This window comes from Siphateles boraxobius, unplaced genomic scaffold (assembly GCF_051911475.1).
Source record: "Siphateles boraxobius isolate OS27281-9 unplaced genomic scaffold, OSU_SipBor_1 77, whole genome shotgun sequence".
Lineage (NCBI taxonomy): Eukaryota > Metazoa > Chordata > Actinopteri > Cypriniformes > Leuciscidae > Siphateles > Siphateles boraxobius.
Genome location: NW_027509205.1, coordinates 16936289 through 17224646, shown reverse-complemented (window position 1 = coordinate 17224646; position 288358 = coordinate 16936289). Strand labels below are relative to the sequence as shown.

The following is a 288358-nucleotide window of genomic DNA, read 5'->3' as shown; positions in this document are numbered from 1 at the left end:
TAGCGATTTTTATTTGTACTTATTCGATGCCCCATATACTAGCGTTATAAGCTAATCTGTGGTTAAACTAAAACTAACGTTAAAGCTGGGTACATTCGATTATCATGAAAACGCATCCCATAGAACGGTTGGCTTCGGTACCCATGTGTTATTTAGCCCTGGTTCATTTTTTGGCCGGAATTGTCCTTTAATTAAAAAAATAATAAAATCCACGCCATAAGACAAATCTATTTTAAGTTCAAAACATTTAAAATATACTTTCATAATGCTTTTTGTCTGTCCCTGTTTATTGTTTGGCCCTGTCAGAGCAGTTCCTTCACGCTGTGAGCAGACTTGTCATTGGCTTATGTGGATGATATTATTTGGAGAGCTCAGAGATTAGCCTGTGCGTGTGCGTGTGTGTGTGTGTGTGTGTGTGTGTGTGTGTGTGTGTGTGTGTGTGTGTGTGTGTGTGTGTGTGTGTGTGATGAAGTGGCCAGACCGAGGCGCACTCAAAGACCAGAGGCAGACTTGACTGGCAGGAGGATTTGGACTGAGGATGGAAATAAACCCTCAAGGCAAAACTCTTGAGCGAGCTGTCAACCCTGTAAATGAAGAGCTTTTGAGCATTTTAATTATTCTAGGTTCATGCAACTACTTCTGGTACCCTGGTACAGTTATGGCACTGCAGTAAATATATGTGTGAATTTAAATTTAAATATTCAAGCGCAAGAAGACGAGAAAGGGAGCTCATTTCATTATTCGTCATTCCGTGCTCAGAAAGCGTGTCAGACAGCGTGCGAATACTAAACTGAGCTCTCCTTCACATCTTCATAGACAAATTCACACAAAGTTATGGCAAAAATAGTAAACATAGTCTGTTATGTCTTAAAGGTACATTGTGTAGGAATTTCTCCCATCTAGTGGTGAAATTGTATTTTGCATTCAAACAAATTGTGCTCTCCAGCACCTCGCTTTTTCAAATGCGTGTTGCATCTACGGTAGCTGTTATGTACCAAAAAGCTATGACAGGATGTCTTCTAATAGCACTTCGTTGAGTTTTCCTTAGGGTGAACAGGTTTGTTATTTCAAAAAAACTGCAACTTGACACAACGAACAAACGAATGTTAAAGTATGAATTACTGACTGACTTGCCGGGGCCGTGACAAGCGACTCTCACTGGTCTGCTTTGCTCCTCCGTTTCTTCTGCTTTCAGTTACGTGACGCTGGCTATGAACGAAAACACGTTGTGGAAACACGTTGGCCTAGTACTTTTTGTCCCTCTCTGCTATTATAGTTTTTCAAGATGGCGGAGCGACATGGAAGCCTCCGTGGACCTACCCGTCACGTGTATATAAAGATAATAAATTCTTCGTTTACGAGGATAAGTCAGATACTTGGCAGAGGTATTTGTACACCATTGAGGACATATTTATGAATAAAAATATTGATTTTAGATAATAAAATACCTAAAAAACTACAAATTGTCCCTTTAAGTGAACGTAAACAGTTGAGAAAGTATGTTTGTATCAGTATATTAGATATGTGCGTCTGGTATTAAAGTGACAGCAGCCTAATAGTCCTGCTGGTGTTCTTGACCGAATAACTTTTGTAACTCCAGTTAGGAAAAATTAAGATGTATCATTTATACAGTGAAGACTATGCAACATTTGCTTTATTACATTTCTGTAGCCTTTTCTGAAAACTACAGTCAGACCTGAAAAACACTGTTTATTTCATTTGTATCTTTGTTCTATTAGATTTATTTGTACTGTTTCTTGTTATTTGATTGTTTGTTTACTTGATAATACTGACTGTTTACTTGTCTTTAATAATGTTCTAAATTTATATTAATTAGGCAAGTAGTTTTAGCTGTGGTATCAAAATTGAATTACTGCCTGTTTAAAAAAAAAAAAAAAAAACGTTTTATGGCTGGTAAAAAAATATTTATGGCCAGTAAATTTCCTTAAAGGTACACTGTGTAGGAATTTCTCCCATCTATATAATTGAATTACACAACCAAGCAATGAAAAACAGCTTGTAATATAGACCGTAACATTGACTTACCTGTCGAGAAGAAAGCAGGCAACTTCAGCGTCCCTTTCAAAGTCTTTCTCCTTCATTAGCTCTTTCCACCTGGAAAAAGCTATCTCGATATTTACCCTCGTTTTTTGAATTCGCCGGTCACGTTTCCTTTTAAATAATTTGTTTTGCTTTTTTGGCGACGAGGATTCCTTTCTCCTGTGGCTCGGCATAAGTGTGATCCTGCATTATGAAGTACAGTGCAGTGCAGCCTTTCAAATTTCCCGGGACAGTGACAAGCGCCTCTCATTGAAAGTCCGTTTCAGCTGGTTTCAGTCACGTGACGCTGGCTCTGAATGAAAAATAAATTTAATTTTTATTATTAAATTTTGTGTCAACATCTCAGTAAATGACAGCATCCTTTAAAAATATTCAAAAACCTAAAAAGTGTTCACTTAGAGACAGTATCCATACATACAGTAACTAAAGACTATTTAAATGCATATCTATATACAGTTGATCTTATCTGAGAAACACAAAATGAGAAAGGGTGAGAGTCTGTTGTAAACTAAAGTAATTGCCTGTCTTCAGCATCTTGGGGTTTTACAACATTGCTGATCAGCCAGACTTGAAGGCACAATCATTCCAGTGTCTGTCTTCTGTTAGTGAGTGAGTGGGTGCAATAAAGAACTGTGAACACTACATAGTGCTGTCTTGTTAGCAGAAATTGTCTGTTCTGGTTCCATCTCACTGAGTCACATTTATTTCTTGAATAATTCAGATTTATAAGAGACCTAGAACATGAGAGGGCAGAATCAGACGCAATGCACTGAACACATCATTGTACCAAATGATTCATGCTAATGCATGTCTCTCTCTCAATCAAAATGATAATTACAATGATTAAGTGAACGCAAATAGATTACCTAACAGCAGAAAATCTAAGGAGCTACGTATTCTTTGTCAACTAAAAGAGTTTAGGTAGGTATATATATATATATATATATATATATATATATATATATATATACACACAAACACCGGATATTCCTTTCTTTTGTTCACCCAAACAACAGTGTATATTACAGAAAAATACAGAGTTAGTTTAGCAGGGGTTTGTGTACGATTCGAGGTCATGGCAAAGCGCCTGTTGTTTTCTGGTTTGGAACATCATCTATGTTTCCTCATTTCGAGTCTGGTGTGCAGCAGCTGCCTGTCGTCTATCTCCAGAGAGCCGTGGATCAGAACCAATTCTAGCTAGCAGCAAATTCAAGAGCACTTGACCGTTATCTGAACCACACAGGTATTGCCTACAGTGCAGAGCGCTTAACTGAACACGCACCCCCCGTATTTCAGCACGCCAATTCTGCAGCCCTAACAATCCTGCCAACAGGCTCCATTATATGGGGGCAAATAAACATCCGGCCTACGAGTGTAATCTTATGTAAATCCCACAATGTGCTGAGCAGAAATTATAATTGCACCATAAAACCCATTGCCTGACACCTGGGTCTTTGGTTGGAGGTAATACAAAATTATATAAAAAAAATGATTTAGTTTTAAAGGCACACTACGTAATTTTACACCACTAGAAGTTATTTATTCAAAACAAATGCGTAGCTTGATGACGCCTAGATTTCGCGAAATCTTTTGAGTTGTTGTCTTCACCTCTACAGCCGGTGGAGAATACGACACGACTCGGGCAGAAATCCTATTCATGGATGACCACTTCCACTTCTTCATGGGGTAACACAGCGCTGTTTTATCATATTAGAGTGATACATTTGAGTGTTTTGAAAGATGTTATAATAGTACTCTGTGCATTCGCTCGGTGGCTAATATATGAGATACTTGTTGCACACTGCAGTGAGCTAGATCGATATTAGGCATGGTAAATAAACATGGTACTCACGGTAAATCAGGAAACCGAGTTTTAAACAAAAAAAAGACTAACTGTGTTGAGCTGTATAACAAAGATTAGTTTTCTGTCGATGAATGTATCTAAACAGTTGCTCATCTGTCTAATAAAACACATAATATATTAAAGCATCTTTGGTGTTTCCATGGTTTCATCAAAATAAAACTGGAAATCGACGGTAATGCGGGTATGATGTCATTGATAGGCGACGCGCGGACATGGTCCGTGTCCTTCTTAGAAACATTTGGGATAATGTAAGTACACAAATCAACAAAATATATAACATTGTTCTAGTGGTTTTTGAATATTTTATATCAAAAAATCTTACATAGTGTGCCTTTATGCATAAATGCAATGCACACAAGCAAAGAAACCTGTAGCGCACAAACCTTGAGTCACATCATTCACTTGAACCCATTCAGAAACCTCAAGTGTCAGTCCCAAATAACAGCGATCAACTTTGGTCCTTGGGTTAGCACACAATGATACAGGCAGCATTAGCATGCTGTGATCGTTCGATATATAGTTAATATTACATATATATATATATATATATATATATACACAGACTTTTTTCTCACAATTCATACTTTTTTCTCGATAGAAACTATGTATACGTTGATATTAACTTGCAATTTTCAAAGAACTTCAGTTACCCTCTTTAGTTGTTGTTTTTTTGCGGCGGAAGATAAACTCAAAATTCTTCGGAACTCTGAATTGTAACTTTTTTTTTATTGTACGGTGGCAGAAACAAACTTCCATAATATAAAAGAAATATATAAATATATTAGGTATTGATATTTCGGTATTGAAGCTATAAACAAGTCACTCTCTGCTGCCAAACACAATGCCCAGAGGGGTCACTACCAATATTACACTTCCCCAAAGCGCAATGTGTGCTTCCTCTGTGTCTGGGAATGGAGTGCAGAATTTTGCGCAGACAGAATGTTCCTGAATGTTGCATAACACGATGCGATCAAATTCGTAAACCTCATAACTCAAACCCTGCTTTCAGACTCCTGTTACTCAGTGCTCTGGCATGATTTTATGAGCAGATGGGCTAACATTGATTACTCAGAGAAAGAGAAAGACATATAACTACAGGCACAGGAAAAGCGTTATCGAAAAGGATAAATATAGAGCTAATAGCGGCCGGAAAAGGACACTTTTGGACAATGCCATTGCACTGCATACAAAATATCAAATCAAGTAGCATGAAAACTTAAATGCAATAACATGCATGCAAGAAAAAAAGCAACACGTTCTCAAAACATCGTCTGCAAACAACCTTGAACATCTGGCCATGAAAAACAGCAAGCACACCTTGCATACATAATGCAAAGCTATAAGAGCTGCATGCCTCTATCTATCCCATCATAAATGACAGAGCGCTCCGTGCTGAAAATGATCAAGACATCCATTTATACGGAGGAGCCAGGTGGGCGAGGGAGCACCATTTCAGTAACTTCTGTGCCTTAGCCACCTGCGCTTGAGGATAAGGGGACCTAGCGAAAGATTTTTTTCCTCACATCCTATTTTGGAAGGGCTTCAAAAAAATGGCCCTGTTTGCTGACATTCATATGAGAGGGATTTATAGGAGCCTTCTCCTTTGGCAGTCCATGCACGAAAGCTCAGCCCAGTCTGCTGGTCTCAATTACGGACAGTGCTCTGTTCTCCCCAAAGACTCAAAGTCAGACAGTTAGGAAAGAAATTCCAGTTACATGCCAATTAAAAATCGAACATTTTCTGTCTCAAGCCGATATCCACAGGGATTGACTTGTTTTTGGTATAACAATTTGTGTGCCAGAAAAATACAAAATTGTTTATAGAATCTAATCATAAAGATTTTATCCCCTGCTTCTTGTTAGCTAGTAACTAAATTTTTAACCCTAACATACATGAATGTTTCGGCAATCGACCCAGGTCTATATGGATGGATCTCTTACTGCTGCAATAGTATAAAACTCTCTCATTATTTTCATAACAGTAACAAAAGAATAAAATATAGCATATTTCATTATAGGGCTGTGCGATATGACGATATATCGATGTAAAAAGTCTATCGTTTCATATTATGCTCTATTGTTTATATCGTGGTGTCGCAAAAAACATTGTTTACGGCAAAACTTTTTCATAATTTGGATGACTGCAATCTTACACGCCGCCATGGGGAATGGGACGCACGCAGAAACGTGAATAACATGGAGAGTGAAGCTGTGACACAACCGGGTGGCTCCGAGCACGACCAGCCAGAACGAACCGAGGAGTTCGTTCCTAAACGAGGGGCAACCTCTGTAGCATCAACATGGTTTGGTTAAATTTCTGTACGTTTGGTTGACTATTTTATTTTGATAATGAGCATGCTGCGATGTCAAGTTAGCAATGCTAGAACGAGTACGCGTGAGGCGTCAGTGCGATCACAGACATTTTTGTCCTTCTGAGGAACCTGTTACTCCACAAATTATGGTACGGATACGGATAGAAGCAAGAAATTATTCAAAACTGTAAAGCTTTTGTAAAATAGCTACAGAAAACAAGTACGATGCTGTTTTCTGTCGCCTCTGTTTCCTTTTTGTGAACTGTGGACCCCATTCCATGAACCGAAGCTCAGGAAAATTTTTCCTTTCGTTTTGTTAACCTGTAATTATTTAAGGGAAATAGACTATATTTCGCGTATAGGCCTATATATTAGTTTTATATATTTAGTTCATTCTGTTTTCTAAGTTCACAGGAGCGCTTTAAGTGCGTGATTTGACGTTGTGTGAATCCATGATCTACACTATCCTGCAATTTTCGCTGGTTTCAAAAAACAAAAAGTTGCATTTTACCTGCTATTCATTTTCACTGAAATGCAAGCCTGATTGTTTGACAGTTGGTGACATATACAGTATATCCTTGGAAAAACAAACGCCAGCGCATTGTCATTGCGACTATGGTGCATTAACTTTACTACATTTATATAAAGCTTAACATAAAGGACTAGTTAGAAAGTTAGACATTTGTAATAGTATGAAATGCTAATAAAATGCAAAATTTGTGTGATTTAAATTTAAAATTGTAAAAATGTTAAAAGTCACAATTTTTTAAATCTCAATAAATGTAAGTCTTTAAATTCAAAACATATATACTTACCTCTAGTTGAAAGCCCTGGATTCAGAAGTCAGTGAAGCATTTATAGAAAACGATATGGAGAGTGAATCAGGACCGCAAGTTCTGGATTCTTGTCACCAGCATCCACAAGGTCCTTTCCACATCCAATGGGACACATTTGATTAGCCTACTGAAAAATTATTCCTGTAATCCAAACACAATTGTATTAAGTATAGGTAGGTAGCACTTTATTTTAGTGCTGTTACCCATATACATACTATGTACTTACAGTATTATAGTAATTGCAATAATTGGCTAATAAGGTAGCCTACTAATCCTAAACCTAACCCTAAACCTAACCTTAATCCATGTAGTTACTTTATATTAACCAGTACTTTCTTAAGTAAGTACACATACTGTAAAATAAAGTGCAGCCATTTTATATATATATATATATATATATATATATATATATATATATATATATACACTCACCTAAAGGATTATTAGGAACACCATACTAATACGGTGTTTGACCCCCTTTCGCCTTCAGAACTGCCTTAATTCTATGTGGCATTGATTCAACAAGGTGCTGAAAGCATTCTTTAGAAATGTTGGCCCATATTGATAGGATTGATTGGGTTGAGATCTGGTGACTGTGGGGGCCATTTTAGTACAGTGAACTCATTGTCATGTTCAAGAAAACAATTTGAAATGATCCGAGCTTTGTGACATGGTGCATTATCCTGCTGGAAGTAGCCATCAGAGGATGGGTACATGGTGGCCAAATGGATGGATACATGATGGACATGCTCAGAAACAATGCTCAGGTAGGCCGTGGCATTTAAACGATGCCCAATTGGCACTAAGGGGCCTAAAGTGTGCCAAGAAAACATCCCCCACACCATTACTACACCACCAGCCTGCACCGTGGTAACAAGGCATGATGGATCCATGTTCTCATTCTGTTTATGCTAAATTCTGACTCTACCATCTGAATGTCTCAACAGAAATCGAGACTCATCAGACCAGGCAACATTTTTCCAGTCTTCAACTGTCCAATTTTGGTGAGCTCTTGCAAATTGTAGCCTCTTTTTCCTATTTGTAGTGGAGATGAGTGGTACCCGGTGGGGTCTTCTGCTGTTGTAGCCCATCCGCCTCAAGGTTGTGCGTGTTGTGGCTTCATAAATGCTTTGCTGCATACCTCGGTTGTAACAAATGGTTATTTCAGTCAAAGTTGCTCTTCTATCAGCTTGAATCAGTCGGCCCATTCTCCTCTGACCTCTAGCATCAAGGCATTTTCGCCCACAGGGCTGCCGCATACTGGATGTTTTTCCCTTTTCACACCATTCTTTGTAAACCCTTGAAATGGTTGTGCGTGAAAATCCCAGTAACTGAGCAGATTGTGAAATACTCAGACCGGCCCGTCTGGCACCAACAACCATGCCACGCTCAAAATTGCTTAAATCACCTTTCTTTCCCATTCTGACATTCAGTTTGGAGTTCAGGAGATTGTCTTGACCAGGACCACACCCCTAAATGCATTGAAGCAACTGCCATGTGATTGGTTGATTAGATAATTGCATTAATAAGAAATTGAACAGGTGTTCCTAATTATCCTTTACACTGTAAAAAAATATTTTCATGATTTGTTATCACAATTTTTTTTCTTTTGTCAAATCAACTTAGACAATTAATGTAGTTCAGATAACATTATATTGTGAGTTTCTGTTGATTAAATCAATCTCCTTCATTGCATTAACTAAAATTTTTAATTTCAAAGAACGTCCTGGTTGCGTATGCAACCCACCGTTCCCTGAAGGAGGGAACGGAGGACGTAGTCGACGCCGACTGAAATGGGATCACGCTAGGGAGCCTATCATCTTCGATTACTATTGAACGAGCCAATGGAATTTGGCGTGCGTGATTTGCATCACACACTCCGCCCCCGCGGCGCGGGTATGAATACGGAAGTGGATGCACGCACTAGTTGCTTTTCGCTGAGGAGCCGAGAGTAACCCGGGGTCAGCGGTGGTCCAGCGGTAGTGGCAAGGGGACTACGTCCTCCGTTCCCTCCTTCAGGGAACGGTGGGTTGCATACGCAACCAGGACGTTCCCTTTCAGTCGATAACGTCGGACGTAGTCGACGCCGACTGAAATGGGATCAACCATTGAACACGCCACTAACCCTGCCACCTTCCAGTGCCTAAACCAAAGCCTCGTGATGCCCCCGCAAACTTAAGGCGGGGAAGGACAGGGCTAGGCCAGGGAAGTCACTGCTGTTCCTACAGGACCACTGGGAAAGCGTTCCCTGTACGTTGGAAGGAAGTACGTTGGTACGATATACCAATCATCCAACCGAGACGGCTCGGGACACGGTGGAGGGTTCCACACGAGCCCTACCGCCTCGGCGGCCTTTTTCAGCATAGCTGACATCTCTGGATCTGGCTCGGGCAACACTGGTCTCCCGGAGGGAGGCAGTGCAGCCGAGTCATCATCTCCAGAGTTCAGCTCCCCCTCCGATGCTGCGATTGACAACGTATCCCCTGGAGGGGCCCCAAATGACACGGCTGGCCCGTCCATTACAGAGGGACCAGCGGGATCAATGGGGAGCTCCACCGGTTGCGGTGTGAAAGAGGAGTAAGGGACCCACGGGGCGTGGCCGGGCGGATTACCCCTCACTGTGATCCTCAGATCACCCAGCTTGGACGGCACCCCAGTCCTCCTCTGGGAAGGTAACCCAGAGGAAGAACAGGGGCGGGGCCCAGAGGTGGGGACTGCACCAACGCTTTTAACGAAGGCGAGTCTAGATCTCAACACCGAGATGGACATGTTCCCGCAGTGAGAACATGACTCATCCACGAAAGCTGCCTCAGCATGCTGTAAGCCCAAACATGCGACACAACTTTCGTGACCGTCAGAAGGGGATAGTGCCTGACCGCACCCAGAAACGCACGGATGGAATGGCATCTTGAAAAAGACGCACTCACACCCGTGTTGCTCTTTTAGGAAATGGGACCGTCACCAGTGCCGGAGCACACAGGGAATGACCGCGGCAAACACTGAATAGTCTTTCAACTAACAGTGAAGCACTCACTTCTCGCCCTCTAACCAACCGTCAACACACAAACAAACAGTAGAAATTTGATGCTGTTAAAACAGCAGTTGAGAGCTGAGAAGCTCGCGATCACCGCTGCACCACGCTGTAGAACACCAACACTGGAGAGGTCTTCCCGCAAGAACATCGACACACTCGCTCGTTGAACACAACAGCACTCTTCAGAGACATCAAAGACGAACGGCTCCGAAGCGAAAGGCAACTAGTGCGTGCATCCACTTCCGTATTTATACCCGCGCCGCGGGGGCGGAGTGTGTGATGCAAATCACGCACGCCAAATTCCATTGGCTCGTTCAATAGTAATCGAAGATGATAGGCTCCCTAGCAGGATCCCATTTCAGTCGGCGTCGACTACGTCCGACGTTATCGACTGAAAGGGAACTCAATATTTTAAGGCAACCAGGTAACTTACTTTTTTAAGTTAAACCAATAATATATTTTTACAGTGTAGGTGAGTGTATATATATATATATATATATATATATATATATACATACATACATATATATATATATATATATATATATATATATATATATATATATATATATATATATATATACATATATATATATATATATATTGTAAAAAAATAAAATAGGTACACATTTACATTCATTGCCTGTATGTTGTGACAAAAGGTTCAAGAATTGAGTTGCAGTTAATTTTTAATTAAGTAAATGGACTAAATGGTAAAAATTAATCTTTGAGTATTCCTCCATCCGGCTCCAAGGATCTGACATGTCAGCCTGTGGGAGACATCTGACTAAAGTGACACTTAAAAGGTCAACAGATTCATTCAGAGGGTACATTCAACAGCCACAGGAGGAAAGTTTGGCAACAGAAAAGAGATGTGAACCTGGTTAATGAAGGATGAATGTAGCTTTGAGCTGTCCCAATGAGAATATTACATATTCCGATGTCTTCATAAATTCAGTCGCATTATGAAACGCCTTTCTGAGCAGAGCTGAAGGACAGCATATCATGAAATACTGAGGGTTTCTCCCGCCTCATTAACTCAATCAGTTCGTCTGGGAGAGCTCAAAGTGCTGTTGAATCTGTAAAGGATTATTATTGAGTTTTTATCAGTTTATTTATGTGCCAGGAAAACCTGAGTGTTTTAGCAGAGATTGGAGGTTGAATCAAGATTGAGAAGTTACGTTTGATTTCTTGTAAAATGGACTGTCACCTTTGAAAAAAGCTTTGATGCAACCTGGTGACAACTGCATGAACTTGAAAGTCTGGCAAAGTTACAGCCATACAGACAGTTAATAGGAAAAGATGGCAAGAGAACACACAGATGAGGCTAAACCCACAAAATGTAATTTATATCAATTTCTTAGCTTATGTTAAGCCAAAAGACCTCAAATGAACTTTTCTGCAAGACAGTACATGGTCATTAAGGCATATCAAACTCAAGTTTAATTTAAAAAAAGCAAATTTTTTGATACATTTAATAGCTAGAGTAATAAAATAAACACATCCCTTGTGAAATTAGTTATGCGTGTGCATTATGGATTGGTCAGGATGCTCTGCAAGTCATCCAACAACACATTAGTCGATAATTAGAGTATCTAGATTTACCTTTAACATTTTAAGCAGCGGTGCTTTAAATGAGGTCCTTTAGAGATGCAAATTCCTGGGGAGAGTTTTAGCACTCCATTTGCATGCTTAAAATGTAACTTACACTGTGTCTGCATGGAAAGCAAACAGCGCAGTGTGTCATGACTAATTTAAATAGCTGTGTTGCTATGCTTGTATAGATAGGGTGTGAGACTGTCAGCATGCTAAAACGCATTCAGAGAAGTTTTCACTAAATTTAACCTTTTAAATCAAGTGTGCCCAAATATCGCTGTCATAAAGTCGTTCAAAACAACCCACTGACACACTGTTTTGCACATGACTAGTTTGGATCTAAACATGCCTGTTTGTTAAATAGTTCCTGTATTAAAATCCTCTAGGCAAGTCATTTCTCCGCCTCTGAAGGGGAATGCAAACTTTTGGCTTCAGGTTTCATTGCTTTGCTGCCAGTGATATCAACCCAGAGGCAGTTGGAGCTTTTTGATAAAGGTTGTTTGCCTGCATTTCAAAGTCATACAGATCTTTCTCTCAGAATCACATAAAGGGTTTAAGAGCTGCATGTCTCATAGCGGCAATCAGAGAAATGTCTGAAAGCGATTGCCAGAGGTGGAAAATGTTCCGCAAAGATCTTATTGGAAAAGGACTGTGTGTTATTGCATCAGCTGAGGTACTGGAAATCACCCAGAGGAGGAGCATGTCATAAGGTCTAATCCAATATATTGTTTTTCACAGGAAAGTAATAAAACAAGCCCAGCAACAAGGAGAGGGAGGATTGCATGATTTCCATTACACGAGAGTAGATGATTTGTACTCGGCTTTCGCCAAGATAAGCACCAACTAAGACGTAGCTTTACAGTAACATATGCTTCTCCATCCATTTACGCTTCTTTCCAAATGGTGATGTGAATCTTCTTCTGTCTGGTGTTAATAGCTGCAGCGTATTTCAACCACAGTGCTGTCCCCTCATGACAACCGTCTGGATTGAGCTGAGTAGGGAACATCTCTAGGGTCTTCAAGTGGGCACCTTCCGTCCTCAGTGTTCGTCGACTAGCCCACGACACCTCAAGAGGGCTCGACAGTGACTCCGGCGTCCCAGAGTCACCCCCCTCCGTCCCCCACTCAACTCAGCCCAGCTTACTGACCTTCACATCCCTCCTGCTTAATAATAATATGATAACGTACACATAATTTACTAATTAGGGTATTTTCCCCCATGTTAACTTATAGTTGCATCTGTCTGATGCATGATCATGTTATATTGCCAGCCATGCAGTCATAAATCTGAATAAAAGCACATCTCTTTACAACAAACTGCATTAAAAACTGCATTAAACTAATGCACCTTAATACTTAGGATTAGGGATTTCCACAAAGTCCACACCCAAAGTTTGAGCAATAGCATTAGTGATGTTTGCCTTAGCAAGTATCACTAATTATAAATCAATGTGGCAGGGTCTGTGAGGTCATTATGATTCGGTGATGAATAATTGTTTTGCTCTTTGCTAGAGTGCTGACATTTAAAAGGTGACATCAGTGTCACTAATGTTTCAGGATAATTAAGGATATTAGCACAACAGGGGCTAGTTTAGAGCAGGCCCTCTGTTTCACACTATCAAGCTCATAATTAGCTCTCTAATGCTGAAATTTACGTCAGTAGATTCACAGGCCAGCTGGCGATCGCAGCCTGTGTCATATTTGAATTGGAGATGACCGCATGGTGGAAAGTCTTGTCCAGAGATAGAGCGTTGTCTCCTGGGAATACTTAAACAAAGCACCCTACGATTATACCTTATATGATCCTTATTATACCTTATTCCGGTCAAAAACAGCCATTTGACTGAAATCAAAGTCCCTATTTCAGTCATGCAAGAGCAGCTCCTATCTCTTTAAATGGGGAATCATCAAAATCTACACCAAGCTTATGATTAAATTTCATACTTAAAATCAACAATGAAATTTGACAACAACTGCCTCATAAATGTTGTTTCTAAATGCTCAAATCATGACAAAAAACTGCATTATTCAGGATGTGCATGTACAGTATTTAAGTGTGCATCTCAGAACACTGACTGTTTCTATAGCAACTGGAGCTTTTAAAGGCAGCTGCGGTTATTGGCAATCTTGTTTAGAAGGCGGGGCTTATTCCGCCATATTGCGCTTTGCGTCTTTGTTTATCTAAAGTCTTTTCCGAAATATAAAACATGTTAAACATGCTTCCGGATTTCCAGACTGATTAAAGGGAACATATTACGCCCCTTTTCACAAAAAATAAAAAGTTCTGGTGTTCTGGTGTCCCAGGAAGTTTCAGCTCAAAATACCCCACAGATCATTTATTATATTATAGCTTGTCAAAATTGCTTCTGTTTGGGTGTGAGCAAAAACACGCTGTTTTTGTATGTGTCCCTTTAAATGCAAATGAGCTGCTGCTCCCGGCCCCCTTTCCAGAAGAGGGCGTGGCCTTTACAGCTCGCGGTTTCGGATTCTCCGACAACAACAAAACTGGAGAACGTCACGCAGCCAAAATGTTAAAAATTTTCAGTTGCGTTTTTCAGCCTTACATGTTCAAATAAGATTTGGACACTGATGGAGAGACTCAAGAAGACATTTTAACTTTTAGAATGCAACTGGACATTCCTGAATGGTTAGTTGACAAATGTATAGTTTTTGTGGAGTTAAGTTGATTCAACTAATCAATTATAGCATGTACCGTCATGTTAATCTAAAAATATTTCAGAAACAACTTTCAAACAACAAATCCAGAGTTGAACTGTGAAGCAGTTTGTGAAGCAGTCTGGGGTAAAATGATTTGCGCAAATATACAACACTTCATAAAGCGCAGACATTGTATATCTCCAGCTGCTACAGCACGAAAACAGAAATAGCGATAGCGGACTGCAGCGGCTCACTCAGGTCTGATCTATGATCGTCACCAGTCATGGCTTCTTACTTAAAAGTAGGGGTAAATCTGGAACCACTCGTTTGGAGAGACTGTTTATGATTTATGGGGATTACAAAAAAGGAGTGGGTGGATTTTATAGACTGGTTGTTTACAAACACTGTGGACACACATCTGTGTTCAAACACCTTATAAAAGTGAATACATCAGCAGGAAAGTTATTTATTAATCAATACTTTGCATTAATGAATGGGTCAATTTTGATTTCACATTTTCTTTAATGGTACTAGTCTTAAACATATGATTCTCATGGGCAAATTAACCGGCCTTATTCTCTTTATTTTTCTGCGAGTTAAATATTGATGTTGATGCCAAAACAAGCGATGCATCAACATCAGTGGTCTTGCTTTGATCTTTGAAGAATCCTCTCCCCAGTAAAGTTTCTCATCATCTTGTTCTAGAACTGCAGAGAAATATGAGTTGAGAAAACGCACAAGTAAAGAGAATATTTTGGATGAAAACACTGAATTATTAAGTGACAGTACAGATGCTGATCGGTCTTAACAGGAGGACTGTCAGAGAATAATATCTTTCATCCACCATGAAATATATATGGTCATAAAGGTGTGCAAGCATTGTTTTTGAAAGGTCGTGCAAAATTCATAGTCAGTGAGCCCAGGTCCCTTGAGGGTGGCTTGTGTTTGGAGTATATTGCTCTGTATAACACTAATAACAGATAAGCTTTTTCAGCTCGGATTGTATGGATCAGCGTGGACAAGTTTTTGGCCTGATTTATGATAGCGTTGCATAACAATTATAATGTGCAGGCAATCTAATTTCATGCAGCCGTTTGTGTGTTAGAATTGCATCGTGATCCTTTTGAATCTATTATTATCTTTATTTAAACAAAGATCTGAAGTTAAAATGAAAGCATTTGCTACCCATTTTACTTCCATAGCATTGAGGCATTTTGAAATAGGAAGTCATCTTGGGAGTCATTTTGTCTTTTGGAAAGCACAAACAATAATACCAGGAATGGATGTTGAAGTAAATATGGTACATTTTGTTAAAGACTTTAAATTCCTTTCTCACTGCAATGTTTGAGTTACAGGAAAGCTCTTTATATAAACTACCGTTCAAAAGTTTGGGGTCAGTAAGATTTTAGTAAAGAAATTAGTACTTTTATTAATAAGGATGCATTAAATTGATCAAAAGCAACCGTAAATACATTTATAATGTTACAAAAGATATCCAAATGCTGTTCTTTTGTTCTTTCTATTCATGAAAGGTTTCCACAAAAAAATATTAAACCGCAAAACAGTTTTAAACATTGACAATAATAATAATAAATGTTCATTGAGCACCAATCAGCATATTAGAATGATCTCTCAAGATTTCTTGTAGAAATTGTGATAATACTTCACAATATTACTGCTTAAATGTGTTTTTGATTAAATAAATAAATCCTTGATGACCATAGGAGACTTCTATCAAAATTCAAAAACATCAAAAAATCTTATCGACCCCAAACCTTTGAACGGTAGTGTCAAGACAAGTCATACAATATCTTGTCGACAAACGACAAATTGTCATTAGAGTGAATTACTTGGAAGCTTTTCTTAGTAAATATTGATATGTGATTAATAAACTGCCACATGCAATTCAACATTTAATTTTCTTGATGTTATTAAAATAATGGGTAGCACTTTATTTTAGAGTAAATACGGTGCACTTATTACAATAACTGGGTAATAACTAGGCACTAAACCTGAAACTATACCTTCCTAACCTTAACCCATGTGGTTACCATTAACCAGTATTCTTAAGTACACTATAAGTATGTAAGTGCCTGTATTGTAAAATAAAATGCAACCTAAAAATGCATACAAAACAGTTTCTACTAAACCACCTTCAGTTCTGCACTCTCTTGCCAGATCTGTTCAAGAAATCAATCAGGTTTGTCTTATTCTGCCTTTTATTTGCTTTAGAGATTCAAATAAAACCATCTTTATTTAGAGGTTAAACACTATCAAAGCTTTGCTCAACTAAGTTTGAATAGAGCAAAACATCTTTGCTCTCTAACTGTGTGTGCAAATATTTCTCAAGGAATTAACTATTTATGATTGAGCCTTCAGGGAATTTGATCTGGCACAGTGTGTGTTTAGAAGTAATAATGCAGAATGCTGTTTCAGAGAAGAGAACGGTGCTGCTGAGGAATACAAATGCAAGTCTCTCTCTTTATCTCTCGTTTTTAAACACACACACACGTAAAACAAGTCTGTCATCCTTTTTATCGCTCACTCTCTCTCTCTGCATGCTTGAAAGATGGCTCATTGATCCTGTATGTCCCGGCCCAGCACACCTTGTTCCCCTCTGTGCCTCGAAAGGAGGCTATTAACACTTTCATTGAGGCTTACAGGAGAGAAGTAACACTCTTCACTCCCGTTATTCTGTCACTCGCACACTCAAACTCACACTCACATTTTCTAACAGTTAGAGAGTTAGAGGTGAGATTACACTTACAGAATCCCATCCCAGGGACAAAATGGTGTCCATCACAGCCACTAAATGTCCAGATTAGGATGTCAATCTGTCTGTCATTTACACATAAATACTAATGTTCAAAAGTTTGAGGTCTTTATATTGCATTATACATAAGCGCTTTAAGTAATGTGTCACCAGTATTTTTGTTTGTTTCTGTTACACAAAAGGGACATATTGTAGAAACTTCATACAGCTGTTTTTTTTTTTGTTTTGTTTTTGCAACCACAGTTAATGGTGACCACGTTTGTCAAGCTCCAAAATCATTAGATCAGTCTGAGAGTTGTGTACTTCATTTAGGCCTGGTTTCACGAACAGAGATTAAGCCAGGATTAGGCCTTAGTTTCAATTAAGACATTTAAGGAGCTTTAATAAACGTGCCTTAAAGAAAAACATTACTGGTGTGCATCTTGAGATAAATAAAATGGATCTGACATTTTAAGAGATGTCAGTGCAAGTTGTTTTCAGTTAAAACAGCTCAAACATGCATTTTAGCGTGGGACTAGGCTTAAAGGTGCACTGTGTAATATTTAGGAGGATCTGTAGACGCAATATAATATACATAACTGTGTTTTCAGTGGTGTATAAAGACCTTACATAATGAACCGTTATGTTTTTATTACCTTAGAATGAGCCATTTCTATCTGCATACACCACGGGTCCCCTTACATTGAAATGCACCGTTTTGCGCCGAAATGTTTCTACAGTGGCCCTAAACATACAAACGCGTTTCGTCACTATGTTGTTCTTCATGCAAAAAGAGCTAGCTAAAGTCAGCGAATAAAACACTGACACAATGATGACCAAGTAACAATTATATTTGCAATAACATATTGTTTTACTGAATAATAAAGTAAACTTCTTAATTTATCTTTGTAAAGAAACATCGTTGCTCAACTGGCTACTCTCTGCTGTCTCAGACGACAACATTTTTCTGTCGGCCACCGTAACTTTTGATGGTTGCAATTCGTAACCTCACCACTAGATGCTGCTAAAAATCACACACTGCAACTTTAAGCCTTGTCTGTGAAACCAGGGGTTTAAAGGGGTGGTTCAGGATTTTGGACATCGGACCTCATTTCCAAGTTAGCCTGGGTGTTAATTATCAGTCGAGACAGTTTTCAAAAATTTTCATCCAGTCCTTCCAGTTGCATAGTTCGCCTGTGCTAGGCTAGCGCGAGTCAACGGTATCTGCTAGCCTGCTATTAAAAACAGTTTTACCCACTCCACAGTACACCAAAAGCAAATCAATTATAACACCAGACTATTGATGTAAATGTCTGTTGAGAGAATAATGTTAGAAATTAACATTTCTCTCAAGGAAATGTTTTTCCGGCTCTCTCAAGGAAAAACAATTTTTTTTTTTAAATGATCTAAAGTTGTATCTGGTGCTGTAATCTAAATAATTAAACAACAAAACAAACTAGATTTGTACATTTAGGGCCAGATATACTAAAAAAAGGAGTGGAAACTTCTGCCCGTGATCTACTGACGACATGCAAATTAAAGAACACAGACACAGCCAGATCATTTCCATAACGACCAACGGTATCTACCAAGAGCCAGTAAATTGACTAGCACAAACCTTAGTAAATCACCTTGTATGATTAATTTAAATACTCCCATGAATTTTGCGTCTGAAAGGGAAACTCCTACAAATGCATATGCAATGAGTTCAGTAGCAAAAATAAGCCTGTCCACGCCTTTTCAGCACTAATTTTCACTGCGTGTCTTTACTAAATCCTGACAGTATTTTTTTTAACTCCAAAAGAGGGTTTGTGCTGGCCCAAGCTGTAAATCTGGCCCTTAATGTAGAAAAAAGGGTACAACAATGGGTTTTGTGCATGATTGCCGAGGTGTTGCTATGCAGTTTTGAAGGTGGTCTAGTTGGTTGCTAGGTGGTTTCTTACTGGCTAGAGTCAAGAATACACCCTCAAGTTTTAGAAATGGCTTGGGTTCCTCCTTCAATATAGCTTGATGGGTCTTTATCGAGAATTTCAGGTATAACCACTTAGAAAGCTAAGAGTACACGATTTGAGGAATAAATCATCCACACAACCCTTGTTGCCTAAACCTGAGCAATAGCAATATTTGCCCTAGCAAGCACCACTAACGAAACCGTTTTCAACTGCACTTCAGAAAGCAGATCTTGTTATGGTGAATTGGACGCAGATCTTATGTAGTTTTGCTTATTTATGTGCTTGTCCTTTTGTCCGATTTAATCAGCTATGCACTGAGAGGCTGTTGAAGCCTCTTCTGGCTGATTTCATGTCAAGCTGAAAGCTCTGCGCTGCCGGCCCAGGTGTTTTATGCTCACATTCTCAACAATTCAATCGGCTGATTAATTGCCTCACTTTGAGGGAAAAGCTAAATGTCCCTCAGCAACAGATGAAATCAGTTCCTTTCACAGCCCACTCACAATATGTCAATGGACATTTTTTCCTTTTCTATGAATTAAATATTTATTTAAGCAAGAAATGATCTTTTGAAATACAGCCAGAAAATCAGCAGTTTGCATTTTCAAATCCTTCAAATAAATTCAATCCGATCATCCCGAGATGAAATAAATGGAAAGCTGGGGCTCTAAGAATTCATAATTAATATAAGCAAACATTTTATTATGCAACATCTGGCAATATTTCATACCGACAGTGTTCCATTGTGCAGAAAAGATGAAAGTAGTAAAAAAATGTTTTACAGTTTTCCCCAGTTTCAAGAAGATTAAAACGATGCATTGAAATTACAAAACACATGCCAGCGTTGACAGATGGAAGCTGCGACCTTCATGTGTACAGCATAAAAATGAGTTTTTATGACTAACACATTACACCAACACAAATTCAGCATAAATTACAATTGCTCGTTTGTATAAACACAAGATGCATGGCTGCCATTTGTCCCAGAAAAATCACAGTGTAAAATTGATACAGTTTAAAAACATTTTAAAAGGCCCATCTTAAACCTCACAGGTGATGCCTCCACTTGTTATTCATTACTGATTAGCAGAACTGTGATGAATGGTAGCAGTAAACATTTCAAGTCAACGACTCGATTCCTAAGTTATGGTTTAATTCATTAGTGCTGCTCCCAATGCCAATAAACCAGCTTTAACCGCATCCCATTGAAGCTGAGCCTGTTGAGAGAGGTCACCGGGGGATATTTACGAACATCAAAAGACAGACTGGCCGTTCAAAAAGTCACATTTTAATGTTCCTTCTTATAGTCCGTCAGTCTAAAGCACTTGGCATGTACTCAAAAAAACAAACAAAGGTGGTGTGAGTACGAGATGAATGCTTTATTGTCTTAGTGTGCAGTTTAAGCTTTGCTCAATGTCGGGGGAAGATACAGGTTTTTCGTTGTAAGCTCTCAACCAACTCCAAATGATTGGTGTACCTGTGGTCCTCCTTGTATTGTGCTTGTACTGGTTCTCCCTCTCCATGCATCTCTTGGAACGCTTCTTCTGCAAGCAGCATCGTGGGTGCCAACGGTCCATACCCCAAGTTTCGGAGGGCTGTTACACGGTGCATCGATGGACGTACCAGACAAGACTGGGTTGGCAGGAAAGGCGACAGGACAGAGGCTCAGTGGTGAAGACGCTAAACTGTATCCATGTGACCTCACACCAGAGTGCTGATAGTCATCTGTGCTTCATCCCAGCTGGTAATCGAAACCTCGTCCAGTCTATTTACGATCTTCCCCAGATCTTTCTCCGGAAGGGGACTGGATGTGCCGGTGTTTGTCGTGGTGTTGTTGGATTGCGCATCCCCCTGTGGGCCCTCCTCCTCCTCCTCTTCCTCAGTAATCGAGGAGAGCCGTGTGGCACTCCCAGGCTTTTCTGTAGGTGGCTGGTAGTGGCATTGGCCATTTAGGAGTCTCCGAAGAGGCATAAGAGGCACAATGTCCTCGCCCAACAGCTGCTGCTGGCAATGGCGGAAGTCAGATTGGCGCTTCAGCCGCTTGAACTCAGTGAATGCGGACGTTGAGTTTTGATACAGGCTGAACGCTATCGCTCTGGCCTTTTCCGCCTTCGGCAACAAGACGGCATGGCAGCGTAGCACCACTGCTTTATTTTTCACCTGATGCCTGTAAATCCAAGCGAAAATCTTTGGCCGAAAGGGGTCAGCCGCGCAGTATGTGATGCGGTTGAGGGAATAGAGGTGAACAGGCTTCTTTTTACCACCTCTATCCGCCCCCAAGCGGATGCCATGTGGCCCGACGGTGAGCTTCATCTTGGCGCTCTGTTCGCCGTAGTTGCTGCGAGTCCAAATCTTAGCCACCGCCTCCTGCGTGCAATCGTCACCTTTAGCCATGATGGTGACCGCGCTGCCCAGGTAACGCACCTTGTAGGTGGGTTCTTCTTTATTGAGCTCCACTTTCTGGCGCTTACTGTGGAAGACGCTCCCCAGCCATTGGAACGGGCAGTCAGGAACGAGGTCCGGACAGGACTGGAGCAAAGTCGACAGCAGGGAATGGTAGGTGAGCCCGGCTCCAAGACTTTTTGGCTTGCTTTTGGACTCATTCTCCACAAGCACAAACTTATTCCTTTTCCAGGGCAGCATGATCCAGGCGGAGAGAGAGAAAAGGATTTAGCACTCTCCCCCAACCAGCAACGAAGAGCGTTCTGGTGTGTGTGTGTTTCTCAGAGAAGCACAGCAAAGGAAACTGCTCTGGCACTCGCTGACGAGAGACTGAAAGCAGAAAGGCTCAGCTGCTCTGTTCGCTCCTCCTTCCTCTTCCTCCTCCTCCTGCATCACTGAGTGCTGATCAGCGCTGGGCTTGAAGCCTCGACGGTCCTCGTTTAACTCCTTCAAAGCCCTCACCGTCTTCTCGCCTGACGGTTTCAGTGCAGACTCTGACCACTGACCCTGAGGCAGAAGAAGAGGGTTCATCCTTATGTCAGAGTGTCCTACAGGAATACTTTGACCTGCTGGGAGTCATTTCTACCATCGGTATATACCTCCCCAGAGCCCAGCCATAATTTAATTCATTCGTCTTCTTGGAAAACTACAGCTAATGACTTTACGTAACGACTGCAAAAGAAGAAGGTGCTAGAACAAGTTAACATGGTTATTAAATGTCCAGTGCAGCAATTGCGTAGGCTGCAGAACCTGAAACAATTGAGAGAAACATATGCTTCTTGACATTTGAACATGTTCACAATTTTACCTGAAAGGATGAATCACTTTCTTTTCAACTATAATTTCACTACAATTCCAGCAGGAGAATAAAAGCTATGCGTCACTATTCTACTCTAGACTTCAAATTTTTCATCACTATTCAAGTTGATTTTATATATACTTTTACATGTTTGCATTTATAAGACATTTTTTCCAAAGCAACTTATAAAAGGGAAACAAAAGCAATCCATCCAGGAGCCAACAATATTCATAATATACAATGCCATGTTTATTGGAAAAGTATAGGACAATTCCTCTTTTATTAAAGATTAAGGCTTTTGATAATAGCTTTTACTATTTTCTTAAATGACTAGTTCATTCAAAAATGAAAATAGTTATTTACTCATCCTAATGTTTTCCCAAACCTATATGACTTTCTTCCATGGAGAAAAAAAAATGTCATTGATCTTCTTTTTTTCATGCATTCACAATGAACTGGGACTGGAGTTTCAAAAGGATGTAAAAGCAATCTAAAAGTATTATAAAAGTAGTCGATATAACATTGTGCACCAGTTCTTAGATGCCATATGAAAATTTAAGATGTGCTATTGTTCTTGTTTGGCATGCTGATGAGAGTTGATGGGGAAAAAAAGTCCAATTCCTTTTTTTTTTGTCTTCTGAATTGATTACAAAACTCTGAATGATTCGATCACAAATCAAGACAGATCAGGTTCTTGAGTCCTTTCTTACTCAATGACCTGGTCACAGTGGTTAACTAGAGCTCAGTGGAGGGAAAGGTTATCAGTGAATAGCAAATTTTCCACAGTTTCTCACACAAAGCTAAAATAATTTGGCTTCAGAAGACTTGAAATATGGCACACAAATTGTATGGGCCACTTTATAGAGCTTTTGAATTCTTTCTAAAGTTTAAAAGCTTCAGTCCTTGTATAATTGCATGGAAAAGAGCAATATTTATTAATCTCTCCCTTTGTGCTCTACAGAAGAAGAAAGTAAAAAAAGATTTTGAATGAAATTACTAATTAAATATTGACACAACTGTATTTTTCGGGTGAACTAATCATATAACAAAACCGTAATGAAGAAATGAATGTGCTTTACAAAATTAAACTTGAATAATTTTCCTCTCCTACTGAAACCAGATTACAGTGTCACTTTTATGCAATTATTTGTTAGACGGTTTGCAGCTGGTGAGCCTTTTCAATGTTCCCTACAGTGTCTTAGTCTCAGGATCTGATTGGGCTGAAGTGTATTGGACGAGCCGTTCTGCCGGGGCAGGTCAGCAGTTATACATTACATCGAGAAGCATTTCCATCAATCCGATAGACTGCGCAGAGGACTGGAACTGCTCCTGTCACTCTGAGATTACTTCTCCGTTTGATGGATTGGTTCCATTTCTCATCAGTCATTACAGAACTGTTATAACACGCAAGGGAATTTTTGTGTTGATTTTTGTGTTAGTCATTCACAGAACAAACGGTGGAACATATAAAGAGCAAGCTGATCCTGTGGAATCTTAAATAATTTTTTGAGAAATGTCTCAGAGTTTTGTTTTGTTCATACATTACATATAAATAAATGTTGGCTCCAATGTTATTTGGTTCCAGTTCTTCAAAATCAAAATATCTTCTTTTGTGCTTTGAGTGCATACAGATTTGCAAAGACATGATGGTAAATGATGACAATTTTCATTTTTGAGAGAACTATCCTTTTAAGCAATGTTTCACACTTGAATTTTTTTTTTTGAGTGCTAGCATTGCTTTTAACCCAAAGTTAAGCCTTTGTAAAGTAAAGCCCTTACAGTGCAAATTCTGATTCTGATTCTGATTCTGATTAAATACTTAAATATATATTGCATTCCAAGTAATATCATTTTTTTGCGTTATGGAAGTTAGAATTTGGGGGACAATGTAAGAATTTTAAAAACTTAATGGTCCTGAAATTAAGCTTCATTTTCTTTAATCAAATTTGATTTATTTCTTAACTTTGATTTTGTAGTGAAATACAATCTGGCCATGTTCTTGCCCAGTTAAATGAGATTCATCAACTACAAGGTGCAGAAATGTAACACTGAGTAAAGCAACAGACAACCAATCAAACTGCCTCAGTGCTAGACTCATTAAATATCCATGTGCTTTGTACAGTTGCAGAAACTATTAGGTGTCGTTTTGAGAAACTATGTCTATCAATGACAAACACTCTTCTACATTTTACATATTTTTCTGTAGTATATTTCAGAAGGCTTAAGATTTACATACGGACATTCATACGGATGGACAAGTTGAAAACAGGTTGAGAGTTATACTAGATCAATCAATGTTATTAAACTCATAAATAATTGGATTCTCTGGGATTGCAAATGTGTTTGCTGTTTCGGAGAATGTTTTATCAGATATGATTTATAATAAAACAGTGTAAAAATTATATTTAAATAATGCAGAGGCAGTCTCTGCAAACATGTGTACAGAAGACTGGAAAAATTAATTGAGACACATTCTAGGATAACGTTAACCTTGAGTTATAATGGAACTTGGAAAACCATTAATTAAAGCCCATTAATGCCCGAGTCCTCACATGCCCTTGTCACAAATGGCAAAGTTTCCTCTCCCCACGTTTTTCTCCCAAAGCCTGACCCTGGAATCACACAGCTCCATATGACAACAGTAAAACCCAACGGCACAAGCAGCAACCAACTTATATCTATTTTTATCCTTTCAAGGGAGCTGTCCTGAACACTTGTTTCAGTCCATTACGAGAGACAGCTCTTTTTGTGAGGAGTATAAATGGCAAAAGCATTTGGTTTCCTAGAGTGGACAGTGATGTAGCCATGTAAGCAAGGGGTTGCGTGCGGCTGCCTTTATGATTTTTGACTGAAAGCGACAGTGGAATGAATCTTGCAGTGACGTTCGTACTGCCTCGACCTAATGGGGACGATATAAAGCAGGCCTGTAATTTAGAGAATATGCCCATGACAGAGGACAGGGCTGGAGCCTGCAACTTTACCAGGATTGATGTGCACAGTTCACACATCTGTGCAAGCACCCAGCTGATGAATGATATTGGGAAAAATCTGCAGAAGGATCGACTTCAGGCAATGTTTTGATTAAATTCAATATCAGTCACAATTTAGCCTATTCCCAAAATGTTTTCTCTTCGGACTTCCTGTTCAGGAAAGGCAGAGCATTCGTGCAAGCTGTCCCCGATCACACATTCTGTCCAGTAACAGAAAATGGGACACCAGCTCCCCTATCCAAGTGAATGCATTATTAAAGCCTTCTGTGTGGCAGAATAGCATCTCATCTGCATATGAAAGAGGGTGTGAGGGAATTAATTAACTCTGTGACTTTTACTAACGAGGAAAGAGGAGATCTTGATGAAATTAAGACTTTGGCCGTGATTTACAAGAGGGCTGTAATTTAACATACTTATGTAACTGTAAGACTTCTGGACAGACTTGCGTCTGTTCGGAAGCAGTTTTCAACTTTGAAAACAGTCAAGAATATGTGCAGTAGAGCAGCACGATTATTCGTTACAAGATCACGATCTCGATTCAAACACCCACACGATCTTATTCCTAAATGACAACAATTTGGCTATGTCTAAACTTTTTGATAAGTACGATCATAGCGAACATTCAAATCTGTGTTGACAGCAGTTGTCATGTATAGGTATGGAACAGCTTCACAAGCAGTCTTTTCAACCACACAGTTTCATTATTTCAGTGTTGCAATAATTCAAATGATCCCAGAATATATAGTTTGGATATAAACACTAATGTCTGTGGTAGCGATCAAGATAGAGTAGGATAAATCACCTTTTGAAAGTAACTTGATGCTTCATATAAAGATTGTATCAATTACATCGTTGCACCAGTAGGTGTCAATAAGTGACTGTTAAAAATGTCTTTTTCATTGAATCATTCAAGATATTCATTCAAAAAATCGTATTTATACAGTAATGAAACAAGTGAACTATTTATGAGTGAGTCAGTTAAATAGTCAACTATTTAAAGGATTAGTTCACCTCAAAATGAAAATTTCCTAATAATTTACTCACCCCAATGCCATCCAAGATATCCATGTCTTTCTTTCCTCAGTGGAAGAGAAAATAAGTTTTTGGAGGAAAACATTTCTGGTTTTTCTTCGAATAATGGACTTCAATGGCAACCAACGGTTTGTAATCCAAATCAATGCAGTTTCAAAGGTCTTTGAAGTGCTTGAAAATGCTGTGCACGATCGCAGCTGAGGAAGAGTGTCTTATCTAGCGAAACATAGTTCATTTTCAAAATAAATACAATTGTTCGGATTGAGCTGATCTGCAACGCGCCGGGAACTACGTCATCACGTTGAAAGGTCAAGCTCGAAAAAAAAAAACGTTTAGGTTTTAAAAGATTCAAACCTAACCCAGGATACGCACACGTAAGGACAATTTTAAACAATAATTTGACACAAAGACAGAAATATGTCATTCAACATACAATACAATTTGAAATATCCTCCTTCGCACGGTTGCTTTGTAAACAGTAGGGCGGTACTTCCGCCGGCGCCGGCGACATCGGCAGATCAGCTCAATCCGAACAATTGTAGTTAAAAAGTTTATATATATATATTTTTTTAGAAGACCCTCTTCCTCAACTGCGATCGTGCACAGTCTGCTGAAGCACTTCAAAGACCTTTGAAACTGCATTGATTTGGACTTCAAAACAGTGGTTGCCAATGAAGTCCATTATTCGAAGAAAAATCCAGAAATGTTTTAGGAAATTTTCATTTTGAGGTGAACTAATCCTTTAAGAGTGAGTTAAAAAAATATTTATTGCAAATAACATTTTGTCAGAACCTCTAGTAAATTGCATGTAATTTTGTTTAGTTGTCTATTCAGAATCGTGGGAGAATCATGATCTCTATTTGAAACAAAAAAGGTCCAGGATCATGCAGCTCTAATGTGCAGTGTCACCTTAAAAATCAGAAGAAATACTATGCATGACAAAAAAACAAAAAAAACCTTTTATGAGGACAATTTAGATTTGTTGCATTATAACATTATTAGCTACAGTTAATTTAATCAACAATTTAATTAACTTAAATATTTTTCTTTCCAATTACCATAATGCAAAAAAATCTTTCTAATTTACAGTAATGCAAAACATACTTTAAATACTTAGTAATTAAATATATATATTAAATGGTGAAGCCTAATGCCCAAGATTAATGACTTTTATGAGCAGTTTCTTAAACCTCTCAAGTTCTTCTTGAACTGTTCTTTATACAAATTATATTTTCTTAATTTTTCCCTTTAATTTTGGGATCAAATTACCCATACATTTTTCACCAGTACATAATAGAGCAATTATATTAATTTCATCAGAGCAATAAACCATTGCAGGTTTCCTTCGAAGTACAGTAGGGTTAAACACAACTTATCTTGTTTAATTTCGTTGGAGAATTGGGACTGTTTGTGCTGTGCTTTTCACAGAGAAATGAGAAGGAACATTTGTCTCCTGAGCTCATTAGACTTCTTCATCTGAGCCAACAGGGGAAAATCGCACACAGGCATTATTGCGCCATTGCCCTCGTGATTGGAGCCGAGAGAAATGCTGCTCAGTGCTGAATGCAACACTGTCTTATTCTGTGTGAGCCCTGAAACTGTAACTTCTTTTTGGCTCCTTTGCAGGACATCGTTTATCATGAGCCATTTCGTCACATGTCCTCTCCGCAAAAAAAATCAATCAATCCAGTCACCCTTTCTAGACCATTTTCTTTGCATGCTTCTTTGTTTTAATAGTGTTTTCTAAGGCAAGCAACACTTTCACTATAGCTCAAACATACGGTTAGGGGTTTGTTCAAATCTCTAATCTTAAAGGTATAGCGGAGGATTTTCTTTTTCCGGGTGGGTAGCCTATACTATTGGTCCACCTAAGTGTCAATCATTCTGGTGATATGTTTACGTAAGGCCGTCGTAAGTGCTCGTCCCTTCTGTGCATATGCACTTTCAGGTGTATTATGTGTGATGAGTTACGGTTTCAGCCATTCCTTTGAAAATGGCTGAGGGTCAAAAGAGAAAAAATGTATACGAAGTGTATGATAAGAAGAGAAAGGCCGCAGAATATAGAAACATGACCAGAGTGATTTTGGGTGAATATTTCACACGCTGGCATGCACTAAAAGCACAGGTTGGGCTTCCCACAGATGCCGCAGTCGCGAAGATTCTACTAGACAGGTAAAGTTTGTCATAATATTTGGAGAAATCCATTTAAAATCACAGCTAGTAAAAGTTAATGTAAGCTATGATTAGCGATGCTAGCCCTGGCACAAGTCATGCACCGCGTAGACACGTTAAACATCTCAATTTGTCTAAAGTAGCCTTGTGACCAAATGGTATTACGCTGAAATATTCCAAAACCTTGTGTGTTCATTTTCGATAATTACAATGTGTTCACCATAGTATTTATTACACAAATGCAACAAGCTACTTCTCCATTGCATATCATGTCTTGAGTCCTCGGTCACTCAACACGTTTAATAGGCGTTTCCTCTCGGGAGAAAATAGAGTGTTGCGCATGTGCATTTTTAAAAAAATTGGAGAGGGCGGGTCCTCTCTAAAATTCGGAAAGATCCTCCGCTATACCTTTAAGTATTAAACACGTAACTCATCCAACAATGATCAAGCACACTTGAATCATACCTCAAAAAACATTTCTAATCAATATGACTTAAAGGGGTCATCCGATGCAAAATTCACTTTTATATGGTTTGCATATAAATGTGTCTTTGCAGTGTGTGGACACAACCACCATACAATGAAAAAAATCCATTCACTCCTTTTTTTTTAATCCTCAAAAAGCCTAAGACTCTCAATAATCAAGCCATTTGGATTTTCTGAGCAATATGATGTCATATTTCTCTTGCTCCGCCCACAACCGCTAATGGACTTTCCTGAATTAGCATATTTACACCCTCAGACATTTGTATACTGTCCACCACTTTGTGTCTTGTGTGGACACCCCCCACAGATGGGGGCAGTTGCTCATTATCATTTAAAGAGACATGCACCGAAACGGGTGCAGCAAAAAAAACAGAGCTGTTTTTGAGGAGGTAAAAAGGGTTTTGTTTTACACAACCATTGAGGAATTTTAACCAAAGTGTGTTACAAACTTTACATGAAGACCCTAAAGAATCACACCAACTTGTGGAAAACGGGCATCCGATGACCCCTTTAAAATTTCGCCTGGCTTATCTTAAAACAGATGCAGTGAAATGAATATTCTGGCCAATATGATAATTACTTTCCATGCTATGACTGAAAACTAATAAATAAATAGTTAAACTAAACTGAATAATTTCGCATGCCACAAGTGAAAAGAAATTGCATTAGCAATAGAGCTGCACTAATTAAATTTAAAAATATGTTCTCTTTATAGTATGCACATGGGTAGTATTTGTCACGCCTGCCATGGAGTGCCTGTGAAAGCCACCAGAAGATACTCCTCCCAAGTCCTTTGCCATTCCATTATGAACTACATTTCCCATAAACCTTTGTCTGGACTTATTATCGTGTGATTACACCCACCTGTGTGTTATTAGCTTGTTATTGTCTGTGTATATAAGCCCTGTGTCTTCTTCTCAATCTTTGCGAAGTCTTGCTACTGTATTTCTGAGCGCTCTCTCTTGGGTCCCTTGTCATGATTTATGGTCTTGCTCTCCTGCTCATTTCCCTGTTGGCCTGTGTTGTGGACTTTGTCATTGTTTGCCTTGGTTATGACCCCCTGTCTGTTACATGGATTATGATTTTTGGATTACAACAATAAAACTGCATTTGGATCTTCACCCAAGTCACGGAGCAGTTTGTGACAGTATGAATGAAATTCGGACGTACTACATCCGCCATGTTGTAACTGTCACGTGACCTACCAGCGTCAGTTGCGTTGCTTCACTTTACATTCATAAATTTCCTCCCGTGAGAGAGTAAACTGTCCATCGAATGTGCACTACAGAATCTCTGTGGAAGTAGCAGGTCATCCGAGGACTTTTCCCCTAATGTTTTTCCAATACCATGAATTCAGACACTACTCTTTTGGTGTACTGTTTTTTGCATATTATATAGGGAAGTATTCGATTTTGGATGCAACCTAAATCAGCATAAACACACATCTCCTCATTTTGTTTCTACAGAACACTAAACTGTCAGGCCCTTTTTGTTAAATTGTTCCCCACAGACAGCAGCCATCTAATCAAATCAGCGTCGGCTGTTCTTAATAAGCCAATACAGAGTCATGTATCAAAGGCTTTAGGCAGAACGAAAGGGAAAAGGGGTCGATCTCATAGATGTGTGATTTATGGCCGAACACAAGGCCTGTGGACTGCTCGCTGTAAAGAATGAGCTGGCCTGATAAGAGTCCTCTAGAAACTGGAGCCAGCGCCAAGAGCTGAGCAATACCTGCAACTACACAAAGACGTACTCAACGAATATAAAGCAGCCCCAGAGGGTTGTATCATTTACTTTAAAAGAGATTATTCACTTGTTCTTTTCTCCAATGAATTGTCATTGCATTATGAAATGTCTAAGAGTTGTTATGTAAGAGCTATTATTCCTTATTGCTACATTGTGAATAAATAAAAATGTGATAAATTAGACTTTGTTGATCAGCACAAACTAAGTGGCCTTAGTTTTTGATTCATTATTTTATGTAGCTATGGTTTGCTGCTATTGGTCTAATGGAGAGCGTAGACCATATCTTAATGCAATGTTTGACTGAATTCAGCTGTTTGATGATGCAGCATAATTTCTGCCCCCTAACTTCCTCTTCATCAGCAGTACATTGGAAATTAAATGAAAAACAAACATTAAACAGCGTTGCGTATTATGACACAAAATGTCCAAGAAGTTGGCCTGATTTAGCCTTTTTTGCATATTCACTATGTAAGGCTACGAATGCAAATGAGGCTCTCTGCTGAAGTTTGTAGAGAGCGGAGCCAACAAGAATCATTATTCATTCTTTGAAGAGGCTCTCCGATCACATCATGGCTCACGATAAATGACCAAACTTTAAGTACCGATGATGGATGTTGGTCATCATTCAGTTTTTGGGTGACAATGCAGGACAAAGAATGCATACAATATAAAATACTAAAATTCTCTTATGCGTCTACTACTCATTTTCTACATAGTTTTGACAGTTAATCATGTTTGATTTCTAAGAAACTTGGTCATGATGCATTACGGTGCTGAAGTTTTTCATTATTTAGTGTGGGATTTTGCAACAGGCAGCAAAACGGTATTATGAAAAATAACCATTTATTAGTAGAGTACAGATTTTGTGCTGTAGTGAAAGACTTAACAATATTTTTATTTTATTTATTATCGATTGAAAGAGTATGGTATATAGTCCCACTTTATATTAAGTGGCTTTAATTACTATGTACTTACATTGAAACTAATAATTTGATACAATGGACTTATTGTGTACATACAGTACATGTTTTTACATTGTACTTATATTTTAAAAATTCCTGCATGTAATTACAGCTGTAATTACACTTTGGACCCTTCCCTTACCTCTTAACCCACCCTTAAAACTACTCATACCACTACACCTGTCCCTACCTTGCCCGTATTAAACCTCAATAGCAGCAAAAGTGTTTTACAATACAACATGAACACAATAAGTACATTGTACATACTTTTCACTGCAAGTACATAATACTTAAAGCCACTTAATATAAAGTGGGACCCAATTTTTTACATATATATATTATTTTTTTTAAGAACAGATTTATTTGAAATAGAAAGCTTTAGTAACATTATAAATGTCTTTACTGTAAATTCTGATCTTCCCTCCCACGTCCCATATTGTTTCCATCACAAATGTACTGTTTAGCATCATCATGTAAATACTGGAAACATTCTGTAATTTTAGTTTAAAGCATGAGTGTGTGAGATGTATGTACATCAGCATCCCTGTACACCTCCATCTATGCGCTCTACGGCACTAATGCAGACACATCTGGTATCCAGCACTTCCCGTTTGTTGCCCGCCTGCCCATCTGTCTACACTTTTTCTAATCCATGCTTGAGTGGGCACTGTGTTTCTTCACTGAGTCTCTTCAGGGGTAAGGAAACTACACAAACAGTTTGCTCGTTCTCTCAACAAGGTGTGTAATGTCGAAGCTGAGGCCTGAGGCGGGAGCTCTGGTGAGTCAGATGTTGATGTGGAAAGGACATTTCTCCCATGTTTCTGGCTTCTGCTTGATGTTCACATTAGTCAGCCACCACTGAACAACACATCACTTTCTTTCAGGTGAACAACCCATCTAGATTAAGTTATTGGTGTTTTTTAGGAACTTATTAAATGTCTCTGAATTGCCTGACAAACTCACTCTACTGTATTTTAGACCTCTCCTCTCAAATGCTATATTTATAATTCTTGCACAACAACACTGTGCGGGATGATATCCCTCAAAGATTCTTTGGTGTTTGTTCAAAACTCAAACCCATAAACCCATCAAACTACTGCAATAATTCATCCAAATCACTTAAAGTCACCATGTAGTCAATCATTTTTTCCTTGAAAAAAAACTTTAACTTAAAATACCTTGAATGTAACTACACCTTTGCCTCATTTAGTATATGCTGTTCTATGAATATGCAAATGAGCCCCGCCTGCACTCACTCACACCAGCTCAGAGATCCACTCGTTGACGATCACGCGTTGACCTGATTGGTTACAAGGTAGTTTGTGTCGTCAGAAACACCAGCGATTTCAAACCACGTTTTTGAGACTGTCTTTGGTTCACTCAGTTTTAAGGAGAAAATACTCAGCAATGCTGTCGACCTATGAATTTGCACATGGTTTGTCTTAAAGCATATCAAAAACACCACATAGACATATAAACTACATTTAAAAGCTGGGTTTTCACCACAGGGTATATACAGACTCCATTCACATTGTGTTGAAGATAACTGATTGTAAATAAGAGATTGACTTATACTGCTTTTTTTTTGACACAATAACTAAATGATCATTAGACTACAACAATAAAAACATAATCAGCATTATATTCTTTATAAACATTAATAATAATAGCTAAATGACAACATAACCTGCATTATATTATTTATTAATGTTGTTATCTTTATTATTAAAAGAAGTAATGATAATAAAAATCTTTTCTTGCAATCTAAATGTTTAAAAATGTACTTTCATCTTTGTGTTGGGCTCTGTCTCACTGTTAAGCTACACATTTGTCACTTCAAAATGAATGGCTATTATTTAAAAAGTTTTGTAAATATCCAAAAAACATGTTTAAAAAATTACTTTACCTGTGATTATTAGAATTGGATGATTTTTTCTAAAAAAAAACCTCCTAATAGTGCCAATAAAACTGATATTCAATACCCTTATGATTAAGATGAAAAGTGTAGATATCTGACAAACAAAGAAATACAAATATTAAAAAATCTCTAATGTAAATCTTATACTTGAAAATCTATGTAAAGATTAGATAGCTTGACCTCCTTCATATAATTCAATTAACCTAATCTATAAAAAATATTATAAATGTAAGGATATTTCTGTGTAAAATCAAATTGGATAAGTCACATTTAATATATGCACTTATATCACATTCTAGATAACACTTAACCGTGGTAAAATCATGGCAGCATGAGGTCTCAAAAGCCTTTGTTTTAGCATATAATAATTTATAATTTAATGCTTGGTAAAATGTTAGCCTGTTGTATGCTAAGTTTTTCTGTTATCAAATTCTGCAGGTGATCTTACACAAAAAGCATCCCATCAGCATGCTCATTTTTTTCATTGCAAGCAGTTGCAAGCATTCTATAGCAAAACTAAAATTATAATTTATTTTCCATTTCTATTGTGCACAGCTCATCAATCATCAAACCGCTTTTAACTGTCATCATTAAATCATCTGTCTTAAGTTTAATGATCTATATAGAGCCTGTTTTACACCCTGTGGGATATCATTATAATTTTCCTCGGTGAAAAGTTTATTAATATTCAAATAGGCTTTTCATCAACAAGAGCTGCTGGGTTTTTATCCCATGAATTAGTGAGAATAAGAGCGAACTGTGCATTTGTGGTGCTGAAGATGAGATTAGAGTTCTTTATGAATGGATCATCCATGAAACTCTGATGAATAGTTATTTACTATTTACTCTGTGGCTGTCAGTATTTGTAATGCAAATTTACATAGAGCTTCATGCTGTTGACTTTTGACAAAGGTCTTGCAGTTTATTAATGATCCAGTCATGCTGTTTCTTTCAGAAGAATGAATTATATGTTTGCAATAACTCAATGGTCCATTGTTGATAGGGAGAATATGAATATTAGTTATTTGTCTGGGTTTTCTCTGAGCATGACTCAACACTGACATCTACAGTAATACAGCTGGTTTGCAGGTTTGCAGTGTCATCAAAGGCAAGCGGAAGCAAGTTAAAGGGATAGTTCACCCCAAAAAAATTTGTCATCATTTACTCACCCTCAAGTTGTTCCAAACCTGTATGAATTTCTTTCTTCTGCTGAAAACAGAAGAAGATATTTTGAAGAATAGTATGGGGAATAATTCTATGGAAGACAATGGGGCCTGTCAACTGTTTGGCCACCAACATTCTTCAAAATATCTTCAAAATAAAGAAAGAAATTCATACAGGTTTGGAACAATAAAAGCATAAGGGTAATTAAATAATGACAGAATTTTCGTTTTTGGGTGAACTGTCGCTTTAATATTTCGACAAAATAAACGACTGACCAACAACTAACTGGAGGGGAAAAAAACAAACATAACAAATAATAAACTACTACCAAACTTTTGAAAAAAGTTTGGTAGTAAAAAAAAAAAAATGTTGTTGAAAAAAAAGTCTCTCAGATAAGGGCAGAACCATGACATGTCTTATTATTTCCCCCAAAATAAAACATAACAAGCTTTTAACTAGGCTAATTAAATTCCCCGATCATACTTACATTTATTGTATGAATTTACTTTGATCAAGTCTAGACTGAAATGGCTTCACATGTAAGCTTGCAAAACATTTTTAGCTAAATATGTCCATTTCATTTAATTTACCTTAATCTTTACTGTTTGTAGTAGCTGGCGGAAGATTAGTCTCTTGCATTCACATTGGTCGAACTTGTTTTCGTGCCTTTACCTGTAAATATAAAGGCAGGCCTTTAGGAGAAGTTTTAATGAGATATAGTTGATAGACGATATAACTACACCTAGACAAGTTATCACTAATCTCATTCTAATGATTAAATCTTAATGCTATATTTAGAAAAAAGTGTGTATTTTAACATCTAAGTGTTACAGATGAAAAAAATTATCTATTTTTTTTTAAGTCTCGTGATCACATGGCTAATCAAGCTAACTCGTGTCTTTTAAACAAGCAGTCATAGTCAAATAGTCAAATTCCAAAATTCTCCAGATCAGGACTGTTTAAAAAAATAAAAGATTTAAACCAGATTTGCCAAAACAAAATATCACTATCATTTTTGATGAAAATTTCCATTATAAAACCAGAAGATTACATTCTATATAAAACACCCATACATGACTGAATAACAAACTACAATATTCCTATTGGATTTGGTATTTTCTGCACGTCTTTGGAATTTATTTTTAAAAAAACTGGATTTGGTTTTATTTATTTATTTATTTATATAAAGTTTTCTTCTAAATATTATAGTGTAGATCTGTAGCTATTTAAAATAGCATTGATTGCATGGATTAATATTTTAAATATATTTTTATATCGTATTTTCAAATTCGACTTATCAGAAAAGGCTTTTATTTTGAAGGGGGCTGAGCTGACAGCGAGTTGTACAACAGCAGCACAGTTTTAGAGAAGGTAGTCAAGTAATAACACTTTTCTTTGTTGCATGTTTGTTCTGTTGAACACTAAACTTGAACGGTACCCTTTTCAGCCTCAAATAGCGCCATATTCTAAAATGATAAAAAAAAGGTTTTGCGTTTTCAGAGCGCATATTTAAGTTTGTTGTTATCGGAAGGCATTGCTAGCAGTTCAGGCTAATTAATAGCCGTTTTGTTTTTATATAAGTTACTTACAATATCTGTGTAAAAATACTTTAAAGTAAGACATAATATTGTTTGTTTAATTTTTCTATGATACAATAAATATTTTACACAGTAAATAAAAAGGTTTAAGCCTTTTGAAGAACACCTAAATGAAAAGGTAGGAATGGGTTGACTTGGAGAATGTTTGTCTTGTCCATTGCAGCTTTATCGTCGATGTTTAGTATGTAGACTAGAGTTGTATTGTGAGCTGTTGTTCATTGTATTTTTTCAGCTGGTCTGTAGATTGAAGGATGGATGCCAGTGGCAGACCCTCCACAGCACAGATTGTTTTGCTGGCCACTAGTTCGGCTCTAACTGCTGTCTTGTACACCATATACAAGAAGAAATCGAGCCATGTGGCTAGATTAAGGGTAAGAAAACAACCCTGGTGTATTTCTTTTAATAACACCACCACTTGAAGACGTAGCCTAGATCATAGTTAAACCTGACCTGTGTAACAGGAGGCCAAGATGATGTCATTAAATCCAGATCTGAAAACTATCCTCAATGAAGCACCAGGAAAATGTGTTCCTTATGCAGTTATTGAAGGTATGGCTTCTGAGATTAATCCAGTGTTGCTGGTGGTCAAACCGGCTGATGTTGATACAATATGATTGACCCGCTATAATAAAGACATGCTGTAAAATAATAAGAGGACACTACCAAAAGTAGGATTAATGGGTGTTAATGTTAGTGTTTTATTCATACGTGTATAGGTGTTGTGCGCTCAGTGAAGGAGACCTTGAACAGCCAGTTTGTGGACAACTGTAAAGGAGTCATCGAGAGGTTGACCCTAAAGGAGAAGAAGATGGTGTGGAATCGCACAACAAATCTGTGGTACTTGTTCTGAATATGTAAAACTGTCCATTAATACTATTATATAATCTATACAATGATATATTGTCAATTACACTATCAGTGTTTTGTTTTTATAATTTTAGTTAATATAAAATATGTATAATAATATTTTGTTTTTAATCATTATACTTTAAGTACACTTTAAATAATTAATTGTACCTACATATTTGTCAAATATTTAGGTAATAAATATTATTTTATTGTTTTAATATTTAAAATAATGTGTATATTAATATTTAGTTTTAATAATTACGCTATTTCAATTGTTCGTCTTTATATTTGCATACGTATTTATGTCAATATTTAGATTATAGTTTAAATATGTATTGTTTTAACATTGAAATAATTCTTATAAAATTTCGTTTTTAATAATTATAATATACCATAATTTAATTAAATCTCTATATTTACCTTCATATTTTTTTAATAATTAGATAATACTTTAAATATTTATTGTTTTAATACAACAATCATTTTTATAATCTATAATTGTAATAGTTTTTTATATTCTAAACATTAAAAATATTTAACTTATATATATATATATATATATATTTATATGTATTTTAATTTATACTTAAAATTATTCAAGCAAATTATTTTGATTTGATCCTTTAAAATGATATCTTTATTTAATTCACTGTGCCAATACATCTTTCTTTTAGGAATGATTGTGAAAAGCTCATCCACCAACGCACCAACACCGTGCCCTTTGACCTGGCCCCGCATGATGACACCATTCCCACAACAGTGCGAGTGGTCCGTCCACTCGATGCAGCTGAACTGGACCTGGAGACCACCTATGAGAACTTCCACCCCTCCCAGCAGTCTCTGACCAACGTCATCGGTCACTTCATCAGCGGCGAGCGGCCGCAGGGCATCCAGGAGACGGAAGAAATGCTGCGTCTGGGTGCCAGCATGACTGGCGTAGGGGAGCTGGTGCTCGACAACAACCTGGTTCGTCTTCAACCCCCTAAGCAGGGCCTGCGGTACTTCCTCAGCCGCCTGGACTACGACACGCTCCTGAGTAAGCAAGAGGGTTACCTGCGACTCTGGAGGGTCTTGACGGTGCTGTTTGGCTTGACTGCCTGTGCCACGCTATTCTACATGCTGTGGCGACAGTACGTGCTGCGCAAGGAGCGGAGGAAAGAGCGCAGCGTACTGGACGAGTACAGAAAGTGGCACAGCAGACGTTTAAAGGAGCTCGACCTGGCGGAGGGTGATGTGTCTCCTACTATATGCACAATATGCCTGAGTCACGAGCGCTCCTGCGTGTTTCTAGAGTGCGGTCACGTGTGCACCTGTGAGGAATGCTATAGGGCCCTCCCCGAACCTAAGAAGTGCCCCATATGCAGGGCTAAAATAGACAGGATTGTCCCTCTGTATAACAGCTAGAGGTCTTATTATGAATATGCATTATGCTCTTTAAAATGAGTGACTTTGAGGGCAGGTTTTTGGATGTGAGCAGAGCTTTCTTCTATAATTTTTTTATATATATATATATATATATATATATAAAAGCTCTTATTTTAGGACCATTAGGATTTTTTGCATTGTTTATATTTTTTGGTTCACGTTCATTTCTTTCTACTGCAATATAGTATTTTTTGATTACAGTAAAAACTACAATAATACAGATTTTATTTTGTATTAAAAAAGGTAAACGCAATACATTGGTTTAAAAAAAATATATATGTTTTTACTTAACACTTACACTTTGCAAGTATATAAGGTTTGTGCTTGAAAATGTTACAGAACCTAATGGTCTTAAAAAAAAAATTCATTTTCTTTATGTAAAATAAAGTTTTATTTTGGGGTTAAATATTGACATGCTCGCTTTAAGACATGTTAGTTGGATGCCAGTTATGTCGTGTCCTATCATTATTTTTACTTTTCATTTTAATTGTTTTTATTTTTTGTTGTTGTTTTTTTTTTGTAAGAATATGGCGGGAGATTTAAAGCTTTAACCTGATTTATTAAAAGGGAATTTGTTAAACCTAATCAGTTTGTTCTTTCTTTGTTCTTCAGTATGGTTTAATATTAGCTATGCATAATTTACAAATAATAAAATGATATAAAGAATAAATAAGGAATGTTTTTTCTGTAGTGGATCAGTCTGTGTGATCTGAATTTGCCAATTGTCAATGTTTACTTCCACGTACCAGTTGTGTATGTGTGAGAGTGACATTACTTTGCACAACAGGAGATAAATATATACTAGTTTAACTTTAGAAGGCCACAATGAAGTACTAAAAGTCTAACAATAGTCGGTAAAGCCAAACAGAATTAAACCACTGACTATTTAGAATTATATATTGTAACTATATGTGTTTCCTAATTGAACTGGAAAGGTCCAAATGAAGGTGGAAGCTTATTAAACATTTTTTTAATGTTCAAACAGATTTTTAACTACTAAGCTACATTGGCAAAAACAAATGGAAAGGGGAGGAGCCATAGCTTGCAGCTGATATTTATCTGACTGGCGTCTGCCTGGTCTCTGAACTAACTGTAATTTGCATCCTTTTGTATATCAGTTTTTCCAAATATTTCCAGCCTGAACACATTTAACCAGTTTAGTCTTCCAGCCTAAACACATTCTGCCATCATCATCCTTTTAAATTACACCACCTTTTGTTTACTGTTATTTATAGTTATTGATTATCGTGGATGGAGAGGAGCACGTCTGAGGTGAAGAAAACAGTCATTTAGTCCAGCACAGGGAGCAGATAACCCTCACCAGATGCCGTCTCTACAACTTCTGCACGTTCACATTCAATTTGTACTTGTACAGAAAGTCAAGGAAACCTTGATCGACCTTTTTGTCGACAACTGCAACAGGGTCCTGAAAGAGAAGAAGGTGCTGAATCACGCAACAGATGTCTGGTAAATATTCTACATTTGTATATGCCCATGCCCATTAATATTAAAATTATGGGTTGCACTTTATTTTACAGTTTGTGTACTTACAGTTTACTTGCAAAAGGAAGTACTGGATAATATAAGGTAACTACGTAGGTTAGGTTAAGGGGAAGGTTCAGGATTAGTTATTACCCGGTTATTGTAATTACTGTAATAAGTACATAGTATGGGGACTTTAAAATAAAGTTCTACCTAATTATAAATTAAAATTATTAATATTATGAGTAGCCTATATGGTACTTGGAAGGGTATGAATTCAGTTAAACGTGTGTGTGTGTGTGTGTGTGTGTGTGTGTGTGTGTGTGTGTGTGTGTGTGTGTGTACACAATTGGCAACAGGTTTTCACACTCAAACTGTTCATATCAAGCGTGATGCAAATAGTTGAGATTGTTTGCATATCACTCTGCTATGGAAGCTTGTTTCCACATCACAATAAAAATTTAAAAAAGTAATTACGACTTTTTATCTCACAATTCTGACTCTTTTTTTTTTCTCAAACAATAGTAAAGTCAGAATTGTGTGATATGAAGACGCAATTGCGTGTTATAAAGTCGTGAGATAAAAAATCTGAATTGTGAGATAAAAGAAAGTTGTGAGTTGTTTTCTGCAGAATAACAAAAAAGATAATTTCATAACTTTTTCACTCTGTGTGAATAGATCTATAAGGATCCATAGTTAAGATTATTGTTTGCAATACATATTTGTGTCACCCACCAATCACATTAAAGGAAGTCAAAGACTGCCTTTATGCAAAACACAAACCATGACTAAAATGTAACAGTTATGTATCACTCTCATGTAATTGAAAAATTCATGTAAGTATATGTAAATATGAATGATATAAGAAGATTTGAACATATAAAAATAATAACACTGGTTTGAAAATACTAGTAGTGACACTATTGTTCAAACGATTTTTTTGGAAAGAAATGATTAATTAATTATCTTTCAAATAAAATGCAGAAGAATTAATATACACTACCATTCAAAAGTTAGAGATCTTTTTTGAATGAAATTAATCCTATTATTCAGAAAGCATGCATTGATCAAAAGTGACAGTAAAGGCATTTGTACTAATGTTACAAAAGATTTCTGTTTCATATAAATGTTGTTCTTTTGAATTTTCTATTCATCAAATAATCTTGAAAAAAAGATATCATGGTTACCACAAAAATATTAATCATCACAACTGTTTTCAACAGCAGCAAATCATCATATTATACTGATTTCTCTAGGATCATGTGACACTGAAGACTGGAGTAATGATGCTGAAAATTCAGCTTTGATCACAGGAATGAAATACATTTTAAAATATATTCAAATAGAAAACAGTTATTTTACATGGTAATAATATTTCACAATATTACTGTTTTTACCATATATTTTTATTAGTATCAAATAAATGCAGCCTTTGTGTGAATAAGAGACTCCTTTCAAAAAATCATACCAATCCCAAACTTTTGAACAGAAGATTAAATATAGTTCGACGTTCCCCCTTTAGCTGTTCTAAATTCACTATAAACCTTGCTTTTATAAAACGGTTAGTCCATAAAAATATTTGTTTTCACAGGTGTATGTTTGTAGACTAATTTATAACGGCTTCAAACGAGGCTTGACCAATCAGAATCAAGGGACTGCTACTATCCGTTTTATGATCACATTTTTAAAATGTTCCAACTTTTTGCTCTGCTTGCCTTGTTTGATGCTGATATGACCTTTGACAGCTTGAATAATTAAAAATATTTTTTTATCAAAATCATGCATTTTGACAGCTCGACTGGTGTTGTGTGCAAGATGATGCAAGAGCGCCACCTGGTTTGTGTCCCACCTCTGGACCTCCAGCACGTCCTCCTCAATCTTCTGAAGAAGCAGGAGAGAGACCTGTGGCTCTGCAGGGTCTTGAAGGTGATGCTTGGCCTGTCCGCGTGCGCCATCTTCCTCTACATGCTGTGCGGGAAACCGAGGAGAAGAGTTAGGAAGTTCAGACATATACAGGAGCTCTTTAGAATAATACAATCTGTTAGAGAAGATATCAATGAAGATATCAATTAGATTTTAGATGCTCCTGGTTTAGAAGGGTTGAGGGGATATTCTTTGCTTTCATCTTAATTATTGTTATCTATATTGCGATTAAGAAAAGCTGTATTGGTTATGCATATTTTACAAAGAAATTATAAAAATGTAAACGATTAAAGAACATGTAGATTTCTTTATTTTGCATTAATTGTACATGTAAGCAGAGTACTGTGTCCGACCAGTAGATGGAGATAAATAACTGTCTAGCTTTATCATCACAGTTCAATCTTCTAGGAGGATCACTATGGGTCGTCTATCACTGAGATCAGCCAATTGAGTAAATACATAATTATGACCCTAATAGAGCCGCAGAACTATCAACATAATGCCTTTAAACCATTAAAACCACCAGAAATCTTCAAAAGCTTGAGTAGTAAATACAGATTAAATTGCATAAATCACTACTAAACCAATCATTTATGTTAAGATTGTAATCTAGTAAGTAGCCTATATTGTTATACGAGTATAAAAAGTATATGAGTCAAATGATATGCTTGTTTAGGTGATGCTCTTAAAGGGTTAGTTCACCCAAAAATGAGACTTCTGTCATGCATTACTCACCCTCATGTCGTTCCAGATCGCAAGACTTTCGTTCATCTTCGGAACACAAATGAAGATATTTTTGATGAAATCTTAGATCTTTCTGTCCCTCCATTGACAGCCTGTGCAACAACCACTTTGACGCTTTAAAAGTTCATATATTGATCGTAAAAATAATCCTTAGTTCAGTTGAGTTCGGTTCGGTTAGTTTGGTTGAGCATCTGTATAGATTTGAATAGCTCAGATTTCAATAGCTACATAACTCATGCAATACTAGTCTTATAATCCTAATATTTTCCTTTCCTTTTATTTTCCTTGCCCAGGGCCCACAGATGTAAATTAGCTGCATAGCTAACTCTGGTAGGCCTACATAATAAATAAATATACAAGTTTTGGAGTCGATTTTTTTTTCTAAACTAAACAAAAAATACCAAACACAACAGTCTCTCAGTTCATGAATTTGCCCTTTTCAAACCTACAACCTAAACCATGTCATGCCATTTTAATTATGATATTGTTTTTTTGTATTCATATAAGATGATTTGTTTTTAGGGGGACATCTTAACATGATTCTGTCAAGTGTCTAAGGATGAAAAATAGCCTTTTTGGCTAATTCGTGGCACATTTACAGCCATGTTCAATAAATAAATACATGAATGTAAATAAATAGCCTACATTTGCAAAATGATTTGGGCAGGGAAGCTTCAGACAACATGATACAGCATGAATCAACCGACCCCTATTATTTCACCAGTACTCATGTGTGCAAAGACAAGAATGAACAAGCTTCTGGGTTGGCAATGATGTTCAACCCTAGTGGGATTCAAACCCACATCCTTGTTTTGGACACTATCCACTACACCACAGTACCCAAAAAAAGAGGAGGGGAGGGCGAGTGGAGGAGCTTCTGCGCGTGCCGTGCAGTCTGAGTCTGAGTGACGTCTCTCTGCTCTCTGAGGATCCGTGTGTTGTTGCATCGCTCCTGTTTTGCACCTACATCAGTTTTTCCGAATGACTTCAGCTCATCGCCTGTAAGTAACGACAGGAAAAGTGAAAGTGACTCCCATAGTGTGAAGGTAAAATAAATCTACATCGTATCGTGACAGTTGAGATTCTTGCGCTGCGTTTGCCTGCCTTGCATAGCCCTCCGTCGGTTACCGAGTGTCTTATTATACTGATCGATTATTGTGAACGGAATCATGTCAGAAGTGCTGCCTTACGAAGAGAGCATCTCTCCTTACGGTGATGATGGAGATGAGGAGCAGATATCCCTCACCTGTCGCCTGCAGAACAACAACAGTAACTTCTTCAGTTCTGCGCAGAACAAACGAGCTCCGAAACTCGGACAGATCGGACGCAGTAAGAGAGGTGAGAAAACGATTAAAAAAAAATTACGTTGTCTTTGTGTCGTAGGTGAAATAAAAATAAGTGCTGATTAAAGTCTTAAAGTATATATTAATGTTCTGATATCCAACAAACTACATCAATAGCTAATTAATGCGTCGAAGTAATGCCTCGTTTCCATTACCTTTAAGATACCGATGACTTAAATATGCTAATTTGGGGCATCACGTGATGATGTCAGCGTGATGCGTTTGTATTTACTTGTCTGCCTGTTCATAATTAGACTTCATCTTACGTAATATTGATTTTGCTGTTTGTTGATTGCTAATTGACAATTAGAAACTTTTTCGTTCTTACATATAAAAGCATAGGCTATTACTGAGGAATAGTCCAGATCACAGCTATCAAGCTCCAAAAAGAGCACACACACACACACACACACACACACACACACAAAACATGTTCCGGACAACAGCTATCAAAAATATACCAAATAAGATATAAAATACATATTGTGTATTTTATTTGTCTTAAATGATTCCTCAGTGATGATTCCTGAATAATTACTCATGATAGTTTTGTGAAAGGGACTGAAATGTAAGTCATTATTCACTGATAATGTTCTTGAAGCTCTGAAATCTCAGACTTCAGAAAATGAGATTTAAAGAAATGGCAGGCCAACTTTTGGCTTGCTGTTTGTTTTTTTAGCTTGACAGCAGCATGAACATTTTTTCAGATATTTTATTTTATTTGTCTTTATTTTAATTCATTTCTATTTTAATCCACAGATTGAAAAAAAAATTGTGGATTTATCAAATTTTGAATCACCATTTAACTTTTTGCAGTTCAATTAATTAGTCCCGCAGTGTGACAATTTTTTTTTTTTTGAAGAAGAAGAACAAATATATTATTTTTAATGTGCATCTATCCAGTATTATCAGGTTATGCAAAACAGCATGCATAATTGCTATTGCATAATTTAAATAGTTTTAAAGGAATTTCAGCACGTCATGCTATTGTATTTATTTAAATTAGTCAGTTTCTCTCTTTTTTTCTACAGGCTGCAAAGCCTGACTGTCCTATTCTTGTCAATAAAACTAAAGTCTTGTCATTTCTCCAAGGGCAGCATGTATGACCCCGTGTGCCTCATGTGATTTCTCTTTCAGTTGTAATAGAAGATGACAGAATTGATGAAGTTCTGAACAACACAGCAGAGAAGTCATCAGCGGGAGTGTAACGCTCAAGGACGATGTTAAAGCGGCAGGAAATCGTGGGTTACGTGCATTCTGCATCAAAAGCACTTTGCAGTCCCTCTTAGTATGGGTTGAATTTCACTGTGCGGCAGCAGGCGAGGAGAGAGTCCCTGCTGCGGGCATCCGAACCGAGGAAGCGGGGCTCTGTCTGCTTTCTCTCTTTAAGGGCATGTTTCATATCCCTTCTTATAAAGTGACATCTTACACTGGACATGTTGTTTAAAATACATGTGGAGTTGGTCTGTAGTGGTCCAGATTCAGTTTATATTGTGAGAGGAATGCATTGATATAAATCACAAGCACAAATCTGGCAACTTTTGTTCATTATTTTTGCCGTGAGACTGAGCACACTTCGTTTCTTTTTGTGCACAATGAGAGTGTTTTTCACTTTAAATATCCTTATTATGATCACTTGGATACATATTGTGTTCTTTTGCAGAGATGATGGACCGAGCAAATGCTTTTTTTATAGGATGAGAAAGGAAAGACTACTTTTTTTAAAGCAATTTTTTTCATGTTGAATATTGTACTTTTTTTGTTGTTGTTGATGTGGCTGCAAACTGCCTGCTTAGCCTGAGTTCTAAAGCTTATTTTTATATCAAGGAGCTATTTCTGAAGAGGAAAAAAATGCTTATTTGGGTAATAGTCGTAGCACTTTCAAACGTGGTTGTCAGCTAAATGGATTTTGATCACTTTTGTGCCAAATTTTTGCAAAAATATGCCAGTCGACTTGTGTTTCCGTTCACCCGAGTAATGTGAAGTTTTCCAGGCCTGCCTCTCATATGTTTCAGGGCTTTTCTAACGGCTTTTTTGCATGAGAATGGCACAAATGCCTCCTTCTGTGGCAGTGAACTACTAATATATTTACTGTAATGTTACTTTGAATGACGAACCTCAGACTCTTGAATATTGTGTATGTTGCACTTCTCTATACTGTTAAACAGGGCTATATTTGCAACGAAATGTATGACCAATAAAATGTTCTCTTGGTTGTTTTATCAATTGTAAGGTGGCACTTTTCTAAAACAAATGCTTTCCCATTAAAACAGGCATGTTCGGATATAACAATCAGAGTTGTTCTTGATCACAAGAGCTGTCTGGTCAATAATGAGGAATGCATTTCAGTTGTTTAACCAAATCTCATACGTCGAACGAACATGCTTGAGCTTCCGTTTACCACAACTGATGTGTGAGTTGATGAATGTTAATATGTGAATAAAAGCCTAAATTAAATCTGTTCATCTCATAAAGCGATTGTGTCTCTTCAGAAGTTTTGGACTAAACTGCTCAATTCATATGGATTAGTTTTACAATCTGTTCATGAACTTTTGAACTGTCAGTGACTACGTTTAAATGCAGCCAATAACCCGTTCAAAACCGGGATATTAGCAATAACCCGGTCACGCACGGCCATGTAAAGACCGGCAAAAACCCGAATATGCTCATATCCCGGATTTTAAAAACCCGGATATGATACCTGGCGTACCCCTTTTCTAACCCGAATTTTTGGTCATGTAAACGCGTATCAGCATATCCCCATAATGATTTGTGTTCTGCGCATGTTCTATTCGCAAGGAATCTTGGTCTTTTGAGTAGAGGAACTTCTCGGCGCATACAAAAACCCGCGTGCAGTATACCCGAAGTAAACATGGCGAGACGCAGCACAGCATACATTTGGAGCGAGGTCAGTACCAGCACCAAAGCGCAAACAAAGGCGATCGCTATCTGCCCCGAACTATTCATTATCCGCGTGTTGCTGCTGTTGTTGTCTTTGGATACAGGAAGAAGAATCGGAAATGACGCATATTGCGTCTTAAGGTTGTCCGTACGTCCAGACGCTAACCGTGCGTCGCCGTTTACATTGGGATATTGCAATTCCATGTATACAGGAACAACTCTCACTGCTCACGCATGTAAACGGGTTATTCCTAATGTTTCAGAAACCCGAATAGTGACCTTAACCCGACCAAAACCCAAATATTGGCTGCATGTAAACGTAGTATTGTCAGTTGTGCAGGCCTACCTGTCAATAGAGGGACAGAAACCTCTCAGATTTAATTAAAAAGATCTTCATTTGTGTTCAGAAGATCAACAAAATTCTTACGGGTCTGGAACGACATGAGGGTGAGCAATTACTGACAAAATTTTAATTTTGGGCTGAACTATACCTTTAAAGGAGCTGTATGTAAGAAATTTATTTCAAGTAATCATAAAATGGCCCTGATATGTCACTAGACATTAAGAAATCATTTTCATTTCAAATACTTATATCACTGACAACAGTAGTCCGGCCAGGATATTGTCATTTAAAAAGTGAAGTTGCAGCCCTCAACTGATGTTGATGTTGTCATGTTGTATTTTGGTCTGATGCGCCACCCTCCACCTATCTACCAATCAGTAGTCAGTAGTGTTGCGGCATCCAGGTTGCTAGCTCTGCTAGTTACCACAGCTGCAGCTACAAACGTGTTGGAATCGGATAAAAAAAATGTCTAACGTTGCGAAACCAAAAAAACTCGTTATGAATCCGAAATACTTCGTGACAAAGTCCGAAATAAAACAAGGATCTGTATAGGAGATGCCTTTGAAAGATAAAGACGGCTGAAAACGGAGAAGAATTTGAAGACAGATGCAAACGTTGCTAATTTTCTCCTGGACAGGTAAGATTCATCTATGTTTGGCTAACTTGTACTTGATGTAAATTGACATTTCAAATATTCATGACAGTCGAACAAAGTTATGCATGTTCGTGCAAAGTAACGTTACGTTAGCTCATATGGAGAAGGTGGGTCATCGAATTGAAAAAGAAAGGAATTGTTTGGGTAATAAAAACGGAGAGTCGTTATTACTAACATTAGCAATGCATTTTCAGAGCCCGTTTCTCTGTCATTATGCTGAGACGCTGAGGAAAACAACATTAGCACGCCCATTATTGTTTATGATGCAAGAACTAAAGCCAAAAATAATAGAATGACACGTAATCTTTCACATCACATATTTTAGCGTTATGGACGTGTACTGCAGGGTAGGTTAAAAAATACAGCTGGTCGCTTTCACTTATAGGGTCAGCTAAATGAATAGCTGTATCTTTGATATCGGCTACACACAGTGACAGAGGCTTGTCCTTACGTTAATACTTACCGTTACAAGTTAGACTAACAACTACTGTTCTAACAATGTACTGTCACATACGAGCGTACATCTTTAAGATTATATTTGGCTAAACGCCATTAGTACATTTTTGCGATATATAATTACTTTGCAAAACGTCTCTCATTTGAAGCATAAACATAATTAACAGAAAAAGCTTCTTGTAGCAGCCTACGTTCCTGCTGGATCCTGCAGCCTATCTGGCAACCTCGATGTCAGGGAGGAGGGACAGGGGATACACCGCTCAACAGTAATTTGAAAGTGATTGCAGTACCAGTTGTGGCCACATTCTTACATACGGCTCCTTTAACAAAAAGTTTTTTGTTTTTTTTTACAATGAACGCTTTTGCAGCAAAAGTAGGCTATAAAACAAGGAACTGCACTTAGGTAGATGTTAAAACACACTTTTTCTAAATATATATCATCAAGATTTAAACATTAGGATGAGATTAGAGACAAGACTTGTCTGGGCAAAGTTACACTACCACGACCATATGGAGATTGCTAATGTGACGTCATCGTGACGTATTGCCAGTGGTGAACGCAAAGCATTTTGGGAATCCGCGGCACAGACAGAAGGCGCCAGACTTGATTGCATGGAGGAAAAAACGCAGTGTTCAAGATGCCGTCTACATGCTGTGTTATAAATTGCAATAGTCCTTCTTGCACAGTTTTGAAAACGAACGTTAAGTGTTGTTTTAATGACATGTTTGTGTATGCTCGTAGACAGCCACTCTGAAGCGGTCAGAGGCGATTCTAAAAGATTCAAAAAGTCGAGACAGGACCATCGTCAAAATTCAACCCACCACTCTAACTTAGTTCATCCAAAACAAACTAGAAAATAGACTCAAGTGCTAAATACCTGAATTATCCTTTAAGAACGGATCAATATTTGTTTTCCTTAATTTTAATGAACCCTAACTTTATTCTCATCTGAATGGTAAATAATTGAATTTCGTATAAAATTATACTACCATTAAAAACACATTTGATTTTTTTTAATCAATGTAGAATATGTAACTGCTCTGAAGAAAAGAAATGAAAACCAATGCGATATGATTAATGTCCAAAAGATGTAACCCACAGACTGTTTTGAAATGGGGTTGGATGTTGCTTTTAAAACTGTGTGTGGTTGGTTGGGTGACAGTTGTAGGTTACAAGAGTTTGACAAGAGTTTAGAGTGTGACAAAAGCACAATGTTGTGTTTTATTGCGAGTGAAAGTTACACAAATATAAACACTTTGCAGTTTGAATGATAACCTCTATGAACAAAATGACGGAGTATGTTTTTTTTATGTTTCCAACTTCCACTGTTCGATCGCGCCCGCGCCTCTCCCTCTCTCTCTCACACACACACACACACACAGATCGATCGCGTCTCTCTTGACATGAATTCTGACTGCATGCAGATAGATGAGAGAGAGCGAGGAGTGTGGTGCTTAAAACATTACTTTTGAACGAACGACAGTTTTCTGGTATGGTCCGACAATGTTTTCTTTAGCCCGCTGCATTTAGTAGGATTAGCTTATTCTGTTTTTCACGCTATTTCTATTTTTTTCATGCCTGAACACTAGCCTGCTATGCCAGCCCATGTAAACGGGCCAAACATACCCATAATTCTTTGCGTTCTGATGACGTCGCCGCCCAGTTGGTCACATGTCTTAGCGATCTCTATACAGACAGTAAACCTATGCATGGAGCAAGCGCGACCTACGGGAATTACATCAATATTGCAACCGGAAGTTCCTTTATGCTAAACTTTACGGCTATTTTTTGTGTGTTTTTTTGTTTTTTGGAACAGGATTAATATAGGCTACACCATTCAAAAGTTGAGGTCAGCAAGATTTTTTAAACAAAAAAAATGAATACTATTGTTCAGCAAGGAATCATTAAACTGATCAAAATTAACAACGATTTTTATATTGTCATGAAATATTTCTATTTTAAATAAATATTCATCAAAGAATCCTGAAAAAAAATATCACGGTTTCCACAAAAAAAATTTAAGCAGAAAAAACGTTTTCAATATTGCTAATAATCGAAAAATTTTCTTGAGCAGCAAATCAGAATATTAGAATGATTTCTGAAGGATCATGTCACACTGAAGACTGGAGTAATGTATTGCCATCACAAGAAATATTCTTTTAAATTGTATTCATATTTCAGTGAATTTTTTTTATCAAATAAATGCAGCATTGCTGAGCATAAGTGATTTCTTTCAAAAACGTTAAAAAATCTTGCTATAATGAAAATTTAAGCTTCAGATTTGTGTTTTTTAACCACCGGAATACCTTGCCCACATACAGATTTCCATTGTAGATGTGTTCAGATTGAACCTTCAAATGTATCCTCATCACAATGTCCAGATTCTGCTGAAAGCAACCATGCAGAATGGAAGTTTGGGAATTCCACTTCAGCTCATTAGGACCCCCTGGATGAGCAGGTAATCAGGTGAGAGAAACTATAACATTTCCACCCTATTTTGTCTAAGGAAATGAACCAGAGCTCCTCAAATGAGCGGTTTATATAGAAAACATGAGGCTGCAGGGGAAATCGTAAAGAAAGTACTCAGTGTCTTTGTGTTGCTTTGAAAGGCAGTATGGTACTTGCTCTCTCTCTCCCACATTGCTGAACTCTCTCTACAGTCAGAAGTGAGCTGAATGCATTTAGAAAGCACTAGAATGACTTTGCAAACTGAGTTCAGGTTTTATTTACTTTCATTTTTATTTTAAACTGCAGTGCATAATGAGCAAGAATGTGCTGTTCTTTCTCTGAACATCCCTAATAACACTTACACAACATGCTGATGTAGTTCTTTGTTGGGAAAGTTTTATTGTTGTCATTCACTTACCCGTGGCCACAGAAAGGAATCAGAGATTGTGGGTCACAATCAGTAGAAAGCACCGACACACCAACTCGCAACAAATCGTTCGAAGCTTGTGAACAGTTTTGGAGTGGCTGTGTGCAAGTTCTGCTAATTCACAAGCCGACAAACGTACCTTGCAAAGGTAATTTTAATAATTCAACCAAACATTGAGTGAAAGGCAGTGTTTTAATTAGTGACATTATGAATAGATTTGCTATCCGGCGACTTCTCATCACCATCCTGAACCTGCTTCCCTTTAGGTTTGTACACGCGGAAAAGGGGAAAAAAAATATATTACATTGTCCAGTTTTCTCCCTGAAAAATTCTTGATGCAGCAGGAATGACTTACAATGGCGACATTTTTCACAATCATAACAGAAAATCCAAACACTTAACTCACTATAGCATAAAGGCAGCATTATATCCAAATATGGCGTCTAAACAAAACGGTTACCCAGATAAGGGTAACTGATGTCAGTCTATCGAGTGCAACGGTCTGGTTCCGGATGTAAAAACTTCATTCATTTTCATAGAGATATTGATTTTGAATGATAACTTTTAAACCTTTAAAGACAAACATACTTTGAGCTACGGGGTTGTTAATGGTATTTTCTTCTGTTGAAGCCGTCAGCTTGCGTTATTTCAGCGTAATTGTATTTAACAATGTAATTTCTAGTGATTAACTACATTACCGATAATGCTGTACAGAAAATTACACCAATCAGTGATTTGAAAAAGCAACACGTGCCAAAATAGCTCTTTATGGGAGAAATGAACGGAAATATTGCTTCTGTATATATACTCTGTATATTTCTATGGCATCGCTGTCAAATAGAGATTAGCTGGTGAAGTAGATTTACTTATTGTAGAGTTAACGAAAGTTATTATGAGCTTTGTAATGTTTGAAGCAGATGTCATAACAAATGTTAGTAGACCGGGAAGATTTTAAAACAGCGGTTCATTCATAAATCCGTAAGATCTTGCCTTCATGCTGTGGAAATACAAACCCGGAAGACAGAACACAACAAGCAGCGCTGAAAAGAAGCAGAGCTACATAAGGTCTATACAATGGCTGAGGGGGTGATGGAAAATTAACATTTTCTCTCTTCTGACTACCTTAATCAATCTCCGAATATTTCCCCCCTCTTTTGGAAAAAAAGGCGTCAAAACACAATCACAGATTTTTTATTTATTTTTTGCTATTGCAAATGGAAATACAAAAATTATATTTGCTGTCATCTCCTGTTCGCCGCTTTAGAAGTTTACCCAACTATGACGACTTTTGCTTCTGAGAGCCTCGGAAATGTGAAAAGAGTCCATTATAACAATGCAGTGCATCCCCCTCAAGCATTACAGAAAATGAACATATTGGGGGACAATAAAACAAGAAAACAAAAGTGTTATTGTGTGTTGGCATCTCATTAGAGCATAAGCAGATGATGTTTAGCTGCTCAGTGGGTCTGAAGCGTGAGCGGTGTTGTGTGGCGGCCGGGCATCCACTTCTCCTTCATTATTTTGGCCATTCTGTAGACATAAAAGTGCTAAAGGTACAGTTGGCTGCCATGGCAACAGATGCGCTCAGTGTTATCTTGGGGCAGAGATGTGAGCAAAAGCCCCAATTGGTACCCTTTCTCTATGCAAATAATTCAGCTTTGCATCAAAGCCATGTGTTTTAATTATTCACCACTTAAGCTGACAGCCTCACAAGCCTCAGCTATGAATGATATTGCTTTCAAGAGCCACGGATGTTCGGATGAAATGTTTCGTTGTTGTATTTTGCTAACTGCGTGTTACTATTGGATAAAGGACAACAGGAATGCATCTTTAAAGGAATAGTTCACCAAAAATGTAAAATTATTACTCACCCTTATGTTGTTCCAAACCAGTTTTAATTTCATTTATATTCTGGTATATTAGTCTAGCAGGAGAAATAGTTTCCCATGTCCCCGCTTGGCAGTTTTTTGTATTCTATTTTTTGGTACCCTAATAGTGTCTAGATAAGAATTATTGATGTTGCAGAGGTCAACTAATGTCCCGTGGGGTTTGTTTGGCGGCCATCTTGAAGTGATGTCAACGCTAGTGGCGAAAAATACAGATTTTCATATCTCGTGAACCGCACAACATACAAAGACAAATTAACCCACTTTGTCATATAATTCTGACACCATGAATCAAATGGAAAGGTCATTGACATGGTACAACCACTCTTTATTGGTAAAACACAGGCAAATAACACATTTTAGGCTAGCGTATGTAACGATGTAACTTTTGCTATTTTGTTTCGCAATAGTTTCCTGCATTAGTCCTGTTTATCATAGACCCATGAATGAGGCGTAGAATCATGCGGATTATTGAGGAGAGGTGTGCTATATCTTTTATAAGCGATCGGGCATATGATGTTCGCCCGGCGAGCAAAAAATTGGATAAAAAATCCCATAGACTTAACATTGCAACAAACTTTGGCGAGTCATAGCTCTGAGTGAGGTATATGCAGAGATATAGGTCTTGCTAAACGGTTGCTAGGGTACTGTTTGGTTGCTAGGGAGTGGCTTGATAGCTTCATGGTGATCCTGAGAGGCCACTCCCTTGTCTCTATGACACTGTGATTCAGAGTTATCTTGAATACAAAATTCCTATGCAAGTTTCCAAATACTTATGTGCAATCCCTGTTTCATGGGCCGTCACCATATTATGTCTATTGGGCAAATTTGGGCAGCTGTTGCCCACCAGGGGTACAACGCCATTGTGAGGTATGTTCTTACAGAGAATGCCAGCCTCTTCAAATGTTGTAACCCATATGTTTCTACGAAAATCCTCACTCAGAGCTATGACTCACCAAAGTTTGTTGCAATGTGAAGTCTATGGGATTTTTTATTCAATTTTTTGCTCGCCGGGCAAACATTGTATGCCCGATCGCTTATAAAAGATATTGCACACCTCTCCTCAATAATCCGCACGATTCTACGCCACATTCATGGGTCTATGAGAAACAGGACTAATGCAGGAAACCAGCTGAGCCTCAAGGACGATCTCAGCATAACCTGAGATCGTCCTTGAGGCTCAGCTGGTCACAAGCCACTAACACCAATCGATGATGTGACTCTTGAGGCCAGGGGAGAGAGGTTTACCTGCAGAGTTCTTTACTACCCGGCCTTGGTTACACTCACCTCCCTAAACCTCACTGCCATCCGGTTCATTCGCCTCACCAAACCTCAATAGTGACTTTTCTTAAATAAAATGAATCATTTGATTAATCAAGAACCAGACTTGAAACCAGTGGCTGTGACAGACCATAGAAGTTTTGCGATTAGTTTTGAGCTCTAGATGGCCACAGCGTTCACTATGTTGAAAACCTTCTTTTACATTTGTGGGAGAAATTTAATATGTTCTATATGTATGACTTTCGTATACGTGCAAATGTGTGACTAATGTACGACCGAGACAGAGGGCCTCCACTACAAGGGTAGCATATGATAAGCAGATCTAACGAAGTTATTTATGGCTAAGAAGTATCTTCATTTGGCCAAGAGAGATAACCTTTGGCGGGGGGGGGGGTATGATGGGTACGATGCCCTCCTCTCATTGTCACTCTCTGCTGCCGTTCTGTACAGTATGACTGTATGGATGTTGGCCTTTTCGTGCAAGAAAATAAATAACCTTTAAGTACAATTGTTACATGATTGTCTCTTATTCAGTGATGTTAAATTGTTTGCCACCACACATTACAGTCGGCAGCTATTTTTGTAGTTAATATGACTTTTGTAGTCTATTTCAGAGCGTTTTAGAGCCAAGTCAAAAGAACATAGCATATATGGATGTCTTTTATGTTGCATATGTTGGCTACTTTTATTTTATTTTGGATCTTGGCAGCCCTACAGTCCTCATTCACTTTCATGAAATGAAAAATAGTGGCCATGATATTCTTTAAATTCACCTTCTACAAAAGAGAGAAAATCATATGGGTTTAGAACAACATGAGGGTGAGTAAATTGTTTCTTGACTTGAACAACTTAAAACGGTCTTACATTTTTGCTCCCTGGAGAAACTATAATACACTTGCTATTTACTTAATTACCATATATCTTTCTCTTTCAAATACTGATTAAAAGGTTACATTCTGCTTTGTTGCAAGGCATCATGCCACTAATTGCAGTAAAAGACTGATTTTCACTTCGGGACCATGTTTATCTGAAAGTTCCACAGTGGTTGCTATGGAAATGTGTGTTGAGAAGGGAAGTTGTCCTAGTTAGTGCACCGTTTGTGTTGGCAGTGATCCGTAGGAGGTATCAGAATGATGCTCCTGTCATATCATTAATTCTCCTTGATGCATTTCCAACAACAGCACAGGTCATCAGACAATAACTAGAGTGCTATTGTGATAAAAATCATCATTTTCCCATTTGCTTCTGAGAGGGTTGCACATTTAAACACTCTCCACCCACTCTACAGATTGTTCGCTCACCTCTCTGCCTCTTTTAAAAAGGTAAAAATGTCAATGATTCTAAAGTCATGTCAGATAGTTGCAAATGAGCCTGTTGGATCTAACCAGGCATTACGTGACAGCAGACTGTACGTGTGCCTGGTTACAGCATTTTGAACTGTTTGGCTGAAAAAAATTGGAAAAACCATCTCAGATTTGGCATTTTCACCAATATACATAAAAAACAGATAAAACTCTGGTTTTGAGATGAGTTGATTTCTTTGGTTGCTGTAGTGCACTAAAGCCAAATGGATCATGCTGTATTACACCCTATTAGATTTCATGTGTCATTGCCTTATGGCAATAAAACTGAATGGAGACTCAGAATGATTTCCAACTTTAAATTAGCATCACATTTAATTGGTTTCTTGAAACACATTCATTAGTATCTTAACTTCTAATCACCTCCAAGAATTTTACTGAGGTAATGATGTGTCAATGATATTTTTGTGCTTAGATGTGCTTTCACGACACAGTTTTCAACTAAAATGGAAAAGATATTCATGCATTTTGACCGTTCATTTACACGTCAACAGCGTTTTAGGGCACTGAAAATGCAACCTTTTGCAATGCAAGTTTTTGAAAATTATATCGTTATCGTCTGTGTAAACTAAAAAGGTAAATTTGTGGAAACAGTGACGTCATGTGCATGCGTATTACATGTACAGTCTATTATCGCATATAGTGTTTCTTTACGAAGTGACATCGCCAACTACTGGCCAGGCATGAATGATACAGCGTTTTTAGTCATTTTCGCGGATCCGTGTGAATGCAAGGAAAACACAAAGGATAAACTTTACTGTTTTTAGTACATCGTTGTTGTGTAAACACCCTTAGAAACTTAACAGCACATCATTCATTTCTGTAGCAAAACTTTGTGGGATGAGTTACACTCAAAATATAATATTCTATATGTGCATGCGATGCAAGAATACTAATTAAGTTTACAATATAAATTCAGGGTTTATACATTTTGTTTGGTTCTTTGAGCAAATAAAGTAATTTGAACCCATCTATTCTACTACAGCAGACATATTAACATAAAGACTGACTTAAATGATTAGTTTCTGCAGGTACAAGATATTAAAATGTGCTAAATCCCATTTAAAACTTTCATTGACCTTAATATAAAGTGCCATGGTCTCAGAATTTGAAAATGTTCATATAAAATGAAATGTACACTGGAAAAAGAATGGACATGCAATTTTTTACACTATCATGGTATATGAATATGGTACTACCATGTTGGGTGAATTCGGGTTTATTAGGATACTTCTTTGCCAATGAGATGACTGGGAAAAATGTCCCAATCAACCTAAAGTCACCCTATATAAAATGCCATGGTATTATGATCAGATACCATCATAGTGCTTTTTGTAAGGGTAAAAATCACACTATGAAGCCAAAACAAAAACTCTTTGAAAATCTAAGCTGAACACACATCATTATACAGTGGTCAGAGGTTGAGCGAGTTATCAGCATAAGAGAAGATTAATTTGATTCACACTCATGCTTTCTCTGTGTGCTTGATTGAAATGTGACATCATAAAGCCGTTTGCTTTGGACCTGTAAATAATTTGAAAGAATTCTTGAATGTCTAAACAAATAGGCTAAACTCAATGTCAAAATATAGCATTAAAATTAAAAATATTTTAGTATTTAATTGTTCCAATATATAATTTAAGAATAAATATACTCTAAAAATGCTGGGTTGTTTCAACCCATGTTTGGGTCAAATATGGACAAACCCAACCGTTGGTTTGAAAATGTAATTAAAAAATGTACACCAAAGGTTGGGTTTGTCCATATTTGACACAAACATGGTTTGAAAAAACCCAGCATTTTTATTAAATCTTAAATTATATATTTATTGTTTAGTTTATTCATTCTTAAGTTTTTAATTTACTGTATATAATTGAGTTGTTTTGCACAGTGACATTTTATTCAAATACAGAAACATTTTAAAGCGGGTAAAATTTCAACATTACATCATTTCAAAATATGACTTAATATGTATTTAGACACAAGTGAGATTTCTGAGACGCTGAGAATCTACGAATTACAGATAATATGTTAAAAATAAATGATTCCTGCCTGTAAGACCCTCTGCTCATCTCATTAGGATAAAAACAAAGCTTTAGGTTTGAAGGGAGCACAGAATGTGACTGTAATTGGCTCTGGGAGACATGTGTTTTAGCAACAGTGCAGGCAGAGAATGAAGGTGGAATTTAATTCATTATGTGCAGTGGCTTCATGGATCCCTGATTCAATTCAAGAGGTATTTTTTAAAGGCAGTAAAGAGGTGAGTCACCCCCTTCAGCACATGTTGTGACATAATTAGGTCTGTTTTACAACTCAATTACCAATCATTAGGAGAACCTGTGTCAAGCTTTCCTTTCAGATCAAGTCAGGGACTGTGTCCGAGAACGTATGCAGCTGATTTGTTGCCTGCGCACGAAGGTAGCTCACGAAGCTGATTTTGGACAGACTTATCTAAGGCAGTGTAACTGTTTCTACAGCAAAATAGAGAGAGCTTCTGTGATAACTAAGTGCATATTTAATCACTACAATTGTAATTTCTCACTAGTATTTTACAACACGCACTTATTCAACTGAATGTTCCAACTTTTTTGCAGTGTGTTGCAGCCATCAAAAACACAATTAAATTGGTCAGTGAAAACATTGGAAATATTTTCGTTATACTTTTATCAGTTAAATAAAGGTTTGATTGAATTAACAAATCACAGATTCTTGCTTGTATTGCATTTTACAAAATGTCCCAACTTTTCTGGAAATGGGGTTGCATAAAAAAAGCACAAGACAAAGATTCCTTAAATCTAAACTAAAATTAAAACAAAAGCTGAAAATATAAAAATAAACGTTAATTTAAAATATTGGTAACACTTTAGTTTAGGGTCCACTTCTCACCATTAATTTGCTTATTAGCATGCATTAGGATATTGGCTGTTTATTAGTACTTAAAAAGCATATACGTATTAATGCCTTATTCTGCATTATCATATTCTTACATGCCTTAATCAATACCTAAACTTAACTACTACCTTACTATTAATAAGCAGTTTATTGAGACAAAAGTCATAGTTAATAGTGAGAATTGGACCCTATTCTAAAGTGTGACCAAAATATTTATATAGTATAATATTATAACGAGCTTTGAAAACTTCAAACCAAGGAGATGCAAGGCTCAAAAATGTATTTTAAAGGAAACAAACAAACTGATGACCAGCTATGGGTGATTTTTATTAATTTTAACTAAATATTAACTAATTTAGCTAGCTACCCAGCAATCACAAGTCGCTCCACGAAAATGAGCACAAAAATTATATGTGGGAGTACCAACAGTTTTTCCAAATATTTATAATTACTACATAACATCTGTTGACTCAACCATAAAAGACTCATCATCCAAGCTCACCTTTGCTTGATGATCAATCGTGTGCATGTTCTACAGACCTGTGTTTGTGACTCTGCCCCTTAGGAAGCTCTGATAACACATGGTGACATACTCTTGGCATGATAGCTGTAAAACAGGCGCCCAAAACATGGATTGCCAGCACTGTTGCCATAGTAACCCCACAGCCTCTCACGCTTCAGCAACAGCCTGTGCAGGGAAGATGAGGCCGTGTTTATTTTTTTATTGGCTCAGTGAGTCTCCCACACAAAGCATGAAGCATGTGTCTCACAGACATGTATTCTGTGATTTTTTTCACCCTCCTTGTCTTTATTTTGAGTGACTTACCATGACAGATAGTGTAATGTAGTCATGCAACAGCCAGATTAGACTCTGTTTCCGTTCGCGTTCATGTATTATCTAAAGATCATATCTAAAGATCATTCTGCTGTTTTCTGTTACATAATTTTGCACCAACATTTAAGTTTATAGCTCAGAGTTTGTCATGAAAAAGGTCATGCAAGTCTTCACTGTGAAGCAGCTATTTTCAAATCTGAACACTAACGGTGTATATGGGAGATATAAGCTGTTACGAAACCTAGTGTGCTGCCTACGAAGGCAGTATTTTAAGAAAGCATAGGTGCAATCATGACTCGTAGCTTGTTGCAAAAAGTAGGCAACTTAAAGGCAGGGTAGGCGATTTGTTCCAGAAACGTTTTTTTGTTATGCTGGTTGAAAGTCTCTTCACTTCTTGATACTTGATAGCAATCACTAGGGTAATGGTCTAAATGTATTTATATGTATATATGTATCATATGTGAAAGGCATAGGACCATAAAATGTTCATCCAATCATTGCATTCGGGCCGTTCACACAGAATGTGTTTTTCCATTCCACTGTTTTTTAATGTAAACACGTGCTAGACGGACATGTGATTTTTCGCGCATTACACTGCGTTTTAAAAACACGGCACTCAAGTTAAAAGAAGTTCAACTTTTTAAAACCGCATCTCGACACCTTGCGTTCTTTTCCCCATTCCACTGCGCGTCCCTCAGACGTACGTCAGACACTGAGAGCCACAAACAAACAGCAGCCACCTTTTACAGTTCCAGCCGAGCCAGTGGACAGCAATTTTCATACTTTCGATTTACATTCAGAGCTCTTTTTGTGCTTACTTTTCCCAAGCCATTCTTATATGATTTTGCTTTGTGCTTCAGGTCATTGATCTACTAAAAAAAAAAATATTCACAAGTCGACAACTGATACTGGTTCTACACTTAGGAGTTATATGCAAACTTCTGAATACCCCTCTTAAAAATGGACCTTTAAAATAATGCTGCCACTACTTTGCTTGGTATTTTGGAGAGTATTACCTAACTGTTGACTATATGATACATAATACTTTTCATTTTCAGACCAAAGAGCTCAACTCATATGGCTTTTTGCAAACTCCAGCCGCCCACCCATAGGTCTGCATGCCGTAAACCTCTTTGCCACTGTGGAGCTGCACCAATTTGCAGAGCTAAGATGAGAATCACAAGGAACTGCTGTTTACCTCACTACTTGAGACTCTGACATCTCTAGCTTTTGTTCCTCTCATTCTAAAACCAATGCAGCTCTCAGCGGGACGCTTTAACCTTCCTGTCTGAAATGTTGCTCCCTTTCTATCCCATCTTCTGTAGTGTAGAAAGAAAATTGCTGCTCCAAATTGACTTGCAGTTGCTGCTCAGGTCACCGTGCCACTGCTTAAACCTCCGTAAGTTTGGGTTCCACCATTGTTCCACCTACTGTATTGTTCCTCCCTCTTGTAGACCCACTGGTTCCTACTGCTCTTGATTCTTATTTCTGTTCCTCCACCTACTGTGAACGCCTGAAGTGATACCAATTCTCTCTTATGTTTTGCCCTCTGTGACCTTGTTGGTTGCCATGGTACTCACCACGTTTCTTTTCCACATGTACTCAGCTATTGCAGATCGACATCAGGTAAGTCCAGTTCTCACTATCCCAATTACAGCCCACAGTGAGGTATTTACAGCCCACTGTGAAGATTATGTAGGATAATCTTAAAATCCTTTCTAAAACGTTGAATTAAAATGAAAAAAAGTCAAATTATCTTTCGTTTTTGTGCATTAATATTCATTTATTCCCACTGAGGTTATAGATGTATAGATTATAATGTTTTTTCGTTCGTGAAAAAATCTGTAATTTACTGTAATTTGTCACTTGTCAAGTACTGATGGTAGCAAAACCTATAGCATTTGGGTGCAGACTGTCAAGGAGGAGCATTTCATTGGTTAGACCCACTGAACGAACACTAGAGGTTCTATTCTGCACCTGCCCGCTCCCGCTTAAAAATCTTCACAAATTCAATGATCTCATTGGTGAATGAGCTCACTTATTAAGGGGAAGAATTGTTCGTTCAGTTTCTCAAATGAATCAATCTCATGCACACAAGGAGAGAAAGGGCACGGAAGAATTATGAATGCATAAACATCGCAGATGCCACACGCAAGTACATTAACATAACAACATTAATGGAAATAATACTTTATTTAGGTTAACTTTATTGTCTTTTTCTATAGCTTGATAAATGTCGTCATAGTCATGCCCAGCAGTTGACAGATATGCATTATTGTCAGTTGCCAGATAAACTATTTCAATGTTCAAACACTTTTTGAGTCTTAGTAGATTAGTAAATTTTAATGAAGCATAATGAGATATGTTTTTACGTAAAATATTCAGTTCTCATTACGAATCGTTTGCATGAATGACTCATAATACCTCCAAACTCACTCAATTGTCGCCACCTACTGTCAGAAGTAGCGCGAGCACTTGGAGTACGTCAGAAATAGAATGGGGCATCAGTTTACTGTATGGGATTTCTCGCGTTTTCTACACATCCAGTGTAGACAGTGTCACTGATTATAAGGGGTATTATAATTATTATAATATTTTTCGCTCAAGTCTGGTTTAGACACGCACAGTGTCACTGCAATTATTAAAAATGTACACACAAATGTTCTATGCAATATATATTTCATGATTATTTCTGTATCATGTTTCAGCGCACTCGATTTTACATCAAGCGGCATTTAGTGTGCTGTGAATCACTTTGGACAAAAAGTGAACTTGAGTGAACTCTATTAAATAAGTTAGGCATCATTTCGTGCATTGACAACAATACAACCGGGGTGCTAAATTAACAGTAATCTATCAAATAACATGAAGCATTCTTAAAAAGCATCGTACGGACACTTGATCCTCAGACACTGCAGGGATAAAGCCCAATGCATTCATTCATAAGTCCAAAATAATTAATTTAGAGCCTTCCTGTGGCCCATCTAATCAGTCAGACATTCAGTGTTAATACACTGACACGGCTCTGGCTCTCGGAGACACTTGATAAACATGCTTCACGGATACCGATAGCTGTTGTTTAAATATGAAGCGAATGGAATAAAGAATTATAATACGTTTTACCTCAAATCTACTATAGCCTTGAATATGCCCTAATTTTTTTTCAGTATTGTTCAAGAAATTTAGTTTCTTAGTTTTACAGTTTCTTAGCAGACCTGGAGCCAGTCACAGCCTCAGGCGGCGTGCCCACGTACCGCCCACAAACCATTCCTGAACCATCTGAACATGTTGCACACAAAACATGGAAAGAGCTTTCTCAAAACGTGAAGCTTCAAGCTTCTTCCGTGGAACACAAAAGGAAAAATTCCGTTCGAAATACTTTTCAGTGCAGTTACAATAGGGACTGAGGCCTTCAAACTTCAAAAAGCTTGATCAAAAGTTTTGATCAAAGTTGTCTCGACGTGCGTTATATTTCAGGTCTTCTAAAGTATATGATAGCTGAACAGAATTTGTTTTATTTGAGGCATTGTTCATCTTCCGATCATGCGGGCTGTTAACCATTGTGACTTGATCATAAACACAAGAACCAAATCAGTCCAAATTATTCAAAACAGTGCAAAGTATCAGATGTTCAGAAGATTCAATCCAACAAAATGGTTCAGACATCGCTGCCCTAGTGAAAAAAACCTATACCAAAATGCATCTAAAGGGGTCATATAATGGTACATGCACTTTTACAAGTTAATTGTACTGAAATGTGTGTTGGCAGTGCCTGTACACAACCATCATATAATGATAAAAATTCATATCATATAATGATAAAAATTTTGTTTTAATCTCCTTATATGTTTTCCCCTGCCTCAAATTGAGCCGTTCGATTTTGTGACGTCACTAGATCGGACGCCCCTCCCACGATTGATAATTGACAGCAGCGTTTCAACACAGACCCACCCTGAGCGAGCTGTCATCTTAGTCTGCCATTGTTGATCAGAATGGCATCTAAGCGATTGTGGTGTTCTGTTCTTGGGTGTTCTATTCGTGTTCCTGTTGCACCTCCAGAAGAAGTGAGTGTAACGTTTTATTAACCTTTAAATATTAATATTTGCAAATCGCTTGCAGGCTTCACGATGAATCCGGCTACACTCAGGGTATATTACGGCATGTTGTCTGTATCTCACTAACGTTACTCTACCCTGCCAGTACATACAAAAATAGATCAAAGTGACATTACGTTAACCAACCATTCAGAAACGTCCTGTTCGAGCCTTAATTGTCGAACTTCTTCGGGGCCGTCATCTTGTTCCGAGTCCGACTCCGGTTCAAATTGATACGGTTGCACAGATGTTTCCTCAGAGACTCCCGCTGCCATTCTTTCTCCAAAATATACCCTCAACTATTGTCAAGGCAAAACTCTACCTGTGTTGTCAAAACGCCCCACAGAACAGAGGGGCGGAGTCAGCAAACCTCATAATCATTTAAAGGCATATGCACCGAAACGGCGTGCTGAAAACAGAGCTGTTTTTAACCAGGTAAAATTTGTGTTTTCTTACAATATTAATGAGTATTTTTAATGAAAGTACATTACAAAGTTTTCTTTTAGACCCAAAAGATTCATATTAACTTGTACAAAAAATGGCATTATATGACCCCTTTAAAATACATTTATTTCATACTAAGTATACTACAAAACCATTAACATATTTACTGACATATCACTTGAGACTTACTGATATAAATAATTAAACTTTATTTTGAGAACCTCTTTATTGCACAATGCACATTTCTTAATATTAAGCCTAAAATGTGTTTAATATTAGTAAGGAATGTATGATCTCTGTATAATATCAGTCTTTAAATGTAAGATATTTAAAGTGTACATAAAGTATACTTGCAATAGTTCCACTTTAGCACAATCAAATATACTTAACTATATCTTTAGTTGGACCTCAGCACTATTTCCTAAACTAAAGTGCATTAAGTTCAAAATTAGTTGTTCCAATTTAGCAGACTTTAAGTATAGTAGTACAGTACCGTTTAGTATTTATTTACATTATGCATGGTATTTATATTAAGTACATGAATATTGAAATGTATTTGTAGTATACTTTAAATACATTTTATATTTATTTTTCACTAGGGTGCTTTTTCATCAAGGAGATCTGTGGTTAACAACTTGAATTTTGTTCAATTCTTCATAGAAAGCTACCATATTCTTTCAGACTTGAAGTATAGTGCTTAAACCACTTGAAAATCACATGAAGGTGAATAAATTTTCACTTCGCAGCAAACCCTAAAGTTAATAAAACCTTCACTTTTTGTTATAATTGTAATGGTTTTCTTAACCTAAGGGGTTTATTACAAAGTGCAGATTTATTTTACTTCATGTGATTTTCATGAAGACGACCTTCTTAATATAATAAAAGTGAATGAGTACTGGAACATAAAGCTCCAGAATGAAGAATCAGAATGAAGTTCTGAGGTTTCTTCTGAAACATTACTGTTAAATCTTTTTTATCCTTGTCAGCCAAATCGCGCGGCGCTTCATCTGTGGTTCAACACAATTTTCCCCCTGACCTGACATTACATCACTATTAGATGACTGCTTGACCAAAAATGTCCTTTGGATCAATGGGACAAATCAAATATCCAAGTTTCATTGGTGTCATAACCCATGTGAATGTTTCCTCAAAGACATGATACATAGAGGCTATTGAGAAAACTCGCTTAAAAGGAAAGAGCTCTTCAAAGTGTTCTGTCAAAAAAAGGCTTTAGCTCTTACACATAAAATGGTTGCCTAGAAACAAGATAGAAATTTCAGAAGCATATCCATTTACAGATAAAGCTGTTTGCTAGTATATTTTACTAAACGATACATGGAGCTCAAAAAAACTGACATCAGCTAGTGCATACAGCACAGCCTCTTACAGTAGCTCTCTCATTAGACTGAATAACTCTTCACTCAAAGTATTAATGAGATGTTTAGGCAGGTCAGATCTTCCATAAATCAGTGAAGCGTAAAAGTTTTTTTGACACAAACCACTAAAAAATTCAGCAATGGCAATCGTTGTTAACTGCAAGATCCCAACTGTGAAAGGAAAAGGGTTCCTTTAATTATGAATAAATAACATCACATTGCAATCACCCCTGTGTTCACCAATGTGTGTTTAAGTTTGAAACGCTGTCAGTCATTTATATTTCAATCAAGCAGGTCTATAATATCTGGTGAAAGCATTCCCATTCGTCGACTACTTCCAGCTGCTATAACAGCCCTCTAAAAAAAAACGGTGCTGAAAAAAAATAATACTGTATATGTTGCTTGCAAAGTATTACTTTTGAGTAGTCATCAGTTGACAATTTTGAGAATGAAATATTTTAAATGGCACTATAACCCAGCATTCAGAATGTTTTTGTTCATTTGTTTTTAAACAAAACAAAGCATTTAGAGGGATTTATGGGAAGAAAGAAAAATAATAAAATTGTTAACTAGAATTTTTGAAATACATTTACATTTGTTTGCAAATAATAATTATTAAAATATGCACACATTCATATGCCAAATATGCCAAAAAAAATGTTTCTTGTCTCGTCACATTCAACTTAGAATTTCATGAGCCAGGTAAATGATATATATATATATATATATATATATATATATATAATAAAATATATATATTATTTAAAATATATATATATATAAAATATATATAAAAAATATATTTTATTTTTATATATCTATAAAAATAAAATATAGATGAAAACTATATACATATATATATATATATATATATAGTTTTCATCTATATTTTATTTTATATCTTATAAAGTATAAATAGTATCTATCTTACATACATATAGGCTATTATATATTTTATTTTAATTTAGTTTTATTTCAATAATTGTAATTATTTTATTAGATTTATTAGTCAATACATTAATTCATCTTTCAAAACTTGTTTTTGTCTTACCTTAATTCACTATAGAAAGCCTATTTTAAGTGTATATATTTTAGACCTGTCGGGATGGTTTTCGTGGGGAATTGCGCACATGCATCACTCGCCGTCCGTGTCTCGTCATATCCATAAATATAAAGTTGCTCCGGCTCCTTTGACGTGTGTATAGTGTGTGAGTGACATATGTTAGTTGTCATAATGAGTAAGAAAGGTTGACATGGAGCAGCTAAATCGGCAACCTCCAGAGAATCACCCGTTTAAAAAACAAAATGAGAACGTGACAGAGCTTGTAATAAAACAAGAATCAACATTGGTTTGGCTTTTCTGAGATGGCGAGAACTGAGGGATTTGAAATGTTGTAAAAGCGACGCAGAGATGTCGTTTTTATTTCTCAAGTGACTAAGGTATTTTATTGAACAGATAAATTATGTAGCTCTCTAACAGAGTTCATTGTAGAGCATTATCTATTGTGAAGGGTCATATTTATCCGTAAGCACAACCGAAACAATGTTTTTCTGCAAAATGCATGCAGGTTTTTTTTACTTCAAGAGGACCAAAAGTTACGTAGCCTTTAACAATAACAACATGTATATAAACGAGTCCAAATTATTTTACATGTGAACTTACATTACGCCATCGATTTTAAAACTTTACTTCTATAGAACTGAACTTTTAAGCACTAGCCTACTTAATTCAGCACATCAGGCAAAGCTTCAGAGGTGGCGTTGGAGGTTATGGCACAGAAAAGTAAGTGAACTCTTTATGTTATTCACAAGTGTGAATGTGGGCTAATTGAGAGTCATTAAGGGCAAGCATGTTTTCTCTGTGGCTTTGCTTTTAATCAAACATCAGTGTTTTAATGAAGCGCTGGTACGCAGCTATTAATCAGCCCTGAACCCCAGTGGAAACAAACTTGTCGGACATCATTAAAGCTCTTTATGTCCCTCAGTTGAGGCGTCCGTCTCACCGCACTAAAAGAACCGCAGCTAATTAAATGCTAAGCTACTCTCTGATCCCCCAATGAGGACAAGAGTCCCAAAAGAAAGCTGTTTGAGATTACTCGTATTGTCATGATGAGGAACCCGCACAGAAAATTTCCCCTAATTGAGCTTCACCTAATGGGACGGATGACATTTTTCAGTGCTTTTCGGAAAAACCGAACATCATGCACAAACTCATTTACGGCGTTTCAATGACATCAATTGTTGGAAAGCACAAACAGGCTGCTATTTCAGGACGGAACTGTTGTCGAGATGCTAATAGTGGTTTAATGAACTCAATTTTGAATGAAATAATGTTCCAAGGCAATGTTTGGAAGATAAGACGACTGTTCTGGGAATCTCTAAAGAGACAAGATGCACAGCGACGCAGTGATGTAGGTCAGAACTCGTCAGCCATTGATTTTATCACCAGCCATGACAGCAATGCTCAAAATACTGTGCATAATCAGTTCTGGTTTTTCAAAGTGATCCATCACAGTTCACTGCTGACTGACCATTCAAGGGAACTTAGCTCTGTCAATGAGAAGAAAACATAGCAAGCTTAGCCAGATCATGCTGTACTAAAATAAAATAAAATGTAATTGGTTTAAATTTAACTAAAACATTTACAAAATGAAAATTGTCCACCAGCCTTATAAACTAAAAAAAGGATTTATTCCCTGTTACACAAAAGTATGGGCAATAGTAGTTGTGATGCACCACTAATAAGTTTGAGCAAATTACCTCAATTGAATTACCTCAATTGAAAAGCCTTAAATTGAGACTTGATCAAATTACCAAAACTTTAGTTTCTTTTCATGTATTTTAGCTCTTATGTCAAGTACATTATTCAAGGCCTGCTTAACAATGCTTACAGTTGCCATAGAAACAAGCTAAGTACCGCATAAAATATTTCTTGTTTTTGAGCAGCATTAAAAGTGCTGTCTCTAATGTCTTATGTGCTAACTACAGACCTGTCATCAGGATTCTGCTTCAGTTGTTTCTGCGCGTGCTTTGCCCCTTATGCTCGGGAGTCATTATCAAAACATCAAATAACACCTCGCCGCTGTGTGCAAAAGTGTGAAAGATGTCATGTAAAAGGTGTGTGCCCGTTCCACACAATTAATACTTTCTAAATAAGAGTCTTTACATAAGAGAAGAATATAAGCAATGAAGCACAATGGCGAATCCGTTCCTCGTGTGAAAGTGTTGGGTAATACATCAGGGACTATCAGTACAACACATCAAAAGGTCCCGTCGGTGACATCCTCCTACTGATCAGTGGTTTATAGATGATATCTGCACAGTCCATGAATGTTTGATGACTGCGGAATTCTGAACAGTAAACCTAACTTCTTGTATGCAAGTGAGATAACATACATCACCAGTGAACCAGTGGTGATATCAGATGGTAATATCATTGGTTAGAAGAAATAAAATGAGACAATTATTGAGCTGTAAATGTATAGCGCAGATCATTTGAGAAATTGGATGGGAAATGTTTCTGACTTTTGATTGGAAATCTGATCACAGTTTAAATTCCCATTACTGGGATCTCTTCTGAAATGTTTTGGATATCTGGATAATGATAATTGTCTTCTGTAGAGCTGATGTTTAGCTAAATCAAATTTGTTTCAGAATTGATGAACTCTTTAACATCGACATGAACTGAATCTGAACTGACTTGAGCTGAATAATTTCTCTAGTGTCTTCTGTAGAGCTGAACTAAGCTGGTTTCATAATTTGTGGCACTTTTAGTGGCGCTATAATTGAACTGAACTGAATCAACACTGAACAGATTTGAGAGGAATTACACTTATCTTCAGAGAACCGAGTTCACTTCATAACTAAACTAACTTTGCAACATTCACACTGTTATTGAACTAAATTGAGCTGAATAATAACACATTTGTCTTTTGGCTGCTACAGACAAAATTCTATTTGCTTTATAATTAATTGCATTGCAACATTTATGCTGTTATTTTCTTGTTTATTACTGTGAAGATGCATTGAAACAATCTGTATAGGGCTATGTAAATAAATGACTTGACTTTGTCAGGGTTTTTTTTCTTAATTTTAATCAAATCTTAATTTTCTCTATTTCATCTCATAACTGAGAATAACTAGGAAAAACAATTAAGATATAATTGAGATTTAATGTTTTGGTAACACTTTACAATGTCTCATTTGTTAACATAAGTTAAATGTATTAACTAACATGAACTAACAATGAGCAATACATTTGTTACAGTATTTATTCATCTTTGTCAGTTGGTAGCCATTGACTTCTATAGAACACTATGGAAGTCAATGGGTCCATTAACTGTTTGGTTCCCAACATTCTTCAAAATATCTTCGTGTTCAACAGAAGAAAGAAACTCATACAGGTTTGGAACAACTTGAAGGTGAGCAAATGATGAAAGAAATTTTCATTTTTGGGTGAACTATCCCTTTAAGGAAAAATGGTTCTTTTGAGAACTGTTCACAGAATAGTTCTTCTATGGCATCAGTGTGAAAACCCAATTTTGGAACCTTTATTTTTTTAAGAGTCAACTACTAAAAGAATGGTTAATGGTTAAGGAAGCAGAAGTTTGACTTTCCCTTCAAAATGAGTATATTCCCCCTTTCTCAGTATGTTCTCCCTCTACAGGGTATTTTGGCAGTGTCTCAACCCTGCTGCGTCATGTAATGAGACCTGTAGTTGGTTGTGCGTGAGGACTGAGGAAATTTAATTATGCTAATGTCTGTAGACTATTCTATAATACACGCTAATGGAAAATCATTATGATTGTGAATGCAAGGCTGAGAGAAAACCATAATCACTGCAAGAAACAAACAACCTACACTGACCACAAAGAATTGTGCATAGGTATGTCATTTCTCATTTATGAATACATCTCATCAAATTCCTTAAGGTTCCAAAAGGGGGTTTTCACACTGATGCCACAGAAGAACCATTTTTGGTCCTCCATCCTTTCACTGATCAGTTCTTAGAAGTGTGAAGAACATTTGAATAGAATCTGAAGAACCTTTTCCCACTATTAAGAACATTTTGTGCAAATTAGTTTTCATGGAGGTTCTTCATGGAACCATCAATGCCAACAAAGAACCTTGATTTTTAATTGATCACATTTTGGTAACATTTTACTTTAAAGCTATCATATTTGATACATGACTTTCTAAATGAAAATGATCATGACTGCTGGAAAAACCTTTTATACACAATCTACTATGCCTTCTGTGATTTGATTGACAGTTCATACTTTTTAAGCAAGGCCTTTTAGTAATTTTTGCTGTGAAATGTTAAGTAAACAAGAATACATTTTAAATTATTGTTAATATTTCAAGATAAACATTTACTGGACTGAAGCAACCTTGGTGTAGTTGATTATATTCATAGATAATTTTTTAGAAAAATCATGTTAAAATATAAGTATCAAATGATGTTTTGTCTACCAAAATAAAAATAAAAAACTACAGAGCTTTAATCATAAAACTAAGCATTTAAATATAATCTTACTAAAGCATATTATTTCTTGTGCTGCGTCACCATAGATTCACTGCTGCTGATTCCAAGAAACACAGTCAGAGTATTATAGCACTGTGCAAACAAGCAAAGGTTCAAGAACTCTTATCGATAATGTCATGAAAAACATTTGGCTCTGGTATTTTAAAATAACCCTAATTAGCAGCCCTCTCAACTTTTGCACCGTCTATTTCTTTCTTGTAATTGTGCATTATAGCATCATAAAAAGCGTACTATCATTGTCCTCTTTTTGATGCTGACTTTGTGCCTGAAGCCATTTTTACCCCACTGAGTGATAACTGATATAATTAAAGCGTGCCGTCTGCTGCAGAACAGACATTGGCATGACTCATAAAAGAGAGAGATTTCATGAAGAGACGCTAGATTTCATTGTTTTGAGTTACACAAATATGATGACAGCTATAGAAGCAGTTTAATTCCCTGATGAATGCCTGACTAATAAGCTTAAACTACACAATGCATTTTTGAGAGAGAGAGAGAGAGAGAGAGAGAGAGAGAGAGAGAGAGAGAGAGAGAGAGAGAGAGAGAGAGAGAGAGAGAGAGAGAGAGAGAGAGAGAGATAGTAGAAACAAGCTGTCGTACGGTTTGTAAATGCGGCATTCTGACAAAAACAGCACCCTTTCTTTCTTGATTTTGAAAGTGTGGTGCAACATCTACTGGCTGCAAAATGTATTGCCTTTGGTGAAGTTAGAGGCACAACAAAAAGCTCTCTGTGAATGGACAATACCATGGAAGCCCATTTCTGCCAGATAAGAAAAAAATCCTGCTTTGGGGATTATACCATTAAAATGTAAAATATATGACCTAAAAAGTCATAATTATGACATGTCAAAATTATGACATACTAAGCCAATTATGAGATGAAATGTTTATATTAAAAATACATAATTATGACATAAAAAAGTCGAAATCAAGTAATTTTTTGAAATAAGTGTTTTTGGAAATTTACAGTCAAAATAATAACATTACAAATTCAAAAAAGTCATAATTGTGACATAAAAGTTTAAATTATGATATACTAAGTTATATACTCGAGATAAAAAGTTGAAATTAAAGTCATAATAATGACGTTAAAGTTGAAATTCTGAACTACAAAGTCATAAATGAAACAATTTGAAACTATGACATACTAAGTCATATTTATTAGATGAAAAGTTGAAATTATGATCTAACAAGTCATAATTGTGACATAAAAAGTTTAAGTTATAATTATGACATAAGTTAGAATCATGAGAAAGTTAAACTATGACAGTAAGTCATAATACTGGTAATTATAATTTACAAAAGCATGTTTTTTTTCCATATGTGGCGGAAATGGGCCTTCATACGTCGTGTGAACACAGCCAGAAAATGTTGTTTTTAATATTTTGCATTTTAGTGGAAATAGTGATGGCAAAATGAGACCCCTTTTTTCATCCAATAAACTTTATTGCATGCAGTTACACGGTCCAGATTTGCACTAGAATTTAAGCACAACTTAAACAGAACTCCACACTTAAATACAAAGTACACTTGATTGACGCAATGCACTTTTCACAAAGCAGCTGCCACCGTCACAAGCGCATGGGAGAGGTTTAAATCAGTAAAGAACCTTGAGATGAAAAATCTTTCCACAAACCACTCATGCATCTACATTGACAACAGTACTCAAGAGCAATACCTGAGGAGTAATACATATAATAATAAAATAAACCGCTGCGATATAACAAGAGAATGGTAGCTTTTGTATTTTCTTAAGGCTACCTTTTTTAACATATATTTACAGCCACTCTGTTATACTTTCTCTGTAAAATTTTTCAACTCACGTCAAAAAATACTATAATAATACATACACAGCCATAAATATAATCAGCAAAGTAATAACAATTTTACGCATTGCAGTAACAGTACAACGTTCATGTCAACAGTCCAGAAACAGTCCAGGTTTAGGCACTTAAGACTGGAGAGCGCTTACAGCAATAGAAAGTGTTGTTCCAGCCATGATTTGACATCTTTAATGATCGTAAAGGCAAACTAATGTATATTGTATGTTGTTATACATGTAAGTGCATCTTATCAGGTGACTGGATCCTCAGATAGCAAAAACAGCCTGAAATGCCACATGTACAGACTGTATCAACCACATCAACTAATGAACCAAAGTCACTATAAGGCTTTGTACAATAAAATGTTTATGGTACAAAATCTTCCAAAGCAGCAACCAGACAGTTCATTAAACCAAATGCACATTATTATTTCAGAGACAAGCTTAAAAATACAACCAATCTCTCCATTTTATGGACAAGAAATGCGGAGACATGCAAATATTTTGGGTGGTGACGGCCCGGAATATACTCTACGCAAATATGTGATCGCAAACACTTTTAGCTACAGCATGCAAACTCGATTTCACAGTTTTGAAATGTGTCAATTCAGAATTCAACAAGAATGGGTTGCATTGCCAACATTGCCATAACAGCTATTTACTACTTCCATTACTTCTTTTTGATAGTACTGCGATTGAATTACGGATGAACGGATGTTATTCCATGTTGTAGACAAAACAATCAGTTACCACTAAAAACAAATATTTTGGAGGGAAATGACTAAATATAAATGGAATCAGTACACAAAATGCTTAATAATAAAGATGAACGAGAAACAGCAAAGTGCTCCGTGCCATTGTGGAAATTTTTCTGCGGTGAAAGCGCAAGCACCGGTCTATCTGGGTTCACACATTTTTTTGTAATGTAAACAGAGACATATCATAAATTATAGGAATATAACTGAATATAAAGTTGCTGACTTCTAAAATGAACTTTATCTTTCCGCCGACACTACATTAGGCAACATGATGTAGTGATGGATCACATGCACTAGAGCGGTGCGATTAATTGTAAAATCGATTTTGGCTTCCAGCGTTTATGAAAACAAGATAATCAAGGTAAAACGCACCTTTAGAAAGAAAGCGCATGTGTAACCGTATATTGCATCCTAATAAATCTGCTGTAGTGATTAATGTTAATCTAACAACAAAAGACAAAGATAAAATCACTCACTGTTCTTGAATGAATAACTTTTGTAGTTTTAATAAGGATTAGTCTATATTTAATGTACACAGCAGTGTTATTTAGCATTTGATTACTTTATTCAGTTTCTGTTGTAGGCTATTACTTATTTGAATTCCACTGTAGTACATCTTCCTGAAACAACTAAAGCAAAGTTAATTTAATTTGTATTTTTGTTCTGTTGTATGTATTTGTCAGGGGGGTTTTTTTGGATCAGTTTCTTTGTTTTTATTGTGTTGCTGACTGTTTACTTGTCTTTAACTGTTTTGAGGACCTTTTACTTACATTATAGTTAACCTAGTATTATTTTTTTCTGAAGTATTTATAATTGTGAAATTTCACTGATATTCAAAATGACTGTAAGTCATGAAATAAGACTTTGATCATATCACCAACCAATAATCCTGATTTCAATATTGACCAAAATAATTGTCGATTTTCGAGCAGCCCTTCTCCACTGACTTCACTCCTATTGGTTGTCGCTCTTGAAAGTCGCCCTTAATTGGTATAAAGTTAAACATATCTCAACTATGTCTTGTCGCTGGACGCACGCATACATCCTGTCGCCAACGGTCACTATCGCTGGTGTCACCAGAAACTGCCAGCTCTCCATTGAAATGAATGGGATCATGTTGCTTTGTCGCTGTGAACCGGGCTTTTCCCATAGGTGGATACAGTCCTTTACAGGTTTGTTGCTGCCACAGTAACACAAGAACGCAATTTACATTAATTGTCACCTACATATCCGTGCAAAGTATGTTTCTGGCCTCTGGATGGATGGTAATGAAATACGATTTCTATTCAGAAAACTAAAACAAAACCCACACAATAAACTTTAAAACAAATCAAGGAGCGTAAAATCCTCGTTTAGCATAGTTTGAAGTTTAGTCCCCCCATAAGGACTTACATGCTGTTGGGGTTGTAGCAGAGCATGTTGAGCTGCAGGTTTTCATCCCAGTGTCTGAGGATAATGAAGAGTTGATTGGCTGCGGCTTTGACCGATGCCAGGTCCCGGCCCTCTGGGATGATCTGTTCATTTAGCCACATGCTTGCTTTGGCCGCGATCAGCTCCCACTCGATGAAATAACTGGCTGAACTGTGTTCCAGCCAGGCCAGAGCTACAGCAGTGGCCCACACCATCCCCTCGGTGTCTTGCACACCCCTTCGCAGGCTCCCGGGCGAGCCAGACAGGGGCGTCGCTGTAATTTCAGACTCAGACCCTCGCCCGCTGTCGCACAATGAGTTGATGGGCGACTGTGGGGCTTCAGTCGACATAGACGAGAAGCCGGCCAGCAGCGAGGGCTTGCCCTCCATCCGAGGGCTTCGGGCCTGGAAAGAGGACGAGGACGAGGAGGTGCGGGAAGCGAGCTCCTCACATTCAGAGTTTAAGTCTGAGTCTTTTGGAGGAGGCGAGGAGCCGCGGTGGACCTCCAGGCTCTCAGAGCGCCGGGACCCGGAGTAAGACACGTGGGTAAGGCTGATTCTGTGGCTGGTGAAGGGTGACGTCCACTTTAGCTTATCCATGGGCACGTTGATGGCGTCACACAAGGCACTGTCCAACATGAACGCCCCACAGGACAGCTGCAATGACACCTGCAACAGGAAGTAGAAATGCTGTCTATTTAAAGGGTCATGAAACCCTAAACCAAATTTTCTGAGATTTTAACAGAGGTATGCGTGTTGAACACCATTGAAGACAATGTTAGCATCTGTTAGTTTTAATAGTAGGGTGAAAATGGTTACATTTTAGTTTTCCCCGCTATTTTCGTCTTCCGGGTTTAAAATCTTCATCGCAGGCTGCGACGTGGCAGAGCACAGTGTAGTGCGACCACGGACACTTCTAATACTGTGCCGCAAACATTTTACCCGAGAGAGCTTCGAGAACTGGAGAATGGTGGCCTTGTCGATGACAAATGCAAGTTACGTCTTGCGAGTAATGCGGTACCAAGTCCTGAGGACTTTTCTATCCCTTCAGAGGTAGGCTATGTGTGTGTCTAAAATGTAACCCTGGTCATTTTACTTGCCTTTTGTTAAATAAGCGGTCGTTATAAACATTTTAGATATTTCGATAATATATCAATTGTATGCTTAATGCGGGAGACTTGTGAATGTGTAGTGTTGACGTGCGGGCCGGGCGACACCGTGTGGTGCCTGTGTGTGTGTGTGTGTGTGTGTGTGTGTGTGTGTGTGTGTGTGTGTGTGTGTGTGTGTGTGTGTGTGTGTGTGTGTGTGTGTGTGTGTGTGTGTGTGTGTGTGTGTGTGTGTACGTGCTTGCGTGCAGGCAGGCGAGCCTGCGAAATGATTCGGGGTCAGAGAGAGAAGCGGTAGGATGTGTGTTTGGACGAACGACTGAAAACTCTGAAATTATTGTTCATTATTGATCGTACATTGTACAGAGGTCAAAATTATTGTTCAAATACGATAATTATCGTACATCTGGCAACACTGCTGGCTGATGACAGTTCCCCCTCTCCCCTGCCGTGCCACACCCACTCCCTCCCTTCTTCTCACAGCCATCCACGCCCATTTAAGTGGCATTTTTCAAAAAGATTGTGAGCTAGATTTGAGCTGAAAGAGGGGGGTTTCATGACCCTTTAATCAGTTTTAATCATTTAAACAAGCTCAGAGATTGAACTTCAAATAGCAGTTTAAGGTCTTTAAGCATTGTTAGTTACGTTGGTCTCAAAAATAAGCGCTACTGATTTTTAAATGACAGATCTAGCAATCATGAGATATTGATCGGTGTTTGTTAAATGTCACCAGATCTATTACTCACTATACTTAAAAACTCCTGCCTTTGCTTTCAAGGTGAGTATTGACCGGCTATTTATAGAGGCAAGTGGATGCAATACACTCAATGACGTCAGGCATTTTTTGAATAAGTTTATGCTGACCTTTCAACATAATTTGTTTGTTATTGTTGAATTGTTATATATTATAATATCATCCATTTAAAAGGTAAATGGGGCAATTTCAACTTCATGTTGACTTTAAATAAGTTCTACTGAAGCCACAGAGGATTAAAATCCTGAAAGCAGAATATGTCGACAGAAACCAGAGGGATGTAGTCCTTGTTGTCATTTTCGCTCTCTCCCACGGAGTTGCTGAATTTGCTCTGTGACCGGCTCATGAAGCCCCTGGCCGCCTTCGTCAGCAGACGCGTCCTGCTCAGGCTCAGCTTGCTAGAGGCAAAAAGAAACAACACCTTTTACTCCGGTGCCTCACTATCATCACAAAAATGCACAGGCACGTCTAAAGTGCTTTTTCTTGGTGAAATGTGCCCCTTCACATTCATTAATCTGCGAAGCATGTACACATCCCTGATAGCGCCGCTCCTCACATTTTGGTCATTAGTTTGGCTGACATTTCAAGTGACAGCTAGAGGTAAAACTGGGATAGAGATTCCAGACACGAAAGGGAAGTGTTTATTATGGTGTCTGGAGTACCATCCCTCTTTTGTCTTAAATATTGGTTTTATTGAATTGGATTAAGATGATATCCAGGCTGGATTTGAACCAGTCAAAATCAAACTAAGTTATCAAAGATTAATGCATTACATAAACTATTTATTTATCAAAGGTCAAGTAAATCCCTTTCTTGCATATCCTAATTAATATTCATGAGCTAAGCCTACAGTATTGTGTGACATCACAATCAGAGCCCCACCCCCACAGCTTTACCCTGCAGGTTATTCAACCTCTGCCTATGATGTCAAAGTTTTAAACTTATTAAAACTGAAAATGAGTTTGTGTGACTAATATCCTCTAATTTTCATTTTATTTCATACATTCACTCAGTGGTGGGCCGTCAGGGCCAGCAAGGCCTTCTCTGATGGCCTAAACACTATGAGAATCACTGACTTGCACTTTAATATATTTTTTCATGAATGAGTATTAAATTATTCCCAATAGTCCATTCTCTTAATCTCACAGCTTTTCTCTTGGTTGCGCTGCTTCCAGTATTGTATATTTATTTTAGCGCTTTTATCCAATTATATTTCAGCCATCATGTGTTGCCAGGGTAAAATAAATCTGCCTTGAGGCCTTCAGAATCGACATTGCGGGCGCCTGTAGCTTAAAATGAATGGAAATGAAACCGTTGCTTTAACCAATCAGATAATCAGTCAGATGTAATCAGCCAATCAGATTTCGATTTGACTGCACCGGGCCCATCTAGCAGGCGTACAATAACGTCGGCATTTTCACGTCCTTTGATTGTATGGTCAGAGCGCGTACTATTACTGGTAGTCAGAAGCTGAACTAGCTTACCGCATCTGTAGCGAACTGCAGAAACTAAAATGCATTCCTGTAGATTTAATAGTATTTCAACCCACAAATTAACGTTTCTTTCCCTCCTCGGCCCCCAGCAGGTTCAATTCTTAGAATAAATCCCTTATTCAGCCTTATCCAGCTTAACGCAGAGTCACGGAACTCTATTCGATCTGTTCTATTCAATGGCGATAGAAAAGGTTGTTGGGACTGAAACGTACAGATAACCTGTAGGCTACACCACAGTAATTGAAGTCTTTTTGAGGAAAGAAATTAGGATGGATTTTGTGTAAAACATAATCAGCAGTTTTGGTGAGTATAATGCTTTTTTTGCCCCCGTTTTTTCCGTGGTGAATAGGATTTTCTTCTTCATTTTCTTGTAAATTTATGATCTAATGTTTTTTTTCGAACATTCAGACTATTGACTGACAAGGGACTATTGTAACCCTTGAAGGACAAGACAAGGGAGGCTCCGTTTCTGAACTTATAATCAGAAAGCAAGAACCGCTGTAGCCTACACTAAAGCACACGCCGAACTCCCTCGCTCGTTTCTCTCTACTGGCCTTTTCCCAACTCACTGCATTAACCCTATAACTGCCGGTGCAAAATAAAAACAGCAATTTCACAACAATTATAGAGAGTCTGTGCGCTGCCACGCTATTAAAAGTTATTAATTCACTGAAGGCCTAGGTGTGAAATGCACAGCCCGCCACTGCATTCACTTAAACTCAAGAAGCCTAATTTTTTAAAAGGAAATTGCTAATAGCGAAGTCAATAGGACAAACACTTATTGCCTAAAGATAGATTTTCATACTGACTCATTTAATTGTAAGAAAGCACTTCACATCAAACTGTAATGGTGAAATGATTTGTAAAAGAGGCTAAATACCTGCACAGAACTTTGTTGTGTTGTCAGTCTACACATCTCCTGTCTTTAATTTTTTTAACGACTAATGAATGTCAGTCTTCGGTGAGAGTTGAACTCATTACATGCACCCAACAGAATACCAAAAGCAATCAAAATGCAAATTCGACTCATGATTTAAAACAATGGCGCATGAGTTATGCAAACTGCTGAATTATTCATTTGTGTTTTGTGAATTATAGTGTTTGTAATTATAAAACTTGATTTGTGGACGTGGTTTGCTCTTTCCCCCAATTCGTTCCCTCTATCGACACCCACCTGGTAGAGAAAAGGCTCTCGACTGATCTCTGCGAGTGGTCGGAGGTCACCGACGGACTCCTTTGAGAGGCTGAAAAAGAGAACAGGTTGGTATTCTGATCATTTCTATTGCCCAACACACACACGAACAAATACACTGCTCTCCAAGGCAAAGAGCACTCAAACTCACCCATGCTCCTCTAGGTCAAATCTAATTAATGAAATCAGCAGCTACAAGCTTGAGTGATTAATGCTGCTGTGTTTGTTTGGACACCTGCAAGTCTGTAATAACTGAAAGAACCACCTGAATACAGACAGACAGAAAAAGAGTACCTTCAGAAGAGCTACATCGTTCCCAACTGGAGGAGGAGGGAGTTTTGCAGAGGGTTCGGGATCCATCGTCTACATCTGTAGATCAAAGTAGAGTTTTAGGGTGCAGACACGAGTCCTTTTGACGTCAGAGCTTAGACTGAAAACCGTTTTCTAAAATGTGACCCAAGGAATCTAAGTGCATTTGTAAATGGGTCTGAGCTGAAGATGATTCATGTGGACTTTAGTACAGTTTTCAACTGCAGTGTCATGCATATCAATAACATGCACTTTGTAAGTTTTAGGACAAGTAGTTCAATGTAGTAGGAAACGAATATTTCATCAATGGACTGATTTTGTCTCATTATAACAGCGGAATCAACTTAAAAGACTCCATCATTTATGGTCATACAGAGCAAGACATCATTTTAAACTGTAAAGGGTCTATTTTGCAAAACAAAACATTGTGCTTTTGTAAAATAAAGAAAACAAACAGGATGCCGCTTTCTGCAGTCTCGGTTTACTTTCCGTGAAATTTTGTGGAGCGCGTCACATAAATTAATCGAAACTCAGCGTATAGGCTACTATTTGTCACACAGTTTTTTTTCATTTGTTTTGTTAATCTGTATACAAGTGAAATATGTTTTTGTGTATATTTATTCCTTGACCAAGCCCGAAAAAAAACAAATGTTGATATTTTTTAATGGGTCACAGACACTTGTCCATTCTAACATTCTAATTTAACATAATTTTGTCGGTTAACAGGTAATGATCGGTTATATAAAAAAAATTCTGGTTCAACTAAAAAATCATTTAGAAATAACTTTTCTATTTTAATATTTTTCTTAAATGTAATTTATTCCTGTGACACAAAGTTGAATTTTAAGCATCATTACTCCAGTGTCCTTCAGAAATCATTCTAATATGTTGAGTTGCTGCTCATGAAACATTGTGCCACGTAATATTTTTGTTCTTGATGAATAGAAAGTACAAAATAACAACATTTATTTGAAATAGAAATCTTGTGTAACATTATAAATGTCTTTACAGTCACTTCTGTGTCCTTGATCATTAAAATTATTAATTTCTTCTTATTGGCCTCAGAATTTATTTTTATTTATTTTATACTTTTGAACTGTACGGTGTATATTTTGACCAAACTTGATCAGAACCATGACACATAAATACATACATATGTCATTATGCAAAAGTGTTGCCTACATACAACAACTTTGTGGGTGTTTTTGGTCAGTTTTATGAGGCTACTCGATCTTTGATGAAGATGAAGATTGGATAGGGTGTCAGTGAGGACTGTACAAAAAACATTGTATGTGAATCTGTTCAAAAATTCCCCAAAAGCATATGGTAGACATTAAAAATGTGACACATATGACTTTAGGCCAAGTTATCCCAAAGTATTTCGAAACATTTCTTAGGAGTAGCACTGTCAACAAACTGCTTGGGTACCTCAGCATGGTGGCAATGACAATTATTACATTTAATTTCAATTGACCAAAGCAATGGAAAACTACATCCTCAACATCAAATTTGTTAATACATTAAGCACTTTGATACATCAAAAGTCTTTTCATCACAATGCCAACATATTTTCAAGATTATCTGACCCAAAGTCTATTGACTGCTTAAGCTATAAAACAAAATCTATGTGAACTTTGACCTGTTGGTTGCACTAGAGAGTTTAAAATAGAGTCCCTAAATTGGGTATGATAAAAGTTGAGACTATTTAATAAATGTGCCAAATTTCATAACTTTTTACCATATTTTCTATTCCATGTTTTGATCAACCATGCAATACATACAGCAGATAATGTTCCCATAATTCCTCACTTGTAAATGAGCCCAACATTTAGTATTTTGACTTCAGTCTTACTGTGGGATAGTGCTGCGTCATCTTGCCCAGACAAACTTCCTGACTGTGACCGACCCAGACCTACAGAGTAGCCACGGGTCTTTCTGCTGCCGGAACGAGAACTGCAGTGCGAACTTCGTTTATGATCCTCCCCTGGAGATAAACAGATATACAAAGAGTCATTACCATAATCTAATTGTGTGATTAAGCCAGGAGCGACTGCTTCATCTGTTTCCCTGCGCTCTCCTTTGTTTTCTTCTTCCTGAGAACAGTATCTTTGATGTAATGATTGCAACTACCAGGCCATGTAAGCTCAGATGAATTAGAAGAATGACTTACCAGGGTGGCTATACTCAACGCCGGTGGGTAAATATTCATTGCTATCCAGATCAATAGGTACAAATGCTGTGTATTTGCTTAAGATGTTGCAGGCTTTGCTCGTGTGGATAGCATAAAGCTGGTACCTTCTACCAGAACCTACAAGAAACGGCATAGTTGAGGGATTTTGTCAGATATTCAAGTAATGTTTTGAAAATTTGACATTCACATCCCGCAAATGATAAGAGTTCATCAGCTAAATAACTGGTAATTACGAGTCAAGTTCCTCACCATGCTCAATCTCACACTCTTTGTCCACCATATGTTCAAAGTCTTGAATAATGGAACGTCCCGCCAGATGATGGAAGGTTTCGTTCCACAGGTCCTCGTGAACTTTTTCCTCCCGCTCTCGACCTTTTAGGTAGGGTTGAATGTCAAAGATAACCTCCCATTTCATGGGTTTCCCGCACAGCAGTCCTGACACGACCGCTTTGCAATCTCCCTTTCCATGACTGGCCCTGAATTCTGGTGCGTGAGGATCTTGGGGCGTTTCGACTTCGCAAAGCTGATGCGTGTAGCCATCTGTTCGATATTAAACATAACATTCAGAGTATTAACAGATACATTCCCTGTAAGACTGAAAAAACTCAAAGAACTGGAAGATAGCGCAAACCCTCTGAGAGAACAAAGCAAATTAACATTTGAATTTCCCTCTTGTGCACCATTCGAGACGCAAGTCTCACCTAAGCAATCCTAATCTACATCTTTTCCCTTGACCCCCCATTCTCCCCCCACTCCTCATGCTTGAGATCATCTGAAATTCACCCAAGAATATATATAGTTTAATGTGAATAATTATACAGTATCACACGTTTGATATCATTTGAAATGTCTCGGTGCGACTGGTACAAAGGTCTCATTCTCAAAGAAGTAAACCAGAAGGTAATAAGGTATTTAAGAATTTAGAAATAATTCTCATACATTGGAGGTGTATCTTCCAGGCAAATGGTCTCCTGCTCTCAGAAGGTGTAAACTCAATGCAAATTCCCACTGTTAGCAAATGGGACGGTGATTAATGTGAATTCCCACTGTGAACTCATGTTTACATTTGAAATGAGGTCTGTCTATCTATATAATGAAACGCAACTAGAGCCCAGGGCCTTTCTGTACAGTACCTTAGATCAGCCTGTGAATGCTGAGAGTCACCGAGAACATCATGTATTTCCTAATGTCGGGTTAACATTTCTCCTCTTTATTCCAGAGCATTTGATGTTTTGTATTGATTATCTTTGAACTGATTATGAAATTGTAATGATACATTTACCTGACATAATAAAGTATTACATTTGATTATTCTAACTGACTTTGACATTATTTTCATTAGAGTTAAAAGGAAAAGTCAAACATTTGCTCACATTTAATGATGCACGGATATCATTAAAACATTTTTAATTTATGTATTGAATTTGATCAAAAATACTTTGCCGCGAGAAAAGACAGTAATGGACGCGGTCAAGGCCAGAGAATAGACGCCAACTTGGCAAACGGAGCTTGAAGAAAGTAAGTTTTAGCGCAATGTCACCAGGAACAATGAACACCCTTGGCTAGTCAGTAGATGTAGGTCGTAGCAGCAAACACACTGTGAGATGATCATGCTAAGAAAATTATCACGGATTATCTTTGGTCGTAAGACCATGACAACGACCATCTTTGAACCTCTCTCACTGAACAACGTAGGACCACCATCTCGGAGCCATGACCACAGAAATCGCCACGATTGGTCATCTTTTGTCTGGGACAGCCCAAAATCATACAGTGTGTAGCAGGCATTAAAGCTGAACTTTGCAGGAAGGTAGATCTCCAGGAACAGGATTGGGCACCCCAGAGTCTAGTTGACTATATCAAAACATAATTAAGGTACTTCAGACACCATTTTTAGCATATGTTTACGCTTTAAAAAACAGCTGGGGCACAAAAGCTTGAAACGTGTTTTACTACTTGAGAAGTAGTTTTGAAATTACTTCTAACTTGTCGTCATAAAAATGCAACTTTCATGGTGCTGAAAAATAATTAATGTTGTTCAATTGAACTTTATATACATCAAAGAATCCTGAAAAATTATATCATGGTTTCTAAAAAAAAAATGAAGCAGCACAACAGTGATAACTATGAGGAATGCTTCTTGAGCACAAAAATCTGCATATTAGAATTATTTCTGAAGGATCATGTGGCACTTCAGCTTTGCCATCACAGGAATATTAATTATAATAAATTATATAGAAAACTCAAGCATATATATCCCTGCAATATAACCATAACCAAAGGAAGCTATTCTAAAAATATGCATCAAATTATTTAAAAAAATGTTGACCATTGAAATTCTATAACTTTTCCATGGTCTTTACAGTCATAATTTCTAAAAAATCATTTTATAGTTTTCTGGGAAATTCCATGAATGTACCAGCTTTGAATCCTTGGAGTTTAAGTGTTTACAGTCATCCACAGTATGACCTTCAATGGACAGACTGATATTATCACCACCGGGTGAGTTTTTACTCTTCACAAAGAGTGATATCTTGCTGATGAAAAATGTTAAGGCAGTACAAAATCTGAAAAATTCACTTTATAATTTTTCTTTTTACAACTACAACCTATTAGCTGATTCATGAGTAGTTCATAAGTCGGCGCTCACAGTATGTTAAGTGTCTCTACGCCCCCACACTGTGCAGTTGATTATGGGTATTTAAATGACAGTGTTAAAAGTCAGCTTAACTCTGAGCCCCAGCAGCGCTAAGATTAATATGCATCAGAAATTGACATCTTGTTCTTAAGCACTGTATTGAAGGACTAACCTGCATCGCCGGTGCTGCCTAGAGAAGGGCTGTCCGTTGAAGACCTGGAGCCGTCTTCCACCACGGGACCCTGTGCAGACGGGCCAGCGTGGGTCTGATCCACCTTAGACTCCCCCTGGAGACCCTCGTGTTGCTGCACTGGAGGTTTGTGAGCAGGGATGGGACGTCCTCTGGAGGATGTGGCACACAGGCTGGCCAACTGAGGCTTTTGGAGAAATGAGCAACAGTCCATTAGTCATTTTGTTCACTCTCACTCTGCATCTTGGCAAGGCCACTCTACTTGAATGGAACTAAAATGTCCAAAACTATTACAAATGCTTAACTGAAGTACAAGACGGCCATCTAATGTTACCTACATTTATCTGTATTTAAATGTTTTGTAATATTTAGATCATCTAGCAATAACTCCAAATCACAGTGTAAGATTATGGGAATTATTTAACACTTTAAGAGCACTCAGATTTCCCTTTAAGAGTGCTTTCCCTTTAAGAACAGAGCTGTGTGCATTTATGCACAAAATGTCAAGTTGGTACTGTAACACTCTACTTAAAGCCTTTATGTATAATGGATTAAAAAATATATTCATAATGTACATTATAATGCATTATATCTTTTCGTAATTGTAACTAAATCTAAAACGCATTATAATATAGCAGATTCAATGTTGCATCTGGTTGTTTGTCATGTGTTTTAATGAATTATATTTTCTAAAGGTGAATTTAATAAATAGATTAGCATTATAATGTATTATAACTGTGGTTACAATTCTTCATAAGATCATATAATACATTATAAGGTGCATTACAAGGCATAATTAATGCTTTAAAATACTTTTAGATAAAGGCTTGAAGTAAAGTTTTACCGTAAATTTATTGGGAAAAGTACAACAATCTTTATTAATTTTACTTTTTACTTTGAAATCTGCAGACCACACACACAAATATTAAATACATTTATAATATCAAACATTTATCTGTCATAACTTAATTATAAATATAGGTATATTAAATTATAATAAAAAAATAAAAATAGGCATATTAATATTTAAAAAAAAAGAATTTACAGAGTATTAAAATGTAAATATGGTGTTTAAATATGGTAACATTTAAATATATTTAAATATTACCATATTTAAATAAAGATTGTCAAAAATATTAAAATAAAAATGTATAATAAATAAATATTATTTAAATATGTCAACATTCAAATAATAATATTGAAACATTAAAATTATATTTTGACTTGAATAACTGTTTTAAAAATTTAATATTTAAATTAATAACAATAAATATATAAAACTAATATTATTATTTTACCTGATTTTTTATTTTTTTTTACCTAGTTGGCATTAGGACAGCTTCAGGTCCAGTTGTCAATCAAAACAGCTGTTTTGTATGTTTCTTGAGCTCATGAAAAATATCACAATGCCAAAGTAGTGATATTTTTCTTGACGCTAATGCTGACAAGTCTGATTGTGTTTCTATGCTCACATTGAACATGTAGTTTCCCCCGGTAATTTCCAGCATGAAGGCAGCGCACAGCAAACGGAAAACTCATTTATTTCACCTTGTGTAGAGGGAGTTTATGAACACAATGATTCTTTGAAACGCCTTAACCATGCCAGCTCCTATAGCCGTGGCTCTCTGTTTACCTGGGTCTAATGGCCATTTGGATAATAAATGTATGCCAGTTAAAGAGCTACAGTAATAAGGATCATTAAAGACATTATTGCATCCATTGAGGGGAAACTCTTATTGTCCATCTGTAATATTACTCACTCCCTTTTTGATAAAACTTCCATGGCCAATTGCTTGCAGTGCAAGTGTCGCCTGGATTATTGATATCTTCTTCCCATTCAGAGACTGTGACATTGGAAATTGTATCATGGCCATCAAGGGTTTTGTCACAGTTGTCAGAACTAATTGTACCCCGGAAGATGAACATAAGTGGCTGGGTGTTCGATATGTCTCTTGGCAATGTGGGAGTATCAATGAACTCACTGAATACGAAACACAATGTCATGAAATAGAAGCAGTAAAAAGTAGTCAGCACTCTCAGAAAAAAAAAACAGTAGTGGTATTTAATTAAACATTAAATAGTAATATTTATGACTTTAATAAACCCAGTTTAACTTGTGGTACCACATGAATTCCCCACATTGAGGAATGCAATTACTAACATTGAAACATAATGCTTATAATATTTAAATATTTTATTGTTTATATTATTTAAATATGTTCATATGATATGTTCATATTTAAATAATTAATACTAATATTACTGGCTTGAGGAATACGATTACCACATGAAAAAAAAATGTTGCTTATTAAATGGAATTTAAAAATATTTAGTTGTATTATTTAAATGTCAATAATATTAAATAAATAGTAATATTTAAATAATAAATAATAATTTTGACTTGAATAAAACCAGTTTAACTTAAAGTACAAATTTTAGGTAACCTCAAAAAATGTTAAAGGGTATCCAAAATGCTTAAAATAAATGTTGAGTAATGGTTGAATTAATAAACGAAGAGCAAAAAAAGTACTGTAGTCTATTAGGAAAGCCGACATACCAGAAGCATACAAGCATCTTTAAGTGTCATCAGAAGGCCTGCTGTGAATCGAAAGGGTTTTCCTTGGCCGTTCGGCTCAATTGTCACGCATGAAATGAGTACGGCCATCATTATAAGACTCAAAGGATGCACACCTCTCTGATGTGGTCTTGATTACATACTAATTTGTCTCTAGGTCAGGGATATTTTTGGCCTCATTATTTCAGCCCTGTTCAAACACTGGCACGTCTTTTGTGATGGGCAACAACCTTTTTTTCTCCCACTGCACTTCAAAGGTGCATTTCTATTTCAGTGTCTGGATGCACATTACAAAAGTGTCCACCTCATTTCTTGGAAAGCATTTTTCCTTTTTGCACATTCTTCCGTTGCTTGAATGTCCAGGAAACTGTAATTCATCTTCCACTGGCTGTTCCATCTAAATTCTATTTGTGTGGATGTGGAGGTAAGAAGATTGAATTATGAATTACATACTCATCACGAGCTCAGAAATGAGTTCAAATAACCCTTCAAAACGAACAAATGAATCCATGGGGCTCTTTTTATATCATAGCAGATGCTTCGGCTATAGCAGATGGCGTGGCGACGGCTGCCTACAGATATTTCTTCTAAAGAAAACAATAAACCGTCTGCTTTGTGTCAAAACACACATGCACAAAGGAGATTACAGATACAGATGTTTTCTGATCATTTTCATGTATAATGTTTATTGCATAGTCAAAATGTGTATTATAAGCAATGTTGGGGGTACAGTTAACGTGAGTTAAAGTATGTAATCAGATTACTTTTTCAAGTAACTAGTAAAGTAACACATTACTTTTGACTTTACAAGATACTTTTTCAAATAAGTAACGCAAGTTACTTTGTTTTCCCGTTTATTGAATGCACCTCACCTGTCCCCATATTGAGAGAAAATCGTGAGAAAGGTGCAAATACTTTATGTATTTAATCTCACTTTATTAACCAATGTCTTTGCAGCTGACCTTCGAGGATACAATTCAACCATTTTAATAAACAAAAATGACTACATAAACATCACATTTGTTTTTCATTTGTTTTTATTTGTATTACTGAGGTAAGAGTTTCTTTTCCTGTCTCCTATTCTTCTGCGTTTCCAGAACAGCAGTACAACTGAAAGGTTTGTTTGAGTTGCGTCCCCTTACTGTACAGGTGTAAATTTGCATTTCCTTCAGCCAATAGCTTATTCATTTCACATTTGGCGTGAAGGGGCCTTTACATTTAACACTGTTTACTTGTCTTCAATAATGTTTGAATTTTATTTTAGTTAGTCCAGTTGTTTTTGCTGTGGTATTTTTGTTAAAACCGTAGGAAAATGTTAGTATTCTTTAGGCTGTTGATTTTTTGCCAAAAGAAACAGAATAAACATGTTGATATAAATGTTTCTACCTTAGTGGAATCGAAACTGGCAATTGATAAGAATTGGAATCGATAAGTAGAATAGGAATCGCTAAAATTCAAACGATTAGGGTGTTTTGGTTGTACTTAGTATAAATTTGCCTGTTCAAGTTCCTAATTGTGTGTTTATTAATACAAACCCCCTCATTTAAAAAATCAGCTCTGATTAAATTTGACTATATTTTTAGGTAACCTATGTAGCTTGAGTATACTTGGCAACTTTTTTAGCAAATACTTTGAAGTTGTACATAGCAAATTGTTTGTAGTTTGTAGTGTACTGAAGGTTGACTACTTTAAATTGTTCAAATTACTTTTCAAAGTAGCTTCCCCAATGCTAATGCTATAGACACACAAAATCAAACTCGCCATATTTGCGTAGCTCATGCTTCGGGACTCATGCTGTAGCATTGACCTACCTGGTAGTCCATTTTCCACTGAGCTCCGTAGTCAGGATGAGTCTGACCGATGAGCTCCTGGACTTTTGCTCGTCTAAGAGGGTTTTTCCCCACCACAGAGCTGGGGTCACTGGGGGTGTAGGCCTTCTTCACGGGGTTGTAATCTATGATCTGATTGGTGCTATAAGCACGTCTTCTCGGAGAGGTGCTCATGTCAGTTCCTGTGCAAAAGAAGAAAAAAAAACTAATTTAACAAATTTTCTCTTTAATTTCCTCTCTTATATTGTAGTTTGCTGACTATATTCCTTGGTTCTCTTTCATCAGGAGACTTTAAAGAATAGTTCATCCAAAAATGAAAATTCTGTAACACTCAAGTCGTATGAAACCGCATGGAACAATTTTACTTCTGTACTTTACCCATAACATCTTGCTCCGTGGCAATAGGACTGCTCTCAGACATTGTCTCCTGGCAACCGTCAAACAGCGAGCCGACTTGATTGTCCCTGTGTGGCCCATGAACGTCACAGTAAACCTTCCCAGCATCCTCCTCTTGAGAGTGATAAAACACGGAACTGCTGGACTCGTTGGAACGCATCATGCTGTATCGTCTCCGTTTGTCCTGTGACAACAGAGAAAAGATGTTTTAGAAGTTGAGAGCTTTTTTTTCCCGCCTAAAATCTATATTTACATTAACAAGTATTATAGGCTAAAAACTACAATAATAATTATATATATATATACATTTTTTTATTTTTTTTTACAAAACTGTTGTTGTTGCTTTGGTATATTTAATCTTATAATATCAAAATTAATATATTTTAAAATAATATCAATATCATCTATCTAAATATAATATTGAATATACACAAAACAGATTATTACTATTATTTAAATAGACAATATTGTTATTAATATTAAAATATATAAAAATTTTATATTATAATATCAAATAAACAATTAAAACAGCAACGGTTAATCTAATTAATTGAACTAAATACTAAAATATACTGTATTTTGATATAATATTAAATGTACACAAAACAATTATTATTTAGATAGATAATATTATTAATTTAAAATATACTGTATTTTAATATAATATTGAATATAAACCAAACAAAATACAGTATATTTTAAATCAATAATATTACCTATCTGAATAATAATAATAATAATAATAATAATCTGTTTTGTGTATATTCAATATTATATCAAAATATATTATATTTTAAAATTATATTATCAAAATAATGAATATAATAATAATAATTATTGTTATTAATAGTGGTATAATTTTCTTGTAATAATCACAGATTGTATATTTTATATTATACTATATAGAAATGTAGTATATTTTAAAATAATAACAATATTATCTATCTAAATAATAATAATCTGTTTTGTGTATATTTGATATTATATAAAAATACAGTATATTTTAACATAACAATATTATCAAAATAATAATAATTATTATTAATAGTAGTATAAAAATATAGGTTTAACCATTGCTGTGTTTTCTGGTGTATATTTGTTATTATAACACATCAAAACAGAGTATATTTTAAAATAATAACAATTATCTATCTAAATAAGTATTATTATTGTTGATGATGTTTTAGATTTTTTTTTTTGTGTGGTTTGTGTGTGTAATAATCAAAATACAGTATTATCAAAATACACTATATTTTAAAATCACAATATTATCTAAATAATAATATTAAAATATAATTTAATAATTATGGACGGACAACGGATGACCTACTGATTTTGGGTTGGAGTGATATCGGGAGGTATCACACACCACACTGTATCCAATCAGCCGGTCACCGGGGAACAGACAGGTCGCTCCCACTGGAGAGAGCAGGATCTCTTTCGTCTCTGGATACAGCCACTCAATGGAGATGTCAGTCAGAACGGATGTCATGGACTTCTTCAGAGACTTAATCATCTGCCAATGACACAAATAACAGCCAGCTCAAATACCACCAAGTGAACTTAATCAAGGGAGCACGGTCTGTAAATATACTCTAAAACAAGAAAATATATAAAAGCTAGTCTTAAACAGCAGGGAGAGAAGCAACAAACGTGAAATGTGCTGTCAGCTTTGATTATTATCCTAATTTATGTTTGATTAAACAAAACAAATTGTTAATTGCTAATGCATTTGGGCACTCTATAATTTATGTGGCTGCTGTAATTGCTTTGCGGTGACATTCAAAATAACAGACTGTTGCGGTGGAAGATAAACACGTCAGAGGAAACGAGGACCTTGGGCTGCAGTCGTTCCCCTTCTGCCAGGAACTCAGCTGTGCCTCTGGAAACAGCAGACAATCCTAAAACCAGCCTCCTGCACGCACCCTGACCTATGCCGAACGTGTAACACCTGCCATGATGCACACACACGCACACACACACACACACGCACACAGAGACAGGACAGGTGCGATGAGTCTATTAACACATCAGAAAAGCATCACATAATTAAGAAACTGCATCTCAAATCGGTGACTCTTCCAGATAAAATACATTTAAATCTCTGAAATGTATTGCTTTGCTAATTCTGAGACTGGCGGGTGTGCTGTCATAAAGCCAGGAAGCAACTTATTCCCATTGTGGTAACACTTTATAATAACTGCACGCTATTAATCATTAGCTAAGCATTAGTAAACAGTTAATTAATCATTTATAAACCATTAATAGACATTAATAAGCAGTTTATAATTAAAGGAGAACTCCGGGCAATTTTTAAGTTAATCTTGATCGTTAGACCTTTGTGAGTACTGACTATAGAAAAAAAAAAACGAACCGGATTGGTGCTTGCTACGCGGAGCTGCGACCGCGAATGCCCAGAGCTCCCACTCAGCTGAAACGGCAGCTATGGGGGCATGGACATAAAGAGCGTTTTTGAGCCTCTTAACAGACACAAAATGCAATTAAAATGTCTGTCCAACATGAACAGGGCCCCTTCATGTGAACAAGATGCGTTTAGCAACTTAGCCATTGTTTCAACTCACCTAAATAGTCTTTTAGACGGCAAGCTGTAGTCTCGCGCTGCAGTCCCTTACTGTAGCCGGAAAAGGTAAACAATGTCCAGGTGGGAGGAGCGTTGATCATGTGCGACGAGTTATGATCAGAGTTGCTTACAAGTGAAGAAGAAATGGTTCGTGTTTGTGCCTTTCCGAATTGTGGCAACCGAATGCGAAAATATAAGAGCTTAAATTTTCATCGTCTTCCTTTCCATGACCTCGAGATTCTGCAGTTGTGGCTGGTTGTACTTCAACTTGATGTGCAAACTCCCGTAGAAGTACTACACGCTAAAGATTACCGCATTTGCAGTGAACACTTTGACAAGGATGACTACACACACTCAACACAGCGGGGCCGTTTGAAGAAAAATGACATTCCATGTACGAAGACTCGTCGCAAATGATCAACGCTCCTCCCACCTGGACATTGTTTACCTTTTCCGGCTACAGTAAGGGACTGCAGCGCGAGACTACAGCTTGCCGTCTAAAAGACTATTTAGGTGAGTTGAAACAATGGCTAAGTTGCTAAACGCATCTTGTTCATATGTAGGGTCCCTGTTCATGTTGGACAGACATTTAATTGCATTTTGTGTCTGTTAATAGGCTCAAAAACGCTCTTTATGTCCATGCCCCCATAGCTGCCGTTTTAGCTGGGTGGGAGCTCTGGGCATTCGCGGTCGCAGCTCCGCGTAGCAAGCACCAATCCGGTTCGTTTTTTTTTCTATAGTCAGTACTCACAAAGGTCTAACGATCAAGATTAACTTAAAAATTGCCCGGAGTTCTCCTTTAATATAAGTGATTTATTCTTGATTTATAAGCATATCTATATTTGTGTTTAATAATTATATTTTCAAACTTTATTAATAATCATTTATCATTTCTAAATTAAGTATTGCATAATTTACAAACCAGTTATCAGTGAGTTGTCAGTGGTTCATAAGATCACTTAGAAAGTGTAAGTGAATGATTAATAAACTATTTAAATGTAAATTTTTTATTCAGACATATAGTAATAGTTACTTATTAGTGTGTTAATAAATGCTTTAGTAACATGTATTTCTACTGTAATTCATGGTTAATTCAGGTAGTTATAAAGCATTTATAAGTGATGAGTTAACTATTTTTGTGAGCTCATCATCTATTCATCCCTAGTAAAGCTTTTACAAAGGAGATTTAAAGGCTCAGTTATCTTTTAAAGCGGCACTATGCAGGATTTCTGTTTTTGTCAAACAGCGATCCCTAGAGTCGCTGTAGAGTACTTATATTTAACGTTACTGTCGTAAACACCACTCACGCAGAGCGTATCTGCACCATTCTTTTACTGTCTATGATGTGCACTCACGGCCTCTGCACTTCCTAATAATAAAGTAGCCTACCACGTTAGGCTTACCTGAGCCTAAATGCCAGATGACACCAATAAAGTGTATCATGTACGTCGCATTATTTCGCAGGGCTCTCAAGTTTTGAAGACAGGCAAGAGTGACATCCAGCCGACAGATAAATTTTTTTCATTGGTTGTTGCATTAAATCTTACCCAGATACAATAGTTTTATTTTCTGATTGGCTATTGTGTAGCTCGACGAACAACACCAGCGGAGACGCGCTTGATTCCTGCCGGTTCCACAGTGAGAGCGGCGCAGACAGAGTTTTGGGCGCTGCGGCATATTAAATATATTACAAATAGTTTTTCAGCATGAGAAATACAATGTGTGGCGGGAGAGCGTGACAAAAGACCGAAATGAGTGACTGTCACGCTCAATGCGTGACACTTGAGAGCCCTGATTTCGTAACAATGTCCGTTATGATGTTGTTAGACATGATTATTGCAATTTATCATAATAGCTTGCAAATTGCGCTCATTTACACTATTTACAACATGTAGGCTTATTTATGTCCTGATAATTATGTGAGATATTGACAACTGTTCTCATGATAATCGCAGGAATCAACTTTAACAGTGAAAGCCTGAGCGAGTGGGACTCTTGTCTTGAATCACTGAGTTGGAAAAAGGATCACCCCATTGTGCCAGTATTTTGTTGAACCACCTCTGGTTTAATTACAGCCTTTAGTCTGTTGGGATATATCTCTACTAACTTTGCAATATTTCCTAGGCCACTCTTCTTTGCAGAACTGCTCACGTTCAGTTAAATATGATGGTGACCGTTTGTGGAATGCGGTCTTCAAGTTTTCCACAGATTCCACAGATTTTCAATGGGGTTTAAGTCTGGGCTCTGACTAGGCCATGCAAGGACATTCACCTTTTCTCCTTCAACGACTGTGTGGTCTGTTTTGAATTTTGTTGTGTGCTTTGGGTCATTGTCATGTTGGAAGGTAAACCTTCTTCCCATTGACAACTTTCTAGCAGAGGGTAGCAGATTTTCCACAAGAATTTGATGGCATTTTGCCTTATCCATTTTTCCTTCTATCCAGCTCCAGTCCATAACAGGATATTACCACCGCCACGCTTTACTGTAGGAATGGTGTTATTTGGAAGGTGAGCTGTATTGGATTTACTACCAGACATATCGTTTGGTGTTGAGGTCAAATAATTCAATTTTAGTCTCATCTGACCATAACACTATTTTCTATGTGGTCTCAGAATCTTCAAGGTGAGTTTTGGCAAAGCTCAGTCGTGACTGCATGTGGCCTTTCTTGCGGAGGGGATTTTTTCTTGCAACCCTCCCATACAACTCACATTTGTGGAGAACTTGTGATATTGTTTTCACAAGCACACAATGACCACTCTTTGTCATGAATTCCTGCAACTGCTTCAGAGTTGCTGTAAGCTTCTTGGTAGCCTCTCTGACTAGTTTCCTCCTGGCTCTTTCATCCAGTTTGGAGCGACGTCCTGATCAAGGGAGGGTCTGTGTTATACCAAATACCTTCCACTTCTTAATAATAGACTTCATTCTGCTTCTAGGCAATTGATAAAGCCTTTAAAAATGTTTTATTCATCTCCGGACTTGTGCCTGTCCACAACTTTATCCCGGAGATCTTTTGACAGTGCCTTGCCACCTATAGTTGATTCTTTGCTTCAATTGGACTACCAAGGACTGAAATGCTCCAGGAAAGCTCTTCTCATGCTGAGCTCATCAAAATGACCACAGCTGATCACAGTTGGAAGTCAAATGGCTCTGTAAGTCATTGAAAAGGTGATTAGCAACATCTGATTGAGTTTAGAAGTAATTTTTAAGAGGGGGGGGGGGGGGGGGGGTGTCCTTTTTCCATTCTTTTTTTATAAAACAGAATAAATTAAACTGTCCGTCTTCATTTCAGGCTGCAAAGCAACAAAATGTGATTATTTTCTATACCCACTGTGTGTGTGTGTATATATATATATATATATATATATATATATATATATATATATATATATATATATATATATATATATATATATATATATATATATAAATACACTCACATAAAGGATTATTAGGAACACCATACTAATACTGTGTTTGACCCCCTTTCGCCTTCAGAACTGCCTTAATTCTACGTGGCATTGATTCAACAAGGTGCTGAAAGCATTCTTTAGAAATGTTGGCCCATATTGATAGGATAGCATCTTACAGTTGATGGAGATTTGTGGGATGCACATCCAGGGCACAAGCTCCCGTTCCACCACATCCCAAAGATGCTCTATTGGGTTGAGATCTGGTGACTGTGGGGGCCATTTTAGTACAGTGAACTCATTGTCATGTTCAAGAAACCAATTTGAAATGATTCAAGCTTTGTGACATGGTGCATTATCCTGCTGGAAGTAGCCATCAGAGGATGGGTACATGGTGGCCATAAAGGGATGGACATGGTCAGAAACAATGCTCAAGTAGGCCGTGGCATTTAAACGATGCCCAATTGGCACTAAGGGGCCTAAAGTGTGCCAAGAAAACATCCCCCACACCATTACACCACCACCACCAGGCTGCACAGTGGTAACAAGGCATGATGGATCCATGTTCTCATTCTGTTTACGCCAAATTCTGACTCTACCATCTGAATGTCTCAACAGAAATCGAGACTCATCAGACCAGGCAAGATTTTTCCAGTCTTCAACTGTCCAATTTTGGTGAGCTCTTGCCAATTGTAGCCTCTTTTTCCTATTTGTAGTGGAGATGAGTGGTATCCGGTGGGATTTTCTGCTGTTGTAGCCCATTCGCCTCAAGGTTGTGCGTGTTGTGGCTTCACAAATGCTTTGCTGCATACCTCGGTTGAAACGAGTGGTTATTTCAGTCAAAGTTGCTCTTCTATCAGCTTGAATCAGTCTGCCCATTCTCCTCTGACCTCTAGCATCAACAAGGCATTTTTGCCCACAGGATTCACTTCATTTCATTTTACCCTTTTCACACCATTCTTTGTAAGCCCTAGAAATGGTTGTGCGTGAAAATCCAAGTAACTGTGCAGATTGTGAAATACTCAGACCGGCCCGTCTGGCACCAACAACCATGCCACGCTCAAAATTGCTTAAATCACCTTTCTTTCCCATTCTGACATTCAGTTTGGACCACACCCCTAAATGCATTGAAGCAACTGCCATGTGATTGGTTGATTAGATAATTGCATTAATGAGAAATTGAACAGGTGTTCCTAATAATCCTTTAGGTGAGTGTATATATATGATACAAAAATAATAATAATAAAAATATATATATATATATATATATATATATATATATATATATATATAGTGCCAGTGATGGGTACAACAGTCCATTTTTTATTAGACCCTTTTTTTAAATAAATCTCTTTAAATTAATTGAAATATCTAAGTATATAAGTAACTATATAATGAATATACATTATTATAAATAAAATAAATACTCATTCATCATTTTGGATTTTTTCAGTGAGCTTGCATTTTGTGATTACCTTACAATTTGGTCAAATGCTTCTAATTAAGCAAACTTTATATTGCATGCCATTGTGTTCTGAAATCTGAATAACGTAATGTCAGTGTTGATACTACTTTCAGGCATGAAGGTATGCTGTGTTCTTCTACAGTGCCAAGGATGCGGTCAAGGCAGCGCTCTAGGTTTTGTAACCAAGCTAATATTTTGAAGATATATTATATTACAAATTTCTCTTCAATCTCTAGATTTTGGCTTAACTGGGGTGGGGTCTGTAAAACACCAGATCTAATGCACAGTATCTGAAGGCAGTAGTAACTGAGTGACCTTCAGCATAGGCAGCAACATCTGTGTCTCACTGCGTATGAGATACAAGGTGCTCTGCTTGCTCACTGCACTAACACGGAAAACATCTGTCCATTTACTAAAGTGTGGACTGGCGATCTCTGCGTCTGATCAGTTTACTGGGAAACATTCTTCCCTAACAAGCAAAGAAAGCCAAGTCGTGTCCCCACAGCAGAGAAATGAAGTGCAGCAAGACACAATTGGGTATTATTCTCGATCATCCGGGGAGGGCAAGTGTTGTTTAAAGCAGTAAATTACACTGCAGTGTCATTCACCAGCCATCGTCTTTGTGTCTGACCTCAGCTTGTCTCTATTGTACTGCAGGAACGGCTGTTAAAACCTATGGTTTCTTCCATTCTTTTGAAAGAAAGCTATTGTTGCATGAGGAAGAAAGGAAGTGTTCCTCTCAGGTGAACATCTCGGCATGTGACAAATTGACTGGAGGTGGGAGACAGAAGCCTATAGGAACCAACCGACTGCAGAAACAAAGCCTGTGAATACCAGCAGCGTTATGGCTAGTGCGGATCTAGGAGGATTAGACAGAGAGACATCAATTTACTGTCGCTAGCGTCTGTGCTGATCTGATTATGATCTTATTACTCTGCAGCTCTGTGTCCTTGATCCTGTGATATTAAAGGATTAGTTCATCCAAAAATGAAAAATTTGAATCATCAGTCATTTAATCAGCAAATCATTCCAAATGCATATGCCTTTCATCTGTGGGAAATAGAATAGGATATTTTGAACTGAAGGCTGTCCGAGTTGCTCTTTTCCATATAAATGAAAACACATTGTGATCAGGGGATGATTAACACAAAAAAGACAATGTCGGTATGTCTTGAGCACTATATTCCAAGCAATGATACTGTATGCTATTAAATATGATCTATTCAGCTACTCAACTATTCAAAATATATTTTATGAGGTTAAGTAAATACTAACAGAATGTTAATTTATTGTCCCTTTAACATCTGTTTGCATTAGATTGCCAACATATTATCCTTCTTTATTGGATCAATAGTTAATGCATTAAAATTTCTTATCCAAATTGTTTTTGAAATGTCAATGTAAAGCCTTTACTTTATTTTAAATATTTAAGTGGAATCATGACTCAATTTCAGAGTTAGCAATCAGTGTTATTATTGTTAACTCAAATTAAATGAGTAAAAATTGTTTTCATAAATTTAAAAAAAAAGCTGAAATAAAAGAAAATATAAATATTAGATGAAAAAATGAGTTAGTTGCCAAGGCAAATTTTGAAATAAAAATAAATTAAAGCTAAATAAAAATTCTAAAACAAAACCAAAAAGATAAAAATTAAATTAGCCAAGAGATGGCTTCCAAACTCATTAGCGAGTGCTACATGAGATGGACCTTAAATGCAATGTAACTTTAGATAAAAGTGTCTGCCAAATGCATTAATGTAAATGTGCAAACATTGACCTGGTGAACTTGGCGTGGCTGCGGAGCAACTCAATAACCTTCCCTGTGTTACTGACAGCTCCGTCGGTCAGGAGGAAGAGCAGACGAGGATGACCTTTCTGCATGGGCTGCCGTAGGATCCAGTTGAGAGGAGCCAGTATGTTTGTGCCGCCCATGTCAGCCCGGATCTTCTTCACGTGTTCGTAAGCCAACACCAAACTCTCCTGTGAAATAAACGAGGTTTGTCAAAGGGTAATTTAGTACTGGCAAAATGGGCTAACAATAAAACATGGCTGCCTATGTGGTACATAGGTATTTTTTTGTTTTTGTTTTTTAAATCTCTGCTACCTGAGTAGTGAAAACTCTTTCAACACCCATAATGCACTGGGCATGGGCATGTTGTCGTCCAAGGCCACTTCCAGTCGGCTCCTATTGCATAGGCTTGACCAGTCAAATATTACCTTTCTTGAGTAGGAAATACTACTTAGCAAACTTTTAGTAACAATGGTGTCAACTTGTCTTGTTACGTTTGAAAGAAGAGGAACGGGGAGCACCTTCTGACCAACACTGACATTGTTTGCTATTATATCCACAGTGAATCTTTATTAGATTTATGCTTAAAAGAAAAAAAAAACTATTTGCCACAGAGACTTCTGAAGAAGCAGTGTTTTTATGCATTATAAAATCAGTAAGAAACTTAAATAGAAATTCATCATGTAAACCCAGACTTTTGCTACAGGATCCCAGCAGAAAAACACAAACATCACAAAGCATCTTGAGCATCTCAGTGTAACTGGCGATCTAATGAGGGCAGTGATTGAGGACGCTGACTGTGGGTCCCTGTGGGTGACCTACCTCATCGTAGCTCTGACTGGTGGCAAACAGCGTTTTGAACTTGGATCCGAAGCCCACTATGTTGAATAAGCATGCTGGAAAAAGACTTTTCAGAATCACGACCATTGCGTCCTGTGAACAAACAAAATGGGAAGGTCAAGGTGAATGAAGGTGGCAGATAAGCAGGTTATCTTATCTAGATAATGTTAGATAATGGAGATCAGATGATGGAGGAGGAGGATCAGATGGGAAAGAAAAGAAGCGGTAAGGGGGTTCCATGATTCTGTATTTTGCATTATTTATAAATATATATATATATATATATATTTAAATTGTAATTAAGTATATAGATATATGTGTGTGTGTGTGGGGGGGGGGGGGTGTAAATAAAAGTACTTTAAATAAAAGTATTTCCACTGCATTTTTTAAGTTAGACAGGCTTCAACTAGGCAAGATTCAAAAACAAATTAGTTAAAATGACTTGTACAGCCAATTTGATTATAATTTATTTCAAGGCAGCAACTGAACTTTTTTTGTTTTACAGTGATTATATATAAAATATCAGGTTAACACTGAGTTTACACTTTTCATTTGACATGCTCATATTGCTTTAATAATACATTACAGCCATTACCAGATATTCTAGTAGTAATTTGCCATGTCAAATTTGCATATTATTTAAGGCAACTCACATTAAACTAATTGCAGGATTAAGTGCCATGCTCGATGGCAGGACTGTACCCATCATAGAGACTGAGGGTGGCATGTTCCCACAAATGCTTAGACTAGTGGTCGATCGCTAATGGTTTTTCAACTGTCGCCCTTGCTTGGATTGAACCAGCCATCTTTGTCAACCAGACCTGAAGCCCATAGACAGCACTGCATATTGAACACAAGAATTCAGGCCTCCATTGTGTCTCATCTAAAGTAGTGATGTAATTTATAGCGCTGCTTTACGACAGACTGACAGCGAGTACTGCAGTGAGTAATTAGCATGAGGTTATAATTAAGTTTGTAAATATGAGTGTGATTAAAGAAGAGTTTTAGCATTTTTTGCGTTTTTTACAATAATGTGGTCTTTCACTGTTTTGAATTATTAAAAAACCGAATCACCAATTTTTTTATAATTTGCAAAATAAAACAAGTCCACCTTCTCAGAGCACTTCCTTACACATTCAAACTGAACTTGAAAGATTTTAGTTTTTAAAGGGATAGTTCACTTGACAATTTAAATATAGTAATTTACTGTGGAACACAAAACGAGAACTTTTGAAGAATTGTATTTTCCCCCCATCCAACTACAAAAGAGTGGCTTTCAAGCTTCAAAGGCTCAAAAGAACAACCGTACACAATATTTTAAATCTTCTGAAGTCATACGACAGTTTTTTTGTGAGAAACTGTTAATCACTTAAAATGTTTTCACGAGAGTTGAGAGAATGTCTATTTGGATTTTCAATTAATCAGATGATCCAGTTCCCAAAACCAGACTGGATGATAATTCATTCACAAATTGCACTGATTCATTCGACTTAAATTTCAGTTTGTTCCTCACACAAAGCTATTGAATGAATTCAGAAGACTCTGAATATAGCAGATCTTCGTATTAACATACTTTTATGATACTTTGATATTGCTTTTGCATCTATATTGGAATTTTGAAAGCCATTCACTCTCTATTCACAGCAAAGATGACAAGCTCAATTTTTCAACATTTCTGCTTTTGTGTTAAGCGGAAGATATAGTCACATGAGGGTGAGCAAATGATGGAAAAATGTTCATTTGGGTGAACTATTCCTTGTAATAAATGTATCTTCCTTTCAGTGTAACTGGATACATCTGCTGCTGTCCTCTTGCACCCCACCACAATGGAAATATGACATTTCAGCATGGAGCAAGTCTTCTTCAGAGTCAAGGATATTCTGGGATGATATTACCGCTAGAATGACCTGAGCCTTTACATTAGAGCCATTTGGTGTCTGTGGTCAGAAGGGGAGCATCCTCAATCAAAACCACAGTGAGTCATCGCTGCCTCGTGCGTCACGCTGCACAGCCCCGTCCACAGAGGACACGAGCACACACTCATTCACACATATCCAATCTCAGCATGGAGACTTACCAAGTTCAATTATCGTAGCTGCTTGAGCTATTCAACGCAACAAGCTGGCTATTTCATTACAGAGCCCCTTCAACAGGCTGCTCAAATGATTTTGTTCAGAACAACAGAGCCACATGATGTTCAGCAAAATATGTCTTTATTTCAATGTAGCAAAAAAAGTAAAACTAAAAAGCTAACTAATCTCATTCTAAAATGTTTAATAAAGTCCCCATATGGCTTGCTGTATACATAAAGATACATTTGAACAAATATAATTCTACTTTGTGTTTATTAAGTGGAAACATGTGAGAAACACGGCTTGATGTTGAATCAAAGCTGTTTTAGTATAAATATATATAGTACCATTCAAAGGTTAAGGCTTTCGTATGGCATGTGTTCGGTCAATCAACGTACTACTTACAGTATGTCACTGATAGTTCTTTTTGTGCTAGGTTAGACCCTACTCTGAAGTAGGGGCTAGTTTAGTCCCCCCAAAAGGCATTATTATAACTAAAATTGTTCCCAGTTCCTGTGGTGTGAACACACCAAACAGCAGGTACTTCCGCCAATCATTATAGGAACTACAAAAATGATCCTCCGGTGCGAAAGCCCCTAATGCAGTTTCATTTAAGTTCTTCAACAAAATCATTATGAATATATTGTAATTATTGCGCAGCCCTAATTGGTACTATAAACCTCATGATAAACTCTCATGCTAAACTTTGCAAAATGTAACAGTAAACAACTGTATTATTTTAAAGGGTTGGTATAATGCCCCTTTTTACAATATGTAAAATAAGTCTATGTTGTCCCCAGAGTGTGTATGTGAAGTTTTAGCTCAAAATACCCCACAGATATTTTTTTACAGCATGTTAAAATTGTCACTTTTTGAGGGCGAACAAAAACGCACCGTTTCGTGTGTCCCTTTAAATGCAAATGAGCTGCTGTTCCCGGCACAGAGGGCGGAGCTTCAAGAACTTGCGTGTGCGTGTGCGTGTTAACATCTCTGATTACCTCTTGCAGACAAGCATTAAAATGTCAGGAACTGTCCTGCTTTTTATGTTTAAACTGGAGTCGGACAATGATGGAGAGACTCAAGAAGAAGTGACAACATGCAGAATGCAACAGGATGTTTCTGAATGGTTAGTTGATGAATTTTTGTTGCTGATGTGGAGTTAACTATCTTTAATTAGTATATTATGGGGGGGGGGGGGTGTTTGGATGAGCGGGGGGGGGGGGGGGGTGATTGGTTGGTTTGACGTGTTGATTGGTTGGTTGACGAGGGGGGTTTGATTGGTTGACTGGTTGACTTACCGATACATGCCAATCAGGATGCTCTCTGTCTTACATGCGCTTCATGAGGCACAGACATGCAAGGTCTCTCGCTCTCTCCCTCTCTGCCGTGCACGCGCTACATGGTTTTGAACACAGTATGTTCTGTTCTGTTCTGTTCTGTTCCGGGAGACTTGGGATGTCTGAATTTCTTAGGGTTAGTGATGTCATCAACCCGGGAGGAATGTCGTGTAGTCCCTACCAGCCGTTTGTTGTAGTCCTTAAAAAACGATTTCTTTAAAAGCAACTATTCTTCCTTTGCTTTGAACTTTGAGCATTGTAACTTTGCAGATGTTTTTATGCTCAAACAGCAGCATTACACACTAACTAAAGTTAGAAAAGTGAAATCATAATCAACCACCCCTTTAAGAATTTATAAGTCTGTTTACTCCCGTAATCTACACAAAACCTTCCAATCAGATTGAAACTTATGAACACAAGTGGGCGATCCGTCTGAACCTGAGACTTATGAAGAAGAGTCTCTTCGGTAAATAAGCACCGCTGTGTGTATTCCCTTTTCCATTAATGGTCATTAACACGACTGAAGCACTTTGGGGTTTTAAACCATTGAATCAGTTTGGATGTCTTCAAAAGTTAATGAGTGTTGGGAATGAGGGGCACAGTTAGCTTAACACAGAAGCAGAAGCATCCTACCTTAACTCGACTGATGTTGACCCCGCTCATGCTTCCACTGCGATCAATGAGGAAGATGAATTCCCCCTGGATGTTCCGCAGGTCAGAGGTCGTCGAGCGGAGATCTGGGCAGAAGTTGAGCATGACTACGGGGTTGTGGAGGATGTCTTTATGAAGCCTCTTCCGAATGATGTCCACCTACACAACACACATCAGCCAGTGACGGAGCCATTGCTGAAGGCAATAACAGGTAAACCTTGCAAATCTCATGAAAACATGTCATTTGTTTGCATATTATTTATGCATATTATTCTCATGCAATATTTTGTATACAAAAATGGGAAAATGTGCTTAATTATATGAGAAAAATAAATAAATAATATGCAAATCATTTTTAAACTAAATATGTAGAATATGTTAATGTTCACTCAAGTCCCCATGTGGCTTTTTGCGTGGTCTATATAGATTAGGATGAACAAATATAATTCTGCATTGCATTTATTTAATGGACAAGTGTGAGAAACACATTTTAAAATTTTATTTAGAATTTTTAACATTTGCATCAAACATTCGAAAAGTTTACATCCGTTCAAGAGTTTAGGGTCTATATATTATAAATAATAAATAAATAAATAGACATTAGTGCTGTCAATCGATTAAAAAAATTATTAATCGTAAATTTTTCTGTAATTAATCGCGATTAATCGTGAATATAAAGTTTTTTATATATTTTATATTGTAATCATTTCGCATTTAATCTCCAAATGAATGTAGAAACAACAAAGACAGTAGCCTATATTTTAAATATTTGTTAAATGGCATCTTTCTTTGAAAGAAGGCCAGTATCACCAAAACCAATACTGTCTCTATGAAACAGATTTTTTCTCAGTTTTACCCATTAATTATAGAAATTCAGCATTACAGTATACTATCAATTTTAACATTTATTAGGCTTTAAAATATATAACAACGTTTAATTGGCCCAGTCAGACCGGTTCTGTTTTCCTACTTTAAGTTTTGTCTGTTCAAGCACTGGCTGAATATATATAAAAAAAAAATTATAATTATACAAGTATAAAAAAAAAATTCTGTGCACTTGTAAGAGTTCAAGATCGTTTAGAGGATGGCAATGAGCCTATTATGTAATTCTCTGAATAAATTACTTCAGATTAGCAATGTATTTCAACCACTTAACATCAATTTTCAATTGGTTGGTCCATTGTACATTAAATTACTTCTTGGAAATCTGCCATTTCTCTGCTCACTTACAAAATGAACCTTTGGAGGAAATAGCTTTCTTTTACATAGATAAACGTGTCCTGTATAAAACTGAGCTTGCTTGGATATGCACAAAGATTTTCATTTCCATGCTTTTTAGCTACTAATCACCTGACTATTTTCAAAGTTCAGAATCAAGTACAATCACTGTCATTGTTGTTTGGCAAAAAATGACCAGAGCAAATGTAATTCAGGTTTGGAACAACGTGAGGGAATAAATTATAACAGAATTTTCATTGTTGGGTGAACGATCTTTTTGAGCATATTCAATGTTATCCAGCTCACTTCAGTAAAGGATTGATAGAGACAGATACTAAAGCTGTTAGCCAAGATCAGAATTTTGAAAATCTTTTACTGGTCATGGATTCCCCTCTCATGCTTTAAATATTTAATACATCCCAAAGGGGGTGAAGTTAACTCTTATTTCGTTATGCAATAGGTAGAAACACTATGGACTCAGCTGAAGACCTTTGACAGTTTCCATAGAAACCTGATCATTTTAGGGCTGAATGTTCTCTCCCTCCTGTTGAGGAACAGCACTCACTTAAGGATGCAATTGAAGCTTTGTGCTGCTGAGAAACATGGATCTGTGCCAGCATTTCCACTTAATGTAACTACTTCCTGAAGTGATAATCATCAAGAGATTTTACATTAATTGGATAACCTAACTAAATTTGATTTCATACTGGATTTTGAGTTTGATTGTCATTAGGCTACATCTAACAGCTTGACGTTAAAAACCCCTGAATATTTTAGAAAATGACTGGAACCTACAAAAGTTTGGGATCAGCAAATTCTTTATTTATTTGTATTTTATTTTTTTGAAAGACCTTTATTCAGCAAGGATGCATTACACTGATCCAAACTGACACTAAAGATATTCATAATAAGAAAATTGATTTCTATTTAAAATAAATGCTGATCATTTGAAATTTTTTATCAATGAATCATGAAAAAAAATGTATAATGGTTTCCACAAAAAAACTGAATATTGATAATAATAATAATAAATGTTTCTTGAGCAGCAAATCAGCATAATTATAATAGAATAATTTCTGAAGGATCATGTGACACTGAAGACTGGAGTAATGATACGTTTTAACATTAATATTGATGCATTTAATAATTAATAAAATATTACACACATACATTAATAAAATGAATGTATAGACACAGCACAATCCCCGGCCACTTTATTAGGTACACCTGACCTGTTCAAATGTTCATTAAGGCAAATACTGTATCTAATTAGCCAATCACATGGCAGCAACTCAATGCTTTTAGGTGGTAGACATGCGCTGTGTCCAAAATCGAATACTTACCCAAAAGAGTAGGCAAAATATAAGACATAAAAATGACCTACTACTTCGAGCGAGATTCTCAAGTGTGCATTTGATGGACACTTTACTATCCCATGAGGTCACAGGAAGGGATTTGTGAATGGAAGTGAAGCGACACAACTGACGCTGGTAGGTCACATGACAGACAACATAGCGGATGTGGTATGTTTGAATTTCATTAAAACTACCCATATTCACACTGGTTTCTTGAACATGACAATGAGTTCAGTAAACTCAAACTTCCTCCACAGTCAGCAGATCTCAATCCAGTAGAGCAGATTTGAGATGTGCTGGAAAGGGAGATTCGCATCATGGATGTGCAGACGACAAATCTGCAGTAATTACGTGATGCTATCATGCCAATATGGACCAAAATCTCAGAGAAATGTTTCTAGCACCTTGTTAAATCTCTGCCAAGAAAAATTAAGGCAGTTTCGAAGGCAAAACAGGGTCCAAGCAATATGGTACTTGCAAGATGTACCTAATAGAGTGTCGGGAGAGTGTATATATACTGTCCCTTTTATGAAGCCACGATGTAATATATACTGATATATATATATATATATATATATATATATATATATATTAATTGTTACATTTATCAATATCAACATTGAATAAATAAGTTACAATTTTCTGAATTCGAATGATTGGAAATTATTAGATAAAATACAATTATTTTATTATATTATATTAACAGTTTTATGCTTCACTTCAGGCTTACACATCTACAGTAACAGTAATCTAATTGTGGGAAATTTATTATTTTAATCTGTTTTATTACATGCTAATTTGCTAATGGACCTCTCTGCCCCAAACCCCGACTTGAGAGCATTATTTCAAATAAGTGCCGCTTCCTATGTAGTTTATGATCCTGGCTGCCAAAACGAAACAATAGCCTTTTCTCGATTTCTTTACCAATTAAATGTAGTTTAAAAAACTAAACATCACGGTGTTGTACTACTTCTTGAGAGTCTCAAGCTTGTTTTGCAACTTTCCGTACTTGTACACCACACTCAAACAGTTTTCTACATCTCTCATTCTCACATATTCCTTCACTCTCTGGTCCCCCCACCCCCAATCTCACCCCCATCTCCCCCCCCCCCCCCCAACCCCCAATCCCCCAATCCCCCCCCAGACACTCACTGTCTTTTCATTACTGCAGTCCTTCTTTGTGGCCTTTATGTAGTCGCTCCGTCCTTTCAGATGCTCATCGTATTCCTCCGGCGTCATGTCTCCGTCCTCGATGAGAACGTGTGGCAGATGGGGCTCTATGCAAAGAAAGGAAGAATTACTCTCTTTGGACGGCATAAAAACCTCTCAGTGTGGAGGCACAACAGTAAATTATGACAGCAGATGATGAGTTACATTACTACCAGACATGAAGGACTCCCATGGTGGCAGTATTTCTTAAAAACAGCAGCTGTATTAGGAACAGAGTGCGTTGGCTCCTAGTGGGCCATCAATACAGCTGAACGTTTGCCCCCTTGATTTGGCTTTCTAATGAATTCAATTGCACAATACTGGCCTCGGGTCACCTGCGGAGTGAGGCAATCTTACGAGGCATCGTGAGATCCATTTATGCCTCCCAGACACCATTGGAGGTTGAGATGCATGATGGGGTGGCTGAAGAAATATCGAGCTCAACTAAACAGTGCTTATAGAGCAAGAAATAATGTTATATGGTTGTGGGCCTGGGAATGATATTTCAATAGCCTCTGATTTAATAAACAGCCTCTCGTTTGGACAAGCTTTCAGGCACATGAAGAGATTAGCACTGGCTTGTTCTCAAAAGGCAGACTCTATTGTCCAGTTAACACAGGTCAGAGTGACTGTGATCTTGTTTGTCTGTCCATGGGGACCAAATGCCCTGACAGAAAATGACATTGCTGGGAAGTTCCAGAAAGAAAACTGCTTCATAAAGGGACTAAAATGAGTGTGGTGTTTGTCGCCACTATAGGTGTTTGCTAGGGAGATATGGTTACAAATGTGTTCTCTGAGTGGTTTTTAGTGTTATGTGAATGGGATTGGGAGTGAATGGGAGTCTGATTCCTTTGAACAATTCTGATTTCTTAATGATTCTTTTAGGACTTGTAAGGAAAAAAATATCTGGAAATAAGAAATGCAATTGCATTGCAAAATGATGATATCATTTCAGTAATAATAAATACATTTAAAATAAATTCTTGCAAAATGTGTTACACAAATATTTGAATGACTTTTCACAATCTTTTTATGTGGCATACAGTAAATGCAATCCAAAAACTGGTGTTTACTATATAATAAAACAATAATCAACTAAACAAATTAAACATACATATTTATTTCATTTTTTTATTTATTTTTATAAAATACTTCTGACAACACTCTCGAAATTACAGATCAACTTATTGTATTACTAACTGAAAATATGCTCAACAAAAAATCAGTAGTTGCCCTGACAAATTTGTTGGCTGAACAAGGCATTTTGCATTAAGTGAATGATCAAATTCAAATGGACAAAACAAACTAGTGTTACTTAAGACAATTAAGACAATAGTTGAGAGAATTCATCAGTTTGCCTGAACAGTTTATTTAGTTGCGCTGTATACTTTTGATTCACTAAAAAGAACTAGCTCAGCATTATCTGTTTCATACTGTAGATTGAGATCATGATATACAATTATTGTATTGATATGTGTTACACACCACTGGGGTAGATCAGTATCTCCACAGGGCAGTCGTAGGTGTACTTGTCTGCCAGTGTGACCACAATACTGGTGGCAGAGCGAGCCGAAGGGTCAGCGTCCGCACGGATGGCATGTGAGGGGCTTTCCACACCTGCACAGAGAAACTTCTAAAGCATCTAAAATAAGCAGGAGCAACAAAGATTACACCACATGCGAGGACTAAACCGTTCCGCAACTCCAGCAGGAAGATGCATACTATGTATTACAGCTAGACAATCAACACATTAAACATCATTTGGGCTTGAGTCCCAGCTGAAATGACAAGCATATGCTGCACTTTACATTTATGAATTTGGCAGGAACTTTTATCCAACGCAGCTGGATGTGTCTTCAAGATATACATGTTATCAGTGTGAAAAGTTAACTCATCAAACTACCCACACATCAAACATCATTTGGACTAGAAAACTGGCAGCATATGTTTATAAAAATTATGCATTTATGGAAGCTTATTTCTGTCACGGGGTGGTTCAGGGAAGACAGAAGCTGACGATATAATCCAAACGAGTTTAATTCAAAAGAGAGGCAAACAGGTGCAACAGTGTGTAAAACACAAACAATACCGGACCCTAAACTGAAGACAGGCAGGAACTTAAATGCACAAAGATGATTAACACAAACGACAGGCAGCTGTGAGGAAGGTGATCAGTGTACATGGATACAGATTGGTGGCAGGAAACTCAGACAGGGCAACATACGTGGAAAATCAAAACAAACTGAAAGTCAAAAGAAGCCTAAAGGTGACAATTTCCGCCACAGAATAAAAAAATAAATAAAAATGGTGTCTTAATTTCACAATTCAATATATATATATATATATATTATATCTCTCAATTTATACTTTTTTCCTCACAATTGCGGGTTTATATTTTGCAATCGCAAGTTAAACTCGTAATTGCAAGTTTACATCTCACAATTCTGTTTTATTTTTTGTTTCCTCCACAGAATAAAAATAAATAAAGGTAATTGCAACATTTAATCTAAAAATTCGTAATTTTTTTACTCACAATTGCGAGTTCAAATCTCACAATTCTGACTTTTCTTTTTAAGAATTGCGTGAAAAAGACCGTCTCAATTGGTAGATATAAAAAAAATGAGAACTGTGAAATTATAGTTGTATTATTTTTATTCTGTGGCAGAAATAAGATTACACATAAATACATAAGTGTATAATATATGCTGCCAATTTTGCTCACTGTGAGAAAAAAGTCAGAATTATAAGAAATTCACAATTAGCTTTTTATTTTATTTTATTTTATTCAGTGCTGGAACTAAGCTTCCATGCATTTGCCAGGCAATTTAATCCAAATAAAGTTGCAGTGCATTCATGATTTTTAACAATTCACATGTATTTTTGTTACATACTTATTTGTGTTGTCTGGAAATCAAGCCCATGATCATGGGTATCAGGGTTGTTGAATTCAGGACTCATGCCTGAGGATGGAGGAACTGACCTGCGAGTAAATACGGTCCTCTGATCTCAAGATGGAAGTTGAACTCATAGTCAATGGAGTTGATGGTCTCTTCCTCCATCAGAGCAGCCAAACACACACCTGAGGCCATCTGCTCGTGTGTTCCCTGTGCACAATGATGCTGATCCCTCCTGAGACAAATCAGCAGACACACATTCAAGCTTCATTTTCAGATAAGGTAATAATATGACACTGTATAATGAGCTCAAAGGAAAAAAGTTTCCCTGGGTATCCACCAGAGGTCCTCTTCCACCACGGTGTCCTGCACTCAGACGACATTTCCCATCGTCCTGTTTGTCACTCATTGATTATCGCACACAGCTGTTTCCCGTCACCTTGTTAGTATCTGTGTGTATATATACCCTGTTTGTTTCTGTGATTGTCGTTGAGTCCTTGTTTAATGTCACTGGCACTTCGGAGAGCTGTTCATGGTTTGTTTCTTGTTTTTGACTGCTTTGTATGGATTTTGAATCTTTGCCTGGCTGACTATGTTTTTGGATTGCCCCAAATAAATACTGGACTTGGACCCTAACCTTTTGTGTGCGCGTCGTGACAGAAGAACTTGACCATGAATGGATCCAGCAGTACGGGGTTTCGTATCCTTTCCCCCAACACCCCTACCTACAAACAGTCATTTGAGGGAACATGTCTGGCCATTTTCTCAGGGACTCGTGGAGGCCGCAGGAGAGGAGGTGGTCGTTATGGGCCCCATCGCCGTTTCCCACTGCAGCCTCTCTTCGACCCTGGACCGGTGCGGTCCAGCTGCCCCGAGTCTGAATCGGAGTCGTCCCGGAGGCCGTCCCCCGAACAGCCCGCTGTCGTCCCGGAGGCCGCCCCCCGAACAGCCCGCTGTCGTCCCGGAGTCCGCCCCCCGAACAGCCCGCTGTCGTCCCGGAGGCCGGCCCCCGAACAGCCCGCTGTCGTCCCGGAGGCCGCCCCCCGAACAGCCCGCTGTCGTCCCGGAGTCCGCCCCCCGAACAGCCCGCTGTCGTCCCGGAGTCCGCCCCCCGAACAGCCCGCTGTCGTCCCGGAGGCCGCCCCCCGAACAGCCTGCTGTCGGAGACCATCTCTGAGCGGCCTGCTCATCGGGTCGCGGTTGAAGAGATTACCCTCTCCCTCTACGTTGCCGCTGTAATGTGTGTCTGGGCCGCACATGGCTACCTCAGCTCCATCCTCTCCGGTACCAATCGTTGCCACCATCAGTCCTGCTATGGCCAAGAGGGCTGTCTTCACCTTTTATGCATTGTCTGTCCTGCATGCGTGGAAGAAGCACATGGTGTCTGCCGATCCAGAGACCGTTCAGGTCACCTTCGGCCTGGGAGAAGGGGATCTCGCCAGCGCCCTCTCAGAGCCTTCACCGCTGGTCCAGTCCAGCCCAGAGCCTTCACCGCCCTGGCCGCCCGAAGGGTCTTCACCGCCCTGGCCCCCCGAAGGGTCTTCACCGCCCTGGCCGCCCAATGGACTGTCTCCACCCTGGTCACCTGTTAAATCATCCATTCCTGTTCTTGTGCCCCTCCATAGACCTGGCCCCCCATCCCTCCCCCTGATCCTCCAACATTCCACCTCCCTCCTGGACTCTTTTTTTTTTCTTGTTGGGTTCTGAAGAGCATCTGGGAGCTGCTACTTAGAGTGGGGGTAATGTCACAGTGTCTGGTTTGTGTTTCCCTGGGTATCCACCAGAGGTCCTCTTCCACCATGGTGTCCTGCACTCAGACTACATTTCCCATCATCCTTTTTGTCACTCATTGATTATTGCACACAGCTGTTTCCCGTCACCTTGTTAGTCTCTGTGTGTGTGTATATATATATACCATTTGTTTCTGTGATTGTCGTTGAGTCTAGTTTAATGTCACTGGCACTTCGGAGAGCTGTTCACGTTTTTGACTGCTTTGTATGGATTTTGAACCTTTGCCTGGCTGACTGTTTTTGGATTGCCCCAAATAAATCATGCACTTGGATCCTACCCTTTTGTGTGCGCGTCGTGACGCATACAGATTAGAAACAACTTTTTGTGAGTAAATGACAGAATTTTCATTTGAGTTGGTGTTGTGATTCTGCATAAATTAAACGCAGCTACATAGAGAATAAATATAGATGCAAGGAAAAAAATCTGCTTGCAAATACATTCAAGAAAGAACACCAATCACAATTCAGTATGCAGAAATTACACTGACATTACAGATTTTTAATGTTAAACATGTCAATGGTAGATTTTTAAACTTCAATCTTAAATTTCCTAAACTCTAACATTTAGAAAACCTGAAATGATCTACCAGACACAATTTGAGACTTTAAATTGGAGTCTGTATGTGAAGCAGTTCAAGCTGAATGAATTGCAAAGTTTAATACTGTTTGGAGTGTAAAACAGAAGTCAGAATGTTTGAGGATTATAAATACAGGATTGCAATTCAAATACTATAATTATCAAAAAATTAAACCCTAATAAATCCAAACCTCCTAGCAGTGCTGGGTGAAAACGCCTGCTCCTCTTTGACAGAACGTTGGACTCTTGGAGAGCAGACGGGCGGTGAGGTTACCCGGATTCCACCGTTCGTGAGTGTGCTGAGCTCCGAGGACGTGCTGACCAGTATATTAATGGTCTCCAGAGGGGGAATGACCCCCAGACTAACCACCAGCACTGTCCTCTCCTGATCCTCGTCCAAAACGATATATCCTGCAGCAAGATGATTCATCAGTAAAGCCTCTGAAATGTACAGTCAACGTCAATGAAAGAGCTTAATAGGATTTTGTGTGTTAACTGGATTCAACAGACACCGTGACAGGCCTTCCGTTTAAGCTCTGAATTGGGGATTAACTTTAACTCATCTTTGATGAGCGTTATAAATGAGCATGCGATCTTACCACCTCCGCTTTGCGGGGTTCCATTGGCATTGCAGGAATCAAAGTAACAGTCATCGATTTTCGCTTTGTCTTTGACCTGCACGGTTATAATCTGGCTGCCAATCATTGCTTCGAACCCGACCACCACACTGCAGTCGTCCAGAGGATATATAAAGATTCCTGCATGAATCACAGGAAGAGGATTAGAAAAAAGAGAATGCATTGTTTATTACATAGTAGCTAAAGGCCATCTTTCCACAAAGCTAATTTTGCACTTGACCGAAATTAAATCCTTCGTTTTAGTGCTTCCAGCATTGACCAATGCAAAATCCAATCTGTTGGAGTCAATACGACACTGGAGACCGCAGAGCAGCAATGTGCCAGTGACATTTCTAGACTTCACACAAACAGCTGATGAGGTAAGGAGGGAAAGATAAGTGTCTCTCTTCCCTTCAGGGAATTTTGAGAAAGTATTACTGTGATTATAAAGAGTTTGATGCATTTCGTCCCAAATTGCTTTTGAGAAATGACAAATTAATTCTTGATTCGTATCATTGATCAAATGGATCAAAAGTGAAGTGCTGTATTTTTTAATAGATTTGTCATAAAAATATTCTTTAAAAAGTAATTCAAGAGACCAGTTACCATAACTTAAAGGGACAGTTCGCCCAAATATTGAAAAAAATACTATGGAAGTCAAATGGTGCCCCATCAACTGTTTGGTTACAAACATTCTTCAAAATATCTTCCTTCATGTTTTATGCAGAACAAGAAATGTATACAGGTTTGGAACAACTTGAGGGTGAGTAAATGATGAAAAAATTTCATTTTTGGGTGACCTATCGTATACCTTTAAATAAATGCATGGTTACAAAAATTCTAATAAGTTGCAACCATTATTCACTCAAGACTTCTATTGACACAATAATTTTGATCATTGAATCAACTTCATATTGTGTGTAATGTAAACTAAAATTTCTGCATTAGTTGATTTTTTTAAAATAGAGTTGTAGTAACTTAATGAATTCATCTTTGTTAACTTCAGAAATTAGGCAGTGGATTTGTAGTTCCCAGCATCCTTTGCGTAGGAGTGGATAAGTAGAATAAATGTTGAAATTAGGTGTTGTTTTAGTGAAATTTAGTGAAAGAAAAGACCTGTTGGTGTTTAATGATATTATGTTTGACTTTTAAAGGAGTTTCTGTAATGTTGAAATTTTATGGTTACGATTGTGCTGAAGAGTATACGATATGAATGTAAACACTACACTGACTCTATAAGCAATGACTGAGCTAACGCCAGTGACAAGTAATATCTTACTTGTTCATTAAATGCCAAATAAGTCACCTTAAGGATGTGCTATAGCTGAGGATTTGAACTGAAATAGATAAGATTAATTGGTTCCAGGGTTATAACTCATGTAGTTGGAGCGACTTCATTTTTTGAGTAATCAACTTAAAAAAAAAAAAAATTGATTCTGTTTATGCAAAAAATTAGTAACATAGTAACTTCTAACTCAATGTAGTTTGCTGATTGAACATATTTTCACACGAAGTTGTCATAACAAAAAAAATAAATGCAACTGTTGCGTTAATTTGTTTTGTTGAGTCAACACATACTGTTTTGGAGTGTATGTACAGGGCCTGATTATGCATCTTTTGAGATTATATTTAGTCATCGAAGTTGGATCAATTGGAACATGTTATGAAGAGTTACATGGCAGATTTAAAACTAAAATTTAGGTTAAAATCCCTTAAGTATGAGCAATATACACAAAAAATAGTTAGGACTAACTTTAAGATTTATGTAATTGAACTGCAAATAAAATTTCCATCCATTTGGATTACACCGTTTTAACAAGTCATAAACTTAATGTGATGTTGTCAGAAACATGAAACAGAAAAATCATGGCTATTAACTATTTGCATCTATTTGATTTTAATAATCATATTTTCAAAATGCATTTATTCAAAACAGCATAAATGTTCACTGTGAAAACATTACATTTTTTCAGTAAAAAGTACAAACATGGATAAAAATGGCTAGCTGTGGACCAAGCAAAATTCAATTAGATCAAAATTTATGAAATAGAAACAAATTGGATTTATTGATGATAAATATATAAACCACAAATGCAGAAATGTTATTGTGCATTTAAAACACATTCAGTTTATTAGTACTATAGAGAAATCGTACCAGTTTCATTTATTTATGTCTGACAAACATGCATCAGATTACGTATGTTAAAACTGTGTCATCCAAATTTTATAAGCAATACTTAAATCTTAAATTTAGGCCTAATTTATTTTTGAGTGTAATACTAATGCCTTAGGAAGAGCCACTAATGATGGATATCATTTCAGAAATATCAGAAGAAGTAATGCATCCATAAGACAGCATACTCACCCTCGACAGGGTGATCTTCAATGTTTTCATAGGTCAAGGAGGCCGTCATTGCCAGGGTGTAACCCCTGACACAGGAAGTGATGTCAGAGACGCTAAGAGGCAGAGCGCTCCGTTTGCTCTTGTTGATCAGGCCTGGCATGATGGTGGTTCTGTCCAGTACAGCTTCTCACATGCAGAGAAGGAGGCGATAGGTGATATTTCCCTAAAAAAGCTAGATAAGATTGGAGCCATATTTTACAAAATATCTTGTAGAATGAATGAATTAATGAACCAATCAACCAACCCTTCCTCCCTCCCTCCCTCCCTCCTTGGGGCCTGTGTATATTTATTTATGCTTTTGGACGTCCAGATAAAATATCTTGTTTTAATCCTTAAAACAAGTTAAATCTACTTGAAGGACCTGAATAATAATATATATTTTTTACTGCATTGTGTTTTAGTTTAAGCATGAATCTAATAGAGTTTTGTGAGGTTTAAGTTAAAAAATAAAATAAGAATAATAAACTTAATTCAAAAAATATTACCTGAAAAAAATAACAAAACAATACTAACAGAACATGTTCGACTAACATTTGATCACCAGAAAATGACTAAAAATACATTTTGAACGGAACATCTACCGTTTTATCACACATACAAACTCTGGAGTTTTGTTTGCAAAGTGTGTTTGTGCAAATCTGCCCCCTCTAATAAATGCCAGATGGTTGGATATTTTGTAATGACATTTATACAATTTATTTGTGGCTTAAGTATCCAGTATTTCTGTGGCCATTGTAAAAAAACAAGTCATTCATATGCACAGACGTCACACATCATAACTCATCATTGTCCTACAGCACTGATGAAGATGAGAGGACAACATCATTATCCGTATGGCTCTAGATGCCTCTCTAGTGTCTAAATTAAGCCCTCTGACAGGTCCACCCCACCCCCCGTCCCACGGGTGGATATGTGGCACACAAAGCTCAGGTCTGGTTCATCACCATCAAAGGGAACAGAAGCCTCTGGCACATCAAAAAGCCACTGGCACTGTTACAGATGCAGTGCTGATGTCATGACTCGTCAGTTTTACCTCAGGTCAGCACAGAAAACTTCAGACTATGGGAATACAAAACAAGAAGAGTTATATGATACAGATCAGCGTCTGTGTCTCAGTTCTCTTAATGATTGTTCCAGAAAAAGCGATTAACATGATGTAAAACTCTTTAATGATCTCTTTAACTTTTCAATTGATTCTGTAATGGAACTGAAATTGAAAGCAAATGCGTCACAGATTTTTCTCCTTGGAAAAGGACATCAATATTCTCAGAACAGATCTCTCTGAATAATGACTCAAACTGTGCTCAGATTTGCAAAAATACAAAGTCTGCAATCAAAGGTCTCAATATGAACTCAACCCCTTTTCCAAGACCAAATGATCTGAGCTGTTATCCGCATTCATTTATGTCTCATGTCAATAATTGTCTTATTTGTGTCTGTTTTTTTTTCCTTTCATATCTGAGATATTGACTAAAACTGAAATCTCCAAGCAATTACAATTTCACAAATGAGATATATTATATACAGACATAAATATCTCAATTATTTCTTCTACACAGCAATGAGAATAAAAGACTTTTGTTGAACATGCTTCTCAGATTTGTCTGAAGACCACTATAGAGATTCAGAAAATACCAGGTTTACAGAAATCAGAGATTCAATATGTCTCACACATTTTCTTAAATCTTTCCACAACGGAGTAATACTGTCAAGTAATAGACAATATTTGGCCATTCTAAGATTATGATATTATAACGTAAAAATGTTTGGGGTCAGTAAGATTTTTTAAAATATTTTTTAAATAAGTCTCTTATGCTCACCAAGGCTGCATTTATTTGATGAAAAATTAGGTAAAAAGAGTTACAATTTAAAATTACTTTTCTATTTGAAATTTTCTTTTATTATATTTTTAAATAATTTATTCCTGTGATGCAAAGCTGAATTTTCAGCATCATTACTCCAGTCTTCAGTGTCACATGATCCTTCAGAAATCATTCTAATATGATAATTTGCATTTCTGGCTATTATGAATGTTGAAAACAGTTTTTGTTTTGTTTTTTGTTTTTGAAAGAGTCATACTTTTCAAGATTCTTTGATGAATTAAGTTCAAAAGAACAGCATTTATTTAAAATAGAAATATTTTGCAACATTATAATTGTCTTTACTGTCACTTTTGATCAATTTGATGCATCCTTTCGGAAGTCAATTCAATTTACTTTTATTTTGTATAGCGCTTTTCACAATAACAGAAAATGCATGTGTCTGCATTACAATTTAGAGTGACTGTTTGCAAGTAATGCATTTCAGAAATGTACATATTAAATTCATACATTGTTAGATAACTGTGTTATATGTATAAGGCAGAAACAATGAGCTCATTGAAGTAATTATTACAAGTTGTAAACATAATTATTACAATATATAGAAAATGTAACATTGGTGCATGTTGATTGGAGTTAATAAAAGTATTAATTTCTTTCTTTCAAAAACAATTCTACCTGACCCCAAACTTTTGAACGGTAGAGTATATTGTATAAATTGTGTTCATATCAGTATTTTCAACATTAATATATTTAATATTAATTTGAATTCATTATAATATATAAACATTATATTATTAGTCAGACACCTAGCAAGTGTCATGGTAGATCATGTTTGTTGTGTTTGAGATGGAGTTTGAGTTGGTTTTTCATTGTTTCCATGTTCTGTTTTCTTTGTTTGCATTTGTTGGTATGGTTACTCATTGTTTGATTAAGTTAACACCCCTGTTTCTTGTTTCCTCCCTATGATTATCCTTTGTATATATATATATAGTTTGAAGTGTCCTTAATCCATATTTTGTCAGTATATAGTGGTTGTTCTGTTTGCTTTTTTCAAGAGTTCTGAGTGTTATTTAAATCAACTGTTGCGATTTGGTCCAGCCATTTGTGACAGCAATTGCACCAGGCATTAAAAAGCCAATATCGACTACTGCTAAGACAACTATCAATGCTATAATGTTATAGTCCTACTAAATATCAACATTTGTGTCTCTGTTCATTTGAAAACATCATAATTTTCTTATAATTCTGTTTGATGTCTTGTGCTTTGAATATTAGCTTTATCACAGATGTCTCTCCTTTATTTCATTCTAGGAGAAACATCTGTGATAAAGCTTATATTCAAAGCACAAGTCATCAAACAAAATTATAAGAAAATTATTATGGTTTCCAAACAGGTTTCCCAAACTCTCTACTTTGTTAAGTCTCCTGACGTCTGAAGCAAACAACAATATCCCACAGTATTTTAAAAGCAAACTGTAGTATGATTTAACTTCATATCAATCCTCTAATTTCCATCCAACTTCCACAGAGGGTCAGTGTTTTGGAAATTTCACTTGTTTTTTTGGCCAGTTTCAAGATTTATGAGCAATTATTCTCAGAGGACATAAATGTCTGAGATTAAACAGCTTCCCGATATTACAGAAAAGAAACAGACGCTTTCATCAAGGTGTCCACATGGCCATAACTCAGAGACAGAGGAACGCCACCCCCTCTCTAATGGATTAGGTTTTGGCACAGTGCCTCGTGACAAGATGAGAGCGGACAGACGAGTACAATAGATTTCCCCCTCACCCCTGACTGCCATCACACACAGCAAACCAGTCAAACACTGCCATCATGTGTCCTGAGAAGAGCTGGCATTTCTGCACAAAGCAAAGGTGTTAATATCATTTTAAAACATGATATAAATCACGCATTTGAAATAAAGGTTCTTCTATGGTTCCATTTAGAAATCTTTGGAAACTTTCCACTGCACAAGGTTCCTTATTGTTGAAAACAATGATTAGATTATTAAAATGTTCTTCACACTAAGAAAACAAATGGTTCTTTTAAGCGAACTGATCTATGCGAGAGAAAAAATCCCTTTGGAAACCTTTATTTTTAAGAGTGAATCGTTGATATTAAAACCACAAATTAATAATTTAAGCTTTTTAAACAAACCTGGCAGACCAAAAAGACCAGGTAAAGGTCCAAATCAATTTCATCCTCAATGACGAGATTGATTTTGTTTGAAAATGCATGAAAAAAGAAAAAATCTTTCTGGTCTTCTTCCATATTCTATTCAATGGGACCCAAATGAGGAGAACCTAAAGTGTCAAACAATGATCAACCCCCGCCTCTCATCCATCCTCAATGGAGTGTGAATCACTCCCAACGAAAAAGAGCCAAATCCCCCACTACACGCACTCCACGGCTGCCACCACACACACCGCGGGAGACGCGGCACAGAAACAACCACCTGTTGATCCTGCATCTCCATCAGCTGACTACAGATGCATCACTTTGCAAGGTCGTGAAATCTCTTTTAGAGGTTTTCGAAACACTTCCCAAATTCACCTTAAACAAAAATGCCTCCTACTTCACCATAACATTTCAGAGTTCAGTTCCTCATGCACTTTTTGCAAAGCAGGACTCTTACCTCACATCTGCAGCGGTCAAAATTCTCTCTCGACGCCTGCATTGGTGATGTCCAAAACAATCGGCTGCAACTCCAGAAACCTCTCTGCCTATTGGAAATGAACACAACAACTGAGCAGAACGAAGATGGGAGGGAGGTTGAGAGACCGACAGATAGAGAAGCAGCTGGAGGAACGTTAACGCAGTCAATCAGCACAGCAACATGTGGTTATGAAGCTCAGAGGAGCTGTGGCAGAAACACAGGCGCTGGAAGCTGTCCTGTGCAACAGATTAACAGGAACCCCAGCACACCCCCCCGCCAACGCTCAATTCTCCCCTCAGCATCTGTACCACCCACCTACCCACTCCTCCACCTCTCTGACTCTCCGTAATCAGTGACGAGAGCCCATTCATGTATCCCATTTGATGGCCGGGGTACCACAGGCTGAAATGAACACCATGCATGGGGGAAACGAGGGGAGGGCGAGAGATCATGCATATTTCCCTCTCTGTCTTTGTCTGTCCTTCCATCATTCATGTTTTCCCTCCAGTGACTACTAAGCTCACTATCTTGATTTCAATATGACCGTGGCGTGTGTGATTAATCTGCTTTTGCAGAGGATGTAACCATGACAATCAATATGGAGCCTCCAGGGCTTCTTAAAAGACAACAGGTTGTTTGGAGAAAGTGTGTGTGTTTAGTGATGTGTGCTGCCTTGGCTTAAATCTCAGCTTCTGTTTCTCAATTCAATTAACATGTGCTATTTACTGTCTCTCTTTCTCTCTCTTGCTCGCTCTCTGAATGTCGCTTATCTCATCTGCTGGAACAGACTGAGGGCTGCAGCAGTTGTTGACCATTTCATCTGCAATAAAGAAGAAAATATGTCAAACCCAACGGCTAAAAATACAGTGACGTGTTACACGTCTGAACGCTAATTAATATAAGTCATAAACATCAGCTACATGATGATCTTTTAAATAATAAAGATTCGTTGAACACATGCATTCGATTCTCAATTATGATGAATTTCCTCATGAATAAGCAAGCACAAATAAACAGCACCATGTAGGCTGGGATACAAAAATGCATTTGAGACAACAAAGCACCTTAGTTAATTAATAAATCATTTCTAAAACTGAGGTATCAGGTTGAAGCTTCATGACTTTTCTTAGGTTTACGAGAACTGACAATATACAACATTTCTACCTGATAACATTTCTTTGGGGGGAAAAAAGCATCTGCTAAATTAAAAAATGTGAATGGCTCCTTCATAGTACAAAATATGGGTATTTGATAGATTTGACAGTATCTGTATACTGGGTTTTAATTAGGTCAGAAGATTTTTTATATTTTAATGGAAATCATTTCCACAGTAGCCATAATTTAACTGTGGAATTTCTCATAAGACCATAGTAACCACTGACAAAAACCTGCATTGCTCCTTATTACCATGGTTACATCAACTATGGCTTCCTATATGATGGTCGCAAAGGTATTAGTCAAGAAATGTGTAGCCAAAACACATTGTGTATGTATTCTATCCCTATAGTGTAGATCTACGATTACTTTCAAAATACCACAGTTACTACAGGTGTTGCACAGTGTTAAAATAGGAATTTTTACATAATTTTAAAGTTTAAAAAGGTGATTATATTCAGGGTAGATTTGGCAAGTTTTAATGCTTTCTTAGAAAATCAATTTCCATAATAATTTCCATATATACTGGAATTATAATTTGGCAGACAGAATACTCTCTCTCTCTCTCTCTCTCTCTCTCTCTCTCACACACACACACACACACACACACACACACACACACACACACACAAATCACAATTATTATTTTTTTTAAACTACATGTTAAATTTCACAATATAGTGGATATATGTGTGTGCGTGTTGCAATGTTTAATATTGATTTATTTATTGTGTGTACACTTTGGAGGAACAAACCTAATGCATAAAAAATACATAATTTAAAAAAAAGTTAAAAAAAAAAATTGGTTGGTCTACTGAGACGCCAAACAAACAGAGTCAGTGGAACATGTCATGATAATTGTCTGCACAAATTGCTTTTTAGAAAAATAGACTAACCTAGTTTCATATTTAAGACTGGTTTACACTACAACACAGATACTTACACGTGAAATTGTTTGCAGTGAATAGTCAGTAAATAGTAAACTGGAACTGGGTAACATGTGCTGACTTCCGGCCGGACAGCGTTCAGTGCGCGCGTCGACTGTCAGTTTGGTTTGCGCGTACTCGTGAAGCTGAGTCGAGTGAATTGGACAGCACATTTGAAGACTTATCAAGACCGTTAAATAGTTCATATATCTGCGACAGAAGCCATGTCAACCGATTCGTGGGCTCTAGCTGTGGACGAACAAGAGTCTACACCCAAGTCTGTGAGTGAAAATGTGATTTTAATTGTGTTGTAATGGATTAGCGCACTAGCGGCGGTGAGTCAGGGATGGGCTGCGCCTCAAATCCACGTGAGCTTCCTAACTAGACGGCATTTCTGAATGTCCAAAACGGTTTTGACCATCAACATGCTTTCTAACTAGGTTTTGAGATACGGCCTGTATGAGATTTTAAATCTATATCAGTTTTAGGGACTACATTTAAACTTTGAACCACTTAACTATGAAGTTAGTGGACATAAATTTCATCATCTAAGTTAACGTTATGTGATTTCTACCTGTACTGTTTGAAAGCTAGTGCGTGTTTGTGTAATTTAATTAACGTTAACGTTACGTGTCTTTTATGGCTAGCTAGCACTTAAACTAGCTTCTAGTAACTTAAGTCTAACGTTAACGTAACGTTAACTTAAGTTACTTGATTTAACGTTAACTGTTAAATCATTTACCGTTGTTTAGGCTTATCAATTGATTACGTTTCTATTGACAAATGCTTAATCTGTGAATGTTCTTTAGTGAAAATTGATTCTGTGCTGGGCATTTATATTTTTAACTGGCATTTATAACTGTAAATTCTGTTGTTTGAACAGATTAAGAACTCGCGGATTTTGGCAGCGGGAGATTCAGCTTTACATGGGACTAATGGTAATAACGTTTAACATTATTATATTGCATTAAACCAATAGTTCACCCAGAAATTAATATTTATTTAAGTTAATTCCAAACCTGTATGAATTCTGCGGAAGAAAAAAGCACGATTCGGACGGGACTATTTTAACATGGAGAGGTGGGGTAACTTACAGTAACGTTAAATATTACCAGAGCTTCTCTGTGATTTTAGACCCGTCCGAATGTGCCTTCTCAGTAATCATTACGGACAATGTCAGCACTTGGTAGAAGAAACCATCAGTCTTTCTCTCAAAATTTCCTTTTTTGTTCCTTTTAAGCAACAAAGACATAAGTTACAGGTTTGGAAAGTGAGTACATGATTTTTGTGTGTGAACTATTAAAGATGCATAGAGATGTGCTGCTGTGTTGTTACTAAAAACTGTTAGCAATAATTGCATTAAAAGATTTCTTTGCATTTTCTTATGTGTCATTTATTTTCCCCTCATGTAGATGATGTTGACAAACCCGAAGAAGAGGAAAAAGGTTCATTTTTAAACCGTTACAGTCAACATAAAATCAAAATTGAGCCAATTAATTTGCTTAATACACATTTAGTGCTGTTGTGAAATAATTCTGACTTGTTAAATCTGTTGAGCTATTTAAGTAAGGTGTGTAGTTGCATCTAAGAATATTTATTCAAATCACACTTTACTTGATTGACAGTAAACAAAAAAAACGTAATTATAAGCCTGCTTCTTTACAAATATACTATTTCAGAGGACAAAGCCACACAGTCTCTCCTGAATAAATTAATCAGAAGCAATGTGGTCAACAACACAAACCAAGTGGAGGTTCTTCAGAGAGACCCAAACTCACCACTGTATTCAGTCAAGACCTTTGAGGAGCTGAGACTGTGAGTACTTCATATGGGCTTAAAGTAATGACATCTGAGGGAAAAGAACTGAATTTACACTGCTGTTTGAGGTCTTTTTTTATTATTCAGAAAGTATTTATTATATTTATCAAAAGTGAAAGACTTTTTATATTGTTACAAAAAATCTATTTAAAAAAATGCTGTTCTTTTTAACTTTCTATTCATCAAAGAAACCTGAAAAACTATAACTTTTTCACAAAATATTCAGCAGGGCAACTGTTTTCAACATTGATAATAATAAGAAATGTTTCTTGAGCAGCAAATCAGCATATTAGAATGATTTCTGGAGGATCGTGTAAATTATTTTAAAATGTAATAATATTTTGTATACTGTTTTTACTGTATTTTTGATCAAATAAATGCAGCTGTGATGAATATTAGAGCCAAACCTTTGAATGGGAGTTTGTATTGCTAGCATTCAGAACAATGACTGTTGAATATTCAAAATGATGAAATAAGATAAGGCACTATATTTGGACGCTTCGACACTTCTCGGGTGGCTCGCATGTTTCAATTTTATTAGTTTCAAATTGAAACTTTCAATTTTTGTAACTCAGGAAACCTCAGTTGCTCAAAGGCGTCTATGAAATGGGCTTCAACAGACCTTCTAAAATCCAAGAGAATGCCCTTCCCATGATGCTTGCCGAACCGTAAGTCCACACATATTTTATACATTAAATTTTAGATGAATACAGATGTCATATTAAGGGTTTGAAGCGAAAAGTGAATTAATGCTGATAACAGTATGTGAGTGTGTGTGTGTATAATACTCACACAATTGGAGTTTAATCACATTTCTTTTTGTTTAACTAAAAGTGTGGTTTGTCATTAGAGAGAAGAAAGAGCTTGTGCAGAGAGATATATGTGATTTATCTCACTGAGATTAGTGGGGCATTCTGGATAAACGTGCAGTAATTGACACAGATTGGATATTTGATGCACAATATTGGACCATTATAAAGTTTATGTGAAATCGCTGATAGTATTAGTGTGAAGTAAGTTTCATATAACACTCATATGAACGGACTGTTCCCTTCATTCGCAGACCTCAGAATCTGATCGCTCAGTCTCAGTCTGGCACTGGTAAAACAGCCGCCTTCGTGCTGGCCATGCTCAGTCATGTGGACCCAGGCTTAAAATGGCCTCAGGTGAGTTTGAAAACTGAGATTTACTAAATCTCACTGCAAGGTACTACAGGCAAAACCATTGTTTCTATGGCTTTGATCAATCTTGAGATTTTAGGCCATTTTGTTTACAAAACTTGCCTTATTTTTGACTACTGAAAAGAAAAACATCCAAAATGCACATTAATAGACTGCATCTGTAGATTTCAATTATGATAAGTATTTTTTAAAGGCTGTTTTCTCATACATCAAACTTTCCAGTTTTTTTTCCTATAGATAAATTGCCTGATTTTTCTAACATTTTATTCCTAAAAAATTTTGTTTTTTTGCTGTGTTTTTTTCTGGCTGTTGACAGCTGTTGACAACTCTAAAATGTCAACAAAATGAAACAATATTTTTTAACCTGACTTGATCCAATGTTCAGATTTCTGTTCTGGACTTTTATGCAAATTGGTGCATATTTTATTAGATAATGCTTCATCTCCCCCAGAACGCAATTTAATTCCGATCACCAGCCCCTGAGAAATATAAATGCCCCCCAATTCATGTGTCCTGGCGCCAGGCTTGGGCTCTTGTCTTTCTAAACTGGGGGTGGAACAGATCATATTTAATCTGTGATCCATACAGACCTGGCCCCACGGTTCGGCACGCTTGTGATTTGAGGATTAATTGCAAATTTTAACTATCCTATGTTGCGTCCCAATTCGCCTACTTATACTATGCCCTAAAAGTATGTACTCTTTGTGAAGAAAAAGTACATACTTTTGAGTGTGTAGCAAAAGAGTAGGCAAGCTTTGGGACATACTACTTCGTCATCTTTAATGGACAGCTCTGTCGCGTGCATCACCGTAAACTGCCCAGTCAATCATCTCGTCACAGTTAAAATCCTCCATTCAATCTAATATATTTTCTTACCGTTTCGGAGAGAAATGTAGTAGCTCGTTCATCTGCCTGTCGTGGGTCTTTCATGCGGAGACTCTCACTCTCCTCATGCGTTTACAATATGAATGTAATGATGCATTTAAAATTTAATGGCTAAAAGTATCTTTACAAAAGTTCACAATGCTGCTGCAGATGCAATATAACGTAGACAACATTGAATAAATAAATTTTCGTCAGGTTAGATACTGATAATTAATCACTTAAACCCCTTTATCTAAACCTCTACACAACCGCCGGACTCGCGCGTCCTCCATGTCTGTAGATTTTTTTTAAACACTTTTCACTCGTGTTTGTAGTTCTAACCGAATCCTCGTCCAACGCGCGATGGGTTGTGGGCAATATCAGCCGTTAGAGTGTGCATCGATCTGCACTTCGGATTCTGACCGGATATAGTAGACCATCCGGGTCTCTTTGGAACACTCATTTCAACATACTACGATTTGTGACGTACTAGTTCTATTTTCGAATACTATTTAGGACGGATAGTATGCGAATTGGGACGCAGCACTAGAGTGAAAGTGTATCATTTGCCTGCGTTTTGTCTTGCAAATTCACACATTCAAACAATTTTAAACCATTCCAGCGCAATAAAAGGCTAAAGAGAACTCAATTCGGTACTTGCGCGCTGTTACAGTATTGGATTGAGCGCAGCACGGAATTGATTCCTCTTTCATGTTTCCTTGCATTTGAACGGACACAGACACACAAAATTATGTCAAAATACCCGTCTCGGCAAGTCTCATCTCGGTTATGTCTTAAGTGAACGAAAACAGTTGAGAAAGATATCGGATGTGGATCATTATATTGGATCCATGCATTAGGTCTTAAAGTGACAGCAGCCTATTAATACCTGCTGCTGTCTATGGGTGTCTGCGTCTCGAATCAGCTCCCTACTTCAGTAGCCAGGTCACTGATCAGGGAGTTGGACATTTTAAGGGCTGTCTCAATCGCAAAATCCTACCAGTGCACTGAAACGTTCACTTCACTCCCTAAAAAAGTCCCACAATGCACTGTGAAAACCAGGGAGCATCGATGCTCACTATTTTCCTTTAAGGAAGTTCTGAAGCACGAAACATTAATCATGTGAGTCAACTCACTACATGTTGATATACTGATTCATGACCTAGGAAGCAAGGGATCTGATTGAGACGCACCCTATGTCATTAATGATAACCAGGCAACAAAACACAGCTTTAACAAAGATTAATCTGTGTAATTTATACAGTGAACAACACCTATATAGTCATTTTACATTTAATTATTACATTTCTGTACCGGAATACTACTGTTCGACCTCACTTTATTTGTAACTGTTATATTGTATTTAGCTAGCTTTGTAATTAGTGTATTCTTATTTGTTTACTGACTGTTCACTTGCCTGTAATGAGTAATAAATGAAAAGCAAAGTTACAGAAAATGTTTTTTGTTTTTGTTTTTCCAAAAAAAAGAACAAAAGAAAACCAAATCTGCAAAATATCTTCTTACATGAACTCATAAAAGTCATAAGTAAATGTTGATAATACTTTGGTGTCCAATCTGTGTCTTTCTTCCAGTGTTTGTGCATTTCTCCTACATATGAGCTCGCTCTGCAGACGGGTAAAGTCATCGCGCAAATGGGCAAGTTTTATCCTGAAGTAAAACTGGCATATGCGGTTCGAGGACATAAAAGTAAGTGGCTGAAATTAAGCCTCCGAATACTGCGTAAACCACATCTAAATGCATGATGGCTGCTGTGCCCTCTGTCAGTGGAGCGTGGCGTCAAGATCAAGGAGCATATCGTCATCGGCACACCTGGGACAGTTCTGGACTGGTGCGTCAAGCTGAAGCTCATCGACCCGAAAAAGATCAAAGTGTTTGTTCTGGACGAGGCTGATGTCATGATCGCCACACAGGGACACCAAGACCAGAGCATCCGCATTCAGAGGTGAACTTTCCCTAGTGTTTGCAGAATTGGCTTTCAAACCAGGCAAATGCATACAGACACACTGCTGATTACATGATCTATAATGAACTTTTGTGTGTGTGTGTGTGTCTGGATCTAATAATTCATTTATTATTATAAAAACATTAAAAATGCATTTCATATAATGACTTGATAACACCTTTTTAAATGTGTGCATGATTTTCAGATTTGTTTTTTGTTTGAAAAAATGTATTTTCTTTGTTACAATGCTGAAATTCTTGAAAGAACTTTGCTTAAAATTTAAAAAATAATAATTTTACTTTTATTTTACTTAATTAGGCAGAGAGGCATTTTTCTTTAAAAAAAAAACTAAGGATTTGAGAATTGTTTATATCCAACATGAAAGGATGCCATTTTGTGGTTGTAACATAAAAATGACAAAACATGAATTGATATTATGACTGCAAGTTCACATGTAGACCGCTCATCACCCTAATGACTGTGTGTCAAGTATTAAAATGATGTATCTTAAAAAATGTCCCATCATTTGACTTTTTTTGACATTTAAAGTTGTTAGGTCAAACCCCAAGAAAACATGACAGTCATGATTAAAATTATATTTGTAAAATAAATAGTTTTTATAGTCTTAAATTATTTTAAATTTTTTAAATTATTCCGTGGACACTTGTTTTCGAGGTGCTAGGAAAATATTTTCCTCCTTACACAACTTGATGTTTTTTTTTATTATTAAGTAAGTCAGTCATTTAAATCTGAGCTTTTGTTGTTGTTTTGTGGTTTATTTTTTAATAAGAACACAAAGATAACATTTCTTGACATTCTTATTTCCCACTAATCCTTTTGCATATGTTCCACAAAAATAACAAAACATTTATCCTTAAAGCAAAACCTTTTTGGTTTAAGACTTTTAAAACTAACTTAAAATGCAAAGAAGTGGCAACAGATTTAGCATTAGATTGAGTAAAAACGGTTTATATTTCCTGTTTCTTACAGAATGCTGTCCAAAGGCTGTCAGATGTTACTTTTCTCTGCCACCTTTGAGGAGTCTGTGTGGAAGTTTGCAGAGCGGGTCGTGCCGGATCCCAACATCATCAAGCTAAAACGTGAAGAGGAGACGCTGGACACTATCAAACAGTATTATGTGCTCTGCAATTGCAAGGAGGACAAGTTCAGCGCGCTCTGTAACATCTATGGAGCCATCACTATCGCACAAGCTATGATCTTCTGTCATGTGAGTGTTTGCCTCTGGTTGATATTTCTGTTTTTTGTTGTTTCTTTCACTCAATCATCTTATGTTATCGTCTTTTCTCAGACTCGAAAAATGGCCAACTGGCTTTCCAGCCAGCTGTCTAAAGAGGGCCACCAGGTGGCGCTCCTCAGCGGGGAAATGGTGGTTGAGCAGAGAGCAGCAGTCATTGAACGTTTCAGAGACGGCAAGGAGAAAGTTCTCATCACTACTAATGTCTGTGCAAGAGGCAAGTACACTACCTCATATACATATAATCAGATTTTTACATCCTTGATAGAATATGCTATTCTAATTATTTGTAGTATAACTACTCTATGACCCCATTTACACCTGGTATTTTAATGTGCCTCTTTTGACCACTTTCAACCACTTCTGTCCTGATGTCTTCAAGGGAAGGGTCTACGGGCTGGTAAATGTATAGGTTTTTTTCCAGCTCTTTCTATCTAAATCAATAAAATAAGCTGTCCTTATGTCTTAAATTCACTTTTCATAATTTTAAGGCCGTAAATATGCTTACATTTCTCAAATAATGTAATAAATGTCATAATTTCAGTTTGAATAGGTCTTAAATTAAGGAAATATGAGGTGTATTCACCCTGCTGAGGGGGATGTGATCAAAGCCTGGAGCGGAGCGAAAGCACGTTCCTCTCTGCACTCTAAGTGTTCTGTGATCACTCCGGGTTTTCCATTCCCGATCCGTGTTCACTCCATTTTAAAAGTTATTCTAATGTTTATTTTTGCCCACGAACCCCCATAGCAGGATCACTATAGCAAGGACCTCGGTGTTTATCAAATCCTGCGTACGGCCCTGCTCATGCTGTTCACTTTTCATATAATCAACATAGATCAAATTTAAAAATAGCATTATATTATTTATTTATAATGGCTAGGTTAAAAACAGATATTAGATTATGTATAGTGTGTGATATTAGCTCACTTTGCGGCAAAAGCTCTGTTAGCTTGAGAAATAAAAACTTGTGTTAAAGTTATGCAAGTGGTTAATTATTTGTATGACTACATCACAAAGAGTCAAGTCGTGTAAAAGAATTAGATTAAAAACATTGAAATTTCATAAAGTGTGTAAATAATAGAAACGCAGTTCAAAATGGCCTTTCTTTAAATGCAAATGTTCGAGTATTTCATCTGTGAAGGTAAAGCTTTGCTTACTATACTCCTAATTATAAGAAGAAACAACTGCTCTTAAACTGGGTGTGTGACAGGCTGTAGAATGGGGTTTGGCAGAGGAAAAATTCAGTCATAAGATTTTTTTTTTTGCTTTAACCCCTGCGGGAGTAAACAGGGCCAATGTGTAAATTCTGCCATCTTCAAATAATCAAGCGGTCCATCCTCAGGTATTGATGTTGAACAAGTGTCAGTGGTGATCAACTTTGACCTTCCACTGGACAAAGATGGCAATCCAGACAACGAAACGTACCTCCACCGGATCGGGAGGACTGGACGCTTTGGCAAGAGAGGACTCGCTGTCAACATGGTGGACAGTCAGCGCAGCATGGAGATTCTCAAGACATACGAGAGGCATTTTAGTAAGTCTGTCTATTAGTTTCTCTTAAAAGAATAGTTCACCCAATAATTTTATTTTTAATGAATTATAGAAATAATGAGTAATTATAAATTGTAATTAATTATTTTTTTTTTATATATAATTTATATCAGTGTTATATAGTATCATTGAAATATTAAAGTGTTTATTAATATTTTGAATCCGTTTTTTTTTATACTTTCATTTTAGTTAAAGTTTTAATAATTTGTTTGTGTTTTTGTCATTTTTAATATTTTTTTCTTGATTTTAGTTTATTCATTTTTATTTTAAACTGTTTTAAACTAAATGAAAATTAGAAATGTTGCCTTTTTTGTATATTTTATTTGATTTTAGTGAACATTTATTTTATTTCAAGCAACAAATCTGTTTATGGTTTCTGTTCTAGTTTTAGTGAATTATAATAACCCTGAGTTATATACATACATTTTATTATTAATTATAATATTGTGTGTCTATATATAAATATATATATAGCACATTTTTATTGAATAATTAATTAATTGATATTAATGTATATAAATGACAAAATAATGAATAACTATAAAATTATTTATAAAATTGGATTGTTTTATTTATTTGTTTGTTTTTTCCAACAGATAAGAAAATTATGAGGCTGGACACGGATGATCTCGACGAAATTGAAAAAATCGCCAACTGAAGTGATGAAGAGCGAAATCCACATTATTTTCATAAAAATCAGTTCTGCTGTTACCTTATGATGTTTACATCAATTATCGCTGCGTAATCAAAAGAATGCGCTTCGACTCAAGCTTAATGCCAAATAGTTTTGATTCTAAACTTCTCGTTATTACAGGACCTTTTGAGTCAGTTTGCATTTGACAGTGTGTTTTGATTTAGAAGTGAATTGCAATACTAATTCCTACATTTAATCTTGTTTACTGAAGACAGTTTAACGCAGGCATTTTTCTGTTATCTACTTGACTAATGAAGCATATCTTGCAGTAATTAGCCATTGGGATTTCATAGACTTCAACTTGCCTACAAATTCGCACCAAATTATTAAGCGCAAAAATGACACAGTCCCTTAAGACCAACTCAAAACACTAACATTCCTCAAGAGCACTTCAGAATAAATAGACATTTTGTAATGAGAATTATTGTGTAAAAAACACAATAGAGTATTATTGTGATAATGATGCCATTGTACTTGAACTGCTAAAACCTTTTAGAAGAAGAGTTTGTTTTGTTCTGTTCAGAAAGACCAAATATTAGTTTGAGTTTTAAGTTGCACTGAATTGTTTGAACATTTGCTAGCATACAAAGCTACTGAAGAGTGATTGTTGGCTTGTAGCTATATTGTTAGGAATGGCTGCAAAATTATTTTAGTTTGTTTACATTTTCCCTGCTCAAAGTAATGCACTTTGTTTGACTGAAACCCATTTGCGATTGCATTTAACATTTCAGTTTTTTTTTGTACTTTTACTGCATTTAGGGTTTTATAGTTGTTTCCTCTATATTCTTATATTAATAAAACTACCAGATGGCTCATTTCCGTGTGGTGTTGTCAATCATTTTCACCTCTTTGCAAGCTTTAAATGCAACAGTGTCATAATCTTTGCGTGAATTCGTACTTTATTATTGCGCTTTTTGGTCTTTCCAACTCCTTGCATGTATTGTGAGAAACCCTTTTAAACAAAGTTTGCAGATATTTTAACATGCATCCGATGTGCAGTTTGTGTCAGAATTATTCATTGTCATCATTTTGCATAAAGAAAAAACTTTCAGTGTATCTATAGGGGAAATGTTTTTAATCATCATGAAAATAATGTCAAAAAGTCTTAATGGTTTCAGAAATAAGTTTAATTTTCTCTGAGCAACTTTTTATCTATAAAATAATCTAGATAACTGTAATAACTACTTTTTCCCAGTTGACTTTGGCATGAATATGCATGAAAAAAAAATGTTTTGCCTTCAGTTCAATCTGATATTATTTGTAATGTTAACTCTTTTAACTTAAACTGATTGGATATATACAAATTTTACAATCACATATTTAATCATGAGGTATGTAATTCATAATTTGAAATGTTTATCAGACAGCAAATCTGTATTTTTGTGTGTTATTCAAGTGTCCATAGAAAGTTGTCCTGCATTAATGTTTCAAGTTAAATCCGTGTCTTCATGGGAAATGCATAAAACTGATTTGTTTAGGACACCACATTGAGCCAAGCTCATTGTAAGGTTTGTAAAAGTCCTGCGTGGAACATCCATAGTCTCAATCACACAGTTGTCAAACCTCTCCCCGAATTCCTCCTCTGCGGCTGATCGCACCGCCCGGAGCTGGTCAGTTGGCCGGAAATGGCACTTGAATCTCTGACCGCATGGAGTTCTGATAGCAAGCAGCAGGCCTGAGTCCTCTGTCTCACTTCCTGTCCCCTCTGACATCACATCGTGCCGGGCCTTTGTGTGGACATGTGACGTGTGTTGACATATCGTGTGGCTGCTGGCACCTTGACTGAACTTCCGGTCAGTAGCTGTTTTTTTCTCTATGGATGGCAGAACTCTGTATTTGTTGAGTGAGACAGGCTCATCCGGGAGTGTGTCTGTTCGTGTTTGACTGCCGCATCTCAGAATGGCTCGGGATCGAAGGCTCTGTTTTGACCTGTCATTGGCCTTGGCCGCTGGAGGTTGGGGTGAAAGAGACGAGGGCTGAGAAGGTGGATCCACCACACTCGAAGCTTGAGCCATCATGGGTCTGCTGCGCCCCTTAGAAGACTTGGGTCTGCTCACATGCATCCTGTCTCCAGAGGACAGTGAATTCTGATCAGACCGACAGATAGATAGATAGAAGACAGATAGATGGATGGATGGATGATAGATAGATAGCTCGAAGACACAGATGGATAGAAGACAGATAGATATATAGAAGAAAGACAGATAGATGGACGGATGGATGGATTGATAGATAGAAGACAGATAGAAGAAAGATAGATGGATGATTGATAGATAGAAGACAGACAGACAGACAGATAGATAGATAGATAGATAGATAGATAGATAGATAGATAGATAGATAGAAGACACAGGCAGGCACAGATAGATAGAAGACAGACAGATAGAATAAAGAGATAGATAGATAGATAGATAGATAGATAGATAGATAGATAGATAGATAGAAGACACAGGCAGGCACAGATAGATAGAAGACAGACAGATAGAATAAAGAGATAGATAGATAGATAGATAGATAGATAGATAGATAGATAGATAGATAGACAGGCAGAGATAGAGAGAAGACAGATAGATAGAAGAAAGAGACAGATAACGATAGATAGATAGATAGATAGATAGATAGATAGAAGACACAGACAGACACAGATAGAAGACAGACATATAGATAGAAGACAGATAGATAGATAGATAGATAGATAGATAGATAGATAGATAGATAGATAGATAGATAGATAGAAGAAAGACAGGCACAGATAGATAGAAGACAGACATTTAGAAGAAAGAGACAGATAACGATAGATAGATAGATAGATAGATAGATAGATAGATAGATAGATAGATAGATAGATAGATAGATAGATAGATAGATAGATAGATAGATAGATAGAATAAAGACAGGCACAGATAGATAGAAGAAAGAGACAGATAACGATAGATGGAGATAGATAGATAGATAGATAGATAGATAGATAGATAGATAGATAGATAGATAGATAGATGATAGATAGATAGATAGATAGATAGATAGAAAGACAGGCACAGATAGAGAGAAGATAGACAGATAGAAGAAAGAAACAGATAACGTAAGATAGATAGATAGATAGATAGATAGATAGATAGATAGATAGATAGATAGATAGATAGATAGATAGATAGATAGATAGATAGATAGATAGAAGAAAGACAGGCACAGATAGAGAGAAGACAGACAGATACAAGAAAGAGACAGATAAAGTTAGATAGATAGATAGATAGATAGATAGATAGATAGATAGATAGATAGATAGAGAGATAGATAGATAGAAGACACAGATAGATAGAAGACAGACATATAGATAGATAGACAGATAGATAGATAGATAGATAGATAGATAGATAGATAGATAGATAGATAGATAGATAGATAGAAGAAAGACAGGCACAGATAGATAGAAGACAGACATTTACAAGAAAGAGACAGATAACGATAGATAGATAGATAGATAGATAGATAGATAGATAGATAGATAGATAGATAGATAGATAGATAGATAGATAGATAGATAGATAGATAGATAGAATAAAGACAGGCATAGATAGATAGAAGAAAGAGACAGATAACGATAGATAGATAGATAGATAGATAGATAGATAGATAGATAGAAGACACAGACAGACATAGATAGAAGACAGACATATAGATAGCAGACAGATAGATAGATAGATAGATAGATAGATAGATAGATAGATAGATAGATAGATAGATAGATAGATAGATAGATAGATAGAATAAAGACAGGCATAGATAGATAGAAGAAAGAGACAGATAACGATAGATAGATAGATAGATAGATAGATAGATAGATAGATAGATAGATAGATAGATAGATAGAAGACACAGACAGACATAGATAGAAGACAGACATATAGATAGCAGACAGATAGATAGATAGATAGATAGATAGATAGATAGATAGATAGATAGATAGATAGATAGATAGATAGATAGATAGATAGATAGATAGATAGATAGATAGACCAACTAACGTTACGCATTGCAAATAACTTCAAATATAGGGTTCTGTTTATAGGTTAAAGTTGATCAAATATTCAATACATAATCTTTATATTGTAACATCTTAGATATGTCGTACCTTTATTCTGTTGTTTTGCTTCTTTCAGACGTTGTTGAAGAGATCAAGCGAGGAGGCATTTTCTCCTCAGGCGCTGGTGTTGCGACGCGCTGACGTCTCCGTGGCAACGCGTCTAAAGCGGAAGTGCTATAATGAAAACATTTTTTTTGTAAACAATTACGTATTACTGGAACAACGTTTTTGACTGTATTCACTGGAAAGAAATAATAGCTGCTGCATAATATCCAACTAGCTCCCAAACGGTTACGTTTGCAGATTTTTCCACCTTATATGTATTGTGTAAACATTTTATCAGCCCAGTCAGATACATCTCATTTGGTACAGTTCAAGTTATCTATCTCCTTCTAAAAATCTGATTTACTTTTTTCTGAAATATATTTATTTATTTCTCTGGCAGTAGCTGTTAAACTTTTTTTTCACAAGAACAAATTTCTTAATACTGCCTAGATAAGTCTTTATTGCTCAGATTTCTCATACATAAATAATAAGACTAACACATTTCTTAAGGATTATGTTCTTTTGCATCCATTACCTATTTGTTTTCCTTCTTTCTATTTTTTTTTCTCAATGCAGTGCTGTTTCAAGAATTAATTTAGATTGTTTTTAGTGTTTTCTTTTTTTATATGCTTCTCATTTGAGTCCACTGGTGCTTTTGTGGAAAAGTCGGCTCTATTCATATCATTACTCATGAAAATATGTGGGACTTTTTGACCAGATAATTGTGCATCTTAGTGCAAATTTTAATATAGAGACATTTACATTTCCTAAACACCTTTAAGGCCCCTAATTGCAGTTTAAAAGGTGTGAACAAATGTGCAGTAATGATCACCTCTAAAGTCAATATATTGCAGCTGGATGTTGGCATTAAAGTTTCAGAATGCTGGTAAACTAAAGTTTGCAAATCACAAATGTATTTTGGATGGAAGCTTTATGTTAAATATGAATAATAACCTAAACATGCACACTGAATGTCAAATAATAAGTATTGTATGGCTTATTAAGAGGTGTGGTGTTTGTCAAACTGTAAATGAAATTGTAAATGTAAAAAGTATTGCATTTCATCTTCGGGAAAGTTTTTAAAAAAAAGTAGCTTAAGTTTAAAAAACAATGTTTGTATTCCTCTACATGCAAGGTATAATATAAGAATAACCATGACAAAAACACAGATTTTATTATATTTAATAATTGCATGCATTGGATATTATATCAACCAAATCTACCCCCTTTGTAGTTTCAGCAAAGACACTCATTCAACATGAATTCAAGTGAAATAACATTATCACCAATAAGATAATTAACATTCAAGGAAAAGGTAAATAAACTATATATTTAAATATACAGCACTTTCATTAAATTAAAATATGTATTGTAAACATATTGTAGCTTTAAATAAACATTTATATTGTTCCCTATGCTCAAATATATTAAAATACACCCAGCATTTAATGCCCACTCGGCCAACAAGGTAGTGCAAAATGAGCAGATCCCTGCTTAAAATGTGCATTAAATCTTCATATTGCAAGTGCCTTCGGAAAACCAAATGAACGAACTTTTTACAGCCAGACAGTAACATAAGTCTATGTGAATAAGTGAGTATGTGCCACAAGAACTATATATTCATTAGTGGAAGGAATCTACGGTAACTCCAGGAGGTTGTTCTTGGCATATAAGTCTTCTGTGATCTGGTATACTTCAGAGATGAGGGGCAAAGACTCTCCTAACAGAGCAACCACCTGCACCTGATCTCCCGCATTCATCACATTAAAGAAGGTGTCTCGCCCTGGAAGTGCACAGAAGGCCACGCCGACAGCTTTCCGGATGAGCCAGGGGTGATGCTGAGCCAGAGACTCGTTATAGGCATCCGAACACATGACGGAGGTCTTGCTGTCCTCGGCGCTGGTCCGCAGTCTCTCGAGGAAGAGCTCCAGCCAGCGCAGTGCACGATGGAGCCTCAGAAGAGTCCGGCAACCGGATTCTGGGTGGCTGCCTCTTTTGGCGAGGTCCACCAGCTCATTTTCCAGCTCATACTTCACCATGGACTGGATGGTGACATAGTGGGATCCATTTTCTCCTGAAAGGAAGTTCTCTAGGATCTGGATTTTACAGATCACATCCTTGGAGATGAAGGAAAACACATTCCCTAAACTGTTCATGAAGCTGGTATGGGAAAAGAGCAGGCAATACATTATCAGGCAATCCATATTTAGACAGTATTTATACATTTTTGTACTAATTAATTCTTTCATTACTTTTCCAGACATTTGTAATTAGATATTTCTATATCTGAGCATTAGACACTTTTAAATAGGTGATATGACTCTTCCATGAATTAAGATTGATTTATGTGAATTGTACAGGTCTTGAAATCATAATACAAATTAAATATGAAATAAAAATTCCTTCATATTTCAAGAGTCGTGGCAACCCTTTTCAAAGTAACCCTATAAGACCATTATGTATAACAATAATAAAACATGTACCCACCTGACCAGCTCTTTCCATCCTGCTATATAATATTTAATGTAAACCTCCTTATTCTCAGTTAGGCTTGATCTGAATGTTTCTAAAACCCTCTGAAGACTGAATGTATCTGCCATTTTTGTTATTTCTTATTCAACTACCACGAAATAAACGAAAGATTTTTTAGGGAAAATCCTTATAACAGGGAATTAATGTCCTTATTTATTAATTAGCAAGTAAAAAGTATCTTATGTGTTCTTCTTTGGAATCATACCATTAAAAGGCTTTGCCCTCCCTTTGATCCTCTCTTCTGCGATTTCCTGCATTCTTTAAGCAACGTAGGCAACATTAAGCCAATCAAATCTCATTTTTCATGTCACATGATATACATGTCCATGTGATTGGACGTTGGTTCTTGGCCGTCTGCTGTTGTTTGGGAAATTTAACCAATAGGGTTGAACATGACGCATTCAAGCAACGACGTGACATTCGACGTAAATTCTTACTAGCTTTTTTATGTTGCACCAAGTATCTTCCATGAGGGGGCGCTTGACGGCTCAGAAAGTCGAATTCTCCATTGAGCCGCATTCAAATATCTGTAGGTTGTTAGTCTTATTGGAGACATTTATACACTGAACACTGTAATCTTTTTAATTTATGAACTCCACAGATTTTTACCTGATAACAAAACATAAATACGCCCTTGAAACCTGAATGAAAATTACTTTTTAAAAGTCCTGTCTAGAAATCACAAACGAACATGATTGGTCCAACCTCACCAGCGTTGTGAAAAGTAACAGTTACCACGTGAACTGGATGTCTTTGCGTCGCTTAAGTAGTGGACTAGATAATAATTTACTCCTTAATAATAACCGTGAATGACTTTAATAGCCATCAAAATGAAATTGCACATTTAAGAGTTAAAATAAGATAATTATTATTTAGAATTATAGACAACTAATGGTCCACTAAGCCACGCCCACACTTAGATGCTGTGGCGTCATGGCTAAAGTTGTTTAGCTGCTGTGCTAACCTGTTTTACTATTTGAACATATCCACACACTTATACAATCTTTCAGTTGGTTTACATCCCTTGAAAGTGTGCAAGCTGACTAACATGCAGCTGCCAAGTGTTCATATCCAGCTAATCTACAGTTAGAGTCTGACTGTCAGTCTCCTGTAACGTTAAACATAAAACATTATTTTCTGATCTTTTCAAAGCTGTCAGGATGCCTGAAATCAAAATCACGCCTTTAGGTAAGACGTTTGCTTAATTTTGTAGGTAACATTTCTAAAAAAAACGTGTAGCCATTGTCAAACATGTGATACTTAAAATCCGGTACAAATATTATTAAGGTTATATATTAAGCACCGTGTTTATCTGTTCAAGTGTTTATGTTTTTTTTTTTTTTTTTTTGTTGCTTATTATACCTTAAAACAACTTATTTTACATATGTATATTAGACTTCATATATACGATATAATAATACCATATTGCGTGCATATATATTGTATGTATGCATTTGTGTTTGTGTATGGTATATACATACACACACACACACATATGAGTTTCATATTATTATGAATAACTACATTAGAACTACATTAAAATAACTATCTATATATATATATATATATTTATATAAGTGATTATATATTATTTTGACTTTATTATAATGTAAATCAGTGTAATTCTTAACCAAGTTCCTCTGGATGTGTTTTGTCACAGGGGCTGGTCAGGACGTCGGCCGCAGCTGTATTCTGGTCTCCATCAGAGGCAAAAACATTATGCTTGACTGCGGGATGCACATGGGCTACAACGATGATGTGCGTTTCAACAGTTCTTGCTACGTTCACATATATGTATTTTGAGTATAATTCTGTTGTCTACTAGTCCCTTAACTTTCTGTGTTTCATTTCAGAGACGTTTCCCAGATTTTAGTTACATTACCCAGAACGGTCGCCTCACTGAGTTCTTGGACTGTGTCATTATAAGGTTAGTTTATACTTGATTTGTATCATGTGACGGTTGTGTGAGTTTTCCTCCTCTTCATTGTGATTTTTCCTCCTTTATGTTCCTCTCAGTCATTTCCATCTGGATCACTGCGGTGCTCTTCCCTACATGAGCGAGATGGTGGGTTACGACGGGCCCATCTACATGACCCACCCCACCAAAGCCATCTGTCCCATCCTGCTGGAGGACTTCAGAAAGATCACAGTCGACAAAAAGGGAGAGACCAACTTCTTCACTTCACAGATGATCAAAGACTGTATGAAGAAAGTTGTGCCAATCAACCTCCACCAAACAGTTCAGGTAAAGTTCATGTCTAAATCAATTCAATTCAATTCAAATTTATTTGTATAGCGCTTTTCACAATACACATTGTCTCAAAGCAGCTTTACAGAAATTGCATTTCGGAAATGTACATAGAAAAATACAGTTAGTTAATCAAGTATTAATTTATGGCATAACATATCGCCGGCTTTGAGTCGTCTCTTCACAGGCGTTGGGGCATCTGAAGTCTCCGTGAGAGGCTGGATACAAACTGGAGCTGACGAACGCTATTTACCTCGGGACTAGCGTCCCGAGATAACAGCAGAAAGGCAGATGGGAAATAATTAGCATAGCTGATGTTCATAATGTTAATGCATTCGAACTGATTCAGCAGTAGTATCAAAGGTTAAGGATTAAGTGAATGCTTGGTTAAAGAGATGCGTCTTTAATCTAGTTTTAAACTGGGACAGCGAGTCTGAGTCTCGTACAATATCAGGAAGGCTATTCCAGAGTTTAGGAGCTAAATGCGAGAACGCCCTCCCTCCTTTAGTGGACTTAGATATCCTAGGAATGACCAGAAGCCTCGAATTTAGTGATCTTAAAGAGCGCGATGGATTGTATGGCGATAGAAGGTCTGTTAAATACACAGGAGCTAAACCATTTAGGGCTTTATAGGTCAGTAGGAATACTTTGTAATTGATACGTAACTTAATAGGTAACCAGTGTAGAGATGATAAAATAGGTGTTATATGATCATATTTTCTTGATCTAGTAAGAACTCTAGCAGCTGCATTTTGCACTAACTGTAGCTTGTTGATTGAGGATGCAGGACAACCAGCTAATAAAGCATTATAGTAATCTAGTCTCGAGGTCATGAATGCATGAACTAACTTTTCTGCATCAGAAACAGATAGCATGTTGCGTAGCTTAGCAATGTTTCTAAGGTGGAAAAAGGCTGTTCTTGTAATATATGAAATATGATTTTCGAAAGTCAAGTTGCGGTCTAGTATAACACCCAGGTCTTTTACTGTAGTGGATAAAGTAACAGGACATCCTTCTAAATTAAAGTTGTATTGTAAGGGATTTTGTGGGTAGTTTTTTGGACCAATAAGTAGTACCTCCGTTTTATCTGAATTTAATAGCAGGAAATTACACGTCATCCAGCATTTTATATCATTTAGACACTCTGTCAATTTAGATAAGTTAGTGTTTTCATCTGGTCGTGATGAGATATATAATTGAGTGTCATCAGCATAACAGTGGAAATTAATTCCATGTTTTCTTATAATATTACCAAGTGGCAGCATATATATTGAGAATAGCAGAGGGCCTAACACCGATCCTTGCGGCACTCCATAGTCTACTGACGTTATCTTTGATTTTTCCCCATTTAAACAGACAAAATGGTAACGGTCTGATAAGTACGATCTAAACCAGCTTAATGCCTGTCCCTGAACACCAGTGTAGTTTTGTAGTCGATCCAAGAGTATTTTATGATCGATAGTATCGAACGCAGCACTAAGATCGAGTAGAACTAGTATTGAGATACAGCCTTGGTCAGAAGCTAAAAGTAAATCATTTGTAATTTTAACTAGCGCAGTTTCTGTGCTATGATGCGGTCTGAATCCCGACTGGAATTTTTCATAGATATCATTTTCTTGTAAGAAAGAGCACAATTGAGCGGACACAATTTTTTCTAGTATTTTAGACATAAATGGAAGATTTGAGATGGGTCTGTAATTTGCTAAGTTATTTGGATCTAATTGCGGTTTCTTAATGAGAGGTTTTATTACTGCCAGCTTGAATATTTTTGGAACATGACCTAAAAATAAAGACGAGTTAATAATATTAAGAAGAGGCTCTTCCACTACAGGTAACACTTCTTTCAGTAGTTTAGTGGGTATTGAATCTAATAAACATGTTGTTGGTTTAGATGCAATGATAAGTTTATTTAGCTCTTCCTGTCCTATAGTTGTAAAGCGGTGTAGTTGTTCTAGAGGGGCGATAATTGAGGCTGAATCATAAGACATCATAGAGGATTGTATATTTACAATTGTGTTTCGGATGCTTTCTATTTTCTCATTGAAGTAATTCATAAAATCATTACTACTATATTGTAATGGAATATTTTGCTCTGATGATGTTTGTTTATTTGTTAGTCTAGCCACGTTGTTGAATAAAAACCTTGGATTATTTTGGTTATTTTCTATTAGTTTGCGGAGATGCTCAGCCCTGGCTGCTTTTAGAGCCTTTTTATAACGTGACATACTGTCTTTCCACGCGATTCTAAAGACCTCTAAATTAGTTTGTTTCCATTTACGTTCTAAGTTACGAGTTTCTCTCTTGATTGCATGCGTAGCACTGTTGTACCATGGTGCTTTAGTTTTCTCTCTAACCTTTTTTAATCTAATTGGTGCAACAATATCTAGTGTACTAGAGAACATGGTGCTCAAACTGCTAGTCATTTCCTCTAGTTCATCTGTTTGTTTGGGTGCACTGCGCAGCTGAGATAGATCAGGTAAGCTATTTGAGAATCTATCTATAGTGGTTGGAAGGATTGTTCTGCCTGGTCTATAACGTGGCGCAACATGACAAATTTCAGCAGTACGTATTATACAAGTTACCATGTAATGATCAGTGAGATCATCACTTTGCGGTATAATATTTATATCAGTTGGATTGGTTCCATATGATATAATTAAATCTAGTGTATGATTTAGACGATGAGTGGGACCACTGACGTTTTGCGTGACCCCAAAGGAGTTTAATAAATCTGTAAACGCAGTCCCTAACGCATCATTTGTATTATCTACGTGTATGTTAAAGTCTCCAACAATTATTGCTTTATCGACATTGACCAATAGATCTGAGAGAAAGTATGCAAACTCTTTTAGGAAATCAGCATAGGGCCCTGGAGGTCTATATAGGGTAGCCAAGGCTAGAGATAATATGGATTTGTTTCTTGCATCTAAGAGCGTAACATTTAGCACAAGTACTTCAAACGAATTAAACCTGTGACCTGTTTTCTGAGTAACATTAAGAATATCTCTATAGATTGTTGCAACACCGCCGCCACGACCGATCAGACGGGGCTCATGCTTATAACAGTATCCTGGTGGAGTAGACTCCAGACTCCAGATGTAATGAATCAATTCATTAAAATTACTTTTAGATAATTAATTAATTTAAACAGGTTTAGTAAACTAATTAATATCAATCATTTTAGCAATTAATATGTATTTTGTATTGTAAATTTTTCCCTATTGAAAATGTTTAAAAATAAAATGTTATTTAAGCTTCAAATATATGTGTTTATCTTGCTAATAATTGCTTTTTTCTTTTGGATACTTTTATCTGACTTATTTATTTGTTGTTGTTTTTTTGTTTGTTTGTTTGTTTTTGCTGCATAAAGGTAGATGAAGAGCTTGAGATCAAAGCGTACTATGCAGGTCATGTGCTGGGAGCCGCCATGGTTCAAATCAAAGTTGGCTCAGAGTCTGTTGTCTACACAGTGAGTGTCTCATTACCAATTGCATACTCCCAAATTTATGATGTTCCAGATATTGACTTAATTTGCTTTCAATTTGTATAGGGTGATTACAACATGACACCAGATAGACATTTGGGGTGAGTTAAATCTCTTTTTTGTCACAGATTTTATGTAACTCTTCAAGTATAAGTCATGTTTGCTTGGGGCGGCAGTGGCTCAGTGGTTCATGTAGGTTATCTACAAACCGAAAGGTTGGTGGTTCAATCCCCGGTTCCACCTGACCAAGTGTCGAGGTGTCCATGAGCAAGACACCTAACCCCAACTGCTCCTGACGAGCTGGGTGGCGCCTTGCATGGCTGACACCGCCGTCGGTGTATGAATGTGTGTATGAATGGGTGAATGTGAGGCAACTATGTAAAGCGCTTTGGTGGCCATTCGGTCTGTGAAAGCGCTATATAAATGCAGTCCATTTATGTTTAAAGGGACAGTACACCCAAATATTAAAATTCTGTCATCTTCGGAACACAAATTAAGATATTTTTAATAAAACCCGAGCTAGTTCTGTCCCTCCATTGACAGTTACGCAACTGCCACTTTGATGCTTCAAAAAGTTCATAAAGAGATCCTAAAACTAATTCATATGAATTGAGCGGTTTAGTTCAAATTTTCTGAAGAGACTCAATCGCTTGATATGATGAACAGACTGAATTTAGACTTTTATTCACATTTAAACATTGATCAACATACATAAACAGAGGCTCAACCGAACCTTCTTGAACAGAACAAACTCCATTGGTTCTTGCTGAAGCTCAAACGTGATGTGTAACGCGAGAATGAACCTTGTTGGTTTTCGCACATCAAGCGAACATGCTTGAGCTTCTGTTTACCACAACTGATGAGTGAGTTGATGATTGTTTATACGTATGTAAATAAAAGTCTAAAGTCATCATATAAAGCGATTGTGTCTCTTCAGAAAATGTGGACTAAACCGCTCAATTCATATGGTTTAGTTTTATGATCTATTTATGTCGTTTTTGAAGTGTCAAAGTGGTAGTTGCGTAGCTGTCAATGGAGGGACAGAAATCTCTCAGATTTTATCAAAAAGATCTTCATTTGTGTTCTGAAGATGAACGAAAGTCTTACAGGTTTGAAACGACATGAGGCTGAGTGAGATTAATGACAGAATTTTCATTTCTGGCTGAACTAACCCATTAAATTCTGTGACTTTATATACTCAGAGCTGCTTGGATTGACAAATGCCGGCCAGATATTTTGATATCAGAATCCACGTATGCCACTACGATCAGAGACTCCAAACGCTGCAGGGAAAGAGATTTCCTGAAGAAGGTTCACGAAACAGTGGAAAGAGGAGGCAAGGTAGACAAGACTCATCCAATCAGATTTTAGAGCGCTGACTATCCATTTTTTAATGTCAGTTCAATCATACGTTCTCAGACGTGTGTGTTTATGTCCTGTTCATTTTGGTGTCTCTATGTTTTAGGTCTTGATTCCAGTGTTTGCTCTGGGAAGAGCACAGGAACTCTGTATTTTGTTGGAAACATTCTGGTGAGCTTTTAAAATTGCTGTTGATCACCTTGATAAGCATGATATATTCTGTAAGGATGCTAATGTAAACTGTATTTTGGCACAGAACAGTGTCTAATTGCTGGTTGTTCACTTTAACAGGGAGAGAATGAATCTGAAAGCACCCATTTATTTCTCCACCGGGCTGACGGAGAAAGCCAATCACTACTACAAACTCTTCATCACCTGGACCAATCAGAAGATCCGCAAGACCTTTGTACAGAGAAACATGTTTGAGTTCAAGCACATCAAAGCCTTTGATCGCTCATATGCTGATAACCCTGGACCAATGGTAAGGCCACTACAAAAACAATTATGTAATTCATATACTCTGCAAGCCTATAATTCATGCATTTTTTATTATTATTATGCAAAATATATATCACATCAATTATTTCTCATTATTAAATGATACATATAGAAACATTTTAGAATATTAATGAGTATTCTAAAAAATTATATAATTACATTTTTAAATCTTATTTCTTTAAATCTGATAATATACTCTGCAATTCTGTGTGGCATATTCACGGGTTTCTTTATTGTTAAATTAATAATAATAATAATAATATATTATGCAACATATTTTGTTATCTATTATTATTATTTCTTATTATTAAATAACACATATAGAAACCTTTTAGGATATTAATTAATATTCTGTATTTAATCATTCAATTGTTAATGTTCTAAAATTAATATTGATCAAAAAGTAGTGTTTTTTTTATCTGATCATTGATATACTTTGATAATTTATATGCTACTATTATTATTATTATGACTATTGCTTTATTCATTATTAGTATTTATTATTATTATTATTATTAACTGATACATGCAGAAACCTTTTAAAATATTTAACATGACATTTTTAAATCTTATTTCTTTAAATCCTATTTTCCTTTATTTAATACAATAATTACTTTTTAAATGTAATATTAAATATGTTCGTATAACTGGGGAATGTTTGAAAAGATTTTCCACATCTATCACAGAATAAATCTGAACTCGAGTCTTTTTGGTGATTAGAATAAAAAGATTTGGCATTCGATTCGACTCTTGATTCCCAAGAACTGCCTCAGAATCGAAGAACTGATTCTTTTTACGAAGACATTACGAAGACATGTAGCCAGTTCTGTTGTTATAGCATTCAAAAAGACTTTATAGATTGCTGTGAAGTGAATCAAATAAGTGCATGATATTATAGAAAGCAGCCAGAGACTTTAATATCTGTTCCATCAGGTTGTGTTCGCCACCCCTGGAATGTTGCATGCTGGGCAGTCTTTACAGATATTCAAGAAATGGGCCGGGAATGAAAAGAACATGGTAAGAAACCTTATGAAACAGCAGAAGATGTTACTGCCAAACACTTATGTACCACTTCAGCTCATTCAATGCCTGTTCCAGCTCATAGTGGTTCATCGAAAGAGAAAATATATGAGTTTAATGTATTTGTTTCTCAGGTCATCATGCCAGGATACTGTGTGCAAGGCACTGTGGGACACAAGATCCTGAATGGACAGAAGAAACTGGAGATAGAGGGAAGACAAACGGTAATTAATAGAAGCAAACACAGTTTTTAATTGACCTTCACTAGATGGCATAAGAGAACTTACAGTACTCTAACTGTAGAACTGTAGTCTCTATATTTTCCACAGTTTCCCTTAATTTTTCATAAAAATCAGCCATTTTTACCTTCCTTGACCAAACCAGAAGTTTATTCTTATGTCAAACCTCTGTATTTCACGTCTGAATCTCTATTCGGTTACTTGTCAAAACTATTAAGGTAACTCAAGTACTCGTGGTTTGTAGTTTGTGTCCACAAGTGTGTATTAATTGTCAGCTCAGTGTTTGCAAACAAGTCTCTTACTTGTATTGTAAAAACATTAAAGTAGCGGGTTTCATTTTATATTTAACATGTTAATTGACACGCAATATTAAAACCGTAATATTCATATCTTTGACGTCAAGAAATATGTGATCAAATTAATTTTAACAGTTAGCCTAAGGGTATTATACAACATTAGCCTCCTCTTTTAACATTTCAGAGATCTTCAAAAAAAACAATAATAGATCTGTATCACTTGGATCATCACTCAATCGTTTCAAAATAGTTTATTATATAGAATAAGACATATTCTTCTTTGCTCAGTCATGGCTTCCTGGTTTGGGTTAAAAAAACAAAACGAGTGCGTCGACATTGCACACTCGAGTACTTGATGGCTTCCGACAGCGCTGACTAGTGGTTGAAGTATTGGAGTACCCGACTAGTCTATGAAAGCCCTAGTCTCATATGTGGTGTGTGTTTAGTTGGAGGTGAAGCTGCAGGTGGAGTACATGTCCTTCAGTGCTCACGCCGACGCCAAAGGCATCATGCAGTTGATCCGCATGGCAGAACCCAGGAACATTCTGCTGGTGCACGGAGAGGCCAAGAAAATGGAGTTCCTCAAAGACAAGATCGAACAAGAGTTCAGTAAGTCTAAATCTTCTTAACTGCAGACTGCTTTACTATCACTTATTTCCAGTTGTGTGATTTATTCATGGGTAGTTTTGGGGGTAATGCATTACAAGTAATGCGAGTAATCAGATTACTTTTCTCATGTAACTAGCAAAGTAACTCATTACTTTAAAACTTATAACAAAATATCTGAGTTTCTTTTTCAAGTAAGCCCATTAATTGACTGACAGCTCTCCTGTCTCCAGCGGCCAGTCGATGAATTGCAGTTTAAGTCACTTCCGTGTTGGTTAGAGACCGGAAGGTTACCGCTTGGTGTAAACATGATGGTTATTGTAGTTCTAGACTAAATGTGAACATTCATTTACTCATTTGCACAAAAACAGATTCAGTCTTCCTCAAAATGAATAAAAAATGAAATGCAAACTCAAAATATTATGCAAACCTGCAATAATTAAAATGTTAAAAACATAAATATACTTTATGTACTTAATCTCACTTTATAAACCAATGTTTTTGCTGCTGACCTTCGATGATCCAATTTCGACCATACTAATAAGCAAAAACGACTTTTTTAACTTCACATTTGTTTTTGTTTTTATTGCTGAAATAAGACTCTAAAGGCTGATTTATACTTTTGCGTCGCACCTACGCTGGAGCCTCTTCGCAATAGACTACGCGTCGGTTTTCATTTATGCTTCTGCGTCGTTGTCCGCTTTGATGCGCAATTACACATACAGAGGGAGCATGTGAACCTCGAGGGGAGGGGTTCTAGCAGAGCAATCACAGCGCTTGCGTCCGCGTAGAATTGACGCGTTGTTACATTTTTGGAGTGGTGCATCCAAGGGTACGCTCGCTACACACAGCCTACGGCGTAGCTACGGCGTGAGTTCAACGCAGAAGTATAAATTGGGCTTAATCAGAGAATGTCTAATATGGGGAGAAGTTTCACTCTCAGTAAACTTCGGGGTTCTGAACTGGTTGCAGTTCCACTCTGGTTCCATATGAGGGCGCTCACAGGACGAGTGCAGAATGAATGGGGGTCTATGGAGATTTACCCCTAAAAATCCACTTTTCTCAGGATATAATTTTTTGTCTAGTAATTTGAATATTGTTTTTTAAAGGAGATGCAGAGAAATTACAGATTACTGGGTGTTAGATTTTTTAGAGTCACTTATTTGCTTAAAATCCTTCAGTCACTTTGGTGCTTTCGTGATCTGCACTTTCTTTTCTCTCGAGGCATCGACAACACAGCTGAAACAGGTAAATACACGTGCTAGAACAGTTAAGTCCACCTTAACATTCTGGTCCCGCTTCGGATGCCACAATGCCATCAGGCGGTATGTCTGGTCGTAATCAGTCCTTTACTGACCAATCAGCGTCCATTAGCAGAATGCTAGCGTGTTATGGGCAAACAACAACTAAACCTGTAAGAAATCAAAAGGACATAAGTACTCGTTCATTCAACTTTCGACCTAGAACCCATGTTGAACTTGCAAAACCTACATTCAAATCTGAGATTTCTCAAGGCAATCGGGTGAAAGAGACAAATTTAGCCGTCTAGCCCCATAGACTCCCATTCATTTTGCACTTGGACGATCGCCCCCCAGTGGAACTCTGGTGGAACTACAACTAAAATTCGGTACAATAGGGCTTAATAGGGAGTGGCCAGGTTTTCCGTAGACGGGCTTTGGCTTAATCTTTCTTCTCCTGCATTCTATTCTTCTGCGTTTCCAGAACAGCAGCACAGTTGAAAGGATTGTTTGAGTTGCGCCCTCTAATGTACAGGTGTGAATTTGCATTTCCTTCAGCCTGAGGCTTATTCATTTTACTTATGGTGAGAAAGGGCCTTTATATTTAGCAAAAATATAACTTTTTTTTGTTAATTAAAAACAAGCAAGCAAGCCCAGCCAAGGTGAGAAAACGTAACAAAAAAGGAATTTAATCCAATAATTTCCATAAAAAGTAACCCAATATTGTAGCATACGATCAATAAAATATTTTACTTTTCAGTGTTTGATATATATTCTCTTCTGAGATAAACCGCTTTTGTTTTCCCCAATGCAGGTGTTAGTTGCTATATGCCAGCCAATGGAGAGACGACGACCATAGTGACGAACCCCAGCGTCCCCGTGGACATCTCGCTCAACCTACTGAAGAGAGAAATGGCTCTCGGAGGTGATTATTGACACGTACACCACTACATGCTTTATTTGACCTGTGTGGGGACACGCCATCATGTCCTGTGGTTAGGGGTACTTATAGTTTCTGCTTTTCTATCTATAGATATAAATATAAATATATATATGAAATTTTCTCACAGGCCCATTGCCTGATGCTAAAAGACCTCGCACCATGCACGGGACATTAATTATGAAGGACAATGTAAGTCAACATAGCTCTTTAGGTTGGTTTTCATCATTTATTTGACGACATGAGGTTTTGGATGTCAATAATTCCATGTTTTCTGACTGTGTGTGTGTGTGTGTGTGTGTGTGTGTGTGTGTGTGTGTGTGTGTGTGTGTGTGTGTGTGTGTGTGTGTGTGTGTGTGTGTGTGTGTGTGTGTGTGTGTGTGTGTGTGTGTGTGTGTGTGTGTGTGTGTGTGTGTGTGTAGAGTCTGCGTCTGGTTTCTCCAGAGCAGGCTCTCAAAGAGCTGGGGCTCAGTGAACATCAGCTGCGCTTCACCTGCCGCGTCCAGCTCCACGACCCCCACAGTGACACCGACACACTCAGCCGAATCTACACACACCTCAAGAGGTCAGCAAACAATACCACACACACACACACACACACACACACACTTTCCTTTTGCTAAATTGATGCAGCTAATAAAGCCCCCCTCACCCATATGCAAAAGGGTTGTTATTGTTAAATAAAGCGGAAATTTTTTTTTATTGTGAATTGAAATAAAGTAAAATATAAATATTATATTAAACAAAAATTAGAAATAAGGTGAAATAAGTTTTTAAAAAAACATTACTAACTGGAAATAAATAAACTACTACTGAACTAAATCTAAAAGTAAAATTGAAATAAATTAAACCTAAATAAATAGTAATATAAAAATGTAATAAAAATTACAAAAGTACATAACAAAATTACTAAAAACTAATCTAAATTTGATTTTTAGAAAGTAAACTGAAAAGCTAGTAAAAATAGGAATACAACTATAATATTTAAATAATACAAAAATAGCACAGGTATGTAAGTTCTGTAATGAAGAACTTTTTAACTTTCAGAAAAATTCAGTCTTGAAGGTCATGTTTTTCAAAGTCTGCAGTCGGTGTGGGATGTTACACTGAATTTGCACTTAGAGCTTAGGTGAGCTATCTTAAGAAGTTTTTACTTCAGAGGACATCACTGAGTCAATTGTGATGTGATTTAAAAACAAAAGAAAAAAGAGATTCATGTAAACGGGGCTTCAAACTGCAGCTAAATTGGTCGCAAATGCAACAAAACAAGTTATTTTTTTAGTTATGCCCAATGATAGATAGATAGATAGATATATGGATAGATAGATGGAGATAGATAGATAGATATATGGAGATAGATAGATAGATAGATAGATAGATAGATAGATAGATAGATAGATAGATAGATAGATAGATAGACAGTTTTATAGTATACTACTATTTTTGTAGTCTTGGTTCATTACATACAGGTGGGTCATTGCACCCAAACGCTTGCCCTCAGTAAACAAAGCTGTTACCACTCTAGCCACAGTGTAAATGTCAGCACATGTGGACAAATACTGAATGAGGTTTGTGCTTTCCTAAAGGTTTCATTAAGTCTTTTTTCCCATGATCTCTTTCAGCGTATTGAAAAGTTACAGCATCCAGCACGTGCCAGACGGTACCGTCATAGTGGAATCCATCGTTATCAAAGTGACGTCCTCGGCTGAGGAGCCCAACCTCAAAGCCATTCTGCTTTCTTGGAGCTATCAGGTGAACAATCATCTCCACTGATGCCCTTCCTAATTTAATTGGGGTTATATTGTGTTCAACTTTAACCACTTATTTTTAAAGGTGAGGAATAATATAATAAAAGTGTTAAATGTTTTCGAGTTTGCATTTGTGGAAACTTTCACTTGTTTTCTCTGCGTGTGGTCAGACAGTTGGTCTTGTGGAATTTACAGCATCTCGCAGCCCACAAGGGAAAATTTTTGCCCTTATGTTTCCAAACAAACATGGGTTGCATTCAGGGCCGGGTATCGCCAGCTCATAACACAAAAATATCACAATAAATGTCACTATCTTTTATGCGGCAAATGCTGATGAGAAAGTGAATTTGCGGTGTCATCTTCTCGCATGGTTCACTTCACCTTCTCCGATATCGCGTCTTATAGAACAGAAACCCCTCTAACCGCAACAAACGTTTTAAAACAGAGTTACATTAAAGACATTTACAATGCTAAAACAGATTTCTACTTCAAATAAATGCTGCTCTTTTAAACTTTCTATTCATTTCTAAAGGATCATGTGGCATGAAGACTAAAGTAATGATGCAGAAAATTCAACTTTGCATCACAGGAATAAATTACATTGTATACTATATTAAAATATTAAAATAGTAAGTGGTTGCTATGAAGTGTAATATATTTTGTGAGTGCACACAAGAGACTTCTTTTAAAAACCCCAAACCTGTAGTACTGTCAAATCGATAAATCATAAATCATTATAAATCACCTTTAATCGCATCTAACATAAACGTGTGTGTGTATATATATATATATATGCATACTGTATACACACATGCATATATATACACACACATGCATATATGTACTAACTTTTATGTTAGATGCGATTAATCAATTTGAAACGAATAATAGTAACATACCATACTAAGTTATTGATTAACTTAACTCTTATTCTAATTTATATACTGTTAATCATACAATAATTATTTTTTGATAGAGTTATTTAGATTTTATGTTTTGAAATGTACCCTTTTAACCTGTTTGTCATAGTGTTTAAAACGATCTTTGTCTTCCTCAGGATGAAGAATTGGGGAGTTTCTTGTCTACGCTGTTGAAGAAAGGCCTGCCTTCCTGACTGGTGATCCTGATTTGATATTTGTCTTTGTTTGAAAAAAATAATAAAGATTTGTTTTTTTTAAGTAAAATTCAGAACGCTGTCATTTGTGAAAAAAAATATTTATTTCTTGAATTTGAAACAAAAATAGTCTTTTCATTCGTATGTGCTTTTCCAGTGGTGATACTGATATCTACATCTACTGATATAAATGCAATAGTTCAATGATATGAAATGAGACATTCAGATATTAACACACAATATTACTAAACGACAAAACTGCATAAACCAACACACAATATTACTAAACGACAAAACTGCATAAACAAACACACAATATTACTAAACGACAAAACTGCATAAACCAACACACAATATTACTAAACGACAAAACTGCATAAACCACTCACTCAACTGCGGATCAGCCTAGCAGGCAAGATCATTTCAAAACGGTCAAATATTGGCCAATTTATCAGTCATTTTGCTGTTAATACAGTCAATTAATACAAAAAATAGTCAGTCTTGTTTGTTTTTGCATTGTATCAGTACAAAATCTGACTCCAGTTACATCAAGTCACATTAGAGTCACCTTGTCTTGCCCTCAAAACAAATAGCGTTAGTCAGAATGAAGCTTAAAAACCCTTGGAAATAGAATAAACGCCCCTTTTCTTCTTCAGCCTCAGTCTTTTGAACCTCCACTTATAGTGTCCGGTTGCAAAATAGTACAATATCGGGTCCAGGAGGCTGTTTAGACTGACCAGAGCCATGGTCACCCTACGGAGGATGTAAATCAAGTCATTATGTTTGTTCTGGCCCAAGTGGTACAGGAGGTACACTAGATGCATGACATGATAAGGCATGAAACACAGAACAGTGATGGCCAGGATGGCGTAGATGACCCTCCGTGCCCCGCGGGCGGTGGAGTTGTTGATCCGGGCGATGCGGCGGGCCACGATGGGGTAACACACCAGGATAACCACAGAAGGCACAAGGGACCCAAAAATGAGACTGCATATGCTGTAGGGTGCCAAGTCGTCCCAGTCTTCTGAAGTGAAGCCCTCAAAGCACATGTTTTGTTTAGATGTCAATGGGCACTTTAGCATGAAGGCCATAATGGCCGCCCCAGAGACCAACCACACAGCGGCGCTCACCAGTGCGGTGAGACTCGTGTTGCGGAGCTTCAGGAAGGTGTGAGGGTGGACGGTGGCGATGTAGCGGTCCACACATATGCAGGTCATGAAGGTGATGCTGATGTAGATGTTGGCGAAGAAGACCGTGCCGGTGATGCGACACATGACGTCGCCAAATATCCAGTTGCTGTCGTTCAGATGGTAGTGGATGCGAAACGGCAAGGCGAAAAAGAAAAGCGTGTCGGCCACCGCCAGGTTAATGATGTATATGTTTGATGGAGATTTCTGTTTGATTTTAAAGATGAAGTAGTACAAAGCTCCAAGATTTCCTATCAGTCCAAAAAACAAGACCAGGCTGTACACCGGTGTGAAGAGGTAGCGCTGGAAAGTCAAATACTGATGCGATGTTGTTACGGTGTCGTTATCCATGATGTCGAGTTCCTTGGGTAAATAAGGCTGTTGGATTTTAGAGATTTGCTCACATCAACTCTTAAAATGACTTACTAGAATTGTAATAAATGAATTACTGTTCATTGTTCTGGGAACTAGTCTGATTTTCATTTCCCCATCAGGATGTAGGTAAAAGTCTGTGAGTTTCTGTTGTGAAAAAGAAACCATTGTAAATTAGTGGCATTGATCATTTGACTTATTGAAGCTCTTTGAAACCTCTAGAAGAACATTGGGGCCAATTGCATAAACTTAGCCACTATGTTAAAACTGTGTTTTAAGAGCTAGTTTGTATAACTAGCAGAAAACCAAGGGGCACGCTTTTCATGTTACTGACAATAAAAAGTTAGGACCAGTCTTGAAGAAAAATATGTAGATGACTAATTTTCTAGTCTAAGAAGTTTACGCAACCGGCCACAGATTTACTTCATTTCTGTTGAAGTGCAGCTGTCATTATCTTAACACACATATTGTTCACATTTTGTGGCAATACTTTTGATTTCCATAGCGCTAAGTGACTCACTTTTTAAGAGGTTAACATTTTGAGGTAACCAGTTTTATGCTGCGAATGTTGTAGATTGAGCACTAAACATGGAATTTTTAACTTTAAAAGAAAATCTGTTCTTAAATCCATGTTCATTTCTCAATTCAACTTTTCACTAAAATGTTTATGCTAAAATATAAAAATTTTAAAAATATTAAATTAGGCAGTGCAAATAGGCATATACCACACACAAAAAATAATCTTTTGACATGTATTTACAAGACTTGAAGGAGTTACCTTGAATCCTTGAAGAAGACTTTGAGTTACAGAGAAAAGCACATTGTCTTATATCAAGTAAAGTATGAAAGCTGTTGCTCTGTCGCTGGAGGAAACTTATTCTGAATGTGGTTTGATGCAGTGATGAAAAAAGACTGACAGGAAACCCATGAAGTGCAGCCTCCCCCGGTGTTTTGAGGGTGATGTGGGGGACTTGAAGACATTTTAACACGTGGAAATTATGCCTTTATTGTTCCACCCGTACTGTATCTGAGTGTCTGGATATTTCTGAGGTTCCTGTGTTGAAAAACATTAGTCAACTTTGACATGAAGGGGGGACTAACAGAGTTAATGTACACAGAGATAAGCAGAAATATACGTGAAAATGAATTTAAAACAAAAATACAAAAACCTTATTGAAAATGTATCTAAATAAAATACCAAACCGACTGTTTTTGTGAACTCAGTATTTGACAGTTTTGCTGTAAAGAATGTCAGTGTGCAAAGTGAATATGAGTTCTTTTTCATGGCATATTGCACTTTGAATAACTCTTTTTACCATCAAGCACGTATGTCCTGCTTTTTATTACTCATTCGTCCATGTTCCTTTATCGTTCTAACGTGTACATAACCAGACATGGGCAGTATTTCAATTAAATGTATTTTAAATACGTATTTAATTACTTTAGTGTATTTTGTAATTTGTATTTTGCAGGAGTGGATAAATAAAATGTAGTTTGTAACAAAATATTTTGAGGGAGTGTATTTGGAGTATTTCAAATACTTAAATACTTAAGAAAAATCACAATAGTAAATGATTTTGCCATATTTTCGGTCTGATGTTGGCAATGGCAATGTCCAGGTTAGATGCACGAAAATCACGTGACACCCTGTAGACCGGGCTCCCTCCAAGAAGTGAATGAGTTTTGAACTCTTAAAAATGGCATTAAGGTAAAGTGTTTTGTGACAAATATACAGTCTACACACACACATATTGCACACTGAACAGCATTATAGAGAAAATAATTGTGCCTTATGAGACCAATGCACTGTATTGTCATTCATAAAAGGACATCATAGGCCCTACTTATTATGAAACAGCGCGTCTGTCGTAACTCCACTGAAATCTCCATGCTTAAGCAAGTAAAGCGTTAATATAACGTTCACCATCTGCAGTTTTTACACGTTTTTAAACATATTACATGAGAAATTTTGATATTGATTTTGTATAAAATAATCAGCAATCCTATTGTTTTTCAGTAATTGCGCACACAGCGCAAATCTACTATGGAAAAGGCACACGGGGACAGGGCAGTTAGAGTCTCGTGTAAAAAACAAACCCACACATGTTATGATTAATATGATTAATCATATATATTTTGATTAAAATGGAATTTTGTGACGAAAATTCTCGGTCTGTTATTTTTACACAAAAATCGATGCAAAAGATGCTTTCGAACAGGTTTTATCGTAGTTTTTGTCCAACTCCACTGACTTGTATTGGATGTTCTGTGAGGTGCGGTATTACTCCGCCGCCGGAAACGGAAATGGGGTTGTTTGTATTCTTTCTGTAGTCTTCCAGTCATGGTATCATAGGCTACGCTATCCAAACATTGGCAAAGGTGCATTATTGCCACCAACTGGGCTGGAGTGTCTATTATTCAAGCTCTCAACGGAAGAATGTCCGGTTGTGAGGAGTTTGGAAAAATAGGTCCACAGTTTTACAACGAATGGTAAAACACCTGTTGGAAAGCATCTTTTGCAGGCGATTTTTGTGTGAGCATATCAATGAACACTCCAGACCACTCGGTGAGTTTCACGTCGTTGTAAACTAAAGTTTAATGCGTTTTATGAATGATTGTTCCAGTGCCCCTATGAAACCATTGTGGAGGTGGGGGGGGTGCTAACACAGAAACCGAAAATTCTCGGCACACCAGCATGTGTCCAAATTTCAAACTTAACCGTTCTATTTCATCAGAAACGATCTTAAAACAGGGCTTTAAGTGTAAAATACCGAACTTGTCCTTTAAGGCACGAGTAGAGTAACGGTGATAATATGGCTACGTAGCCTACATCAAACACGTTTTGCTATTAAGGGCAGCCTACCACACCATTGATATGAACTTAGCTATATATAACTTTTACGTCAGAGGGAGCTATTTCAGGCCCTGTAGGTTTAGTGAAATGCCCATACTTTTTTATTTTGCTACTTCCCCATTTTGAACTTACACATTTCTCATATTTGTGTTATTGCTACTAATTGTGTTATTGACCTTTCAGTAATAAAAAAAAAGACTTAAGATTATTGTGGGAGTATTTTTGTATTTTCAAAATACTAATTACTTGTATTTTATTTAAATACATTTTTCACATCAGTATTTTGTATTTTATTTTGTTACATTTCATGAGCCACTATTTGTATTTTGTAACAAAATAGTTTTTGATGTATTTGTGCCCACCTCTGTAAATAACTCATTCCCACTAAAAGCAGCATGGATATATTTGCATACTGCAATACACAATATGGAAAAAGTTTAATGATTCAGACTTTATATAAACACCACGATGTACACTATAATGTCATATCACACAGTCCTAGCAAACAGTAATATTTAAAGAGTTAGTTCGCCCAAAAATGTAAAATCTGTCATTTTAATTTCTCACCCTCATGTCATTCCAAACCTGTAAGACTTTCGTTCATCTCACAAATGAAGATATTTTAATGAAATTGAGAGATTTCTGTCCCTCCATTGACAGCTACGCAACTACCACTTTGATGCCTCAAAAGGTTCATAAAGAGATTGTATATCTATATGAATTGAGCAATTTATTCAAACATTTCTGAAGAGACATGATCACTTTATATAATGTACAGATTGTTTTAATCACATATAAACATTGATCAGTGAACATAAACAGAAGCTCAACCAAACCAGCTTGAAGCGCAAGGAAAAAACCCATTGGTTCTTGTTGAAATTCAAAAGTGCTGCGTAACACACGAGAATGAACCTCATTGGTTATCGCATTGATGTCTGAGTTGATCGATGTTTATGATGATATAAATTCAATCTTTTCATCAAATAAAGCGATTGTGTCTCTTCAGAAAATTTTGACTAAACCGCTCAATTCATATGGATTTGGTTTTACGATCTCTTTATGGACTTTTTGAAGTGTCAAAGTGTGAGTTGCGTAGCTGTCAATAGAGGGATTTTATTTTAAATATAAAATCAGATTTTCAGATTTTCCCCTTTGCCAGTGTCAACTAAGGTAAATCTGAATGATGTTCCGTTTTACCCTTAAACAACAAGTAGAATCGATCATGACAACCTCCATTCCTCACCATATCTTATTCCTGATCCAGAAAATTTGATCTTCTAGAGATGGAGTAGTACAGCTGCAGCTCACGTGCATGGAAGTTGTTGTATTTTAAATACATGTAGCCTATCTGAAATACTGCACATCTATCTCTAAATGTACAATGAGTGAGAGCTCCTTTTAACCAGAAGATCTCAGTAGTTAGTCAGCTGTAATTGGTTTACTGCTTTTGTGTTTTTGTTCCTCTTTAGTAAGTTTTGCTAATCTAAATCTTTCCGTTTCAGTTTTGGATGTCCTATTTTGCATTTGGACACAAGATGGCGCATAAACCGTCATCATTTTATAGGCCTATATTTTTATTTTATTTAATATTTTATTTCGAAGGCAAGTATTACTATTGCAGTTAAACAAATAATTTTAACCTGATTTTTCTAATAATAATAATAAAATGTATGGATTAAGTTGCTTTATCCCAGAAAGTGTTCATCTTGAAATATTAACAACAATATAAAAGTTATTCTTACCGTAGGCTATATTTACTTTATAAAAATTAGTCAAGATTTTACAGCAAAAAGTCACATGTACCACGACCTGAAGGGGGAAGTTTTTACAATTATACTACAAGGCCTTTTAATTTGACTAAAACCGTACAATCAGACAACAGAAGGTAAGTAGTAGATCAGGTTTTTCACAAAGTTTGGATTATGTTGATCATTTATAGGCCTTAGAAATATGTGTATGAAATATGATACAACTGGCTTTATAAGGTTAACATAAAAATAGTTAATTTAGTAGCCATGTACAAACCCATGAGGACAATAAATCTTATTTAGGATTCTGTAAATACCATCTGAATGAATGAAAATGAATTGGCTGAGTTTGCTGCACTGAAGTTTGAATCAGAGAGGACAAGAATGAGATTTGTGTTTTGGTTGAAGGGCGGCGTTGTGTCCGATGGCCTTTATGTAGTGATAGATGCATTCACTGACTACAAGCCCGTCACATTCCTCACTTCCTGTGGCATTCATTTCGGAAAATGACTTTGCCATTGTGGAATACATAAACTGGAGCCTGAAAAGCACAGAATTTTTAATGGTTTGCATTTCAGCATTTGATTATTTGATATTACAGGATAAAAAGTATGTGAATCAAGTTAGACAGGAAACTATGTGTTGTTGACCATTAACATGGTTTGGAATTATCGCCAATGAATAGGCTTTATTCCCTTTGACTTTGGCTAATGTATTATTGAATTGTTTGAAATGGCTTTTTACGTTAAAATATACAATAGTTGGGAAAGAAATATAAGTAACACTTGAAGCCTTTATATATAATGCATAATACAAGTATTTTCAATGCATTAGTCTAGTAATGCACGTTATAATACATTGATCTTGTAAATAATTGCAACCACAGTTATAATACATTATATTATATATCTATATTTATTGTTACTTTAGAAAGTATAATGCATTGAGCACATGACAAACAACCTATTTCAGAAAATATCGTAATGCATTTTAAATTTTTAATAAAAATATATAATGCATTTCAACATATGAATACTTTACTTTTTAAAGTGTTCCAAAAAAAATGTGCATCAATGCAATGTCATTTTGTAAAAAACAGCCAAATGTAAATTATATCAGATCTTGGTTTTAAATACAACACGCACTTTAGCAATAAAAAATTATCCTTGAAGCAAACATAATATTTTTGAGATTTGTCAGTCGTTAATTAGGGTTATATAGGAAATAACTGCTTTTCAAAGTCACGCTGCCAGCAGAAAATGTTGAGGCAGGATGTTTGCATTGAACTGCACAAAATCGTGCAACAGTAAAACACATGGATGATCTTTGTTCTAATGCATTCATCTGTAATGTGATGTAAGGATGTGCAACATGCTTTGACCTTTCACCTCAAATCCACTGTCCTCTTTCAGCATCTCAAGGACAAATGAAATCAGGAGAGAATCGTAGGAAACTCAGCTGAAACCGATAGTGAGCAGAGCAGTCATTTTCCATTACATCCTGCCCTACATGTGATCTCTCATCTAACTGCTTGATGGATGTGAGTAGAATGTTTAATGGAGAGTTCATTGAATGTAATATTGGGGATCTGACCTATTAAATAGGAACAGATGGTGTTTCCCACCCTCACCACCTGCTCAAGAGAAGCTTAGAGTTTTATGGAAACCATGTGAGGTCAGATGTTTATTTGGAATATAGAGAGTCAACATGCTTGTAAAGATCCATTCAAACACTAGTAGCAACAAATTGCTTTAGTGTAGTGTAGTTGGTTTGAGCTTGTCCTATAGAAATAGACAGTGTCAATCATAAACCGTTACACAGTATGACAGTATGCAAGCTTATTTCTGCCTCGCAAATTCTGACATTTCTTTCTCAGTATTGTGAGATAAACTCACAATTCTGACTTTTTTCATAAGTTTATCTCCACAATTCCATTGAACTATTTTTATTAAAGTCAGTTTTGTGTAATTTAAGTTGAAATGACTTAAACATCCAAGTTGATTAACTTAAAAATTTAAGATAGCAACTTTTTTTTTACTGTGTCACAACATAATTCACTCATGGACACAACATTTTACAGAATGTTATGTAAAAATCAGATTTTACAGCATGCATGATTGATTTTTGTGCTCATTTCTAACTGGTATAGGCATAGAATCTTGAATCTTGTTGGTATCCTTCATGCTGTTCCAACAAGCTCTAGCCTGGTCAAATAATCCAACTGACATCAGATTTGTAATTTGTTTCTCATTGCTATTTTATTTTTTCAGCCCCACTAAATGTTTAAATGCTCCCAGATGGTCTAAAAACTAGTTATATGAGGTTGTTTATTTACTTTTATAACTTGCCATTTAAAAATGCACTTGAGACCCATTTTAAGATGTTGGCATATGGGTCTGCTATTTTCTCGTATGTTCTGGTGACTTGGACTGAGATGCAGAATCTGTTTTAGAGGAGCTGAAAGGAAATTTAGTAGAATTAAGTAGCATGTGTTGCAAGACTCCTGGTAATCAGTTTTGAAAGTCTGTCTGTGTATCTGTCCATTTATTGAGATGATGAATTGTTTGCAGCTTGTGTTTCTGGTTGGAAGAATTCTCATCTCATGGAACAGAAAACTACAGTTAGACTGTAGAGACTAAAACACTTTTCCCAGTACAAGGAAAGGCCAGATGAACTGAAAAAAATGCAAACATGCTGAGGATGAATAATGAATCATAGACAGACCAAATTGCACACACAGAGAGAGAGAGAGAGAGAGAGAGAGAGAGAGAGAGAGAGAGAGAGAGAGAGAGAGAGAGAGAGAGAGAGAGAGAGAGAGAGAGAGCATGCATAATACTAGCAGGAAAGTGTCTGAATCACTCCAGTGGCTCTCAGTTGTAGCACCTGCAGTCAGAAATGATACTGTTACATACAGTGTGTGTTCAGTGGAGGGTTTGCTTCTTCCATCTAGAGAAAGAGAGAGCATTGGGAAGTGCTGGGATCAAAAGTAGGTCATCCTCCCTGAGACTACCAAACGCAGCAATCCACACACTGCTGCAGCACATGTGCCCGAGATCAGAGAAGAACAGCCCGAATCTGAGCTGACAGGACACAGCGGCTGAAGAACTGCTCTATTGTTCTGCTTTTACATCTCCATCTGTCCGTCCGATAATAAAATGTAAGAAATGCATATGTAAATTTACATTTAAAGACATTTATATGTTAATTTGGTAACTTTTATCTATCTATCTATCTATCTATCTATCTATCTATCTATCTATCTATCTATCTATCTATCTATCTATCTATGTAAATTTACATTTAAAGACATTTAGATATTAATTTGGTCACTTTATCTATCTATCTATCTATCTATCTATCTATCTATCTATCTATCTATCTGTCTTGTCTGTCTGTCCGTCTATGTAAATTTACATTTAAAGACATTTAGGAGTTAATTTGGTCACTTTTATCTATCTATCTATCTATCTATCTATCTATCTATCTATCTATCTATCTATCTATCTATCTATCTATCTATCTATCTATCTATCTATCTATCTATCTATCTATCTATCTATCTATCTATCTATCTATCTATCTCTGTCTTTGTGCCTGCACATCCATCCATCTCTCTATCTATCAAATGCACAGAAAAGACATGAGAAATTTCCTTCATTCTGAGCTGTCTTGCAGATCATACTCCATCAATGAGATTTTAAGGCCCGGTTCTTTGTAGAATTCTTAATGGGATGCCAGCAAAAATTATGGCACAACTTCAATTGAAAAGATGGAATATTTCTTGTAAATCTCTCATTTTTTTCTCCGCCTTTCTTCATTTCTAATTTAGACTGCTGACTCAACAGCCACCAAGAAAAAAAAATGCAGCTTTGATCTGTGAAAGTCGGGGAGAAAGCTCTGCATAGGGAGGAGAGACGGGAGAATGGGAAGTCTCGCTGGATTTGAAAAAGCACTAATTTTAACTCCTGTAACAGAGCGGAGGAGGTTTTGAATGCGAGACACAGCTCATGGTGTCCTCATGATCTCACAGCCACTGACTCCATGACTGCTGGCGTCCTGAGGACAAATCCAGCATTTATGAAATGGAGGCAATATTTGCTGTTTAGTCAAATGAAGGTTTTGACTGAAGGCGGCCTGTGACACTCAAATCTCGAATCAATCCCCTCTTTCCATTGCTGCCGCTTTCCCATCTCTCCTTCTGTCAAAATAAAGGAAAAATGACAACACAATAGCCTTTACCGGGCAATTTGTGTAAGGTTTATTAATGGAAAATGATTTTGAGAATATAGGACTATACATTTGAATCAGATTTAGTAAATGATCTAATCTTCTTTATGGTTGCATTAAGTGCATCTATGGATGATTGCTTATGTGATTTGGCTGCAATCTAATTTACCCTATAGCAGCTTGCTTGCTTGCTTTATTTATTTGTTTGTTTGTTTATCAGTTTAACGATACACCTTACAAAATTGTGTTATATATGCATGGTTAAAACAAGAAAACACAATGAAAAGGAATAAAAAACCTTGATAGGTCCTTTACGCAGTTTAGTTTTTATATAATTTTTCTTTTTTTTAGATATTTTATCTGGACACTCAAGTGTGCCAAAAATATAGTACAATAAAAATAAAAATACATTAAATTAAAATTAGCCTTTTTATTTATTTGTTTGTTTTTAAGTAAAAGTGAAATTACAAATAGCTTTGAAAAAGAATTAATATGCAATCAATCTGTCTTCTAAAAAAAATTATTTGTACATTTTCCTAAAGAAAATGGGAGGTGTGTTTGTGCATCCCTCAATGATGTTAGGGAGCTGTTATGCAGTTGCTAAGGTGTTTTTTGGTTGCTAGGGCTTTTCTAGGTGGTTGTTAACTGCTTATGGCTATGTTTCTTCCTTCAGTGTAAGTCTGTGAGATTTTTTCACCGGTTGTTTCATCCTCTGGCCAAAAATCATTAGTCCAATCAAAGTAGCACATCTCTCCTCAACAAGCTGCATTATTTGAAGCATAATTTATGTCTGTAGCACAAGATGAATTATGCTCTAAAGATTAAGACTTTGAGTCAGGCATTTAAGTATGAGCAATAGCAATGTGTCCTAACTTCGTAGCCCACCCCAAACAAACTGTCACGGAGAGTCCACGGGCTGCCCTGACGTCTAAAGTGCAGAAAAGAAGGAATGACATCATTCGGATTTATTGGAACAGCTTTCCCTGCGTGCAACAAGACTGAACAATAGCCTTCAATAAAAGCCTGGAGTAAAATCCGCGTGCCTGTCCCTCCCCCAGGCGGTCCCATTTCCTGTGAATTAATAATGCCCTCTATTTTTGGCTTCAAATAGGAAATTTAGGCTGTTGAAATGCTCTAATTTGGTTCTTGCTGTAAAAATGCCATTAGAACAATTGACATGTTCATATATCTAAATACTGGCCATCCACTCATGAATGACCATGGATTACAAAGAACAGTAGAGATAATTATGAAGAGTGCATGCAAAATATGCCAGTTAACATTAATAACATTAAAAGGTTAACAGTCTTTTTCTCTTTTAAAGGGTATTGAGGATCATTTCAGGTTTAGCCATTTATGGTTTTGAATTGGACAACTCAGTTCTGTCCACTGAAACTCAATAACAGCATTGTTTTGAGCAGAAAGCTCAACAGATGTTTGCATCTTTGCTGTGGTACTTATCACAGCCTGCCAGAATGCAAATCCCTTTTAGTATCAGGTTTCTCTGTGAGATCTACAAGTCAAACACTTCCAGATCTCAGCCAGTACAGGAACTGTAGTTGTGTTGTTGTTTAATCTGCCAACTGCAGTTAGAAAAGTTGGACGGCCTACGATGCAGCAGAGAACTCAAGCCTTCTGATGCTAACACACTGAATCAGTTTTCATAACACATTAAAATGCCTTTTCATATAGAGAACAGGCTCAGATTGAATACTGAATCAAGGTAATGTGTTCAGTTCCCAGGGAATGCATGAACAGGGAATGTTCTGGCAAGGTTCTGAACCAATGTTCTTCTTGTAATGTTAATAGAATGTTTGTTCAACGTTATCTGGTCTTTAATAATGAACATTTTTGTACTTTCAGGGAACATTCGGAAATGTATGTGCATGACTTAATGGGAACATTAGCAAATGTTCCTAGAAGAGAATATTTTAGTTAGCAAGGATGCTTCTGCATTTGGATTGGCTTTGGATAAAAGCATTTACAAATGCATAAACTTAAATCTAATCTAATATTAATGTGCTTTTTCGATCAATAAAACCAACATGATTGCATTGCCTATATTTACACCAGCTTGGCATATCTAGTGATAAAATATGGCTGGCTTATGTTTATAGTTCCACCGAGACTCGTATTTCCTCTTTATGTGGAATATTATCCTTTAGTCGTTTAGAAACATATTTGTGACCCTGATTCAGCAGTCTGACTAAAGATGGCAATAAGCTCTTCAAGTTAAAGGGATAGTTCACCCAAAAATCACCCTCATGTCGTTCCAAACCCGTAAGACTTTTGTTCATCTGCAAAACAAAAATAAAGAGCTTTTTGATGAACTCTGATAGCTTTCTGTCCTCCATTGACAGTCTACGCAACTACCACTCGTGTCCAGGGGTGTAGTACCAAATTTTGGGCCAAGGGTACAAACCATCTAGCTGGGCCCCCCGCCACGTACTTTTGATTTGAGCGCGGCGACTTCTCCAACGGGGGGTTGGGGTGGTGGACGGACTTTTGACTTCAGCTTGGCGTCTTCTAAGGGCCCCCATGCCTCGGGCCCTGGGTACTCGGTACCCTTTCCCCCCCGCTACCACGCCCCTGCTCGTGTCTCTTTATAAAATAGTCTGGATTCACATGGATTACATTAATAATGTCTTTTCTACCTTTCTGGGGCTTGAAAGTGTCAGTCGATGGAGGGACAGAAAGCTCTCAGATTTCATCAAAAAGATCTTTATTTGTGTTCCGAAAATGAACAAAAGTCTTACGGGTTTATAACGACATGAGGGTGAGTAATTAATGACAGAATTTTCATTTTGGGTGAAGTAACACTTTGAATCATCCAAGTTCAGCAAGCTTCAGATTCATGTGGAATTGATGTCCTCGGTTCATATGTCGCTGGTGGCCGGCAAGATGCTTTCCAGGCATTTTTTTGTAAACTGATGCTGCTTTCCAGACCTGGAGTAGAACTAGAAATATTTTAAAACAAGACAGGAAAGAGAGAAGCTGTCATTAAAGTTAAAACATATGTTGTAAAATTTCTTCCATGCTGCAGTACGGTTTCCTGAAAGAGCGGAAAGAGTAGAATTCATAGTCTAAACTTTGTCAGGATGAAAAGATGACGTATATACATGTTAAACTATACAAAACATTCTTCAATGCAGTTCAAGGGTCAAACAGTCTGGAGCATTCACATGATTACTTAGATCAATATGATTTTGCACATTTACAGACTTCAAATAAACTAATAACATATGGTTTAAGAAAAAAAAAGAGAAACAAAATACTCCTTAAATAACATGTAAAATAGCATGTGACCTTTTACAAATGACTACTGCACTAGCTTTTCTTTCTCTCATGTAAATATAAGATTGACAAGGGGGTGTGTTGAGCCCAAATAGACTTGGGGATCATCTCAAAAGATTGAATTCTTTTCACACAAAAGCATTTCTACAAATCTATTGAAGATACTATGTATAAATGTATTGTAAATGGTTCTGCGATATAACTGGATGCCGCTCACTGAATTAAATTTGCACATAAATACATGTGACAACATAGCAGTTAGTTCAACCAAAAATTGTTAACTTAAATAAATTATCCCATAATTTACTCACACTCAAGCCATCTGACTTTCTATTTTTCAGCCAAACACAATTGGAGTTATATTAAAAAATATCCTATATTTTCTTTGGCTGAAAGAAGAAAGTCATATACACCTAGGATGACTTAAGGGTGCAGTAAATTATGGGATATTTTTCATTTTTTGGGTGAACGAACCCTTAAGCTACTGTCCTTTGTGGCTGTCAATAGCTCAGAATTTTATTTCATTAGCTCAACAGTTGTTTAGCAGATAGCAGGCTGTTAAAAAGTGCTAATGAGGAAAAAAAATCAAATAAATCATCTGATGAATCATTTGATATTGTCTGCAGAACTTGGAATTGGAACTATAAATTAAATTACTTTTATTTTATAGCTAAATAAATGACAATATGCTACAGACTTTATAAAGAATATAGCTCTGTAAGATTTATTTTATTTTATTTTTCCTAGCAAAAATAAGAAAGGACCAAATATGAGAAGGACAGTATGGTGGCCAGCTAGTCTGACAGTAGCCGTTGACGCCTTTTCGCGTTTTAGTCAGAGAAGAGAAACTGTTGACAGTCCCTAACTCTAGCATTAGAAGCGTGTGTTAAAGCTCACTGATTCACTCTCTGCATGTTTGGAGGGAAGAGGCTGTAGTTTTATCGGGATATCTTACATTTAATCTCTTGTTTACTGACGGCGATGAAACTTCAGTTTTAATATCTGGAAATAAATCGTCCAAGTATGACGGTGGATTTTGAAGACTGCATCAAAGACTCACCCCGTTTTCGGTAGGCTGAAATCTCTGTTTTCCACTGAAGAGAGGTTTTACATTGAGTTAGTTGAGTGATATTGTGGGTTGTAAATAATGTAATATTGAGAATTAGATATTATATAGCTTTTGTTAATTTCCAGTTGCAAGTCTTCAGTTGTCTGCTATTCTGTTGTTTGCTCAATAAATATATGATCTGATTTGATCAGTCGAGTCAGTGCCACGAGATAGACAGTATGAATTAATTAATTCGTTTTATCTGCCCATCCTGGTGAATTGTTGCTGTTTTTTCTATTATTATTACTATTTACCAGTACATTTTGAAAATGGTTTGTAACCATGTGAGTGAACGTATAGTGTTTCAAAATCTGGTCTGAGAACTGATGGAGTGATTCATGAACTATCATCAATATTGCGCTCTTAATCAAAAGGATGTCATCATCTGCTATTTTGTTGCTTAAAAGGTGTTTGATGTTATTTTTCCATCAAACACAAAATAAGTTAACTTGTAGAATGTCTACGCTGCTCTTTTCCATGCAATTAAAGTGAACGGTGACTGCAATTTTCAAGCTGCTCACCTGTTCACTGTTAAATATGCTAAAGTATTAGGAATAGAAAGAAATTAAGTCCTTATTAATTAAAAAAGTCCTGTCTTGGCCTCAAATCATGTTTACATCATGAGTTACATGAGGGTGAGTTTGATAGATCATCTTTTTTTTTTTTTTAAAGGGTAATTTGGGATAAAACCTCTACTAAATGAGTAATTAGTCATTGATTTTACCCTACTTACTCATGAGAACTGACGATCAGACATCTGGTGGTGCTGAACACTTGAATACATGAATATGACCAACCTAACGCTCAAGATTTACACCATATCTGTTCATCGAAGGATTGAGGTGATGGTGATTGTAATTTACAGCATGTTAACTGACTGAGTGTGAGAGGGATGTTTGACCAGCTATCAAATGCCCAGCAGTCATTGACTTTTCCATGATTCATTCCGCATGGCTCATATCCCGTGCACAAATTTCTTGATGTTCCCCTCTAGGGCTCCGAGTATTTTTTCTTTAGCTGTGATTACATGGGCACTTAAGGTTGAATCATGCACATCATTTCTCGATATAGTCCTTTCCTTGTGTTTGGGTGGGTTAATTCTCAAATTAAAAGTTTTTCTTTGCTTTAAAGATGCAGTGAAATTTCTATGCCAGTTTCGTCTAGGAATGGCTTATGATGGTTGCCAGTTGTACAGAGATTAGTATAGTTGACTACTTTATAGGGTTATAACTTATATATATATAATTTATTTTATTCTGTATCTGAATATACTATAACTTATGCTCACCAAAAATACTGAAATATTATTACCATACAATTTTTAAAAAAAAGTTTTATATGAATATATTTTAAATTGTGATTTATTCCTGTGATGACAAAGCATCATTACTCCAGTCCTCATTGTCACATGATCCTTCAGAAATCATTCTGATTTGCTGAATTCCTGCTCAAGGAACATTTCTTATTATTATCAATGATGAAAACAGTTATATTGGAATTCTTGATACAGGTTTTCCAGTATTCTTTGATGAATAGAAAGTTCAAAAGAACAACATTTATTTGAATTTTTTTTTTTTTTGCCAACAATTGAATGTGTCCTTGCTGAATAAAAAAAGCAAAGAAATACAATGATGATGTAAATTTCCTTTGCAGTTATTTCTCAGGTCATGTTGGTTGTCATGAAGCACACTGTGTAAAACCCAGTATCATTTAATGCAGTATCATCTAATGCAAAGCTGCTTGTACAGTGTAATTGTAAATGGCAGAGAAAATTCCCTCCCATCCGATGGCTCTCTTGACAATATATTCCGAGAGGAAGGAGGTACGGGGGTTTGAACGTTATGGTAGAACATGGGATCTAAAGAATTCCGAATGTCCCACGCACTGACTCTAGCTGTGACTGTGGTAAAGCACTGAGATCCAGAGGTTAGACAAATAAACCAGCATTCCTTTACACCCACATCCCCTCCTCAGCACCAGCTCCGATTACTCCCCACGTGAGCGTGTGTGTTGAGTAAATGCGTCGGAGTGAGAGTGTGTGTGTGTGTGTGTGTGTGTGTGTGTGTGTGAGCAGGCGGCATAATCCCTGCTCTAAATCAAAGACTTCCAGACTGGGAAGCAGCACCTTAATGGATGCCATCTGGCTGTGTGAGTGAGGTCTCCTCAATCACTTGAGGGATTTACAGGAACTTTCTAATGTTTATGAAGAAACTAGATTGTTAAATCTTCTGCTTTTCAAGAAGCCACACAATTTGAGGTATCGTACGCAACACAAACTTGCGTTAATTCTTTGGGCAACCAAAGAAGCAATTGGGACACAACCAGTGACCAGTGATTATTTTATAATTAAAATATAATTTATTTTATAAAGAATTGTTTTTATGGAATTTTAAACATCTGTTAAATGAATACATATTTTTAGAAATTTATAGGCACCGTTTGTTGAGGTTTGTCTTGTGCAATACACAAATTATAATTTGCTGGCACTAGCGCAGTAACTAAATGTCAATTCATTAGCTAAAACACTTAAACAAAATACTACATTTTTGTTCTACTTTTGAATGATAAAAGTAATAAAGTGAAGTCTGTAATGACTTGATGTGCTTGTAACTGTCAGTAAGATTATTTAATATTTTTGATTTCGAATGATGCCTCTCATGCTCACCAATGCTGCATTTATTTGAACAAAATGCAGTACAATTATTACAGATATTGTTACAATTTCAAATAACTGTTCTATTTTAAGATATATTTAAGACTTAATTTATTCAAGTGATGTCAAAGCTGAATTTTCAGCATCATTACTCCAGTCAGTGTGACATGATCCTTCATAAATCATTCTAATATGCTGATTTGCTGCTCAAGAAACTTTTATTATTATTATACATTTTTGTGGAAACCTTCATCCATTTATTTAGGATTTTTTTCGTATATTCATTTCATTCCAAAAAGTAAGATAAATAAATAAAATAAATTCTTACTGACTGCACATTTTGACCTGTAGTGTATGTACTTTTACTAAGACCCAAACCTTAATTAGTACTCTGGACACAACCACTGTATTAATGACTCTTCTGTGGAGGTAAAAGCTGTTGTGTAAGATCTCCACAATGTTTTTCTGCATCTAAAACATTTAATACAATCTACTTCCTTCACTTTTTGGTTGCATGCTGCGCATTTCCTCCGCATGGCTTGTTTACCACACTGACTCTTCACATGGCGTTCATGCATTCACACACCCTTTGCAATTATCCTTCCCTGCAATTCTGTCCCTGCCAATCTCTGGCAACCCTCAAAGACCTTGTGGTTTGGACTCCGTCACTCCAGTCACTCTTTGATGTTAGTTTGAAAGGTCAAGGCCACAAAAGTGCCAGTGGGTTTTGCATGCAGTGTTTTCTTTGCGCTAAATCAAAAATGCAGTCTTCATAACGGATGTTATCTTTGTTGTCCGTGTACAATTTTTTGCATTCAGCTATGGCGTTAACAGATATGGAGCGTTGAGCAGATTGTGATCACCTGACCAAATATTATTCATCATTCCTCACTCAAATCTGCTGTCACCTTTCTTTCCAACCCCCTCTGCGAGCGGACCGACGCATTCCAGCGCCTGGCCAGGAGTCACTACTGTGATTTTTATTACATCTCCAGAACTTCCAGTACCAATCTCCAGTTTCATTTGTAACCTTTTTACTGTCTGAGGAAACCCAGGGCTTATTCGAGCTGTCGTTGTTTGGGTGATAAGTTTAATGGTTCAATCAATAAAGTGCCTTGCGTAATGACTCGCTGGCAGAATGGATGGTTTTTATAGAGAAGCTCCATCCTATGATGCTTTTTAAGTTGTTTTACTGTTTCGTTGAGTGAAATGCAGGCTTTTTCCGTACTCAAATGATTATGAGAGTTCACTGCGGACCACTAAAACCGTCCCTACAAGAATGATCAAATAAAAGCTTTTATTCTCATTCCTAATTTTTTTATTTATTTCAGTGGACAGACTATACAGATGTTGATTTTTAGATATTTATTTGCGAAAGACATGCAGACAGTATGTGTTGTATTTTCTTCAGTATGAATATCCAGTTGTTATAATATTAAGGACTAGAGATGCACAAATATATTAGTGCCATATCTGATGTTTTATTCTTAAATTATTGTATATATTTTGGCCAGTATTTTTATATGAATCACATTTGCCATCATCTAATACTCAGTTAAACTTTAAAAACACTAATTTAATAACATTGTTTACTAATCAAATCTAAAAAAGAATTAAGAAATATGATTTATGTACTATGAATACACTATGTTCAAAAGTTTGGGGTCAGTAAGATTTTTGTTTAATGTTTTTTTTTTAAAGAAGTCTCTTATTTTCATCAAGGCTGCATTTATTTGATCAAAAATACACTAAAACCAGTAATATTTGAAATATTATAAGGATTTAAAACAATTGATTTTAGTTTTTAAATGTATTTTTTATTTTATTTTGACAAAATTGTATAGAATTTAAATATCAGCCATAACATAAGATTTAATGTCATCACATCTCTGTCAAAAACAGATCCTTTTAAAGTTCAGGAAACTTCGGTCCTTGTGACTTTGAGTGTTATTGACTGAGTCTTGAATGGTCCTGCTGTTTATATGTATGGGGCATATTGTGGAAAGGGGGCACATCCTCGTCCTGTTGCTGTGACCCGCGGCATAAGTTCAGTTTATGATTCACATGTGTCGTCTCCAGCTTGTTGCAGAATGTTCTCATTGTCCATGATGCCTCTCTGTCACACTGGCTTCTTTCACTGAGACGGATCAATTGGGTCAACATGATTGGAGACCAACAGCTGGTTGATGTATGGTGGCTTCTCATGGTCATGTGAGAACTGTAAGACCCCGCCATACCAGGGGAGGACGTTTTGGACTTCTGTACAGATTTAATTTAACCACTTGGTCAGCTGAGTTATCATTGATTTTGAATTTACAAAGACCAAACTAGTCATGTAGTATTCAAGGCCGGAATGCAAACATGAATGCGTTGCACAGTCTTGTACAATTTTAACAAGCATTTTTCAAAGGCTATTACAACAGATGTGATATTATTGAAATGATATGAGTTAATATTGTTTGTTTATGGCTTACAGTAAGCTGTAAGCTTAAAAATTGTTCACCAAGGCTGAATTTATTTGATTGAAATGCAGTTAAAATAGTACTGCGAAATATTACAATTTGATGGCAAAGCTGAATTTTCAATGTCTTTGAAATTTCAAATCTTCAGTGTCACATGATCCTTCAGAAATCATTCTAATAATAAGAAAGTTATGAAAGTTGAGCATAATGAGCTTATGTGCTTTGTTGCTTTGTCCTCATTTTATGTGATTTATGGGTCATTATTCATTGCCGTTCCCTATGATGATATGCAATGCAAACTGTTTCCTGGAGCTGAATTGTTGACTAGATTTTGATCTCATTCATCTGTGATTACAGATCATTTTAATCCTGCTTTAAAGATTAAATGTGTTGTCTACAGGTGTCTTAGATAACTATCGCATATCCTTAGACTAAATACAGACTGTAATTAGTGTCAGAAGAATAAATCGGGCTGACCGAAGGATGGGGAATGGATTGCTTTTAAAGTGGATGTAGAAAGGTTTTATAGATAAAAGTACGCTAGACCATTAACCAATCATTTGATGCATGTTGCACAGAAAAAGAGCAAACCATTTGACTGGATTTAGAACAGTTTTCCAGTATGTCCTCAGAGAAGCGGATGTTCGGGATGGTTTGGTTGTTTTTGAAGTTGTTCCTGAAGAGTTGCTGTTGCTTTGAGCTGGAAGGGATTTCGGCAACACGCTCTTATTTCTTCTGCTCTACTTAATAAAGACCTCCTTCTATTCTGAATGTGTGCCAGCAGGGCCTGACTTTTCCCTTACCTCGACAGACCCACACGGTCATAAGCCAGATGGGTTCAGGCGTCCCTCACTTAATTTGGCTACAAACCTCTGTGCTGCACGACTGCATACGAGATCTTAGCTTGATGCTAATGTAAATGAGAATATCTAGGCTAATTAAAATAAGAAGAGTGCATAGTGAGTGCACAGTTTTGATTGTAAGTCAATATGCATTGCCCCCTTTAGCTCCGTGTATATAGAGCTAATTAGTCGCCCGACACTTGTCGTGCCTTAAAAGACAAATCGTCTAGTTTCCAGTGTCAGGCTCGCCTTGAATGCCGCCCTGTTCATTTAATCATCCTATTTCTACATTATTCAATAAGACGCTGTAAGCTTATATCGATCTTGCTAAGAGTGTCACTGATTTGTCCTGCCTCATAGGACTACGGCCTCAATGGAAAAACAACAAGGATTAGGTCAGCAGTTTAAACATTTTTCTGCTAATCATGGATTAGCCCACATTTCCTCCAGGACACAGTCCCGGGACGTCAAGGTGTGGACGGCCGCTTGATCACCTCTGCTTGATCCAACTGCTCCAGATCCGACAAAAATCATAAAAAACTCAATTAGATGGCTCATTAGCTGAATCAAATTACTTTGGCTGTTTAAATATTAGGGCTGGCTGGGCAACGATTAATCACGATTAATCGCATCCAAAATAAAAGTTTGTGTTTACATAATGTATGCGTGTACTGTAGGGGTGTCACGATTAATTCGTTTTCTCGATGCATCGATTACAAATCCTGACGATGCATATGCATCGATCTAGAAACATGTATTTCGAATCGTGAATCGTTTATTTCGGTCAATATTCGATTTAAAATGCTAAGAATCGAATAATTTGCGATTCTATATCGATTCAGTGCTTTAAAACATATAAACATTAAATGACTACATGCGCGAATTGAGGCGTTGTGCGGCGTCATTTCGCGTCCTCACAGCTCTCTCATACTCGCTGCACTCTTACCATCTTTCACTGGATTTCGCTCGCGCTCGGTCCCATATAGCTCTCATCTACAGATTTTTGAGCAGTCCATGTTTGAGCTCTCCTCAGGACAGCCACTGATGTTCACATGAGCAGATGACAGCTCTCTATTGAGAAAGCAAGCCATTGATAAAGCTGCCATATCATTGCGCGGGCACTGCTATGAAACAACGCGCTCGTTGCGTGGAAACGCACCGTTATTTTCTTTAAGATAAGATACTGAAGTTTTACGGAAATGGGTCATACCCGTCCTGAGCAGTTAAAGTAAAACCCCACTTATTCAAGGGTGCACATTTATTACATGGAAAGAGAAAACGTATAATAGGTGTCTTAAATCCACACGTATGTAACTTAATGTCGTTAAACTGAACTGATGAAATGACTACAACATTAATTACACTGAAATAAGAGCGCGTGGTTTATCCATCAATCAGATGCGCATTAAAGTTGCATTCGTAATCGTTACTATAGCACAAGTTAGACACCCGGCGCGTTTTCTTTCAGAACCACAAGGAAAATGTTCAGTCGGATAAAGAGAACAAAGCGTAGCTATACCATGAGGAAACGTTAGTTAAGGTTTAGTTGGGAAAGTTCATGGTATTTTTAGTCTCACAATGGAAGGATGTTTAATGTACCAGGAACACTTTAAGGTTGTGTTCCTACAAAATAGTTAGCATGATGAACTAACTATACTTTTAAAGCCTTTTTAAATCTTGGTTTACATTTTTACAAATGCTACTTTATAGGCTTTTGAAATATTTTCTATAATAATAGATTCATTAAAAACTAACATGAACTAATGTTAACAATAGACAAAATGTCGTTAATTTTTATTTTATTTTCCCACTCTGCCCCCGAAGGCAGCTGTATAATTCACACCCTGACTAAGACCCATTGGGGGAAGCATTTAAATAATCCTATGAATGCATATAAAAAAATAGGAATCGAATTATTCGAATCGCATCAATTTTAATGTGAATCGCATCGAATCTTTCTGAATTTGCAAAAATCGTTCTTGAATTGAATCGAAAACCTATGAATCGTGAATCGAATCGATTCGCTGCCTACCCAAAGATTCACAGCCCTAGTGTACTGTGTATAATAATGTTGTGTATATATAAATACACACATGCATGTATATATTTAAGAAAAATGTGTTATTTATATATAAAATATTTATATATATAAATTATGTATAAATACATTATACATGCATATATTTCTAATATACAAATATATACATGCATATATGTATTTAAAAGTGGTTTGGGAAAAGCAGGTTGTACCTAGAGCATGGCGCAGAGCAGGGGGAGTCTTTATACCCAAAGAAAAAGATGCTACAAGCATCAGTCAGTTTCGCCCTATTTCACTATTAAACGTCGAAGGAAAGATTTTCTTCAGCATTATTGCTCAGAGATTGTCAACCTACCTATTAAAGAATGGCTTCATTGACACTTCAGTTCAAAAAGCGGGCATTCCAGGATTCTCAGGATGCTTAGAACACATCAGTGTTATCTGGCAACGAATTCAATCAGCTAAAAAGGAGAGGAAGGAGCTCCACGTGACATTCCTGGATTTGGCTAATGCATATGGTTCAGTGCCACATGAGCTTCTTTGGGCATCATTTGATTTTTTCAGGGTACCGATGTCGATAACAAATTTAGTGAAAGCCTATTTTGGAGATTTGCAATTTAGTTTCTCAACTCCAGAATTCAGCACTACATGGCAATGCTTAGAGGTTGGAATAATGGCAGGATGCACCATTTCTCCACTGGCTTTTACCATGGCAATGGAAGTAATCATTAGGGCATCAAAATGGGTAGTAGGAGGAGAGCGCTTGGCTTCTGGGATGCGACTACCACCAATCAGAGCATACATGGATGACATGACAACCATGACTACAACGGTAGCCTGCACTAATCGGTTATTGGGGAAGTTAACAGATAATATTGAATGGGCACGAATGCAATTTAAGCCCTCTAAATCAAGGAGCATCTCCATAATTAAAGGCAAGGTAGTAGATAAAACATTCTTCATTAATGGTGAGGCAATACCAACAGTTTCTCAGAAGCCAGTGAAGAGTCTAGGGAGATGGTACGATGGGGATCTAAAGGACACAGTTCGAGTGGGAGAAGTTAGACGACAAGCAGTGGAAGGGTTGAAGAGCATAAACAGCTGTGCTCTACCAGGCAAACTGAAACTCTGGTGCTTTCAGTTTGGTCTACTGCCAAGGTTGCTGTGGCCACTGACTGTGTATGAGGTTTCTTTGACAACAGTGGATAAGCTGGAAGCGTTAATAAGTTCATACATCAGGAAATGGTTGGGAGTTCCACGCTGCCTCAGCAGAGTGGGACTTTATAGTAAAGGAGTATTGCAGCTGCCAGTCTCTGCTTTAACCGAGGAGTTTAAGTGTGCCAAGGTCAGACTGGAAATGACTTTAGCAGAGTCACGTGACAAATGTGTAAGGGAGACAGCCCCTGTGGTAAAAACTGGTAGAAAGTGGTCAGCAAAGAAATCTGTAGTAGAGGCAAAGGCTGACCTTCAAATTGGGGATATCGTGGGACAGGTACAGCATGGAAGAGGGGGTTTTGGGCTCAGTTTAGCTCCTCCTAAATGGCACAAGGCAGGCCCAGCCCAAAGGAGGAAGCTGGTAGTCAACGAGGTGCGAAAGCAGGAGGAGAGGATGAGATGTATAAAGGCCATTTCCCAGGCCAAGCAGGGAGAGTGGATGAGATGGGAGAGTGTGGAACAACGCAAAATGGGCTGGCAAGACCTTTGGTCAATGGAAGAGAGTAGGATCAGTTTCCTTATTAGGTCAACATATGATGTTCTCCCATCACCGCAGAACCTAAACCTCTGGGTAGGAGAGGATCCATCTTGTCCTTTGTGTTCATCACCTGCCACATTAAGGCACATTTTGACAGGATGTAAGGTGGCTCTTAGCCAGGGTCGGTTTACTTGGCGCCATGACCAAGTATTGCGATGTTTGGCTTTAGCATTGGAAGGCAAGCGTAGTATGACCAATAAATTGCCGCCTGTTCTAGCAAAACATTACACGCAGAAGACAATATTCCTCCGCCCAGGCGAGCAACCACCAAGAAAAGGTGCTAACACCAATTCTCGCCCAGGACAACTGGAAGCTGCTAGGGACTGGAAGATGCTGGTTGATCTTGATCAACGGCTTATTTTTCCACCTGAGATTGCCACCACTAACCTACGACCAGATATTGTTTTGTGGTCTGGATCAGCACGCATTGTTCAACTGATAGAGTTAACAGTGCCATGGGAGGATGCGGTAGATGAGGCATATGAGAGGAAGAAACTGCGGTATGCTCATCTGGCCACTGAAGCAGAACAGCGAGGATGGAGAGTCCAGGTTTATCCAGTGGAAGTGGGTTGTCGTGGTTTTGTGGCACACTCTACAACCCGGTTCCTCAGAGACGTCGGATTCAGTGGCCAAGAGTTGCGTCGTACAGTAAAGAACTTATCTGAAGCAGCAGAAAGGAGCAGCAACTGGCTGTGGTTGAGACGGAAAGATTCTAGCTGGCTGTGTACAGGCCGCCATGCTACGGTTTCGTAGAATTCTTGAAAACTTGAAAGGTCTGTTGGTTTATTTGTATAGGTTGTATAGTATTTACAGTCATTACGTTCCTGTGTATATTGCGTGAATGACGGGTGGTTGGGCAGATATTGTGTTTTGCGGTAGGTGGTATGCCATACGGAACCGTTGCCACTGAAACTGCATATTAACGCACCAGTGGGGCTCGACAGCCTTAGTCAAACGGGTTGGCGCGTATGGTTGGGTTGCGGAGAGATTGTGAGATTGTGGTTAGGTCTCAGCAGCAACTGTTGGTTTATTGGTATAGGTTGTATAGTATTTACAGTCATTACGTTCCTGTATATATTGCGTGAATGACGGGTGGTTGGGCAGATATTGTGTTTTGTGGTAGGTGGTATGCCATACGGAACCGTTGCCACTGAAACTGCATATTAACGCACCAGTGGGGCTCGACAGCCTTAGTCAAACGGGTTGGCGCGTATGGTTGGGTTGCGGTGAGATTGTGGTTAGGTCTCAGCAGCAACTGTTGGTTTATTTGTATAGGTTGTATAGTATTTACAGTCATTACGTTCCTGTGTATATTGCGTGAATGACGGGTGGTTGGGCAGATATTGTGTTTTGTGGTAGGTGGTATGCCATACGGAACCGTTGCCACTGAAGCTGCATATTAACGCACCAGTGGGGCTCGACAGCCTTAGTCAAACGGGTTGGCGCGTATGGTTGGGTTGCGGAGAGATTGTGAGATTGTTGTTAGGTCTCAGCAGCAAGAGGGAAGTAGAGGTCAGTAAGCTGGGCTGAGTTGAGTGGGGGACGGAGGGGGGTGACTCTGGGACGCCAGAGTCACTGTCGAGCCCTCTTGAGGTGTCGTGGGCTAGTCGACGAAACACTGAGGACGGAAGGTGCCCACTTGAAGACCCTAGAGATGTTCCCTACTCCGCTCAATCCAGAGGGTTGTTATGGGGGACCGCACTGTGGTTGCAGCCGTTGTGTGTGCTGACGCGCAATACACTGTATTAACACCAGACAGATTCACGTCACTAGATGGAAAGAAGCGTAAATGGATGGAGAAGCATAGGTTACTGTAAAGCTACGTCTTAGTTGGTGATTATCTTGGCGAAAGCCGAGTACAAATCAGCATGAAGTTTTAACATCTACTCTCGTGTAATGGAAATCATAAATATACAAAAAAATAATATGCAGTGCACACGTTATGTAAACACAAACTTTTATTTTGGATGCGATTAATCGTTGCCCAGCCCTAATACATATCCTTGCCCATCTAAAATAATAATGAAATTATTAAAGTCCCACTGTAGTCAATAATTGTATCCCTTAAAACTCACCTTTGATCACCAAAATGACAAAAAGTTTTTTTCCTTGATAAAACATTCTTCATATCTTAAAATAGCTTAAATGTAACTTTACACCCTTGCCTCATTTATTATACACACGGTTCTATGAATATGCAAATGAGCCCCGCCTCCACTCACTCACACCAGCTCAGAGATCCACTCGTTGGCGATCACACACGTTGATGTTATTGGTTACAAGGTATGGTTTGTGACGTCAGAAACACCAGCTTTCAGCAATACTCAGCAATGGTGTTGACTTATGAATTTGCACATGGTTTGTCTTAAAGCAAAACACCACATAGACATATAAACAACATTTAAAAGCTGGATTTTCACCACAGGGGGAAAGATTTTATCTGTGAATTGATTAATAAGAATTTCTTTGAATTGCATCAAAAGCATGCTTTAATATCTAAAGGATGCTGTATTTAAAATGACTTTAGATGTTAAAATGCTTTTAATACTCAAAAAAACATGATAAAAAAAGACCCTAATGCACTGTGTATCATGTTGTCCGTTATGTCATTGCCTAGTTCTCAAGTCAGTGGAAAACGGCTCGTTCGGAAAGATTCTTAACCTGGGTTCACACTATATGATTTTGGTCACATTTTGGCCGTCTGAGACAAATGTTGAGAATCCTAAAAGATTCCTCTGATCTGAAGTCTTTTATAGCTAGTTTGTCATGTTTGCCAAAAGGATGATTAATGACCATTGCGATCAAATTTGACCATTCACTAAATTCTGGCAGTGGCAGACTTCTCCGACTACTACGACAACCGTCAAATCAAGAACCAATAGGAGCGCAGAAACTGATGAGGCAAATAGTGAGACAACAACAAACCACAACTTGATCCACAAACTTGCTTTATTTTCCTTTTCAAACAAGCCATGATCAAAATTAACTCCAGAGATTGTTTTTGTTTGCTAGCCACCGTTTCAATCCTGCATGTAAAGGCAGCTCGCAGTCACCGAACGTGTCGTGGATTGATGATTTAAATCTCCAGACGAGTCTTCTTGCGTGTGTCCATTTTTGACACGTTTTGACTGCCGTACATTCTGACATGAATGACAACTGAGATCCCACAGTGAGGTATGGCTTACAACGGGGATCATGCTCATACTATCTGACAAGCAACAGTTTGTTAAAACGGTTAAAGAACTACTATAAATCGTTCATTTGCATTTGCTCTGGCGTGAGAACCAACAGCATTTTGGTGCAAAACAGACTTGAGTATGGGCTCTTTGACCAGTAAGCAAGCACTCAAAACCCTCAAGAAACTGCATAGCTGCTAAAAATCACTCAGAACACCTAAGTAATCGTAAAGTAACTTTAGTTTGTTTCCTGCTGTGGTAAACTCCTTGAGTGCCGGCCACATTCCTTCCTCTCAGAGCCAGGACTTTTCTCTCCAGGGAATGGGATGAGCCGATAGGTAGGATTTCTTAAGCTAGCCAGGCTCCGTTCCAGGCAATGCAGGACAGCCGTCGGAGGATTCCTTCATCGTGATGATAGGACTGTGTGAAAGAAACCAGTCCCAAGATGTGCAGTAGACTTCAGAGCAAGAGTAATCTGCAGAGGATTGTGGGGGAGTGGACTTAGTTTTATGGCTCAGGATCTGAGGATTCCAGTTCTCATCTTTGATTTGGAAGAATTTCGATATTTTGAAGCGTAAATGGGTGTTTCTTCAACTAGGGCACTTTTGTTCTCACCACAGTGTCATTTCCAAATCTTTTATTGTGTATAACAGCATATTGTGTTTTTTGTTTATTTTATTTTAGTTATATACAATATTTACACTTGTAATGGTATATATTAACATCTTGAATTAGCTTTTATTTTTATTTTTGAGTTTTCATTTTAGTTTAATTATTAAAGATTTCATTTGCTTTTTTTTCTATTTAGCTTTGTTTATTTCAGTTTTTGTTATTTTAGTAAAACAAATTGAAATATTTTGACCTAACATAAATGATTTTAAGTTCTTTTCAGTTCATAAAAGTGTTTTAGTTAATAATAACACTGTTTGTGGTGGAAATTATTTAAATACATATTTTTTTAATTTTGCAATTACATCTTAATTGGAAATGATGCGTGCAATGAAATATTTGTACCTTTTTTTGTCTTATATTTCATCTCCAGCTCTTCAGTGATACTGTTGTTTCCTTAAACTTTTTCTTATTGAAAAATTGTTCAATGGAGTCGAAATGTTGTCTTTTATTTTAAAAAGTAATTTAATGATTATAGAACTGTTTTGCTTTATTTCACCATTGGTTTTGATTATCATAGTTTTAAATATTATAATTCATACTTATATTATGGATTTTAATAGTTTAAGATTAAAAGTCTGGGTCTGAGATGATGGTAAAAAACATTTGTAGTTGTAAATGGTAAAACAAATTCCAAGACCGTTCTACTATGATATAACAAAACAACAACAAAAGTTGAAATCTCTTAGTTATAATAAAATTTAACCCTCCGGCATAAGTGCCTGAATTTGAATTTCAAACTGTACTCTAAACGTTTGTTGTTATCTTTAACCCGTTAATATCTTCCGTAAACCATCAAAAGAAGAACATGAAGGTGAATGAGACGCCTAAAGCCTCGTTCAGACTGTCAGTCCAAATCTGATTTTTGTGCATATGCGATTGAAATCCGATCAGATTTAGCAAATGTGAATGGCAAAAAATCACAAATTCGATTTTTACAAATCTATTCAGGCTACATTCACACAGTATGTGGTTTGAAATCTTATTCGAATCACATTTCTGGAAATCCGTTTGGGAAATTTTGACTTTGAAAAACCCCTCCATGTTGCGGTTGTTGTTTTTGGCGTAAACCTACCAACGCCGTCATTGTCATAACCAATGCAGATATTCTGGAAAACTAAAGACCGGCGCACACTGGACAGTCATTAGTTTTAGATCAGATTCTAATCGGATACACATATAATCGGATCTGCGCTCTAGTGATGGGCGATACTGCAAATTTCTGTATCGATCCGATACCAAGTAAATACAGGGCCAGTATCGCCGATATCGATACCGATACCGATACTTTTTCATTTTAAAAGCATGCATTTGAACTTGTATGCACTTACAGCAGTGTGTCATGATTTATGAGGTGAATGCATCATTAATATGCTAAATCTGAACACGTTTTCATGACTACTAGGCCTAAATATTTTGTGATCTGTGCTCTCAACTCCCCTTTAATTAGTCAGTGACTTTTACAAAACTACCCAAATTATAGTACTAGCCTACTGTTCAAAAGTTTGGGGTCTGTAAGATTTTTATTTCTCTTAGTAAAAACTGTAATATTACAATTTAACAATTTAACATAGGCTATCTGTTTTCTATGCCATAGTAAACTGTAATTTATTCATGTGATCAAAGCTAAATTTTCGGCATCATTACTCCAGTCATGATGATAATTCATTTTAATATGCTGATTTGCTGCTCAGGAAACATTTCTTATTATTATCAATGTTGAAAACAGTTTCATATTTTGTTGGAAACCATGATACATTTTATGCAGAATTATTTGATGAACAAAGTTGAAAGAACAGCATTTATATGAAGTAGATTTTTTTTTACAGTGTAAAACCCTCGACTGTCACTTTTGATCAATTTAATGTATCGATCCTTGTTGAATGAAAATATTAATTTCATTAAAAAGATCTTACTGACGTCAACATTTTAAACCATTATGTACAGTTTTGGTTTGTTTATTGCGAAATAACTCCCGATTGTTTCTCTGTCATCTAAGCAAGGCTTCGTTTCCCAAACGCACTGGGCCTGTGAGCTCAGCGAAGCACCAGCATCGAACGCTCTCTGTGATTGATTGGTTTCGTCTTGTATACAGATGACTAGGAGAAAAGGTTCTATCCTACACAATTACCCGCTAACATTCGCTTATTTTTCCACTTAGAAGCTTATTTTACGCACTGAATTGCATGCTAAATTAATAAAAAATTACTGGTAAAAAAAACACACATTTGGATCGATATTTTTGTGTGAGGATCGATCCTTTTCGATACCACGTCAGTATCGAAGTATCGATACTTCAGGATCGATCCGCCCATCACTACTGCGCTCACAGTGTGAACGTAGCCTAAGACCCTAAGCAGGGGCGGAGTGGCAATCGGGAGAGTCGGGATCTTTCCCGGTGGGCCGGTAGTGTTTCGAGGCCGCGAGGGCCGGTCTGATAATAGTTATACATTGCAAGTTCTTAGCAACACCACTGGTGTGCGGCCGCTGCCCACTGGTCAAACTGTATAGCCTCTCTCCTCAACCCCAAATAAATGCATCGATCCGCATATTCAGTTTCTGTTCTTAAATGGTCTAGTGGTAGATCTTTTGCCAAGCGTGTCAGAGGTTACGGGTTCTAATCCGCACCCGTATAGTTTTGTTTTTCTCTCATAAAAACTGAATATGTTCATGGTTACAGTCTACCGGTATATCAAGCAGGGACACGTTTGTGTGCATTAAGTGCACAAACACTCAATCTAACTATAGATGTGACCAGTTGTGGTGGCTTTCTTAATCTATTCAAAATAATTTTGCAAGGGTTCTTGTGAATTTTTTTTTTTTTTACCAAAAAATACTCCCCAGGCTGGTGGACTACGAAAATTCCCGGTAGATTTTTTTTGGTCCCACTCCGCCCCTGACCCTAAGTCATGTTAAACAGACTAAATTTTTAAGGCAGGGGTGATGTCATTACAGCCTTTTGTTTGCAGGACCCTGTGTGAAGCCTGGCAGTCCTTCCTGTCTACAAAAGATGAATAGCCGCTCCATTCACACTCCACCACACAAAGGCTGTGCCTTCTGAGTGGTTTGCAAATCTACTTTTATGTAACATCCTGGAAGAATGACGACCCTAAGAGAGCGCGAACGGTTTATTAAGTGAAGGGAAATCTAATAACTTGTCCTTGCTTCCTCTGAGATGTTCTGCTCCTGTTTGGCTAATGATGTAGGTTTGAATTATTATTTTTTTGAGTCACAACACAATCATTTGTTGACGGTTGCACAATCCACAGGAAAGGAGACTGGGAAACCTGAAACCAAAGTTGAATTAGCAAAAAACAAGCAGTTCTTCGTCTCACAAGAATGCACGCAATGCGTATCTGATATCAATTGCTCTCAGATTTCTGTCTGTTAAGGGTAAATCTCCCACTCATAATGCTTTCTACAACAGCAGGAGGTTACTGTAAAGAGTTTCCCATGAAGCCCCCCTGTTGATCAATCTTTCTGATGGCGTGTCCACAGGAAGAACAACATGAAGCCCTTCATTCAATGCTAGGCATTTCCTTTCGAACTTTAAAATGTGCAGCATATCTTAAAGTACTAGTAAACAACCTTCAATCCCACAAAACACGGGTAAAGCTGTTAAAAGCCCCTTAGCGTGACGGAACAGGTGGATGTAATGGTTCTCAATTAGGATTATCGTCATCCACCCACTCCCATCTTTCCTTTCTGCTGACCCGCACGGGAAGTTCACAGCAGGCAGCATCTCAGCGGGTGCTTATGCTTTTTGTAAACCTCTTATAATTCAGAGTTTTTATAAATAGTAGCTCTCTGTGGATTATTCATGTACTGTCGTCGGCGCGATTTACTGCCATCAGGGACGAGGCTGGGAAATTATGTTGGCGCTCTTATTGCGTATTTAACAAAGATTGAACATACTTTTGCAACATGATGTGAAATTCTTTTTAATGAATTAGTTGGAGTCAGAGGTCTGAATCATGGATGGAATCAACTTGTTTACTGGACCGCTGGTTTTTTATGTCTGACTTGTCTTGACCTAAGAACAATTACGGTGTACGTTTTGAAAGCAATGAAAAAAAAAAAAAAAACATGATTATAAGTAAAAAAAAAAATACTAAAATGCATGTTTGAGCTGTTTTAACTGAAGCTTTAACTTGCACTGACATATCTTAAAATATGTCAGTGCCATTATTTTGTCTCAAGATGCACACCAGTAATGTCTTTTTCTAAGGCACGTTTATAAAAGCTACGCCCTGATTGAACTAAGGCCTAATCCTGGCTTTATCTAAGCCCTGTCTGTGAAACCAGGCCTAATGTCTTTTGGTAGTCCAAATTAAATGAGTCAAGAAAGAGACATTAAAAATCTCAAGTGATATTGCATCAAATTAATTCATTATAGGTCGTTTAGCTTTGACATTTACTAAAGTCTGTAGCTTTACTAACTGCAGTATTCAGAGCAGTTCGCGGGCAATCCGTTCCTGATTACAGACGACTCTTTATTTCATTACCCATAATGCACTTACGCTGGGAAGAAAATATAAATGGACCAAAATCTAATTTCCTTCCGAGTGCAGGCAGATACATTATAAGAGATGGTCCACTCATATAGAAATGAATGAAATCATAGTCTCGGTTTACAGTTAAAACTGCCAATCAACTCTTGACTTGCACTAAATTGACTTCATGTTTAGGTATGATCTAAATGCATAAAGACCGTACTGAAAGATGATTTAGATCTCCCCACCAGACTACTTAACTATAACAAGCCTTTAAGGTCCTAGCTCATTGTCTTAAGACAGTATGACGTGACAGTGACAGTGAACAACTGAATGAATTACATTTGCTTTGAAACTTTGCATCAAATTTTAGTATTACCATTTCACATTAAGTGAATTCATTTTGAAGACAGTCCTTGAATTGTGGATTACCTCCAGCTTCAACTGACTAGTACTTTTCAGATTGATGTACTTTACTCTGTACAGTACAGTAAAGAGGAACTGCTTTAGAGGAAGTCCAGCGAGGGAATCTGGCATTAACCTGACTTCTTTATTTTATTTATTTCTTCCGTCTGAGTCTTTGTCCTGTTTCTAATGGTTCCTCTTCTGTGTGTGCTGTGAATCATGTGGCTCTGTCTGGTTCTGTTTCTGGGATGTTGCTGACTCACATCTGGAGCTCTTACAGGCATCTGGTTCTGATCGGGCCAAACCCACTCACTTTCTCAGCACGCTCGGGGTCTTTCGCTCTGTCCCTGTGCAGCACAGGAAACGCATGTAGATGATGGTGACCTGGAATATTAATGAAGTGTGTGTGTGTGTGATTCACTGCACCCAACGCTCCATTCAAACTGAATAAGTTTTTCAAAGCTAGTACAATAGCACATTGTGACATACAATTCTTGTGTATAACATGCTTTAAAGTTGAATCATACAATGGCAATAATCACAGTACTTCACAACCTTGAGTGTCCTCTTGTTTCAATAAAATGAGGAATATGATTAAGACACCAATGTTCAATAGTTACAAATAATAAAATAGTTATTTGTTAATAATAATACTAGGCACCAAATGTTTTTATCATTCATTTTTTCACTGTTTTAAAGATTGTTTTGAAATTGTAAGGATGCAGTTGTAAATTCCCTAAATTTTATATCAGGTAAAGATCATAATAATTTCAAGCAAAACAAATCGATTTTTGCATATTAACCCCGATTTTGTGCCTAAAGTACCTTTACCAGTGTTTTACTACCTTTACTAACTGCTTTTCCAAAGAGCGTGTGTTTATGTTTTGACATGAAAACCGATTTATTATTTCAAATTTCTTGCAATGTTTGGTTTTTAGAATTTTGCATATTTTTGCGATTCACAACAGGTAATCCAATCATAATATATAGATAGAACTATATATTTTAGAATAGATTTTGCTTTTATACACTACTGTTTAAAAGTTTGGGGTCGGTACATTTTTTTTTTTAAATGTAAGGCTACATTTAATGTATTTGATCAATAATACAGTAAAACAGCAATATTGCGAAATTATCACAATTTAAAGCTTTTATTTGAAATGGAAATAGTTTGTAACACTATGTCATTACCCAAACTTTTGAACGATAGTGTAAAATGAGCATCTAATTAACGGCATCATATAATCAATTACTCCGTAAACCCTCAGTCAGTTAATGCTGATTAGCATGCTCTGTGTAATTGTACTGCTTTGCACTAGGGCTGCAACTAACGACTATTTTAAGTCGACTAGTCACCGACTATTGAAACAATTAGTCGACTAATCGAATAATTATTAAATTTTTCTAAAATTTAGCATGAGATTGCTTTAATTCTGTGGAAAATGATAGTAAACATATATGAAATGTACATGAAATGAAATGTATACCAATGAAATGTACATATACATATTATAAAATGTACAATGTACATCCAAAACAAAACGTATTGGCTTCCATGTTATTTAAATCTTACCGAGGCGAGTCAAACTCTGTTTCATTCAACTGTGCGACGTGCTTTCTCTTTAAATGTTCGTGCATCGCCGAGGTGCTGCCGTGATACGCAAGGACTGCTTTGCAAATTATGCAGGTAATCTTTTTATTCGCCGTATCAAGGCTAAAATGCTCCCAAACTTTCGATGTTTTGGTACGCGCAGCTGCTGCGTTGGACGCCGCCATTTCGGTTTGTTATCGCTCAGCAGAGAAGCTAATGCGCACGTGCGATTCTCGGCAGAGATTGTAATGAAGAGAGATACCTCGGTCGGAAAAAACATGTCTGCCGACAACTTCGACAATGAAATTCATTGTCGACTATTTCTATTATCTATTTTTGTCGACAACGTCGACGAATCGTTGCAGCCCTACTTGGCACTGGCTTTCCCTCCACTGCGTCAATGTTGCATTGATGGCTTCTGCGTCTCAGGAGAGCCTGCGGTTTGGGTTTAGGCTCAATGAGGCGTGAGGAAACTTCCTCTTCCCACTGCTGGCCTGTTTGCACACTGAAGCAAGCTCGATTCCCAAAAGACCTGCTGCCACTTCCAAGAGCACTAAATATATACTGGCCACATCCATCAGTGTGAAACAGCTGAGCTGACATTTCTCCTTCATACCTCCTGTGTTGATGAGTTCTTCGCTTCTGAAAGCAAAATGTAGATTATATTAGGCCTGATCTCCTATTGAGCTCAACTGTAGGGTTTTAGGGTGTGTTTACACTCATAGTTCGGTTCGCTTGGTCCGTTTGGTCCGAACCAAAAAAAAAAAAACATTTAGTTCTGGTCCTCTTAGCGTTGACACTGGCATTTTTAACACTGAACCTAAAGATACCAAACCTAAAGCCATAGGGATACGTTCACAACCTGATTGGTTGGCTTTTATGATGTTTATTTCACGACGGAACTTACCGAACATCCAAAACAATGCTGTGTTCTGGGCTAAATGCGGTTGTTGTATGTGCGCAGCCTACATATGATGGTAATTTGACCAGCTGAGAACTCGTGAAGAGCTTATAAAATGTGTAAAGGAGTCAAAACAGCGGCAGGAATCCCTCCATCACACACACAAACAATCGGCTCCGAGGAGACGCAGTGCAAAATACTTCTAGAAGTAAGTTGGTGGCATCTGCAATTTGCTGTATATATGATGAATATCAGCGTGTATAGGATTTACATGATTTGAATGTGTGTGGCTTCCTGTCACTGTGACAGGCGAACATTGTACTTCACATACTATGGAAGGTTTATCAACATCCTGGTCCTGCACCCACAGGAGGACAGCATGGTGACGTCAAGAACTTATTATTTCAGGAAACACCTGGAGGAAGGAGAGATGGGCATAACCTCTGACCTATGACCTCCCTCTGGATTTGTTTGTGTGTTAGTTTATGTCATTATTTGCTCTTCCTAGAAGTCCTGTGGAAGCTATAGAGCCTCAATCCTTCCACTGATGTACAGTAAACCGGAGTGACCTCAAGTCAGTACTGAATCACAAGCTTTAGTTTGGGCACTTGTCACTTGAACAAATCCTTGAATATCACATCACCTTGGTTAAAAGTAGTGAGGATTATGTATAAATATATATATGACATTGAAAATATACATGTACAATAACGGTGAAACAGTACATGTTTTCGTCCCGAACAGTCACGGTACGGACATCTCGGTTTGGTGCATACAGTCAGCCGACGAATACAGTCAGTCCCAGGCGATCCACACTCCAATCCAGAAGGGGGCGTGTGTGGCAATGCAATGCTGTTTGCTAACCACCATAAGAGGAAAAAGAGCAGAAGAACAAACAATCTACACACCAACACAAAAGAAGAGTTCAGATGGCGCACAAGAGCTTGCTTGTAGCCTATACGTTAAGTTTCGATTCATTTTTGTGATTATTGACGTTTAGCTACATCTTCCCGTGATTTCTTGAAAAAGCACAATATTGAACTTCGTGCATCCACCATTGTCACCTCACGTTAATGTACTCTCATGCGCAAAGAAAACTGTTCTCTGCATAAGTTTTATTTTTCATTAGGCCTATTCTATTTATTTTGTACTTTTATAACACCAAGAGATGCTTTTCAGTTTTGTAACTGATTGTGACCAAATATTAAATACTCTTTTGCAAGAGTGCATTCTGTTTACTGCGTAGTGCTTAATAATCTAAAAGAGGCTGCACATTAACAACTACCTCAGGGGGGACTAAATGGCGCTAGGTGGAACAAAACTGTAATTTGCACTACTGTCCGTTCAAAATAAATGAACCCAAAACCGAGGTACGTACTGAACCTTGACTTCTGCGTACCGTTACACCCCTAATATACTAATATACATTTTTAGAAAATGATTATTGTAATGTAATCAACAAATTATAACCCATTTATACAATACAATGAATATAATATTATAATGAATAAAACTGCCTGGATATGCTGATTTATGCACAGATAAAAAATAATTTGTCCAAAAAAATCTTTCCTGGACCCTTTGACTTGAAGTTCTAGTCTTATCTCCCACAGTTCCTTGGAGGTCTTGGTTTAGGCGGGTGTAAATTGAAGGGAGGCTTTGCTGTTTGCAGTGTAACGGCTCTTTGCGTGTGGCCTGCGATTAGTTCACCGCCCCTGGGGAACAGACACTTCAGACATGAAGCCCAGCAACCGAACAAAGACTGTCACGGTGGGGAGAAAGTGGTATAATTAACCCTTTCAGGTCACGTATTTCGTTCTCACACAATACTGCCATACATTCTGTTCCTGCTACTGAGTCCCACAACTATAGACGAGCGCTCGGTGCACATTCCTTACTGAGCATTTCTTAGATTAAGCCTGTCTCGTTTTTTTATGCATTACAATTTCAAGCAACTTGGAATATCAGGAATGTACGATCTTCATGACAGCTAGACATAACACTAGGGGCAAGGACATTATGCAGTGAAATATCAGACTTAATACCGAAGACGGAGGGCAGACAGTGAGTGTTCAGGATGTGAAGCGTCTTGGTTAGCCGGACTGGTTTATATTAGCTCAGGGTGGTCTGTTGTGACTCCAGCGTGCAAAAATGTGAATAGAGATGCGAAAAGACACACAGACACAGTCCGCCTGGCTGGGCTAAGACGGATTGAGGATCACAATGTGTCATTGTTGGGGTGAGGGACAAAAGAGACTCCCAACTCTCAATCCAGCTCTCAGTCTCTGTCCAATCCTGCTCCTGCAGGGCCACTGTCATGCAGAGTTCAGCTCAAATTAAACACTCCCGAACCAGATAATCAAGCTCTTACTTGGCATACTAGAAACTTCCAGGACAGTGGCCTTCCGAGAGCAGGTTTGGACATCCCTGTACTAGAGAGAGAGAGAGCTCAATGAAAAAGTTGGAATGAGGATATACGATGCCGATTCTGACCCTACCCGAAAAGAAAAAGAAAAATCGCACATAAAATAATCTCCTGACGCTGCAGCAGTCTTGGCTTTGGTTGATGTGGAGAGATCTTACATTTTTGTGGGCTGCACTTGTAGTTTAGACGGGCTCTGGAACAACATACCAGACATGGGGAGTTTTTTTTCTTCCTGGAAATGAATCCTGTAAAAAGCTGGAGGACACTGTCCAAAAGTTGCTAAAACTGATTCAGAGCATACTGTGTGGTTAAACCCTACTGTGACTCAAAGGGCCCGATTTCACAGACAGGGCTTAGATTAAGCCAGGATTAGGCATAAGTTCAATTAGGGCATTTAAGCTTTAATAAATGTGCCAAAACAATGGCACTGACATATTTAAAGATTAACAGAGTTATGTAATATTTTTATAATTATGATGTTGTCTATCTATCTGTCTGTCTCTCTCATCGTTGTTATAAAATATATTAAAATAGTTAATAAAATATCAGTTGATGTTGGAGATGGATGACATTGAGTTATATTGATGTAAAAAAATAATTTTTAATATTTGCTGTCATTCACAAAGTCAATGTCGAATGTGAAGAAATTTGGGACAGACATGACACATGTGACATGTCCCTGTGAAACTGTAATGAGCTTGGTGTATTGTTTTTGTATTTGTTTCCTTCTTTCCTGTTTTTTAGGACTGTAAAAATCCACTTTGTCCATCAATTTGGTCATCCGCTAATGTCGTTTCTCGTCCGTAACATCCGATAATTACGTAATACTTTGCTGACATTGCAGTTACCAAAGCGTGTGATTGTTAAAAAACAGTGGAAAATGATGCTAATTCCCAGCTCAGGAAGGATGCTCGGGTCAGTTCTGCGAGGCCGGCTGGCGTCCGCCTCTCTCAAACTCACGAGACCCGAGCCAGTGATCCAATGGCCCCTTCCTTCCTCCACTCAGGCTTAAATCCCACAGGATTCATAAGCCCCAGCGTTAGCGCCGATCCCACTAGACCACGACAAAGAATACTTGGATAACAACTTGTGCTAACAACCTGTCAAAACTGATAGAGACAGAGTAAATATAAACAGTTTGTTAAAGAAATAAGAAATCTGGGATTTTTTTTCTTTTTTCTTTATCAAGCCAAAAATTAAAACTTGAAAGTGATGAAGACCAAATTAAAAGTTTGGCTATATATATATATATATAGCCAAACTTTTAATTATATATATATATAAATTTTTTTTTTTTTTGGTTCCTTACAACTTTCTGAGAAAGACTTCATCACTTCATCTCATGAATGTTTATGCGTGGAGAAAATCCATGAGCTATTGAACATTTAAAGTTTTAATCCCCCCCCCCCCAAAAAAAAGAAGTTCTGTCATCATTTATTCACCCTCATATCATTCCAATTTGACTTGCTTTCTTCTGTGGAACACAAAATTAGATGTTTAGCAAAATGTTAATGTTGCTAGTTTGCATACAATGGAAGTGAATGGAGACAGGACTTTTACATTTCAAAAAGGACAAGAAAGCATATTTAAAGTTCTTGTGTTATATGTTCCAAGCCTTCTAAATTCATAAGACAGCTTATTGTTGAGGAACAGGCATCAAACCTTGTAGAACAGGTCTTGACATGCCATATTAGAAAAAATTCTAAGGTGCCTTTTTGTATTTTCCAGCATTTTTGGAGTTTGAAAATCCTGAAATTACAAGATTTTCTTTTTGGGGAAAACCTGTAGGAGACATTTTCTTCCTATGTGGAATGTATTTGGAAATTTATGAATCAATAAACATCTTTTTATGAGTACATTTTTACTCTTAAGAGATCAGAACGTGATGGGATTCTTTTTGACACTGGTTTGAGACTATAGCTGTTGTTGGCTGAGTTTTGCTTCTTTTGTGGAGCCGGTTTTATTGTTTTTAACCACAACAGACGCCACAGAAATGAAACCTATATATTTTCTTTCAACATAAGCTCTGAAACACGTTGATTTTATATTGACTCAGTAAATCCATTTGACACATTCCTTCTCTTTTTGCAGAATTGAATTTACCATTGTAAAATAAACTGACTGTGTAAATACTTCTTAGTCTCGGCTGAAGTGTTATTAAGGCGAGACACTACAGGTGAATAGGGTAAAATTTTAAAATAATAGATATAACCATGAAACTTCCTAAGTTGATTACTTGCACAAGTATATAAAAAAAATTATTACAAGTTTTTGAAATTTGTATGTTTAATTATGCAAATTAGGCATTATCTTATTAGCATGCACGATTTTGCATATGTTTTCGGTAGATAGATCTGAACATATGATAGAGCAGGTGCAAAATTATTTTTTCATTTTGTTTACGCACAACATGAAAAAAAAAATCAAATTGTTTTCAGATTTGATATATGCTTTCATTACCTAGGAAATCAAAATACACTGTCCATAGCCTTAAAAAAAATTATTTTCGTCAATATTTCTTTGATTAAAATGTCACATAAATCAGGCCAGGAATGATTTAACAAATCCCTCTGAAAATATCTTCAGAATACTGGTAAGTGTATAACTGGAAAGTGTGGTGTACATAGAGCTACATAGGCTGAGATGTTTTTACTGGAGAAGGACAAATTCATTTTGAGAAAACAGCATTTAAAGATTTAAATAGGGGAAATTTACTACCTTTCTATTGGAAAAAAAATGCTCAAAAACTTCATTTGCTTTTTAGTTGTTTTTTTTTTTTTTTGCTCAGGCCCTTAGTAATAATAATATATAATATTTCAAGCTCATGAAAACTGATTATTTAATAACATGGCAGGCATATAAGGCCTACAACTGCAGTAACTCAATTAATTAACAGTGGCGTATCATGCACAAAGTTGCCGACAAAACCCACTCTAGACAGTTGTATGGACACAGAACAAGACCAACAGTAGCTGTCACAGCTTTCTAAAGTCTAATTATCCCTTCCAGCACCATATGTAGGTCCCTCTGACATCTCTTGCTGGTGCCTTTGACACTCTCAGACAAGAAAGTCAAGAGTATTCACCATGTGATGCGTCTGAGCAAATCACGTTGGCAGAAACCAGCAGTGAGATTTTGTAAATTTGATAAATTCGGGAGAAACTTACTGCCGCAAGTAAACAAAATGTGATAAAATAAAAATCTTAATATATATTTTCAACATTTTCTTTATAGCAGCTTGAAAAAACGCATTTAAGGAGTAAACTAGCCCAAAATCTCAATACTGACCACTGCATGGAAAATCGATGTTTTTGCCTGCCGTGTCTCGCCTTTAAGGGTCTTTTGCTTGTGTGAGTTAAGACTGCCTATGAACATTTCTGTTTATTCTCTAGTCATGAGGGATTGCTAGGGCAGCTGCTCTCCTCCTTTGGGTCAGAGGGCAGACTGGAGTCAAAGGGTCACACTGGGATCTTTGGCTGCATCAAAGCCCATTGGGGGCCTGCAGTTATTGGCTGTTTCAGTGCATTACTTGTATAGCATCCATTGCTTCAGATGGTGTTTGCAGTGAAATAGCTCAAATAGCTCAGTGGTTTATTTTTGTATCAGTTATTTTGATATGAACGGAAAGTCCAAATAATTTATTGCACCACTTTTTCAGCAGTGTGTTTCAGTTTGAGCTGTCTCTGTCGCAGTTTTGGTTTAATATTTTGTCAAAGTAGAATTGTAATCTCGTTGATTTTCATGTGAACCGTAATGGAAATTTCTTTGGTTATGTGAAAAGTAAACGGTTGCATTATGTCTTAACACAGCATGACAAGTTTTCCAACCAGCTATGATGTGAATTACAAAGTTACAAACTTTGATTTAAAGCAAAAAAGTATTTGAGAATAAAACAAGAAGGTACGAGACCGTGAACTAAATGGCTTTAGTGGAGGAAAGAACTACAATCCCGTAAAACAACAATTAAATGAAATATGAAGGAGAAATTTAAAACTGTTGATTTAAACAATTTTTATATCCATATAGAAACAATATATTTTACCCTTGTTGATATGTGTATATATATATTTATACATACATCCATACATGCATACATGCATACATGCATACATGCATACATACATACATACATACATACAGTATATGTATGTGTGTGTGTGTGTGTGTGTGTGTATATATACTGTACAGACACACACACACACACACACACACACAAATATTTAAGTATATTGAGTGTAGGACCCATCAATCACTAAAGTGTTCTTTTGGCATGATTTGCTTGTTTGATTCTCTGAATGGTTGAGATTTCTCTATGGAATCATGGGTAATGTAGTTTTTCAAGAAGTTGAAATGACGCAGGCTCATGGCTTCAATAAACACATTTACAACCTTGTAGGTCGCAGTAGGTTTGTCTTTACATATTTATAAGTTATTGTTAAAAATCAGCTCCAGAATGAATGGGATTTTTGCTTTATAAATTGCTTGTTATATTTCTCATTTGTAATATGCTCTGGAAAAAGCATATTACTAGGCATATTGCCTAGTCTTAAGGCAAACTGATTTCTTCATAGTTTTCCCCTCCGATGACCCAATCTACTGAGTTTTATTTGGTAGCATGATGGTCGGGTTGGTTTGTAATTATCTCTGCAGAATAGTCCATATGATCCGTGTCAGGGCTTTATCTCCTGATGCAGATATGCCATGGATGTGGACTTCAGGAAGGAAGTGATTTCACGCCCCTGCTGCAGAGATTCACTCTTTTGTGTCCTTCCTCTCTCATTTCCTCTGGTCATATCAAGACAAAATCAGGTTATAATGAAGCTTGTAGAGAACATTGTGTTATTTGAGCTATAACACATTCCCATCTTGAATCATGCCACACAACTCCTATAGACTCCCCCCCCCCCCCCCCCCCCCATAAAAGTATTATATTACATATCAAATTCATAACATATAATGTAGGTCACACACTATAGTTTAGGGCCCAATTCTCAATATTAACTGACTATTAACTGTGACTTTTGCCTCAAACTCCTAATTACTGCTTAGTAATTGTTAGTGAGGTTGTTGTTAAAGGGATAGTTCACCCAAAAATGAAAATTCTGTCAGTATTTACTCACCCCCTTGTCGTTCCAAACCCGTAAGACCTTCGTTCATCTTCAGAACACAAATTCTGTTCAAGAATTTGGTCAATGGAGAGACAGAATGCTCTCAGATTTCATCAAAAATATCTTCATTTGTGTTCCGAAGATGAATGAAGGTCTTACGAGTTTGGAATGACATGAGGGAGAATAATTAATGACAATTTTCATTTTTGAGTAAAGAACTAACCCTTTAAGTTAAGGGATCCCTACATTAAGGGATGTATGGTCATGCAGAATAAGGCATTAATATGTGCTTTAGAAGTACTAATAAACAGCCCACATCCTAGTAATATGCATGCTAATAAGTAACTAGTTAATAGTGAACTTAGTAAACTTAGTAAAAAGTATTACCATAATATATTATGTTATACCATGATATATATATGTGTGTGTGTATTATGTAATGTATATAAGGTATAATTTATTTACATGTGTTAGATTCTGAAAAATTAAAAATGAAGACTGCATTAGGACCGTTTCCTCTGTGATATTATTTTCATGACTATTGAGCACATTTCCCTCTTTTAGAGTAATAATAATCATCACTGAGAAAATGCTTACTTTTGACTGTTTGTAATTCTCATTAAAGAGAAGTGAGGAGAATTAGCTAAATTGTCATAAAAATAATTCAGTATAGGAAAAAACTCTAAAAAATTATGAGTAATAATAAGTAATATTTGAGCACTTTGCTCAAATATTTTTTTGAGCACATTTTTCCTTTTTTAAACAATGATAATCATCATTGAGAGTATTTTTACTTTTGACTTTGTCATTAAAATTAATATAATTGAGGAAAATGTGCTTATTTGTCAGGATAATAATGTCACAGTGGGTAAATAAAAATTTTTAAATAAAGGATTATATTATTCATTTTTATACAAGATAATGTAAGTATTAGCATTATTTAGTATTATTATTTATTTATTAATGTATTTATCTCATAAATCTGTAAGTAGTTTCCCACACATCATATTGAGTTGTATCACTGAATGAGTGATGATGTTTGTGTTGTCAGGAGTGTCAGCTTCATAGCAATCTGATCTCCATCCGCTCTGACCTGTAAGAATGTTTCCCTGGACTTCCACATTAGTTAAAACTCCCACACACCCCTGGGTCCTGGACGCATTAGCACCTCAGAACGTCTGGAGAACGTTTTGTGACATCACCGCTCAGACGGGAACAGATTTTTGGCGGGAAAGCATCTGATAAAGCGAGGACCGCTGTGTTTTCTCACACATGATCCACGCGGGCGGGTTTCGGAGCGGAGATTAGGGAATTGTTTGCACGCACACGCCAGCTGGGTTCACTTTTCCCTGCCAGAACACCGTTAAACGCAGATAACTCATCGTATCTGGCGATGGTGGCCTCGCAGGGTCTGGGATGAGGAGGGGTCCGGGTGGGCTCTTTTGCTCATGACACATTTTTGATGCTTGACTGCACGCTGACCCCTCCAAAATCAACACGCTTTCGCCCAGAGACGTCTGAGAGCTGACATCTCCAATGAGCTGGACAACCCTGTCTGCTTTTGGCTCGTCCGACACACGCCACACACCCATAAAGCAGGCTAGAAAGGAAGCCAGCTTGGGTTAAATCTGTCTGTGGCTTTTTTGGAGACGTCCCACTCTTGCAAGAGAATAAAACCAGACCTGAATGGCAAAACAAACACAAACACAGCGAGTAATGCAGCTTTAAGGAAAAGAAGTAGCATCCCTGATTGATGTTTAAGGGGATAATATACAGTCATTATCACAAAAATAAACCTTGCCGTGAAGTTTCTTTTATCACTTCGAGTCTGAAGGGGTTTATTTTGCAATAATGACCGACTTCCTGTATATTATCTTGCATACACAATTTGTATGCATTTGAATGAACTTGCTTTGAATTTAATTTAAGCAAACTGGCATAGTTTAACTTAATGGCCAAACAGAATGTGAATTAGAACCATTATGAGACCGTTTGCAAATTTGTTCAATGCATTTTTCCCATACTTTTCAACCAAGAAAAAAAAAAATCTATACAGCACCCATGCCACTATTAAGTTATTCTGCTCACTGCCCACGTTAATGAAGCTTTTCGGTCAGTGGCCATAAATGGCTTCTTAACTGATTCAAAATGTTTAAAGGAATTAGTTAAATGCATTAAAAATATATTTAAAAAATAATCGAGGCTTCTCAACCAAGTGTATGATTTTTTTTTTTCTGTATGTTCCAATTTAACAATAGAAAAAACAAAATGTGCATTAAAACTATCATGGTTTTCACAGAATATTTGTGAAATGATTTATTAATTCAGTTATTCTACACATAGGCCACAATGACTCAAGTTTTTCTCATTTTTAATCAAAAAAGTCAATACCACACTGTTTAAAAAGTGCATTAAATCACCATCACATAATTTGTCTTTGAATTAATAGAGCCCATTATTAGAATATTGAAGTGCATTAGAATTCAATTACTCTGAGCTAGTTATGCTTTCGATGATTCAAAATATGCTTGTTCATTCTAAATAAAACTGTAGGCCTAGTTATGTATAATCAGGGCTTATTTTTTGGCACGGTTCGAGCAAGAATGTGCTTTTTTCAGGATACTGTTTTAAAGATAATTTTGTAAAATCCAAATAAGAGTTCGATTAATGTTCTTCATGCATGTTTAATGAACCAAAAACAATTGCACATGCACCCGTGGAACTGTTCTTAAGACAGACAATTAAAATCACAGTTACAATAACTTACGACATTAGAGACCTTTCTACTGACTCTGAAAAACCCCAGGAGAACGATACCTGTGTGAACATGCCACAGTCCCACTGCATGAGGACTGCAGATGTGGCCAGAACAATAAACTGCAGTGTCTGTAATGTAAGAAGGCCATGTAAACAACATTTACAAACAAATTGCACATTAAAACATTATTAATTCGAATACAAATTCTGTGAATATCACAAAGTAGCATTAATGGCATTTTACAGTGCATTATAATGAAATTACTCTGCTCTCTGGCCACGCTGATGCAAGTTTTGCTCTGTTTCTGTGTAGTGGCCGCATAGATGGAGGCTGCAGGAGAATTAAGGCTTTTACTGAAATAAAAGGTCCAGATGGGGCACTAAGAGGCGTGCAGTCTAAGAATAAACATACTGACACACACACACACACTTCTCCCTGAATGACACACTCAAATACTCAGTTACAAAAGGCCAGTCTCCACTATAACACTCAGAGCAATCAATAAATCAATACTTAGCCCAATGATGTCATCATCAGACAAAATCGATGTCTTTTCATCATCATCATCGATGACTGAATCTGAATGGAGACCCTTTTAACAAATCAGTTTTTGCTAAGGCGTCTCAATACATGCATTCAATATCGCTGTTGTGAAAATATTCCCTCGGAAGTGTGCTGTGTTTCTGAGAGAATACAGCAGCGGAAACCGTTACTAACAGTGGATGTTGTTCCCTGCTGTTTTTAGCGAGACATTTGATAGTTGGAGTGTTTCTCTCATTACAGTGGTCTCTCCGACTGATGAGGGTTGTGCCCCTTTCAGCTAGTACCTTCTGGCAGACGCGCCAAGGTCAATAATGCAGTTCACTCATGCAAAAACACACCAACAGTCAGTAGGGCTAGGCAATAATGGTGTTTTAAGCCTTTTCACAAAATTCATTACATATTGTCAAATGGCGCAAACTCTAGCAATTTTTTTTTCTTTTTCGTCTTGTAAAATTATCAGATGTTGACTGTGCAAGCAATGTTCAAACTGATTCGACAGAGCTGTCTGAGTCTTGATATAAACAAAACTTGTTCTTCTTTTGTCTGGGTTTCAGCATTGTAGACGGGTTTGTGTGTGTAAACAGAGCCCGGCCAAGCTAGAGGATGTGAAGGCGGCTTGTCATAGTCACTAAACCAGACGCAAACATGTCTCTGCTGGTTCAGCATCTCAGCCTAAAACAGCACTAATGTGTGTGTTATATTAAACAGCCTTCAGTTCACTGCAGATCTGTTGTGGTGAACATATCAAATATGTGTGTGTCTGTGTGTGTATGTACATACAATCGTATTTTTTAAAATTACATACTGTGTGTGTGTATATATATATATATATATATATAATCTGTGTGTATTACATTTATTGTAGTATTACTGCTTGAGATTTAAAATATACAATATTTTAAATACAATATATCTTTAAATGGTCTTAAGGACAAACATGAAATGGCATGCACGATGCTTTTAACTTGTATAATGTGATGCTTTTCCATATAAAACACTATTATTCAAGTAGTTTTTGTCTACATTTGTTGCCTCTCTTCATTCTCTTCATTTGCAAGATCAAGTGATAGTTAAACGAAAAGCAAGTCAGACCTAATAGGGTTTGTTAATGTGGGGCCGGCCCCCACAGCGGTTGCCATGGTTACATGCCCGGGGGGGCAACATGCGCATCCATGCTGGGAGTGCCATGTGCAGTGAGCTGGCATGGTGGAGGGTCAGGGGGGAGCGAGGGGGGTAACAGCTGTGTCTCCACCCAGGAAACACATCAGGAGGTCAGACAGATGCAAGCCTCCGTCTCATGAGCTCACCGCAGTCCAGATGAACTTCATCAAGTTGTGAGACATTATATAAGCTGGACTTGGGTTTGTTGTCAGGGCAGGAGTCCCAGAATGAGCAAATGTTTTTGTAGGGATAAAAACAGACTTTATTATGGAGCAGGTTATACAAAGAATGAACAAAAACTATTCTAAACTGTGGAATTCAAAGAGTAAACAGTGTCTTTTGTGTATGCAGTGTATGATGGAACAATGGTAACTAGATTTTTTTTCAACGTTTTGAGAAGAAATGTTTGCATGTGCTAAACTGACTGCCAAGATATAGGGGTTGTGGATGGTTGTTGCTGTGTATTTGCTAAGGTATTCAGAGTTGCTTTTAGTGGTTACTGAAGTGCTTGCTAGGCAGTTTAATGTACGTTTAGGAGATGCATCTGTCTGTTCTCTGTTTTACACATCTTACACATCGGTTTATTGACGGATATACAGTTGTTAATACTGATGGTGAGGAATTACAGTTGCAATGTGAGTAGCTACCTCAAACTGAGTAGCTTATCACTGAGAAAATTCCTGCTCGATTCGTCCTTGCGATGCAGGTTCAGGTTGAATAACTATTTCTTCCAATGTTTCATCATCGGACTCGCGCTTGGATTGATATGGTAAAATCAACGCAATCGTTGAATGATATATGCATTCTTTATAACTACTTGCATGGATTCTCTTTTCTTTCAAGCAGACATATTTATTAGTATGAATTAAATATAATTAATCCTTATTAAAGCTATTAACGAGCAGTGAATGCGTTTCTCCTTTTTCTTTTGTTGCTTGATCAATATTAAGGACACAGACCGCATTAGGTTTACTGTCACTTTAAGACGTTGGATCATGTCCAATTACATGCGGATCCAATTGCACTGATGCACATCCTATACACTCACAACTGTTTAAGACATAACCGACATAGTTTACATGAATACTCTCCAAAACGGAAATTTAGACACAATGTTGTTTATATTTGTCCATTCAGACACGAAAGAGAGTCTTCGTACTCGCGCGCTGTAAAGGTGTCTATTGTGCATGGCTGCACGCTTTGGGTTAGGTGTGTGCGCACATAAAACCGTACGGAATAGAGCTCTTTTTTGCGTCGTCATTCCTATTCAGCTCTATATGTCTGCTCTACTCATTCTGTACTAATTCTACATTTTTTAACGTTTTATGAGACCGCTGGGTAGATCAGCATGTTACAGTACAAATGTGCTCATCTAGCTCAAATGCAGGACATCAGTTCTGACTGGATCGCTTCCCAGATCGTCACTATCTAACATTTTCGTCTAGTTTTTATTCGTTGACGAAAATGTCAATAGATTTTCATCATAGTTTTTGTCATTCAAAACTAGGTTTTATTTAGTTATCGTCTCGTTTTCGTCTGTGAAAAATTGTCGTTGACGAATAATTTTCATCATTATTTTCGTCAACGAAATTAACACTGCTCCGGAGCTGAAGTTCAGATATGATATTGGGCTTTTTGTTTCCGACACACGCTGTAAACGGTCACCCAATCACAAAAGACTGGGCCGTCTGGCCAATCAGAGCAGAGTAGGCTTGCGGAAAGGAGGAGTTTAGAAAGACTGATTCATCCAACGAGTCCTTTGTGAAATATTGAAAAAAGTGGTGATGTGCATTGTATATTGTTTTTTTTTACTTTAATGCATGTAAACCTGTTGTAGAAGACCTCCAAAACTAAATTATGAAACTTTAAAATAGCATAATATGGGCACTTTAACATAAAGAAAAAAAATATGATAAAATATATTTTTAAGCATAAAGCAAAATATTATGCTTTTCCTTATGAAGCAGAAAGTGGCAGTGCATCTCCAGTCTTTCTTTTGGCTGGGCTGTGATCCACTTGTACCGCCACGGCCCAGGGACCACAAGAGAGAGGAAGAACAACAGGGACGGCATCCATTAACCGATCGTGTGTGTGTGTGTGTGTGTGTGTGTGTGTGCGTGTGCGTGTGCGTGTGCGTGTGCGTGTGCGTGTGCGTGTGCGTGTGCGTGTGCGTGTGCGTGTGCGTGTGCGTGTGCGTGTGCGTGTGCGTGTGCGTGTGCGTGTGCGTGTGCGTGTGCGTGTGCGTGTGCGTGCGCGTGCGCGTGCGCGTGTGTGTCTGTACTCAAGGCACAATTGCTTCTGCTCTAAATAGAGAGCACGTGCATCACCGCAGCCTCTCCTAAACGCATCTCATACAGAGCACAGCAAGATCAACTGACTGTAATAGTCCAAAATATTACAGTTAAATATTAACATAAAGCCTGAGGGAGTCAAACGGCCTCAGAGTTCAGACGAAAAGCCTTTTTCACACTGGAAGACTCCATGATGGAAAGAGGGAGGTGATGGCACTTTGTCATTGTGGCCCTTCTGAAGAGACCCGATCTGATTGGTCAGTTGCTGAGAATAATGATGTGTTCATGGATAATTAAAAGACTTTTGAAGCTGATGTCATTTTGGATGTTTTTACATGTTGGAGCTACCTTTAAAAATATTTAATTTGACAGAGATATAAATGGTTTTTACTACTTAGAAACTCTATAAAGTAACACACAATGTCTGCACCCCTATCCACATACTCATACTATGCACTAAAGTGTGTACTTCACTATTTTGAGCGTGAAGCGGAAGGGTATGCCAAATTTTGAGATACCTCGGCGTGAGAAACCATAGTTCGCTTTTTACATTCACTTTTAGGTTCATACTAACTGGTTTAGGTTCATTCATACTAACATACTAACAAACTGCAGTTTCAGCCTTGTTTTTATTTATTTATCGTTTTTTTAATCTAGAGAAGTCTGCCTCTTCCTTTAAGCATTTGTGGGTAATATTGGCTAAAAAAAAAAGCACATACTTCGAAAATCCACTGGTAAAAGAACATTGTTCTGACTTAATGTTTTTTAATTGTTTACATACAGTACTAGTAACGTAAACTGCAGGGATTATTCCTCAATGAGTGTTTTATGCTACATTTTTGTCACATGGACTCATTATGTTGCCGCAAGTGGTGTCCAGTTGTCAGCTTCTGAATTAAAATAATTATTTTTGGTTGTTTCAGTTTCATTTGGCAGTTTAGTTTAATAATTATTTGTGTATTTGTTATTTATATATTATAATCATTTTTATATCAAGACAATTCAAGAAAGAAATGTTACAAATCAGAGTTGATATTTTCTGTTTATTCAACAATACAAATGCACTCTGCATTGCATTGTGGAATAGAGTTTTGCATGCGGTGTGCTCTGTTGTATACTACACATTGTAGATAATGTACTATAGTTGGTATCTGGGTAAAATGTGCATGCTGCGCACAGTATGCATACTATAAACTGCAGATATAGCAAGATTTGAATGGCGGTATGATATCCTAAACATTTAAATTCTCCCAAACTATTTAGAGCTAATGCGATCTATAGATGAAATGTAGATCCTATGAAATTTGCTGTTAATCTGTTCCTTGCTGTGTCTTTCATAAAAGTACAATTGTCGGGCCAAAATAATTCACGTCGTCATCCTTTTTGTGTTCCAGGGCAAATATTGATGAGGTGGAGACGGAGGTGGTGGAGATCGAAGCCAAGCTTGATAAGGTAAGACGCTTTAAAGCGGTCACTTGACCTTATAACCCCAGGAGCGCATTTAAGGAACGCATTTGTAAAACACAGCTTATTCCTTTGTTAGAAATCACATCTAATACACTCCAAGACCAATGTAACCAACACTGACATCACACGCTTCTATAACAAGGTCAAACGGTCAACCTCAGGCTTTACGGATCATCGCTATGTGCAAATGTTGGTGCAAATCCAGCAGTGAAAGAAGAAAGCAGTGTGTGTTGTCATTAGAGAGCAGAAAGAGCGTGCGCAGAGAGACTTTTGTGGTTTATCTCACTGAGATTAGTGGGGCGTTCTGGATTAGCGTATAGTGATGGTAATCCTGTTTAAATGCCGTAAAGATGGCTGGATCTTATTTACGGGAAGATCTAATACTGTAATACTAAAGTCTAGTCTAATGCTGTCAATACACTAGCCTTTGGGCAGTTGACGTTTCATTATATTTTATTTATATTTTGCATGTAGATTTCCTGATCTTTTTTATAGTACTTTAATATTAATTAAATTTGCCGTATATTAATTACATTGGTCTCATATTAATAAAACATTATTGCAAGTAATGTTGACAAGTTACAAGTTTATCTACAGTAATATACACTATATACATATATTCCCTTATACAATCATATACATTTTAAATCTAAAAATGTTAATTCTGAAAAAACATCATGTTCATGTTATTTGTCAACTACCCACACAGACGCACTTGCACATATGGTTTGCATGAGTAGATGAAGATGAAATAATCTTTGAGGAAGAAGCGTTCATCTTCTCACAGATGCCACTGAGCACATACAGTATGTTTCTCTAATGCTTGTGATCTCAATCTGTTCCTGAAGTCCTTGATTGAAGGCTGTCAATCCAGATTGCATGTGTATCATTCTTATAGGTTTAAAAGTCTTTTTTAAGTATGTATGTATGTATGTATGTGTGACGATACACAATATTGGGTTCACGAGAACAAGGCGAGATAGTTAAGAAATCTTCAATGACAAAATCATTTATCATGTCATTATGTCAATCATAAAGTTATTTTTATTTATTAAGTGCTTTATACAATACAGATTGTTTTAAAGCAGTTTTACAGGGATAAAGAATATATATTCTTATAGATTATAAATTCTAATATACAATTTTTTTTGCTAAATTATAAAAAGTTCTAATTAATGCTAAAACTGGTTAGCAAACAACAAGATCCCTCTTCATTGTGACTTGAGAAAAAAATCATGGGTCTGGATCATTACAGTCTGCGGTGAAGCTGTTATTTTGCTGAGCCTGATGAAATGATCAAAAGTTGCATGTTGTTGTAATTAAAATGCATGGAAACAGCAAACAACAACAAACAGCATGAGAGAAAGCCAATTCATCTCTCTGCATCATTGTGCTTAAAAACAGTAATGCATAACACACATGAATGAGACCATTACACAAGAATCACCCATGCAGTGTCTATGTGTGAATATACACAGACTCATGCATACATTTGCATATACTAATTATTTTTTAGGAAACTAACATTTGGATTCTTCCTCACAAACCGAATAACAGTAGGGAATGCATTTCGATCCATTTTTGCATGACAATTTCTTGTTAGTTCTTGCGTCTGGCTGTTCAGACGTCGAGTCTGTGGGTCTGTTCGGCAGCTGTGCAGAACAAGGCCTCTCTGTGTTTGTTAGTTTGACTCATGACGAGAGAGTGGGAAATGAAGAGATTTTCCCAAGCCGATATTGTCAAGCTTTCACAGTGTGTGTACGTAATCGAAACAACACCTGAGGGAAGAAAGAGGAAGATAAAATACAGAAGAAATTAACGATTCAGGAAAAAAGGGGAACTAAGCTTTGTCCTCTGGTTCGTGTCAGACTCCTTATGCTGCGACAGACACATGGAGCCCATCTGAGAATGCGTCCCATCAGGCATAAAACAAACACACAACCACATGTGAAGGCCCACCGCGGTCAGGGGATTTGTGGCATGTGCGAAAGTGGGAAATTTTTGCCTTGGCCTCTACATGTGGGTTCTAGTAATTGGCACATTAGTGAGAAGAATTAGCGCACAGATTAGACCGCACCTGTTCTGTCTGTGTTTGTGTTATTTTCAGAAATATGTTGTGTTATGGCCCGTTCACACCAAGAACAATAACTATAAGAATAAAGATATAGCTCTAAAAATCTTCCTAAACCTAAAAGAATAGCAAAGTTCACACCACAACTATAACGATAACGGCACTAAGAAACAATATCTTTGGAATCACTTTCAGAACGTTTTTTTTTTTTTTTCAGCTGATGAACGATAAAACAATGACAGCCAATCAGAATCCATCCTGCTGCATGAATAATATTGTCCTCTGGTGTGAATGCTAATATAGTTTTCGTTATTGGTATGAACGGGCCTTTAAGGTCAACCTAATGTTTATACATGCAGGGTCGTGCATGTACATAAACATTATCTTCTGATTCAAAAGATCAAAATCCCCACCGTTAATGAAACTAAAACACAAATATTAACTTCTAATAGTATTAAATAAAAACTTTCATTAACATTTGAAAACTTAATATTTGCAAAAAATATGAACTAAAGAAGAATGCAAAAACACTTTTCAAAATAATAATACAAAAAAAAATAATAATAAATATATATAGGATTTTCTTTAATATATTTAATATGCAGTGACCATATGAGGATATAATGTCACACTCAACATTGTAAATATTTCCCCAAACAATTGTGTAATGCTGCAAACTATCAAGAGGTTTTAATATTCTGCTCTGCCAGCACAGTCAATTATGATTTTATTAAGTCTTAAAGTTTTCAGCTGATTCACTAAAACACATTTTATGGATGGTTTACTGTGTCTTGTGTTAACTCCTTCCTCTCTCTGTTTTTCTTTAATAGCTGGTAAAGCTGTGTGGTGGTATGATTGAAGCTGGGAAAGCATACGTCACCGCCAACAAGCTCTTTATCAACGGCATCCGGGACCTATCCCAGCAGTGCAAGAAGGACCAGATGATATCGGTAATATTTGATTATGTACATGTCACACACTCGGCTTTCTGTCAGTTCTGATCACGAGGGTAGGAATGAGAATTGTAAGGAAATCTGATTCCTAACGATTCCATTAAAGGGGACCTATCATGCAAAATTCACATAATAATAATGTGTCCGCGTTGTGTGTACACAACCACCCTATTGTACACCACCTACACATCCACTCTGTTTGTTATTTTCCCCATAAATCTGAAACTGTCGCAAAATGAGCCAATCAGGAATGTGCTCCAATGTGACGTCACATTGAAACAGGCCCCGCCCACAACTGACACGGAATCTGCCCTATTAGCTTAGCTTCGCCCCTGAGTGAGCTGTACACAGTCCGCCATCTTTATCTCCTCCATAAACTTTTATCTCCTTTTATCCTCCTCTTTTCTTATTAAAGTTACTGAAGTTATTCAGTCAAGAGCAGTGAGTGATTTTCTGTTTTTCTTTTGTTGTTCGATTCATATTAACAGCAAATGCAGCAGGTTTACTGTATGCTGTCACTTCAATACACAGATCTAATATACACATGTGATTTCTTTCCCTGTTGTTTACAGTCAAAGCCATAACCAACTGTGTTTATGTGAACTTTGTGTTTTTGACAAAACCTTGTGTGTATTTGATAGTTTAAGCGCAATGAGACGCGAAAGAGAACTTGGTTTAATACTCACGTGACACGCCGTCTGACAGCCAGCTTTCTGTGCGCGTGTTACGGATGTGTGCGCTCAGAAAACCGTAAATCAGAAGTTAAACTGATATGGCTTTAAAACGCATGCAGATGATGAATACTTTCATGATGACGAAGAACTGCAATGATTATAATCAAAACCAAACAAATATTTGGTTTTGATCTCAGGCACGAGCTGTAAAGGCTCTGCCCTCTTCTGGAAAGTTGGGCGGGCAGCAGCAGCTTATTTGCATTTAAAGAAACATGCATGAAAACAGCATGCTATTGCTTCAGCTTAAAAATGGCCATTTACAACATGGTTAATTATATTAAGAGACTTATTACATCTTGTAAAAAGGGTTATAATCGGTCTCCTTTAATGATTCTTTTAGAACCTTTATGGTTGTTATTGGTAACTTCATACTACACAAAAACAATACTATTTAAAATATATAAAATGATACTATTATTTTATTAAACTTTTTTATTTTGTTTATTATTTATATTCATTTGAATATTTCTTATATATTACTATTTTTATTTATTATTATATTACTTTCTTATATATTACTTTTATTGTTTGTTTTTTATGTATTATTTTGTTTTTAAAGTACCATTTATCCAAAAAATTCAGAATCTTCCAAAATTTGTAACTCTGTGTGACACAGTGAGCGAGTCATTAGGTTGATTCAGTCCAATAACTCTCAAGTTTGATATTCTTGAGTCTTTTGGACTGATTCGGATGCATTAAAAAGAACTGTCTCGCAAGAGTCATTCATTCATGAATCAGACCTTATTGTCTGAAACCAGTGAGGAGATTTAAGTAGGGAAATTTATAGTCTATTTTTTTGGCGCTCAATATTTCTTTTTCATCATATTCTTTTGCAGTGGCACTTAGACGTGCCATAACGTAGACTTTCAAGAACTGTTCACCACAAATCGTTCAGTTGTAGTCTTTGTTCTCTATATTCTCAACCCTACACACGTCTGCTTTTAATTGTGAGCTCTTTACTGGCAGGCTCGCTGACATGAGGGCGTCAGGCTGCTGTTTTCAGTGTCTCAGGCACTCATTGACCTTGATTAGACATGGATTCAGTCAAAAGGCAGCAGGCCGGGGCTCTCTCGTACCCTCGCCGCCCTCTCTCAGCAGTGCCAGTAGGGTTAGACTCATTGCCGCCATCTGTAAATGCTATTAAGAGTCTTTTTGGCTTCTCTTCTCATGTGCCCAGCTGACTAATGTTGAGCATCTTATTAAAACCTGCTGCTATTTGCATTTTCCACTGTAAAAACATCAAGTCAGCCCCACAATTACATTTCCATTTCGACAAAAGCCTGTTGCACACTCCGCAGGTTTAGTTTTCCTTGTCGGAAGGCATCTGCGCGGTCCAGAATATTAATCAATGATGATACGAGAATAAACATGCGATTGAATTACTTGTATAACTCAATTAATTTTGATCATAACATCTTGAAAATGAAAACATTGTTTGACCTGTTCTTGTATTTTTACAGGATTGCCTGGAAAAATGTGGCGAGAGTTTGCAGGAGATCGTCAACTACCACATGGTGCGTCTCGTGTTTTTTTTCTCTCAAAAAAACCTCATATGGTTCCATCAAAACCTTTCTCCTCATATGAATGACTGTGGGACAGGTCCACTGGGACCACCTCATAGTGTCATCATATTATGAAATGTTAATGTGTTCTCTATCATGTGTCGCTCTTTTCTAGTAGAGGTGCCCTGGTTGTGATGTGTGTGTGAATAATTGAAAATGCTATGATGCTGTGAATCATGAATGATCCTTGTTTTTCATCAAGTTGGATGTAAATCATATATGATGCTCCGTCTGTTGTTGTGAGCGTCTTTCCTGGTCATAAGAGACAATATCTAGAGCAGTGGTTCTCAGCTTGTTTTGCTTCAGGACCTTCATTTTGCATTTGGCTTAGAGTGGTGATGCAAAACAGCAACAGAATTGTGCAAAAGCAATCCAAAATGTCCTTGGGATCAGATGCTGACATTTCTTAATATTATAGTTTCAGGATGAAAGTGTGTCACACAACCCGTTTATGTTGCCTAATGTGGCTTCTACTGTACCAGGAAACACAATATTGTATTGGTGTAAGTAGATGTACAGACTTTGACATTGACCGCAGAAAATACAGTATGGGAAGCATTTTCTTGTTCCTTTTTAAAAAATTAATAAGACGATTTTCTATTCTCACTAACACACACAAAAACACACACACACAAACACTAAAGTAATTTAATGAAATTTTAATATATTGACATTTTATATTTACTGCAATCTTGGCTGTAAAGGGTTCTTGTAAAGCTTTAATGTTATTTGTAGATTAATAACATATATATATATATATATATATATATATATATATATATATATATATATACATACATGCATACATACATACAGTATAATCAAGTCAAGTCATCCTCATTTATATAGCGCTTTTAACAATGTAGATTGTTTCAAAGCAGCTCTACAGAGATAAAGATATAATTTAAGGTAACAGAGATTGGTTTGGTTTTATAGTGGCTCTTGAAAAATGTTTTTTCCAGCTAAAGTTAGTTTTGATTGATTCACTTCCGTCTAAATGATCATTTGTTATTAAATCATACATTATATACCTATAGGTTTTGTGACTAATTGGCTAATTGATAAAAAAGAACAAACACTGAATGATTTGTTCATGAATTAAACGGCTTGATGCAGGTTTATAAAATTTGAATATTCGATTACATTTATAATATAATTTAAATATATTAATAATAAATAAATTATATATATATATATATATATATATATATATATATACACACAAATTAATAGAATTAAAAATGTACAAAATACTTTTATATATATTAATATATTTAAATAATATTAAAAATTGTATTGCATGTGTGAATTTTATATATATGCAGCATGCTGTTTAATTCAACAAACGTTAACGTTTTGAATCAACGAGAAATTAGTATGCTGATCTGAAGAAGTTATAGGTATATCATGTGTGAGTGTATGTAATGCAACAATATAATGTTATTAATCTACAAATAACATTACAGCTTTACTCAAAAAACCCTTTCAGCCAAAATTGGATGAGAGATTCTTGCTGAATCTATAAAGACAATGAAGAATGATGCGGAACAGTTAATTAGGCTGACTAATTATGTCTCGTTTTCCTTTTGAAAGGTCCAACTGGCATGCGTTTCAGTTGGAAGGGACTATTTTTAGTTTCTAACACCCATTTGTCTGTTCTATAAGCCTCGTTGAGGTGCCTGATCTGACCCTCGCTGCCCAGGTCGTCTCTCTGTTGACCCACTGAGCGTTTGATATGCTCTTTTGAGAAGTGTGTCTTTAGAGAGGGACTGTTTAGAGGCCAGCAAAGCCACATGGGGAAATGACATCACAAACGAGGTTAATGGGCAAGGTCATCAGTGTGCGTGTGTGTTGGACAGCACCTGAGCAGTGTGTGCAGTGAGGTATAAACATCAACGCTTGAGGGTCACTTATATAAATGGATGCAGAAAGACAAACACATGGTTCAGTGCACAAGAGCACTTACAGTGCGACAGGCACGTAACAAACTTCCATTAATGCAGTATCATTCCTACCACCAAATTGTACACAGCTTCTGCTTAACCCAACTGTGTGTTAGGTCATGGTCATATGTGACCCTGGACCACAAAACCAGTCACAAGTAACACGGGTATATTTGTTAGGGTTACCTAACAATACATTGTATCAAAATTTTTGATTTTTCGCTTATGCCAAAAATCATTAGGATATTAAGTAAAGATTATGTTCCATGAAGATGTTTTGTAAATTCCCAACCGTAAATATATAAAACATTTATTTTAGTGAGTTAATGCCGCACAATCGCGAACATAAATGGACAACTTTAAAGGCGATTTTCTCAATGTTTCGATTTTTTTGCACCCTCTTATTCCAGATTTTCAAATCGCTGTATCTCGGTCAAATATTGTCATATCCTAACAAATCATACATCAATGGAAAGCTTATTTATTTAGCTTTCATGTGATGTATAAATCTCAATTTCGGAAAATTGACCCATGTGACTGGTTTTATGGTATGTATTTTATTGATATGTGTTCTTTATCATTCAACAGTCATAAACGCAGATTATAAACGTTTTCTTTTTCTAATTTCATGTACATTTGTCTTGCTTTTTTGTCTTTATTTCTTTATTTATGGTAACTGTTTTTTATAAATAAAAAATTAAAAACTGCAATTGAGACATATGTCATTATGAATACATATGGTAATATTATGGCAAAAAGTGTGATTTTATTATTACTTATTTTAAAATAGAACTAAATATTTTTTTCCATAATGAACAGCCATTATTACAGAATTAATTTACACATTTAAATAATGTATATTTTATTATTTAAATAGTAAATCTATAACTTCATTTATATTGTATGAATTTAGTTTCTTATAACAAAATAATTTGCGAATATATATATATATATATATATATATTAAAAAAAAAGTTATTTTATCACTTAAAAAAAATCTTTGTCCATACTGAACAGCCATTATCTCAGAATTTATTTCCAGATTGATCATGAACTTTGTATATTGCTAGAAAGGTAATTTTAATGTTCCCGAATGGTCATTGCATCAGAACACAGATAATGGAATTAACAGGATTTACCTGACTTCTGGACAGGAAATGATTCAAACTGGAAAATCCACAATCATGTGAAATGCTGCAATAGTATGTGAAGATGGGGGTTTCAGAAAGAAAGAGGGGAGGCTAGGGAGTTGCTTGGGAAGTTTTATCATTAGAACCCTTCCTGAATTGAACTGTCCCTACAATACAGGGATTGTTTGGAAAGCGGGTGAAAGGGATTGGAGAGTGAATAAAGGGCTTTTTTCACGTTGGAAGTATTTAATGAGCCTCACGTTCTTACAGATTCTCCTAAATCTCGTGCCAAGAGAAAATCCGCTAACCCGTGTGACATCAGTGTGGTTACTTGACATTTGGCATTATGGGTAACCTTTTGGTTAGCTTTACGTACTGTTGTGTGCAGAGATGAAATGCAGTGGGGAATTCAGCACAGGAAGAGCACATGTGACAGTAAAGCCTAGTCTGGATATTATTCAGCATATTCACACGTTAGAAATGTTCAGAATAACAATACAAGACCAGGAGGAAGACAAAATGGGACACTAACCTATTACCAATACATTATATAACCATTAATTGAATAATAATATTATTATTTTTGTTGTTTATTTATGTATTAATTATATTTATATTACATTATTTAATACTTATTTTAAGTAATGCATATATAGATTTATTTATATTGTATTTATGTATTTAAATAAATTATAGAATTTATTACATTTATTTGTATTCATTTAATTGATCAAAATAGCTTTATATTCTATAAACTTTATTATAAAAACTTTATTAATTCAATTATTTGACTTTTTTCAAAATAATAAATGTATTTTATATTGTAGCTATTAATTTATACATATATATTCAATATGTATTTCATTATTTAAATAACAAATGCTACATTTATTACTGATGTATTAATTAAAATTTCTGTTATCAAAATGAAATGTATATTACATTATATATGTAATAAATATATTTTAAACAATATATAATAATAAAAACAATTGTTAATTATTTATTACTAATTATATTCATATTATATTTAGTACTTATTTTAAGTAATAAATGTATACATTCATTTCTATTGCATTTATGTATAATATATATTTTATTATTTAAATTATATAAATTGTATACATTATACTGTATTAATTCATCAACATATATTTAGATTATTAACTTTATTAAAAAACATATTTCATTATTTCTGTTATCAACATTTGAACATTTATTTATATTTAATTAATACAATTTCTGGTATCAAATATAAATATATATATATATATATATATATATATATATATATATATATATATATAAAATATATGTTATATATATATATATATATATATATATATATATATATATATATATATATATAAAATATATGTTATATATATTACATAAAAGATTATGTAATACATGAAATTTGTGTTATATAAACAATATATCATTAATAATAAATACATTTACTTTGGGGATATATATATATATATACAGGTCCTTCTCAAAAATTTAGCATATTGTGATAAAGTTCATTATTTTCCATAATGTAATGATAAAAATTAAACTTTCATATATTTTAGATTCATTGCACACCAACTGAAATATTTCAGGTCTTTTATTGTTTTAATACTGATGATTTTGGCATACAGCTCATGAATACCCAAAATTCCTATCTAAAAAAATTAGCATATTTCATCCGACCATAAATATGCTAAAAAATTTGCATATTTTACTGACCAGTAATACCATGGTCAGTAAACCATTTACCAGTGGTTTTGGCACTGTGAGCAGGTGCCAGGTCGTGCTGAAAAAAGAAATCATCTCCATAAAGCTTTTCAGCAGATGGAAGCATGAAGTGCTCCAAAATCTCCTGATAGCTAGCTGCATTGACCCTGCCCTTGATAAAACACAGTGGACCAACACCAGCAGCTGACATGGCACCCCAGACCATCTCTGACACTGGTACTTGACACTGGACTTCAGGCATTTTGGCATTTCCTTCTCCCCAGTCTTCCTCCAGACTCTGGCACCTTGATTTCCGAATGACATGCAAAATTTGCTTTCATCCGAAAAAAGTACTTTGGACCACTGAGCAACAGTCCAGTGCTGCTTCTCTGTAGCCCAGGTCAGGGGCTTCTGCCGCTGTTTCTGGTTCAAAAGTGGCTTGACCTGGGGAATGCGGCACCTGTAGCCCATTTCCTGCACACGCCTGTGCACGGTGGCTCTGGATGTTTCTACTCCAGACTCAGTCCACTGCTTCCGCAGGTCCCCCAAGGTCTGGAATCGGCCTTTCTCCACAATCTTCCTCAGGGTCCGGTCACCTCTTCTCGTTGTGCAGCGTTTTTTGCCACACTTTTTCCTTCCCACAGACTTCCTACTGAGGTGCCTTGATACAGCACTCTGGGAACAGCCTATTTGTTCAGAAATTTCTTTCTGTGTCTTACCCTCTTGGTTGAGGGTGTCAATGATGGCCTTCTGGACAGCAGTCAGGTCGGCAGTCTTACCCATGATTGCGGTTTTGAGTAATGAAACAGGCTGGGAGTTTTTAAAAGCCTCAGGAATCTTTTGCAGGTGTTTAGAGTTAATTAGTTGATTCAGATGATTAGGTTAATAGCTCGTTTAGAGACCCTTTTCATGATATGCTAATTTTTTGAGACAGGAATTTTGGGTTTTCATGAGCTGTATGCCAAAATCATCAGTATTAAAACAATAAAAGACCTGAAATATTTCAGTTGGTGTGCAATGAATCTAAAATATATGAAAGTTTAATTTTTATCATTACATTAGGGATAATAATGAACTTTATCACAATATGCTAATTTTTTGAGAAGGACCTGTATATGTGTGTATATATATATATATATATATAAATATCTTTTTGTTTTGTTTGTTTTGTATGCAGTTGTGATGCTGGTCAATCCGTGTGTGATCTCATACAGAGCCCATATTAAATACTCACTTAGCACATGGCAATGTTTTAAACCCAGTATGTCAGTCTGTGGACCACACACAGGGTGTCTCTCTCCATTCCTGCCAAAGACCCGAGACCGGCGAGTTGGGTTCTCGGTTTCCCAGAACCTGCTACTTCATTTAAAGGCCGTTTGGATGAAGGATAAGCCACTGACATCTATTAGAGGTCTGTTTAGTGATGAGCATTTAAAAGTAAGAGGCTTGTGTTTTATAGAGGGATCTTTGTTGCCTAACCGTAGGGGATTCCGTAAAGCTTGACATGAGGCACAGAGGACCACAAAAGCATCGCCCTTCATCACCAAGCACCTTATTTGGGCCCTGCCGAAGTTTATAGCGCTATAAAACGACCCGCAATAGGAAAGAGTGAAGTGAAGCGCTTTGTTTAAATGTGTTCATCTGGGCCGTTACATCAGAATCTGGGTTTACAGCCCTACTGACATTTCTGATCATTTTCCTGTTTGTGTTGTTGTAGTAAAATATGGTAATGGAATTTTTCTTGTGCTGAGGTATATGAAATTTGTTGGGGATTATGTTTGCATTATGGAGAGTAGGCCTTCAGGTTGTTGTTTTTTTCTTAGGAAAAGCTGAATGTAATGACACTTGGTAGATTTTCCACAAATAACCACTGAGAATGCGAAAAAGTCTTTTTATTTAAAGCCTATTTATATAAAAAAGTTTTTAAAAAGTCAATTTAGTTATATTTTTATCCATGTATTTATGCATTATTTAAAAGCATATTTTATTATTTAATACATTTATACATTTATTGTATTAATTTAATGTTATCAAAATTCATTATATATATATATAGAAATGCATTACTTTATTATTAATTATATTATTTAAATAATAAATATTTTATTTATGTTTGCATTATGAATAGTAGGTCTGCATTTTTTTTCAGGAAAAGCTGCAAGAAAATACATTTTTTGAAAATGTGAAAATTTTATTTAAATTCAGTCTTGCATCTTGGAAATAATGATCTTTTGTATTATATTTTAACATTTATATTTTCAAGCCTTATTTTCAAGTCTTACTGACATATAAAGCGACCAATCAGTTTTTATTTTGTTTTACCCATAGACTGTAAAAAAAAATTTACCTGTAGTTTAGGGGCGAGTTTTTCTGAAATAAATCTGAAACCCTAAATAGCCTATGGAAGATCAACGTGAAAAATGTAACCAACTTATTTTGGTCTAAAACCGTCTATATAGAAAAACGACCTTTCCACCAAGATCCATGTCCGTCCAGAAGTAATAAATACTGAATATTTCCCAAAACATAAAATGCTTTAGATTCTTTATGTATTCCTGCAGGTCCTGTAACTCAAAAAGCCCTGAGGGAGCAGCGCTCCGGGATCTTTAGTCTCGATGTCCCTCTGTAGCTTCTGTGGTGATGTGGATGTGACTAAACTACATCCTAAGTATCTTGCATCACCTCTCTTCTTTTTCTGTTGTTTCCTTCGCTCTTTCTTCTTTCTTTCTCCTCTTTCATGTCTCTCCCTCCCTGCCCGAGTGACCTATTTTTCCTCCGCCGCTGCCGCATGGCATACGCGATCAGCTCAGAGTCAGACATCCTTGCGCAGAGACTCGGCCTGAATCTCAATGAGGCTCAGTGCTGTGTGATGATGATGGTGTGTGTGTGTTTGTGTGTGTGTGTGGTGTAAGGTCTCACTCGTTTACATCCTCTACAGCTCACATTAAACAAATGCGAGAGCGTCATCTAGTGTTGATAGGGGATTATTACATGCGACATTCACAACAAGTGTCTCCCAACCACTTTTGTTTTTCACTGGGTAATCACTGTATTTTTGAAGTGGCGGTTCTAGACCATTTCAACTGGGGGGGCCAAGCTGGGGCCAGTTGTACTGTTAGAGGGGCCAGTTACATTTAGACCTTATTGTTGTCATATCATTTTCTGCACTGCACTGCAGGCATTAACAGGCAAAATACCATGTTTATAATCATTCAACAATGCATTTGCATTTCCATTATATTTTTACATTTGCATTACATATTCAGTATTAGTCACAGTAACTGTAATTGACATGATGTCCTTCTTTCTCTTCATGTTGGTGAGAACTATAGAGCAAAAGCAATGGAGACCAAGAAGCTTATTAATTAATTTACTGAAAATAACTGACTTGCTAGGTAACTATGTCTAACCGTTTACAGGGTTCCTGCACACTTTTTAAAGTCAAATTTAAGGCTTTTTAAGACCTGAAGAAATCAAAATTCATACTGTAGATTAGGGGTGTGCAATATCGACAAAAATATATCTCAATATTTTCAATGTTTTGTTGATGATTAGATGATATTTTACTGATTGGGTTTTTGTGCTGGTTTAGGCCTGTTGTTGATAGCAGACTCACAAAGATATTCATATTTTTTAATATTCTATGCAGTGGTCAGTTAACAGCAGGGACCGAAATTAATTTTTTAATTAATTTTTAATTAATTTAATTTGCCACCTTAAATTGATTTCCAGGGGCATTTTCACCTATATATGGACATTCTTTCTAAACTTATTTAGAGTTATGAATCACCTTTTATGTCAAATACTAACATTCAAATTATACAGTAATTATACTTATTTATACAATAATACTTAATTATACAATAATTATACAGTACCACTGTTACCAGTCAAATTAAATAATTTAATCAAAATCCATCTTTGCAGTGCAGTCTAGAGGTGACACAGAAATGGGATAAATATATTTACACTCCATTTATAAATGCATAAATATATGCATAAATAAAGCTATGAGATTTTTTTTAAAATCAATATTTAAATATGAAATGATTTCTAATTGTAATTTTCTAATTAAAGGGTACTTTAAATATGAAACTAAACCCGCCAGTAGGCGGCGGCAAGTCACTGTCTTAATAAGCGAGTTGAGGGAGTCATTCATTCAACCGATTCGCTCAAACGGCTGATTCATTCGGGAAAGGAGCAAGTGATTCCTTCAAAATGCGGATTTCAGTCAATAAATCATCGCTGTCTGTTGAATTGAGACTCTGCTACGGTTTCATTTTGAAATTCTAGTCGGCGAAATAAAGGGAAAACAAACAATATTGACAATATTGTGTCTAAAAAGTAACGCCCAATGTTCACTTATTGTTAATTTAACTGTTGTATAACATCAATATCACAGTTGCAATTGTGCACGGGAAAACGGCCCTCTTGCTGATCTGATATTCTAATATGAACATAATATGATATAAATATAAGACATAAACTAATTTGGGGACATAGCCTACCTATGAACCGCACACAGCAGTGAAAGGACGAGAGATAAATGCGATGTCAGCTCACAGTGCCTCGTATACAGTTAAAACATTGATTACAATAACATATAGACAATACACATCGCACACCCGATACGCACATAAAGAATGAACTTGCAACTGAACTGACATTTACCAGCTTTCGCCTTCTCTCCTCTCTCGCGTGCAGGACACAGACGATATCATGCCGCGATTCCCGCGAATGTGATGCGAATTGTCACGTGAACAAGCAAATCCACAAAGATAGAATAATAAAAAAAATAATACGCATACAACGAACGACGATAGCAAAAAAAACAGTTTTGTAAAAATTATTTCACACTCCACATTTAGGGGGGCCACAAGGGGGGCCGAGCTTGTTGTCACAGGGGCACGGGCCCCCCCGGCCCCCCCTCTAGAACCGCCACTGATTTTTGGTCTAACAATAGTCCTAAGTCTACTTCCTAAATCATAGGACAATGATTTGCTGATAAAAATGCTGTTCAAGGACTGATATAAGTTGACTGGTGAAAATGTCGTAATAAATGATGTTTAACTTCATATTGAGCTATTTCTGCCTGCGTTTCTCAGAGAATAGATACTTGGATGCCATTCGGCTCAAACTAATTTATATGTATTATTTTGTGTTTTTCAGATCCTGTTTGATCAAGCTCAGAGATCAGTGAAGCAGCAGTTGCACAACTTTGTGAAAGAGTGAGTGTACTGGATTATATTTGAACACATATTGCGGTGTTGTTCTTTCTAAAGAACGTATATGTTACATGTTGATGTCACTATTACTGTAGGTTGGGCTGCACCATATTGCAATTCTTCTGATAAATATTGTGATTTAAATGTGTTTTTTCTCTTTCATCTTCAATATGACTATAAAATAATAATAACAATACTATTGTAATAATTACTTGTAAAGTAAAAAAAATGTATTTAAGAAAGAATTACTCATTTTATTTTACAGTACAAATGTAAAATTTCAACACTAATATTTATGTATTTTAATATTTAATTAATTCATTAATTAATATTTATTTCATATTCTTGATGGCTTCTTAAAGCTCTTAGTAAAATAAAAGTAAATTAGCGTGTCTATTAGAGTGTGTTCATGTGTTCAGAAATCCTTTTTTTTTTGCAATCATATTTTTGTAGTTTTCTCTCCTTTAAAATGAAAATGAAAACTCACTGAAATTAAACTCACTGATATCACTCTGAAAGGTCAGTGATATGGAAGTGTTATTTTTACTTCTGCAAATGCGAAGGCGCACTATCACACTCTTTGGGGATGGTTTTTTCATTATTGTGCTTCCCGCAGGGTGATTATAAATAATGATCGAACTTTTAGAGCTCATTAATAATTAATGTGTCCTCATGGAGGGTAATGGAATTCTTAATAGCAGGTTCCTATTCATCTATCACAGGTGATCACTGATAATCCAATGGGCGGACGATTTTTCTGGTGAAACTAATGGCATTTCAGGAAGATCACTTCGATATGAAGCTTTTATTAGATCCACCTGATCTGTCATGTGCCACTTTTTTTCAGATAATATTAATATTTCAGAGATACTGTGTTAAAATAAGGACAATAGCCTCTCAGGTTCACCCTGAAAGTGCTAGGACAGGAATAGCTCACCAAAAATGAAATTTCAAAAAAAAAAAAACTAAAACTCAGTGAGATCCAAAAAACCTTTTAATTTCCTTGGGATCAAACCTGAAGCCTACAAATCCGCATAACGCCACTACAAGCCATCTAACGAATATCTGTCTGTACTTTTTTAGTGACGTGCGTAAATTCAAGGACACGAAGAAGCACTTTGATAAGGTGAGGGAGGATCTGGAGATAGCACAGGTGAAGAACGCACAGGCACCTCGAAACAAACCCCACGAGGTGGAGGAAGCCACCAGCACCCTCAACTTCACCCGCAAGTGCTTCCGACATCTCGCTCTGGACTATGTGCTACAGGTAGAGCTATATATAGGAACACTTTACAATAATGTATCATTTGTCAGCATTAGTTAATGCAATTAAAGTCAGCTTACAAAAGTCTGTTCTTCCCTATTGTGACGTATATCCGAGTGAAACGGCTTCTCGAACAAGAAAATTTTAGGGCGGGGCTTGATTTTGTTGGATTGAATTGATTGGATGGTTGTGGTTTGCTATTGGTGGATCTCATGTGAGTGACAGGTTGCCCCGCCCTTACGCCAGTAAACACGTCATTAGAGAAAACGAGATGTCACTGCAAGAGGGAGGGGAAGTAATTTTATTTAAGATTATGAGGGCACTTGAATTTTAAGAAAGTAATGATGTGCACGGATACATCATTTATTATAAATACTGCAATATTGCCCAAAAATTTGAATTTTGATTTCATGTTGACTTCAACATGGACAGTATGATTTACAACATTTATTAACCTTTGATAATGTTAATGAAAATGTTCATGTCAGTTCTCAGTGCATTAACTGATGTTAACAGAAACCAATTTAGATTTTGATAAATGTATTTGTAAATGTTGAACTTGAATGATGTGAGAAATCTAATTTTCCTAGAGCTTTTGAAATATAAAAGGCCTTTGTACCATTGAAACATTCTACAAATAATAATAAAAGCTCTAAAATGGATGTTGGATATTGTGGGATCTGTGATGTCAGACGGGCGAAAACATAATAAGGAATCTGTCAAAAACTTGTTTAAAACTAAAAATGTTATTGTCATTTTATTAGGCAAATAACACACTGAAACTAAATAGTCTTTATTCCCACATAATAAACATAATATTTTGTATTGTGTCCTTTGGCCTTGATAACAGCTTGCAATTTAGATGGATGGATGGATAAATAGACAGTTTGATATGAACATATAAGAGTGTTTTATAAATATCTCTTTTTCCCCATATAGATCAATGTCCTTCAAGCCAAAAAGAAATTTGAGATCTTAGATGCGGTGAGTATCAGTGATGTATTTTTTCCTGGTATATGTAAATATCTAGCTGTGTTCTGAACTCCTCTGTCCTGTTTTCCGCAGATGTTATCCTTCATGCATGCGCAGTACTCACTGTATCAGCAAGGCTACAACCTCCTGGATGAGATTGACCCGTACATGAAGAAACTGGCAGCTGAGGTGAGAACTGTTCCCTATTGAGTTTCCTCCTCAGAGCTGCTACACAGTTTTGGATGAACAATTTATAAAGCTGTACAAAATGTGAATTTAATAAAAAAACTAATAAATAGGTATAAAAATAAATAAATAACTTAATTTACATGTAATGTCATATTAATAACATTATTTGAATCCTTTTATTATATTTTTGGTCACAAATGTTTTTGTTTGCAAATGTACGACTAGACATACAACTGAACAAAAAAGTATAAAATATTTCAAAACGAGACTATTGAATTGTCATTCTCTGAAAAAGAATTTTGAATAAATCCTTCAGCATCGACCTAGCCTCAAATTAAGCAAATACTGTGATATTCAAATATTCAAATCTTGTTTTTAGTTGGGAATGCTTTGTGTGTTTAAAAAACATTCACCTCAGACCAACAATCTCTCTATCTGATTTCTGTCTAATTAGTTCATTGACGAACCATGTTACATCACTAACTTTAGTACTAAACTCACCGTCACATCTGAAAGCACAGTGCTACAATCGACACAAATAGACAACCAATGCCTGCAGAATGAACATGATCATGTTTTCTTAATAAATACATGACAACAACAAACTTATAATGACCGATTGCTCATCTTGTCATAGCTGGATCAACTGGTGATTGATTCGGCGATGGAGAAGAGAGAAATGGAGCACAAACATGCCACGATTCAGCAGAGGGTAAGAACGGACACACACACATATACAAAAACTCAGTTAAAGTGTCCCTATTATGCTTTTCAGACATTACCTTTCATGTAGTGTGTAATATAGATTCAAAGATCATAGTGCAGATTATATGTACCTATGTTATGAAAAAATGTAAGTGTTTTTTGCCCTTGGATGCATGTAAACCTATTGTAGGAGACCTTAAAAAATTAGGAGCCTTAAAAATAGCATAATAGGGGGACTTTAAGAAAAACCTTGATATCCAGTATTTTGACTGTTACTAAAGATACTCTGACTGTTCTAATACTCTAATACCACTGTTGACTCGTGTCTAATGCCAGAATTAGGCTGTTAAAGATGCTAATCTTCCAAAGAAAGTAAGTGTTCAGCATTCTTCAAACTGAGTTAGTGATAGAGGATTATTCATGCTTTAATTGGACTAGTTAAAATACTAAAGACTTAACTCCTAATTCTTTTTCGTAGCACAATAAAGTTTGATACTTTTTCTTCGAATTTAACCTAGTTTTGCAAAGATAAAAGCTGTGGTGGCTCACGTCTCGCCTGCATCCGTTTCCTAACCTCTTGTTTTTCATGTTTTCTCTCCATTTTAAAAAAAACTAAAAGGTGTTTCATGTTTGGTTAAATAAAGCCCTGAGTTATTTAAAGACATTTTTTATGGATACTTTCTCCTTCAGTGTTTGTACTTTGTTTTTCTGGCTGGAGTAGAAAAAAATCTTCTGTCCTCAAATGTCCCAGTTATTAATGATGTTGAGCAGACAGGAAGTGGATATATTTTTGGCAAACAGAAAATAGACCTTGCTGAAGTTCCTTCAGAAGACTCTGACAGCTCTGCTTGTGTTTTCAGACAGCTTCTGACACCTAGTTCAAAAAGGATTTACAGACCGATATCTACATTATATTTGCTCCAGTATAATGAGTCCCACGCACACTTAATCTCAGACCAAACAGATATATGTGAAAAAGCGTAACTAGATTGATCTTAGTCCTTCAGTCCCTCAGCTAAAATGAAATGATACTAAAACTGCCAGTAGATGCTGACAAATCATTATCTTAACAAGTGAGTCATTGAATCATTCAGTCAAACGATTCGTTCAAAACGGCTGATTTATTCAGGGACAAAGAAGTGAGTGAGTCAAGTTATTCATTAGAACGATTCGTTGAAAAACGCAGATTCCTTCAGTAACAAAGCTGAGACTGTGTTGCTCTGGCTCTACTGTTTGGAACTAGTTTTGTTGGCAAAATAGAGGAAAAACAGACGATATTATGTCTAAAATGTGAGTCACCTAATAGCCTATTAACTTTATCACTTTCACATTTGCAAACGTGCTGATATCCGGGAAAACAGAACTTTTGCTTGTGTGATATTGGTTTTATATATATATATATATATATATATATATGTGTGTGTGTGTATATTAAAAACAAGAACTTATACAGAGTCTTTTTTGCACCATATCTTGGTTTTTGGAAGTATTTTTATTAATTTTGGCGGCATTTTTGCCCCAAGCCCAAGAATTATTAGAATTATTTCTAATCTTCATTTTTATTCTGTTTTTCTTCCATCTGGCACTCTGGGACTGTCGTCATCCTGATTTAGACACTGTTACAGGTGAGTGTCTTACTCTCTAAACCCTAAATATGGCTAATAAAACTTTAATGTGACTTTCTAGATGGAAGCACTCTTTCCCCTAAAAACCATCAGGAGATTTTAAAGTGTAATTTCCCACACATAATTTAACCCAGATCCTATGAGTGTTGTGTAACTGATGATATAATTACAGTTCAGTGAGACCGATTGATATGTCCTACAAACGTATCTGGCTTATGTAACTGCTGATGGCTGTCCCATCATCCACCACTCAGCACAGCAATTATTCAGTGGATATTTGTCCCTCTATGGATTTATTTTTTCAGCTTCTTGTGGCTGATGAGAAAGGCAGATGTTTTTCTTTGTGTATTGTTTAAGAGATGCATTCTGGGATAGCTTTGGATGCGGTTGATCTTCAGCGTTCATTCAGGAAACACTCGCACTCCATCATAGCAATTACCCACAAACCATAGTGACAGTATTGGGCTTACGGCATCAGTGAGGCACATATGGCCTCAGAGCCACATTAAGGAGAAACTTACCCATAATTCCACAATGTTGTGATTTTTAAACCACAGATGCCGGTTCTGTTTCTGAGTAATTGTCTAAGCTCATATCTTCTTTTCTGTCACAAACTCTCTAGTAGTTCTTACAAAACTGCTTGTTAGAAATCTTACTTCCAAACTGTGAACATCAGTCAAACCCATTAATGACCCCCAGGAACTGCAGAACTTCGTAGAATCAGAGCTACAAACAGGAGGATGGGGTTTGAAAACCTCTTTTCCATTAGCCTAGCCTAGCATTTTTGGTGGAATGCAGTTTTAGGTGAAAAGTTGAACATATTTGTTTTATTTGTAGCAACAGCCAACTCAAAAAAGCCCTCCCTAAATTATTTTCCTGAATTAAATCGTTGCGGTTCTGACTGGTTGATAAGTTGTTGCTAAGCTATCCTGGGGGGTTGCTAGGCGGCTGCTAGTCTCTTTCTGGGTTATTGTTTAGTGGTTGCTAGGAGATTCTTAGTGCTTGCTAGGTGGGGACCAAGGTGTTCTGACTAATTGCTAGGGTGTTTTGAGTGATTGATATGTGGTTGCTAGGTTTTGTGTGGTCTAATTCAAAAGACCGCACCCCAATGCCCCTTTCTGGATTAAGTGGTTGCAAGAGTTGTTGCTAGTTGCTAGATTTGTTGTATGATATGTTGATCATTTAACATGTTATGTGTGTTTGTGTTATGTACACATCTACGGTGGAAACAAATGTTCTCTCGAGGACAAATAAAAATCGATCTATCTAGAGTGTTCTGAGGGGTTGCTAAGGTGTTTTATGTGGTTGCTAGGTGGCTGCTTATTGTTCAAATCAAAAGAGCCCACCCTAAAGTCTCTTTCTGGGTTATTGTTAGGTGGTTGAATAGGGTGTTCTGTATGGTTGCATACTGGTCTAAGTCAGAAAACCCCACCCCAAAGCCCCTTTCTGGAATAAGTGGTTGCTAGGGGGTTGCTAAGGTGTTCTGAGTGGTTACCAGGGTGTTTGCTTACTGATCCAAGTCAAAAGAGCCCACCCTAAAGTCTCTGTTAATATGATATATAATGTCTAATAAGCAGAAGAACATTTATATATTGAATACATATAGTTTGTAACACACACAGTGAGGCATTTTTGCATTATTAACACAATATTAATGGTGCTGGTGCAGAAAGCATTTTGACACATGTGCTGACTTATCCACAAAAATCTAGTCTGTGTTATTTCAGAATTAAAGATACTTGCTTGTCAGTTACAGCTTGTTGCAGTTTCAAAAACGATAGTGCCACCTAGAATGTGATGTGAAGATGTGTTAATGTTTCAAAGATTAATTATAATGTTTCTGTGATTACAGTAGATGGAGATGCTATTTTTTATGCTATCGGATAAAGTAAGCAAGCATGACATTCTTGAAGTCTTCATTGCAAATAAAACTGCTGTTCTTCTTATGGCTTCACGGCACTTCACTACAAATAAGACGCCCTAAATTTGAGGTTTAATATTTCATCCAGTGTTTTTATCCCGCTGGAATACTTTAAAATTTGATAGACTTTGTAGTTCAAACAGACGATGGCTTTTATAAGCTCACACGTCATCGGCAGTGCCTAAAATAGAGCCGATAGTCTTCTGCAGTCTTACAATGTTTTGTGAGATGCTGCACAGAAGATTCTTCAAGCACAGCTGACAGGTATTGAAATAATCGGATTTTTAATGACATTTGTTTTAAGATGAACATACGGATATTTGGTCGATTGCTCTTTTAAATGATAACGAGAAGCATATTTACCTTCAAAGTAAAATGTTGTGATGACGAGTGAACGACGGGTTATGGACTAAACATCGGTTTGAAAGGAAAGAAAGAAAAGAAAAAGAAAAATATAGTTTTATGACACTTCTAGCTAATTGCATGTACATTATCTGTTTGCAGTTAGTTGTAACAATTAAAGAAAGTTGATCATAAGCGTGATGTGTTAGTGGCGTGGGGTGCTCAGCTCGTGGGACGGCAGCTGTATGTTAATGAGCTTTAGCAGTGGGCAGGTGGATGGGAATCACACACGATCGACCCTGCTGAAGCTGTACGGCTGACTATGAGAGGCTGCGTGACTCACACACGCTGCATTGACTGCACACTCGATTAGCTGAGCCGAGCCGCTTCTAGAGGATCCAATGATTTTAAAATACGTAAAACATTTAAGGATGAAGATCTTTGGAAGGTTGGACTTCACTTTGGTGAGTTTCTGCATTAATGCTGTTGGTGATTCTCTTTCATGTTTATATTTTGTAGTCGAATAGAAAGTGTAGAAGGAATGTAGTGGGGGGGGGGGGGCTAAAAGGATTTGTATTTATTCATCTTAATTTTTTTTTAAATGTTCATATAATATAAAGCATGCATTTTGTCTAATAGTTTTGTATAAAAATCTATAATGCCCATGTGAACTGTTCTATATAAATGTGTGTGTGTATATATATATGTATGTAAAATAGATTGTGTGTTATATTATATTACGTATTCTAAATACTGTTATATTATACAATATCATACGCAATGTATGTATTTTTTTGTAATATTATATGTGTGATTTACTCTGTATAAATACACACAACGTTATACACACATTATTTTAATTTGTATGTTCTGATATACATCTATCTATTTATCTATCTATTCTCTTTTTCTCTTAATCTTTCCACTTTAATAGATTTAAAGCTATGGGACTGCGAGCATGACGGCATTTTATCTGTGTGTTTTGAAGTGTGTGGGAATATGGCAGAGCAGGAGAGCGAGTGAAAGGGAGGGTGTTTTCTGCACCATTCAGAACTTGAGCGAAGCTGTAAGGAGACACAACTGAATGGATGTGAATGTTTGAACAGTCACCCTGCTGTGGATTTGGGTAAAATGAGTGACTATAAATAAGCTGTATTGTCACAACCAGTTTGAGAAAAAGAAAAGACTAGATCTTCACATTTTCTCAAGGAAACATGCAAGCTCCACGCCACGACACTAAAGTGATGTGGCAGTTTGCTAAGTGGTTATCAGTGTCGGGGAAAGTTACTTTTAAAAAAAAATGCATTACAATATTGCGTTACTTCCTAAAAAAGTAACTAATTGCGGTACTTGGTTACTTTTTATGATAAGTAATGCGTTATGTTACTTTTGCGCTAGTTTTTCTCATCTGGGCTTGGCTTGCTTGTTTCTTTTTTTAATAATAAAATGCTGAAAAAAAAATTCAGGCTGAAGGAAATGCAAATTCACTCCTTTACACTAGAGGGCGCAACTCAATTAAACCTTTCAGCTGTGCTGCTATTGTTTAACGCAGAACAATAGAGAGCCTAAGTCCCTCCCCTCTGCTTCCGGCTCATGGGACCTTATTTCGGGAAAAAATGTTTATGGTAGTCAATGGCGAGAGACAACTTATCTTTTTATTCCGTCTGAACTGTGCCCTGAATTACACATATGATGTTTGTCAATTTAAAAGATAATTATGAAAGTCAAGAAAGTCACAGTTAGTTACATAAAACAGAAGAGTAACATTTAGTTTTATGTGAAAATCGCTCAATGAACTACGTCTCTCGTCTCGCACTATGTACGTCACCAAGCTCGTTTGTCTGGTACAAAACACACAGGCATGACGGCGTAACGTTACGATTATAACGTTAGACTATAGAAAACATGACAGACGTTAGCTTCAGTAAAGTTACATTCATTCATTGAGAGAAAAGGTAAGACGTCACATGCGCGCCTTTTGGCTTTGTAGTCTTTGTAATTACGTATTTTCACAGTCTTATACCTCAACAGTTTTACATCAAACTGCCACTTTCTTGACTTTAAAATGTATCTTTTAAATTGACAAACATCATATGTGTAACTCAGGGCACAATTCAAACGTGATCCAAATATTTGTTGTCTCTCGCCATTGACTACCATACAATATTTTTCCGAAATAAGGTCCCATGGTGGTCCACCGGAAGGGGAGGGAGCAAAAAATAAAACACAAATGTGAAGTAAAGGTTTTTTTGCATATTAGTATAGTTGAACTGGATCATCAAAGGTCAGGAGCAAAGACAGTGGTTAATAGAGTGAGATTAAATGCATAAAGTATATTTGTGTTTTTTAACATTTAATTATTACAGTTTTCCGTTATATTCTGAGTTTGCATTTCACTGTTTTGAGGAATGGACTACTTGCACAACTACTTCCGTGTTCTAGTACATATCGGGAGTTTCCGGTTAGAGCGTTCAGCGCACCTGCATGCATGAGAACGCAGATTATCACTACGTTTTATGGATGCCAATTGATTAAAACAATGAATAATGATCTCTGTATTAATTATCTTGAGCCTGCTGAAATGTTCCTATAAATAGCCGATATTTTCTTTCCAACTGCATTCTGAAAAATAAATAGGCTATTATATAATATTATACTTCATACCTGTTGAGTTTACATTTTTAAATGAATTTGACTAATAAAAAGGATTGCTTGTGTGCATTGATGCTCGCGAGGTGCCTGTAATGATGTTAAATAGGCTATAGGCTGTTTGATTCATCTTAAACAGTAACGCACACCGCGTAGAGGAGAATGGCAGTCAACTACTTTGAATATTAAGCATTTTGGGCATAAACATGTAAATAGTAAAAAGATTGACATTGAAAAATGACACCGAATGATTAAATAAATATTTAATCCAAATAAATAAATGTTCGTGGTTCGTACTGATGTTAATCATCTGTTCTCATACACTTCCGCGTCGCGGTCACTAGCAGTGTTGCCAAGTCCGCTTATTATAAGCGTCTTTGGGCTTGTTTTTCTCTAAAGTCGTTTACAAATATTGGTGGTCGAGTTTTTTTGGGGGCTTGTTTCTAAAGTGTAGTTGCTTATTTGGGCTTGTTCTCAGCTCGTTGTCAAGCAGATATTTTCTATATGTTATTTAAACGAAGGAGTTTGTCTTGCCTGTTCCCTCTGTCTCTCCCCTTTCCCAGAGTTTTTTCCCACCCACATCCTACTTCTAATTGGCTCTGACCCAGATGGCAATGAGTACTAGCCAATCAGAGGCAGAGCAGGGCAATCGTTTTTTTTTTACTGGTTAGGAAAACGTCAGTGACTGACGTTTAAATGAAAATACGTGCGAGTCGCGACTGATGGTGACTGGACTGTAGGAGAGTTTTTATATATTAATTATATTTTAGATATTCTAGATATAGATATTATAGTTTAATACCGTTTAACCCTTTAACTGTCACTCCCCCTTTTTTCGCATAGACATGAAAATCACTATTCAAACTTAAATGGTTGTAATTCAATAATGCTTTGGAATATAGACCTATGGTGTCTTGTTTTAAAGAAGACATTTGCCAGATTATTGTTGAAGTGACGTATTATGAAAGTGAAACAGAAAAAAAGTTATACAAGTTTGAGTTTATGAAAATGAACAATTTAAAAATATAATTATTTATATTTTATATAAAATATATATATTACAAAATATATTTTACTCTAAAACTGCAAGAGAATGTAGGCCAAAAATCTGAAGAAGTTGTGTTCCAAATTTTAGGTTGATATCTCAAAAAATGAGCTTTCAGTAAGATTTTATTTGGCCGAAATACCAACATTTTTCACTAGATGGACAGCCACACTTCATTACAGAAGAAAAATAAACTATACCGTCTGCACAGTTTTACAAAACTGGGCACAGTTTACCAATCTGTCCACATGGATGTAAATTGACAATCTGTACCCAGAGTTTAAAACTATCCGTCCCCACGGATTGTAAAACTGTGCACACAGTTTATTTATTTATCTTTTCCCGGAACCTAGGGAGGCTCGGTAGAAAAAGCTCTTTTACTGTCTATGAGAAAAATTCGCTTGTTTTGGGCTTGTTTTCACGGGCCTGGTTGATTATTTGTCTCGCAAGATCAGGCAACACTGGTCACTAGTTAAGACGAACACTGACACCTTGTGGTGAAATAATGGCATATTTTTAACAGCCGCAGCTTTCTCAGATCGGCTTGGTTTGCGTTAAAACTTCATGTTCCGATGAGTTTGGAAAATTCGGCACACAGTAAACACCAGAATATCCCTTCTCCTGTCAATAAAAATGTCCACTTTTTTAAATCTTATTGCAGACACTCATTTTAGGTGACGTTTGTTCAACTCATTGATTAGCCTACAGTACATTGAAAGTAAACATAACTGGAAATGAGTGAGATGTATACAATTTCCAAACTTAAGTGCGTCACGAAGCTCAGTGCAAGCATACTGAATCTTTTTTTGTGCAAGTGAGATGAGTAAATGCCTGCTCACATTTAGTCTTGAACTACACTAACCAGCATGTTCACACACAACGCCTATGCACACACTCTGATTCCTCTCAACATGGGGACAGGAGAGCTGTCAGTCAATAAATAGGGAAACAATGTAACGTGCGTTACTTATTAGAAAAAGTAACTCAGATATTTTGTTGTAAATGTAAAAGTAATTCATTACCAGTGTTGGGAGTAACGCGTTACAAAAGTAATGCATTACAGTAACATATTACGTTTTGCTGTAACGCAGTAGTGTAAGGCATTACTAATCAATTTTCAGTAATATTTTACTCGGTACATGTTCGGTAAGGCTTGCGTTACAACAGACTTTTAGTTTTAATTGTAAAAAAAAAAAAAAAAACAGCAAGACCGCCAGACATTAACGAATGAAAGATGCAAGTAGGCTAAATTACCTGTTCGTGGTCAGTCAATAGCCGCGTGTGGTGTCCAAGTCTGTAATTAAAGACTAAATGGCAGCGTCTGATATATTTGTTTAGCGATTTATTTTTTACAGGAGTGCCGTGAGGTATGATTTCGGCCTCTGTGCTCACGCTCGCCAGAGGAAAAGCGGCTAATGGTGAAGATGGCATGAAGAAGACTACATTCGCGACATGGACGTATGCGCATTAGGCTATTCGTTCTGTGTTTTCTTTCTAAACAGTTAGGCTATGTTTATATGGTATTTTTCATGTTTTCATCACGCAATCATGTTTTTGGTGAGGTGGTGACGCGTTCATGTAAGGGCGGCGGCGCTGCCGATAAAGCACCTAAAAGCTGTCACAAAGAACCGGCAAAAGCAATGATTATGCATATGTCAAATATAGCAAGGAGACATGTTGATTGTTTATTAATAAAGTCAAGATGAAGTTGACTATGCTGACTCGCGATCTTCGCAGTAGTGAATGCACCAGAGAGAAATGCACATTTCATTTCATAAGCAGAGAGCAGTCTGTTTTCTTTCGTTTTGAATTGTTCTGTTTACAAGTAGACATTTCAATATAGATATATTTTTCAGGTCCGTACAATTAATACAAAACGAAATTCACTTTAAAGAAAGGCTTCGTGTCTTCTGTGTAAGGTGTCTGTGAAAGTTTTAAAGCAGTCTTTTAGTGCCGCTTCAGAGCGGTCGCGTCCGTAACGGAGAACTGTCACGTCTGTAACATTGTTTTTTCATAAATGCGAACACGAAAAATAAATTAAAATGAATATTTTATGTTCTGTGGAGAGCCAACCCTTCTTCATTAGATTTGCGCAGTGTAATTTACAGAATTACAACAAAAAAAAAATCGTTGCCTCCTAAAAGTTAAAGATTTTTTTTTTGTCACACATGACTGTCGATTTCCCTAATATTAAATATAAAACGCATGTGTAGACTGATATTTTTCTAATGTCTGGACTCCTTTCTGGGAGGAGCCTATGGATAAACAGACGTTTCAATATTTTGGTATTAATGCATTTTCTGAGAATTTATATATAAGTTTTGACTGCAAGTCTGCAAATGTCATGTCCATAACGCTGGAATTCCCAAATTTTAAATAATTTATCCTCAACTAGCTTTGTGGTGTAGGTCTACATATTTTATAATGTTAAGTTATCTTCAAATAATACTAGGCTAATAGTAATTTAAAGATGTGGTAGCATTGGATCTGGACGGGAAGGATAACGCTGGGAGCTGGAAGGGGTGTGTCGCCATTCTGCAGGTTCGTGGATCTGAGTGTCTCGATTTCGGTTTCATATCGCATATTACAGCCCTAATCATTTTAGAATGTTAAGTTCTACTTCTGTATAGTTATTTTGGTGAAAGTAACTCAAAAGTAATACAGGAGTAATGTAACGCATTACAATTCTGAGACAGTAATATTGTAAGGTAATGAATTACTTTTAAATACCAGTAACAAGTAATATATAATGTATTACAGTTTGGAAGTAACTTGCACAACACTGTTCATTACTTTACTAATTACTTAAAAGTAATCTGATTACGTAACTCACGTTACTTGTAATGCATTACCCCCAACACTGGTGGTTATACAGTGCATTCTGGGTGGTTGTTTACTTTGTCTTTACATGATTATATTAAACAACAGTGTCTCACGTATTTGATCAAGGAACGTCGAATGATGTTATGCAATCTTGTTTAAGATGCAAGAGCACACAGTTTCTATTCAAAGAGCTCTTTCAGCAGGACGTCCATTCTCTGTCAGACCTGCTACTGAAGTGTTGAAGCAGCTTTATCTCGAGGTCTTCAGAGGGTTCAAGAGAGGCCAGAACGCTTTGAAAGTCTTGACAGTGCTGTGTCACAGACTGATAGGAAGCTGGAGGCTGAAACTTTTTCAAGGACTTTTGTTTGGCTTGTGAAATGATCTAGTTATGAAGACATGATGAATGACCCCGTTTATCTAGTTGTGGACCCTAATCAGTGTGGCGTCAGTGCATTTTACAACACACACTAAAATAAATTTGGTGTAGGATTTACTTTGAAACGATGTTTACTCGGAAATTGCTAGTAAATTGTAAAAAATAGTTACAAAGAAACGGCAAGTAACAGTGAATTAAACAGGAAATTTAAAGTAGAAAGACTGAAATAGTGTTTTCTTGTAAAATGGACTCAATAATTAAAAAAAATAATCGTTATTTACATTTTGATTGTATTGCTCAAAAGTTGCTCTTTAGGACATGTTTCTTTTTGGTGACAACTTTGTTTCAAATTTTCTCCTAAAATTCCTTCCAAAATAGACACAAATGAGACAATTGACATACAAATAAGATATAAAGCTGTAAAGTGAATGTGGATAAAGTTCAGAATAATTATGAAGTCTCTTCTGCTCACCAAGGTTGCAAAGTAAAACAGTAATATTGCGAAGTGTTATTACAACTGTTTTCTATTATAATGCATTTTGAAATGTAATTTATTCCTGCGATGACAAAGCTGAATTTTAAGCATCATTACTTAAGCATAGCATCATTAGTCTTCAGTGTCACATGATCCTTCAGAAATCATTCTAATATGCTGATTTACTGCTCAATTATTATTGGCCCTCATTATTAATATTTTCATTATTATAATTTTTCAAAACAGTTTTTGCTGCTTAATATTTTTGTGGGAACTGTGATACATTTTTTTCCGGATTTTTTGAGAAATGGAAAGGTAAAAACTTGAAATATAAATCTTTTGTAACATTATAAATGTCTTTACTGTCACTTTTGATCACTTTAATGTGACATTGAGTAAAATGAATGAATCTCTTAAAAAAAAATTATGATTGTACTTTACCATGAAATTTTTAAATGTAGTGTATCACAATTTCCACAAAAATATAAAGCAGACATAATAACTGTTTACAACATTGATTGTTTCTTGAGCATCAAATCAGCATATTAGAATGATTTCTGAAGGATCATGTGACACTGAAGACTGGAGTAATAATGCTGAAATTCATAATTGGGATAAATTAAATTTTACAATATATTTAATTAGAAAACCGTTTTACATTTCAATAACATTACCATTTTACTGTATTTTTGACCCGATAAATGCATCCTCGGTGAGCATAAGAGACTTAATTATTCCAAACTTTTAGTCAGTAGTGTGTACATTTAATATCAGAAGAGTTTGAGAAGTGTTTGAGTTCATATTGAGACTTTTGATTGCAGACTGTATTTTGGCAACTTTGAGCACAGCTGAAATCCGTCTCTTCTGTAAATTCTGAAGGAGACACATACGTGAACTTCCTCATTCAGCGCTGTACTTGTATTAAAGTCTTCCCAGTGGAATCACTTCCGCCTGATGCGTTCGATGTCTCCTTGAGCTTACACTGGTATATCATTAAGCACATGTGATGGCTAAAGTGTTAGCTCGGCTGACAGCATATCATTCCTCCACTCAGAGAAAATCAATAGAAATGACCTGAACTGAGGAGGTTGTTGTGGTGAGGACCTCCCGTGATGATTCACGCCTCAGATTCAGCAGAGAGTTGAGAGCATTGAGTGCTGAAACAGGGGCCATTACTGTGAGCGGTAAGTGTGAATATGAATGCTAAGCACATCAGTTGGACATGCTCTGATGCTTACGCAACAGCTTGCGTCGCTCTTGTGGGACATCTGAGAGCACTGGATGAGACACGTGTGGAAGTGTTTTGCGTGAATTTGTGCATCTGCTCTACTTACAACCTCTTGTTTTAATAATGAAGCATAAGCAGCACCACAGACTGAATGTAATGTATTTTGTTGCATTGGTTGTTTTAACGATTTTATTTGGGGTATATGGCCTTGACTTGATGTTTCTTTCTTGCTCTAAAGCTCCACTATTGTTTTGTCATTCAGGACTTTGCATACGACGACCCAGAGTTGGAGTTCAACGTGGATGCGCCCGATGGATTGGTGATGGAGGGCTATCTGTTCAAGAGGGCCAGTAATGCCTTCAAAACATGGAACAGGTAGATCGAACCTGGTTAACAAGATATTCAGGATTGGATGGAAGCTAAATGACATTTGGGCTACGTTTACACGACAACGTGACAATTTTTTCACGTACAGATGACAATGTTGTCAAAATGATATACGCGGTATTATTCATGCCGGGCCAGTAGTTGGCGATGTGACTTTGTAAAGCAACACTACCTGCCTATAGACTGAACATGCAATATGCATGCGCATGACGTCACCGGTTTTTTACAAATTCACGTTTTTGTAGTTTACACAGTGACGGTAAAGATATCGTTTTCAAAAACTTGCACTTTGAATCCCGTTTTCAAAAGTTTGCATTTTCAGGCCTGTTGTCGTGTAAATGAACGGCCAAAACGCATAAAGTTTTCCGTTTTAAGTTAAAAACAGTGTCGCCGCTTTCGCGTTATCGACCCCTTAATCAGTTAATTAAAGTTAATTGTAATTAATTAGCCATTGTAAAACCCATATTGCTGAATCTGAATAGCCATGGTTTGCTTTTAATAAGGCATGCGACTATCGTGGTTGGGTTTAGGGAAGCAAAGCAACAATAGACAATAAAAATATTATAATTATTTAGCTATGCACTGATAATCACAACAATCTTGCCTGATACCGATTATTATTTTTTGCTATATTTCGACATCACAACATTATTGTTATACAGAATGAAAGATGGATATTCATTCTGAGATCTACTAAGAATGGCGTTTAACAGCGTTATTAAATTATTTGTTTGCTTATTTATGAAATAAGTGTTTTTAAATTATTTAAATAACCCTAACCGTAAGTGATCGTTTTTAAAGATTCACTTTAAGTGAGTTACATAATAGTAAAGGTTATCTAAAAGTAAGCATGCACAATTAAATATGCAAAATCATAATCCAATAAATTAAACCAATTAAAAATCAGGAGATAATTATGTTTCTGAGATATTATTATATATAGTATAATAATTGAGCATTATTTCGTCTTTTTGAAACCAAGCTTGGTCTCAGCAATTGAATCAAAACAAGTAATTAGTAACTAATACTGTGTCTGTGTGTGCGTGTGTGCGTGTGTGCGTGTGTGTGTGTCTGTGTGTCTGTGTGTGCGTGTGTGTGTGTGTGTGTGTGTGTGTATGTGTGTGTTTTCTCTTTTTTCAGGCGATGGTTCTCCATCCAAAACGGCCAGTTGGTTTATCAGAAGAAACTAAAGGTAAGTTCAATTCAGCATTCAGTAACTGGTTCAGACTGGTAATCTGTCATGTATACAGTACCTTGAGAGAATGAGCAGGGAACGTGTCAGTGGATCAGCTGAATTCTTCAGCTCAGAATCAATGATGGTCAATCTTCTCCTCATCGGTCCCTGAGCTGTTAGATACAGTATTACTAGTCCAGCCAGGCAGCATATCTCTAATGCACTCAGTTTTTTTGAAGATAACAAACTCATTCCCAGACAAATCAATGCTTTTCATCTGTATATTCCTGTCGAAGTGCTTACTCAGTGCTGTTTAATGCATTTCAGAGGGGAAAGGGTTTATTTAGAGCACTTTTTTTTTAAGTCAGCGTAGTTTCAGGCTTCTTGGTCTTTCCTACAGGATTCGCTGACGGTTGTTGTGGAGGACTTGAGACTGTGTTCTGTCAAACCTTGCGAGGACATCGAGAGGAGGTTCTGTTTTGAAGTCGTGTCACCCACCAAGTGAGTCCTTGCCCAGTTCCTGTTTAGCGAAGCTTAGACTTGCATTACTAGTAGTAATTGTTTCCTATGGATGTATATTGTAGGAGCTGTATGTTACAGGCCGAGTCAGAGAAACTTCGGCAGGCTTGGATCCAGGCGGTTCAAGCCAGCATCGCCTCAGCGTACAGAGAGAGTCCAGACAATTATTATATTGAGGTTTGTACAGTCTACATGTTGATAAAGAAGCATAAATCCGTTTGTGTTAAGAAAATAGTGACAAAATCCCCCAAATAGGGCTGAGCAGGTACAGGCAAAATGCAAGTAAATACAGTAAAAAAAAAAAAAGGTAAAAAAAAATGATATATATAATATATATCCAATATTATTATAATTATTATTAAAATAACCATCATTATCAACAACATTATTATTTTATATATGCAAAATTATTGTGATCATTTTTGTATATATGCAAAATTATTGTGATAGAATTATTTTAATAATAATAATAATTAATTGTCTATACTTTCGTCCAATCATGGTAACAATTCATTCTAAGTTTTGTTGCAATTTATAATTTTTTAATTTGAAGGTTCTGATTTGAGAAATGTAAAAATCTAAATAAAAAAATTATTTTAGTGAATTATTTTAAAGTACTATAGCATTTGAAGACTTTTGTCAACCTTTCTGATGAACACAAATAAATCAATAAATCAATGTTTTGTTGGAAGCGACGGTTCAAAAGGACTGACGTAAATGATTAAAGCTGATACGTGTAATTTCCTCCAGTAACTCTGAGCGTGTGTGTTTCCAGCGTTTGGACCGGACCGCCTCCCCGTCCATCAGCAGTATAGACTCTGCGAATGAGGCCCGAGAGCGCAGTGGACGGGGCGAGAGCATTCTCCTGCGTATTCTGTGTCTGCCGGGGAACCAGCAGTGCTGTGACTGTGGGCAGGCCGACCCCCGCTGGGCCAGCATCAATCTGGGCGTCCTGCTCTGCATCGAGTGCTCCGGCATTCACAGGTTAGCCATGGATCATAACGGATCACTGTACCAGTTCAGTCTGTCCCGTGATCAGCCACTGTAAGCATGCTGTCGCCCCCCTGGACTCAGTCGGGTTTCTTATTGGATTAGGTCAGATTTGATTCTCTGGTTAGTCAGAGGCAAGCCAGTGTGGAGTGACCGTATGTTTGAAAGGACAAGAGAGAAGGTCAGCGACTGCTGTTTCTGTCCTGTATGCAGACAGCGCTAAATATTATGGAAAACAATTATTATTATTCAACTATTTCAATAAACAATTTTGCGTAAATTGCTAATGCTACTACTAATAATAATAATTATACTACTACTACTACTAATTATTATTATTATTATTATTAATATGAATATAATAATAAATAAACATTGTTAATAATAATTAAATTATTAATTATTATTAATAATATTAATTACAAAATATTGTTAATAATATTTAAAAAATCACTAGTACCTACTACTAATTATTATTATTGTTAATATTATTATTATCATTATCAACCATTTCTGTTGTTTTAGCCGGGTTTTATTGAACGAAGTTCAACGACGATCAGTTCACGTTCGCCCAAAATATGGGCACAACACTGAATACTACTACTACTACTACTAATAATAATAATAATAATAATAATAATAATTCGTTACATTTTATATAGCGCTTTTCTGGGTACTTCTGGGAATCTCCTCAACCACCACCAGTGTGCAGTATCACCTGGATGATGCGACGGCAGCCATGTTACACCAGAACACACACCACACACCAGCTTACTGGTGGAGAGGAGACCGTGATGAAGACAATCAGTATATGGGCATGATTAGGAGGCCATGATAGACAGAGACTAAGGGGCAAATTTGGCCAGGATGCCGGGGTTACACCCTAACTCTTTCGAAGGACATCCTGGGATTTTTTAATGACCACAGAGAGTCAGGACCTCAGTTTAACTGTGCTCTGAAGGACTGTGCTCTTTGACAGTATAGTGTCCCTGTCACTTTACTGGGGCGTTAGGACCCACACAGAGCACAGGGTGAGCGCCCCCTACTGGCCTTACTAACACCTCCTCCAACAGAAACCTGGTTTTCCCAGGAGTCTCCCATCCAGGTACTGACCAGACTCAGCCCCGCTTAGCTTAGTGTTGTGCTACAGGGACATATGGCTGCTGGCTTTAAACCAGTCACATATTTTACTACAATTCATTATTATTTGTTCCCAACCATTTCCATCACAAAACAATTTTGTGTCAACTGCTTATAATAACAATAATTCTACTACTAATTATTATTGTTTATATACTTCTACAAATAATAATGAATTCATTATTATTTTTTCAACCATTTCCATCACAAAACAATTTTGCATAAATTGCTAATAATAACAATACTTCTACTAATACTAGTAATTCTTATTATCGTTAATATACTTGTACTACTTCTAATAATAATAATATGTTTTAACCATTTCCACTACAAAACAAATGACTATTAATAATAATTGTTCATATTAATGTTAATAATACTAGTATTATTATTATAGTTAATATTAAATGTAGTTTTTGTGTATACCTAATATTTCATCCAATAATGAAAAATATAATTAAAATTTGCAAGTAATTATGGTTTTTGCATCAAAAAACAGTAGTGATTTTATTTTATGACCATTCCACCCCTTCTTTACCCTTGCATTTCAAAAGTGCAAATAAAATCATGTTTTTCATAATATGACCCATTGTATGAGTTCATGAGCTGTATTAACCTGACCTTTGAATATCAGATTATTACCTTTCTGGTGTAATCATGAGACATATTGGCTGTTTATGCATGAAACCCTGTCTGGACTGTCTTATGAATATTCATGCTCTCCCTGACACACACCTCTCACACTGAGCTCACATGAGACTTTTGCTCCAGACAATGTGGCAAACCATCACACAATCTTCTCCCGTTCTAACTTGGTTGCCTGGAAACGCGCTGATCTGGTGGGCAGAACACACATTTACATGACAGTGTGGGCCGTCCCGCTGGTGCTCTCCTCAGCTTGAGTGGGAAACATCTTGCTCGAAATGTTAGGAATGAATGGTGGGAGTTTGACGCCCTCAGAAACTTTTCTGTCAAGGAAACTTTGCAGTTAGAGACAAGCAGATTTTTTTTTTAATAACCTATAGAATATTGATTATTTGTGTCCAATAACAGATACGCAAAACATATTTATATATAAATATATTTATATTTCATATAAAAATATAAACATTTTTAATTGTTTTATTTCTGCATTTTGACTCAATAATAAATAATCTTTAGAATCCAAGAAAAAAAGGTATAAAAATAAATGAACATTAATCTAAACTACCATTATTATCCTTGTAGTTCATGCAATTTTATGCAAAATTGTTTAATATTAATAATAATAATGAATAACAACAACAAGCTTTATCATCGCCATCATTTATGTGGTTTTATGTATAAAAATTATAATCATAATTATCATCAATATAATTTATGCTAAATTGTTGTAATAATAATAATAATGAATAATAATAACAACTATCAATATCATCATCATTCTTATTTATGCAGTGTTAATAATGCAAAAAAATTATATATTTTTATATATTATATTATAATTATAATGAATAATAGAAACAACAACCATCATTATCATCATTATTTACTGAAAAAAATATTATTATTTTTATTATTCAACCATTTCTATCACAAAACAATTCTAAGTAAAGTTGCATTATTAACAACAACGAGGAAGGTGATGATATGTTGTTTATGTTTGGCAGTAAAAAATAACTAATATAATATATTCTCATCCGTGTTTCGGGCTATGTGTAATTATGGCATGCGGTTTCGCTTTCGGCGAAGACAATCCCAAAGTGTAATGTGACAGGCATCCAAGATGGCGGATAGAATTGAGAGGAATTTTGTGTATGCTTCATACTTCATCCACTAAGGAAAGGAATAAATAACAGTTCATTCTAATTAAAATGCAACAGTATTAGTGTATAGGTCAAACCACCAAAAAAAATTTTTTCGACCAATGTTTTTCCTTCTTTTCACAGGAGTTTGGGAGTACACTGTTCGAAGGTCCGTTCTCTCACCCTGGACTCATGGGAACCGGAGTTACTGAAGGTCTGCTCAAATATCCCGATTGTTCTCCTCCTAATCTCTCTTGGATGACCTTTCACTGTGACATGTGCAAACTAGCTCTGACAATAACAGCTATCTGTTCTGTCGTAATACAGCTGATGTGTGAACTGGGAAACAGTATCATCAACCACATCTATGAAGGGAGCTGTGAAGAGCAGGGCCTGAAGAAACCGGGACCCAGCAGCTCCAGGTGAGGGACGAGGGACATGGGAAAAACTCTCTTTATTAGTCAGGCTGAATGTTGAATGTTCGGTTGCTGCCTCGATTTTTCAGGCAAGAGAAGGAGGCCTGGATCAAAGCGAAGTATGTGGAGAAGAAGTTCCTGAAGAAGATGATGAACGGCGAAGTTGTGGTTAACGGCGGGAGAAAATCAGAGCGCCGATGGAACAACAGGAAATGCAGGAGACACAACAGCGCCACCACCGTCCCCAAATCACACCGGAAATACAGACAGGACCCAGGCAGCGCAACTCCTGCAACACTTTCCTCAGGTAATCAATACCTTTTTTATTATTATTGACTGTTTAAGAAAGTACCATGTTTTTTGACAGTTCAGTGCTTGACAATACCATGGTATTGTGTGAAGTGCTTTGGCGTATATACCATAGTAAATGAAAATGTAAATCATTCAGTGTTATTGTATTACCGTCTGATAGCATCAGTGAATGATGGAATCGTCAGTTGATGTGTTAAGTTGTAAGTTTACTTGGTACTTTTTTTTTTTTCCAGCAACTGCTGCTCTGGAGAGAAAGTTCAGACGGGAATCCCTCTTTTGCCCGGATGAGTTGGACACTCTTTTCTCCTATTTTGACACTGGTTCAGGACCTCGCAGTAAGTATTCTATTCTGGCCAATGGAATTATACTTTCACACTTTAATTTAACACTTTTAATTGCTTGGCTAGTGATTGTTTGTTGTTGTTTTTGATTTCTGTTTTGTTTTATCTTGTTTTGCATTTTGCCTTGCTTCATTTTTTTGTTTACTTTTGTTGCCTTGTTTTGCTTTGTTTTTTGGTTTGATTTTCTTTATTTTGTTTACTTTTGATGTTTTTTTGTTTTGCCTTGCATGTTGATTTGCTTTGTTTATTGTTTATTTTTGAGGTTTTACTTTTTGTTACTTTTGTTCATTTGCTTTGTTTTTTGATTACTTTTATTTTGTTTTGCTTTGCATTTTTCTTTGGGGTTTTTTTGTTGTTTACTTGTATTGCTACTTTTATTGCTTTTGTTTTATTTTTGCATACTTGCTTTGTATTTTGCTTTGATTTATTTTGTATTCGTTGTTTAATATTTTGTTTTGCTTTGGTTTTTGTTTACTTGTTGTTTTTTTGTTGTTGTTTTTTGTTTTGCTGCGAATTCTACTTTGCTTTTTTATTTTACCTTTATTCTGCATTTGCTTGGAATTTTGTTTTGATTTATTTTTTGTTTTTATATTTGTATTTATATTTTGATTTGTACTTTTGTTGTTTTATATTGTTTTGCTTTGCTTTTTTTTAACTTGTGTAGTTTTTTGTTTTGCTTTTGTTTTATTTTGCTTTGCTTTGCTTTTGTTTTATACTTTTGCTGTGTGTGTGTGTTTGTGTGTTTATAGTTGAATAACTGTGACGCATAGATTCCTCATGTTTGCTGTCAGTGCTTGTTGGGCGTTATTGTGATGCGCCCGTGGTGGGCTTGTGTTGGTCCCGCAGGTCTGAGCAGTGACAGTGGGTTAGGTGGCAGCACTGACGGCAGCACTGACGTCTTGGTGTTTGAGTCTGTGGTGGACAGTGTCACAGAGGAGGGTGAGTGAGTCAACCACTGTGTGACGGTGTTAACCAAGTCTTCATGTTCCATGCTGACTGTTTAAGCAGATAATGTATGATGTGTTACATGTGTTTTTGTAATTTTCAGAGTGTGAGGTTTCTGAAGACTCAAGCAATGAGGCTGAACTTGAGCCGGAGGCGTCAGATCCAGAGGATTTGAGAGAATTGGATCCCGGGGCGTTACTCTATAAGGCCTGTCAGGCGCGCAATCTGCCCATCATGGCTGAAGCTCTGGCACATGGGGCTGACGTCAACTCGGTCAATGAGGAGGACGAGGGGAAAAGCCCCCTTATTCAGGCTGTGATTGGAGTGAGTCAGTCCAAAAATATCCAGATGCATAGCTTACACACATATTAACAGTTATCTAAATTAGAAGTGAAGGTAAACTTCCAGCTAACTTCAATGGCATGTTAAATAACCATTAACAATTTTGAGGTTATAAAGCCCTAATCCTCTGTTTTATTACATCCAGGGTTCCTTGATAGCCTGTGAGTTTCTGCTCCAAAATGCAGCAGATGTCAACCAAAGAGATCAGAGAGGGAGAGGCCCGCTACATCACGCCACATACTTGGGTCATACTGGGTGAGGGCACTTCATCTGCTGTCTTAAGGCCCCGATATTGTCATGCTCTTTTTCGTTCTTCGCTTACGGATAAAACGAAGTTCGAAAAAACGTGAGCAGCGATTTACTGTTAGCGAACATCCCACGCCACCCACACGGCTGAGAGCGCCGTTTAGATGAATATGTAAATATGTGCTGCACGCTATCCTCTCAATAACAAAATACACACAACAAAATGAAGAAAACTGCAAGCATGTTTTTATAAAGCCTGAGAAAAGCATGTGATCATAGCAAAGTGGATATGTTTGCACGTGCTCTGCAATTCGGTTGTCGGCACGTCACGTTTCTTTATATAGCACTTTATACAATAGATTGCTTCAAATCAAGCAGAAGGCAGTGTCATTTCATCAGAAGTACAACTTTATTTTCTACTATAAAGCAGCTCTCCAGTGTGTTCATGTTTTCACCAATGGTAGAACGAAGGTGTCTAACAGCCGTAGCAAACTTTTCCAGAAAGTTCTTCAATTTAGCTTAAAGCATTTCTCTTAAAAATAAAGGTTCTTTATCGCCATCACTGGTTCCAAAAAGAACCTTTAACATCCATGGAACCTTTCCTCTGCACAAAAGTTGCTTTATAGTTGAAAAGGTTCTTCTGATATATCATATGTTCTTCAGACTAAAAATGGTTCTTTTAAGAACTGTCCACTGAAAGGCTCTTTTGAGGAACCAAAATGGTTCTTATATGGCATCCTGAGTGCAATATTCCCTCTATGAATCTATTTTACTTATTGGAACAACCACAATACAGATTTTTCACAATGCAAGTTTTACATCATTTTTACTCAGTAGCTGAATACCCTACTTTAATTTCCTGTTTTGTGATGTCTTAAATGGCAGTATCATTATACTTTTAATACATGCCATTGTACTGAATATATTTACCATATTCATGCACTGTGGTATTTACATGGTAAATATTTCAAAGAATACCATGGTTTGACCATTAGAACATTTACATGGAATGATACATGGCTTAAAAATGGTTTTGTCATAAGATGTCCAATCAAGCTAAACTTTTCTGCATGTGTATTTACTTGATCTTCTGTTGTTTTATTTCCAGTCAAGTGTGTTTGTTCCTGAAACGAGGAGCGACCCAGAACGATGGTGATGAGGATGGACAGGACCCGCTGAGCATAGCAGTTCAAGCTGCTAACGCTGACATAGTTACTCTGTAAGTTTATAAACTTCCTGTGCACCAGTATGTGCTTCTATACGTTATGCTCAGTACACTATTGTTCAAAAGTTTGGGGTCAGTAAGATTTTTTTGGTCAAACTTTAGATTAGGGTCCAATTCTCACTATTGACTCACTATTAACTAAGACTTTTGCCTCGGTAAACTGTGCTTTTTAATAGTTATTGGTATTGGTAGGATTAATATATAAATGTAGAATATGGTCATGCAGAATAAGGCATTAATATGTGCTTTATAAGAACTAATAAACAGCCAATATCCTAGTAATATGCATGCTAGAGCCGTATGAAATCCATTTAATTATTTCCCCAAATTCCATTTTATTTGTTTTTTTGTTTGTTTGTTTTTTCTGGATTACGTTTTTTTTTTGTGTGTGTTTTTTTTGGACTCCATTTTAATGGTTCATTAAATTTTAGTAATCAAAAAGCATGTTTAATTAATTGAAAATATGAAACAATTTATAAAAGTTTAACAAAAATTACGTTTAGGGCCCGATGAAATGATTTTTTTTTTTAAATTCCGTTTTATTTTTTTACCAAATTATGTTTTCTGTTTTAAGTTTTCTGGATTCCATTTTAATGGTTTAATTAAATTGCAAAAAAAAAAAGCATGTCTAATTAATTTAATTAATAAAAACAACAATTTATTCATTTCTAAGAAAAGTTTTTTATTTTTTATTTTACAAATTTTCTGGCAATCAATTTTTGCGGTTTAATATTCACAAACACTAGTCTATATTACGATTTGATATAAGTGTACTGACCTGATTTTTATTTATTCATCAAAAGTTTTAGGATTCTGCGATTCCATCCACGTTTTCCGCATCTCGGAAATCATAGGGTTCTACCATGCTAAGAAGCAACTAGTTAATGGTGAGACTTTGACCCTAAAAGAAAGAAAGAAATACTTCAACATTAAATTGATCAAAAGTGACTGTAAAAAAACATTTATAATGTTGCAAAATTAAAAGAATTTTTTTTTATTTCAAATAAAAGTTCTTTTGAACTATATATTTATCAAAGAATCCTGAAAAAGTTTATCATGGTTTCCACAAAAATATTAAGCAGCTCAACTGTTTTCAACATTGATAATAATAAGAAACTGTAATAATATTTTACAGTTTTTACTGTATTTTTGGACCAAATAAATACAGCCTTGGTGAGCATAAAATTCTTTAGTTCAATAACATAAAAAAACCTGACCAACCCCAAAGTTTTGAATGGTAGTGTATATAAGAAATTGTACAAAGTTTGATTCCAAATCAAACCTCTGTTTGTTTCTTCTCTCTGTTTCTCTCTGGACAGGTTACGTCTAGCACGCATGAACGAGGAGATGCGCGAGTCTGAGGGTCCATTCGGGCAGCCAGGTCAATATTCTAGCAGCAGTCCCACAGAGCAGCAGTATAAGAAATGCATACAAGAGTTTATCTGTCTCAACATAGCAGAGTGCTAGAGAGCCCAGCGTAGCGCTTTTCCCATCATTCCCAACAAGACCTACCATGTGTTTTTCTCTACAGCTAATTCCAGCTAAACCAGCTTCTGATGGGTTTAAATGAGTTGGTCAGTACCCGGTCCAAACTGGTTTAGATGGTTAATCAGGCAAACTTTCAGCCCATGGGGCCCAGTTTAACCTAGTAGACCATCTTGCTCAAACTGGTTACAGCCGGTTAACCAAATGCCTGAACACAACTTGTTGACCACTTTACATCACATTTCAAAGTTAGTCACGTGATTGACTGGCCACCATAGTTTGGCCTAGCAACTACTCATTTCAAGACAGTACCTGTGGTTTAAGATAATTGTGGTTGTTTTGGTCAAATACCAGTTACACAAAGCATTGCGTCCAAAATCGCATACTCTCTTGAGTAGGAACTTATTCTAAATAAGTAATTACTTCACGACCGCTAAAAAAGGACATTCTATATAGTATGAGTGTTTGTAGTATCAATGTAATCCGGACTAGAGATGTGCGGATGGGCTATTATTTCATCCGCAACCGCATCACAAAACTCATCATCCGTCCGCCATCCATCCGCACCAACGTTTTTGACCAATTTTCAAAACCGCACCCGCCTGCCATCCGCTGATTGGGCGATACAAGGCGCTGCTGATGACAGCCACGAGACTAGAAACCGCCCGCCACCCGCCCGAAATTAATTAAAATATTTTTTTTCGTCACGTCATCCGCCCTATCCTTGGTTTATCCGCGAAGTCCGCGGCTATAACCGCCAAACGCGCTTCTCTAATCTGGACTAACTACATTCGCCTGTTGTCATTTATCATGTGACCTACCAGCGTCAGTTGCGTCGCTTCACTGCCATTCATAAATCCTCTCCCGTGGCCTCATGGGATAGTAAAGTGTCCATATACACAGTTCAGAATCTCGCCGGAAGTAGTGGGTCATCCGGGTACTTTTCACCTACTCTTTTATGATACTGTGAATTCGAACATACTACTTTTGTCACATACTGTTTTTCACCTACTATATAGTAGGGAAGTATGCGATTTCGGATGCAGCCACAGACTATTTCACGTTCATTCATCACTTACACTTCAAACAGTATTATACAGTATGTTAGGCAGCAGTCTATCTATTCTAACAGTGTTTTAGAGGCATTTTTGTACACATGGTTTAAACAGATCGGCCTCTTAAAAACTGTTTTGTGCTTGCAAACGCATGAGGGAGAGTGAGTGGGATCAAAAACTGTGATTATTATATGTCATAAATGTATAAAGTGTCTAATCTACTAACTGAAAATGTGATTTTGCTGACTTTATTGCCACTGTTATGCACTTTTTATTAACTCCACTGTCGTTTTTTGTTTGCTTTTATGGATGATGGTGTAGAAAATGCCTCAAATGGGATTTTTATGCTTTTATGAGTACCACCCAGAGCAATGGTGCAATGATTTTTTTGTATGGTGATAACAGATTGTATTTTTGTAACTTCATATACTTGTGAATTTCACAGTTCACAACCAAACTCCAGTTCAGACACCAAAAACAAAATTGCCAATTTATTTACTGGGTTGTAAAATAAGAGACTACCGATTAACAATACACTACCATTCAAAAGTTTGGGGTTAGTATGATTTCGTAATATTTTTGAAAATAAGTATTTTATGCTCATCAGGGCTATATTTATTTGATGAAAAATACAGTAAAAAAAACGGTAAAATTGTGAAATGTTATTACAATTTAACATAACTGTTTTCTGTATGAATATATTTTAAAATGTAATTTATTCCTGTGATGGTAAAGCTGAATTTTCAGCATCATTACTCCAGTCTTCAGTGTCACATGATCCTTCAGAAGTCATTCTAATATGTTATATTGCTGCTGAAGAAACATTTCTTATTACTATCAATGATGATAATCAACAGTTGAAAAAAGTGATGCTTTGTATTTTAGGGGAAACTCAATTTGTCAGGATTCTTTGATGAATATAATGTTCAAAAGAACAGCATTTATTTAAAATAGAAATCTTTTTTAACATACTGTAATAAATGCTTTAACGGTCACATCCTTGCTGAATAAAAGTTAGAATTTCTTTGAAAAATTCTCACTGACCCCAAACTTTTGAGCAGTAGTGTATGTTATTGTATAATGCAGTAGTTTTATTTGTGTTTGTTAATCTATAGTGCATTGATTGCTGTTGCTCTGGTCTGTTTGGTTTCCTGCTGCTTTTTCCCCTTGGTGAATCTGTGTGCGAATAAAATCTCATACGGTCTCAATTTCCAAACTTCTGCTTTATAATGGAGTGGATACTATAAAGCATGAGCATATCTATTCTCATGCTATAGAATATCTAGAATATCACAGGAATGAGAATATCTAACTATTGGATGGCATTGTAAGCGAGTTAACATGTGATGTCATATATATTTATTCCTGACAGCCTAAATATATTCATGAGACGTGTTCTCATGGCGTGTTTTGATTAGGCCTATGTAAACTCGGATGTGTACCATCACTTTAACTCAAGATCTCAACCAAAGACCACAGACATGTTAGTGTATAAGGACCCCTTTTCCCAGAGCAATCAAAAACATAGCACTTGTTGAGAGAAAATTCATTTGTAAATGTGTTATTTTTAGTTTGTGAACAGGCTAGATTACTGTAAAGTTTTCCCCCGAAATGAAAGGTCACTGGTTGGTGTGTCGTCTTTGTCTCGCTGGCCAATGAAATTGTAGCACTTTCTGTTTATCGTTTTGTGAATATCGAATCAGTATGACTCCTGAAAAACTGAACAACCAAAAGCATAATTTTATTAAAAATAAATAAAATAATGCATCAATACTTTAAAAAAATAGCATATAAAAAGATTTATTTCTAGATGGTGGCTGTAGCACATAACCTCTTCTACTGCTTGCTTTCATATTTCTGCTTTTTTTTTTTTCATGTCGGTGTCATGCTGCGATTTTTGTAAAAAAAAGAAAAGAAAAAATGTCTGAATATTGTATAACTGAAGATTCTTGTGTAAATTAGAACCTCTGCAACTTCTTTTTTTTTCTTTTTGCTCTTCATTTCTGCCCTTTTATCTGTCATTTCCTTCTAAAACGAAAAGAATCATGACAATAAATGAAACGTGAATGAAGTACTAACTGCTTGTGCTTGGCTTTTCTTCTCCTGCCTCTTTCTTCTGTCTGCTGAGTTAGTGTGTACTGTTACACAACTGTCTGCATTAACACAACTCACTCATCAACTCAAGTTTGCTGCTGTAAGGTTTTGAGGAAATTACTTTTTTCTTCTTGGATCTTTTATGATTTTTTTTGAACCCTCAAGATTTATTCTTACGTTTGGGGCCTTAGAGACCCTGATAATTTACATGTAAAAATAATCATATTATTTTTTAAATTGACATTTATTTTGCCTTTTAATTATTTAAATATGTTCCTCTGACTAAATAAAAGAGAGCTCTTACAACATCAAGATGTTTTATGTAAAGTGTATATTTAATATTGTTCAAAAAATTTGATGGCCGGTAAGATTTTTTTAATGTTTTTGAAATGATTGTCTTATGCTCACCAAGGCTGCTTTTATTTGATCAAAAATTGAGAAAAATATGTAATATTATAATGTTGTACTATAATATTATTACAATTTAAAATCACTGTTATCTATTCTAATTTTAATATGTACAGTAATTTATTCCTGTGATGGTAAAGCTGAATTTTCAGCATAATTACTCCAGTCTTCAGAATATTTTTTTAATAAATATTTTTAAGAACCACATAAAATGATTTAGTTTGTACCTCGGTTTGTAAAATAACTCGTACCTCAGTTTATAAAAACAAAAAAGGCGACACACGTGTTGAGAAAAATGCACAACAGGTAGGCCATGACACGGTTGTCCCATAGACTTCTATTATAAGTTTATAACTTCTTTTTAAACTGAAATATCTCTTTAAATGGTTCTCCTGTAAACACCAGTCAGTACGCATGAGCAGTCTCCTCATTGTAAATCAAGCATGTGAAATTCACACAGTTTGACAGTGTGTTCAAACCCACCCATTTGTCGCCTCTAAAGTTTCAGTTGTTGTCATGGTTATAAGACAATACAAAGACTCTATATGGCACAAAGATCTGGAGAAGGTTCATTTTGATGGGGGTGCTTTACAGTGTCGTTTCTGTCCCTTAATTCTAAAGTGCATTAAAATGTGCTGAAAACACTTATTGTAATAGACTTACTCGCCTTGCTTACTTTGCCTGCTTTTGTAGTAGTAAACTAAACTTCTAACTTAAGATAGCTATTGCTATAAGCTTGTTTCCACCACAATAAAAAATAAAAGGTAATTGTGACTTTTTATCTCACAATTCTGACTTTTTTCATGTAATTACCAGTTTATATCTCACAATTCTTTAAAAAAGTCTGAATTTCGAGTTCATATCTTTGCAAATCTGACTATATTTCGCACAATTCTGAGTTTATAATTTGCAATTCTGACCTTTTTATTACTCAACATTGATGTCTATGGTAGCGATAAAAATAGAGCAAATCCCCTTTTGAAAGTAACATGGCGCTTCAAATAACGATTGTATCGATTACATCGTTACACCAGTAGGTGGCGACAAGTGACTAAAAAATGTATTTGTCATTGAATCGTTCATTCAAGAGATTCGTTCAAAAACGCTGATTCATCCAGTAATTAAACAAGTGAAGTATTTGTGGCTGTGTTTCATTTTGAAAGCTGTGTCGTGTGTCCTCTGAAGGTCGCATTTGTCGACCGTGTACGTCATCACGTTATGTCTTATTTCAGAAAAGTAACCATTATATAATTGACTGTTATTTCTTGTGAAGCATAAATTGTTTGTAATTCCCTAATGACTTTGGAATGTAATGGTTATTTTACTGAAATGAGGCAGCCTTATGGTGTACGCGGCCAACAAATCTTCGAAATGAGACACAGCTTGTGAGTGAGTCATTGAATCATTCATTCAAGAGATTTGTTCAAAAACACTGGAGTCTTCATGAGTGAGTCATTGAATTATTCATTCAAATCAGTTTAAAAAAATATCCATTCTAATTCATTAAACATTTTTGAAAAGACTGCAGCAATTAATATTTTGTCAGAACCTCTAGTAAATTAAATGTAAAAAATTGTGATTGTCAATTTATTGTGCAGCTCTACTTGCAAATCAGACTTTTTTCACTGAATTGTGAGATATCAACTCGTAATTGCAAGTTATAAAGTCCAAACTCGCAATTATGAGATAAAAAGTAAAAATTTTCCTTTTTCTTTCTCTGTTCCATGACATTTTAGGAGTTTTGTATAGTAAAAATTAACTCTGTTTGCTCCCATTTTAGGTGACGCCACTTACCTGGATATTTTCCGGGAGTTTTCCCATATGGCATCCCACAATCCTGAGAAGCTGAAGCGGAGGAGCGTTCACTTCCGTCACTCCTTCAGGTGATATCCGTTGAGTAATCTGTTAGATAAATGCAAATATTGCTTTATAAACAAACACACACACACACACATATAATTTAAATATATTTCTTCTTAATCTCTTCTAGAGTATGAACCATACGAACGATCTACCCTGTTTAACTTTGGACACCAAACAAGCTGGAGCAGAAGACACTTTGACTAGCTGATATAATAAGTGTGATGGAGATGAGTGTGAAGGACTTGAAACAAAAATTGTGGTCGTGTTGAATGTTTTTAATGATTTGAATGATCTCTTTTGTAGCTTTATGGGGGTCAGCTGGACTTAACCCCCAATGTTTTGTTTGTTTTTTTATTTGCATTCTCCTTTTTTTAGCCATATACAGTAACAGACATCCAAACATCTACAATTTATGCTTACACGGCTGTTAAAACATATAATCAAAAGATCATGCATGAATGCTTTCCCATTTACATTTCATCTCAGTACTCTTACATCACTATTACCCTCTATTATAAAACATATCCAGCACTGATTTTTCTTTTTTGAAAGCAGTTGAAATAATAAGAAAGTTGTTTTTGGAGAATCTGCAGTGATTTTGTCTGTTGCTGTAGTGATGAATGTACTGTTTTGTATTGACTATGCTGGTGTAGTCTATATATGTTAGCTGTACAGCCACTATAAATCATTGCAAATTCAAATGCAGATATTGTATATTGTCTTTTTAGATGCAAATTGATAATATAAAATTATGGTATTTTGTAAAAATGCTAAAAGTGGGAAATAAAAATCTTCTTCAAAAATTATTTAAAATTATGATTTTGCTGTATATTAATCTGGGTTATTTACGCATACTGTATGAAACGTAAGGTAAAGGTGATACATTAGTTATATGTTTTGGCCGCAGTATATTTTTCCGCATAAAAAAAAGAAGTTATTACAATTCTTTACCCCCATACAATTTCATGTATTTCTGATGAAGACAAAAAATAAGTTAGGACATTAAGATGGACAGGAGTCAGGACATTTAAAGGACAAGACATCCTTTCAGAGTTACCTTACATTCGTGCTACCACAAGAAGTGGACATTGAGAATCGAGATTTCATCCATCCCAGACGATTGAATTGTTCTTATGAGCCAGTTCTTTAGAGAATCTAAAACATTCTGTGCGATTCGCAAACGAATGATTCTTGTGAACCGGTTCTTTATGGTTAATTTAAAAAGAGTGAATTTAAAAGGACCATGTTAAAAATCTGTAATATTGAGTCAATACATATAAAAACACAAACCAACACATTCTCGTCTGTGAAATGTTATCCCTTTTCTTTGGGAATTTTAATCTATGCGGTTTAACAACGAGAAGCTGCGCAATGTTGTGGCATCAAGAATCATTATTCTAAATTTGAGTGACGACACACTGACCGTTCCAAGATGGCGGGCGCACCGACGTTTCTGGAGCGGTCGATTGTGGACAAATGACTCTTACGAGAATTATTCATTATTATTGTAAAACAATTCATTAAAAATCCCGTCGTTAAAATCCTTACAATTCCAATCGATACTCCTAAAATGCATTACTTTTTCGTGTGTGCTTTGTGTCAGTTTAAGTCAGACATTTATTTTGAAAAGCAGCCGAATGCTTTTCAGAACTTCTATTTTGTCATTTTACACCATCACTTCCTTGTGTTGCGGCAGCCATATTGGCATGGGGGATAGATGACAATTTCACCTTAGCCGAAGAGCTACATTTTTGTTATTTTTTAAAGTTTATCAAGTGCGTACTCACTCTGAACTAAATTGATATCTATATATCACCACAATTTGACCCTGGTCGATCCCGTGGAGGGCGTAGAAAGAGGTGAGACGAAACCGTTCAAAATCCCCTTTCAGTGTCTAAGGCTCTGTTTTAAAACCTAGCGAACTATCTACTTATTTTTTTACACCTGTCTGTCACTGTTATTGTCTTATATTGTCTACAGTTGCTGACAATGACGGTGTTAACCGCTCTGTAAACATACGCTACCACGTTGTTCTAAAAAGCACAACAGTTCTGGTCATTATTTGCCTAAATGTCTGCCGTTGTGTATTCAATTTTGTACAGTTTAGTTTAACTTACTGAGAAGACGATGTAAGATCGTTCTTTCAGTTTGGGTCAAGCTGCGTTCTTATTGACAATCGTAACAACATGGTTGCAGTTAATGTCAACAAACATGATATGAATAGCGTTGATGTTTATCAGGCTTAATAGATTATTCAGAATATTCTGTTGTTTCATGTTAGTGTATTTTATGAAGAATAGGAAGTGTTCATTGTGTAACAGAGTGCCATGTGATCTCACAGATGAGCAACAACTTAAACAAGAGGGCCCCAACAACAGCAACACAGCGGTTAAAACAGGACTACCTCCGCATCAAGAAAGATCCAGTTCCGTATATCTGTGCTGAACCTCTGCCCTCCAACATCTTGGAATGGTACGTTTGATTTCCTTTAAAACATTTAGATAGATAGACAGACAGACTTCCTGTTTTTTTAATTTTTTTGCCTAGTGATTTGAGTTTGGAACTGTCAAGTTTGACTTCTTAAAGTATCCTCGTTACACTTTTTCAATTACCTTTCATGTTTAATATCTTTAATATAGCTGTTCGTGAATGTTGCAGACCTTTAAAGTTTAAATTGAAGTGCATGATAAAATTATTGTCTCCTAAAAGAAATATCTGATTCTGAACTGAATTCTGAAAAGATTTGTAAGTAATTAGTCTTACTTCCTGCACAAACCTACATAGGTTGGTTACAAATTTCTATAATTCGCTGCTCTCAGACAACGTCTACTTTGCCTCGCCCTCAAACGCTGTAGTTGTAGCTAAGGCCTGGAAGAAGAGTTTAGTTTGTGTGTCGACATGTCAAGAAGATGCTTTTTTCTGCACTGCAAAAGCATATCCATAGACCAATCACAACAGACTTGGCCATCTGATCAATTAAAGCAGAGTAGGCTCGCGGATTTGAAGGGTTTAGACTTTAGAGAAGCTGAATCCTTTATCGAACCATATCAGTGGTGAGAATAGAGTGACTGTGAGAATAGAGGAGATGCTGCAATGTATATTATGAGAAAATTAAAGTGTTTTTTGGCCTTGGATGCATGTAAACCTGGTATATGAGACCTCTAGGCAAAATTAGGAACCTTTAAAATAGCATAATAGGGACACTTCCTTATAATCGGTTTTATAATTTCTATTGTATTGAGCAGAATGTTCATTCTGCATCCATACAATGAAAGTAAATGGAGACGGGTGCTTATTAGTTCTTGAAAGGACACAAAAAAAACACCATTAAAAGTGGTCTATATGAATCAAAACAATACATTCCAAGTCTTATGAAAGCAACTTGCACTGACATATCCTTATCCATTATTTTGTCTCAAGATGCACATCAGTAATGTTTTTTTCTAAGGCACATTTATAAAAACTAGGCTATTTAAATTGCCTAATCCTGGCTTAATCTAAGCCCTGTCTGTGAAACCGGGCCTTAATGTTTTAATGGTTGTAATCATTTCACTCTAGATACTATCAAATGTTTCCTTCTCTTTCAGGCATTATCTAGTACGTGGCCCTGAGAAAACTCCATATGAAGGTGATTTCCCTCTTTAATGTCACATTAGTGCTTCCTTCAAAGCAAACTCCTTTGTGCAATATCTGCTTCATTTTGACTTGTCTTTTGTTTTTCGTAGGTGGTTACTATCATGGCAAACTGATTTTCCCAAGGGAATTTCCCTTCAAACCACCGAGCATATACATGATCACACCCAACGGCAGATTTAAATGTAATACAAGGTAAACAAAATGTTATCTTTTCAAACTCAGTCTTTCTTTTTTTAAATTTAGGCCCTTACTAAGGGCATTACACAATCCTGAGTGCCTTATTGCTGCTATGAAACGTTTACAATATTAAAAAAATAAATCTTTATTGAGCAAACTCATGAGTTTGCTATAAATAGTGTGCATATAGGTAGTATGAAGGAAATTTGGACGTACTACATCCGCCATGTTGTTACGGTCACGTGACCTACCAGCGTCAGTTGCATCGCTTCACTTCTATTCATAAATCCCCTCCTGTGGCCTCATGGGATTGTAAAGTGTCCATTCGAATGTGCGCTTCAGAATCTTGCTGGAAGTAGTAGATCATCTGAGGATTTTTTTGTCTACTGTCATCTACTCTTTTTTTGAATGCATATATATCTATACATTGACATACTACTCTAAAGGCGTGTACTGTTTTTCGCGTGCCATCTAGTAGGGAAGTATATGATTTCGGACGCAGCGATAGATTTCATGATGAGTCTTTATTGTACGCTCGAATCAGAAGAACAATACAATTCCTGCATAATGACTAGCGTTCGCTTTCTCTTTCAGGTTATGTCTTTCCATCACAGATTTTCACCCTGACACGTGGAACCCGGCGTGGTCTGTATCCACCATCTTAACCGGCCTCCTGAGCTTCATGGTTGAAAAAGGCCCGACTCTCGGCAGCATCGAAACCTCTGACTTCACAGTGAGTGTCACGCTGATTTAAAATCACAGTGAAATGCTTTAAGCTGTGTTCCTTCTCATGGTGTTTTTTATTTTTATGAAAGGAATAATTCACCCAAGTGAATAAATAATTTAGGGCTGCCCCCTAACAGTTGACTAAAACAAGCTTAGTTGACCAAAAAATTTTAATTAGTCGGTAAGTCTCAGAAAAAACAAAACTGGTGGCGAAATCACGCAGTCCGTGAGGGACAGACCGTTAACGGCAGGTCCTTGTGTTAAATACAGTATGTCAGGCAGGAAATCCAAACGTTCGCATATCATCCATCTACCTAAAATCTGGCTTATCATTTGAAACATGTAAGTAGTAGCAACTTTACATGGCCGCTCGCTCTAATGTTAACCTAGATAAATGTGCGCTATTATAATGCGCTTCTCCAAGTGTTTGTGTGGAGAACGCGTTTACTGCATGACTACAGGCACTGCCGCGATCACTTGCATTTAACTTAAAATACCCCGTCATTTTTGGCCTTACATCAAGAGTAGCCTAATGCATAATTCGAAACAGACTAATTTTATTTGTGTGCACTCACAATAGCGACTAAAGTTGTTCTGTTCCTTTGTAAAATAAAGAAAACAAACAGGATGCAACTGCTGCTGTCTCTGTGAATGGAAGTTTTTCCTTTGTGTTTTTTGTGTACAGACGACAATATTGTCAAAACGATCCCCTTTCACATGGTTCCGCAAAAACAACAAAATGGTGTATTATGCTGCCAGGCCAGTAGTTGGCGATGTCACTTTGTAAAGAAACACTAAGCGCTTGAATGCGCATGACGTCACAAAAACTGAAAACTTTATAAGGCATTTTGGGGGCTTGAAAAAACGCACTAGTCGTGTAAATGAACGACCAAAACGCATGTAAAGTTTTTAAATGAGAACAGTGTCGTGTAAACGGCCCCTTAATGTGAAAATCAGTCAAATCCTGTAACGTGGCTTTTGTAAAATGCAGTCTACTGCAAGATGTGCTTGATATTGATATTAAAATCGTGAAAGAGAACTTGCCATTCCCTGGACTTTTATTGAAGGGCTGGAGTTGATTTTTATCCATCAGAAATTGTTTGTGGGCATTGCGTTCAGGATTTATAAAATAATTCAAAATGTAGAGTTTGTAATTTTATTTTAAATTGAAAAAGTTCTTGAAATGTGCATGAACGTAACTTATCAAGATCAGTTTTAATGTAGTGTTTGTTTGAATGTGTCCCCTGCAGAAAAGACAGTTGGCTTCCCAGAGTCTTGCATTCAACATCAAGGACAAAGTCTTCTGTGAACTGTTTCCAGATGTTGTTGAAGTAAGTGCCAGACTTCCTCACAGATGTGTGCATGAGCAGTGAGCACATTATTTCAACAAATGTATTAATACTTGATCCCGTTCGTCCCCCATGAAACAGGAAATCAAGCAGAAGCAGCGTATGCAGGAAGAGCTCAGGTCTCGCTCACAGGCGCTGCCCCTCCCTGACGTGGTGCCGGATGGCGAAGCCCATCACGCTCAAAACGGCCACCTGCCCCTGAACGGGCACCTGCCCCCGGGTGCGGCACACCCGCCCGACCTCCAGCAGGTCAACCGTAACCATGGACTCCTGGGTGGAGCGCTCGCTAATTTGTTCGTCATTGTAGGCTTCGCCGCTTTCGCCTACACGGTCAAGTATGTTCTGCGGAGCATCGCGCAGGAATAATTCGCCCAATGAGAACCATCGACAGGACAGACGAAAGGCTGGTGCTGTTCTCACGACCAAATAAAACGAAGCAGTGTCCTGTTAATGAAATTGAGAGCTTGGTGATTTCCTCCATAGTGGTGACAACCAGATCTCGTGTAACACGGCCACTTAAAGGTCAAGGTCACATGAATGGATGGCTTTATTAATATGTAAGGAAATAAAAAAAAAATAAAAAAAGAGCAAATTTTCTACCTTACACAGTTCCCAAAGGAAGCCAACTTCATGTGACCATGAAATTAACCAGAGTGGGCTTTTTCTTAAGGCCTGAATCAGCATTTGTTGTTTTACATGTTTCTCATTGATCTGTAAGATTTTAAAATCTGCGCATAAACTATGCTGGGTTTTTATGTGGAAGATTAAAAGAGAAAAAAAGTCAGAACATTCCTTAAAAACAGAAGGAAAAAACAGTTCTGATGTGTGTCGCACCACTTATTGCTGTGACGAAAATCCCAGAGTATTTTATGTAATGGAAATGGCTCGACTGTAAACATGCTTTACCGATGGAAACTTGTTCTTAAATGCATTCGTGCTCGCTTACGCTACGCCAACCGTAACAGCAAGTTAGGCCGGGAAAGAAGCGGTGTGAAATGAATTATTTGTCTTTGTTTGTCTGTGATGCGGCGCTCCACGTGTACATTAACTTTCTTTCAGAGGGGAGTCAATGTCGGCTGAGAGGAAAAGTATATGAACTCATTTTTTTTAGGCCATGCAACACTATAAATTGTTTTTGTGCAATATGTAGGATTGTCAGCACTACTTGGCTTTCACGATACACAGCACTTCTTTTGTTTCCAAGGGTTGTGATTTTATGCAATAATTCTTAATAAATTGAAAAATCCATTTAATTCTTGTTATAAACATAGGCAGTTGAATATGCATTAAATTCTTACATTTCCTGTTATACTGTAAAACCTTTGGTTGTTTTTATTAGGAAAAGTACCTCGGGTTGCACAAGTAATTCACAATGAAGACTTGCTAGTCAAAGTCTAGTTTGCGGAGACCTACCTGTACGGTAAAACATCTCTTTCTGGGTCAGAACGGTCGTGTCGCTGCTCATTCTGACTCGGGAGGGAATTAATACTCATTATTGTACCAGTATGTTCTGGTCTCCCCCAATTCAAGTGTTCTGATGTCCCGATAGTAGCAGTAATACGTTTTTCAGCACCTCCATGGACACTGTTGATCAATATCCTTTCCTTTAGAGGGGCGTGTAATCAGAGATAGTCATGTTGTGTTTACATTTTGAATAAATAATATTCTATTAAAGCGGTCGTTCATTTGTGATTCAAATCCACTTTTTGCATTGTTGCATTTGTCAAAATTTTGGAAACATTACTATTTTTAATGTTTTTGAAAGAAGTCTCATATATTCATCCGGCCTGTATTTATTTGATCAAAAATACTGAAAAAAAACTAATACTTTGATATATTATTACAATTTAAACTAATAATGATATCAATAATAATGATATTTTAATACATTTTTAAACATAATTATTCCTGTGATCAAAGCTGAATTTTCAATATCATTACTACAGTTTCACATGATCCTTCAGAAATCATTCTAATATGCTGATTTGATGCTCAGTTATTATCAATGCTGGAAACAGTTGTGCTGCTTAATGTTTTGTAACCTGTGATACTTTTTTCAGGATCCATTGATGAATAAAAGTATTAATATCTAAAAAAAAAAAAAAAAATATTGACCCCAAACTTTTTGAACGGTATTGTGTATTGTTAAAATACTATACCGTATATACGTTTATATATTTAAAACATTACACAATGGATTTATTTAATTTAAAAGATTACATAGTTTAAGGGCTTTTTGATCGTGTTGTTGTTACGGGTGAGTTACAAAGATTAAAGGAAGAAGAACTGTACCGCAGTTCAGCGACTCAAAACCTCAAAACAAGTCTGACCCACTGATTTACACATCATGTGACCTGCGTCTGGCCAATCAGCGCTCGAGCTCACATCCCGGAAATGGTGCCCAGTTGATGTCCTACATTCCTCTCCAGATCTCAATCATATTTCTGTTCGCTGTCCTTGCGGAATATTAATGTGTAACGATGGTGTTGACGGTGCGTTGGACTGTGTCTAATGTTATTAGTCACCTGGAAGGTCGTCGGCTCTAATAAAGCGATGTTTTTACGGAGGAACAAAATTGATGATAAAAGAAAAAACAATGAGGCCTAATGGGAAAGATGAAGAACAAGTGTCAAGCTGAGGAATTCAACACACAACAGGTGAGCTGCAAAGATTCACGAAGACAGTAAATGTGTGGTTTTATAAGTGCATACGATACAGCACGTCAGGCTGTATTTACGCAGCCAGCGAAATATTTGACACCGTCACGGTAAGTTATTTGTTGGCTAGGAACTGTAAGGTTGAGACATGTTGAATGTCACGTTGAAAGTTGAATAGTTTGTTTGTGCTACATTTGTCGCTGCTAGCCTGCCACACCTCTTTTTTTTATCAAACAGTAGCAACCATTGCCATGACAACCCCTCCCTGGCTACAGCCGTTTCTATAGCAACCACCCTGGATCACCTAGCTAGAGCGGTAGCTATGGCAACGGACATTTGATTTTTACTTGTTTTATCTGGATAGTCAGACATACCTTAAAATTGCAGTCATACAGACAAGTGAAAAATCTAGGTGGTATGAATCATGTAACTGAAAATTGTTTTAAAAAAAGGTGAAATTCTTGGGGAAAAAATGAACGACAAATGACATTTGGCATAATATTAATATAATTTGTTATTTCTTAATTGAAGCACGTATGTTTTAAAATATTAATATATTTAAAACTTTATTGTTACATAACTAACTTTTTTTCAGTAAAATGCTTAAACTTTTTTTAAACTTAACGTGTTGTTAGTCAAATGGAGTCACCTTAAGAAACTTTTTTTTCTCCATACATTTCTTAAAATGTATATTTACATATTTTAAAAATTATTATTATTATAAAAATATAAGTGCAATTAAATTATTTTATGAAATTAAAACTAAAGTTTTTTTTTTAAACATTCAAATTGCTGCAATACGGACAATACATTTTTTTTTATTTAGATTTTTGAACATTTTGATATTTTGTGAAGAAATACAGTGAAAAATATCTAGGAGGTATAAAGGTCACTGAAAAAAAATGTCACATTAAAAAGAAGTTTAGTATAATATTATTATTTGTTTAGCAGGGAAGCAGTTTTGTTTTAAAATATTAATATTTGAAATCCATCAAATGTCAAATATCATAGCATAACCAATATGCATAAGCCTTATTGTAATTTTATTCACATCAAAACCCTAAGAAAACATCTTTATATTTATTTCGCAAACATTCATAATATTATATAAAAAGTCTTTGAAAATAATTAGGTTATGCAAGGTGCAAGGAGATTATTTTTATAAACTTTCTTTTCTCTTAACATTTCTAGGCATGTCCTCACAATTGCAAGCGTTTTCCTCTCCCTCCGTGTCCTCCAGTGGCCTGTCCCGCTCCAAAAAACTGAAGGTGGAAAACCATGTATGGAACGTGAGCAGCCAATCAGGTGAGAGCAGCTACTACCAGAACAACCCGAACCAGACGAATGGCTCTTCCCCCTCCACATCTGGATTCAACACCAATTACAACTCCTCCAACCTGGTGTTTCCTCCTCCCGGAGGCTCGCGGGAACAGACAGTGGTACGTGCCGCGGACAGCACCGGCAGCGTCCCGGAGCCTTCATCCTCCTCCTCATCATCGTCCACATCCAGTCGGCGTGGGAAAGAGGAGGGCTCCACCTCTCTGACAGGCGAGGGCTATCAGAAACAGGGCAGTCGGAAGCGGAAGAGTGAGGAGGTGGACAGCAGCGACAGCGTGCAGATTTTGGAGGAGCTCTCGGCTCCTGTGCTCAACCGTGTGGCCGGAGGTGGAGGCAACGCCACGGCTCAGTCCATCGCTCATTCCACGTCCACCACCAAGAGCACCAACTCCCACAGTGAGGGCGACTACCAGCTGGTGCAACACGAGATCCTCTGCTCCGTCTCCAACAGCTACGAGGTTCTGGAGTTCCTCGGCCGGGGGACATTCGGACAGGTCGCAAAATGCTGGAAGCGTGGAACGAATGAGATCATGGCCATTAAGATTCTCAAGAATCATCCGTCATATGCCCGCCAGGGTCAAATAGAGGTGAGCAGCTAACTGGAATCAAAACTTGTGAGTAAAATGAAGAAATAAATAAATAACAAGAAATAAATAACCTGTCGCATTTGAGAGAGATATAAAGTGGAGAAATAGTTCTAATCTTGAGATATACAGTCGGAATAATTAAGAAATAGTTGCAATTGCGAGATATGCAGTCGCAGTTACGAGAAATAGTAGCAGTTGTGAGATATACAGTCGCAATGTCAAGAAATAGTCAAAATTGTGAGATATACAGTCGCAATATCAAGAAATAGTCAAAATTGTGAGACATACAGTCGCAATATCAAGAAATAGTCAAAATTGTGAGATATACAGTTGCAATATCAAGAAATAGTCTCAATATCAAGAAATAGTCAAAATTGAGATATACAGTCGCAATATCAAGAAATAGTCAAAATTGTGAGATATACAGTCGCAATATCAAGAAATAGTCAAAATTGTGAGATATACAGTTTCAATATCAAGAAATAGTCAAAATTGTGAGATATACAGTCTCAATATCAAGAAATAGTCAAAATTGTGAGATATACAGTCTCAATATCAAGAAATAGTCAAAATTGTGAGATATACAGTTTCAATATCAAGAAATATTCAAAATTGTGAGATATACAGTTGCAATATCAAGAAATAGTCGCAATATCAAGAAATAGTCGAAATTGTGAGATATACAGTCGCAATATCAAGAAATAGTCTCAATATCAAGAAATAGTCAAAATTGTGAGATATACAGTTGCAGTATCAAGAAATAGTCTCAATATCAAGAAATAGTCAAAATTGTGAGATATACAGTCGCAATAACAAGAAATAGTCAAAATTGTGAGATATACAGTTGCAACATCAAGAAATAGTCTCAATATCAAGAAATTGTCAAAATTGTGAGATATACAGTCGCAGTATCAAGAAATAGTCTCAATATCAAGAAATAGTCAAAATTGTGAGATATACAGTCGCAGTATCAAGAAATAGTCTCAATATCAAGAAATAGTCAAAATTGTGAGACATACAGTTGCAACATCAAGAAATAGTCTCAATATCAAGAAATTGTCAAAATTGTGAGATATACAGTCTCAATATCAAGAAATAGTCGCAATAACAAGAAATAGTCAAAATTGTGAGATATACAGTTGCAACATCAAGAAATAGTCTCAATATCAAGAAATTGTCAAAATTGTGAGATATACAGTCTCAATATCAAGAAATAGTAAAAATTGTGAGAGGTACAGTTGCAATATCAAGAATAGTCGCAATATCAAGAAATAGTCTCAATATCAAGAAATAGTCAAAATTTAGATATGCACTAGCAATATCAAGAAATAGTCGCAATATCAAGAAATAGTCAAAATTATGAGATATACAGTCGCAATATCAAGAAATAGTCAAAATTGTTAGAGGTACAGTCGCAATATCAAGAAATAGTCTCAATATCAAGAAATTGTCAAAATTGTGAGACATTCAGTCGCAATATCAAGAAATAGTCAAAATTGTGAGATATACAGTCGCAGTATCAAGAAATAGTCAATATTGTTAGAGGTACAGTCGCAATATCAAGAAATAGTCAAAATTGTGAGACATTCAGTCGCAATATCAAGAAATAATCAAAATTGTGAGATATACAGTCGCAATATCAAGAAATAGTCTCAATATCAAGAAATAGTCAAAATAGTGAGATATACAGTCGCAGTATCAAGAAATAGTCTCAATATCAAGAAATAGTCAAAATTGTGAGATATACAGTTTCAATACCAAGAAATAGTCTCAATATCAAGAAATAGTCAAAATTGTGAGATATACAGTCGCAGTATCAAGAAATAGTCTCAATATCAAGAAATAGTCAAAATTGTGAGATATACAGTTGCAATATCAAGAAATAGTCAAAATTGTGAGATATACAGTCGCAGTATCAAGAAATAGTCTCAATATCAAGAAATAGTCAAAATTGTGAGATATACAGTCACAATATCAAGAAATAGTCAAAATTGTGAGATATACAGTTGCAATATCAAGAAATAGTCTCAATATCAAGAAATTGTCAAAATTGTGAGATATACAGTCGCAATATCAAGAAATAGTCAAAATTGTGAGATATACAGTCGCAATATCAAAAAATAGTTAAAATTGTGAGATATAAAGTCGCAATATCAAGAAATAGTCTCAATATCAAGAAATAGTCAAAATTGTGAGAGGTACAGTCGCAATATCAAGAAATAGTTAAAATTATGAGATATACAGTCGCAATATCAAGAAATAGTTAAAATTATGAGAGGTACAGTTGCAATATCAAGAAATAGTCAAAATTGTGAGATATACAGTTGCAATATCAAGAATAGTCTCAATATCAAGAAATAGTCAAAATTGAGATATACAGTCTCAATATCAAGAAATAGTCAAAATTGTGAGAGGTACAGTCGCAATATCAAGAAATAGTTAAAATTATGAGATATACAGTCGCAATATCAAGAAATAGTTAAAATTATGAGAGGTACAGTTGCAATATCAAGAAATAGTCAAAATTGTGAGATATACAGTTGCAATATCAAGAATAGTCACAATATCAAGAAATAGTCAAAATTGAGATATACAGTCGCAATATCAAGAAATAGTCAAAATTGAGATATACAGTCGCAATATCAAGAAATAGTCAAAATTGTGAGATATACAGTCGCAATATCAAGAAATAGTCAAAATTGTGAGATATACAGTCGCAATAGCAAGAAATAGTCAAAATTGTGAGATATACAGTCGCAATATCAAGAAATAGTCAAAATTGTGAGATATAAATGGCGCAGTAACGAGAAATAGTAGCAGTTGTGAGATATACAATAACTTTTACAAGAAAAAGATTCAATTGTGAGATATATAATCACTATTACGAATAAAAGATACAATTGTGAGATATAAATGGCGTAGTTGCGAGAAATATTAGCAGTTGTGAGATATGCAGTCACAGTTAAGAGAAATTGTAGCAGTTGTGAGATATACAGTCACAGACGCAGTATCAAGAAATAGTCAAAATTGTGAGATATAAATGGCGCAGTAACAAGAAATAGTAGCAGTTGTGTGATATACAATCACTTTTACAAGAAAAAGATACAATTGTGAGATATATATAATCACTATTACGAAAAAAAGATGCAATTGTGAGATATAAAGGCGCAGTTACGAGAAATAGTAGCAGTTGTGAGATAAATTACCACAATTATCAGTAATAGTCACGGATTGAAAAGTTGCACATTCAAGAAATAATTTTTATTCTGAGGTGGAAACAGACTTCCATAACAAAAACCTGTCATATCTCTCATAATTGATATTGGACTGATGCAATAACAAATGTCTACTCCTCCTATTTCTAAGTAAGCAAATAATAATCAATCATGTGCTTGATGTTAATTTGCTTAAATCGGATGCCCATTTCCACAAGTTGGTATGATTCTTTATGGTCTTCATGTAAAGTTTGTAACATACTTTGGTTAAAATTCCTCAATGGTTGTGTAAAACAACACCCGCTTTACCTCCTCAAAAACAGCTCTGTTCACAGCGACCCGTTTCGGTGCATGTCTCTTTAAATGATAATCAGCAACTGATAATGAGCTCCCCCCCCCCCCCCTCTTCTGTGGGGGGTGTCGACACAAGACACATAAAGTGCTACCTTGGTGGACAGTATACAAATGTCTGAGGTCGTAAATATGCTAATTCGGAAAGTCCGTCAGCGGTCGTGGCCGGAGCATGAGCAATATGTCATTATATTGCTCAGAGAATCCAAATGGCTTGATTATGGAGAGTGTTTTTAGGCTTTTTGAGGATTAAAAAAAGGAGTGAAGATTCGTTTAGATTTGTTTCATTGTATGTTGGTTGTGTACTGTCCACACATTCCAAAGATACATTTACATGCAAACACCATATAAAAATGAATTTCGCATCGGATGACCCCTTTAAATATAAAGTTTACTTTGAACTCAATCCTGTCTTTTTAAAGGTGAGCATCCTCAGCCGTCTTAGCACAGAGAATGCAGACGAGTTCAACTTTGTGCGCTCTTACGAGTGCTTCCCGCACAAGAACCACACGTGTCTGGTGTTTGAGATGCTGGAGCAGAACCTCTATGACTTCCTCAAGCACAGCAAGTTCAGCCCGCTGCTCCTCAAATGCATCCGGCCGGTCCTGCAGCAGGTTGCCACGGCTCTGATGAAGCTGAAGAGTTTGGGTCTCATCCACGCTGATCTGAAGCCTGAGAACATCATGCTTGTGGACCCCATCAGACAGCCCTACAGAGTCAAAGTCATCGACTTCGGTTCAGCCAGTCACGTCTCGAAGGCCGTGTGCTCAACCTACCTGCAGTCTAGATACTACCGGTAAGGGATACTTGATGTCGAAAGGAACTGACAGTTGAAGTTGAAGTACATTTACATTTGTGCATTTAGAAGACGCCGTCTAAAGCAACTCCAAGTCTAGGTTGTGTGCACTACATGTAAATTATGACCAATAAAGCATAATTATTTTAATGTTACAGACAATAATTCATACAATGGCTAATGTTTCAAATACTGTTATCTGTTTTAAAAAAAATCATTTTTTTATTCATAAACCAAAATCTATTTGGCAGAAACTCTTTCGGGTTTTATACCGTTTTACAAGCTTCCAAAGCCAGTCATTATAAATAATTCTAAGATATCATAATTTATTATGCATAAATAGCTGTTAATTTCTCATATTGATGGCTACCAATATTGACCTCTAGACCTCTATTGTTCCCAATAATTTGTAATGGTCAGCTGATAGAAATTTTTCTTGATTGCATTAATTCTGATATATTAATATACTAATTTGAAATTCAATCAAATATTCCCTTAAAATATTTGGGGGATTTTTTTTTTACTCTTTGTGGAAATTACCCAAATTGAAAATTTTGAGGATAATCATAAAATGGCTATAAAGCAAGATTCTGTCAATATCAATGATCGATATTATAATCTGTATAATATATGTGTTGTCCTGTCATTCTCCCAAGCCAACCCCCCAAATTTATTTATTAGTTTATTATAATGTATTATTAATTAGTTTGTTACACTGCAGAGCTCCTGAGATCATTCTGGGCCTTCCGTTCTGTGAGGCCATTGACATGTGGTCACTGGGTTGTGTCATTGCTGAACTGTTTCTGGGCTGGCCTTTGTATCCGGGAGCTTCAGAATATGATCAGGTCAGTAAAAAGGTTTTGTTGCTTCGATTTAATTAGTTCTGGGCAAAATTAATTAGTTCTGTGCAAAATTAATTAGTTTTGTGCAAAATTGAATTGAGAAAGCTACCAGTAGATTTAGGAAGTGATAGAAGGGGGCTCTAACACTTCTAATGATGAGTCAAGCCAATCCCAGTAATCTCACAACGGTCAATACTGGCAAAAATATTAGGCTACGTTCAGACTGCTGGTAAATGTGACTGCCCAAATCCAATTTTTTGCTCATATGTGACTCAGATCTGTTTTTGTCATGACAGTGTGAACAGCGCAAAACTACATGGAATCTGATCTTTTTAATTCTGTTGTGGTCCTAAATCCGACATAGGTCTGATGGTTTGCAATGTGACCTCAGTCTGTACAGTTTTACATCACTCTAGAGCAACATTTGTCACAATTCTGCACTCATGGGAACTGGAATCTGAAATTGGCCACATTTAAAACAACAATGTGAACAGCTATACAAAAAACCCCGGATGTGAGCAATAAATCGGAATTTAGCACTAAGGCTGTGTGAGTGTAGCCTCAGTTTATTACTAGTCAATAATCTTATATAGAAAAAGTTCTGTCCTGAAACTCTAGATGGCGCAGGCTGATATCTCTATAGGACACAGCTGATTGGTTCCTTCTGTATCAGTAGCCAATGAGATTGTTGCTCAACCTTCAAATACTGGTCAGCATTTGCTATAGCAGTTCAGTGCGCTTTCAGAAACCCTACTCCTTCCCCAGTTCCACCTGTATAGATCTGCTATAGATAATGTATGCTATTTTGTACAGCATTTGTATTGTCACATCCATTACCATGCCAAACACTCAGAGAGTTGTCATGGCAGAAATAACAATTATGGACTAGTTATCTGTCTCTGCATACACTACTTAGCTACAACAAACTGTCTACAGTGTGTCATCTGTGAGGAATGGGTGTATAATCTACATGTAATATATGTGCCTGGTTGTGTTTTCTACAGATTCGGTACATTTCCCAGACTCAAGGTTTGCCAGCTGAGTATCTCCTGAGCGCTGGCACTAAAACCAGCCGTTTCTTCCACAGGGGTCCAGACTCCAGCTACCCTCTCTGGAGACTCAAGGCATGTCCCCCTTAAAGCACTGCTGTGTATTTTATTTTCTAAGACATCGGCGGTCAATAGATGATTAAACGCTTTCCTGATGGATGTGTTTCTGTTTTTAGACTCCCGCAGAGCACGAGGCAGAGTTTGGGATAAAGTCCAAAGAGGCTCGGAAATACATTTTTAACTGCCTTGATGACATGATGCAGGTAGTGCTGTGTCTACAGTAATGTGTGGAATAATCAGATACAAATGTGTACACTCAGGTCGGAGCCGATAGCCTTGTGGACGACACTCCCACATTGTAGTAATATTTCACAATATTGCTCTATTTGCCATATTTTAGATCAGATAAATGCACCCTTGGTGAGACTTCTTTCACAACTTGGTTTTCCAATCATAAAAGAGTATGTAAATATTTCCTTATGACACATGCCTTCACTCCAGGTCAACATGACTAATCTGGAAGGCACAGACATTTTAGCGGAGAAGGCTGATCGGAGGGAGTTCATTGACCTGCTAAAGAAAATGTTAACACTAGACGCAGACAAGAGGATCACGCCCACGAAGACCCTCAACCACCCGTTTGTGACTATGGCTCACCTACTTCACTTCCCACACAGCTCTCAGTAAGCCCTGCTGATGAGTTGATTATCTAATGTATATAGAATAGCCACATCTCAGTCTGTAGTCCACTGAGGACACTAACCTCTCTGCCGCCCTCTCTTGTGCAGTGTGAAGTCCTGCTTCCAAAACATGGAGATCTGCAAGCGCAGGTGTACAGCTTTCGACAATAACAAGAACCTGTTCGCCAGCCACAACCCCAGTGCGGCCGCCAACCTCACGGTCACCTTCAGCAGTCAACTCAATCAGCACAGTCAGGTGTGTGCTACTGCACAGATGCATTATATCAGATTTCATTCGTTTTCAATGCATTTGGATTCAGAATGTTGCTTGTAGTGGAATAATATAAGAATATAATTATGCAACTGAGTATCACTGGTAATGCATGTGTGTGTTAAAACCATAGTTCACCTAAAAATGAAAGTTCTGTCATCATTTACCCACCCTCATGATGTTCCAAACCCATATGCCGGTTTATTCTGTGAAAGTTAATGATTTTTGATGGAGCTCTTTTCCATACAATGTCAGTTCATATTGGCCATGTCTGTAAAATCTCCAAAAATGACAAAAAACTTCCACAAAATCGCTTTGTTTGACTCACGCAAGTCTTCATTTGTGTACCACTGCAACTGAATCAGTTGAGAATCTTAGAACCGACTGAAGCGAATATTGAATTGAACAAAAGCTTCCTTCACAAATCAGACTGATCTGGATCTCAAGTTCAACTCAATGACTCAATTATTCAGTTCTCGAGTTAGCAGGTCAAAGGAGGGCAAGATTACTGGTGAATTTAAATTAAACTGCTCTGTTCCTCACACAAAGTTATCGTATTACTTCAGAAGACTTGACATATAGCAGTGTTATTTTATTATTATTTATATACTATTATAGTGTTTATTAATATTTTGAATGAGCTTTTATTTGTAATGATTTGTAATCATTTTAGTTTTCTAAATTTAGATTTCTGTTCTGTGCTCTTGTAATTTTTTTTATATTATCTTTTTTAATATATCTTAGTTTTCTTTATTTTTTATTTTAGTTTTAGTATTTTTTGTATTTCAATTTATTTATTTCAGTTAGTTGCCAAGGCAACATTTCAAATTTTTCTTTAAGTTTTTTAAGTTCAGGTTATTCATGTAATATTTATATTATATTTTATATATATGTACTGTATATGTATATGTGTGTGTATATATATATATATATATATATATATATATATAGATATATATATATATAGATATATAGATATAAATACTACATTAATATATATATATATATATATATATATATATATTTATATATATATATATATATATATATACTACATTAATATATATATATATATATATATATTACTGAAAATTATTTTTAATAGTTTAAGTTTCAGTTAAAGGGATAGTTCACCCAAAAATGAAAATTCTGTCAGTAATTACTCGCCCTCATGTTGTTCCAGCCCCGTAAGACTGTTGTTCATCTTCGGAACACAAATTAAGATATTTTTGATGAAATCTGAGAGCTGGATCACTCCTTCATAGGCTGCTAGGCAATTTCATTCTGCCGGCCCAGAAAAGTTAGTAAAGACATTGTTAAAATAGTCCAAGTGACTACAGTGGGTCAACCTTAAAGGGTAACTAAACACTAAAACAACTTTTTTTAGTTAATGATCTGTAAGAATGGAGCTTCATAAAATGCCGTTCATTGATTCCAGTAAATTTTTTGACATTTGGGTTTAAAGTGTTTTAATTCTACAAAATATGGTGTAAAAACATCTGAGTGCTGCCCTCTTCAGGTTGAACGGTGGCTACTGCAGTTGAATTTTCCTATTGGATGTTTGCGGTGGTTCGTGACATAGCGGTTGCAGGTGACGTAGGCAGGTTCCATACAGAGAGATGCGTCTGAGGTGCACGCCCCCCTCCGCTGGGCTCTGCCCACTTTACCAGCATTTTTCAAATATCGCCAGTGGGTGGAGTCAGGCTCTGACCAGGGGTTTAGTTACCCTTAAGTTAAGTTTATCAAGCGACGAGAATACTTTTTGGGTGCAAAAAAGCTTAAATAATGACTTTATTCAACTATTAATTTTCTTCCGTGTGGGCCTCTGAGTGAGTTCACGAGAGTACCACGTCACATGCACGAGAACTGAGAAGATGACACAGATGGGTCTCGATGTATTGTTTAAAATGGTTTCTAAAGTGTGCATTTCCTGGATGTCCGAATCGTGAGAAACCAACGAGAAAATGTAAAGTGCCTTACCAATGCCGCAGAATGAATGGCTTACCTTTCACACTTTCCCATCAAATGATCATGAGCGTCCTCTTCTCAGTTCTCGCGCATGTGTCGTGGCGCTCTCGTGAACTCACATCAGAGGCCTGGCCTCACACAGAAGAAAATTAATAGTTGAATAAAGTCGTTATTTTTGGTTTTCTTTGCACACAAAAACTATTCTCGTCGCTTGATAAACTTTATTGATAAACAAAGGTTGAGCCACTGTTTTTACTAACTTTTCTGGGCCGGCAGAATGAAATTGCCTAGCAGCCTATGAAGGAGTGAGCCAGCTCTCAGATTTCATCAAAAATATCTTATTTTGTGTTCCGAAGATGAACAAAAGTCTTACGGGGTTGGAACAACATGAGGGCGAGTAATTACTGACAGAATTGTAATTATTAAGTGAACTAACCCTTTAACAATGACAAGACTGGAATATAGTGTACAAGTCATATGAACTAACTTTTATGTGGTTAATTTTGTCATTTTTGAAGTTTGTCAGACGTGGTCACTATGAATAGTCTCAATAAAGAGGTTTGGATCAACGTAAGGGTGAGTAAACATTGTCACAACAGTCATTTTAGGTGAACTATAGCTTTAAAGCATAGTATGCATACTATATTAAGGTCTTCAGTGCTATTTCTGTGCTTAGTCAGTGGTGTTAAGAAACTCCCTCTCTTTCCTTAACTGCCAGATGGCCTCCACGGGGGGCCAGTCCCTGTCTCTTAGCAGCAACGTACCTTTACTCAACTACCAGCCTGGTCTGTACCAGCAGGCCACTATAAATATACCAGGCTTGGCTCAGCAGAGTGTGCCGTTGCAGGCTCGCCCTACTCAACTGTGTGCCCAGACAGAGCCCTTCCAGCAAACCCTCATTGTGTGCCCTCCTACCATCCAGGGTGAGCCTGTACCCTACCCCGTTTACCCAATCCTGCTACAGCTTTGTCCAAACCCGCTTCTCCCTACATCCTACCCTCCCTTCCTTAAGACTCATGCTGCTTTCAAATGCATTTGAACTGAATCACTCATGTTTGATTCACCAGGGCTGCAGCAGACCTCCAATAAACACGCTGGATATCCAGTGAGAATGGACAACTCCGTTCCCATAGTGCCCCAGAACCAATCCACCCAGCCCCTACACATTCAGCCCAGCATGCTCACGCAGGTAAGCATCGTGTTTGTGTGTCCATGAGCGAATAATGTGTTATCTGGAGGTGTTTCTCCTCTTTCACTGTTTCATATGATCCTTGTTTCTCTGTTCTTGTGATACCCTCCCTTTTAGTACGTTGGTATTTAGGATTAAAGGGTTAGTTCACCCAAAAATGAAAATTAAGTAATTCATTACTCACCCCCATGCTGTACCAACTCCGTAAGACCTTCGTTCATCTTCGGAACACAAATGAAGATATTTTTGATTAAATCTGAGAGGTGGATCACTGCTACATAGGCTGCCTGAGGGAATGAAACTTGACGGCCCAGAAAGTCATTAAAGAACATGTTTAAATATTCCATGTGCCTACAGTGGCTCAACTATAAGTTTATCAACCGACGAGACTACTTTTTGTGCGAAAAAAAACATAAATAACGGCTTTATTCGACTATTCCATTACTTCCTTGTGGGCCTTGAGACGAGATTTCAAGATATTTCCACGACGCATGCGGGAGAACTGAACAAGAAGTAGTAGAAGAAGAACGTCCTCTTCTCAGTTGTCCCGCATGCGTCGTGGAAATCTCTTCAACTCTCGTCTGAAGGCCCACAAGGAAGTAATGGAATAGTCGAATAAAGTCGTTATTTATGGGGGTTTTTTCGCACAAAAAGTAGTCTCGTCGCTTGATAAACTTATAGTTGAGCCACTGTAGGCACATGGAATATTTAAACATGTTCTTTAATGACTTTCTGGGCCGTCAAGTTTCATTCCCTCAGGCAGCCTATGTAGCAGTGATCCACCTCTCAGATTTAATCAAAAATATCTTCATTTGTGTTCCGAAGATGAAAGAAGGTCTTACGGGGCTGGTACAGCATGGGGGTGAGTAATTAATTACTTAATTTTCATTTTTGGGTGAACTAACCCTTTAAGTGTTTGGTTTTACTAAATCACTATATTCCTCTTTAATTTGAAGTAAGAATAACACTGAAGACTAAAAACAAAAGGGACAGTTGATTTGAGTCCTTTTGGGTCAGCGTCTTTACAGAAAAATATCATCATCAGCCGGCATTTACATAAAATATGATTAAACTGGAATCATCTCATATGAATGCTGCATTTTATCCATTTCAAATTTTCTAGGGATGCAGGAAATACCGTCCCCCATATCGGTACTGGCCGATGTTATCAATATCGGCCCAATAAGAAAATGAGGCCGATATATTAAAGCCAATAATTTCCTTCAGCTGAGACACTTCAGATGTTTGCCATGATGGATTTGAATTGCGTAAAATATGATTGGAATCACTTGCAAGAAGGAAAATACAGTAAAGTGCAACATGTGCAGCGCAAGTCTGTCATATGGGCTACATAAAATGATAGTGAGAACATTATAATTGTGTGTTTGGGACATGGCTTTTAATGGTGAGACCTTTGTTTTTGTAATCAGGCTCTCAAAAATTATTTGAAAATTTGGATTTAGATTTATCAGACAATGAAACGGTTATCGACTTTCAAATATAAAGAATTATCGGTATCGGCAAAAAAACATAATTTGTATGAAATCTTTTGTAACATTATAAATGTCTTAACTGTCATTTTTGATCAATTTAATATGTCCTTGCTCAATCTCAAATCCAGCCCTGCTGGGCCACGGTCCTGCTGAGTTTACCCAAACTCGCCTACCTGTAATTTTCTAGTAACTCTGAAGACCTTGATTAGCTTGCTCAGGTGTCTTTGATTAGCTGAACTCTAAAGGGCAGTGGCTCTCCAGGGCTGGATTTGAGGAACTCTGTCCTACTGACCCCAAACATTTGAAAGGTAGTGTATTTTCAGTGAGTTTTGAAAGATCTCTGAATGGAAAGGGTGAGATTTCCGTACGAACAGTCGGTAGGATGTCGACTAGTGATTTGCTGCCTTTACCGTCAAAATATACTGATCTGTTTAATACTTGATGTCAATATTTTCTTCATTTTGTGGAAAGTCTTTGGGCGAGTTACTTTCTCCGTCCGCTCAGCCGGCATGTTGTAACCGTGCCACCCTTTCCTCCATCCTCAGTTCCTCCACACATCCCTCTATCCCTTCCCCAACCAGAACAGCAGCAGCACCCCGCTGGCGCTGGCCTCCCTGCGCCTTCCAGTGGCGGGAACGACGCCGCTGGCCTTGGGCTCTCGGCGTCTGGAGCAGAATGCCACCATGCTGGTAAACCTGCGCCCCGCCATGAGACACGCCTAGTTCCTCTTCTTTCTCACTATTTTTCTCTTACATTCTTTGCCTTGCTGCATGTTGCATTTTTAGGCCAAATTGTGAATTTTGAATTGAATTAAATAAGATCGCGTACCAAACAATAATTGCAAGAAAACTTTTTATTTATTGAGATGTGTGTTCATGGGTTGCACACAAAAACAACTGTGCTATATGACCACCAATCAGTGTTGTGTAATTTACAACATGACTCTTATGAACTGGTTCTTTGAATGAATCAATCAAAAAGAACAGTAACCAGTTTGAATCAGCTGAATGAAATCTTCAGTGAATGACTCGCTGAATCAGACAAAGAGGTTCCTGAATCATCTAACTCACTCAATTGCAAGTTTTCATTACTTTTCAGTGATGTCTACATTTAATTCAGTATTAGTATTGACTAGTTACTCTTGTAGATTCATATTTGCAACTTATTTTTTTAATAAATGCTATTTTAATATTAAAATATTTTTTTATAAATTTTGACCCTGGACCACAAAACCAGTCTTGAAATTGAGATTAAATAATCTTCCATTGATGTATGGTTTGTTAGGATATGACAATATTAAATAAACTTTCCATTGATGTATGGTTTATTAGGATATGACAGTATTAAATAAACTTTCCATTGATGCATGATTTGTTAGGATATGACAATATTTGGCTGATATACAACTATTTGAAAATCTGGAATCTGAGGGTGCAGAAAAATCGAAACATTGAGAAAATCGCCTTTAAAGTTGTTCATTTATGTTCGCGATTGTGCGGCATTCACTCACTAAAATAAATGTTTTATATGTTTACGGTTGGAAATTTACAAAACATCTTCATGGAACATGATCTTTACTTAATATCCTAATGATTTTTGGCATAAAAGAAAAATTGATAATTTTGACCCAAACAATGTATTGTTGGCTATTCCCACAAATATACCCGTGCTACTTGTGACTGGTTTTGTGGTCCAGGGTCACAATTATATTTGAATTCAATTATAATAATATTTTTACATTTAACGTTTAAAAATATATATATTATTTTGAAATATAATTGATTAAAAATGAACCAATATGTATGTATATATAGAATCATTCACATGTGCATTTGCGTAGATGCACAGACTATGATTATGACCTAAAGTGTCATAGGTATCTAATGTAAATTCACTGCACATTGCTATTGCTCTGTGATGTTGTGAAGGCAGTTATGAAAGGAAAATATTACAAGAGTTGATGTGATTTGCTATTTGCCCTAATTTCTTCAGGAAATTTTTTTTTTGGGTGTAAAGTGGCTGTTTTAGTTTACTTCTCTTCTTTCTTCACCTATCAATCATGATTTAACAAGGCGGTTTTTCTTTTGGACTGGAGCTGCATCTCTTGTGGGCCCCAGGGCTCTATCCAATGAAGCATGGCTGCCTGACTCTGTGCAATCCAAGTGATTTCTCTTTCCACAGACCCACTCCTGTGGCAACAAATGTCTCCCCATTGTCTCATTCTCCTTTTTCTTCCACTGCTAACCAGTCACTTCCTCTCTATGCAGATAAATGGACTGGCAACCGTAACTCGTCACTTGTTTTGCTTTGGTGATCACTTCATTTAAATTCCCTGCTCAATTGTTATAGTTTTCTTTCGTATCTTGCATTTATTCTTTTCTTTATAAAAGGCTGATCTGCTCAAATCATGATTTTTTTGACTCCCGTGAAGGATTCACAGTTATTCAAGCTACATAATTGAAACTGACTTTATTACTCTGTGGTTTTGTTTTAATGAAGTTCTGCATGATTTTAAGAGCTTGCAGGAAAAGATCTGTTTTTCACGTATGACAGGAAGAGATCGAACAAAGAGAGACTGAGCGACGCCACGGTGCTCATTATTCAGCTGTCAATCAAAGTGCATCAATGTCTTAAAGGAGAACTCCGGGCAATTTTTAAGTTAATCTTGATCGTTAGACCTTTGTGAGTACTGACTATAGAAAAAAAAACTAACCGGATTGGTGCTTGCTACGCGGAGCTGCGACCGCGAATGCCCAGAGCTCCCACTCAGCTAAAACGGCAGCTATGGGGGCATCGACATAAAGAGCGTTTTTGAGCCTCTTAACAGACACAAAATGCAATTAAAATGTCTGTCCAACATGAACAGGGACCCTACATGTGAACAAGATGCGTTTAGCAACTTAGCCATTGTTTCAACTCACCTAAATAGTCTTTTAGACGGCAAGCTGTAGTCTCGCGCTGCAGTCCCGTGCTGTAGCCGGAAAAGGTAAACAATGTCCAGGTGGGAGGAGCTTTGATCATGTGCGACGAGTTATGATCAGAGTTGCTTACAAGTGAAGAAGTAGTTCGTGTTTGTGCCTTTCCGAATTGTGGCAACCGAATGCGAAAATATAAGAGCTTAAATTTTCATCGTCTTCCTTTCCATGACCTTGAGATTCTGCAGTTGTGGCTAGTTGTACTTCAACTTGATGTGCAAACTCCCGTAGAAGTACTACGCGCTAAAGATTACCGCATTTGCAGTGAACACTTTGACAAGGATGACTACACACACTCAACACAGCGGGGCCGTTTGAAGAAAAATGCCATTCCATGTACGAAGACTCGTCGCACATGATCAACGCTCCTCCCACCTGGACATTGTTTACCTTTTCCGGCTACAGCACGGGACTGCAGCACGAGACTACAGCTTGCCGTCTAAAAGACTATTTAGGTGAGTTGAAACAATGGCTAAGTTGCTAAACGCATCTTGTTCACATGTAGGGTCCCTGTTCATGTTGGACAGACATTTTAATTGCATTTTGTGTCTGTTAATAGGCTCAAAAACGCTCTTTATGTCGATGCCCCCATAGCTGCCGTTTTAGCTGGGTGGGAGCTCTGGGCATTCGCGGTCGCAGCTCCGCGTAGCAAGCACCAATCCGGTTCGTTTTTTTTTCTATAGTCAGTACTCACAAAGGTCTAACGATCAAGATTAACTTAAAAATTGCCCGGAGTTCTCCTTTAAGCCCTGTTTGCACCTAATGTTAATATTCACTCCAAAAAGGAATGATATGAAATAGGAAATATGTAATGCATATTTATACTATACCCACCAATCACGATTCTATTACAAAAGCTTGCTATTATTGATCAAAGTTCACCTCTTGTTGTCAATTCAGTTTATTGAATCATAGTTTGCAATTAAACTTTTTTACGGGAGTGTTTTGGGAGTGTGAACAGGCCTTGTTGCTCCAAATAAATATAGTTATTAAAAAGGTCGTTTTGGGGTTTGTGACACAGTTCTTTTGTTAATGTGTGTGTTTATTTTATTAGCAGGGCTGGCCTGCAGGCACACAGCAGATCCTCATTCCCTCTTCATGGCAGCAGATGTCAGGCATGGCCATGCACAATCCCAGCCAGCCTGTGCTGTCCGATTCCCCCATGGCCTCTCTGTTCTCAGACAACACCACCCAACACAACAGTAGCTGGAGGTCAGAACTGCCCCCACAGCAGTTTACACTCGCAGTTTTACATTTCAGGTTTAGTTGCAAGCCTGGATTCAAACAACCATCAAGTTTGATTTGCGTGAAAGACTTGCTATGGTGTTGCACTCAAGTCTGAATGCATCTGGGGTTTGCTTTTTTTTCTGGTGTTTCTCACAAAGCCTGTCAAAATATGTCTGTCACATTTCCCCTGGGGTTATTATTAAAACTAAAACTAAAACCTTAAAAAAAACATTTTCATTACTTGAAATAAAATACATGTTAGCAGAAATAAGTTTTTTACATTTTATTCCAGCCAGCAATATTTTTCCCATTTTCTCATTTAGTACTTGATGTACTAAAAAAACTGAAACCAAAACTGAAATTAATATAAATAATAACTATATAGACATATTTAAAAAAAAACATATACAAATTTAAAAAAACACAGCAAAATTACTAAAACTTTATCTGAAATTTACATGAAAACGGAAAATATAAACATAAAATCTCATTCTAAATATCTATTTTAACTGTAATAGTATCTCAATTATACTAAAATAACAGATTTCACCTCAAAAATCAAAAGAAAATGATTAATAATAATATTATTAATAAATAAATAAAAAATTATATATATATATATATATATATATATATATATATATATATATGAAAAATATATATATTACTATTTAATTGTTGTTATTGGTATTATGAAGAGTTTTTTAATTATTTGATTTACAGGTAAGCACTTTTCCCCAACTAATTTTCATAATGCAAAAAAGTCACATTCTCATTACTGTAAATATAAAAATGAGGACCTATTATACAAGTTTTTTTAATTTATACATATTCAAATAAAAAAATTTAAGTTTGTAACGTATTTAGTGCTTATCACGATTAATGTAATCTAACATAAAACTTTGTGTGTGTGTAAATATATATACTGTATATATAACAAACTTTATGGTAAGAATTGAAAAAAAAATTGAGGTGAAATATGACCTGGGCATGTTCTTGGCATTTTTTGTTTGATTCACATGTGCGTTATTGCCTGATTACAGTGACAGCCCTTCCAGTGGTGCTGAGGTTGGTGACAAAAAAAGCATTTTGCAAAAGTACTAGGTGTGAAAACAACTTAAAAGTAATGAACTGGAATAATACACCAAGCTGTTACTTATGTTTCCAAATGTATTTCTTGTTACCCAATAGAACTCATTGCAGAATGATTATTTGTGTTCCTGCTGATTGTAATGTAGAACAACATGCCTCTGCAGTGAAAACTGAATTCTATGAATTGCAAATAGCTAATAACCAATTATAACAATTCTCAAAACAGCATGCATTTAATACACTCTGCCAGGGGTCGACATGGAGGTCAGTGTGATGGGATGCAGCAGGGGCGTAACGTGAGCGCTCAGCCCTCCCACGCGGGAGCAGCCAGCAGTCGTACACAGCAGAGCGGAGTGAAGAGGTCAAAGGGTCGCCGTGCTGAGAGCAGAGCCAGGTAACACTCTTAATGAGTCTCAATATGTGCAGCAATCTCTGAATAATGTTAAATAGATGGGGGAAAAAAAGTTTCTTATGCTAACATATTAAAAAATCTGTTGTTAATTTCAAGTCATTTTATTTCTTATTTACCTCGCAGACCCACGTCCTCCCAGCAGCCGGCCTCCTTGAGAGCGCACAACTGTGGTGATGCGTCCCAGCCCATTGTCATCTCTGACACCCCTAGCCCTGCTGTCAGCATCATCACCATCCACAGCGACACTGAGGACGATGACGACAGGAAGTTTCCTCCTGAGAGGTGTGATCACTTTTACATCCCAACTAAAACTTAGTATTGCAGTTTTATATATAGTATGCTATGTTATATGTGTCTTATTATATTTTTTTCTTTGTAGACTAGTAATGCCTACAGTTTACACACCTTATTTCTAAATTTGCAAAGAAAGGTATGGTCATCTTATTGTAGAAAAAAAATATATGTACAATAATTTACAACAATACAGATACAAAATCACTCATCCCATCAGAATCTCTTAATGCTGATTAAAACAATATTACTAACATCAGCCGCTTTTCCACCGTCTTGCCGAACGGCTCTAAGAACAGCAAGGAATGATTATTCCAGTTATATTTCCTGGATTATGTTGAGCTTCAGTTTTTTTTGAAGATAAAAACTGTTGGCTACGTAAACCCAAAGTAAACGCAAGTTAATCAAATTAAAAGCAATATCGGATCATCCTCCATAATGCGGTCGCTATTTGCATCTCATGCCATCATAAACTCTTGCGTTACTATTTGTATTGCATTCTAAAGAGCTTAGTTATCAGCCCCACACTGGAAAATAAAACCGTATCCGTACTGGCTGGACCGGAATGGAGGTGTTAAGAAACGTAAATGGTTTGGCTTTGTCCCGACCGTGGAAAAGTGGCTATAGACTAGCATTTAAAGGTTTGGGGTCAGTAAAAAGAAAATGTATACTTTCATTCAGCAAGGATGCATTAAATTGATCAAGTGACAGTAAATACATTTATAATGTTACAAAAGATTTGTATTTCAAATAAATGCTGTTCTTTCAAATTTGATATTCATCAACAAATCTTGAAAAAAATGTATATCACCGTTTCCACAAAAATATTAAGCTGCACAATGTTTTCCACATTCACAATAATGAAAAATATTTCTTAAGCACCAAATCAGCACATTAGAATGATTTCTGAAGGATCATGTGACACTGAAGATGGTTCTTACATTAATAAATACAATTTTAAATATAAACAAATAGAAAATGTATTTGTAAAAGTTATTTAAAATAGTAATACTAATTCACAATAACACCTTTTAATGAATAAATGCAGCCTTGGAGATCATAAAAGACTTCTTTCAAAAACATAAAGAAATCGTTCTTCTCTTGTGTGGCAGCTGCAGTGTGAACCAGCGTACAAACGTCATCAGCTGTGTGACTGTCCATGACTCGCAGGACTCGGACTCCTCCACCAGCACCCCTCTCAGTCCCAAACGCCTTCCCAAGTCTCTAGCCATGGTCACACCCTCAGTGAAAACGCAGCTCTGGGACGGAGCGTCAGGAGGTTCGTCAGAGTCATTCAGAATTTGAGTCATCTGAATATTGGGTTTTGATTCATTAAAGGGACCTATTCTTGTGTAGCTTTTTCCCTTCCGTCCATTCATGATAGTAATTGCTTCTTACACCAAAAACAATCAGAATCAGTTTTAAATCCCTTAAAAAGGCTTTTGTTCTACTGTACCTTTTTATAAGTTGTTTAATAGACATGGATATGCCGGTCATATGATAATGTTGTCATGCTTGTGACATCATAGCTGTGCAGATTTGATCCTTAAATATTATTTTCTTTGCTTCCAGAGAACAATGCTAATAGTTCTGGAAAATTAAAGAAAGGAACGGCCTCACAGTCCAGCGACCGGCATCAGAGAGTGGCATCAACCAGATCTCAGCCTCTCAACCTGAGCCAGGTACTTCTGTAGAGGTGCACTGCATGCTTATTCAAGACCACCTGACATCAGGATGGACGTTTTGTGGCTTTTAGTTAATATCTGCTAGCTTTGGTTTACTTTATCTACTACCAGTCAAAAGGTTGGGGTCAGTAAGTAATCAGTACTTTTATTCAGAAGTGAAAGTAAAAGACATTTTGTATTGTTACAAAATATTTCAATTTTAAATAAACATTCTGTTTGTTAAAGAATCATGAAAAAAATTATCATGGTTTCCACAAAAAATATTGAAACAGTTTTCAATATTGATAATAACTTTGATAATAATAAATGTTTCTTGAGCAGCAAATCAGCATATTAGAATGATTTCTGAAGGATCATGTGACACTGAAGACTGGAGTAATGACGCTGAAAATTCGACTTTGCATCTTAGGAAAAATTACAAATTGTAATAGTTATAAATTGTTTCACAATATTACTATTTTTACTGTATTTCTGAAATGCAGCCTTGAGCAAAAGAGACTTCTTTCAAAAAACGTAAAAAATATCGTACTGACGCCAAACTTTTGAATGGTGTTGTAAATGAGAGAATACTCCTAAAAGTTGACAAACAAAAATATAACAGATAAATGCATGTAATATATTTGTCCCAACTTCCTGTTGCAATAGGAAACACAACAACACAAGAAAGGCAATTGTGTGCCAAACCAAGGGTGATTGTGACAAACCAGGGTTTATTTTTCAATATCTATAATTAGGTTGTTCCAACTCAGTCATCAAGTGATTTTTACGTTTTTAATTCATTCAACAGGCGCAGCAATCAATGATGTCATCCCACGATCGTGCAGGGGGCGGATCCCTGAGACGCCAACCCACCTACCCTCCTACAGGCCCCTCCCACTCCTACAGGCTTCATGAAGCGTCACTCTTCGGCTCCGCCTCCAGCCTGTACGCATACCCGGCATCTGCGGCCCTGGCCTCTGTGTCGCAGGCGGTGGACCAGCTGCACAATTCAGCCGGTTCCTCGTGCTCCTCTTCCTCCGGCCGACACACGCGCACCGCCGGGCCGTACTCGGCCTCTCTGAGCCTTCTGCAGAAGAACAGTGCCATGGGCGTCATGTGTCAGGCTTCAGCTCCTTACCAGCGGCCTGCAGTGTTTCCCCTCAGCCAGAGGAAACTCCACCAGTACCCGTACCTGTGAGGAGGACCATCTCAACGTGAGCTTTGATATGTGCTGGGGGAGAGTGTCAGGATGGTGTCATGGATGTTCAAGTGGAAATGCCATTTTAGATTATTTTATTAATTTTAGTGTTTTTTTTATACAGCATTTCAAAGGAGCGCACTTCTTGCATTTTAAAACTATGCCATAAACAGAAAACATTGGTCTTGTGTTTTGGTCGATCGGATGAGAAGTAGACGAGGGAGACACATTCCCATTTACACGTGATGTTTTGTTCTGTCTCTTTTTTCCACTTTCAACCACTTCTGTCTTGATTTCTTCTATGGGCAGGTAATGTGTGGCTCAGATCTTTTGATCTAAAGGACAAAATAAGCTCAGTAATTTACATATGAACGACAGAAAATATACGGAGAGCATCAGCTTTAGTTTCTGCTCTGACAGCCACAAGACCAGCCGAACACTGTGAGTGTGTGTTAGAAATCAGGAATGGCGAGAGAACATTGAGCTTGGTACGTTTTTCATCTTCATACCAAACTTTATTTCAAACTTTTATTTTTATTTCTCAAACAAGAGCCGACAAAGTTTAAATCCCGTCTGACTAGCGCACTTCCCATAATGTTCACGCATTTGCTCAGTAGGCAGAGAGTTGGCGTCTTTTGTGGCTGTTCGAACACATTTGACCAAATGAGTGTTTACTCTACGAAAGCAATCCGGTTACATGTGTTTTTGACTACTTCTAGAAGTGGACAAGATCAAACCGGTTTAGACTCCGTTTACCTGTATTTAGCTCCATCCACTTGTGATGGATAGATGAAATCGCTTCTTAATAGCAGGTGTAAACGGGGCCAAAATCTCCTCTAAACATTGAAACATGGCTGTGTTTGGAATAACATGGTAGCGTACTACTCATGTTTACTGTATGCAAAGCAATTGACCTACTAGATTTCATCCAAAGCGACAAATTTTAACATCTCCCTCTTGTCTTATTTAATTGAACTGGCAAAACTAAGACATTTTTATACAAAAATTGCATTAAAAATGCCAAAAAAAAATAAGATAAGATTAATAATAAGAATTTTATGTTATGAAAAATCACATTTCCCCACCTTATTCTTAATACCATGAAAATTCTGTTTTGCATACTATTTTTAAAAACAGTAAGTCTGAAAAATGTTAATGATGATGACATTTTTCAAAATAATGGAAATTTAGTTTAAACTGTAAATCCGAGAATTATGTTTCCTAACTGTTTAAGCTGTCTTTTTATTTTTATGTTGCAACAAAACACAGGATGTCATCACTGCTGTTTATTGGTGATGGGAACCTGAAAGTGAACCTGAACAGGCCAAAATAGCTGGAGAAAGTGATGCACAGAAATTTTATTTATCTGAAATATATTCCTAGTTTAGTTTATGCTTGCCATTAAACGGCTGTAGATCACTCATGTCTTGTAATAACCATAAGAACATGATTTATTTTTTCTGCTTTCATATAATGTTTTTAATAAGTCAGATTTATTGCCATGTCAAGTTTGTGACATGACCGCAGAGAGCTTTTAGTTACACACTGCATAATCAAGTTTTCAATGTAACTGTTATTGTGCCTAATTTATTTATTGAATATGTGTGGATTATTAATGGAACTTTATATTTAACCTAATAATGATGCTCTTTCTTTTAAATCCTTGTAATTCTCTTCAACTTTGTATAATATTTTTGTTGATTTGAAAGTATCCTCTTATTCTACTATCACTTATTTGATTTGTATTTTAAGTGTTTTATCCATAACCTAAGACAGAATTTGTCAGTGTGAATTGTGTCGACAGTTACTTGTTATTTGTTCTGTAATTATGTCTAAAAGATGACGTTTGGATGGAGTGTTGTCGTGTGGGAACCTGCCCTTGGTGCACAGTGAAATAAGAGTGAGACCTCTCACAGATAACACTGTTTAGATAGCGCTTAGACCGATGGGTAACATGTTCGTTGTTCATCTCAGTTGATCTTAGAGCACTTGATGTGTTGTACAGAGCTCGTCTCGTGAATGTTGCCGGGGTTCTTGGCTTTGGTGCAATGATGGCTGTTTGTATTGTTTAATCACCATGTAAAGTGCAGAGTAGATGAAATCCCAATAAACTTTGATCCAGAATACAGTGTGGACCTGATGAATCTGAGGTACAGTAGCCGGTGTATGAGAGTGATGAATGAACCGCTCGAGCTGCTTACTACACTCATAGCTGTGGGTTTATTTTTATAATCTCCCTAAGGGGAATTTATTCTGTTGATGATCCATTGTCACTGCCATTTTTAGAGGCAGTTTGTCTTTTTGTCCCTCTGGCACTATAAGAAATTATGCTTTTACAGACAGGTTGGGACTGTGTGAATAAAATAGTGTGTATACACACATATATATATATATATATATATATATATATATATATATATATATATATATATATATATATATATTATATGCCTAATGGATGTGTGTGTGTGTGTGTGTGTGTGTGTGTGTGTGTGTGTGTGTGTGTGTGTGTGTGTGTGTGTGTGTGTGTGTGTGTGTGTGTGTGTGTGTGTGTGTGTGTGTGTATATATGTGTCAATATTTGTAGTTATTGGATAATTTTTTTTTAAATATATTCAAATACTCAAATTTAGTCATTTAGACCAATTTGTGAATCAGTTTGACCAATTTATCAACAACCAACTATTTGCTGAATAAAATGTTTTAGTCTATTTAAGGCCAATATTTAGCCAGACATTACGTGAAAAGATAAATATATTTACTGTATGTATTTGCTTTATAAACTTCCATGACTTTTCCAGGCCTGGAAATGTTTAAACACCATTTAAAACAAATTTAAACACCATTTAAAACAAAAACAAAATATTTTCATGACTGTATCTAATAATATTTGTAATACATATTTCCTATAGTTTTAATAGTTTACTCAAATTAGTAACACTTTACAAGGTTTCATTTGTTAACATTAGTTAACTACATTAGCAAATATGAATTAACAATGAAAAAATTCTAAAGCATTTATTAATCTTAGTTTATGTTCATTTCTGCATTTACTAATACATTATTAAAATCGAAAGTTGTATCTGATAATATTATTTAATGGACCTCAGCTGACAAGAACGAACAATTGTATTTTTATTAACTAACATCAATGAAGATAAAAACTAACAAATGTATTGCTCATTGTTGGTTAATGTTAATTAATTAAACTAATGTTAGCTAATGAGACCTTTGGGAGCTTTTTTCCCCCACAGAATAAAAAATACAAAAGGAAATTGTGACTTTTTATCTCAGAATTATGACTATTCTTCTCACAATTCTGAGTTTATATCCTACAATTCATTTTGTTTTGCTAACTGAAATGTAAACTCAAAATTCTGAGAGTGGGAAAAAATCAGAATTGTGAGATTTAAAGCCACAATTACTTTTTTTGTCTTAAAATCTAATGCCTTTTTGTTGAATGTAGCTCCTGAATGGTTCCAGGGACCATTTGCATTTCTAAATACTAATTTGCTCCAAGTAAAGCCAAATATTAATTTGCTTGCCAAGATCTTTAAATCCTAAGTAAATATAAGCATATGGTTGAAAATAATGACTACACACTTTAATCTCAGAACATTTTTTAAACTATTTAGACACTGGTGCTGCTGTCTTTGGATGTTTCAGTGGTGTGACATTGTGAGAGGACTCGCAGTGGGTTTCTGGTGTTGACACACATCTGCCAGGTGAACGCATGTGACAGATGCTGTCCCTGCAGCGCTGTGACCTCTGCAAGGGCCGCCCAATGATAGTGGCCCCCAGGAGACCTCATGCTTGGAGCCTGAGTGATAATCTATGAAGCGCTAAAGCAAAGATGCATCGGATCAAGGTCAAGACACAGTATGAGATTTGTTTGTTGGCTTCACAAGTGTTTTTACCTGAGAGGGTTGAAACTGCAAAACAGCTCAATATTGAGCCATGATCCCTGAAAAGATTCTGTATATCATATATATTGCTCCTGTTGTACAACACTACCAGTGTTTGTTAGGTTAAGTTGGGCAGGTCATTCCACCAGTCAAGGTGAAGGTCCGTGAAAGTGATTTTGTGCCTTTTTGGGATGGCACCACAAGGCGCCGTTCACTTGGAGAATAATTTGCACATAAGTCGAGGAGTTGTGTAGCATGCTCCGATAGGAAGGGCCTGATCCTCCTAATGTTGTATAAGGCTAATCTGCAGGACCAGGCAGTTCTAGCAATGTGGTCTGTGTAGTTCAATCACGACCCCAAGGTTCCTGGCTTTCCTGGATGGAGTTATTGTTGACCAACCTAGCTGAATAAAGAAGTTGTGATGAAGTGTTGGGTTGGCTGAGACCACAAGAAGTTTTGTTTTTGCAAGGTTGAGTTAAAGATGGTGGTCCTTCATCCAGCAAGAAATGTCTGTCAGGCAGGCTAAGATGCGAGCAGCTACCGTCGAAACCTCTGGTTGGAATGAGAGGTAGAGTTGTGTGTCATCAGCATAGCAGTGATAGGAAAAGCCATGTTTCTGAATGACAGATCCTAGTGATGACATTTAGATGGAGAAGAGAAGTGGTCCAAACACTGAGCCCTGAGGCACCCCAGTAGCTACAGTAGATGTTGGGTCTTAGACACCTCACCCTTCCACGACACTCTGAAGGACCTACCTGAGAGGTAAGACTTCAACCACA

At 36.7% G+C, this 288358-nt stretch overlaps 12 protein-coding genes and 1 long non-coding RNA gene across 24 annotated transcripts; 7 read left to right on the top strand and 6 right to left on the bottom strand.

The window, feature by feature from the left end:
* Positions 1-2316: 2316 nt before the first annotated feature.
* Positions 2317-7213, bottom strand: LOC143725910 (uncharacterized). Its single transcript, XR_013198362.1, has 2 exons — positions 7052-7213; positions 2317-2353 (listed from the first exon to the last, which is right to left on the bottom strand). It is a non-coding gene; the product is annotated as an uncharacterized LOC143725910 (long non-coding RNA).
* A 12367-nt stretch (positions 7214-19580) lies between these two features.
* Positions 19581-22090, bottom strand: fam43b (family with sequence similarity 43 member B). Its single transcript, XM_077218117.1, has one exon. It carries the CDS (start codon positions 21702-21704, stop codon positions 20763-20765), a length of 942 nt encoding a protein of 313 aa, XP_077074232.1. The 5' UTR covers positions 21705-22090; the 3' UTR covers positions 19581-20762.
* Positions 22091-36096: 14006 nt separating this feature from the next.
* mul1 (mitochondrial E3 ubiquitin protein ligase 1) lies at positions 36097-38696 on the top strand. Its single transcript, XM_077218727.1, has 5 exons — positions 36097-36143; positions 36614-36741; positions 36832-36919; positions 37087-37207; positions 37894-38696. The coding sequence occupies exons 2-5, from the start codon at positions 36622-36624 to the stop codon at positions 38621-38623; spliced, it is 1059 nt and encodes a 352-aa protein (XP_077074842.1). The 5' UTR covers positions 36097-36143; positions 36614-36621; the 3' UTR covers positions 38624-38696.
* Positions 38697-43696: 5000 nt separating this feature from the next.
* camk2n1b (calcium/calmodulin-dependent protein kinase II inhibitor 1b) lies at positions 43697-46593 on the top strand. Its single transcript, XM_077218737.1, has 2 exons — positions 43697-44131; positions 45274-46593. Exons 1-2 carry the CDS (start codon positions 43963-43965, stop codon positions 45342-45344), a joined length of 240 nt encoding a protein of 79 aa, XP_077074852.1. The 5' UTR covers positions 43697-43962; the 3' UTR covers positions 45345-46593.
* Positions 46594-72506: 25913 nt separating this feature from the next.
* Positions 72507-120506, bottom strand: vwa5b1 (von Willebrand factor A domain containing 5B1). Of its 2 annotated transcripts, XM_077218705.1 has the most exons (22): positions 120410-120506; positions 115910-116120; positions 113527-113685; positions 113119-113338; positions 110647-110795; positions 109152-109283; positions 107610-107734; positions 103867-104043; positions 99807-99917; positions 98973-99175; positions 91580-91694; positions 91074-91259; positions 89726-89927; positions 89330-89529; positions 84926-85130; positions 82365-82655; positions 82095-82232; positions 81777-81908; positions 79910-79984; positions 79598-79667; positions 77202-77328; positions 72507-75739 (listed from the first exon to the last, which is right to left on the bottom strand). In XM_077218705.1, exons 2-22 carry the CDS (start codon positions 116046-116048, stop codon positions 75050-75052), a joined length of 3846 nt encoding a protein of 1281 aa, XP_077074820.1. In that variant the 5' UTR covers positions 116049-116120; positions 120410-120506; the 3' UTR covers positions 72507-75049. The 2 variants fall into 2 exon arrangements, with proteins under 2 accessions (XP_077074820.1, XP_077074821.1); XM_077218706.1 differs by lacking the exons at positions 113527-113685; positions 115910-116120; positions 120410-120506 and having other exon boundaries at positions 109152-109299; positions 113119-113245.
* A 2109-nt stretch (positions 120507-122615) lies between these two features.
* On the top strand, positions 122616-132653 carry ddx19a (DEAD-box helicase 19a). Its single transcript, XM_077218722.1, has 12 exons — positions 122616-122792; positions 123395-123449; positions 123924-123956; positions 124191-124326; positions 124905-124997; positions 125393-125495; positions 127967-128081; positions 128160-128337; positions 129328-129565; positions 129647-129809; positions 130936-131127; positions 131741-132653. Exons 1-12 carry the CDS (start codon positions 122736-122738, stop codon positions 131800-131802), a joined length of 1425 nt encoding a protein of 474 aa, XP_077074837.1. The 5' UTR covers positions 122616-122735; the 3' UTR covers positions 131803-132653.
* Positions 132654-133062: 409 nt separating this feature from the next.
* Positions 133063-136071, bottom strand: ubxn10 (UBX domain protein 10). Of its 2 annotated transcripts, none has more exons than XM_077219029.1 (2): positions 135971-136071; positions 133063-133925 (listed from the first exon to the last, which is right to left on the bottom strand). In XM_077219029.1, exon 2 carries the CDS (start codon positions 133899-133901, stop codon positions 133266-133268), a length of 636 nt encoding a protein of 211 aa, XP_077075144.1. In that variant the 5' UTR covers positions 133902-133925; positions 135971-136071; the 3' UTR covers positions 133063-133265. The 2 variants fall into 2 exon arrangements, with proteins under 2 accessions (XP_077075144.1, XP_077075145.1); XM_077219030.1 differs by having other exon boundaries at positions 133063-133902; positions 135971-136065.
* Positions 136072-137133: 1062 nt separating this feature from the next.
* Positions 137134-138759, bottom strand: cptp (ceramide-1-phosphate transfer protein). 2 transcript variants are annotated; one of them, XM_077218122.1, is made up of 2 exons: positions 138455-138759; positions 137134-138127 (listed from the first exon to the last, which is right to left on the bottom strand). In XM_077218122.1, exons 1-2 carry the CDS (start codon positions 138565-138567, stop codon positions 137605-137607), a joined length of 636 nt encoding a protein of 211 aa, XP_077074237.1. In that variant the 5' UTR covers positions 138568-138759; the 3' UTR covers positions 137134-137604. The 2 variants fall into 2 exon arrangements, with proteins under 2 accessions (XP_077074237.1, XP_077074238.1); XM_077218123.1 differs by having other exon boundaries at positions 138705-138752.
* A 646-nt stretch (positions 138760-139405) lies between these two features.
* ints11 (integrator complex subunit 11) lies at positions 139406-153359 on the top strand. The gene is made up of 17 exons (XM_077219055.1): positions 139406-139687; positions 140160-140257; positions 140353-140426; positions 140516-140744; positions 144118-144216; positions 144298-144332; positions 145434-145572; positions 145697-145761; positions 145882-146071; positions 147022-147105; positions 147243-147332; positions 148090-148252; positions 150302-150412; positions 150558-150619; positions 150850-150992; positions 152050-152179; positions 153233-153359. Exons 1-17 carry the CDS (start codon positions 139660-139662, stop codon positions 153287-153289), a joined length of 1797 nt encoding a protein of 598 aa, XP_077075170.1. The 5' UTR covers positions 139406-139659; the 3' UTR covers positions 153290-153359.
* Positions 153360-153374: 15 nt separating this feature from the next.
* Positions 153375-155760, bottom strand: LOC143726070 (uracil nucleotide/cysteinyl leukotriene receptor). The gene is made up of 2 exons (XM_077219056.1): positions 155627-155760; positions 153375-154995 (listed from the first exon to the last, which is right to left on the bottom strand). Exon 2 carries the CDS (start codon positions 154825-154827, stop codon positions 153901-153903), a length of 927 nt encoding a protein of 308 aa, XP_077075171.1. The 5' UTR covers positions 154828-154995; positions 155627-155760; the 3' UTR covers positions 153375-153900.
* Positions 155761-167875: 12115 nt separating this feature from the next.
* acap3a (ArfGAP with coiled-coil, ankyrin repeat and PH domains 3a) lies at positions 167876-253298 on the top strand. The gene is made up of 25 exons (XM_077218711.1): positions 167876-168041; positions 204743-204800; positions 207717-207836; positions 210034-210087; positions 220097-220155; positions 221236-221419; positions 222356-222400; positions 222482-222577; positions 223215-223289; positions 236029-236141; positions 237294-237345; positions 237728-237828; positions 237912-238023; positions 238622-238830; positions 241905-241974; positions 242088-242182; positions 242266-242483; positions 242722-242823; positions 243676-243768; positions 243878-244098; positions 244262-244371; positions 245471-245581; positions 246907-246968; positions 252410-252512; positions 252620-253298. Exons 1-25 carry the CDS (start codon positions 167995-167997, stop codon positions 252624-252626), a joined length of 2517 nt encoding a protein of 838 aa, XP_077074826.1. The 5' UTR covers positions 167876-167994; the 3' UTR covers positions 252627-253298.
* Positions 253299-254162: 864 nt separating this feature from the next.
* On the top strand, positions 254163-260054 carry ube2j2 (ubiquitin-conjugating enzyme E2, J2 (UBC6 homolog, yeast)). The gene is made up of 7 exons (XM_077218478.1): positions 254163-254351; positions 254834-254964; positions 256080-256120; positions 256218-256320; positions 256900-257038; positions 258282-258362; positions 258462-260054. Exons 2-7 carry the CDS (start codon positions 254834-254836, stop codon positions 258744-258746), a joined length of 780 nt encoding a protein of 259 aa, XP_077074593.1. The 5' UTR covers positions 254163-254351; the 3' UTR covers positions 258747-260054.
* A 696-nt stretch (positions 260055-260750) lies between these two features.
* On the top strand, positions 260751-285799 carry hipk1a (homeodomain interacting protein kinase 1a). 9 transcript variants are annotated; one of them, XM_077218472.1, is made up of 17 exons: positions 260758-261037; positions 262229-262962; positions 266951-267324; positions 268046-268169; positions 269171-269290; positions 269392-269478; positions 269717-269898; positions 270004-270151; positions 272853-273057; positions 273202-273323; positions 275398-275505; positions 278846-279003; positions 280361-280504; positions 280646-280804; positions 281932-282092; positions 282386-282495; positions 283286-285799. In XM_077218472.1, the coding sequence occupies exons 2-17, from the start codon at positions 262231-262233 to the stop codon at positions 283673-283675; spliced, it is 3324 nt and encodes a 1107-aa protein (XP_077074587.1). In that variant the 5' UTR covers positions 260758-261037; positions 262229-262230; the 3' UTR covers positions 283676-285799. The 9 variants fall into 9 exon arrangements, with proteins under 9 accessions (XP_077074592.1, XP_077074587.1, XP_077074586.1 ...); XM_077218471.1 differs by having other exon boundaries at positions 275362-275505; positions 278849-279003; XM_077218468.1 differs by having other exon boundaries at positions 275362-275505; positions 278849-279003; positions 281926-282092.
* The last annotated feature ends 2559 nt before the right edge of the window (positions 285800-288358 follow it).

What these genes read in the sequence shown, in the direction of transcription:
- ints11 (XM_077219055.1), top strand. Translation starts at nt 139,660, where the DNA reads ATGCCTGAAATCAAAATCACGCCTTTAG. An exon ending in ACACCAGATAGACATTTGGG is followed by an intron (nt 144,333 to 145,433) that starts GTGAGTTAAATC and finishes TTATATACTCAG; the next exon opens with AGCTGCTTGGATTGACAAAT. An exon ending in CAAGATCGAACAAGAGTTCA is followed by an intron (nt 148,253 to 150,301) that starts GTAAGTCTAAAT and finishes TCCCCAATGCAG; the next exon opens with GTGTTAGTTGCTATATGCCA.
- ube2j2 (XM_077218478.1), top strand. Translation starts at nt 254,834, where the DNA reads ATGAGCAACAACTTAAACAAGAGGGCCCCAACAACAGCAACACAGCGG. An exon ending in AGATTTAAATGTAATACAAG is followed by an intron (nt 256,321 to 256,899) that starts GTAAACAAAATG and finishes TTTCTCTTTCAG; the next exon opens with GTTATGTCTTTCCATCACAG. An exon ending in TGTTTCCAGATGTTGTTGAA is followed by an intron (nt 258,363 to 258,461) that starts GTAAGTGCCAGA and finishes CCCATGAAACAG; the next exon opens with GAAATCAAGCAGAAGCAGCG.
- ddx19a (XM_077218722.1), top strand. Translation starts at nt 122,736, where the DNA reads ATGTCAACCGATTCGTGGGCTCTAGCTGTGGACGAACAAGAGTCTACA. An exon ending in ACCCGAAGAAGAGGAAAAAG is followed by an intron (nt 123,957 to 124,190) that starts GTTCATTTTTAA and finishes ATACTATTTCAG; the next exon opens with AGGACAAAGCCACACAGTCT. An exon ending in CCCATGATGCTTGCCGAACC is followed by an intron (nt 124,998 to 125,392) that starts GTAAGTCCACAC and finishes CTTCATTCGCAG; the next exon opens with ACCTCAGAATCTGATCGCTC.
- ubxn10 (XM_077219029.1), bottom strand. Translation starts at nt 133,901, where the DNA reads ATGCATGTGAGCAGACCCAAGTCTTCTAAGGGGCGCAGCAGACCCATG.
- vwa5b1 (XM_077218705.1), bottom strand. Translation starts at nt 116,048, where the DNA reads ATGCCAGGCCTGATCAACAAGAGCAAACGGAGCGCTCTGCCTCTTAGC. An exon ending in TCAACATCAGTCGAGTTAAG is followed by an intron (nt 99,918 to 103,866) that starts GTAGGATGCTTC and finishes GTTTGTTCACAG; the next exon opens with GACGCAATGGTCGTGATTCT. An exon ending in GGGAACGACTGCAGCCCAAG is followed by an intron (nt 91,260 to 91,579) that starts GTCCTCGTTTCC and finishes TGTCATTGGCAG; the next exon opens with ATGATTAAGTCTCTGAAGAA.
- hipk1a (XM_077218467.1), top strand. Translation starts at nt 262,231, where the DNA reads ATGTCCTCACAATTGCAAGCGTTTTCCTCTCCCTCCGTGTCCTCCAGT. An exon ending in CCCGCCAGGGTCAAATAGAG is followed by an intron (nt 262,963 to 266,950) that starts GTGAGCAGCTAA and finishes GTCTTTTTAAAG; the next exon opens with GTGAGCATCCTCAGCCGTCT. An exon ending in GCCTTGATGACATGATGCAG is followed by an intron (nt 269,479 to 269,716) that starts GTAGTGCTGTGT and finishes CCTTCACTCCAG; the next exon opens with GTCAACATGACTAATCTGGA.
- LOC143726070 (XM_077219056.1), bottom strand. Translation starts at nt 154,827, where the DNA reads ATGGATAACGACACCGTAACAACATCGCATCAGTATTTGACTTTCCAG.
- mul1 (XM_077218727.1), top strand. Translation starts at nt 36,622, where the DNA reads ATGGATGCCAGTGGCAGACCCTCCACAGCACAGATTGTTTTGCTGGCC. An exon ending in TCCTTATGCAGTTATTGAAG is followed by an intron (nt 36,920 to 37,086) that starts GTATGGCTTCTG and finishes ATACGTGTATAG; the next exon opens with GTGTTGTGCGCTCAGTGAAG. An exon ending in AATCGCACAACAAATCTGTG is followed by an intron (nt 37,208 to 37,893) that starts GTACTTGTTCTG and finishes TCTTTCTTTTAG; the next exon opens with GAATGATTGTGAAAAGCTCA.
- camk2n1b (XM_077218737.1), top strand. Translation starts at nt 43,963, where the DNA reads ATGTCAGAAGTGCTGCCTTACGAAGAGAGCATCTCTCCTTACGGTGAT. An exon ending in GATCGGACGCAGTAAGAGAG is followed by an intron (nt 44,132 to 45,273) that starts GTGAGAAAACGA and finishes TTTCTCTTTCAG; the next exon opens with TTGTAATAGAAGATGACAGA.
- acap3a (XM_077218711.1), top strand. Translation starts at nt 167,995, where the DNA reads ATGACGGTGGATTTTGAAGACTGCATCAAAGACTCACCCCGTTTTCG. An exon ending in AGATCGTCAACTACCACATG is followed by an intron (nt 210,088 to 220,096) that starts GTGCGTCTCGTG and finishes TGTGTTTTTCAG; the next exon opens with ATCCTGTTTGATCAAGCTCA. An exon ending in CCGGGACCCAGCAGCTCCAG is followed by an intron (nt 242,183 to 242,265) that starts GTGAGGGACGAG and finishes TCGATTTTTCAG; the next exon opens with GCAAGAGAAGGAGGCCTGGA.
- cptp (XM_077218122.1), bottom strand. Translation starts at nt 138,567, where the DNA reads ATGGCAGATACATTCAGTCTTCAGAGGGTTTTAGAAACATTCAGATCA. An exon ending in GGATGGAAAGAGCTGGTCAG is followed by an intron (nt 138,128 to 138,454) that starts GTGGGTACATGT and finishes TTCCCATACCAG; the next exon opens with CTTCATGAACAGTTTAGGGA.
- fam43b (XM_077218117.1), bottom strand. Translation starts at nt 21,704, where the DNA reads ATGCTGCCCTGGAAAAGGAATAAGTTTGTGCTTGTGGAGAATGAGTCC.